At 38.6% G+C, this 288,358-nt stretch overlaps 2 protein-coding genes and 1 long non-coding RNA gene across 6 annotated transcripts; 1 reads left to right on the top strand and 2 right to left on the bottom strand.

Moving 5' to 3' along the window:
* Positions 1-35,334: 35,334 nt before the first annotated feature.
* Positions 35,335-45,707, bottom strand: LOC131195938 (uncharacterized). The gene is made up of 2 exons (XR_009154583.1): positions 45,574-45,707; positions 35,335-35,704 (listed from the first exon to the last, which is right to left on the bottom strand). It is a non-coding gene; the product is annotated as an uncharacterized LOC131195938 (long non-coding RNA).
* Positions 45,708-50,411: 4,704 nt separating this feature from the next.
* Positions 50,412-211,156, top strand: FBXL7 (F-box and leucine rich repeat protein 7). Of its 4 annotated transcripts, none has more exons than XM_058178248.1 (4): positions 50,412-50,451; positions 92,139-92,228; positions 203,385-203,996; positions 209,745-211,156. In XM_058178248.1, exons 3-4 carry the CDS (start codon positions 203,399-203,401, stop codon positions 210,479-210,481), a joined length of 1,335 nt encoding a protein of 444 aa, XP_058034231.1. In that variant the 5' UTR covers positions 50,412-50,451; positions 92,139-92,228; positions 203,385-203,398; the 3' UTR covers positions 210,482-211,156. The 4 variants fall into 4 exon arrangements, with proteins under 4 accessions (XP_058034231.1, XP_058034228.1, XP_058034229.1 ...); XM_058178245.1 differs by lacking the exon at positions 50,412-50,451 and adding an exon at positions 50,472-50,989 and having other exon boundaries at positions 209,745-211,155; XM_058178246.1 differs by lacking the exon at positions 50,412-50,451 and adding an exon at positions 92,649-92,816.
* Positions 211,157-224,577: 13,421 nt separating this feature from the next.
* On the bottom strand, positions 224,578-269,012 carry MARCHF11 (membrane associated ring-CH-type finger 11). The gene is made up of 4 exons (XM_058176606.1): positions 268,752-269,012; positions 259,700-259,855; positions 247,456-247,648; positions 224,578-224,954 (listed from the first exon to the last, which is right to left on the bottom strand). Exons 1-4 carry the CDS (start codon positions 269,010-269,012, stop codon positions 224,632-224,634), a joined length of 933 nt encoding a protein of 310 aa, XP_058032589.1. The 3' UTR covers positions 224,578-224,631.
* Positions 269,013-288,358: the final 19,346 nt, after the last annotated feature.

Genomic DNA, 288,358 nt, shown 5'->3' with positions numbered 1-288,358 from the left:
GCTGCAGCTTTAAATAAAATTGGGGAAAAAATAGCAGGACTATCAGAGCGTATAGATAATTTGACATTGAAACTGACATCTGAAATGCAGAATTTAAAGCAAGAGATGAATGAAAACTTTGCAAAACAAAAGAGGAAATGATAATGATTAAAGATGAAATGGAGCAGATGCATGTGCATGAGGTAAAAGTAGATCGGCAAATTGGTAAAATATTTTATAAAAATGAGCAGCAAGATAAGAGAATTTGTCTTTTGGAAGAAGAGATGAGGAAATATAATTTGGTTATCAGAGGAATCTCAGAAGAAAAGGAGGATAAATTGAAACAGCGGGTTCTGAAATGGATTAATGATTTGGATACGCAACTTACGTTCACAATAGCAGACCTGGCAAGTGTTTTAGAATTGGATATAGAAGGCAAATTGGTTCTAACAGGAACGTGCTTGTCAGGTTCGCAAATCTTGGTGATAAGTTGGAAGTTATGGCCAAGGTGAGAGAGTTGGGAGATGCTTTGAAGTTTGAAGGGAAGACTATTCAAGTCTTCCCGGATATATCAAGAGAAGAAAGGGCATGGAGATTTTTTTTAAAACCAATCACAAAAGTTTTGAGAGATAATGGAATTAAATACAATTGGAGGCCACCACAACAATTGAAATTTTTTTATAAAGGAAGGATGCGTACAATCACCCCAGATATAGATGCATTATTATATTTACGGAGCTTGGACTGATTGAGATGGAGGATTTAATGGAGATAAAAGATCAAATGCTTCAGATGGGTGGAACATACGTGGAAACATCAATCCCAGAAGAAGAAAGGGCTATTGGAGGGCAAGACTCAAAGGGTTAAAGAGGAAAGAAATATCACCTGTGTTGGTTGAACAGAAGAAGAGTCGTGAGGATACAGTAAGAGAAGAAGCAGATAAGAGTCTTGGAAAATATGAAGCTGAATGCGGTCATCGCTATCTTTTTTTGAGTGATGAATTTAAATAGACAGCCCGAAAGAAGTGGCCCGGCATTGGCACGCCCCTCTCCCCATTCTCTTTATAGAGGCGAAACCGATGAGGATGTGGGGAAGAAGATTGTTTGTACTTTATTGTTTGTTTTGTTTTGTTTTTTTCTGTTTTCTTATTGTTGTTTATATGTTAAATATGGTAGTTTAATGTCGGGTGGTGGGCACAGAAAGGAAGATGCGGGATAGGATTAAAAATTTATATTTTAAATGGGAGTTATAAAAATAATGTCATGGAATGTGAAGGGTACAGGAATCAGATTAAAGAAGAAGATTGGAGCTTAAGATTAAAAGGATTTGCCAGACATTTTATTTTTACAAGAAACCCATCAGAAATCTGAAGATTCAAATAGAATGTATATAAAAGGTATGCAAATATATGAAAAGCATTTGGAACTTCAAAAGCTAGAGGAGTTGCAACACTGATATCAGATAGGGTGTACTTTGAAAACATAAGGTAATTTTGGATGAAGATGGAAGATATGTAATAATTGTTGGAAATCTTAATGAGGAAAAAGTGACACTTGTTAATTTATATTTACGAATGAAAACAAAGAGAATTTCTTGAAAAATAACAAAATTTTGGAGAATGAAAGTGTAGGAAAGTAATTGTGGCTGGGGATTTTAATTTAATCAGAGATAAAATAGATAGTACTAATCCCACCCGCTGTGGAGGAGCAAATAAAATGGGGATTTTAAATATGTGGATGCTTCAAACGGCGTGGTTGATGTGTGGAGAGAGGTTAAAGGAATTGAGAGAGTATACACTTTTTCTCTAAGATATATAATACATATTCTAGAATTGATTATATTTTTCTTTCTAAAGATTTGTTGAATAATGTGGATAAGGTAGATGTGGAATTTTAAAGATTCTGATCATGCAGAAGTTATGGTGGACTTAGATTTTAATTTTGAGAAAAAGAAGCTATTGGAGATATGACGAGAAATTGTATAAAATGAAAAGGATAAAAATGGATACTTAAAAACTGGAGGAAAGTTGGAGATTAAATGATAATGGGAGGTTAAATTTGAAATTGTTTGGGATGCGATGAAAGCGGTGTTTAGAGGAGAGTATTAAATTATCAAGTAGGAAATATAAAAATTATAAAATTAAAATGGAAAGAGATAAAATCAGATTAAAGAATTGGAAAATCAATTTTGCTTACTAAAGAAAAAAATTCTTCAGGAGCTTAATATGTTAAGAAATAAAATGATAGAAGAAGATACAGAGTTAGTAAAAGAAATTTGAGATTTTTAAATAGGAATTTTTGAATTTAGTAATAGAAATTCTAAATTATTGGCAAAGATGGCGAAAGATAAAAGAGAGAAGAGAGAAATTGGAGTTTTGATAGATGATAGAGGTATAAGATGTTATAAAATTAGAGAAATGTGAAGTGGTTAGAAATTTTTTCAGAATCTATATTCAAAGAAACCAATTAATCGGGAAAATTGCAAAGCTATTTAGAAAAGTATGTGGTGAAAATTGATCAAACATATAAGGAATTGATGGAAGAAGATATAACACAAGATGAGATTAATGGAATAATACAAAATTAAAATTAGGAAAGCTCCAGGTGAGGATGGATTACCTGTTGAGTTTTATAAAGAATTTAAAGAATTAATAATACCAAGATTGCAAAAATTATTCAATGGAATATTACATGGTGGGAAGTACCTTCGTCATGGAATAGAACGGTGATATCCTAATTCCTAAACCAGATAAAGATTTAGAAAGGATTGAGTCCTATCGCCCATTTCTTTAATTAATCAGGATGCAAAGATATTTACTGCTATTATAAGTAATAGATTAAATAGATTTATAGATAGATATATAAGTTATAATCAAGTAGGTTTTGTGAAGGGTAGATACATGAGTGATATTGTTAGAAGAGTATTAAATATTATAGATGTAGCTGAATATAATGGTGATAAAATTGGTATAGTATCATTGGATATTTTAAAGCTTTTGATTCTGTACAATGGGAAACAATTAAAGTAATTGTGGAGGCTTTAGGCTTTGGTAATAAGTTTATACATGTTATTTCAAAATTGTACCAAAAGAGCAGTGCAAGAGTGAAGGTGAATGGAATATTAACTGAAGAGATAAAATTAGAAGCTGGTACGAGACAAGGATGTCCCTGTCCCCAACATTATTTTTATTGGCTATGGAAATATTGACAAAATGATAGAAAAGATGAAGAATTAGAAGGATATAAGGGTATAAGATAAATTTGTATGCGGATGATACTTTAATTATTTTGAAAATGTAGAGAAAGATCTGAAAAGATATATAAGCATTTGATAGAATTTGAGGAAATGACAGGATTGAAAGTAAATTGGTCAAAGTCAGAATTATTGATGGATAGTAATGGTAATGAGTCTGAGAATATGCAAGAGCAATTTGGGATAAGGATTAAAACACATTGAAATATTTGGGTATAGTGCTTTCACTTAAGGTTAAAGAATTGAAAAACTTAATTATGATGTGGTGATTAACGAAATTGAGAAGAAGATAGATAAATATAAAATTTTAAAGTTGTCTTGGTTTGGTAGAATTGCAATGTGTAAGATGATGTTGCTGCCCAAGTTCAACTTTTTATTCGAGATGCTACCACTAAATTTGACAGAGAAAGATATTGAAGGATATCAGAAAAACTGGATAAATTTTGCAAGGGTGGTAAAAGACCTAGATTAGTGAAGAAAATGTGGTATCAAAATCAAAAGGAAGGTGGATTAGGAATCCCCAAATTATTTAATTATTACTGTGCGTATGGTATCCGGATAGTGGTAAAAATACTTAAAGGTGAAGATAACTATTGGAGAGATTTAGAGTTAAGGGATATAGAGAAATTTGGATCAAGGTGGTTTTTAGATAAAGCAAATTTAAAATGTGTAAGTAGAAGTTATTGGTTAAAGGGATTAAGTAAAATGTGGAACAAATTTGTTAAAATTTTAATTCCGGATATAATCTTTTTGGGGGAGACAACTGGAATTTGGCCGATTTAAATTAATATAAAACGTAATGAATTGATTAAAGAGGAAAATATAGATATTATTAGAGATTGGATAAAAGTTATGGGAAATGAAAGGAGCAATAAAGAAAATATTGAAAAATTAGGGTTAACTTGGTTTGAAAAAATACAGATAGAAAATGGACAAAAAACTAAAGGAAAATTATTCGATAAATAGATGTGAAACTGAATTTGAATATTTAGTATCTCGGATTATGAAAGATGAAATTGGGCTAAAGGACTCGTTAGTAGGGTTTATAAGATTATAAATTCTGATGAAAAATTACAAAGAGTGATGAGGACAAATTGGGAAAAAGATCTTAATATTGTAATACCAGAGTCAGATTGGAATGTGAATTGGAAGAGTAGAATTATGAGAACTTTATCTATAAGGATTAAAGAGCACAATTATAAAGTTGTTTGAAATGGTATTTGACTCCAGTAAGATTGTCACAAATGGATAAAAAATTAGTAAAAATGTTGGAGATGTGAGATGGAATTGGGGACTTATGAACATATGTGGTATAATTGTGATAAGGTTAAAAGTTTTGGCAACAATTGGAGAAAATGATATTTGAAATGATGGGGAAAGTAATAACATTGAGAGTGGAAACTATATTATTGTTGGTAATTAAGGAAATAGAATTAACAAAATATGAAAAAGAATTGATTAGAATTATGATTATAATAGGTAGAATTATAATAGCTAGATATTGGAAACTAGATGTGATTTTTAGAATAGAAGAGTGGAATTCTGAAATGTGGAAATTAGCTTTAAATGATAAAATGACATGTGATATTAAAATTAGAAGTGGTGTGTATAAAGAAGATATTTTCTGGAAGACTTGGAAACCATTTGTGGACTTTGCGCTTGGAACATTGGACGCTTCAGTACCTGTACCTCGAGAACGTGGATTTTGGCAATCATGAGGATATATCCGAAGACCCAAATCTTCCTTTTATGTATAGCACAAGGGTGTAATAATGTATTTTTGTTTGTTTGTTTGTTGTAAAAAAAGTAATAAAAAAAAAAAGAAATCTCTGCCCCCTCCCCACTTTCCCTTTCCAACCCAGCCTTCCAAGGGGACCTTTGAGGGAGAAATCTCTGCCCCCTCCCCACTTTCCCTTTCCAAGGCAGCCTTCCAAGAGGACCTCTCGAAAAGAGCGAAAGCTTTCTCCTGGCCGTTTTACCACCACCATACCCTCCACGCCGGCCATCCTAGGCTGGGTTAGAAACAAGGAGGGGGAAGTTCAAGGACCACATCGATGGCACGAGCTCAGATTGCCGGCTGGGGATGATGGGCGCTGCAGTGCGATCTCGGGAGAGACTAGGGGGGAAGAAAGAATGACTGTTTCCCCACACCCTAGGATTGGGGAAAACATTGACACCCCTTAGTTGCGGAGAAGGGTTGCGCTTCAAAGCGGTCGCCTCCATCCGTCAATCCATCCTTCCTTCCTTCCTTCCATCCATCCATCCATCCTTTTTTTTTTCCCCAGCGAGCAGTGCGTGTGTGTGACATGCAAGCAAGACGTCTCACGGGGCATGTGAACTGGGTATGTCTAGTTTAGGGGTGACATGATAGGAACATTCCAATATCTCAGGGGCTGCCACAAAGAAGGGGGAATCAAACTATTCTCCAAAGCACCTGAGGGCAGGACAAGAAGCATGGGTGGAAACTAATCAAGGAAAGAAGCAACCTAGAACTAAGGAGAAATTTCCTGACAGTTAGAACAATTAACCAGTGGAACAACTTGCCTCCAGAAGTTGTGAATGCTCTAACACTGGAAGTTTTAAGAAGATATTGGATAAGCATTTGAAGTGGTATAAGGTTTCATGTAAGCAGGTTAGACTAGAAGACCTCCAAGGTCCCTTCCAACTCTATTATTCTGTTTTTTGTTCTGTTTTCTTTCTAATCTATCTATCTATCTATCTATCTATCTATCTATCTATCTATCTATCTATCTATCTATCTATCTAATTAGCTAGCTAGCTAGCTATCATTATCTCGCTCAAAAGACAAAACTTAAACACGAAGTTGTAGCTGAATAGCCCTACATAATTTAGCTTTTTCCAAGCTGGTGATTTCCAAAGGCTTTGAAATGCGACTTTCCTCATCCTCTGCCAGGATAAGCTGATGTGCTCAGAAGGCTGGGAATGGTGGCATTTCCTACATTTCTTGTGGGCAGAAGGTGGACCCCTATGTTTCCTTGAAAACACCTCCCAATATTTATTAGAGTGACTTCTCTCCCAGAAGAAAGGTGCGAGCGCTGTTTAACAATCCCGTCAGCTAAATCCTATCGAGTCAAAGGCCAGTCAATGGGGCTAGGATGAAATCTGGGTCACCAGGGACCTTTTTTGTGCCGTTCCCCAACCAGGGCGGGCCAAGCAGCCGCTCTTTAGCGGCTCTGGAATGGATGTTGAGGTAACCCAAGAGGCAGCCTCTTTTCAACTCCCCGCCTTTTTAAATGCCTGCCGGGCGGGCGACAGGACGTGGACACCAAAAGCGGCGCCTGCTCTTCTCCGCTCTTTTATTTTATTTTAGTATTCAATCGGCAGCAGAGGCTCGAGCCTTCTGGGGCGCCGGAAAAGGAGCCGAGGAGCTGCAGCAACGTTGCAAGAGAGCAGAAAAGAGTGGGTGGGGAGAGAAGCAAAAGAAGAAGAAGCAGCAAGCTTTCCAGCCGACTTCGTGTGGCGCGAGAATCCGATCCACCGCCTCCTTCCCCGGCCGACAGGGCTGAACTGCCGCTGCACCACCACTTCCCAAAACAGATTTCCAGACTTGGAAGCAGCCCGCCACGAAAGGAGGAGGAGGAGGAGGAGGAAGCGGCGCCGGCTGCTCCTGCTGCTGTTTCGCTCTCCGCCCCCTTCCAGCGCCTTGACGAGAGCGAGAGAGAGAGAAAGGAACCGCGCCGTCCGACCGGCTGTGTGTGTGTTTGTGGTGGGGTCTCGCCCCAGCCACCCACCCACTCGCTCCCTTTCCCTCTTCGGAGCGTGGGCTGGTCTTAGAAGCCGCTGTCGCGGGCCGCCGCCTCCTCTTCCTCCACGCCGCTCCTCTTGCACGCCTCAACCCCCATCCCCACCCTCTCCGCGTGAAGGTCACCTCCTCCCTCTTCCAGGCGGCGGCGGCGGCGGCGGCTCCGAGCGGAGCGCCACAGCCGGCAGCTCCGCTTCCTCCACCTTCCTCCTTGCTAAAGGGCCAAAGTCGGCTCCCCGCCACCCGAGCCAAGCCGGTCCCAGTCCAGCCGAACGGTGAAAGCGGAGCGCGCCGCATGTCGCTTTCACCGCTCGCTGACTGGGACTAACTCCGCCAGGCTGTGCCGCGAAGAAACCATTTAAAAGCCCAACTTCTGAAGCACGGAGGGAGAAGAAAGAAAGCCCTGGCGGGGCTTTTAAATGGTTTCTTCGTGGCACAGCCTGGCGGGAGTTACTGCGGACCCGAGCCAAGCCGGTCCCAGTCCAGCCGAATGGTGAAAGCAGAGCGGCGCTCGGCATGTCGCTTTCACCGTTCGGCTGGACTGGGACCGCTTGGTCTCAGTCCGCCAGGCTGTGCCACGAAGAAACCATTTAAAAGCCCAACTTCTGAAGCACGGAGGAGAAAGCAAGCCCTGGCGGGCTTTTAAATGGTTTCTTCACGCACAGCCTGGCGGAGTTACTGCGGACCCGAGCCAAGCCGGTCCCAGTCCCGCCGAACGGTGAAAGCGGAGCAGCCCTCCGCATGTCGCTTTCACCGTTCGGCTGGACTGGGACCGGCTTGGCTCAGGTCCGCGCGGCGAACTGCTCAGCCTTGGGCAAATCCCGCCGGACGATCTCGCCGCCTCTTTGGCGTCTCCTGTGCGGGGTTCCCGAAGTACATCGAGACGTAGACTCGAGTATAAGCCGAGGGGGCGCTTTTCAGCACAAAAAACGTGCTGAAAAACTCGGCTTATACTCGAGTATATACGGTAAGTGAAAAATGATATTTACTGCTGACAAAGAAGCCATCATGTCCAAAATCTTATGGATTTAATTCTGTAGAACATTTATATCTTCATTTTACTGTTTGGTAATCATATATGGGGTCTTTCTGGCTAAGAGAGGTAAAATGTGGTTTCCATACAATAGAAAGACTGCATCACCTGGAGGCATGTAAGATTGTCACAATTAATTATATGCATTGCACATTAAAAACACCATCTGGATACAGCAAAAGGCACAGTCCCAAAAGCCTCTGTGGCAGATAAACACAGTTTGTTGCCCCAATGAACAAGATGTTAATCATCAGCATCAGCTGTTGACTAAAACAGAATAGAAAAATAAAACTTGAGAAAGCTGAAATTTTTCCTCCTTCTCTTCAAAAAAATTACAGCCCAGTTAATACATATGGCTGTGCTAAAGAAGAAATAAAAATTCTGGGTTTTTCTATTATAGGTCCTTCCTTCCTTCCTTCCTTCCTTCCTTCCTTCCTTCCTTCCTTCCTTCCTTCCTTCCTTCCTTCCTCCCTCCCTCCCTCCCTCTCTCTTTCTTTCTCTTTCTTTCTTTCTTTCAGCTACTGCAATCAAGTGATTCTTGACATTCTTTTTATCTCATCCCCAATCCATAGTAGAGGCAGCTTAAACTTGTTTTGAACTATTCTAGTACTAACATTCTGTTTTTCTTCTTTTCCCAATAAAACATGTTCCATGGATGCAATATAAGATGCTTCACCGAAGACATAGTTGATAACATAATCAGGAGCAGGGGTTTCTTTAGCTAATAAATGTTGATAATTTTTAGGCTGCTACTAGCATGTTTCCTTCCCTCTGGGCAATGCCCTTCATGGCCATTTTGGCTTGAGTTGCAAGAATGACCAGACCAGACATCTGGTTTCCGACCTGATTTGTGTTTTCAGCATTTTTCAGGCCTTTTGGACATGATTTTAGTGTTCTTTGGAAGAGTGCTATGTTTGAAAAACAGGATTAGCACTCTCTTGAGAGACTGCTAGATGTGTAGTGCCCCAGAGTCAAGCTGGGAAAATGAGTTGAATCCTGTCAGATTTGTGTTGTTAGTTCTGTCACCACTGAATACTGTACCTTATAGATTTTCCAGTGCTGCAGTGGAGTTTCTTAAGGAGAGGCTGGAGGGAGGGGGGGCAATTTTGTATACCAATACACTGTCTCATGGCTGTTGGCCACCAGCTCTGACATTCCCATGAGGATGGAGGTCACTTGTTATTAATGTCTCCCTCCCACATCACCCCACACTGCTGCTCTTCACCTCTCAGTCCTGCTCATACTGAAGAAGAGCACAGAGTGAAGCAGGAGGGAGTACCTCCAATATGACTTGCAACACTTTTTCCATGATTGCGACCTGCAGGTTGGGTTACTTTTGAACACAGGTCTATCATTCTTTCAAAAGACTGCTAATCCCATGTCCCAAAACAGCCCAATTAATAAATACAAAAAAAGCCATGTAAGATAGATGAGAGGGAACTCTCATAACAACTCCTATGCTCCTCACAATTATTTATCCATGTCTGCAACCTGTTAGGCAATTTGGCTGGTTTCTACATCTGCCACTGAAACCACCAGTCTATATTTTTCATTTCCACCTTCCTACATATTTAGGAAAGTGATTGGAGGTTCTTTATCCCAACAGTAAGTGACACTCAGTGGGAGGAAAACAAAGCTGGAAAATCTACCATCTGATTTCCTTAAATTTTGTCCATTAAAACTGTAATCATATCTTAAAAATTCTAACTAAAACAAAACTCTGTTTCGGTGACAGAAAGGGCTTGGCCATGACCATAGTTCAGAGTATGCTGGTGTACTTTTCTTCTGGCTCATGGACTAGAGGAAAACGCTTATGTGGTTGTCTGGCTAAGAGAGGCATTGTGGATTGTGCTTGTCGATATAATGTTACTGTCTGGATTTTATGAAGAATTTTCTAACAGCTACTACTTTGTGGTGTACTTTCATTGTAAATCAGGAAAACTATGACTTTAAAAGGAAAAGACAGAGGTTTGAAAGTTTAAAAAGTACTTGATTAGCAGAGGCTTGCCAAGCTCCACTATTATTGACAATAATTTGCTCTAAGTATCATAACTTTTTTGGCTTTATGAGCAGAAGAACTAAGGCAAAAGATTTATCCAATCTGAGGAGAAACCAGAGAAATTTCCTGCAGAGGAACAAGTGTGATTTAGAGATAGCAGATCTACCATGTGTCAGTGTGCCATCTTGCAATTCTTAATAGAAAATTACATGTGGAGATAGTAATATATTGCTTTAACAATTCAAAACCAACCTTCAATTCCATCCCGACATATACATACCACTTGAAATTTCTCCTTCCATCTATTCTTTCACCAACTAGGATGGTGTATGAAAGCCCATTTGCTTAACTTATTAAAATAAACTCACAGACAAGTACGCAGCCATGAGACTGGTTAGAACCCTGAAAGCCATCCTTCTGCCCTTTAATTAACTTTTAGAGTCAACTTTCACTATCCTTGCCTCTATTTTAAATATTATTTTTGTTTTTATGCTTTTAACATTGTGAGGGAGATGATAGCTCCTATGTGTGATAAATAAATACATAAACAAATTAAAAACTCATTATCTTATTGCAGACATTCCGATCATTGAGGAGGGAAACAGTAGCTGTTTAATATTTATATAAACTCAGTGGTGGTCAGTAGTCAGTCAAGCCTGACTAGGTGGCTCAGTGGCTAAGACACTGAGCTTGTTGATCAGAAAGGTTGGCAGTTTGGTGGTTTGAATCCCTAGTACAGGTCTCCTGCATGAGCAGGGGGTTGGACTAAATGACCTCCAAGGTCCCTTCCAACTCTGTTACTGTTATTATTATTAAATCACACACACCACAAGCTCAGGGATAGGCAATCTGCTGCTATCTGTGGACAACATAGCAATTCTCTCAATTACACAGGTTGGCCTTAGGAGAATTTTGTGGCTTTAGAAGAATCCTGCAAGGAGGTAAAGCTTACAGTTAATTAATCCTCCCCCCCAAAAATATTTTTCTTGGGAAGACCTAGTTGCCACCTACTATAAATTACAAACTATTCCTATCTAAGCTGATAATAGTGCAATGGCAATCCTGGGCTTTTTTCATTCCACCCATGTAGATGCATTCCTGCTGCCATTAAGCTGATTAAAACTAAATGGGTATCCCAAATGCTGTATGGCACTGGCTCCCAACCTTTTGGGCACAAGGGACCAGTTCCATGGAGAAAGGTTTTTCTGCGGACCAAAGGGGGTGTGGTTTTGCATGCTGCTAGCATCCTGCGGATGGGGCTTTGTGCAGCCCAGTTGCTGGCATGCCATGGACCGGTGGCAATGCATGGGCTGGGGACCCCTGCTGTATGCTACACAGATGTGCACCTACAACGATCTAAAGCAGTGGTTCTCAACCTGTGGGTCGGGACCCCTTTGGGGGTCGAACAACGATTTGCTAGGGGTCGCCTAAGACCATCAGAAATATGGGAAGTATGCTTGTAAGTCGAAGAATCGCGCTCCAATGGTTGACTTCACAAGGCTCTTCAAATTGCTAGCCGAATTTATCTTCAGGCGTGATCAATTAAAAAAGAGAGAAATCTTTGCTCTGATGTCTCCCTCTCAAGCCAGCTGCAATCACTCCCAATCGCTAGCCTGGCTTCAGGCACAAAAAACTTAATAGGGGAGGAGTCTCAGCTTTAATGCCTCCGTCCTCAAGGCAATCGCAAGCAGTTCAGATCGCTAGCCAATATAAATTCAAAACGAAAATAATTTTACTGTCGGGGGTCGCCACATCGTGGGGAATTGTATTAAAGGGGTCACAGCACTATAAAGGTTGAGAACCACTGATCTAAAGCTATGCCATCTCCTAGTAGAGATTAAGCTTTCAGCAGAAGTGGTTTGTTTTCTACTCTTAGACCAGAGTCCTGCTATTTCAGAAGGAATTGCTAAATTCTTATTGGCAGCTATTACTGCCTTACAATGTCCTAATCTGGGAACTATGTCATGAGGAAGTCCTTTTATTCTTCTATCTAAATTCTGTTTCATCTATTTTGTTTTCCTTTTTTTAATTTAGTTCTCATTTGTTTACTTCTTGTACATGTAAATTTAGTCTACATGGCAATTTTATTACTTTCCTTATACTTTATATTGAGTCTTTTTAAACTATTTTATTGGTCGTTGATCATAAATGAATGAATGGAGAAACTTTTTTTTGTTAGAAATAGGAAAAGGGACTTATAGAAGCCATGTGGTTTGAGATATATATATATAAATTGTGTTATTAGAATTCAGTCATTATGCTGCTGGATTTTGACAGTATGTAGATTCATGAATGACTGCAGTTGCAAATATTTTCTCCCATTCTAAGATCTTGAACTGAGTTCTCTCCAATTGCCTGATCCTTCTAATCAGATATGTCAGGAATTCAATTTGGAATATTTCCATGCAAGCCCTGTATATTTGAGTTAATGTATCATAATGTAGGAGCATGCTTTTAACCCTTTGCCATAAGTAGAGAGTTGTCACATTTAATTTTCCTGAGGAATAATGGTGTCACTTGGACAAAATCACATTTGTCTGCTAAAATACCCCAAAATGTAATCCAGATTTATGTTTATGGTTCACTGTATCTTTTTAAACTCATCTCAACTAAACACTCCTAAAAATCTAGTAAGAGGGGGAACTGGTTAATTCTGGTTATGTCAAAAGACTTAAAGATTTCTTTCCTTATTTTTTTCCCCCTTTAATCCTGTTTCTCAAGGATTTCAGGAAATTTTATTCCAAATAATCTTTCTTTGTTCTCCATTTTTTTCATTCTATAGTATAGTAAGCATGACCGCTAAGGCAATAACGTTTTGTGAACATCAGCAACTGTATGAATGAATGCTGATCATCAGCTATTAATAATGTAGGAAAGGTACTTGTTCAGCATTTTTGTAGGAGCAAATTCCAATTTTAATTAATGGCACAGTAACCTCCTTGACATTTTGATTTTCCCCTTTTCTTTTCTTAGTATTTAACATAGAAATGATAAAACATTAGTTTAACTGAGAAACATTTTTGTTCATTGAATTTTGGAACCAGGAACCAGCCAACCAACCAACCAACCAACCAATATTTCAGATTATATTTTGCCAAATATTCTTTCAGAAATATTCATTAAAAAGAAAACAAAAAAAATATTAAAAAGAAAAGAAACACAAACAAATAGCTTCTTTCTCTGCAGATTGAAGAAAAATCACCCTGGTTAATGAAACTTGTCCTAACAGAATAACAGAGTTGGAAGGGACCTTGGAGGTCTTCTAGTCCAGGGGTCTCCAACCTTGGCAACTTTAAGCCTGGAGGACAGCTGGCTGGGGAATTCTAGGAGTTGAAGTCCTCCAGGCTTAAAGTTACCAAGGTTGGAGACCCCTGTTCTAGTCAAAACCCCTGCCTAGGCAGGAAACCTTACACTACTTCAGACAAATGGTTATCCAACATCTTCTTAAAAACTTCCATTCACAACTTCTGGAAGCAAGTTGTTCCACTATTAATTTTCCTAACTGTCAGGAAATTTCTCCTTAGTTCTAAGTTGCTTCTCTCCTTGATTAGTTTCCACCCATTGCTTCTTGTAAAGGTACTTAATATCCCAAAACCAATTTACAAGCCATTTCCAGTAAAGCTGATAAAGAAGGGAAGTCAGTGAACCCAGAGTCCTTTTGAAGGCACCAAACCATAGTTTAGACAGAGCTGACTCTCCTGGCTCTCAGCAAAACCTGATGGAGGCTGAATGTCTATGGAAATTCTCAGTCATTCAGGTCATGGTTGTCCCAAAAGTGCTTTTTTTCAGAGCCGAAGAAACTTCTTGGATGAGAAGCAAGATGTCTTCAAAGAAAAACCAGAAAGTCCAGTTCTCTCTTGAAAAAGAACCTTTGGGTCTGATGGAGGCTGCTGTTTTATGATCTTGTTGCAAGGAGCATGTGTAAAGACACTCTGGCCAATCCAGTCATCTGTTTAATCTGGAAAGGCGCTTGGGGAACCAATTCATTCACTGGCTCCACTTTTTTTTTTTAATTTTGTCACAACAGTATACACAAACATCAACATAAATCAGCAAAATATTATATAAGCATATATATGAGCAAAAGTATGTAATAATTGTATTAATTTGATATAATGAAAGGAAAAATTAGGACAGGAACAGTAGGCACTTTTGTGCTCTTATGCACACCCCTTATAGTCCTCTTAGGAATGGGGTGAGGTCTATGGTAGACAGTTTTTGGTTAAAGCTTTTGGGAGTTTGAGAAGAGACCACAGAGTCAGGTAGTGTGTTCCAAGCGTTAACAACTCTGTTACAAAAATCATATTTTCTGCAATCAAGATTGAAGCGGTTAACATTAAGTTTGAATCTATTGTTTGCTCTTGTATTATTGCGATTGAAGCTGAAGTAGTCTTTAACAGGAAGGACATTGCAATAGATGATTCTGTGTGTTAAACACAGGTCTTGACGGAGTCGGTGGAGTTCTAAGTTTTCTAATCCCAGGATTTCAAGTCTGGTGGTGTAGGGTATTTTGTTGTTTTCAGAGGAGCGGACAATTCTTCTTGTAAAATATTTCTGGACATGTTCAATTGTATCAATGTCAGAGATGTGGTGTGGGTTCCAGACAGGTGAGCTGTATTCAAGAATATGTCTAGCAAATGTTTTGTATGCTCTGGTTAGTAGTGTAGTGTTTTTGGAAAAGAAGCTACGCAAAATTAGGTTTACAACTCTTAGAGCCTTTTTTACTATGTAGTTGCAGTGGGCTTTGGCACTTAGATCATTTGATATGTAAACTCCAAGGTCTTTAAAAGGGTGGGGGTCATCTGTAAGGTAATGTCCATCAAGCTTGTACTTAGTGTTAGGGTTCTTTTTCCCGATATGTAAGACTGAGCATTTGCTGGTTGAGATTTGGAGTTGCCAAGTTTTAGACCAATCGGATACAAAGTCAAGGTCTTTTTGAAGGGTAGACATCGTCAGCAGTAGTTTGACATCGTCAGCAAAGAGACCACAATAACTTGAGATAAGGTCACAGAGATCATTTATGTATAGTATGAAGAGCGTATGAAGAGCATTGGTCCAAGAACGCTGCCTTGGGGAACGCCACTTTTGGCAGGAACAGGATTTGATAGAGCATTGCCAATTTTGACCACTTGTTGCCTGTTTGACAGGAAGACATTTATCCAATTGTGAAGAGGTCCTGAAATGCCATAGGATTTTAGTTTTAGAAGTTTATCACGTACTACTGAGTCAAAAGCTTTGCAGCAGTCAATGTAGATTGCATCTATTGCTTTGCCTTGATCGAGATTAGTAGTCCATATGTTTTTGCAGTGGAGAAGTTGTACGTTACAAGACAATTTTTTTCTGAAACCAAATTGTTTATTAGAGAGAAGGTTGTTTGTTTCAAGGTGGAGTGTAATGGATTGGTTTATGATAGATTCCATTACTTTGCATGAGACACAACATAGATAGATAGGTCTGTAATTTTCAACTAGGCTTGGATCTCCTTTTTTGAAGATAGGGATGACTGCGGCTAGAGACCAGAGTTTTGGAAGGGAACTAGTTTTGAAGGCTTTATTAAAGATTATGCTTAGGGGTTCAGCTATATTAATTGAAAGTTTTTTTAAAAAGTATGCACATAGTCCATCAGGCTCAATAGATAAAGATAGTTTCAGGTTGCGAAGAGCTTTTCAACATTATCTTCTGTGAAGTCTATATGTGTTAAGTCGTTGTACTCATTGTTAGTACGATTGGGGAATGTTGGATATGAACCATCACTGTTAACAAAGACTGAGCCAAAGAATGTGTTAAAAAGGTTTGCTTTAACTGTTTCATCAATACATTCTTTGCGTTAGATTCTTTTAGTGGAGGGATGGATCTTGTTTCTTTAAGTTTATTATTCACAAAATTATAAAAAGCACGATTGGAATTTGTGCGTAGAATGTCTTCTTCTTGCTTGGTGTGGTAAATGGTGCATTCAGTTTTTATTTGGTTGCAAATATTTCTGTAGCGGTTTTTGAAGTTTGTTACATAGCCCTTTTTGTTTCTTCTCCAGAGGGATTTTTTTTTGGGATTGAAGCTTTTTTATTGATATGGGTAATTTGTTTTTGTTTTTGGTTTTTGGTGGTGATTTGTGATACGTATAGTTTGATGATTCTATTGATTTCAAGTAGTTTCAATTTTTCAATTACAAATTTCAATTTCAAGACTTTCTGCTGTGTCATTGACTCTGCTAAAAGTGAAGTCATCTTAAGTCCCCTGTTGCTTCCCTCAGTGCTTGCCATTGTGAAAATCTTTGAAGACATGGGTGTTTTCTTGGGCATGGCATCTGGACAGTGAGAACCTGACAGTGTGATTTTTTAAAAAAAATGTGGCTGTTGCTATATTAGTTGGTTAAATTGCCCTTGGGTGCCAGTGTGTTGCTATTGTCATTGTTTATATTGTTTTTCTCTCGTATTGTTTTTTAATGTTGCTTAATGAGTTGGGCAGCTATATAAATAAAATATTCGCCTGTCTATCTCTATATATATTTATCTATCTTGGAAGGCTTTTTAAACAACTGCTTCAAAACTATTTCTTTTCTACTCACCTCTTCCTTATTGAATATTTAGAATGGGAAAACTTTTTTTTTCCCCTTCTCTTTGATACTGCCAAATACAACCATGTACTTCAGTGCAATTCTGTTCCTGTCTTCAATTACATCAGAGTTCCCCAAAGTGGTCAACACCGACTTTCAGGGGTCAATGGGACTAGTCATTATCGTTGTTACCATTTATCATTAGTAGTAGTAATAGTAATAGTTAAAGTAGTAATGAAATGTTTTTGGGTTGATGACAAATCTGAAACTTTATGAAGGGGGTCAATGAGATGAAGAGTTTGAACTGTACCACAATGTTCTACTTTAAACTACTCTATTTCCATCTAAGAATGACAATTTTCTTTCTTTCTTTCTTTTTAGCAAAGACCATCTATAATCAAAGGAACCTGCAGATGACATGGGAACAATACAGAATTCTGAACTAACAAAAAATTTAAGACCTGGAACCTATCTGCTGTCTCCTTGATCAATGGCAAAGAGAATGCAATTGCGTAATAAAATACTTTGGGAACATTGGAACACCTTGCTCATATATTTTATTGTCCTGTATATATCTTAAGTCTTAATGATTCTCATTGAATGTATAGCATAATGAAATCTTCTTCAGGATTTGCATGCCTTGTAAGGTCAAGCAAAGTAAAAAGATTTTGAACAGGGCTCTGTTTTTGCATTGTTTTATGTAAACCCAGAGAGGCCCAGAAAAGGCAGGCTCTGTTCCATTTCAGCATCTGGTCTCCCCCCACAGCACTTTAAAAAAAAAAATCCTGCTTCGGGTAATGCAATGAAAAATCACTTCTAATTAAAGAAAAAATTAGCTTCCCTACTCCCCCACCCTACATTTTTGCATAATTTGAGCAGTCCTTTGTGTTACATTCCAGAAGGCTTGGCTGGGAAGGAAGATTGGGACACTAGTCAGAATGCACATTGAATTTATTCTTTGTGAAAAACCAAATGTCATCCTCTATTTTAATGGGCAGAGCATGAGAAACTTTAAACAAACTGGTTTGCCTTTTGGGGAGGACCCAAACTCTCTGGTTAAACTATCTACATTATGACTATCTCAAGATAGGTCTATTTTTAGCATACAGTGTAGCGTGGTATATATATACACATACGAGTGCACAAAGGTAGCATTTGTTTTAAGCAGGATTTTCAGAGGCAGACATTAGGTTTTACTTTGAAATGGTGATCACATGACTGTGAGATACTGTGGTTGCGAGTTGGTTGCCGATGATTGCCTCATGTTCATGTGACCGTGGGGACATTGCAACAGCCACAACTAGGAGCACCGGTCTTAAATCCCCCTAGTTCAGCACTGTCATAACTTTGAACAGTTGCTGAATGCAGGTCATTCAGTGAGAACTGTCTGTATACTTCTTCCATCTTTGTTTGATATTCTTCAAATCCATTACTATTTGCTATTGTCAACCTTTAACATACCAATTTGAACTTCCTTCTGAATTTGGGGATTTATTGAAAGACTTTCCTTGTTTTTCCATGTCTGTTTCCAATCTCAGTGTCTTTACAGATATAATTTTAGATTACTGATCTTGTCTCTGTTAACAACTCTTCTTTGTTGAGTTCCTTCCTGATATCTTTGCCTTTCTTAGTTTTGGCTTCCCTCCTCTTCCTGTAAATGTCCATAGTTTGTTTTGACATCCAGTTTGCTTTCTTGTGCTTCTTGCTCTTTGGCAGTCTCTTGTCACATTCATTCTCAACTACTTAATTAAATTCAACCTATAATTGCTGCGGTTCCCTTTCAAAGGGGGTTCAAGGAATTCATAGTGATTCCTCATATCCTCCTTGAAAATGGTGACTATATGCTCAAGACCATGTCATAGAATATGTTTGTGTTTGTTATTCCACATTAGCTTCACTTGGGACTTGCACACAATCAAGTCATAATCTGTTCCACAATCAGTCCCAAATCTTTACTACTGTGTGCTTTTCCACAACCCCTTTTAACAATTTTATAGTCCATTGGATTTTGGTGTACTACTCCATCCAGTGATCTCTGTGTTTATAGGCATCCCTTTGGTTTTTGAAGAATGTTTTGGCTCTTAAGAAATAATTGGATGGGTACACATCGACAATCTTTCTGCTTCATTTTAGTTTCTTAGGCAATACATGTTTTCCTCCTTACTATTTCCAACTTTGGCATTCCAGTCTCCAGTTACAAATGGCACATCTTGCTTGCACATTTTGTAAATTCAGATTGAACTCAAACTTTAACCCAGGGGTAGTCAACCTTTTTATACCTACCGGCCACTTTTGTATCTCTGTTAGTAGTAAAATTTTCTAACTGCCCACCAGTTCCACAGTAATGCGCCATGTATCGTCGTCTGAGCATGCCTCTTGTGCATCGGGGATTGGGTTTGGCGGGGAGGGGCTACCAGCTCTGCTTGTCTGTTACAGCTGGGTGGTGTGGGGGCAGATGTGCAAGCTATTCTGGGATGAGGCTCTTTTGTTTGGGTCGCACTATAGCGCCATTTAGTTTCACTTACGTAACGTGAACTAAACGTATGTGCGGGCGATACAAATAGTATATTTGCAGAAATTTAAATTGTCACTGGGAATTTTATGAAAACCTAATGAAGATGTTTTTAAATAATGCTATGAAATTTTTTTAAAAAGTCAATTAAATTAAAAAAAGGAAAGTGCTTCAGTATTGGACAAAACCCCTACCGCCCACCTTGAAAGCTGGAACGCCCACTAGTGGGCAGTAGGGACCTGGTTGACTACCACTGCTTTAACCTGTCCATTTCTTCTTTTTCTGCCTCAGTTGTTGAAGCATAAACTTATATAATTATTATATTAAAAGGTTGTCCATGAAATCTAATTGACATTCATTTGTAGATTGCCTTGTACCTGAGAATTATCTTTGCTATATTTTTCCTCACTATGATACCAATGTTCTTTTTGTGTGATTCTTTGCTGGGTCCTGAGTAGTATTAAGAGCAATAGCTCCCAATTTTTTGGGCACCAGAAATCGGTTTCATGGAGGCCAGTTTTTCCAAAGACTGGTGTGTGTGTGCATGGTTTCGCATGCTGCCTCATTCCTGAGTATGCATGGATGAGGCTTTGGCCCACTTCCTGGTGGGACATGGTCCAGGATTGGGGACCCTAGTATAGAGCATGATTTTTTGAATGCAGGTGTCCATATCCAATCCATCTCAATTTGCTGTCTAAGATGTCAATCTTAGACAATCAGCAAATTGTCTAAAATAAAATAAAAAAATAAAAGGGATGTGGCTCAGTGGCTAAGATGCTGAGCTTGTCGATCGAAAGGTCGGCAGTTCAACGGTTTGAATTCCTAGTAACAGGGTGAGTTCCCGTTACTTGTCCCAGCTTCTGCCAACCTAGCAGTTCTAAAGCACGTAAAAAATGCAAATAGAAAAATGGGGACCACCTTTGATTGGACGTTAATAGTGTCTCATGTGCCTTTGGCATTTAGTCATGCTGGCCACATGATCATGGAGACATCTTCCAACAACGCTGGCTCTTTGCCTTTGAAACAGAGATGAGCACCCCCCCCCCAGAGTCAGGAACAACTAGCACATATATGTGAGGGGAACCTTTACCTTTAACATGTCAATAGGTAATCTGTTAATTTCATCTTTTACTCTGTGCCCATCATCCAGCACTACATTTGTCTATCATTTCACATGTTCTAATTATGTGGTTTTCTTGATAAATAGAGGACTGCTGTATTTTTTGGAGTATAAGATGCACTTTCCCACCCCCTAAAAGGGGATGAAAATTTGGGCGTGTCTTATACACCGAATGTAGCCCCACCCACCCACTGGCCCCCCCCTTTGGCCTCTGCCTCCCAGCAATTTACCCACTTGCAGCAAGCAGCAAGAAGAAACAGCCTATTTCAGCTTCAGCACAGCCTAATTAGCACAAGTTGATTGTCTGTTGGATCGGCCTCCTGACTCTCAGCTGTTTCAGGCTGCAAGGATTGCCATTGCCTATTGCTGTGCGTGCCTCTGCTGCTTGCTGCAAGGAGGTAAATTGCTGGGAGCAAATTTTTTTTCTTGTGCTAATCAATCTATACTGAAAACAAAAATGAAAGTAAAGCAGGCTATTTGCTGTTTGCTGCAACAAGGCAAAATTCCTAGGAGGTAGAGACAGATTTCTTTTTCTTGTTTTCCTCACCAAAAAAGGTAGGTGCATCTATCTTATAGTCCAGAGCATCTTATACTCCGAAAAATATGGTAGTTTGCCATTGCTTTCCCCCCCTTAGAATGAAATGATGAATTTACCATTATCTAAAATAGTCATCTGCAACTATCATTTTCCTCTATCACTGCTGCTTAGGATAGCCTGGAAGCCAAGATGAGATTCACTTCTTGGGTTATCCTGCAAGGAATACATAATTTTGATGTACACTCTTGTTCTTTATTCTAGGAACACATCATCACCATAATGAGGCAGCAATAATAGGAGCAGAGGGATTTACTGTATGATTTACTGTGTACATATCCAGAAAGTGACTCTCAAAAGATTTCTTATGGAAAAGTATTCATTTCCTTTTAATCACTAGAATTTTGTGATAAAATGTTTCAGCTATTGCTGTCCTTTTTTTCCCATGGCTTTCCTGTGTTTTCATTTATGTCTCTTAGGTATTTCAAGATGATAAGTCTAGTGGTTTTCAAAGGTTATATAATTTTTCACGAATGACAAATTGTATCACAATGATTTTTTTTTAAAAAAAATACAGTCTGTTTTTAGGGTATCTGCAAAAATCAAGAAGTTCAGAAGTGTTGGGGAGATTTTTGATCTCATTTTTCCTATATGGGATAAGAGCACTATGACACTCATAATGAATCCCCAAAATGTCAGAAGCATGTATTTCATTGAAAGCAGATGTTTCCACCTCTGGATGTCTTTATAAATCCCCCTTCCTGAAACATCTGAATGTAGTTTCATGGCATTGATGCTTGGATATCTTTTTACAACATGAGACAACAGTAAGGTTTTGGAAATAAAATATTATTCTAAATCAGAGAACTCTGGATTTGGAGTAACAAACAAAATTGCACAAAACACTTTTCTTCTGAATTGCAGAACTCCTAAACTGGAGTAAGGAGGAGTGTTTCAGTTGGTCTTTTAAGACTAGAATACTTTAGACTAGAATACTAACCAACTGATTAGTCCTTAACTTCAGAAGGAAGGTGGCTCAGTGGCTAAAATGCTGAGCTTGTTGATCAAAAGGTCGGCAGTTCAGCAGTTCAAATCCCTAGTGCCGCGTAATGGGATGAGTTCCCGTTACTTGTCCCAGCTTCTGTCAACCTAACAGTTTGAAAGCATGTAAAAAATGCAAGTAGAAAAATAGAGACAACCTTTGGTGAAAAGGTAACAGCATTCTGTGTGCCTTCGGCACCACATGACCACGGAGACGTCTTCAGACAGCGCTGCCTCTTCGGCTTTGAAACGGAGATGAGCACCGCCCCCTAGCACATGTGTGTGAGGGGAACCTTTACCTTTAGAATAGAATAGAATAGAATAGAATTTTTTATTGGCCAAGTGTGATCGGACACACAAGGAATTTGTCTTGGTATATTTACCTTTAACTTCAAAAGCTGCTTTCTCCTCATAACCTGAACTAGATCATGACATGCTTTCAGATGTGTCTCATGGACAGTACATCCATGTATACATTATTGGCCACTTCCAACTCCACTCTGCATGCTCACATCATTAGCAGAACATCAAGTGACAATGTTCCAAGCAGACAAGTGTAGAAAGTTAGTACCCACCCCTCTCCTAGGGGAATGAAATATTTTAGAAAATATTTAAAAAGGCAGGATAAAATATTTCTCCTAAAAGAGAAATAAAAATCTTAAAGGAAACAGAAACCCAGAAACCCAGCTCCCTGCCCCCAGCAGATATTTTGGTGCACATTAAGAAAGACTGGGCCAGCCTATCTACAAGACAAAAGACCTCCAGCTCCAGGGTGATGGGATTAAGACTTGACCCCTCAGGATATAATAGGATTAACCCTCTACCCATCTAGCAGTAGGGCTCACTGAATTTGAAAATTCAGCATCACCCAGCAAGGTTCAACTAAACTTATCTCAGACAACCTCAGCTATGACCCCTGCATAGCCCCATGGGAGTCTGTCAGCAGCCAATAGAATACATATTCTTGCACAGGAACAGGAAGCTCAAGTTCAAAGCCCAAGAGAGGGTATAAATAGCAATAGCAATAGCACTTAGACTTATAAAGCTCTTCCAATGCTTTACAACTTCTCACTCTCCACTCCATGTATTCAGCTGCACCAGGACTGCAAACCCATGTGGTCCTGTTCATCAATAAACCCTCTTTCCAAACCACCTCTATGTTTCCAGTGTCTTTCTCCCCACTTGGAACTGAACCAGATGGAGATTTCTTCCAACACGAGCAATGGGAAGTACATTCATTTCTTTTGCTATCTTTAAATGGTTTTGGCGGAAACAAGCACGTTGCTGATTGGTTAAAGCCGCGGTAGAACTGTATATAAGGAGAGGTTTTCCCCAGCCCGGTTGCTGGGTTCACCATATATTAAAGAGCTGTTGTCACTACCCTGGTCTCCAGCCTCGTTACTTCCCGAACTTAACACTGGCGACGAAGGTGGGATCTCGAGGCTAAGAGCACCAGGAACGAGCTGAACGCGCGAAAGAACCGAACCCAGCAAACTCAGGGCAGATGGCCAGCTACACTCCGCCCGCGCCGTTTGACCCATCCAGGGAGAAATGGGGAACGTACATGACCCGTTTCGAAAGCTTCCTGGAGGCAAACGAACTGCAAGGAGTTCCAGACAACCGCAAAAGGGCATATTTCCTGAGCCACTGCGGTCCTGAGGTCATCGACATTGCGGAAGCTCTGGCAGAGCCAACGCCGGTACAGTCGGTATCGTGGCAAACTCTGCAAAATCTATTGAAGAACCATTTCGCGCCAACACCGTCCAAATATGTACGGCGTTTTGAATTTGGAGAGCGCAGACAGCAAGAGGGCGAATCCATCAGCGATTACATGGCTGCCCTGCGAAAAGCCTCCAAAGACTGTGGGTACCGAGACTTGGATGAGGAGCTGTTAGAGCAACTCATCCGTGGGGTCAGAGACATGCGTTATGGAGGCGGCTGCTATCAAAAGCAATCTAACGCTGGCAAACGCTCTGGACGAAGCCAGAGCTCATGAGATGTCCACCCAAGCGGCGGAAACCCTGCAAAGCCACTCACGCCAACGGCGAGCAAAATCAACCCGGTCCATAGTGAAGAAATCCAGACCGAATCAGACGGCGAGGATGAGGAAGGAGTTTGCCTCACCGAGAGAAGGGGCAAAGAAGACCGGGATGAATGCGGAAGTTGCGGAGGGCAACACCAGCGTCAACGATGCAAGTTCAAGGACGCTACATGTCGGCGGTGCGAGAAGAAGGGGCACCTGGCTCAAGTCTGTCGAGCACCCCAACCTTCCCGCCGAAAATTCAAACCAACCAATCAGAGCGCGGGATCGGCAAGGCGACCCGCGATTGGTCAAAACAAAAAGGGCGCGAACTCAAATCGAACGACCGTGATCATAGGCCGTGCAGCAACCCGCGTCGAGAAGAAAATCTTCACTAAACCGAAAATCGAAGGAGTGCCGTGCCGACTAGAAGTGGACACCGGGTCAGCGATCACAATCATGTCCTGGGACACTTTTGCAAAAGCTTTGCCGAGAATCGCCAAATGCAAACTGCAAACACAACGGCTACGAGTGCACGACTACCAAGGGAATCGCATCCCTGTTCGAGGGACCACCTCCGTCCGCGTCGAGTACGGACCACACAAGAAGACCCTGCCCATCACGATAGTCGAAGGGACCCTGCCAAGTTTGTTGGGACTAGACTGGTTCCGCATTGGGCATGGGAGTGACTGGCATCTACAGAAGTGACTTTAACCTAAAAGACACACTCATGAACGAGTTCAAGATGTCTTCAAGGACTGCCTGGGCAAGTACAAGGGGACCCCTATTTCCTTCAATTTAGACCCCCAGGTAGCCCCCATTAGGTTAAAGGCAAGGAGAGTCCCTTTTGCCCTTAAACCTAAGATTGACAAGGAGATAGACAAGCTCATCAGTCAGGGGATTCTGGTGCCAGTCGATCACGCAAAGTGGGAGACGCCAATCGTCACCCCAGTGAAACCAGATGGGTCAGTTAGAATCTGCGCTGACTACAAGGCGACGTTAAACAAAGCCTTGCAGAAAAGCGCTTACCCGGTCCCCGTGGTGCAACACTTGCTGCACTCGCTGGGGCAAGGGCACGTTTTTGCCAAGTTAGATTTGGCTCAAGCCTATCAACAACTGCCCGTAGACGCCAACACAGCCGAAGCCCAGACGATTGTGACTCACAGAGGTGCTTTCAAGTGTACCCGGTTACAGTTTGGGGTGAGTGTGGCACCTGGTCTATTCAAAATTTAATGGGCGCCTTCTGCAAGGGCTCCCGGGGGTAGTCCCCTATTTCGATGATGTATTGATACCAGCCGAAAATTTAGAAGAATTGGGGGAGCGTTTGAGAAAAGTTCTGGGCATTTTCCGGTCAGCCGGTCTAAAGGTTAAAGTGAACAAATGCCAGATAGGGGTAGAATCCGTAGAGTTCTTGGGCTACAGAATAGACAAGGAGGGAATTCACCCCACTGAAAGCAAGGTCAAGGCAATAAGAAAGGCTCCAGCGCCCAAAAACAAAACAGAGCTACAGGCATTCCTGGGTCTAGTGAATTTTACGCGGTCTTTTAAAAATAAGCCAACCGTTCCCGACCCACTACATAAGTTACTGGGAAAGAATACTGCTTGGTCTTGGGGAAAGTCGGAAGCTAGGGCTTTCGAAGCAGTAAAAAACCTACTCTCGAGCGATAGCTTACTGGTTCAGTATCATAGCTCATTGCCATTGGTATTAGTCTGCGATGCTTCCCCTTACGGGGTGGGGCTGTGCTCAGCCACAGGTTTCCAAATGGCACAGAAGCCCCAATAGCCTTCTACTCCAGAGCGATGTCCTCGACAGAGAGGAACTATAGCCAGTTGGATAAGGAAGCGCTAGCTATTGTGTCAGGGTAAAAAGTTTCACGAATACGTTTTGGTAGAGACTTTGAAATTGTGACAGACCATAGACCACTGTTAGGATACTGGCTGGCGACCGCCCAACGCCTGTGGCACTTTCGCCACGATTGACCCGATGGACTATCTTCTTAGCCGCCTATTCCTACAAACTGCAGCATCGGCCGGGAAAGAGGTGGGGCATGCGGACGCATTAAGTAGATGCCCACTACCAGGAGCGATCGAAGACCCCACTCCGGGGACGCCCATACTGTTAATTGACTCTCTGGACTCTGGCCCAGTCACATCTAAGGAGGTGGCTCGGGCATCATTACTTTGAGAACTGTACTCGGTTGGGTACAAAGAGGGTGGCCCGCTGCGCCGGGCGAGCATTTTAAGGAATTTGTAAAAAAACGTGGGGAACTGTCGGCTCAAGGGGGGTGCCTGCTATGGGGGGATAGAGTGGTGATCCCAGAAAAATTGAGGAAAAGGGTGTTGGACCTCCTCCACGAGGGTCACCCAGGGATCGTTAGGATGAAGGGTTTAGCGAGAAGCTATGTGTGGTGGCCCTTAATGGACTCAGAAATTGCTGAAAGGGTAGGAAATGCCAGGCCTGCCAGAGTCCAGACCGCTACCCCAACGGCCCCGGTTCGGGAATGGGAGAAACCCCAAGGGCCCTGGTCTAGAATACACATTGATTTTGCGGCCCTTCCACGGCCAAACCTTCCTGGTCATAGTAGACGCCTATTCCAAATGGCTGGAAATCATTCTCATGAGATCCATGACAGCCGAGGCCGTGATCTCAGTCCTAAGGCACCTATTTGTAACCCATGGGTTGCCCGACACGCTAGTGTCCGATAACGGCCCGCAATTCACGGCAACCCAATTTGAAGAATACTTGGCAGAGGAGGGCATCCGACATGCCCTCTCGGCGCCTTTCCACCCTGCGACGAATGGCCTTGCAGAGCGTTCCGTCCGAGCGCTAAAGAGGCATTGTCCAGACTTAAGCCAGGCGACTGGCAAACAAAATAGACATTTTCCTGGCAGTCCAACACAGAACCCCTGTGTCACAACCGGCAGAAGCCCAGCCGAATTGTTAATGGGCCGAAGCTCAGGTGCCCCTAGACCGCTACATCCAAACTATACACCGGAGGGTTACAAGGGGAAATAGGAAAACAAGAGAAATGGACATAGGCGACCGAGTGTGGGCACACAACTATGGTGAAGGCCCAACCTGGATAGCAGGACAAATCCTAAACAGAACAGGTCCAAATCATACTTAGTAGAATTAAGGACGGCCGAGTATGGAGGCGCCACATAGACCAAATACAAAACGCATAGCTGAACAATCTGAATCAATAGAAACGGCCCTGACTACACAATGTTTGATTCCACAGCTGACTCAAACCCGGAGAACTCGCAGGACTTAGCTGAAATTCCGGAGGTCCAGCGACGCCCACAGGTTCCAGTAGAAAACAGCAGGGACGACTCTGCTAATAATCCAGGGCCGGATGGCCTAGAGAAAGAGCTGAGAGGAGCAAACAGCCCCTCCGGTCAGCTCGACCCACTCCCAGGGAATGTACTGCGCAGGTCCGAAAGAGTCAGGAGACGCCCAGTCTATTTGCGTGATTACGTTGAAAAATAATATGTAAATATCATGTAAATAGGGGTAAAGTGTTTTCTGGGGGGAAGGAGTGTAATGTATCTTTAAATGGTTTTGGCGGGAAACAAGCACGTTGCTGATTGGTTAAAGCCGCCGGTAGAACTGTATATAAGGAGAGGTTTTTCCCCAGCCTGGTTGCTGGGTTCACCATATATTAAAGAGCTGTTGTCACTACCCTGGTCTCCAGCCTCGTTACTTCCCGAACTTAACACACATCATTAGCGGAACATCAAGTGACAATGTTCCAAGCAGACAAGTGTAGAAAGTTAGTACCCACCCCTCTCCTAGGGGAATGAAATATTTTAGAAAATATTTAAAAAGGCAGGATAAAATATTTCTCCTAAAAGAGAAATAAAAATCTTAAAGGAAACAGAAACCCAGAAACCCAGCTCCCTGCCCCCAGCAGATATTTTGGTGCACATTAAGAAAGACTGGGCCAGCCTATCTACAAGACAAAAGACCTCCAGCTCCAGGGTGATGGGATTAAGACTTGACCCCTCAGGATATAATAGGATTAACCCTCTACCCATCTAGCAGTAGGGCTCACTGAATTTGAAAATTCAGCATCACCCAGCAAGGTTCAACTAAACTTATCTCAGACAACCTCAGCTATGACCCCTGCATAGCCCCATGGGAGTCTGTCAGCAGCCAATAGAATACATATTCTTGCACAGGAACAGGAAGCTCAAGTTCAAAGCCCAAGAGAGGGTATAAATAGCAATAGCAATAGCACTTAGACTTATAAAGCTCTTCCAATGCTTTACAACTTCTCACTCTCCACTCCATGTATTCAGCTGCACCAGGACTGCAAACCCATGTGGTCCTGTTCATCAATAAACCCTCTTTCCAAACCACCTCTATGTTTCCAGTGTCTTTCTCCCCACTTGGAACTGAACCAGATGGAGATTTCTTCCAACACGAGCAATGGGAAGTACATTCATTTCTTTTGCTATCACTGTCAACTAGCTAAAATTATAGCATTGGCCCAGGATTTTATTCTGGCACTTTTTGGGAATAGGAAAATATGCCTGAAACCATGACTAATGTGGCCAACAGTAATAGTTGGTAAAATTGTTTTTGACCTTGGTGAGGTTTGAGATCCACATTTCGGATAGTGAAGAAGAAGTAAATGTAGACGTCATGCATGCAAATGTATCACTAATAACCTTACTGAAAGTAAATTTCCATGGAGAAATAGAGGCCCAACTATTGGGTCCCAGTTTTCATGTTCCTATTCTATGGCCTCAATAATAGAAGGGAAAATCTGAATAGTCCACAAAAAGGCAAATTCATCTGCTCATAGTCTAAGATGGCTAAGATTCTGGGCCAAACCACCGTCAACCGGTATCTATCACAAGATACATAGTAGACAGCTTTTCAAATAAACTGTCCTTCATGTCTTGCAGAGTTCACAATCTATTGTTTTAAATCAAATATGTTTTTCTTCTTCTTTGCAGACACCTTCCCTATCAGATTTTGAGTTAATTCACAGATAATGTTTTGGCATGATTTAGCAACTGAGTATTAATGTTTCCTATTTGGGTAAACTATTTCCCTTTCTTACTGGGGTCTCTGCTTTTTTAAATAGACTAAATAGTCACAAGTATGAGATGGTGACTATATAAATTCAATAAACAAATAAATACTGATAAGTTGAGATGAAATCCAAGATCAATCCATTATGAAAAAAAAGAAGAGAGAATTTTCTGCCCAATAATGATATCTCGCAGAAGATGAATCCAATTTAGTCTGAAGAAACCACTTCCGTTAGAGGAAATTAAATTCAATGGGATATCAATAGCAGCTTTGTCTATTCCAAAGTATAATTAATTTCTTACACAGTGCAAGTAAACCTTATATTAGCAGCTTCTATGATCTCTCCTTTTAAAATGAATTTTCACTTCTGCCTCACCATAGAAGGGACTTCTGCTTCATGCAGTATTCTTGATTTCTCAGAGAAAACTCTGTGAGTTGATTTGACTAGTGTGCATTGTCATTTTCCCATGTAGTTCCCTTTTTGGTCAAGTGCTTCCTTTACTGCATTGAACTTAGCTGTGATGAAAAGATGATTAATGAAGCTCTAAAAAGCTATGTAGCATACCATTTGCTGGGCTTAGGGGACAGAGAATGATATTGTAGAACTTGATTGGTCACGAATTGTAAGCAAATCATGTGTGAAACTGTTGACAAATTGCTGTCATTAAGGATTGTTTTGTCATTATTGTTAAATGGAGATTCTCTCTAGAATGTCAGCATTACACATATAGTGCCCTTTAAGAAAATTCTTTGCATAGAAGAATGTAATTACCACTCAAGTAATGACAAAAGAATCATTTTCTTTCCTTACCATTTATATCAGAGGCCCCCAATCTTTTGGGCACCAGGGACCATTCCATGGAGAGAGGTTTTTCCGTGGACCAGAGTGAGCATGGTTTCGCATACTGCCTGCATCTCATGGATGGGCCTTCACTTGTTTGGGTGGCTCAGTTTCTGGCATGCTGTGGCCCAATGCCGGTCCATGTACCAGGGGTTGGGGACCCCTGATTTATATGTTCTTGAAACTCTCAACTTGAGTTATAAGAATGAATGAATGTGTGTATGTATATGTATAGCATAATTTCCCTGCATCCTTCCCGAACAAATTTAAGGAAGCCCAGTGCCACATTTTTTTTAAAAAAATCAGTGGTTATATGTGTGGTTTCCAAATCATTTTGGCTGAATTTTAACCCTCCCATTTCTACAGCATTGCAGTTCTTATACTGACCTTACCTGTTGTTTTATGTTGCTTGAAATCATAGAATTTATTATCTCAGGGCATGATGCAGCACATTTTACTCTTCCTTTGTTTATGCTAAAACTGATTTAAGTCAATGATTCCTTGCAATATTTGAGATAATACACATGTCCCTTTTAAATGTGATGCTCAGGGGCACATACAGACCACCCAAGATTGATGCCACAGAACATCACAAGCATCTAAAATATAGTGATAATCATAATTATGATAATATTTTTGTCCCTATCCTAGGGATATTCCAATGTCATATCAATTATAGCCTTTTGAGGCCACAAAAATAAAAGGTGGTGGATTGCACATTTTTTTGCTTTCTTATATCTGGTGTCTGTATTCCCCTGCTTCTTTGTGTTGGAATATAGGTCAAGTAAGAGTGAAATTAAAAATGCATAATAAGTCAATATCTAAACATAAAAATTAGCAAGAAATCATTCTGGTTGCTGAGAACTGAGATACCAAAATACCAAATGATCTGAATTTGTTAGAAATTAAAGAATGAGCATGACATTTTGAGTTCCAACAATTGAGGATAGCTGTTTTTATATTGAGATAAACTATTATTATCCTTATGTAATTCATGAAATAATGTTTTTCACATTTCCTTCAAATTTTCTCTTGCATGACTATGGTATAAAGATAGGAAGCTGGAGTATACCCATTCATATAACCGATTAATCTTGCTGAAGAATCAATGATTTAATCAGAATTCATGAACTCGGATAAGAACGTCATTCCTGTAATATGAATTTCTTCTAGAAAAGTTACTTTTTCAATTTATACATCTATCTTCTCACTTTTATAATTGCATCTCTAATGTGTATCTGCTGTCAAAAATTACATAGCCACATATTTGTGCAACGTCTGGAAAATTCATAGTCATTTCTGGTGTACAGCAACTCTCTGGTCCAGACCTACTATATAATTCTGGGTTCCATGAAAGCTAGTAGAAAAACTTAAAAAAAAACAAAAAAAATACCAGCTTCTTCTATGTCAAATTCTCTCCATGCTCCGTAAACACTGTCTCTGCTTATAAAAACAATAAAATTAGTAGGCACAGTGAAGAAGCAGCATCATGTTTATGAAATTCCACTGGAGATATTCTATCACAAGTCTTTCAATGTTCTAAAAGTACTTTTATTTACTAGTGCTTTTATTTCAGTAAAGGTTTTATCTACCATACAAGAGCTTTTATTATAAATAGTTTTAATTATTGGGTTACATTTTATATGTTTGTTATTGAGGGCTATTCTTATTAGTCTTATTATTAAGATAGTTTATGGTTTTGTTGCATATATTTATTATTATACTATCATATATATGATATGATATGATATGATATGATATGATATGATTATATTATATTATATTATATTATATTATATTATATTATATTATATTATATTATATTATATTATATTATATTATATTATATTATATTATATTATATTATATTATATTATATTGTAATTTTTAAATTATTGGTTGGTCCCTTGGGAAAATATATGAAGTAGGTTCTTTAGAACATAACTCAGGATAAAGAAAGAGAAAGGAATAAAATAATAAAATAACTGTTTTCTTGGACAGCTATGTATTTTAAATAATATATTATTTTACTGAGTTCTGAGAAAATTAATCTTGAATCCTAACACATACCACCCTCAATCTTCTTAGCTCTGGTCTCCACTTTATATTTCATGAAACTTTTTTTTTTCCAAAAGGGGGAGTCTTAATTGCGTTGATGTATCTCCTAGAACAGATTTGAAAAATAAGAGAAGTGGACATGTGCAAATGATTGTAATATGTATACTGAGGAAAGTGTGCATAGATGCCAAAAATGAAGCAGTCCCTCTATACTGTCCAGAAGCAACAACCTGACTTTAATTAAGCCAGAAATTAGCCTTCTATTACAGCACTTGTAAAGTATGGGAAACTGTTGAACACATCCTAATTGACTTGGCCTCACCTCATACCCCACATGCAGAACATCCCTCTAGCAAAGTCCAGAATGAATTGTGGCCACAGAAGTGGAGGAAATTGTTTTCCAGACTGTGCAAGTCTGCGGCATTCAGGGTGCATTGATTGTGCTAGCGCACTTCTTGCCAGCTGCGTTTTTCTTCATGGCCCAAAGCAACGGCTGCCCTGATGAGCTCCATGAGGCGTACATAGTATTGTAACAGACAGGATGATTTGCTGCTTTTCTTCTCAGCCACATGCTAGGCAAGAGATCTACAAATATCTGAGCTGATTTATGAAGGCTTGAGAGAGCTGGAGAGAGAAGCTGTGTCGAGAAAGGAAGCCCCAACTCCTGATCCTGACTGAAAAGGATATGTGGTCTGGGTTTACACATTGCCTTGAGCTGTGATTTGTTTAAAGTATGAATTACACAGTAGTGAGTTACCATGCTATTATTTATTTATTAAATTTCTATGCCACTCGTCTCTACCAAGCAACTTTGGGCAGTTTACAATGTCATAAATAACAGAAGAAAACAAGGATTAAAACATCAGAAAATCAGACATTAAAAGATAAAACATTAAACTTAACATTTAATTAAGAGCCACTGTGGCACACTGGTTGGAATGCAGTATTGCAGGCAAATTCTGCTGACTGCCAGCGGTTCAATCCTTACTGGCTCAAGGTTGACTCAGCCTTCATCCTTCTGAGGTTAGTAAAATGAGGACTCAGATTGTTGGGGGCAATATGTTGATTCTTTAAGAATATTGGAGAGGATTGTTAAGCTCTATAAAGTGGTATATAAGTCTGAGTGCTATTGTATTGCTATTAACAATGCTTAGTGATAAGCACCAATTTACCTGTACAAATCACAGAAGGCAGTTTAATTTGAAGCACCAACTAGTCAATACTATAGCTTAAGACCTTATGTGAATCCAAACATTGTGGATATGATAACATCACCAAATCATAAACTATATTCACTCAAAGCCTATCCCACAAAGTTGACTGTTTGTTTTGGGTTTAATCCAGTGGTGGGATTCAGCCAGTTTGCATCACTTCGGGAGAACCGGTTAACTTTCTGAGCAGTTTGGCAAACTGGTTTTTGGAAGAAATCATTAGGGCAGAGAACTGGTTGTTAAATTACTTGAATCCCACCATTGGTTTAATCTATTGTGTGAAGCCAGATAATGTGGTTTGCAAACTGTGGGATATGGCTTATGATATATGGCATAGCATATGCAGATGCAACCAGCTGTGGTTTATTTTATACACACTATTTAAACAATCTGTGGTTAATGCAATGCATGCCAGACACAATAATCTGAGATAGAGTGGGGGCAATTATCCCATTGTTGTCCATCCAAGTAGGCAAAGCATGCTATATGCTACAAATGGTGCAGTAAAACCATCTATAGTTTTATCTTTGAGAAACTATATCTGTATAGGGGGCAGCTACAATTTCCACACATAGTCCTTGAAGCAGAAAATAATGATCTGAAATGATGCTGTAACAGGTTGTGTAGTACAGGATGATAAACTCTTTAAAATGGTCTTTTTTCCCCCCTGAAAACCTCAACTGCTCAGCAAGTCCAGTTCAGAAACCTCTGTCACCTTATTGCTTGGTACCTTGAAACATATTTAAAACCTAATTTCTATGGAACTGGTAGTACCATCTTGTCTGGTAGCCAAGCAGCCTCCTTCAGAGAGGTCTCTCCTTGCACCACCTAGGTTAGCGCAGTGTTTCCTCCTATTCACAACCCATCTTGTTCCCCCTTCCCCAGCAGTTCTTGATCTAGCTGCTGAAACAAAATCATTAATATTTGAAGATTAGACCATTATTGTTGTTATTATTGTTACCCTTGATTATTACCATCTATTTTTGAATTTCTGAAAATATACTAAGAAATCCCACTGATTTCGATGTACCTTACTCTCTAGAAAATGTTTTTAAACTACAGATTTAAGACTTTTATGCTTTATTTTAATTTAATTTGACATCAGATTCATGTTAATTAAAATAAATGTTAACTAACTGTTAAGAGTGGAATTACGAATGTATTTGTCATTTCGGCAAAAATTATACTTTTAAATTATAGTGCTGGGGAAGAGAGGGCTAAATGCAGCATGTAGATCACAATTTTCCATTTTTTTATATGCATAGCCAGCTAGTCTTCAAAGACTAAAGGACACTGCTGAATTAGTTCACTGGCATTTGAATAATTAGATTCTGTAATCCCTAAAAATCTACATTGATTATCCTTAATTTCTGATTATTCCTAATTGCAAAGCAATTTTATTTCCAAACCAACTATCAAAATCAATTATTTTCTTTTAGACACGCTGAGATATTCCTCTGTGTAAAAAGAAACCAATAAGCTCATTAGAAAGTATGAAATGTATAACAGTTATTTGGAAACTGTGTTTGTACTCCTATATGCATGAATGTAGAAACCCCATTAGATGTATTTCTTAGTGCAAGGGTGTCAAACTCACATCATGGCGCTATCAAATGACATATTGGAACTTTTCCCCCCTTCGCTAAACTGGGTGTGGGCGTGGCCAGCATGTGATGCATCCGGCCTGTGGGATCTTAGTGGATTCTATAACATAATAAAAGTAATGAAGGGATTAAACTTCATTTGCATACTGAGATAGGGAAAAATATAATATATTCTTTTCTTACTGCAGCTCAAAATTAAAGAGGTGAATATTTGTTGGCATTTTATTGACATAATATTGACATACAATATTATTGTAATTCATATGCTTAAGTATTAAAGGTCCATAACAAAATATCATAAAATACAAAAAGTAATTATTCCAATAGAAAATATACATTGTTCAGGATTGAACTGGAGTCTTTGGTGCTCTCTGAGCGTAGTTGTTTGTTTATAATGTTACCCAGTCAGGTAACAAAACATCTGCCAGCAAACAACCAAGCGTAGAGAGCATCAAAAACTCCAAAATAATTGTTCGCTAGACATTTGACCTGATCCAGTTCAGATATTGTATCTTATTAATTGTCAATTGTTTGTTACTGAAAATATCCACTCAAACCTGCAGGCTAATCTCCTTGAATGACAGATAGGAAACAGGGATCTATACTTTGGCTTAAGGTTGGATGTCCTCTTCATTATTATCTTCTAATTCTGCTAACAAATATACATACTTATAAACCAGACTATACAACCTAGGGATGGGGTGGGGTATTAAACTATACCTGGCCTTTTACATCCATGCCAGAGATCTCAGTCTAAAAAGTGGGCAAGAAGAAGACAAAAAATATTTTAATATTTATTTCTCATTCACAATGAATCTACTTAAATACAATTAATATAATTATTCTTTTATATATACGTTCAATAACTTTCCACTTCTATTACCTCAAAAATTACAGCTTGGAAATAATCTTTGGAGGGGCCTCACCTATGACATTGTAGATCTGAATGTGCTTCTGAGACCACAATTTATACATCTCAAACAAACAATAGAGCTTTCCGCAGACATTATGATAAAATGACCGTCTTTTAGCTGCATCATTGCATAGCTACATCAGGTGAGGAACCAGCAGGTACAAATGGAAATATTCACCAGTGGGCCATTTTAAAGCTGATCACGACATTCATAGATGAGTAGTACCTACAAAAGAAAAGAATGGAATATTTTTTAAATAGAAATAAAATGTACTTCGTGTCAGGGAAGCATGCAGCCAATGCAAAAAGTGAAGTTAAGTTTTCTTTTCCAATACTTTTGGATTAGATTTTTTAAAATAATAATTTACAGCTGGGGGAAAATTAAACTTACTAACAAAATCCAAGGACATCTTTTAAAAAAAAAAGTGCTGAAAACTAAATCATTTCAAGGCCTTTCAATGAGATCAGACATCCAAGTGCTGGAAGACTTTTAAAACATGCTTTGCAGTAGTGAGCAGTGAAACCACATCATGGAAATGAGCTTTGAGATTACTCAGTTGATAGTTCTCAGACTTAAAAACAAACCATACAAACTAAACCAAGAATGGACATGCATATGTTATAAACTAATTTTGAATTGGAGCTCTTCTCATCCCCTCCCCCCCGAACCTGATACGCAGTTTAAATGATGTGGGAGTGTGGAATAGATATCGAATGCAGAAGCGATGTGGTTTTTGTTGTTATATAATTTCAACGCTTCTTATAAATTCCCAGAACCAAACACTTATTTTGGTAAACACTTTTTTTCTAGCCAGTTCATCAACACATCCATGCAATTTTCTTGGCAACAGCATGGAAGTGGTTTGGCACTGCCTTCTTTTGCGATGCAATTTCAACTTTCCAGCTTGTCTGGGATTTCCTCATTGTCACCCATTCAACTTTCATTCAGATGCTACTTGCCTAGCTTTCCTGAGACCCACTGTGTGTCAACTATCTACCATCACCTGCTGTAGGTTTTCTGAGGAAAGGAGAGTGACAGAAATTCTAAATGCTAGTGTATATTTAATTAAAGGTTTAATATATTTTTTTAGTTAATATTTAATTAAGTATTCAATATTTGATTAAATATTTAATAACATTAAATATTTTAGGTAGTACATTTCATATTTTGATAGGGCACATCAACTTTCAGCTATTTATTTGCAAACTATGTTCTCTTGAGTGATGAGTTCTTTGTGGTTCATAAATCATTACACACAGAGGCTGAACTTTAGGCAAGAGTTATTGATCTAATATGAATGATTGTTCCATTTTATTTTATGGACCCCAGATAATTGTCATGGAAATTGTTAGTTAAAAAAAAATAGGAGTTTGAGAACACCATTTTTCACTAACAAATGTTATTCAAAAGCATAAACTTTTACAAACTGCACTCACTTCAAATGTAGCTTATGAAAGCCAGTGGGTGAGGTCATCTGTCACTATTGATTGAGGTATCTGAAGTAGGCTGATGATGCCCAGCTTTGTATTTCTACTCCTGGGGACCCAATTGTTGCTGTTACTTCCCTCTTGCAGTGTGCCTGGAAGGTCTGGGGGCCTGGATGCGGCAACAGGCTTTGACTGAACCCTGGCAAGACCGAATGACTTAGACCCCTCGAGATCCAGAACTTAGTCATCTTTCATTCTAAATGGGATTACACTATCCCAGACAGATCATGTCCCACAATGTGGGGGTTCTCCTGGACTTTGACTCCTGCTCAAAGGGGAGAGCATTTGTGCAACTTTGGGTTGTGCACTAGTTGTGGCCTTTCCTGGAGCAGGAGTCTCTGCATTCAATCATTCGGGCTCCACTGCAATGTGCTCTACATGAATCTATCCTTGAAGAGCATTTGAACCACAGCAAGGGCAGAGTGCAACAGTACAGGCAGTTTTTGGAGCCCCAAGAATGGACCCTGTAACACCACTACTTTGTGAGTTACATTGGCTGCCAGTGTGCTTCTGGATGCAATTCAAGGTGTTGGTAATCATCTTTAAAGCCCTTCACTGTATGTGTGCAAGGTACTTGAGGAATTATATTATTCCACTGGGTTGGCCCATCCCACCCATGCCCCACCCCTACCGATAGAGGAAGCATGATGTGGGCCCCGTCAGCCTGATTATTCTGACTGGCTGGATCCACAAGAAAGGCCTTCTCTGTTGTTGCACCTGCCCTCTAGAACATCTTACACTCCCCCCGCCACAAGTGAGGTTGGTTCCAACTCTCCTGACCTTTTGGAAGAGCCTAAAGACCTGGCTCTGCCAGTTTCTTGGGGCTCCAATGGGGGTGCATCACAATGAAAGTGGTTGATCGATTGGCAACAGATCCCACTTCACTCCCCCTCCTGCTCCAGCCCTCCCCATTTTTAATGAGGGCAGAGTGTTTGGCTGTTGAATTAACTTATTTATGTTTTTAATTTATATAGTTTTTATCTTTTATGATTGTAAGTCACCAGAGTTACTTTGCGATAAAGTGGGCAGCCTATAAATTTTATAATTAATTAATTAATTAAGTAAGTAAGTAAGTATATCAATAAATCTTATACCTTTTTGTAAAATGCATTAGTCGGAAAAGATGTTATCAGACTCCTTCTTTTTACTCTCTTTTCTTTCTTTCTTTCTTTTATTCTTTCTTTCTTTTTTTTTTTTGCTACATAGATTATCACAGCTCTGCTCCAGTGGTGGGTTTCAAATTTTTTTACTACCGGTTCTGTGGGTGTGGCTTGGTGGGCATGGCATGGCTTGGTGGGTGTGGCTTGGTGGGCGTGGCATGGCTTGGTGGGCGTGGCTTGGTGGGCGTGGCATGGGAAAATACTCTAAAATCTCCATTCCCATCCCACTTCAGGGGAAGGTTACTGTAAAATCTCCATTCCTTCCCCAATCCAGGGGAAAGTTACTGCAAAATCCCCATTTCCTCTAGATCAGCTGGGACTCAGGAGGCAGAGAATAGATGGGGGTGGGGCCAGTCAGAATTTTTACTACTGGTTCTTCGAACTGCTCAAAATTTTTGCTATAGGTTCTCCAGAACTGGTCAGAACCTGCTGAAACCCACCTTTGCTCTGCTCCTATATTGTCAGAGTAGGCCTCTCTGAAGGAAATGTGGGATAGAAATGAAATGAATATGGCTTTCTGACCAAGAAGTAACCTGGCCCAGTTCTTCTTAGCTTCTGAGCCAAGAGTGACTCATGGGAAAAATAAAAATAGTTCCTTGTGCTTACAACTTCCCAGCAACATGTTGAATATATTCTTTTGAATATATTAACCCCTTTGAATATATTCAATGAGGATTAATGTAAATTTTGGAGTATTTTGAGCAACATAATAAAAAAACAAGCTTTTAGATACAAAAAGTAAGAAGACGGCGATTCCCACTGTTTCCTCTCATGTTTATTTTGGTTATTGAAAATATAAGACAAAATGAGATCTTTTAAAGGAAATTGAAACTAATAGGAAATTTAAAATAATTTTGTGCCTTAGCAGGTTTCAAGATCAACAAATAGGAGACGAAGATGTTAACAAAGAAAAAGAAAAGAAAATAGGCTATCAAACAGAATTGATGAATAAAACAGGTTTTAAGATTGAAAAAAAACCCTGACAATGTGATTTGTATATTATTTCAAAATGTTAAGTCACAGAATGAAGTTTTAAAAAAAGATACGTTAAAATGGAGTAAGCTATAATTTTCACCGCTGGGAAGAATTTCTGTGATAAAAATGAATGTCCTGCCTACAATGATGTTCATGTTGCATCAGTTAAACATGGGAAAAGGATTTGTCTAAATTTATGAGGCAGGGGAAAAACACGGGTTAAAGTTTAAGGTATTATAGGATGGAAAGGAAAGAAGAGAATTGGGTTTACCTGTTTTGAAATTGTATTTTGCAGCTTGCTGTTTGGTTTAGATGGAGGCTATTAAGAAATAGAAGGTTTTTGGCATTAGAAGGATGTGGAACTTGGGAAGCATCTATGGTACAAAAAGTCAAATTTGAAACAGAAGAACAAGAGAAAGGTTATATGATAAAGTGGGCTAAAATTTTGGTTATAATATACAGATAGAACAATAGGGAAAACACAGTTGAGAAGCCTGAAATTTATACTACGTTATAATCTTAAAGAGAATTTTTAGAAAATGATACACCAGAGAAGTTGTCTGGAATGTATAAAAGCACTTCAAATCCACATTGGAAATGTGAACAACAAGAAGGGATGCTTTACCATGCTTGGTAGCCATGTGCCCAAAATTTTGGATTTAAATACCTGCACTGATTCAGAGGATTTTAAAGATTAATGTACGATTGAGACCAGAGATCTTTCTTTTGAGACTAATGAACAAAAAGTTGGGGAAAAAAAGCAATGAAACTTTGTTTTTGTATATGGTAACTACAAGAAGATTATTGCATGCACAAAATGGAAAGATTTGACAATACCTACAATGGAGGAAGGTTGATGAAGATGGTGAAACCTGTTCAGATGGCCAAACTGACATTTTTAATTAGAGAAAAGATAATGTCTACATTTATTGCTGACTGGAAAAGACCTTATAGACTTTTAGCAGAAAACAGAAAAAAATTAATTTAAGATATTTGGTTTTGATAATGAGATAGCATAGGTTATAGAAAAAAGAGAGAGATGCTGCAACTTTAGAGAACTAGGTAAACTTATAATTGTACTTATAACTGCTATAACAAAATCAGAGGCCACTTCTTTTTATCATTTTTCTTCAACTTTTTTTCCTTTCTTGCATTTTTAGCTTCCTTTGATTTTTTTTCTTTCTGATTTTATGCTAATTTATATTAGTTTTTATTTTCTTTTAAAAAAATTTTTAAAACAAAATTATATTCCAAACAAGAGTATGTCAATATGTTTAACATGTTGCCTTTGTGCGATCTTGCAATTGACTAGCTGTAGCAAGTCCTATCCTGGGGACAAATCCTTCTTATTAAATATTCCATTAGAATGGCACAAATGTCCCGATCAGGGGTGGTTTCTACTTACCTTTACCACTGGTTAGTATTGTGCCCATGCACACGCCCTCTGCTCGCGCACGCTCTTCTGCGCATGAGCAGAAGAGTTTTGATGATATTTGGGTCAGTGGGCACAGCCTCCAGCCGGTTTTACTACCGGTTCTATAGAACCGGTCCGAACTGGAAAGCAACCCACCACTGGTCCAGATAACTTAGTGTGGAATAAAGTCAGAGTGTATTTAAGACAGTATAATTCTCAGGAGTTCGTGAGATTTATATCTATTGTTTTCAAATGTAAACTGTAAGTGTCTTTCTGTGCCAGCAAAGAAATCGGTAGAATAAAAATTATTCAATACGCCACTGTAATGTATACTTGCAAATAACCGATTGCCAAACTACATGCAATGAGCAAAGAACTAATTTTAGGCAAGTGAAATTGCTAAAAGGTTTACTTTGCCCCCTGTAAGTTATTGATCCCTTGTAATGTTAGATAGATGCCAGGATTAATAACATCTCTGTATGGGTCTGTAACATTTTGGCACATGACTTTGTATTAATTTCTAGTGTTGGCAGGTAATACATACATAATAATTCATTATGATTAATGCAAAAAAAACCAAACCCTGAATGTGTTTGGTGTGAATACTGTACCTATCACATTGGTAGCAGTACTTGGATGCAATAGAGAAGATTATTGGGGAAATGCATTTCACTCCGTTTGGGGGAAATATCATAATGATCAGTATGTAGACAGACAGCACTGACAATCTAGTTAAATCTTTAACTGAGAGGGACTGTAGTTATTCAATAATGCAGATATTTGCACAGAAGAACCCCAGGTTCACTATTGGGCAATTAATAAATGGGTATCTTCTTCCTTCCCTCTGCCCATCTTTCTCAGTATTTTTCTCATAAGGACTACACCCCAGTGATGAATACGCATTATAGGGAAAGATATCCTAAAACATAGAAAATTCTACCATCAGCAGGATGGGCAGAATATTTAAATGAGATTCTTCCTCTTGAGATTCAACTGTACTACTGATTTCTAAACAAAGAAAGGCTTGCTCACATATCCCACAACAATATTTGTGGTTTATTTGGCTTTAGCTTAACAAAGATACAGTATATAAACCCAGCTGTAGTAGATTATAAAGCATGGTTTACGGCTCAACTGATGTATAAATCAGGTAAGCATGGCTTGGTTAACAATGCGTAATTAAACAAACCATGACTTAGTGGGGTGTGTAAACATGTTTTGTGAACTTATTCATTCCCTATTTTGAAGCTGGAAAAATTAAACTTGTTAAATTTATAAGTCATCTTTATAAGTGAACTTTATGAGACTTCTTCAAGAAAGAAACTTGGGTCATCCAAGATAAATGAGACAATTCTATTTGAAATGATGCAGACACAGATATTAAACTGAGACCAAGATTTCTAAAACATTTTGTAGATTTTAAAAGTGTATGGTTACCAAGGCCTTGTGATGGGAGATAAAGGGATGATAAAAATCAAAAAATGGAAAATCTAAATCTAAACTAAAAGCAGAAATCTGAAACTAGACCACCTGCTTGGCTACGAAAGCAATTTTTTGTTTAAATTGATGATTGGGAATTTCGCCCAAAATTGTTATAATCTTGGCTCTTACACGCTTGCGTATTTTCTCTGCAGCTCTCCCAAAGAAATCTGTCTTCTAATTTATCAGGGGGCTTATTAATGAGGGTCATTGTGTGCCTACAATTCTGCTGATTCCTGCGAGGACATTTAAAGTCCACCCCCAACCACCCCCGGATGAGATTCGACAAAGGCTGCCAGAAGAAGCTTTAATTAAATGTCTGGTTTCAATGGGATTAACTGCTTGATTAATCCTACCTCTGTCTGCGTGTCAATCATGCCTGTCATTATAATTGTCTGCTTTATAGCTGCTAACTATGTGAAAGCTCAGTCTGGCTGCTCTTTATTTAAATGGGTGGTTTTATATTTATTTATTTTTAATTGGCCCTTGAGAAACATAATTCTCAGCTTCTACCGTTTATCACTGCAGCCTGTTTGTCAGGAAAGAAACCTGTCTTGAGTCCATGCTACTTTATTCCATGTGGGCAGTCTGTTCATACCCAGCAGCAAAACCTACTCGGCTCAGAACTGGGTTGTTCAACTTTGTTCAAATTACTTGAAATGTGATTGCGCAGAGCGTTTCACATTTTTATTACAGGTGCAAATTCTGTCACTTGGTATGTATTCTGATGTAATAAAAACCAACTCATAAAGGATAATCCACTGGCCCTTTTCACTGTTCCTAAGATTACTTCCAAATGGAATTTCATGCTCTGTCCTCCCTCTTCTAATCCAGACCTCTTACATCCCTTTTTCTGCATTTTACCATTACTAATTCCCATCCTGTTACTCACTAATCAGCTAACGCTAGAAAACAGACAGCTATGGCTCTTTCCCAGCCTTTCTTAACCAGATGTCTTTGCATGTAGGGGTCATTCACGTAATTTAAAGCATTCAACAAAACAAGTATTACTCTAAGGTCTATGCATGCATGTACTTCACCCACCATCATCTTCACCTAGCAGGACTCTAGATGTGTCACAACATAGAGGTGAAAAAGAGGAGATCAAGCTGGTTAAGAGATTGCTGGAATTGTGGCCTGACAAAATTTAAGGACACCAGATGGGGAAAGATTGCTGTATGCAGGCAACTGTCTATTTGTAAACAATAATAATCTGGATAGTAGACATGGCAGTACCTGGAGACATGGTAGACAACAATAACTGCCAATCCTAGGTCCTTGGGAATGACTCAATAGATGAATAAAAACACCAAATCCAGTCTAAACATTTGGCTAACATTCTGAGATAAACAACAACAACATAGGGTTTGCAACTTGAAGTATCACCCAGAACTAGAGACTAAGAAAATTCAACTCCTTCTCTCTCTCTCTCTCTCTTTTTTTTTTGCCACAACTGGCAATAGTATCAAGAACTTGCATATTATTTTCAGTGATATCCATGATTAACATTACTATATATAAAGCCATGTCAATATCAGACCTGATTTAGTACACTGCAACTGAAGTAAATATTCCTACTGTCTCTGGGGGGAAAGCAATAAATTAGCTAGAAAATATAAAATGAAGTAAACTGGTGCTTAAAAAGAAAATCCAGAAAGAAAATAGTGGGTTTGATGCATAATGGAGGAATCGGTATTTTCATACTAGCTACAAACTAAGATTGCACAATATGTTAAGTCATAATATGATTGTGGTTTATTCAGTTAACCATTTCTGAGGAAATATTGCTGGGCTCCTATAAACACCAAAGAATTCATGAGATCATGAAAATGACCCGTAGAGCCTATAATTAGGGAAATCTGTTGAGATTCTACAGATATGTAGACATAAGTGATGCTGAATTGGCTCTAGAGAGGGTTGACGCTTGTATAAGATATCCTCAGTGCATTCCACAAGTAGACTTTCCATCTTGCCATCATTGCCATTATTTTTCAGAAGGCTTTTCTCCTTGTCAAAATCTGCTTCATTGATTAGAAAGGCAAGTCATGGCAAGTGGCCACTGAGGTTTCTCCACATAGTTCTTGGAGAGGAACAGGCAGTTATCATAAGATAGATAAGCCTCTACCAAGCAAGAAGGGTCTGATGTCTGTGATGGGCAGATCTTCTGGTAGGGTAGAAAAACAGAATTTAGACAACAAGGCTATTTTGATGAAAGCATAATAAAATACAGGTAGTCCTCACTTAATAACCCTAATTGGGATTGTAAATCCTGTTGCTAGGTGGTACGGTCATTAAGCAAGAAATCACATGACTATCTGGACATGGATTTAGTGCAATTGCAGATTAGCACCATTCTAGACATTAATATTGGAGCTAGTGCAAAACCCATATCAAAGAAACTCAGATGTCAAATGGTTAAGCCTGTTGATCTATCTATTAAAGAACCCACATTAAGGAAACAGATCGGTTAATATTATGCAATCATCTGGCGACATTTGGTAGGAAGAGGAGGAAACAAAGTGAAAGGAATCCACTGATCCTTGTCCATAAAGGGGGCTATAAACAGTAAACAAAAACAGAACAATTTGCCAACATTATGTTTATAGTAGGATAGAAATTACCAATAGGAGTAGTAAATGCTGATGGTTCAGCGTTGGCAGTGTTTTAACCAGGGGAGGCATATATTTCTATTTATGATACAGCTAGAGGCCTTGCTATATAAAGGGAAGAGCTCCTAATATGCCAACAATGCACAAGTCCCATCCCTCACAAGAAAACCAGATGGGATGGGGCTTGCCAGTTGATGTTCTGATCCAAAATCAGCCACTTCCAAAACTGGAAAACACAGCTTTCAGTTTTATAAGCTGGAAGACCCAACCCCATGAATCTGGAAAGTAGTACTTAGACTTATATACAACTTCGCAGAGCTTTACAACCCTCTCTAAGCGGTTTACAGAGTCAGCATATTGTCCCCAACAATCTGGATCCTAATTTTACCGACCTCAGAAGGATGGAAAGCTGAGTCAATTTCAGCTGGTGAGACTCGAACTGCAGAACTGTAAACAGCCGGAAGTCGGCAGGAGTAGCCTGCAGTACTGCATTCTAACCCCTGCGCCACTACGGCTCATAATGTCATGATTCAAACTCCTTCTGTCACAGAAATAGGAAAGTAATGCCCCATCTTGCATTCACTACTAATGACAGAGTTGGACAGCACAAGCGTTTTGCCCTGTCACATCCATACCTATTATCTCCTAGTGCCTAATTTAATGTCTTTCTCCTGTCATGTGCATCTATCCCATGACTGCCTATGACAAGACCAATTCATAACTTTCCTCCCAACAAACAAGCTTGCGTCTTTAATTCTAAACTTATCTCAGCCTTTCTCAGTTCGGTGGAACCTCATGTAAAAAAGTTATGTTCTAGCTATTGAAATAGTAAATCACCTACCAGCAAGATCTTAAATGCAGAAATTCCTTAAAATCTGGAAAGCCTATCAACTTTCTTTTCCCACTCAGGGGAAATGCACTAAATATACTTAGTATGTGGATCATACTGCCACATGTGCCATTCACTCACCAAGATGAGTTTTTCTGAGAAGTTGTGTCTTCATTGGTGAAGGACACATACAGTCCGTTGCACAGAAGAGGCAAAAGATAGTCTTGGACAACAGCTGAGTACCCTGGATAAAACCTATGCAGCCTTGTAGAATCTTTACTGTGGCTGCAGCTAGCCTCAGCCTCAATCCTAAATATAATGCTCCTTCCCAAACAGGAAAGAGCATCAGGGAAAGTACAGATTGTAATGTTGGACAGGAAGGCAAACAATGCCAAGTAGACTCTGACTACACTTGGCACAGTCAACGAAAGGCTATTTGATTAATACTGTGGACAGCAAAATAAGTGTTTCTCTAGTGATTTGGCCACCACCCTTACTTGCTTTGCTGCCCACTGTGATGGACTGAAGAAGGCAATACCGATGGTGTCTCCCATAAATGGTTGTAGGCCAGTTAATTAATAGTGGTCCTTAGGCGGTCAGTCATAGTTGTTACCTCTACGTAGGATATCTGAACTGAAGGCTAGTATTTTGCCTTCAGACTGCCCAGTGTTCCAGGGTCACTCTGCTGTTCCATATGCATGGACTCCAAGTCCTAACAGTAGCTTACAACCAAGGAAGTTAGATTCTTTCTCATTTCCCAAAGCCTTGTTAGCCAAGTTTATTGTCAGTGGCTTCCGAAATCATAGAAACTGCATGCATACTTAGCCTCCTCATTTTCTCTTTATAAAAAGTCTCCTTGATAACTTTATCTTGATCCTCTTCTCTAATTGAAAAAAGGTGCAAATAATTCCCCATGTCCAGCACAGAGCTATTCTGTGCTCCTACATGTGTGTGTGTGTGTGAGAGAGAGAGAGGGAGAAGATAGAGAGAGAGAGAAAGAAATAGAGTGAGAGAGGGAACTGAAGTTAGAATTGAGGGTGAACTGTAGCTATTGGGACTGGATATGAGTGTCAACGAAGGACAAATACAATTTTTGACCTACAGAAATACCATCAGAAAAACAACATATGAACATACTATTTAATATTGCTACTGTATGTGTACTAATAGAAATGACTCATTTATCCATAGCCAATGTCAAAAGAACATTCCAGTTCATCCTGCATGGAGCTGGTGATGGAGAAGAGGAATTTGAGCAGCAAGCAGGAGTCCTTAACAAGGAAAGAGCAGTGACACAGAAGAGAAGTCAGGATGGGAGGCAAGGCTTCCCAGAATGTTCAGAAGCTTCTACTCACATCAGCTGGTACAGGGTGGGTCTTATGTGTTTCATCTGCATAAGCAGTGCCTAATGACATCAGAAGGAAGTAGCAAGCAACAGTACTTAAGGAGGAAGGAACAGCAATACATCTATGAGAGCAACCAGAATGAGACACAAGGCAAGTCTCCCTAGACCATGACCCTTGGAGAAAGCATCTACTGACATGATCCTGCAGCAGGATAATCTTGCCATGCCTGAAGCACAACTTTAACACAAACAGCAGCACGTAAGAACAAGGTATTGACTGAGGCATTTCGGTGATGGAACCAAAGTCCAAAGGTGCTCACATTCCCCCAGAGACTGAAATGGCACATCATTCGGTAGTGAGAAGAAGGAAATTGCAGCCAATAAAATTTCTCCTCTAAACCTAACCTAACTATTACCTTCTGCAGAGATATCGTAGGAAGTCTGCCACTGCAGCTATATTCCAAGAAGTTGTAGCATGACTCTGGACAACTGTGGAACTTGCCTGTGAACCTCTATCTAGTTGCTATGAACTGCCTGAGAGACCCCCTACAGGAAAATAATAGGAAATTTGTACAATGCACCATTTAGATAGCTAGATAGTATTGTAAACATGGTGCCCACTGCTTCAACAGCCCAAAAGTGGAAGGTCTGCATGCCAGATGTATCCAAGCAGAAATCAGAATCTGGACAGATTACAAAAGGAGGTTTCAGTAACTCCTCTGGCCAAACCTTGACAAGGATTGTGTTCAACAGAAGGGTAACATAGAGCCCAAAATTGTTTTCCACATGGAGCAATTGTTTCTACAGTGGATATAGACAGTCTATATGCCACTCTAAAAATGCCAAGTTTTGGGGATGTAAAAATGTCAGACCAAAATAAATGACTAAAGACTATTTTTCCAACTTTAATATAGCATATGGGCTGTACAATTCAATTGAAAAAATAACTGAAATCTTTCAGTGGGAAAAATAACAATAAAAAACTAGAATTATATGACCGCATAAAGATGCACACCCTTAAACCAATACTTTGTCAATTTTTTTGATTTTATCTTTTGATTTTATATCAGCATTCAATTGTTTGGGGTAGGAGCAGGGGTGAAATGCTACCGGTTTGGGCCGGTTCGCCTGAATCGATAGTAAAAAAAGTAAAAAAAAAAAAAGGGCTGAAGATCAGCTGAGCGACGTGCGATCATCTGAACTTTTTTTTTACTTTTTAAAGTAAAAAAGCATTTAAAATTTTTTTTCAAAAAAGGTTCCGACAATCACATGCCACAGCTGTGATAGTTGGAACCATTTTTTACCTTTTTAAAGCATTTAAAAATGCTTTTAAAAAGTTTTTTAAAAGGTCCCCAAGCTTGCATGCCACAGCTGACTCCCCCCGCAGCTGTTCTACTTACCTTTCGAAGCCTCCTTTTGGTGCATACTGCAGATGCATGCGTGCGTGCGTGCAGCACATGTTTGATGTGTACTATGCATGTGCCTGCACAGCACGCACTTGGCTCACAACGCGCATGCGCAGCCACCAAACCGGTAGTAAATCGGTCCAGATTTCACCACTGGGTAGGAGCCTATCAGCATGGCATAATCTTGCTTTGGCAATCTTTGCCCACTCTCCCTTGCAAAAGTGCTCCAAATCTGTCAGATTGCGAGAACATCTCCTGTGCACAGCCCTCTTCAGGACAGCCTACAGATTTTCAATTGGATTCTGCTCCAGGATCTGGCTGGGTCACTCCAACTTTAATATTATTCTGGGGAAGCCATTCTTCTGTTGATTTGGAGATATGCTTTGGGTCATTGCTGTGTTAAAAGGTGAAATTCAGGCAGCTTAATAAATGTCAGGAAAATCCAACTAGAACAAGTTGAACTCTATATGAGCTTGATCAGAGTCACTTTAATTGATGACATCTGTGTACCGACTACTATGTACTACAAGTTTGAATGGGATTTATTAATTCTGAACACAGCCACATCCCTATTTATGAGATTTCACACTTATGCGGCCATATTATCCTATTTTTTTAATTATTTTTCTCTCTAAAATATTTGTTCACTTTTCAATTGAATTGTATAGCTTATGTTATATTAAAGGTGGAAAACGTTCTGAATTGATTTCTCTTGGTCTGATTTTTTTACATCTCCAAAACTGGCTTAACAGAGATGTACAGCTTTTTTTATATTCACAGTAACTGCACAGTTGGGGGACACTGCAACATTGCCACTTGCTTTCTCCTCAAGAGAAGGCTACTTACTAGGTATCTCCCCTGCTTTGCTGCTTTTTCTATTGCCAAAAATGTCTTGGATGTCCATTTCTGGAGAAGACACAAAATACTTTGCGTGGAAGAAATAATGAGCATCCAGACCCAAACCAGAAAAAGTGATGTGTAGATATGGACCTATAATTGCGGCATTTGCATCAACACAGTGGCCGTGCCATTGCATGTTGAAGAACTGTCAATTGTTATCAAGAGATTAGAAGACATATACCTGCAATCAGGAAAAGCTAGTCACGCATAATTACTCTTACTGAAAATATTTGGCAAATCAGATGAGGGGGTTACAGCCAGGGCTTCCCTTTTCTGGCTTTTGGATTCCAAGGACATGAAACCAAAGTGCAGCCCCTTCAGCCACCATCAAGGCCGTTCACATCACATTTAGCAACACAGCAACTAAATACCATACACGTGAGCTGTTGATCAGCAAAATATCAACAAGGTTCCCCCTGAGAAGCCAAGCCACTTCCTACCAATCAAATTGCAGCTCCAGAAGGTCCTTCTTATAGCCCCACCTTGACCCTGGCAACCTCTGCCTTAAGCAGAAATAGGGGTTGCAGAGGAAAGTATAGGGAACAGCATTAGATATTCACAGGACTTGAAAAACCCTACTCTATTCTGAAAGCTGTTTCAGATCTTCTTGAGGGGGATGGGGGATAGTGTCAAATCTACCTATTAGATAATTTCAAGGATCTGCAGTGGTGTCGAAAAGAGCACCCTAGGCACATGCAGAACCTTTTGAACTAGACTTAGAGTGCACGGTTTCCAATTTAGAAGGGCTGCATTTAGAAAAGCGCATGGATCAATTCAACAAACTGTTCATCCAAAGTCTTCATAAATGCTATCAAGCCTCCTTGAAAAACCTCACTCAGGCCAGAGGAGGAGAGAGAGAGAAAGAAAGAGGGAGGGATGGAGGGGGAGAGAGAGAGAGAGAGAGGGAGGAAGGGAGAGAGAGAGAGAGAGGGAGTGCGGGAGGGAGGGAGAAAGAGACAGACAGGGAGAGAGACAGGGTGACAGGGAGAGAGATGGAAAGACAGAGGGAGGGAGGGAGAAAGAGACAGAGAGACAGGGAGAGAGAGAAATACAAGATGACAGGGAGGGAGAGCGAGAGCTAGAGATTGGAAACATCCCTTGGAACGGATCACCTCGCTAATCAAGGGAAACTTGGAAGACTGCAAAATCTGCGCGAACATCCTTTGTTTCTAATCGCAGCAGCTTTGTCTGCTCCCTCCCTTTCTCTGTCTCTCTCTCTGTCTCTCTCTCGCGCGCGCGCGCGCCCGGCGGCTCGCGCTCCGCTTTAAGGACTGACTGACCCGGGAAGGAGGCGCCTCCCGGTGACAAAAAGTCCGAGGCGCAGGACTGGAGCGCGGTGTGGCTGGGTGGGAGAGAAGAACAAATCCGGTAACTTTCAGACGAGATTCGACCACCAGGGGGAGGTGGGAAGAAAAGAGAACCCCGAACGAAGTTGGAGCGCTCGGTCGAGACCGCTGCCATTCCTCCGCCAGCTTTTTTTGCAGGAACTAGCGCGCCTCGCCTTCTATTCCTTCCCGCCTTGGGCTGCCGCAGCCTCCCCGTGGATTATCACCCGAGCTACCGTCCCTTGTTTGCTTTCCTCGTTCTTGGGGGAGGTTCGGTTGGCTTCGGCTTGTCAAGTTTGCTCCGCTGTCCTTTGTAAGGAGGAGGGCGGTGGGGGGAAACTAAGAGGAAAAGGAGCATCTCGGAGGATACAGAGAAGACCCCCACCTACCCACCTATCCCCACTGGTGGTCTCTTTTTGGGGAGGGGGTCTTTTCCCCCACTCCCTTTGTTTCTTCCTGCCCAACCCCAAACCTTTTTTTTTTTTTGGCTTCGCCATGGTGGCTATTGGGAGAAGGAGGAGGACGAGAGCATGAAGCCTCCAGGATGGGTGCAAACAATGGCAAGCAGTACGGCAGTGACGGTAAGTCCCGCTGCGCCGAGGCGGGGTCCCTGGATGTCACCGCGGAGCGAGAGTCGCGCGCGTGCGACCGCCTGCCTGGGGACGGGCAGCCGGGCGCTACTCCAGCCGCTACTAAGAGCCTGGGAGCGTTTTGCAGACGCTCCGGCTAGGAGCAGCGAGGAGGTCGCGCACCCCCTCCCTCCCGGCTCTTGCAACGCCCGCGATCCGGGACGGCAGCTTGTAAAGGTCAAGGCAGGGTTTGCGGTTTCCTTTCATAGTCTCTTGGCGCATCTGCCGTTTTGTCATCGCTCGGAAGTTGCTGCAACGGACCGAAGTTGAATTCTCCGAAATGTTTGCAGTACAATTTTATTGGGGTTTGGCACTCCTTGCTTCGGAGCGAGACGGGATGGGACAAAGCGCTTTTTGGGGGGGCGGGGGGCGGGGGTTGCCTGTCTTGTTAAAAGTTTGAGCCGAGAAGCTGTTTAGGCCGAATAAGAAACAAGAACTGTATACAGGTAGTCTTCGACTTACAACAGGTCTCTTAATGACAGTTCGAAGTTACAGCGGCACTGAAAACGGTGACTTACAACCGTTTTTCACACTTACGACTGTTGCAGCATCCCCATGGTTACACGGTTTACATTCTGATGCTTGACAACTGACTCACATTTATGCCAGTTGCAGTGTCCTAGGGGTGGGGTGGGGTGTCACTTGATCCCCTTTTGCGACCTGATAAACAAAGTCAATGGGGAAACCAGGTTCGCTTAAACAACCTTGTTACTAACTTAACAATTGCAGTGATTCAGTTAACAGTTGTGGCAAAAAAAGTCATAAAATGGAGCAGAACTCACTTGACAGCATAAATGTTGGACTCAATTGTGGTTGTAAATTAAGGACTACCCTGTATATTAGTGCATATCATTGTAGCTTCCCTGGCCCTATATGACATACGGAGGCTAAATAAATAATATATATCAGTAGGTTGAACCTACACAAGAACACCATCTCTCTCTCTCTCTCTCTCTCTCTCTCTCTCTCTCTCTCTCTCTCTCTCTCTCTATCTATCTATCTATCTATCTATATATACACACACACACACACACCTTGATGAACGTATCTTTTCTTTTATGCATACTGAGAGCATATGCACCAAGACAAATTCCTTGTGTGTCCAATCACACTTGGCCAATAAAAAATTCTATTCTATTCTACTACTCACTTTGTAACACTGTGCAGAGGCATGTCTCTGGTGTCACAGAAGGGTTTTGTGAATGGCATGGGTATCTGTTGTATATCCTTTTCTTTCCTCTTTTTAGAATAGAATAGAATTCTTTTATTGGCCAAGTGTGATTGTACACACAAGGAATTTGTCCTCTTAAATCAAGAGTCACGTAGAATTTATTGTATATTCTAAAGATGAATCCTTCTGGCACATACTGGCACATTCATACTGAGGGTCTCTTCCAATAGTGATTAGTTTCACTAACGTCACTAACCAAAATTGACAACTCAATTTGTCCCCCACATTTATCAGGAAGCGCAGATCAGAATTGTATAATAGAATTCTATGAAGAAACACATTAGTATTAATTAATTCGACCCAGATAAAGAATACTGTTGGTCTAACTGAAGATAAAAAAAACCCGCATCAGAAACCATGGTATGACCAAACTGAAGCACTTCTGAAAGTCCATCCTATTCATTCAGCCCCTTGCTCAAGTCTGCCTAGACTTTTTTTTACTCGTCGCTTTCATCTAAAATATTAGCCATCCCTCACAGTTTTGTGTCCTTTGCAAACTTTATAAACATTGTCTCAGTTCCCTCAGTCAAGACACTGATAACCTTTTTAAACACATTCGATCCAGGACAAAGCCCTATGCCATCTATTCAGTATTTCCCCTGAAGCTGGAGCTATTCATTAGCATTCTCTGAGTACAGGCGTTCAGTCAATTGTGAGTCCATCTAGCAGTAGTATCATCTGGTCCAGCGGTCCTCAACCTTTCTGGCACCAGTTTTATGGAAGACAATTTCCCCCTGGCTGGGGTGATGGTTCATGCACAACCTAGATCCTGCACATGACCAGATGACGCTTCGCTCATTCACCGGCCACTTGTGCAGTCCAGTTCCTAACAGGCCACAGACTGGTAGCGGTTCACATCCCAGGGGTTGGGGACAACTGATCTAGTCCATATTTTATCGTTTTATTAAAGTGAAGGGCTTGCTAAAGTCCTGGTAAGCTGATTCTTTGGCATTCCTCTGATCTACTAAAATTATATCTGAGAAAAAAGATATAATCTGCAACAAATTCCCTCTGGCATCTGTTAATTGGAGCATGTCTATCCAACTGCTCACAAACATGCTATTTACTAATCTGTTCAAGAACATTGCCTAATATAGACATTAAGTTGACAGGTTTGTAGTTTCCTTGATTCTCCTCCTTCCTTCACCAGTCCTCCAGGAACTCCCAAAGAAGACCAAGAATGGTAGAACATAGTTGATGTGGCATTAAAGATCTGAATCTGTTCAAACTGGCAAAGTTTTATCTTGCCTTTTGCTTATCCACTATATCTTCAGCTGCAAATCCCTCCTTTGCCCCAGTGACATAACAATGGCCAATTTTTCTGCAAGAAGGCAGTGGCAAAATAAAAGCCAAGACATCACTGTTGCTCATATCCAATTCACTACTTTCTCCTCACACTCCTTTTAGCTTCCCTTTTGATTCCAAACAACCAACAGAACCCTTTGTTTTTTCCTAATAGCTGTCACAAGCCTCAGCACATTCTGACCTAGAGCCTTTCTGATAGTTTCTACCATTTCTGGAGACTGCCATGACTTCTTCTTTGGTTAGGTGTTTCTCCTTCCATTTCCATGCATAACCTTTTTTCCTTTTTAACATTTTAGAGAGCTCAGTGTAGATGCTCATTGGCCTCTAGTTTCTCCCATTTTTCTTTTTGTGGGAATTTGCTTCTTAGGATTACCATTTTTATCCTGGACCTTTTTCTCCTTCAAGATTTCATGCCATTGGATCCAAGCTACCTTAAAATTACAGGTAGTCCTTGACTTACAATACTTTGTTTAGTGACCATTACAATGGCACTGAAAAATGTAACTAATTACCATTTTTCACAGTTATGAGCTTTCTAGCATCCCCATGATCGTCTGATCAAAATTCAGATGCTTGGCAACTGGTTATATTTATGACCATTGCTATGTCCTGGGGTCATGTGATCACCTTTAGCGACAAAACTCACTTAACAAATGTCTCACTTAACCACAGAAATTTTGGGGTCAATTGCGGTCGTAAGTCGAGGATTACCTGTAATCAGAATCAACTCTTTTGAAGTCTGGTGTAAAGCTGTGAGTCTTCTCACTGATTCCTCCTCTGGGTGTCACAAATTCAAAACAATCACATTCCTACAGGGTACTTTTATTACTTCAACCAATTAACTTCTGTTGATGAGGATTAGGTCCCCAGTTGCAGTCCCCCTTGTTCTTTCTTCTTATCTTCTGACAAAGGCCTCTGGTGGCGCAACAGGCTAATGCAGCCTGTTATTAACAGCAACTGCTTGCAATATTGCAGGTTCAAGTCCCACCAGGCCCAAGGTTGACTCAGCCTTCCATCCTTTATAAGGTAGGTAAAATGAGGACCCAGATTGTTGGGGGCAATAAGTTGACTTTGTATATAGTATACAAATGGATGAAGACTATTGCTTGACATAGTGTAAGCCGCCCTGAGTCTTCGGAGAAGGGCGGGATATAAATGCAAAAAAAATAAAAATAAATAAAATAAAAATGAAAACAGCAAGTATTTGTTGCACAATTAGATTCCAGGCTAATTGCATGCGCTTTCATCCATGTCTTTCTCCTGCCCAGGTAGTCTGTTATAAACTCCTAGGTTTATATTGCTTTTCTCTCATTGTATTCATACTCGGACACTTTCAATGGAATTTCTGTGTTCTGATTGTTAAATTTATATTTACAATGCTGAGTATCATCCCACCAAATTTTAGTGATAGCTATCATATCACACCCGGGGTTTTTTTGAGTTTCATTCCCCGTACTCTTTGTATTGGTGTAAAAACATCTGAGGTTTTGAGTAGCAACACTAACTGGGTTTTCTGTTAGACTGTAGTTCCCTTCAAAGTCTTGAGCCTTTTTCTCTCTTAATGTTCTGCTTTCTAACCCTTGGCTACAAATTTAGATAGGGTTTTTTGCTACCCTTCCCCATTTCTTTTAGTTTAATGCCCTCCTGATGAGATTGGAACTTGCCAATATTTCTTTCCTTATCTTCATAAATTGTAGCTCATCTCTTCCCAGGTGATCTTCATGAAGGCAACATAGTTCATCCCAGAATCCAAATTCTTCTGGATAGTAGTACTTACGTAGCTAGTTATTGACTTTCAAGATTTTGGTTTTTTCTAATGTCATGGCTTTTGTCTGGAAGTATTATTTTTTTAAAAAAACAACTTACCTCTCTTCCAAGTTTCTTCCTGTTTAAAACCTCATAGGTTTTTGTCATGCTTTTTCTGGTCTGTGATTTCTCCGCATATGAATCGAAAGGAAAGAATTGGCTTTGAACAGCCTCAATAACCTCTCTGCTACATCCTGGATACAGACACATAGAAGACAACACATTTCCCATGACATCATACTGGGTCTGTACATAACTGCCTTTCTCTCAGCAGGGCATCATTCCCTGATTGGCTAGTTTGGGATTTATTGTTACATGCAACCATGGCCTTTAGCTTCATTTAAAAAAGGCCAATGCTTATTTAACCTTGATGATTTTTTTAAAAACTAACTTATGATCAGACGTGGGTGGCACATGAATTAACATCCAGTTTGCCCCAGTACTGAAAATGTGAGTGTGTGTGCGCGCTTTGCTCGTGTTCACGCTTGCACGCATGCATGTGGCTTAAAAAAACACAGCTAAATAGGATGGCATAGCAGGTTACAACTACTGGCTCGCCCAAACTGGTCGGAACTGGCAGCAACCCACCACTGCCTATAATTTTTTTTTAAAAAAACACCTATCAATACATTTAGCAGAAAGGAAGAAGAACATATAAAAGTAGGTTAAAATCACATTGTTTTGACCTAATATGCTATATAAAAGATGAGGCCATGTGTGCAAAATGACACAGTAATGGAGGATAATTTGACATCATTACAAGCTTAAAAGCTGCCTTCACCTTTGCAGATTTCCAAGGCTAGTTCGGGATGCTTGTGCGTGGAGTTTGTGCCTGCCGTGTAGTATTATGAAATAAACATTGGGACTTTTGTATTACTCATATTAATGATGGCAGACATTGAAGAGCCAGTAAAAACCAACCTTTGCTCTGGAGTTTTGAGCAAGTACCACATGCATTCTATGTCATCTTTTGTAGTTTGTTTCTGATATTTCAAGATTCTGTATTCTACAGTATAGCACAGAACTGCTTCCTGACTAAATGGCAAGTTTTTCAACCCCAGGGACAAAGCAGGAGAGAGGCAGGGTTTAATGGGCTCCAGCTGTTCTCTTTAAATGCTACCTCTGCAATTTCATTCCACTTACTTTTTTCCCCCAGCCTGCATTTAGATGTGTAGTATTGTGTCTGCCTCATATAGAATCCTTTTAGTGTAGAATTGGAGTGACCACATTGGAATAATGATGTGATAGTTCAGTGCATCTAATAAGTATTGGGTTGGGAAATAGATTATGGCATGGCATAAATAATTATTAGAAAAATTAAGTTAAAGTCAACTACTTAATTTAATCATTCTAATACAGGTAGTCCTTAACTTACAACTACCATGGAGCCCCAAATTTCTGTGTAAAGCAAATTTTGCCCTACTTTGCGACCTTTCTTGCCACAGTTGTTAAATGAATCACTGCAGTTGATAAATTAGTTACATGGTTATTAAATGAGTCTGGCTTCCCCATTGACTTTGCTTCCCAGAAGGTCACAAAATGAGACCACATGATTCTGGGATACTGCAACTGTCATAAATATGAGTCTGTTGCCAAGCATCTGAATGTTAATCATGTGACCATGGGCATGCTGCAATGGTCATAAGTGTGAAAAATGGTCATAAGTCATTTTTTTCGGTGCCGTTGTAACTTTGAACAGTCATTAAATGAACCGTTGTAAGACAAGGACTACCTGTATACACAAAATACTTCTATGTAGTTACTCACTGTATGGTAACTTGCCACAAGAAATTAACTTTCTCCCTTCATATATGTTTCTTTACTAAATTGATTTTATTATGAAAGAGGAAAATAGATTTGAGTCACAAAATATCAGAATCATCCTGACTGCAGGCTGTAGGTTGAAGCTTTCTGTCTCTGCCTTTGAATATTCCTGAAAACAGGAATCTGACCTAAACAATTGTTAGTGAAGCAGACAATCTATATCTATAAGAAGAAAGGATATTTAACCACAGCTAATACATTACTGGCAAAGCCTAGCACACAGCTGCCATCAAAAATTACTGCCATGAAAACATGATAAATAAAATTGCTTATTCCCCCTGGAAATTTTCCTCAAATATTACTTCCAGGCTGTCATAGAGAACAAGCTGGATGTATTAGCTGGATCCAAACATGGCTTAACTATGGGTGGCTTGGTAAACTCTGATTAGTTGGATTAATGCAGTATGTTGGGCCATAAATTTTGATTTACAAACCACACTGAGTGGGCTCACATACCGCCCATGGCCAGAAACAAATGTTGAGAGGGGTCAAGTTGTTGTTCTTGAAGATTGCACAAAACCCTTCACATTATCTTTCCCCAAATCTTTCCACAGGGGCTTTAGCAGAGTGAAGTACACAGTATTCTTCAGTACAGTACAGTATAGCTCATCATACAGTTAATAAACACTATTATTTCTCAGTAAGGTAATTGAAAATCTTGTTACAGTAGCTTTATCCCTCACCATTATCACACCCATAGATGGCTGTGGTTGTTCTAAAAACCACTGCAATAAATTACAAGATGGCTGCATCCTGGGCCATCACTTCACCTTTTTTCTTTTTTACAACTTCCTCTAAGTTGAGAATGCTTCCTTTTAACTTGGAGCAGCTAAAGGAAAGCTCGGAAATAATGTGATGTCAGTAATGCTTCTCTCAAAATTCTCTCCTGATACAGCTAGGTTGTAAGGTGGAGACTGATACAGAGATTTGGGGTACCACAAATGATCTTGGGCCTTTCCTAAGCAATGGAATGTGGTTTGAAGAAATGTGAGTTTCCCAATTGGGAAACCGACCATTGGTAATTAGACCATGTTTTGTAGCATTCAACTCTTTTGGCATAGCAGAAGTCTAGATGAAAACTGAAAATGATCAGGTGGGGAAGGTCTGTTTCAGTATTGAAGATGGGAAACTGTCATCTACAGATAATGTGTTATTTTCCACTCCCTGCTAGCAGTTATATCGACCAATAGCTCTCTCTGCTGAGAATTTATTTCCTATTGCCCAGGTATCTAACTGAATCTCTTTTAAAAAATTTTGAAGCCATGTTCTGTGCTTATATCCACCATTTGGCACTTTAGAAGGTAATAATAATTTTATCTGAAGCCTCTTCATTGGTGGAAGTAAAATTACAGGGGAAAAATAACAGTAGAATTAAGTTTGGTTGCTTTTTTTATCTTCTCCCTTGAGGGTTCATCACATACTGAAATATTATTTGTGCTCTTCTGTGAAACCTCCTTTGGGAAGGTAACTTTAACCCCCCATTATACCAGACACCAGAAAAACAAACATTTCCTGGAATTACACCTTACTTCCTTAGAGGAACAGCTGTGTCTGCTGTATTTTCCAGCTGTGGAAGTAACTGTGGCTGAGAAACCCAAGCTTAAGAGGGTGGGGGGAGAGACAGGTTCTCATTTTCCTCACTGCTGCCACTCTTGTGTCAGTCAAGAGAATCTTCCTGGGCATTGTTATCCCCATTTACATTATAATAGCTGAGAACATTAGGTGCTGTTCTTTAACATTCAGTCCAGATGACTTCTGGATGCTAAAATCCTGAATGATAACAAGTAAGAAAAGTTCTTACTCCCCCTTGCTAAGCCCATATTTGGTTATCTGCTCAACCTATGTCCCTGAATTGTATTATTTCAATATTTTACACTACAAATGGAGCAAGGCTGCTATTCTCAGGTTTGAAATGGAAGGAATATGCTGTGTCTTCCTGAGAGGAAGATTTTCTACTGCAAATTCCTCTTTTTCTGTAGAGCAGGGGTGTCAAAATGGAAGCCCGTGGGCTGGATGCATCAGATGCAGGCCACACCCACTCCAGGTCCACAAAGGCAAAAAATGTTGTGATATGTCACGATAGAGTTTGACACTTGTGCTCTAGAGTTAAGAATTTTTTTTTGCCTCAATATCACTAGAATGTGAACTAGGTCAAGGCCTCCTTTATGGATTCATGTAGCCTTCAGTTATCTCTGATGTTTTTTTGGCTGTTTTTTTTTTTTTAGGTATTGTTGCTCATATGAGATTTCTCTAATTTCCATTCTTGCTTGGAAGATAACCTTCTTAGATGATTCACATAGCAGTATGTTCTGGCAAAGCTCCTGTCTCAAACAGGAAAATCAACTTTAGAACAGAAACAGGTCCTTCTTCCAAGTAGAACATAAGTATTTATGGAAAAATCATTTACCTTTTTTCCTCAATATCTGCTATTGTTAAGCAAGTTTTGCCCTATTTTATAATCTTTCTTCCATCAATCAGAATAGAGCTGGAAGGAACATTGGAGGACTTCTAATCCAACCCCCTGCTCAAGCAGGAGACCCTATACCATTTCAGATAGGTGGCTGTCCAGTCTTTTCTTAAACATCTGCAGTGATGAAGCACCTACAGCTTCTGAGGGCAAGCTGTTCTACTGGTTAATTGTCCTCACTGTTAAGGAAGTTTCTTCTTAATTCCAGGTTGCTTCTTTCCATTCATTGTTTCTTGTTTTGCCTCTTGGTGCTTTGGAAAATAAGTTGACCTCCCTTTTCTTTGTGGCAGCCCCTTAAATACTGGAATGCTGCTATCATGTCACCTCTAGTTTTTCTTTTCTCTAGACTGGCCATACCCAATTCCTGCAATCATTTTTTCATGTTTTTGTCTCCAGGCCCTAATCATCTTAGTTGCTCTTCTTTGTACTTTTCCAAAGTCTCAACATCTTTTTTGTAATGTTGTGACCAAAATGAATGCAGTATTCCAGGAATGGTTTTACTAAGGATTTATAGTAATACTAATATTAGTCTGTCAAGATCTTTTTGGATCCTGAACTTATCTTCTGGGGTGTTGGCTATTCCTGCCCGCTTAGTGTCATCTGCAAATTTGATGAGTTCCCCCTCTGTTCCTTCATCTAAGTCATTTATGAAGATATGTACTTGGCCTAAGACGGAACCTTGTGATACCCCACTGCTTCCTTCCTTCCATGTAGATGTAGTACCATTAAGGACTACTTGTTGAATATAGCTTGTCAACCAATTACAAATCTATCTGGTGGTGATTCTGTCTGTTCCACATTTTTCTAGTTTACCAAAAAGTAGGTTGTCATTTACTTTGTTGAATGTCTTGCTGAAGTCTAAGTATACTATGTCCACAGCATTTTGCTGGTCTACTAATTTAGTCACTTTGTCGAAGAATTAAATAAGATTAGTTTGGTGTGATCTGTTTTTAACAAATCTGTTCTGGGTACTAGTTATAACTTTATTTGTTTCTATATGTTCACCTATCTGTTATCTGTTTTTTTAAATTATTTTTTACAGTATCTTCTCAGGTATTAGGCTGATTAGTCTGTAGTTTCCAAGGTCTGGTTCCCCCCCAGACCTTTTTTTTTTGAAGGTGGGACTGAGTTTCTTATTACCTACTTGGGCCTGGGTCACAACAGTTGCCTCTTGAAAAAGCATCTTTGGAACATTGTTCTGTGATGTCATGCTGGCCACATGACCATAGAAATGTCTTCAGACAGCACTGGCCCAACGACTTTGAAATGGAGATGAACACGACTCCTTATAGTTGGCCATAACTAGCAGAGTAAAATCTACAGGGACTCCTTTCCTTTCACTTTTTAAATTAGTATATTCCTAGATTAATACTGGCCAAGTTCAGTTTGTTTCTCTATATAATTTTTGGTAAATAAAAAAGGGTTGCCTTTGTTGAGCGAGTTTTGTCATTCAAATTCTCCCCCATTCTCCAGTTAAGGTATCATCAAAGGAAGGTTACATATTAGCAAAGGTTACCTACATAGTTAATTATCTGGTAAGTGCCTAATTGAGAAATAAGATAAATAATTGAGAAATGATAAGCTAATTGAGATAAAGAAATAGGAAGAAACTAGCTTGTTCAGGCAAGTCTTTGTGTGCTAATTGAAATAACAGTTCAATCCCATGACAATTGGGTGAGAGATGTGCAGTTGAACTTAAGTGAAAAAAATAAAAATGAAATAATTTTCAACATGTGATCTCTCTGTGATCATCCCTCTCTCTCTCTCTCCATCAAAAACTTTCATTGTTCTAGATCAGGGGTGTCAAATTCAAGGCCCGTGGCCCAGATCCACCCCTAGGGTGCTTACATCTGGCCCTCAAGGCCAACCTGGAAACAGCGAAGGACCTGTTTACGGTGCCTCTGCCAGTAAAAACTGTGGTTGGGAAGGCCGCGCATGGCCCTCCGAGGCTCTGTTTTTGGCTGTTGTTTTTTTTTAGGTATTGTGGCTCATATGAGATTTCTCTAATTTCCATTCTTGCTTGGAAGATAACCTTTTTAGATGATTCACATAGCAGTATGTTCTGGCCAAGCTCCTGTCTCAAACAGGAAAATCAACTTTAGAACAGAAGCAGGTCCTTCTTCCAAGTAGAACATAAGTATTTATGGAAAAATCATTTACCTTTTTTCCTCAATATCTGCTATTGTTAAGCAAGTTTTGCCCTATTTTATAATCTTTCTTCCATCAATCAGAATAGAGCTGGAAGGAACATTGGAGGACTTCTAATCCAACCCCCTGCTCAAGCAGGAGACCCTATACCATTTCAGATAGGTGGCTGTCCAGTCTTTTCTTAAACATCTGCAGTGATGAAGCACCTACAGCTTCTGAGGGCAAGCTGTTCTACTGGTTAATTGTCCTCACTGTTAAGGAAGTTTCTTCTTAATTCCAGGTTGCTTCTTTTCTTGATTAGTTTCCATTCATTGTTTCTTGTTTCGCCTTTTGGTGCTTTGGAAAATAAGTTGACCCCTTTTCTTTGTGGCAGTCCCTCAAATACTGGAATGCTGCTATCATGTCACCTCTAGTTTTTCTTTTCTCTAGACTGGCCATACCCAATTCCTGCAATCATTTTTTCATGTTTTTGTCTCCAGGCCCTAATCATCTTAGTTGCTCTTCTTTGTACTTTTCCAAAGTCTCAACATCCTTTTTGTAATGTTGTGACCAAAATGAATGCAGTATTCCAGGAATGGTTTTACTAAGGATTTATAGTAATACTAATATTAGTATTAGTCTGTCAAGATCTTTTTGGATCCTGAACTTATCTTCTGGGGTGTTGGCTATTCCTGCCCGCTTAGTGTCATCTGCAAATTTGATGAGTTCCCTCTCTGTTCCTTCATCTAAGTCATTTATGAAGATATGTATTTGGCCTAAGACGGAACCTTGTGATACCCCACTGCTTCCTTCCTTCCATGTAGATGTAGTACCATTAAGGACTACTTGTTGAATATAGCTTGTCAACCAATTACACATCTATCTGGTGGTGATTCTGTCTGTTCCACATTTTTCTAGTTTACCAAAAAGTAGGTTGTCATTTACTTTGTTGAATGTCTTGCTGAAGTCTAAGTATACTATGTCCACAGCATTTTGCTGGTCTACTAATTTAGTCACTTTGTCGAAGAATTAAATAAGATTAGTTTGGCGTGATCTGTTTTTAACAAATCTGTTCTGGGTACTAGTTATAACTTTATTTGTTTCTATATGTTCACCTATCTGTTATCTGTTTTTTTAAATTATTTTTTACAGTATCTTCTCAGGTATTAGGCTGATTAGTCTGTAGTTTCCAAGGTCTGGTTCCAACCCAGACCTTTTTTTTTTGAAGATGGGACTGAGTTTCTTATTACCTACTTGGGCCTGGGTCACAACAGTTGCCTCTTGAAAAAGCATCTTTGGAACATTGTTCTGTGATGTCATGCTGGCCACATGACCATAGAAATGTCTTCAGACAGCACTGGCCCAACGACTTTGAAATGGAGATGAACACGACTCCTTATAGTTGGCCATAACTAGCAGAGTAAAATCTACAGGGACTCCTTTCCTTTTACTTTTTAAATTAGTATATTCCTAGATTAGTACTGGCCAAGTTCAGTTTGTTTCTCTACATAATTTTTGGTAAATAAAAAAGGGTTGCCTTTGTTGAACGAGTTTTGTCATTCAAATTCTCCCCCATTCTCCAGTTAAGGTATCATCAAAGGAAGGTTACATATTAGCAAAGGTTACCTACATAGTTAATTATCTGGTAAGTGCCTAATTGAGAAATAAGATAAATAATTGAGAAATGATAAGCTAATTGAGATAAAGAAATAGGAAGAAACTAGCTTGTTCAGGCAAGTCTTTGTGTGCTAATTGAAATAACAGTTCAATCCCATGACAATTGGGTGAGAGATGTGCAGCTGAACTTAAGTGAAAAAAATAAAAATGAAATAATTTTCAACATGTGATCTCTCTGTGATCATCCCTCTCTCTCTCTCTCTCCATCAAAAACTTTCATTGTTCTAGATCAGGGGTGTCAAATTCAAAGCCCGTGGCCCGGATCCACCCCTAGGGTGCTTACATCTGGCCCTCAAGGCCAACCTGGAAAAGCGAAGGACCTGTTTGCGGTGCCTCTGCCAGTGAAAACTGAGGTTGGGAAGGCCGCACATGGCCCTCCGAGGCTCTGTTTTTGGCTGCAACGGCCTCCTGCAGCTCTCTGCATTCGGAGCCTCTCCATTTTCGCTGGCAGAGGGCTGCAGGAGGCCGTTGCGGTCGAAAATGGAACCTTGATGAGTGATGTCAAGCTGGCCACACCCACCCAGCTATGCCCCCCCCAGCCCCCCAAGGTCAAACACAACCCTGATGCAACCCTCAAGGAAATCAAGTTTGACACCCTTTTTCTAGATTGTTTTTTTTTTTACTCTAGGCAAATGGAGTATTCACTCCTATTTATTTCTGATCTTCCTATTCATTAAAGCAGTGACCAAAGATTATGCAGTGATGACTCCAGAGACATGACATCTCCAAAACATGTTGATTGTTTGAAGGAAAGCACACCTTTCAGCATCACCTCACCAAATCTTGCTACAAAGTAGTAGTATCCATCCAATATATACAGTAACTATATTCCCACATAATCATACAGTTTTCATACAGTTTTTTTATACAGTTCATACAATTTTCATACAATTTTTTTTAGACTGAGCTACAGTTCTGTTGTAGGGACACGGTGGCTCAGGGACTAGGACGTTGAGCTTGTCGATCGAAAGGTCGGCAGCTCAGCGGTTCGAATCCCTAGTGCTGCCGTGTAACGGGGTGAGCTCCCGTTACTTGTCCCAGCTTCTGCCAACCTAGCAGTTTCAAAAGCACGTAAAAATGCAAGTAGAAAAAATAGGGACCACCTTTGGTGGGAAGGTAACAGCGTTCCGTGCACCTTTGGCGTTGAGTCATGCCAGCCACATGACCACGGAGACATCTTCGGACAGCGCTGGCTCTTCGGCTTTGAAAGGAGATGAGCCCACTCCCTAGAGTCGGCAATGACTAGCACGTATGTACGAGGGGAACCTTTACCTTTACCTTACAGTTCTGTTTCAAGCATAGGTTGATTTTATGTAAAGTAGAACACAGATCTTCAGCACCATCACTGTTAATTTTTTAAATGTGCCTCTGGCCTTACATAGGATAAAAAAATTAAAATATTCAATGGCTGTGATTCAGTGCTTTGTTTGGAAGGATGCCTATCTATCTATTAAAAAAAAGACAAAGATGGTGAGGAAGATGACTTCCTGAAAGAGCAAGAGAGGCCAGGGGGTTACTTTACCAGCTTACTTTCTGGTAAAGGAGGGTTTATAAGTGACCATCCCTATCATGACAACTGTTTATAAATAGCAAGTCCCTCCATTTTGTGAGACCATCCATTAAATGCTCTCAGATATGCCCAGACACAGATAAGTGAGCCTGTCTAGTTGTACCTCTCCAAAATGGGATAAGGAGGAGGTTGTATCTGACTGAGTAGTAGCTGCACTTTATGTCTCCTGATTATCCAATCTTTCCTTGTTAGTGCTTTCATATATCATGCAATACTGACTCTGCTTATCTTTGCATGAGGCCCAGGGCAACCATTTTTCTCTTAACTACCATAGTTCAGGGAAGACAGCTTTTGTCACATCCATATCTTTCCAACATGCTGTCTGGGCATCATGCCAGTGAAGCAGCTATGAAGTTGAAACTCTGGCCTCCCTTCCATTCTTAAATGGCAAACATTTTACTTCATTGAGATTGCTGACTTTGCTGTGTCATTAGGCTCATATTTCAGATTATCTACAGATTGGCTCTAGAAGGCTGTATTTGCCACCATGAACTGACCCTGCGCTAGCCCCACGCTTAAATAAAACACATATGAAGCAGTTGGAGTGATCATCAGGCGTTCTGGAATGAAGCATCACAATTCTTTGTACCACTTGAATCAGGAGAGGCACAGTTAGAGGTTTATATGCAGTAGTGGGCTAAATGAGGATCAGGAAGCTGAAACTGAATCTTGATAAAGTAGAATATATGGACAGTTTTGATGTCAGGGAATTAAGAAAAATGCATACTCCAGATAAAAATTGAACTCCTTCCAGTGGAGCAGTTGCATAGTCATGCAGTGTTCCTGGTTCCATCATTTTCAGTGGTGAATCAAGTATGCTCCATAGGATGGGAGTATTGTTTCTTACCTTCAACTGTTTCTGGGTAATGACAACCTGGCTATTATGATCATAAGCCAGTAGGTCAAAACTGGAACTATTAAAAGTGTCCCAAAGATGTTTTTTTCAAGAGGGAACTGGACTTTTTGTTTTTACTTTGAAGACATTTCACTTCTCATCCAAGAAGCTTCTTCAGTTCTGACTGGATGATGGGAAATGGTATAAATTTCCCACCATCCAGTCAGAGCTGAAGAAGCTTCTTGGATGAGAAGTGAAATGTCTTCAAAGAAAAACCAGAAAGTCCAGTTGCCTCTTGAAAAAAGCACTGTTGGGACTATCATGACCTGGATGACTGAGAATCTCCATAGACAACTATTAAATGTGTTTTCTGTAAGGCTGCTTTTAAAGGTGGTCTGGAAACTGCAGCTGATCCAGAGTTCTATGGCCAGGGTGCTAAAGAGGGCAAGTGACGATGAACGCATTCACACTTGCAAGAGCCAGTTACATTTTCTAGAATTTTGTGAGTTGGTTGAAAGCAGTGCTGAGGCACTCTGCCTTCCATGCTATTCAGCTGCTCCTTGGCTAATGGGGTTGTGGGAACTAGCAACAGAGCTGGCAAAGTCAGTTCTTAAACATTTATTAGCTCAATCTCTGGACACATTATGCTGAACACATTTTGAACAAGATGCACTACCTACCTGCATTCTGGTCAAGGTATGTATATTGTTACGTAAAATCCTGCATGTGTTGGGAACCTATTATTGCTGGATGACTTTTTCTCTTGAGAAGCTGTCTGACAATTATGATCAAGTGCTGCCATTTTCAGAAAGGGGATTTTTAATACTAATGTGCTAATTCATGACTTCCCACCCTGCCCAGTTATGAATGATGTATAGTTGAATTAGGCGTAGATATCATGCTGTTGTGTCATTTAATGTGTTTCTGTTCTAATGCTTTAAATTTTTGTAATTTGTATGGTTTTCTTGGTTGGTTGATTTTGGGATTCCTTTTAATGGAAAGGAAACTAAAAATTGTGTTTATTTATTTGTCATTAGATTTTTATCCTATCTTTATTTTCATTAACTCAAGGAAGCATCCATATGTTAGATTTGTGTGTGTGTGATGGGGTATATCTTTTTCTATTCTATAGATACAGGAAAAAACATGGAAACGATCTACTAAGTTGATAAAGAGTAAAAAAGTTTTTAAAACTCCAGCATACTTAAAATCCTAGAGCTGCAGTTTCCTAACTAGATTCTCTCATGCCCTTCTCATTGTTCCATAGAAATCCATAATAATGAAAGCTGGACTTAGTAAAACTTACACATATCTATTTGCATTTTATTGAGTCCTTTCTCTCAATCTTTCCTGCAGAGTAGCTTTTCCTGGTTGTTGGCAATTGAAATCTCAAGCACATATTTCTTATACCTCATTTTACATTTTAGCTTAAGTCTTCATGAGAGTTAACTTTTTCATCAACTATAAATTGTAGTTGGGAATGTGCAAGGGAGCCCATTACTTTAAAAAAACAACAACCTTAGTCCACTTAAAATTAGTGACTGTAGAAACGAAGATAGATGATTTTACATATATGATAGTCTCTATGTCATTATTTCCTTAGATTTGTGACCAGAAAGACACTATTGACACTTTGACATGCACAAAGAAATTTAAGATTTGCAGATATACAGGTAGATTACAATTAGTGTGAGTTCAAACAGAGCAATATTTGATTTAGTGCGAGTTATGAATTGATAAAAGATTGCATTAATGTGAGCAAAAATTTAGTTAGTATTATGTGAGTTTTTGTGTAGTTGAGCTTAGCATTGCATAGTTACTGTTGGGGTTGAAAAAAGGAAGGTTCCATTTGAACAAAGTCAGAAAAGAAGACTCTCATTTTGAAGAACTACAACAGAATATAGAAGATAGTAGGCATGCTCTAGTCAGTGATAGCTAACCTTTTCCAGAATGAATGCCCAAAGCATGTGTGTGCGCGTGCAAATGCACACACCCGTGTCCGAACCTCCAAAATGCAATGTGCATGCGGCCCCCGTGCATGTGCTCACATCCCCCCTGCACGTGTCCTGCACCCCACACATGCATGGCAGAGACCCGAAAACCAGCTGGCCGGTGGGAGGTGCATGCACATTCGAGGCAAAACTGAACTGGGACAACAGCTCGCATTGCCATAGGTTCGCCATCACGGCTCTCGCTTGTCTTTAAAATATTTAAATTTTTAAATTTAAAAATTTTAAAATATTGAAAATATTGTATTTAAAATATTTATGGGATATCTCTCTGTAGAAAATACATAGTAATGTTATTTAGATAGTTTTGGTTTTATTTTGCTTTCTATAACTACCCAAAAACTTTATTAAAAATCAGTGTAGGTTGTAAGCAATCTTTTGCTGTTATACTTCACTAATAAACATAAAACCCAGGTAAAAACATTGACTGTTTCAAGCTAGCACCAATTCTCTAGAAATATCCTTTGAATTCAGTGGTGTAAATACAACTAATTCATGGGATTTTTTAACACTAATTGGGACCTACCTGTTATCCCCCCTTGTTGAAATACCTGGGGAGAAAAAAAATTCCTTAAGGAGTTGACCTTGTAATATGAGACCCATGTTAGTTTATGGTGGCAAAAAAACCCCCAAGAGTCTCATATCCCTTGTCCAGCTAATAAATTTTATTAAAATGCATTAGATTTTGTGAGCTGCAGCTTACTTCATCAGATGTGTAGGGTGCAAATTGTTGAAGCCATAATGAGACTTGGTTTCCATGGGTACAGATGATGATGAAAACATCATAGTAAAGCTCAAATAAAGGAGACCCTTCAGAGGGTAAGAAGTAATAAAACTCTACGGCAGCCATGAAAATACTGGCATGTTAATCCTTCTCCCACTTACTCATTGACTATTGTGAAGATGTTCAGCTGAAAAACGAGAATGGAGAGAAGAATGATCAGTTTAAAGGTAATGACTGGAACTCTGAAATGTTACATTCTGAAGAAAAGATATACTGCAAAATTATGTTCCATGTTCTACTTACATGTCAAATTAAGTATTGTTTGTGGTTTGCCTTACATTTAAAAGTTGTTGGGTTATGGCTTTCTGTTTAAGAGACTCATACAAGTAAGTTGTATTTCCTTCTTTGGCTTTGAGAAAGTAATGTTTTATATATTGCTCCCTATGTTTCTTAAACTAGTGGAAAAGCCAAAGGAGTTTTTTTTTTCTTTTTTACTGTCATCATGCAACCACAAAAATGTTATATTTTTAAGAAATAAGACTTCTTGCATCCAAACCAAGGAAGGAATGGGCAATTTATTGTTTCATTCTTTATTTTCATTTCGCCATCTTTCAATACCAAGTTGGGCTCTTGAAACAAAACACTGGCTGTTTTTAGACTGTGTGGGATGGTTATAACAGAGTGCAGGTAGGTGTGGATTTCTATGCTAACCAAAATGTGATGCCTTAAAAAAATAAACAATATAACCTTTAGTAGGAATAAAACTAGGTCACCCTTTGTAGCCATTTGAGCCTTTATTTTAATCTTGGGAGGAAATGTAGTCTACCATTTTAAATTGATGCAAGTTGTTATTGTTGAATCTCAGGTGAAAATGGATACCAAAGATTGATCTAACCTGTCAAGGTGATCCACATTTTATATCTTAAAATTCTTCTGCCATAAGATTTAGATGTTTGGGATGTGTGTACCAGAGCTGGATATTCTACTAAGCTTGTCATGGGATGGATTTTACTTGAAATTGAAATTTTTATATGTTATAAAATAAAATAAAAACCTATTACAAAAAAATAGTCATAAGTCAAGGACTACCTGTAGAAATCTTCCTTTTGAGATAGGACTTTTTAAACTGAGCTTTATTAATTTAATTTTTAAATTATATTTAATTATACTGGTAATTATTAAGGGTTTTTAAAACTTTATTCAACCAAAGTGCTCCTGCAGTTCTTAAATTATGTCTTTCTCCCCACTTAATAATCTTGGCACATTTTAAAACAAAGCACTGGCTTGTACAGTAGTCACTCATCATTTTTAGTTTTTAAGCATATGTGCTTTCTAAAATTCCCCAACCACGGATTTCTTGAAAGGTGCAGAATTCTTGAAAACCATAGTGAGGTGGTAGATCATCCGGTGTGTCCCTATTCATTTCTACAGAATAGACAAACTTTTTCCTTGGCTGGCAAAATATATTGGAGTACAGCCAAGGCTCTTAAGCAGCAGCATTGACATCTTTTGGTGAATTACTGCTGCAATTTACCAGACATTCAGTAAAACTAATTAATTTGAAAGCTACCCTAAAATTGCAAATGGTTCTGGCAAAGAGAACTGGTGATGAAAATGGCTGAGCAAACAGTACTTGAATAAGGTCTAAAGTAGATTGTAGGCCTTTGGTTTCTTGCAGAATGTCTATTCTTAGTAGATAATCTTGCACAAACAATTCCAGCCTTGAGATACTGCTAAACCCCACCTGGGCCTAAGAAGGCTCATAACTGTTTTGGATCTCCATTTCATTGAGCTGAGACTGTTTGCAGCTTATACGGTATTTAAAACAGTAGCATGCAAAGAAAAAAAAAAGGAGACGTTAACTCTGGGCATTCAGCCACAGTAAACGGGATGGGAGCTCTTTTGTGTTTGAATCTGAGTTACAATAAAATAAATACTGTCACAAATGAGGCATAAGATGAAGCCTGCTGGTTCTGTCTCATTGAGAAATACATAGGCTAGCTTTTCAATGTAATAAATAAAATGTGTTATTTATGGGTGAAATACTCCTGTGCAACATGCTAAGGTGCTTTTAACAATATAAATTGTGCACTTGACCTTGGAGAGACTGCATTTAAAATACCTGGCTATTCTAACCCTCATGGATATTGGGAAAGGTAATAGGAAAAATCCCACTATTTATTAGTCATTTCCCAAGTAGTATTGGCTCTGAATTCTTCAGTTCCTTCCCCTTCTCCAATTCAGCCTACAGCAACAGGAAGGAATTCACCAGAAGGTAAAGATTGGAATGGATTACAGTCTCACTTTTTATAAAATAGTCAACTTAGATGGCACAGAATACCATAATGAAAAAATCATCTGCTTCCTGCTGTTGGCTCCCAAGACTAAATTTGTATTTTCTGAATACAAACTTGCAGGATAGTTGTGAGCCACTGATTCAGACTAAATGCTGTATTGGGGAGAGATGGGGAAGCATCATCTTGCTCATATTTCTGTCCCTCCCCACACTGTCTCATGTCCATTTCTAAAAGTAGCAATAAAGCATTTCGGATGCTGAATTAGCAGTTCAGGACAAAGAAAAGTCATTTTATCCAAGAAATAATTAATTTCCAGGCTACAAGATTTAATGGTAATCACTAGTTTAGGTACTTTTAAAATGAGAGGACATGACCTACTCATAGAGAATAGATCTAATGATAGCCACTAATCACAACAGCTATAAAATATTCCATTTCAAGGAAGTATCTTTCCTTTGAAATGTGAGATCAATTTTCCCCATGTTTTATATGGATGTAGCCATCCTCTCCTCCCAGGCAAGAGCTATCAGCTGATTTGGAAAAGTATGCAGTGTTATAAGGTGAAGTAATTTCCTGTCCCCCAAATAACAGCTTCATGGTATCTTAATGATTGGAATGTTGACAGATTGAGGGAGGAGAGGAAACCCTGGCAAATGGATGGGAAGTAGATAAAGAGTGAACTGGGAGGAGTGTAGGAGACATGTAGTGATTTTTAAAATGTGGAAAGAATACTAGCTCTTTGTATTAAGAAGAACTGGTAACTCTGATGTCACTTGTATGGGAAACTTTCCTTCAGGTACTGTGATCTTTCTAATCCATTAAGGAAAGCAGTGTCTTGGAGCAGAATCAGACTTGTGACCTAACCTAACAAACTTTTTGTCAACATATTTGTCAAGAACTTTTGTCAAGAACATATTTTGAGAAAAGAAGCAGTATTAAAAAGAAATATCTTTTTTGTTACTTGTGCATGCAAACCAGAGCTAAAAATCCTAGTTTTCCATGACGTTTCTATCATCCAAACCAGGGGTGAAATGCTCTCGGTTCGGACTGAATCGTCCAATCCAGTAGCAATGGCAGCAGGTGGTTCAGAGAACTGGTAGCAAAAATCCCTGCCCCCCCCCCGCCCGCCCAGGCCCAGCTGAGCCATGTTATCATCAGAGTTTTTTTTTTTTACTTTTAAAAGCATTTTTTCTTCGGCCGAAAAAATGCTTTTAAAAGTAAAAAAAAAAGCCTCTGATGATCAGCTGGGATCAGAGCCTTTTAAAACATTTTTTCTACAACCTCTTCAGCTCTTTAAAAGTAAAAAAAAAAAGTTGGCCACGTCCACCCAGTCACATTACCCACCACCACTAAGCCACGCCCACAGAACCTGTAGTAACAAATTTTACATTTCACCACTGATCCAAACTACCTTAGTGAAGTTCTCTGACTGTCAACACTACATCTTATCTGTTTAACAGCTCAGTTATAGGTAGTCCTAGAGATACAACAGGCCACTTAATAAATGTTTAAAGTTACAAAGGCACGCCAAAACTACATATGACCCTGTTTCAAAGTTACGATGGCTGCATCAACCCCACGATCATTTACCTTTATAACTGACGATAGGGATGCTGCAGCACCCCCTGCTCTCTTTTTTCCCCTTCCCACCCTGATGGGACCCGCAGCGCTTGCGCCTGTCTCCATGCTTACTGGAAGCAGCCAACATTTTCAGTGCTGCCACAAGTCCTTGCAGAAAAAGGCGGCTGCTTTCAAAGCTTTCTGCCCTGATCAGCTGGCCATTGGGAGACTGCAAACCTCTCGTGCCTTCTGCTAGGCTTTGGGAACCCAGGTCCTACGTACTAAGGTGGCAGCTTCGGGACGAGCTTCTCAAAACTGTTCCCTTGCTTAACCCACTCCATCCCCCAGAAAGCCACATTTCTTCAATAAAGAAAATCAGATTTTTGGGCTTAATGGAAAAAGACTTGGGGGAAAAAATTTGAACTTTGCAGCTATATATGTTGATAGCCTCAAGACTGTGCACAAAACTGGAAGGACATTTCGACCCCAACAATGGATGAATGGCTGCAAAAATTGATGGAGTTAGCAGAGACTTGATCAAGGGAAAAAACAAATACTTTTGTTTCTACCTGGAAACCGCTTCTGGACTTGAGGTTGAAAAAAAATGAAACTTTGATTTTGGGTTTTACCGATTAGATAGATTTGTTGTTCTAGAAATGGCTAGTTTAAACTATTATGTAAAAGTAAAAAGTTGTAGTTTGATATTACTACCCTATTCTACTGCACCAAAGGGAGTCAGAAGTCAAATGCCTTCTTTTTCTCCCTCCACCTCTTTTCCCTTCCTTTTTCTCTTCCTTCTTATTTTTCCTACTATTTGCTTTTATTTATTTTTTTGTATATTATAAAATTGTTCAAAAAATTAAGAAATAAAACAAAAAAGGTGGGAGGAACAAATTTATTGATCTTCCCCCCCCCCAAATAGGTGCTAAAACTAAGCTCCCCACCTGTGCTCTCCAATCTTTAACAACAGTAATTTGTAGCTAAATTACAGCATGCCTGGAAAGAGTCTTTTGTCTTTTAGGTGGCTCAGTGGCTCAGTGCCTAAGACACTGAGCTTGTCAATCAGAAAGGTTGGCAGTTTGAATCCCTAGTACAGGTCTCTTGCGTGAGCAGGGTACTCCAGACTGAAAGAGTGAAGAGATGAAGCAATCAAAGGAAATCTTTCTGCAGCTTTTTCTGGAGCTGAAGAAAAAAAGACAGCCCCAAAACTTTAGCTTTTGGCTGTTTGACTGACTGTTTAGGATCTAACCAGGGGTGCTATTCAGCAGGTTCTGAAAGGTTCTGGAGAACCAATAGTGGAAATTTTGAGTAGTTCAGAGAACCGGCAAATACCACCTTTGGCTGGCCCCAGAGTGGGGTGGGAATGGAGATTTTTCAATATCCTTTCCCCAGGAATGGGGTGGGAATGGAGATTTTACAGTATCCTTCCCCTGCCACATCCACCAAGCCAAGCCCACCAAGCCACACCCACAGAACCCGTAGTAAAAAAAATTGAATTCCACTACTGGATCTAACTAGTCCTTTGCAGAGATCCAGCTTCTGTCCCATTTGCTGTACATGTTATGCTCTAGTTGGCTAAACATTTTGAGCTGAATTTTTTTCTTTAGAAATATTTTCTTCGTTTGCTTGCTTCCTTTCTCTTCAGCCTGGAGCCAAGGTAAGTTTTTTTTTAAAATAGAGATTGGAGGGCAGAGGCAGAGTTTTAACTTCTAATTGTGGGGCGGGGGAGATATCAACAAGTCTGTCCCTTGCAGCTTTTTTTATTCTCTGTATTGAAGAAATCTGGCTTTCTGGAGGAGGGAGGGGTTAAAGTAAGGTAAACATTTTGGGAAGCTCATGCTGAAGCTGCCGCCTTATCATGCAGGTCTGATTTCCGAAAGCCTAGCAAGAACTAAAATTTGCAGTCTCCTGACGGTCAGCTAAATTGGCAGCCAGCTAAACGGGGCGGAAAACTCTAAAAGTCTGGGGAACTGATCCTTTTTTTGCTCCAGAAAAGCAGAGGTACCTTTGCAAGAGGAAGGGCTGTAGTTGAATCAGGAAAGTCAGGCTCACCTGACATTTTCCTTGTTTCACACTGGTGAGACAGTCAGCTGTGTGGTGGATGCATGTGGGAGCCACTCAAAGGACAAAAGCAGAGCATGGGGCATCTCAGAGTGTGGGGGAGGTCTTGGGAGGCCTGAGGCAGGTGGGTTTGTGCCTGCACTAAGTTTAAAAGGAACTCTCCCCCCTCCAAACCAGTGCAGCCCCTGCTCCACTTAACAACCTCATGTATATTTAACAAATGCAGTGGGAAGAACAGAGATTATTGGTTGTTACTCGAGGCAGTTTATTCAGTGTTTGTCCTGACTTGTGACCCTATCGAGCAGGCTCCATTATGGTCATATAACAGTTCATTAAGTGACCGTTCAAAGTTACAATGGAACTGAAAAAAAAGTGACTTTTAAGACCAGTTTTTACACTCATGAGCATTGCAGCATCTCCATTGTCATCTAGATTTACATTTGGATGCTTGACAACTGGTTCATATTTACGATGGTTGCAGTGTCCCGGGATCATGTGTGATCTTCTGACAAGCAGCAAAGTTATTGGGAAAGCCCAGATTCACTTAACAACTATGCTACTAACTTAATAACTGCAGTGACTAACTTAACAAGAGAAGTCATAAAATGAGGCAAAACTCACTTAACAAATTTGTTATTTAGCATCATAAATTTTGGGCTCAATTGTGGTGCTAAGTAGAGGACAACAACCTGAATATGCTCATCTTCTGAACTATAATTCTAAAATAAGTTATATTGGATATTGTGTATTAAAATAATTTTATCAGAAAATAATCAGAGATATTTTCTTAGATGGAGATAAATAAGTCTGTTTCTTCTTTCATGAAGAATTTAAATATTTTTCAAGCCTTTTGACCATGTATTCAGTTCGCTGCCCTCTTTACTTTTTTTTAAACTCAGAGGATTTTTATTTCTTTATTCCTTCCTTCCATTTAATTCTATCCTTACAAATCTGCTTTTTAATTACTTTCTTTGTGGTCCTCTGTAGTCTGCTGTTGACTGAGAAAATGAAAGAGAAAGTGGCACATTAAAAATGAATTGCAAACTGACTGCTAATGTTTTGTAAAAAGCTTAATTTTTGTCTGCCTTGGCCACTGAAACATAAACCTTATTTAGAAGTGATTTTTGATGTGTTGTTTTGAAGAGATAAAAGTGTGTTTTGCCTACTGGCTGAACACAGTTGAATGCTTTAGCTTCATCCATAAGGGTGTGGGTGGGTTTGATGTTCAATTCTTAAAGTTTTATAACCTAATTAAATGCCTGGCTAAGCCTTTCTCCCTCCAAAACTTTGGACATAAATTGATTGATGGGCCTCCCTGCTGGCAGGACTGTATATTTTGTGTAAATAATATTGGCCTTATCTCAACAGAATGAGAATTCTCTATTCATCATAGCTTCCATATATAAAAAAGAAGATAAGGGAGATCCCATAAATTATAGGTCCAAATTAAGCCTTATCAATATACTAGTGGCCAAGATCTGTGTGAAACATTCCTCGAGTAGAATTGAGTAGGTGGAGAAAAATCTTACTTAGGCCATGTTCAGACCTGAGAGCTCCATAACAGTTTTATTCTATACTATCTCATAGTGAAATATGAAACTGAAGTTAAGCGATTGATGGTATCCTTTATAGATTTCAGTGCAACATTTGAGTTTATAAATATATGGAACCCTGTATTTACACAAATACCAGCATATCTACCCATAAAGGTGTTAAGTCCAAAGGACCCTTGGACTCCAATACTATTCAATCTCTATGCCAGTGATATTCCATCAATGATATTGCATATACCAAAGATTTCTAATAAATTTATTAGTATAGTTATAGATGCAAAGAACCTCATTTTAATGTCACATTTCCAATTTGGCCTAAGAAAACTGTTTGCAACAATTAGGTTTGTTTCAAACTCTTTGAATAAGCCAACTCTAAAGTGATGGTATTGAGTAAGAAATATACTAAATAAATTGGCCCCTGGCTAGGGAGCCCATTGAACTACTTATTCCTTTCCAAAGTTAAGGAGAGTTTTCATCAGTAGAAGGACTGTGGGTATGCTGCTTCAAAAGAAGACCAGTAAGGGCTCAGCAAATTCCAGAATGCTACAGGTAGTCCTTGCTTGCTGATGATAATTGGGATGGCAATTCCATGTTTAAGCAATGCAATCATAACGTACAATGTCACATGGCTGTGCTGACTTTTGACAGCAGTTGCAGCAGTCTACGTTGCCTTGGTTAAGTGAATCCTGCACAGTCACAGAGTCCCATGGTGATTTCCTGCTGACTTCTCCATTGACTTTGCTTGTTGGAAGCTAGAGGTGAAGGTTGCAGTTGGTGATCATGCGACCAAGAGATGTTGTGACTGTCATAATCATGAGCCATTGCCAAAAGCCTGAATCATGATCACATGACCATGAAGATGTTATGATAGCCCTAACTATGAGGAGTGGTGGTAAGTCCCCCTCATTCAGTGGCATTGTAATTTTGAGTGGTTGTTAACTATCTCTACTTAAACTTTGAAGTTAGAATTGTCCAGATATCTTGATCCCTTACAAAGAAAAAAAAATAACCCCATTGTTGATGTACAGTGCAGAATTGTGAGATCTAGCCAAGGTCTTTTTTGTAAGCGTTTTTTAAAGAAGATCTTGGGATTTGATAAGAATATGCCAATCTCCATGGTAAGAGCTGAACAAGATCTTTATCCCACACTAAATTAGTCAATAATTAAAGTGTTTAACTATTGATGGAAGGTTCTCCTAGTGTGCCCTGATAGACTACACAAAATGTGTCTAGAATAATTGATAACTCGATAATATTAACCAATCTGTTAATACTATTTTGCAGCTCAAGCTGTCAACCCAACATTTACTTTCAGCAAGACACTAGATCCGTGATGGCGAACCTTTGGCACGCGTGCCACAGGTGGCACGTGGAGCCATCTCTGCAGGCATGCGAGCCGATGCCCAGGTCAGCTCCATCGTGCATGCCCACGTGCCTCCCGGTAGCCAGCTGATTTTCAGGTATCTGCCAGGAAACATGTGTGCATGCGTGGCGGGTGGGGGTGCTGCGACCCCCGCACCCCATTTTTGGTTCCAGGCTTCAGGGAGGCCTGCTAGCACCAAAACGAGGGTTGGTGTGCATACACAAGGGAAGCTCAGGGGGGTCGCACACACATGCACGAGGGGGATTGTGGGGGGCATCGCATTATGGGTGTTGTGCTTGCACGCACACTTTCAACACCCGAGGAAAAAAAGGTTCGCCATCATTGCACTAGATCAAGGATAATAGAAAAATACCTAAGAAAAGTTTTGACATAGTGTCATACAATAAGTCTTGTCAGAGCAAGATACCTTGCTGGGCTCCAAAGTAAAATGCAGGCGATTCCCTTTCATGCTATTCTGTGAGAGAAAGTGTATATGTGGAGGTCCAGATGTAGAAGTCAGTGTATGTCTTACCTGAGTGGCAGTTATATGCCTCAGCAAGGCTGGGTATTTAGAAACTTTATTGATAGAACCTTGCGACTTCAAAAGCAGTTGTGTCCTACTTCCTTTCAGGGCACTAATAATTATGTAGCTAGCAGAACAGCCAGATTATTAGTCAGAACTATTTAACGGAGAGCCCATTACATGGAAGAGACTGGGGTCCCATGCAAAGGTGATCCTCCTTTATTGTGAACCTTATAACAATATTCTCCTATTTTTAGTTAACACTGTGTTAGGTCTTGATCTGCTTAATCTTCTAAACTAATAATACATTATCTAACCAATTAAACCAACTGGTCATTTATCATTAATGCTGATTTCATGTGTTCTCAGTTGCTTCAGGTTTTTTATAATAATAAATCTTAACATGTGCAGATGGAAGCAAAGTTAACTGGCAAGCCAACCCTGGTGGGATTTATTCTGTTACACTAGCCTAACCACCAGCAGCTGTGTACTTTTGGATGACGGCTAATTTTTCCAGTTTGCAGTTTGCCATTGCCAAATAATAGGATTCAAATGGAATTCATTCCCACTGACCAACCCATGCTTACACTCTGATCATCTTCTCCATGCCTTTTTCAATATGGTAAGACGAAAGCCAACATTTCACAGATGGTACCAATCTTCCGCAGCTTTCAACTACTAGGATTTTCTGACGAAGAAGGTGCATGGATGATTCAAGGGATTTAGAAAGTGAAATTTATTTTGAGGTAGAAAAAAGGTTATTAGTCTGGAACTGAGGAAAGATTCCCTTTAAGTTCTCTTAGGAGAAATTTCATTCCAGAATTCTAATCATCTTCCCATAATGTGTAATTTTATCCTCGTTTACCATGCTTTGTTTCTAGGTTTTAGGGTGACCTATCTGGCCTGATACTCTGTATCTTGTTCATGTTTAATGGTTACACAATCTTGGTTTTAAGAAATGATTTACTGCCTTAATGACCTTACATTCTTTTGCGCTGATTCTGCTATATGTCAGTTGGCAAGCTTATTTAGGCAGATTGGGGGTTACCTATCGAGCCTCTGCTGTCAAGCAGCCTGTGCTTTTCAATAGTGCAGTTTTCAATTGCTGTTAGGATTTTAGTCTAATCATAAACACATGATTAACTACTTGCCTTTTTCTCCTAAAAAAAAAGAACTCCCTGTGCTCACATGTATCCATTTACTTACTTTTTGCATTTAATATCCTATAGTTCATACTAGTTTCTCTATTTATACTCATCCTATTGTCTAAGGTTTTTATTTTTCCCCTTTGATCAAAGAACATGCTGCTCTTTGTGCATTTTGACTGACTTGTGTATGCATATATGTTTTTAAAAATAAAATCTGATCTCATCACTTTGTGGGCCAATTCATTCATACCTCTCAATCATAATTTAGCATTGCACACTTGAGTCAGAAAGTGTTCAAATGAAGCTATGAATCTGAGCATTTTCTCCTTCCCTTTACTGCATCATGAAACAATTAACTCAGATTCCATTTCAATTCTACAATGATCTAGCACGCTGTTGTTACATATGAGCCAGGAGTTTTGATGTAAAAGGAACTCCAATTTGCTAAAGAAATCACAAAATAGTCCCATAATTTAAAGCTGATTTGTTTTTAAATTGACCTAAATTTACTTTAATGCACAGCTCCTCATTTGTGTACAACGATAAAAATGGAATCTGTAACATGTAATTAATGTTTTATTTTTACCAGCCATGCAGACAAGTCCTGCATTTTAATCCCAGTGTTTAGAGATTGTGGGGCATGAATGGGGCACAACAGGCTTCAGCTCAACCAAAGCAAGGCTGAGTGACTTTGGGTGTTTGGACCTTCCATTGTTGGGGATCTTCCATTTTCGGTCCTGGATAGGATGGCATTGTCTATATATTGCACAATCTGGTCCTCCTGAAGAGCTTCATGGTTCCTGCTGGAAGAGCAGGTGGCAATTGTGATCAGGAGAGCTTTTGCACACCTTTGGGGTGCGTGGTAGTTGTTCCTGTTATTGGGCCAGCAGGCCCTGCTACTTCTGAAGTGGACCCCCAAAGGTTTGAAGGGTCCCATCTCCTGGTTGTGCTAACAACCATCCTGTATGACTTCTTCCTCAACTGTTATGTATTTTAATTTTTATATTTGTGATGGGATTGTTTTTTGTTTATTTTAAGATTGTTTGCTGCCCAGAATTGCTTGTTGAGATGGGCAGCCAAACAAGTTGAACAGATAGATAGATAGATAGATAACTTTGGTTTAATGTTTTCTGTGAATAAGCACTTGAGAAGCCACAAAATGGAGATGAAAGACTATTCAATTCTGTTCCATCAGGAACCAAATTTTTTTTAACATTATGAGGTAGGTTTATATTTTAGCCACCACAGAATTTTGAGCAATCAAAAATTTCCTATGCTTATTTTAGAAAACATAAATAAGTACATAGTATAAAACGAATAAGTCATAGATTTGCAGCTGAGCATATAAAACTGTCAAATTAGATCCAGACTAAATAAATTGAATTATTCCCACTGATTGTAATGGGTGTTAATATTCTGGCTAAGAGAGCCAGTTGGGGTTGTGGTTAGAGGCATTGGGCTAGAAATCAGGAAACTGTGAGTTCTAGTGCATGAAAGCCAGCTGGGTGACTTTGAGCCAGTTGCTTTCTCTCAGCCCTAGGAAGGAAGCAAGGGCAAACCACTTCAACCACTTCTGAAAATGTTGCCAAGAAAACTGCAGGGACTAGTCAAGGCAATCACCAGGAGCCAAGACTGACTCAAAGGCTCCACATGTCCTGGCTAAACTCAGTCCAAACCCTTTAGGGTTATTGCCATCTCTCTTACATCTGCTCCTTCCTTGTTCACTTATTTAAACCAGCTTTCTACAAAGGAATATTTTAGCTGCTCCAGGTTCAAAACTGATGAAAAGATAGAATCTCCAAGCTTTACATGGGTTTGTTTGCTAGGAGTTCTGGACTTAGAAAGAATTAACATTGAAGGCTTTCACAAAAGCCGGGAATTATTTTTGCAAATTGATATTACTCTAGCACAGGGGTCCCCAACCTTGGCAACTTTAAGCCTGGTGGACTTCAACTCCCAGAATTCCCCAGCCAACTTTGCTGGCTGGGGTATTCTGAGAGTTGAAGTCTTCCAGGCTTAAAGTTGCCAAGGTTGGAGACCCTTGCTCTAGCATGATGGAGGGAGCCTCAGGAACTCTGTAACTACAGCTTAAACCAAGTTGCCTACCACTATTTGTAAGGTATTAAGTGGTCAACTAAATGTATCAAAAGGCTTGCATCTGAAGTGCTCCACAGCTGCTCTTGCAGAGCCATTTGTAATCTGCCAGTGGGACATCACAAGCTGCGAGTATGCAGTTATTTTCCTACCAGATGTCTGTGCATTGGGAAGAAAGTGCTTTCTTCTGTATGGTACCAATCCTTTACACTATGACCAGAGATGCTATGTCCATTAGGCCCTCTGCTTCCCAGCATGCCATTTACAAACTGCAGCAATGGAAGTGCCTAGGAAGATCAATGGCTATATTTACTTTCTGTTCGAAAGGCTGGCATGATAGTAAATTTCATAAAAGTTTTGCTAACAGAATTTGTTGTGTAGTATTGGTTTCCCTGAAAATAAGCCCTACCATGTTTTCCATGTGTGTCCAAAATAAGCCTTACCCCCAAAATAAGCCCTATTTAAGCACCTGCGCAGTTGGCCATCCGCCCATTCTGTCTGGTTGCTTGTGGTGCCATGGCTGCAAGGCAGGGTGGAGCTGCTCCACGCACCCTACACTGACTTACCTCGGGGCCCCCACAGCCAGGCCATCCATGCCCCAATGCCTGCCTCACCTTGCGGCAGCAACTCCACCAGCCTCATCGAGCAGAACCTTTCATGGCCGCTGGCCCACTTCTTCTGCTTCCTCGCATGGCCACAACAGAGTAGGAGGCCAAGTGATGTGCTGGTGCCATGAGGTGAGGCAGGTGTCAGTGTGTGGATGGCCTGGCTGCAGGGGCCCTAAGGTAAACCAGTACAGGGCATGTGGAGCAGGTCCATCCCCCTGCCTCCCCTCGCAGCCATGGCACCGGCACATTGCTCGGCTTCCTCCATTGCAGCCATGCGAGCAAGCAGAAGAAGTGGGCCTCCCATGTACATGTACATGGGGGGAAAATAAGACATCCCCCAAAAATAAGCCATAGTGCTTATTTTGAAGCCCAAAAGAAAATAAGACCAGGTCTTGTTTTTGGAGAAACACAGTAGTGAGTCTGTGACTTGTACAAGTTTCACATTATATGCTTATTGAGTGATCACCATTGCATCACTGAACTCCTAGTTCTCTGGTATATTACTGAGGAGCTGTTGTGATGTTGATAGATCATTAAGTGCCCACTGATCAAGGTGAAAAAATATTAACTTTACACAGTATATTAGGTTTGCCACACAAGGTTGCTATGATTGGCACATCCATTTGCATGATGCCATTGCACTTGCAGTATATAACATGTAGCTTTTTAAGATTGGGTCTTCTAAGAATATCTATTCAATATGGACAAGTGTATCAGGAAAGACCAGCTGCTATTACATTTTAATTTGTCTACCTGGAAACATCTGATATTAACAGAATCCACTTTCAATGGACTGAGTAATGTTTTAATATCAATAAATTGTGGAATTTTTTTAAAAAAGGACTTTATAAAACTACACTTCTTTGCTGTGGAAATTGATAGTGATTGCTAGTAGGAATAAAGTACAGATTTTTACTTTGCATCCATACAAGAAGCTCTGACATAACTTTGTTGCTTTTTTTTTGGTAATTATGTAGAATTATGAAGAAACTGAAGCTGTAAATGTTGATTATTGGAAACATCAATTGAATCCCATCTTGGCTTTGGAGAACTTAACAAAATCTTTTTGTTTCCAAGCTTATAATTGCAAGAGCAAGATATTCAATACAAAAATGGAGATTATCGTGATTTTAGGTTTTGTGGTTGTGAGAAGTTGCCAGATACAACGTGGTTTGAATTCAGTTTGTGATTACTCACACTCAGGTAATAAGAGTCCCACAAATCAGAACCAGTTAAATGTTTTTAGAAGTAGGGAAATCTACCAAGACAAGAGGAACAACTGGCCATTTCTTTCTGTTTCTTATTGGATCAGATTTCCAGAAGTTTATCCAACCCCTTATGACCTTGGATTGGAAATCTCCTATTAGCCAACCTCTTTTAGGAGTTCATTCCAGTTTCCAGTTGGTAGACATATGCTGACCTGTCATTGCAGAGATTACAGCTGATTTGAAGAAAGAGTCATATGGTTGGTTTTCTTTTAGGTTTTCACAGAGTTGAAAATCTGCCTGTCAGTAGCTTTTGATATAAAGGTAGTCCTTGATTTACAACAGTTAATTTAGTGACCGTTCAAAGTTACAATGGCACTGAAAAAAAGTGATTTATGAATGTTTTTCACCCTTATGACTTTGCATCTCTATGGTCACAGTGATCAGATGCTTGACAACTGGTTCATATTTGTGATGGTTGCAATGTCCTGGGATCATGCGATCAGCTTTTGCAAACTTCTGGTAAGCAAAGTCAGTGGGGAAGCCAGATTCACGTAACAACCATGTTACTAACTTAACGACTCCAGTGATGCACTTAACAACTGTCGTCAGAAAAGTCGTAAACTCACTTAACAAATGTTTCATTTAGCAACATAAATTTTGGGCTCAACTGTGGTCCTAACTCAAGGACTACCTGTATATAGCTTTGGGATAAAGTTGTACTGCAGGATCAGCAATACTGTCTACACAGAGCAGGAAGGAGACTTTTGGAAGAAGGTTTGTCTGGGTGATGGAGCTCCGTGCATCCCACTCATCTTTCTTTTCCAAGTAGTTAGCTGGTGTTGGACGTTTAATAATAGGAAGTAGGAAAAGAGAAACAAGCCATCTTTTTTAACCTAATGTAATTTCATACAAAAAATAAGTACATTTATTCAAATGATAATAAAAATCTTTCTTTTTGTTCTGGTGAAGCTGTAGAATTTACCAATTTCCCTGCTGTAGAAACTTCCTTTCTCATCTGTCCTCCTGAATCCTGATTTTAGCCATCCTCGCAGAACCTTTAAGGCAGGGACGTCAAACTTGTGTCGTCACGACATTGTCACATGACGTGTCGTGACTTTTTCCCCCTTCGCTAAACGGGGCGTGGGCATGGCCAGCATGTGATGCATCTGGCCCACAGGCCGCCAGTTTAACACCCCTGCTTTAAGGGGAATGCTTAACAAAATGAGCCCACTGTTTTCCGCTTCATTTTGGCCAGGAATAAAAAGCTGTGCAATGTACCAGCCTGCTTCACATTTGGAAACAATGCAGTGGAGTATGGAAGGAAGTACCCATAGAAAAGGTTCCAGAAAAAAAATCAGAATTTACACAAAATATTCCAGTCTACCCAGAACTCAATTTTGAGGGTTATAAGGGCATAGTTTTCTAAGCCCAATCATAATTGGGGAATAAAGATATGAGGTTCAAACTTCCTCTTTTGGCTCTGCATGACTTTAAGGAATCTGAAGAGCTCTACTGTTGTGTTCTTTCTTGTCCAAACTTGGGTTCCTTCCTTCTTTTTATTATCATTGTTATATTAATGGCTCTATTTCAGTTCCAGATTTGGTTCTAAGCTGATTTTCAGGTTTTGACTATTTAATCATAATTTGACCATTGTGGATCTTTAATATATTGCATTATCTAGACACTGTCAGCTCAGTATGACTCCTTCTTACACGTGTAACTAAGAACACAATCTTCTAGACCAGGTGGGATGAGCATATATTGTGAGCTTTTTCTATGCTAGCATTATCTGTCTTAGAAATTTAGAAAGTTCTGGCAGGGTTGGATCCTAGTTTGAGATTCTTATTATGAGACAAGACTTCCGATACGAAACTGAGTAGTACAGAAAGAAGCTGCAATATTGCAGTGGGTTTCATGCAATTTGACATTGAATTTTGAAAGTTCATGATGCATGAGGGTTTATGCTATCATAGTCTTGCCTTGTTTTTACAGTGGAGAAAATAACTTCCTGTGTGGTCTCTCCTTGCCCTCCCGGCCGTAAATATAACTCTGTATCTATCTCTATAGCGTGTAAACATAAAGCTGAACATCCATGCATGCGCATGGAAAAAATATCTAAATATTTGTGCCGAGAAGTTGATTTCATAGAGATGAACACTTATTTCCCTCAGTGGCTTGCATGGATTATATAACAAATAGGAAAAAAATAAATTCCAGGACTTCTTTCAATCAATACTTTCTTTTAATATCTAAAATCATGAATCAATTTTCTGGGGCAAGGGGCGGAGATATTTCTTTTAATTTATGCTGTAAACATTGGTACCTACTGATTTATAATAATTTGCAAATATGCTTCCTCAGATGTCTGACCCACAAAATATTTACCTGTATGCTGTACCTCAAGTATATTAATTAGATAAGATGCACTGATTGCTTGAAAGAAGGAAGTAATTAGTTTTCTTCCAGTTTACAGAAGCTTCCATATGTAATCATCTGGAAATAATTAATTTCATGATTTGCAATAGAAAAGAATGAATATTTATGATACAGGATAATGAAACTTAATAGGCCATAATGAATCTTCATGATTTAAATGACTCTAGAAAGTGGCTATTTATAAACCTAAGGGCCAGTAAATGTGATGCTACTTGCAATAGGAATCAGGTTGGAAACTGCTTTTTTCCTGCTGAATAAATATACTCTGTACAAGAAATATAAGTTAGAAAGAATACATTTAGACAGGGATAATGACAGTGCAGGAATCTGGAAGTCTTACTACGTTCACATGAATCAACCTCATTTTAGTTGTATTTTCACTTTTACAAAATGCGGGATACTTGATCTACAGTAGTTTCCCATTTATAGCTACAGTTTACAAGTACTGTTGCATCAACCCCTATTCAACTTAAATGATGTTTCTGTTTATTCTACCTATACCACCTTCTATGTTTCGGAAAGCTAGAGAATCAATAGAATATTCTGTATCACACAAAATTGGGAATAATACCTCTTAGATACTAACAGTGAAGCAATAGGCTTCACTCAGGTCCACGGAACAAGTGGGAAAAATATTTAAACCTGATTGGTTGAGACGCCTGACAGCTCCCTATATAAGGGCAAGCTATCAGGCAGGGTTTTGTTGGATGACAAAGAGCTACAATAAAGAACAGTTGTATGAGCCTGGTTTTCCAGGGATCCCGGAACCGGTTGACCATTCGAAATGGGAGAGCCTGATTGTAATACCAATAAAATCTGATGGGTCAGTGCACATCTGCACTAATTAAAAGGGCACTTTGAATAAGGCCCTCCAGCATATGTGTACCCTGTGCCCATTGTTCAGCATTTGCTGCACTCCCTGGCCCCTGGAAAAATATTTGCCAAACTTGACCTCGTGCAGGGGTATCAGCAGTTGCTGGTAGATGGCACTACTGTGGAGGCGCAGACCATTGTTATGCACGGGGAGGCGTGGCATTCCAATCTCACCAGCTCCAGTTCGGTGTTAGTGTGGCTTCGGGGCTATTTCAAAGTGTCATGGAACGGCTTCTGCATAAAATCCCTGGGGTAGTGCCCTATTTTGATGATGTCTTAATTACCGCCAACGACGAGGCTCAATTGTGGAGCCAGTTAAGGGCTGTTGTGACCAAATTTAGAAGCGCTGGCCTCTGAGTAAAGAGTAACAAGCAGGAAAAGTACCTGATTGGTTGAGATGCCTGTCAGCTCCCTATATAAGGGCAAGCTGTCAGGCAGGGTTTTGCTGGATGAAACAGAGCTACAATAAAGAACAGTTGTATGAGCCTGATTTTCCCATCTCCTCATTTGCCCAATCTAACAATACCATATATCATATTTAAGCCCATATCTAGATGCTCCCTTTTTTGGAAACAGGTCTACAAGACTTATCAAATCCTTTGCATTAGAAAAGAAGTCCAGTGTCTAACTTTAAAGAGAGCCCTTCTTTTTAGATATGCCAGTTGATGGTTTGATTCCAAAGAATATGAAGGTTTGTTTTAGAACTTTAGGGTGAAGTGCTTAGATCCGTATCACAAAGTTATATCTGATAGATCTAGGAAGTATCTTATCTTTATTCCAAAGCAATGCTTTGAATGATGCATATATTTACATATCCATCCTCTATTGCATATATGTAGTGTTATCTTTTTCAGTTTCACAAACTATCTTTTAGTTGATCCACATTCCCAAAGGTGTTCATGAAATATATGGACCTGCTAGCTGCTGAGCTCCAAGTGTTAATTATTGATGTCTTACCATAGATTGACAGTGATCTTCTTTTTGCCTGGCTTGATGTTAGTTGCTTAATTACATTCTAATTACTCTTTAAAAAATGTTTGCTGCTTTGGTTTCTGTGTCAGTCTGCAAAATATTTTTTTCTATTCATCTCATTGCTTTTATCAGGACATCAAAGCAAGCTTGGTTTTGCCACTGCTTAAAATAGGTGAAATAGTATATATATGCTGTCATCTAAAGCAGAAATGTATCCCAGGTCACAGCTCATCTGTAAGTTGAGGTGAGACTTGTGCGGTCCATGTTTTGTTTTTTGTTTTTTTACGGCCCAAGATCTATTAGTTTAAGCTTGATGAAAACAACTGAATTACAGTGAATTAAACAATGAAATAGAATAAACAACAAAAACAAGATCAGTTCATCATGAGAACCAGACAAGACCTAGACTGAATTCATTCCTTCATTCAGAAGTCAACTTCTGTTTATTCCTACCTTTATCTAGCTCAACAGAAGAGCTTAGGGCAAGCAGGAAAGTAATTGTTGCATCTACAGTTAAGTAATTGAAAAGCAAACATTTTCCTGTTTTAAAAATATTTGAGATTTAGTTCTGCACACTAATTTTTTTTTTTTACCAATAAAGCCAAAATCTAAAATTGCTTAACTATTCCAGCAGGCTTACAAGCTGCACTACTGTGATTGTGTTTAGTGATGGCACTTAACATATGTGAGCTTCCAAAATAAAAAAAGTCATTGTAAAGAAACCTATACATCTGCCAAAACACTATATTTTCCATTGCAGAGGACCCTTCAGAGCATATAATTCTAGGTCCTGTGCAGAATAAATCTTGGTCTGCAGTACAGAAGGAAAATCATCTTCCTTTCACACTCTCTCACTCTCTTTTTAGTTTCTTCTTCTAAGTAGGTGTAAATTAGGCATCAGGGATCTATCTGAGACTGGCACCAGACAGTTCTTCCTTGTCTTGACTTCAGAGAATGCTTCCATCTGTTTTTCAGGTGTTCTCATAGAGTAAGGGTGGGATGTTTTTACTTAATATAGTTTACAGTATTTTTTCAGCAGAGGGTTTCATGAGAAACATATGCTGGGCAGCATATAAAATGGTATCCTAGCATAACTATATACAGTAAAGGTTATGTACATTTTCCCTTGTGCATAGTGGTACTTCTGCTGGTGATGATGATGATGATGTCTAAAACTGGATATTAAATGTGAGGAATGAAGCTGGCAAGACAGGAACCAGCAGTCTCAGAAAACAAAAAGCAAAATTTGTATCAATAAAGAGCAGATGCCTTCATCACCTTTGCATGAAGAGAAGGGCTAAGTATCTCAGATGCTCAGAAAGCAGGAAGAAAAAATGAAATTCAAAACCTGGAACATATAATAGTCTGCGGGGGGAGGGGGGGAAGAGAAACTTTTCTATACACTGAAGTCTGCTTTATTCTATGATAAAAAACAAATGAGAAATTTCTGCTAAATAAATAGTCTCCTGAATGAGGGATTACGTGTCTGGAGAGTCAAGATTTACAACCAGACCTGATGTGAAGACTGATCCTATTATGTTACCTTACATCTTAGTTTCATGTTACTTATGTCACTTTGATTTGGATTAGGAACAAGAGGAAACAGAATGACATTTTTCCAAGGGATCTGGAATATACAGTAGTTGGCGTCAGAGGCAACTTCAAGGGAAACAAATCATGCAAATGATATTATTTGTGTGTTTGCATCAGACGTCGTATCATTACATATATGTATCATTTGTGCAATGACATCATTGTATCACCGCAGCTTGTAACAGACATTGCTGAATAGCATTAATCTGCTTTCTGAATTTCTTACAAAATGTATTGGCTGACAGAATTTCTTAACAATTATCAATGCAAAGTCACTGTCCTGTCCTGTGGAAAATTATCCTCCCCCCCTCCATCTGCCAAGATCTAAATGACTTTAACCTTATTGGCCTTTTGTAAGGTGATCAAGACTTGGATGTTCCCACAGGCATAGGGCCAGGAGGTTAAGCAAGCCCCGTTGCCTAGTTACAGTCTCAAATCATTTGAAGTGGAACTCTAGGCATGTATTACAATATGGGTTTTTAAAAATATTTTTTGTGAACTGTGCCATTGTGTTTGTTTCTTTTAATATTTGTACTCTGCACAGAATCCAGATGTTGTAGGTGCTCCAATACTGGAGATTTTTCAGAAGAGATTGGATAAAATATTATAGGATTTTCTGCTTGAGCAGGGGGTTGTACCCAGTGATGAAATCCAAATTTTTTTACTACCGGTTCTGTGGGCGTAGCTTGGTGGGTGTGGTATGGCTTGGTGGGCGTGGCAGGGGAAGGATACTGCAAAATCTCCATTCCCACCCCACTCTGGGCTATAGAAACGACGCTATAGAGCACTGCACACCAGAACAACTAGACACAAGAACAGTTTTTTCCCAAAGGCCATCACTCTGCTAAACAAATAGTTCCCTCAACACTGTCAGACTATTTACTGAATCTGCACTACTATTAATCGTTTCATAGTTCCCATCACCAATCTCTTTCCACTTATGACTGTATGACTATAACTTGTTGCTGGCAATCCTTATGATTTATATTGATATATTGACCATCAATTGTGTTGTAAATGTTGTACCTTGATGAACGTATCTTTTCTTTTATGTACACTGAGAGCCTATGCACCAAGACAAATTCCTTGTGTGTCCAATCACACTTGGCCAATAAAATTCTATTCTATTCTATTCTATTCTCTGCTAAACAAATAATTCCATCAACACTGTCAAATTATTTACTGAATCTGCACTACTATTAATCTTCTCATAGTTCCCATCACCAATCTCTTTCCATTTATGACTGTATGACTATAACTTGTTGCTGGCAATCCTTATGATTTATATTGATATATTGACCATCAATTGTGTTGTAAATGTTATACCTTGATGAACGTATCTTTTCTTTTATGCACACTGAGAGCATATGCACCAAGACAAATTCCTTGTGTGTCCAATCACACTTGGCCAATAAAAATTCTATTCTATTCTATTCTCTGGAGCCAGCCAGAAGTGGTATTTGCTGGTTCTCCAAACTACTTCAAATTTCCACTGCCAGTTCTCTAGAACCTGTCCGAACCTGCTGGATTTCACCCCTGGTTGTACCTCCAAGGTCCCTTCCAGCTCTGTTATTGGTGAGATAAATGGCTATGTAAATTGCTTCAATAAATGGAAGGTGATTACGTAATAAATGAAAAATGGGGGTTGAGCAGTCAGACCTCCCCATAGGGACCAATCTCTCTCTCTCTCTTCACCCTCTTCTCTCAAATACAGCCTTCTGAGTTGGATAATGAAATACTTTTCCTGTTTCTAAAGTAATCCTTGAACTCAGGAATGCATTATCTCCAGAGGTATCCTTTCCTCATCTCTTCTAGTATTTAAAAAGATGCTGGTTTGTTTGTTTTTTAGAAGGCTTTTGGTGCCTAGGTTATATTGGAAGAGAGCATTGTATATTGTGTTGTTGTATATTGTGTTATTGGATCTTTCAAGTGGTAGTTGACACAATCACTTTTGATTCCATTTTCTATTGTTTCTATAGTTGTACCCCACCCAGGATCATGGGATTGGGTGGTATAGAAATGTTTGAAATAAATCAAATTAATAAAGGATAAACTTCACTATGAAGTCATTGTTGGGATCTCCATGCAGCCCCATTGATTACGTAGTTGGCTGAAGGGAGGAGGTGGACTTCATCAAACAGCTGTGAGATGGGCCTTAAATCTCCAACTTCCCTGAAGAATCAGTTTTTCACAGTGATTTGTTCTGACATCCTGCTGCTGCAGGATGATCTGTTCTCTCTGTATGAATTTTTTTTGTGGTTTGCAAAAACCCTTCACTATATTGTCATAGAAAAATGCAGATTTTTTTTTTAAAAAAAGGACATGTTGTATATAAGACTTAGATAAAAGACTTGCAAACTCCTCTTCTGGAAGCTGTCTCAGATGTTATTGAAATGTATTGTCTTAAAGCACATATCCTACATAAAACTGAAATGTTTTTCAAATTTGAAATGAGATTCACAAAAAAACCATAGTTGTTATTAATTTTTTCCATACCCTTCTTGTCCATATTGCACAGTGTTGTTAGGATGGCAATTCTTTTTTGGAGGGGAGCAAAGGCTCTATTTCTTGGAAAACATTTTGATGTTCTGCTTTTTTAAAGCAGAGGATTTTATTATAGCACCCATTCTGTGAACTCCCTGTCCCATCAGGTTAGCTGCCTTCAGCTTAAAATAAGAAAAGACAATGAAAACTTTAAGTCACTATGACGTTTTAGAGATAATAAATGAGCTATTTCCATCTGAATTCTTGTGATCTCACTCTTTTAAAATCTTGAATTTCATATGCCCAAATGTTGTATTGTACCACAAACTGGGTTTGAAATTCCACAGCAAATCAGTTTGTGGCACAGGTGGCTGAGATTGTGGAAAATGTAGTGATTACAATAATCTAGAAGAATAAAAAATGGTTAATGGATCTATGAGGAAGATGAAGTGCAGAAATGAATTATATTTTTTTATTTTAGTTTTGTACTTGCGGGGTTTATGTTTCTATATATGTTTTGCCTGTTATGTTTTTTAATGTTTATTTTATGCGTGGAATTTTAATAAAGTTTTATAAAAACCATTACAGTTCGGTGCTATGGCTCTTAAGAGCATGTTCCTTCTCTGTTTTAGATTTTCAGAATGGGCCTTATGATCTAATTTTGGAAACCAGATATTAGGTGATAATTAAAGCCTTGTTACGTAAAGTATCATAAAGGTGTTTTTTTTTAATGTTCCAATATTTTCTTTGCAGGTAAAGGCAGCTCAAGCATCTCATCCGACGTGAGCTCAAGTACCGATCACACTCCAACCAAGACTCAGAAGAATGCCGCCACCAGTGAAGGTGCACAAATGAATGTCCTTTTTCTGTTTGGTCCTAGGAGATTTTTAGAACAGTTAATAACTTTTTCTATTGATTCTTAGAAATCCCGGTCTGGCAAAATCAGACAAGAGCCAAAAGGCAACATCCTACCTTCTCCCAAGTTTAGTTCATCATATATGTATTTTAATATGTTATACTCCTCCAATAGGAGCACTGAAGGAATATTTCCCAAATATAGGTAGTCCTCAGTTTGCAACAGCAAATGGAGCCAGAATTGCTGTCACTAAGTGATGTAGTTGTAAAGTGCAATATCATGTGGCTGCATTGCTTAGTGATGGTGGTCCCAGTTGCTATGATTAAGCTAGGACTGTTCAGTTCACTAAGCAAAGCCCTCATGAGAATTTGACTTCTTGCTGGCTTCTCCATTGACTTTCCTTTTAGGAAGCCAGTAGGAAGTTCTGGAAACAGTGATCAGATGACCACAGGGATGGTATTACACCTGGAACTTTGAGAACCAGCCATGAGTACCCCTTGTTCAGCACTGCAGCAAATTAGAATGGTCGCTGACCAAGTGGTTGAAGCCCAAGGACTTCCTTTAACTCTGTATTGGTGTGGTACAGTTTTCTTGCTACATCTTATGTTTAAACAATTAAAGATTCTTTCAGGATTGCCCTTGGAAGAGCTGCCAGTTATTGCTAGAAAAAAAGACAAAATAGTGAGGATTCACCCAGACTCAATGGCACCTAGCTAACTATAGTTCTTAGGATAGAAATGGCTCTATTCTGGAAGTTGATCTATAGATAACGTTTTCTTGCTTCTTAGAAGTGTATGCCAAGTGAATTAATGTACATAAAACTAGAATAATGGGTTGTTGGAAAACACACGGATGAAGTGCTTTAGAGTTGGGAGGAAATTTGGAAAGCTCTAAGCTTAAGTGGAGGAGTGGAGAGTCTGGTTATGAGATGGTGGGAAGAAGTCACTTTAAGAAAAGATGCAAACACTCTGTGTTTTACAATTGTCTAAGTTATTCAGGCATAATATATCCAGATATGTTGATATCAAGAACTGATACAAAAATTGTACAGATACTTCATAGCATTACTATTAATCTACACATATTGATCACAGTTTAGTATACTTAACAGTACAACTAAAGTACATACTCTGGTTGTTAGATGAGGATAATCAATTATTCTCCAAAGCATGCTATTTCATATGAGAATGAATGCAGCACCTCTCATTGTCATTTGCTTTATTCTCTATTTTTCCTTTCATACTGTAGAAAGTATGAGAGGAAATATATTTTCCTCTATAACTTTCAAAGCTGTAGCTTAGATTTATGGAGTTCCCTGGTGGGAAACTTCCTAATAAAGTAGGAAGAGTTTTCTGTGATTCCTCATCATTACTGTTTCTTTACTTTTCTGAATGTGTTAAAAGTTTCTATTGAAAAGTCTTATAAAAATACATGTGTAATTCATCCTGAGTGATCAAGGCCATTGCAAGAAATTATGGAGTTCTTTTATGATTTGATTTACAGTGAGAAATAGTATGTTCTTTCTGGAAGGTAAAAATATGTATTTTGCCAATGAGTAATCTCAAAAAGTCTACTCCAAGAGTTTCAGCTGGAACCTCAGTTGTTTTTTTTTTCCAGATGTGTTAAAAAACCCCAAAAACTGAAGAGTTTTAAAAAAAACGCTAATTATGGAACTTTCTCCACTTCTTTTCTCTGAAACCCCAAATGTATCCCCTTTCAGTACAATTTTATTCTGCATTAGTATGTTTTTATTTAATTTGATATCCCTGTTTTGTAACAGCCGCCTTATGCTTGCTTTTAAATATATTTTGCCGATTATTCATAACACTCAAACGTCATTAAACCAAATTTACTGCAAAGAGTTTCCTTCTAGGGTAGAAAAATGCCGCAAATATTTAAAAAAATAAAGAATAAAAAGAACACTTTTGTAGCTAATAGAAGCTTTCATAGTTACTGCATCATATATGAAGCTGCTTTCCAAGAGATCAGGAGAGGACTGTAAATTTGTACAATATCTTGTGTTTTCTCTCTCTCTCTCTCTCTCTCTCTCCCTCCCTCCCTCTTTCTCTGTTATCTAGTGCCAATTTGCCTGGATCATTAGTTGGAATTCATGGGGGATTGGACTTAAGTCTCTTGTGGAAGCATAGTAGCTCCAAACTGACGATGCATTTGACCCTGCCGTTAGGTTCAGCCTGATAAGTTTCTGGATATTTGGGATCCAGAATCTAAGCCTGATAAATCCTGCTTTATAAAAACAAGTTTTAGAAACTGCTTTCTGTTCCTACTCTTTTTTAAAAAAATGTTTAAGATAACCTTGTGTTGGCCTAGGACAAAAACCTTATTTATGTTACGCTGAATTGTTTAATGTATATGGTTATCATAATATATATGACAATATTGTAATAATTAGTGTGCATTTCTTCTGTAGTTAAAGTAATACATGACAGACATGGTAAGGAATGTGGACAGGCTATTGAATTGGTCCCAGTTCGGCAAGAGTCTGTAAGAAATTGTACAATAACATGAGATTGTTATTTACAGTCAGTCCTGTTTTTTTTCTCCCCATTGAACCACCAGGAAATACAGAGTTAATGTATTCTCTTCTAATTACAAAAAAATGGAATGTTCAGGTTCATTATAACTTTACTCTTGACTTCATTTCTTTAACAAGCAAACTGGTGGAAATATTTTGTTAACTTGTTTGGCAAATTGGTGTTAACATATTACCAATTGCAATGAAACCTGTAAATACTTATTTAATCAAAATAGTCTCTTACTTTTAGTCCTTCAAGGTAGGCCAGATCAGGAATTAGACACAATAAATGCTTTTGGCATTCTATTGTATTGTTGTAGGGCATAATAACAGAATCTTGAAAGTCTACTAGATTTCCAGTTTGTTCTCTCTTATATCCAAGTAGGGTTATTCAGAATCACTTTGTTATGCTTATTTCTTTTTCTAAGCTGAGATTTCATTTACTGTCTCTTTTATCAGTTAATAGCTTTTTCATTCCATTTCTTTGACTCTCTAGAGTTATTGAGAATTTATTATTTTTGTCATTATTTAGTCAAAAGACTTGTTACATGTAAGATACAAACAACTAAACAATTAAGCACATTTTAGCCATAAAAATGTCAGAGTATTGCTCAAATAAGACAAAAGTGTTTCAGACAGGAGTGCTATGACTCTACTGTGAAAATCCTGAAGTATTTCCTTCCATAGGCTAATTCTTTGTGCACCTAATATGCAAATGTCACATTCACTAAGTAGTAAATTTATGGGGGGGAAATGTCCTTGTCAACATTAAATAAACCATTATTTAAGAACTGTCCTCAAATTCACATAATTGGATAATTTGCAGAGTATGTATATATGTATGTATGTACTTATTTATTTTTATGGCTGCCCATCTTTTAATGTTTAAATGTATAGAAATATTGATAAAATTATGAAATTATATAATTACACACACACACACACACACATACACACAGACAGACACACATGTATATATGTATGTATGTATATGTGTGTGTGTGTGTGTGTGTGTGTGTGTGTGTGTGTGTGTGTGTGTAATATGAATAAATGCCAGATGCAACGTTTTGACAAAATCTGGAAGAATAAGGATGTTGCCAAATTATTAAATTATTCTATTTCCTGAAAGAAAAAATGAGTGTCCCCCTTCCCCAACAATTATCTATGACTTAAGGAGAGCTGTTTTATATTCCCTAATAAGAGCAGAAGAGCTGTTGAACACAAAGGAATACTAGTGATACAAATAACTGGAGGCATATCTTCTTTCCTTTGAAAATCTAATTAGTCTTTGCTGGGTAGGTGAGGAGCTGCTGTTTTCATACCACAGATTTTCTAAATCCCTCAGCAATGTTTCTCTTTGTTTCATTCTTTCCCTCTCTAATTATCTCTTCTTTGTTTTAATCTACTGTGTATTCTTCTTATCCCAATGCAGCCACCCCCTTCTCCATCTTCATTTTTTATTTTTTTCCCTTCTCTTTCGGTTGTTAGTGAGAGAAAGATTGTTAAAACCATGAAGAATGTCAGATAGCTATACTTTATTGCTTCATTTTCAAGAAAATATAAAATAAAAATGAAAAATTCAGCACATGTGAAGAAAAAAGGGAAAATAACAACCCAAGAAATAAAAAAGGAAAAAAGGAAAAACAGCACAAGAAAAAAAGGGGGGAAACCCTTTCAATATATTACAAGTTCATGTGATTTTATAAATCCTTGAAAAAGGAAACTAAGCTTTCAATAGTCATGAAATTTATCCAAAAGGTGTTTTTTTTTCCCTAAAGGGAAAGATAATGTGATATTTTCTGATTGACAGAATATATAAATGAGAATTTATTAAATATTGTATGCCACCCAGAGCCATGTATCATGAGAAGGGTGACTGTACAAGTTTGATTAATAAATAATGTAAAAATAAATGAGATCAGGTAATTCAGGACTCCAAATCCCTTGGAGAATTTCATAAGTATCTACAGCCAAATTGTGTATTTAAAATGTATTTTATGTGAATTATTTCTTTATGTGCAAGAATAGTCTTCAAAGTGAATTAATCCTATAAAAACAAAAAGAAAGAAATAAAACTGCCAAAATTAATTCAACTTGTAAACAAAAACAACTGAAATATTATCTGCAAGGAAGCATCATTAATCGGACAAGAGCCAGGAAAGGAAATCTTATTGTCTCTGTCAATAACTAAACAGTTCAAATAATGTTAGAAATTTCTTTCAAAGAGAAATACCTTGGTCATACAGCAGAAGTCTATAACAGTACAGTTCCTTCAAGTGGGAAAAAAGGTATTGTTATTGATTAGCTGTACGTGTACATTCAATCCTCATTATCCGTGGTGGTTTCATTCTTGAAAACCTCTGTGGAAATGGAAACCACAATTATTGAAACATCATTCCTAGTGAGAACATATGATCTAGTATCAGATGGGCATGGAGAGTTAATAAACACCACATGAACAAGAACACAGTTTCCCTTAGTGTAGCCCATGTCGGCACTGGGCAGGAAGGCTCTTAGATATTATTCTCTACTGTACATGACTGTGTATAGCTAGATTAAGACTATGTTTGAAGATTAAGGGGTTGCACTTTTATAGAAGTCTATAAATGAATCTATGGAAACAGAATTCTAGAATATCAAGGACTGAGTGTAAATACAGATAGTCTTTGACTTATGACCACAGTTGAGCCCAAAATTTCTGCTGCTAAGCAAGACAGTTGGTGAGTTTTGTTCCATTTTATGACCCGTCTTCCTACTCTTGTTAAGTGAATCACTGCAGTTGTTAAGTTAGTAACACTATTGTTAAGTGAATCTGGCTTCCCCATTGACTGTGCTGGTCATAAGGTCACAAAAGGTGATCACATGAACCCAGGAAACTGCAACTGTCATAAACATGAGCCAGTTGCCAAGGGTATGAATTTTGATCACATGACTGTGGGGATGCTGCAACAGTTGTGTGAAAAATATTCATAAATCACTTTTTTCAGTGCCATTGTAACTTTGAACAGTCACTAAATGAAGGGTTGTAAGTCAAGGATTAAGTTTTATTATTGTAATCATAGGTCATAACCATGTAACATAACATAACATACAATAAAACAGAATAATAATAAAATTAAGTGAATAACAAAAAATAGTGTTGGATACAAAGTTAAATTAGGGCTATGATTAAAAACTTTAAAAATTCTTTTTGCACTTAAATGACAACAAAGTAAAAGTGGCAGCCTGATTACTATCAGTTGGAAACACATCTACAAGAAGATAATTCAACAGTTTGAGGGTTGAGCCCTTGAATTCACCTATAAATAATTTTGCCTTAATCTCAGTCTAAAAAGGACTGTGAAGTATGTACTGAAAATTATTTTCCTCTTGACTAGTACCAAAGAGATGCTATTTGACAAGAAGCTTACAAAATTTTCCTTCAAAGTACGCCAAAAGCATGGTCTAAAAGCTTTTCTCAGTGGGTCATTGGTGATATTAACCAGATACTGGGAGAGACTTCTATGTTTTTATAGTAATGCAACCAAGATGAAAATTTGAATGTCTGTACTGTAGTAGTGGCATTGGGGCAGGGGTGATGGCTCAGCAGTTAAAGATGCTGAGCTTATCAGCCTAGATTCGAGACTTGAATGCCACGCAACGGGGTGAGCTCCTGTTATTTGACCCAACTCCTGCCAACCTAGCAGTTTCAAAGCAGGCAAATGTAAGTAGATAAATAGGTACCGCTTCAGTGGGAAGGTAACAGCATTCTGTGCACATTGGCACGTAGTCATGCTGGCCACAATATCATGGAAATGTCTTTGGACAACATTGTCTCCCTCTGGTAAGAAACAAGATGAGCACCGTCCCCTAGAGTTGAACACAATTGAACAGGGGAAACTTTAAGCTTTTTACTATAGTAGCATTTATATTGGCATCCCTTTTCAAAAAACTCTAATATTTTCTGTATATAGTTGGGAATACATATGTAGGTGACAAAAGTTTGTTTAATGATTTTTGGGTATGTAATGGAGAAAATAAAGTTTGGCAAGATGACTTTCTACCTGACTTTCTAGTTTTGTAAAGTGCCACAGCATGGCTTCTGACAGCCTAGAAGTTAACCGTATTTTCATCCTTAGATAAGGAGCAGGAATGCCCTGGGAGAGTTCCCAGATCTTCCCTATGAAGTTGTTTTGGTCTATATTGAATTGGGCAACAACCTTCTCATCCCACCCTTGGATCTTAGCATCATACAACATCTGGTATATCACCTTGGAATTCTTTAATTGCAGGGGTTTGTATGCATAAGTGTATACTTTATCTGGCTTTATCTTTCACTTAATAGCAGATTTTCAAGCCATGCTAAACCGCTAAAAGTTTTATATGGGCTTCTCTTAATGCACTGTGTGAATCTTACTATTAGAACTTGCAAACTGTAGCTTGTGGGATAATATGTGTCAGTTGTGGTTAACCTAATAAAACATGATTAACAATAATATGGCTCAAAGTATTTTATGAACCACCTGGACTTGGACATGAAGACGTGTTTTAATTGTTATTTTTAAATTTTAAACCTAAACTGGTTAGGGCTGTATGTATTATGAACCATGATTTGCAACTTTAAAGTGGCAGATTGTTACGCCAAGGCAAAGCAAACCACATTACGGCTTAGAGGAATGTGTGAACTCATTTTTGGCGCTCAGCATGTAGATGCAGGATGCTTTAGGAGCAATCTGAAATGGCCAGCAGAAGCACAGAAGGCTGGAGTGCATCATAGTTACATAAATGGGGGTGGGGAACAAAAGCTGTTTGCTGCCATCCTCCATCCTTCCTTTTTCTATTATTTTAAGTGTCCTTTAGCAGCCAATGTTCTGTAACAACCTATTGTATCCCAGAAATCCCTGGAATGTTTTGCTCAGGTGTAGATATCCTAATGCCCTGCAGATATTTGGATCAGCCGCAGACAATTTGGCCACAGTCAAAGAACTCCAAAACATGGAGCGAACACCAGATTGTCTGGTTTTTTCAGCTGATCAGGGAAGCAGGGTCTCTTTCATATGGATGAGGTGATCTGGCTCTTCAGCTACTGAATTGAGAGATATATGTCTCCAGCTAAACTGACTCTTGGAGCTGCATCACTGGCACATCTGCCTGGTGTGTGGTCAGTATTTCTTTCTGCCTTTAGTTTGGTTTTGAAATCTGTGAGTTATGATGTGTATCTTGAACTTAATACCTGATGGACCAAAGGATATATTAGGCATCCCAAACCTCTTAAAATATTATCCATGCTTTAAACCTGCAACAAGAAATTGGCTGATGAGAGAACCAGACCTCTGTGCTAAGCCAGGATGTCCATGTTGCTCAGGCTTATGGTGATTTTCCATTGAGATTTTTTTTTTCAGAAATACTTTCTGAAAAGCAAGTAAGAAGAGTTTATAATTAGTTTGTGGTAAGGGCAGAAGCTAGCTTTGCTTTTTTATGGAAAATGTCTGGAATGTGGAATTGAGGTTTTTAGAAACATGTTTGCACATCATTCTTTTGACACTATTTGCATCACTAAATCTACTTTTGATCATACTAACCCTAACCGAGTCACTGAAAGTAGGGTCCCAATTTACCGTAGGAAGGGAAATCAAGGTGTTTGCTAACATCCTTTCGTCTCCTTGTCCAGGATCTGAAATAAGCAGACATTAGATAAGTTACACATGCTCTCTCTGTCCCTCTCCCTCTCCCATTTAAAAAAAAACCTGTTCATCTCACTCACAGAGTGACTCTGAGTACTGTACAATTAAAAATGTAAAAAACCATATAAATATTATATCCCATTAGGAGGCAGTTGCAATCAGAATAGAATGATTAGAGGAAAAGGAGGGTAAGGGCCTTCAAGGCTCTAATCAACCCAAAGGTTGTGTTCTTCTTTGCAAGCCCTCAGGGATTCAGCATAGTCAGGTTTTCAGATACTTCTGAAGGGCCAGGAGAGTGAGGGGCTGCCTTGCCTCTGGAGGGAGAATATTGCAAGCTGTGACTGCCACCTGCTCTTTGAGCTGTTTCATGCCCAGGAAGGATCGGTGACCCACTGGGATTTAGTCAGTCCAAGAAATTCTTGGCTGAGAATTTCAAAAGATTAAAGTCTTTAAGAAGGCTAAAAATTTCAAAAGACTAAAGAATTTAAGGATAACAGTCAAATTTTGCAGTGCACCCAAATAGAAAGGAAAGATCTGTTTTGTATATTTTCACCACTCTTGATAGTTGTTGCTTAAACAATGAATCTTGATAGACCCGGAGGTAGAGAAGATCTTATTGTTGTAGTAAAGAAGAGTAGTACAAGAAGATCTCCAGATGATATGGTCAGGTCAGTGGTGGGTTGCTACCAGTTCTCCCCGAGTCAGGCAAACCGATAGCGGTGGTGGTGAGAGGTTTCGCCCACCCACCCAGATGTCTCTGTGCATGCACAGAAGCGTTGCACATGCACGCCAGGGTGAAATGCTCCCGGTTCGGACTGGATCGCCTGATCCGGTAGTGATGGCGGCGGGTGGTTCGGAGAACCGGTGGCAAAAATCCCTGCCCACCCCCCCATGACCAGCTGAGCCACACGATAATCAGAGGGGGTTTTTTTACTTTTAAAAGCATTTTTTCTTCAGCTGAAAAATATCAAAAAGGGCAATATCCATTCTGATTTGAAAGAGCAAGGCAAATCCTTGACTGCAAGTCTCTTTTTATAATTTAATCTGTAGAGCATTGCCAGGTTCCTTGCTGTAAATACTGGTATGTTTTTAGAGATGAGGCATAAAGCCTTGTAAAATTATCCTATTGAAAAATCAAACATTTTTCTTCTGCTACCTTTTCCCACAATGAAAGCCCCTCTTGTTTAATATGGGAAATTGGGCTTCATCCATGGAAAACACTAATTGCACTAAGACAGGGTGGAGATCTCTTTTAGATGAAGTCTGTTTTACAGGTATGTACGTATGTATGTATATGTAAGTACCTTCTTTTTTTCCTAAGATCTGTAAATTGAAGCTCACACATTTAGTCACTTCATAATAATTTAGCATGTCGTTTATTTGACAGCTGAAGTTTTATTTGTTCTGAGCATCCTATACGGTGATGAGTCTTGCCTCCATCTTTGTAGACCACAGCCTGCTGCCTCCCGAAAGTGGGATAAAGCTTTCCTCACAGCCTGCTCATTTGCTCCTTGAAGTGCTGGCCAATTTGGCTGAGCAAGGCAGACACAAATACATCATATTACATTTCCCTTGCTGCCAAGTTCTAGACTGCTTCAGCAATATTGTGGAGAAGCCAAGGCAAAGAAAAAGAGAGGAAATTGCAATTAATTTAATCTTCTCCAAGGCTATACTAAAGCAGGGCCACAAGATGCGGAGATGCTGCGTTGGAAACCTGGAGAACGTGTTGACGTGCCTATGTTGAAAACCATTGTAGTTCACGATGGCAGCATGACAGGCAGAGGTCAGACTTTAAAACAAATGTGTCAAAATGAATATAACAAACTGGTCATCACAGCAACAGCTATATTTAGGGGGGAACCCTTTTTTCTATAGCCAGTGGTTTGTATCCTGAAATATACCAAGTTATTTTGGCATGATGAGGCAAAGTTGGCTCCATTTAGCAGTAAGAGTAATACAATTATGGTACAAACATGTTCAAGCCAGTCTCAGAAAGAAATGTGATATTAACTTCAGACTCGCTCTCTTTCCCACTCATGAAGGAAGGCACACACACAAGTTTAGTAGGCCACTAGAGACCTAATCTTGAATGAGGTAATTGTTTACTTCATTATAATAGTAATTACAAAGATAAGTACTGTAGTAATTACAAAAGAAAAGTAATAACTAACCAAATAAATTACTTCAATAACTAATAAATATTGAAATGATAATTATATTATTAAATAAATCAAATTGAAAAATGATAGCAAATATATCCGTTTAATTTGTTTTAATTTTCAGTTTGAGAATTAAAGGGCATAATGCAAATATTCTATTTCTGTGTATTTTTCCTCCTCTTTTGATGAGCAAAGCATACTCAGCCGAGTTAGCCTAGCCTTATCTATATATTGGGAGCCTATTCTTTTCCCAGCACTTTGAAGACATCAAGTTTCTCGTTGCTCCCTTTTGAGTACGTATGTTTTGGTATAGATTCAGAAATATCTGGGATGGAAAATAGTTTGCCTTAGACCTGAAGGTATTTGGCTCCAAAATTCCCTAATATTATGAGGCTTGGGGCTGATCATAACATCAATTTTTTCAGAAGATTAATCTCAGGATTGCTAGTGCAAAGATGTATGTACTATGGGTCGTCCATTTGGATTTTCAAGCAACATACAGATTCTGCCACCTATGTGCAACAGAGCCTATGTACAGCATATTCTGCCTTTTTTATTTACAAGTATTATGTTTGAAGCAGGTAACTCAGCTCCATTCTCCCATTCCCATTGCCAATTTTTAGTACAGCATACTGTAGGACAGAGATAGCTAACTTTTTTGCCATTGCATGCTAGGAGCGGTGTGGGTGGGTGGGTGGGTTGCGCGCATGCATGCCTACTTCCATAATTCTATGTGCCCCACCCCTGCACATGCGCACGTGACTCCGCCATGCTCCCCCTGCTCCTGGCATGTGATGGCCTAGTAGGCCCGTTTTTCTCTCTCAACAGGCTCCAGAACCTTTCTAGGAGTCTGGGGAGGGTGAAAACAACCTTCCACACACACCCTGAAGCCCTCCAGAGGCAGGAAACAGTCTGTTTCCCTAATTCTGGTGGGCCCAGAAGGCCCGAAAATCAGCTGGATGGGGCACAAATGCACGCTCGAGCTGAGCTTGCGTGCCCACCAATATGGCTACATGTGCCACTGTGGCACACATGCCATAGGTTTGCCATCACGGGCATAGGATTTCAGTGAAAATAGGGTAAAAGTCACTTGCCAAGTCTTGAGCATGAACGAGGCTTCAGTTTTCATTCTTCAGATGCCTAGGTAGAGAATGTGCTAAATGAAAATGTGGAATGTTTTCACTGTCATGGACTTATTCAGTGATTAAAGCAACAAAATGCAGGTTCTGGATGGACATACTGTATAGAAGTTTTAAGCTTCTCTACACCCTGGTATTCATCTTGTATTAATCAAAGTATAATGGGAAACATGAATTTTGACACAAATTCATGCTTCCCATTACACTTTGGTTAGTATAAACATGTCCAGATGTTTACTTGAAATGGTGGAGACATAGCTCAGGGACTGATCATAAAGTTTTAAAAGTTGAACATCCTAGTAGCCATTCTTGGCATTTGAGAGCAACACCATTTCTCAGAATAATTGCCACTTCCTTGTTTCTCCAGAGAAAGAAGATAGAAGCTGGTCAGAAAGCAGATCAGAAAGCAGTTTGCTAGGACATAAAAAATTCAAGGATCAGTTATACCATAAGTAACATATTACTATCATTAGTTCAGAGGTGGGTTTCAGCAGATTCTGACTAGTTCTGGAGAACCGGTAGCGGAAATTTTGAGTAGTTCGGAGAACTGGTAGTAAAAAATTCTGATTGACCCCACCCCCATCTATTCTTTGCCTCCCAAGTCCCAGCTGATCAGGAGGAAATGGGGATTTTTGCAGTAACCTTCCCCTGGAGTGGGTATAGTACAGTATCCTTCTGCCACGCCCACCAACCCAAGCCCACCAACCCATGCCAATTATGCTTTGGGACACTTCTTAAACTAATGCAGTGGTGGATTTCAGAAATTTTTTACTACCGGTTCTGTGGGTGTGGCCCACAGCCCACAGCCACACCCACAGAACCTGTAGTAAAAAATTTATGGCGACCCCAGCCATAAAATTATTTTCATTTTGAATTTATCGTGCCTGAAGCCGTATTGGCTAGCAATCTGAACTGCTTGCGATTGCCTTGAGGACGGAGGCATTAGGGGCCGGGATAGCTCAGGCAGTAGAGAAGCCTGTTATTAGAACACAGAGCCTGCAATTACTGCAGGTTCGAGCCCGGCCCAAGGTTGACTCAGCCTTCCACCCTTTATAAGGTAGGTAAAATGAGAACCCAGATTGTTGGGGGGGCAATAAGTTGACTTTGTAAATATATATATATATATATATATATATAGGTCTTTGGTTGTTCGGGTTTTCTCCCGTGTAAAATTGGAAGTGTCTTGGCGACGTTTCGACGAAGTCTCATTCGTCATCTTCAGGCTTCAGCTTCGTGCTTCTGGGAGCAATGTGTGATCGCAGCTGTTTCTTCCTTTTAACTGCTAGTGGGGGTTTGAACTGATTGGGTGGGAGCTTGGCTGTGCTCTGATTGGATGGGGTTTTCTGTGCTCTGATTGGCTGGGGTGTGTCCTGTGTTGGTGGGGGCTTGGTTGTGCTCAGTCTAATCTGTGCTGCAGGGGATTTGAGCTGGTGAGCTGCACTGCTGCTGTTTGGCCGTGGTCGTGCTACATCTTCGTAGTGGGTGTCAGTCTGCTGCATGTATGGATTGGAGGGGTTTGAAGTGGCTAATGTTGCAGCTGCGGTCTGGCTTCTGGTCCTTGGTCGTGCTTCCTGATCAGTTTGGGTTTGGGAGTGCTTTCTGGGTGGATGTGGGCTGGTGACATCCTGTGTGGACCTCGTGAGTGTGGGTCTGGTGTCATTCCTCGTGTTAGGGACACGTTTGTCAATAAGGGCAGGTTTCCAAATGGCTGGTAGGCGGGAGGTATCATCTCGTTTGTTCATGCTGTGTGGGCGTTTTTCTATCTCGATGGCTTCTCTGATTATTCTGTTGTTAAAGTGTTCAGTTTTGGCGATAGTTCTGGTCTTTTTAAAGTCAATATCATGTCCTGTGACTTTAAAGTGTTGGACCAGGGAAGAAGTTGGTTCCTCTTTTTTGAATGAGTTCTTGTGTTCTTCAATGCGTGCACTTATTCTTCTGTTGGTTTGTCCAATGTATGTGGTGGGGCAGGCGGTGCATGGGATTTCATATACTCCTTGATTTTCTAACACAGCCAAGCTCCCACCCAATCAGTTCAAACCCCCACTAGCAGTTAAAAGGAAGAAACAGCTGCGATCACACATTGCTCCCAGAAGCACGAAGCTGAAGCCTGAAGATGACGAATGAGACTTCGTCGAAACGTCGCCAAGACACTTCCAATTTTACACGGGAGAAAACCCGAACAACCAAAGACCTATATACAAACACCCGTGAAAACCTCAGAAAACAAATATATATATATATATATATATATATATATATATATATATATATATATATATATATATATATATATATATATATATATATATATATATATATATATATACAAATAGAATGAGACTATTGCCTTATACATTGTAAGCCGCCCTGAGTCTTCGGAGAAGGGTGGGGTATAAATGTAAACAAACAAACAAAAAAATTAAAGCGGAGACTCCTTCCCTGTTAAGTTTATCGCGCCTGAAGCCAGATTAGGCTAGCGATTGGGAGTGATTGCAACTGGCTTGAGAGGGAGACATCAGAGCAAAGATTTCTCTCTTTTTTAATTCATCACGCCTGAAGCCGAATTCGGCTAGCGATTTGAAGAGCCTGCAGCTGGCTTGTGGAGTCAACCATTGGAGAGCGATTCTTTGACTCGCAAGTATACTTCCCATATTTCCGATGGTCTTAGGCGACCCCTGGCAAATCATCATTCGACCCCCAACAGGGTCCCGACCCACAGGTTGAGAACCGCTGATTTAAACAGATTTCTAGAGGACTATACAGGGCTGATTGCAGGGAACTGGAGAAACCAACATAAAGGTTAGATGAGATGAACCTCTTGATTAATGTACAATACTTTTTAAAAACCTGTGCTATTCTGTCCTTCGTTCACTTGTCCACACCTTTAAATTTCAGTATGAAGGGCTTACTCTTTTCATTATTTGGCATCTGACATGCAAAGTCTTCTAAAGCAGTGGTTCCCAACCAGTGTGCCGCGGCACTAAGGGGTGCCGTGAGATCTTTTGAGGGTGCCGGGAACTTTTGAGCTACGGAGATTTTAAATATCTATTTCCTTATAAGGGTGCCGGGAACTTTTGAAAGGCTTTCCAAGGGTGCCTCAAACAAGAAAAGGTTGTGCCTCAAACAAGAAAAGGTTGGGAACCACTGTTCTAAAGGTTTGGTGTGCAAAGGTCAAACATAGCAATGTCCATTATTGTATAAAGCAATTTCCTGTCACAGGAAAATATATAATTCAGCCTGTAGCTGGCTGCTGGCCTTGAACCATAGACTTTTACAATTCTTCAACATAACCATTTGAGAAAGCATGAAAAAAGACTCCTCATTTTCTCCTATTCCCATTCACATATCATGCAGTAAGGACTATGGATCCCCCCCCTCCTGTTAATGTTATAGGACCATGATGGCAAACCTATGCCACAGGTGGCACGCAGAGCCCTCTCTGTGGACACGCAAGCCGTCACCCCAGCTCAGCTCCACTTCGCATGCGCATGTGCCTCCCACAGCCAGCTGGTTTTCGGGTCTCTGCCATGCATGTGCGGGGGTGCAGTGCATGCATGAGACATGCAAGCATGTGCAGGGGATGGGTCGCACATGGGGGGCACGCGTGGCGGGGTCACACATGCATGCACGGGGGTGGGGTACACATGAGGCTCATACGCGCATGCACAGGGGGCAAGGGGCACTTGGGAGGCACGCATGTTTTGTATTATGGGTGTGCCCGCTCACTTTTGGCACTCAGCACCAAAACGGTTAGCCATCACTGTTATAGGAGATAGTAGTAATTACTCAAATATCTGACTTCAAAAAGCTAAGCAGGTTTGGACCTGATTAATATTTGGATGGACAATCAATCCCTCAATTGTAGGCTTAAAAAGCAGCAAATAACAGGCACTCACAAACCTATATTGTTACCAGAAAAACGCTACCTAGATGTGTCCACTAAGCAAAGCTAGCTGAGGAATTCTGGGAGTCGAGGTCCACAAGTCATAAAGTTGCCAAGGTTGGAGACCTCTGCACTAAGCTATCAGAAGTCATCCTCAGATTCTTAGAGTATACATCTTTAAACCTTTCAAAATACTTATCATAACCTCTTAGGAGATGGAACAAGGGGATTCCTTTTTCCTCCTTGTCCTTCCATTTTCTTTTTTTCCTTTAGCTGTCAACTTGACAAACACTCTGTCCAAACACCTTGTCACCACCTTGCTTTGGGCTTTTAACATTTTTCTTTTAATTTACACACTGCTAATAAGTGCCCCTCAGCAGCCTATCCTGTTTACTTTTATGGGAATTCATCCACTTAAATTCATTATTAGAATACAGGCAATAACATATGATAGATTAGTGTGGGTCTCCACTGATCTCCACTCCATCTCCAATTAATTTACAACAAGGTTTGTTCATTTTTCTAAATGTAATGCTGAAAGGAATGCTTTTGTACCCACTTATAAAATGGATCAACTATTTTTCCTTCCTGTTGTGTGGAAGCAGAATCCTAGATCTTCCTTTTCAAAGTATTTCATTACCTTGTAGTATTAGTAGTCTTGGATTCCTTTCCCATCATTAAATTTATTGTCCTTGTATTATTCTCCCATTTCTATTAAAACAGATGATAAATAGCATTGGACATATTGTAGAGTCAGAGAGCTTAAGTCATCTCTCCATGACAATAGAGCTGTAATGTTGTTCAATTTTGAACAATCAACATGTGGCTCTGTGCCATTTATTTCCATAATGAAAACTGGTAAGTCGGAGCTGCTTTTTATTGCTGTATAGTGGAACATCAGTGCTACACTGATGCTTCAGTATAAACATCTAGTTATATGGATGTTCCATATGTCTGCAACAAATCACTTCTGAAATCTTGCCAAGAAAACTGCAGGGACTTGTCCAGGCAATTGCCAGGAATCATAACTGAATTGAAGGTGGGGGAAGCAGTATAAACCACTCAGAATCTTATTCAGCAGCATGCAAAAACTCAGTAACATAAATAAATAAGTCTGTTATTGCTCATAAGACAACCTTCATTAGTGTGGCCAAACTAATACTGCCAAGTTACATTACCTATCAGGCAGTATAGATTGAAACTAGAGCCACAAACTTTTACCTTAGTTCTGTCAGTATTTTTTGCATTATTGGTCATGGGCACTTGCTTCTTTAAAAAAAAAATTAAACAAATCCAAAACTAACATTATGTGAGAACAATTTTGAGATAGGTGTTTACTAGAACAGGGGTGTCAAACTCAAGGCCTGTGGACCGAATACGGCCCATGAGGTACTTAAATCTGGCCCAGGGGGCCGGCCTGGAAGCAGCAACAGACTGGCCTTACGTTGCCTCTGCTAATGAAAATGGAGCTCGGAGGGCTGTGTGCCCCCCCCTTCTGAGCTCGGTTTTTGCTGGCAGAAGACTTATCAAAACAAACTAAAAACAAAACAAAAGGAGAAATGTTTCCCCTTTTGCATTTGAGCATGCAAGAAGGGACAGGAAAGGAGAAAGGGAAAGAGGAAAGACGAAGAAAAAGTAAGAAGATGGGAAGAGAGCAAGGAAGGAAAAATAAGGAAAGGGGGAAGGAAGAAGAAAGAGGAAGGAAGGAAGGAAGGAAGGAAGGAAGGAAGGAAGGAAGGAAGGAAGGAAGGAAGGAGATTATAATGAGAGTGAGGGAGGGTCTCAGGGAACTCCTGCATTAGCACTTGGCCACCACAGGTGCCCCAGACATGAGTCCCAACTCACGCTTACAATGGCCACACACCCTGGCCACACCCATGCACCTCCCCCGGCCCTTTGAGGTCAAACACAACCCTGATGCAGCCCTCAATGAAATCAAGTTTGACACCCTTGGTTTTTGAAGTGTATCAGAATACAATTAATCTTTAGAAGACTAGGCCTTAATATATTCTTTCAAATCTCAGACCACTAAAGCTGCAAATATCCCAAGGACCTTATCTTCTAGTCAAGGGTGAAATGCTCCTGTTTCGGACAGGATCACCTGATCCGGTAGCGATGGCGGAGGGCGGTTTGGAGAACCGGTAGCAAAAATCTCTACCCCCCCATGCCCAGCTGAGCTGCAAGATCATTAGAGGGTTTTTTTTATACTTTTAAAAGCATTTTTTCTTCAGCCGAAAATTGCTTTGAAAAGTAAAAAAAACAAAGCCTCTGATGATCGCGTGGCTCAGCTGGGATCATCAGAGGCTTTTAAAAGCGTCTGTTGAAGAGGTTGTAGAAAAAATGCTTTTAAAAGTTTTTTTAAAAAGTTGGCTACCCCTACCCAATCACATTAACCCCCTCCCCACACCAAGCCACGCCCACATAACTAGTAGTAACAAATTTTACATTTCACTCCTGCTTCTGGTACAGGGGTGTCAAACACGATTTCACTGAGGGCTGTATCAGAGGTGTGTTTGATCTCGGGGGCTGGGTGGATGTGGCTGGGGTGGGCGTGGTCAGCTTGGCATCACTTGTGTCGAGGGCACCCCTCCCAGGCTCCGTTTTCACTGGCAGAGTTACTGTGGGCGGTCCTTCACTGTTTCCAGGGTGGCCCCATGGGCCTTGAGTTTGACACTCCTGTGCTAGATGCTTAAACTATCTAGTGGGTCTACATGTTTTAAACAAGACGGTCCCTAAAGTGGTTTTAGAGGAGAAGATACAAAAGGATTGCATTCAAATCCAGATTCTGCCTGTGTGGTGAAGGAGCCATAGAAACCATCAAACATGCCTTATTGTCCATTTTATACCAAACTTTCATGAGCTTCTAATTCTACATTTAAGTAAATATCCTGATTACTCTGATCAGTTCTATTTAAACCATCTTATTATCAGGTTCAAATGATTCTGTCTCTTTAAGGATGGCAAAATTTTGTCACATATGTAAGATGTGCAGCGGTTTGAATGACAATGCTGTTCACCTAACTAAATAATCAGTATTAATTTTGTGTATCCAGGAGTTTTACTGGCTGGTCATTGACCTCAATAAGAATTCTGTTCTGTTACAAAATAAACATACAGTGTTTATCTAAATGGAGTAGTTATTTAAGATTTCACCTGCAGTTTAAAATGTTATAGCTCCCAAACAGCTTATTCCTTTACTTCCAGTTTATGATAACTTGATCTGTAAAGTTCGTGTTGTATTTTGGATCTAGAGAAATGATGTTAACACTTTTTCCCTAGCATCACTTGTTTGTACCATAGAATATGTTCTCCCTTCTCTATTTGTCAGCAAGAAATCAAGATCAAAATTCTTAAAAGAAGGAAGGAGTAAGTTGTTTACTTGGTAGCTGCTGCCATATAAAAAATTAATAATCTGCCTATTTCTGTGCTTTTGATTGGAACTTTGCTTCTTAGTTTAAGAAATGAATGATTATCAGAAGTAGTGTAGCAAACATATCTGGTTTCCCTTACTAGCTTACCAAATGATTCTGTTTCACATTGATCAGGAGAGTTGGCATATACCTTGGTGCTTTGGCAGAATGTAAGAGCAGAATAAAAAGGGGATATCTTCAAAGGTACTATTCTAAAAAAGTGAAGCATTCCTGGCTGCAAATCTAAGGAAATGTTAACAGGGTACATCTGAATGCCTGGCAATTCTCACCTTGCAATGCATAGGCATTGGTGACATCAAACTAACATTATGTTTGCGTGAATTTTAACATACATTCAAATTGAATTGCTCTTTGGCTGGTTACTTTAAATAAAGAAAAAAAAAGAACTAAGTAAAAATCTCATGGGTAATTTTGATAGTGGTACATGATGAGTAATACATAAATAAAAAGACAGGCAGTGGGATTTTTAGACGGATATTGTTGCATTAAAACAATTGTTTTTGTAGTGGTGACAGAATAACTAAGCAAATGAAACTGGAATATGATACTAAATGTGCAGAATCATGAGACATTTGGGTTGTATCCAAAGTCTGCTTACAGAAAAACTACCAGGAAAATGTGTTTGGCAAATAGTTATGTATTGGGTTTTCATTTGCTGAACTACTGGTGGAACAACACAATAAACTGGTGGAATACTGGTGGAATAACACAAGAAATAACACAAGGGCCCTTCATATGTTTCATTACAACCTCAGCTGACCAGTGTGCAACCACTGTAACAGAACATGTGGGTGATCTTGTGGAACAAGGGGAAGCTATGCTGCCTAGGAAACAATCAGACAAAAGAGACAGAGCCCCCAGTGTCTTAGCGGTCAGAGAAAAAGATTTAGGAAGGACCCATCTAATGGATCAATAGGTTTAAAGGTAGCGGTGGGAACTTTGTACCTTCAGACTTGCAAAATTGTGTTAATGTAGCCTTATGATAAAGTAAACCAGTTCATCTGGGGATGTGTCTTGTCTGGCATACCTGGGAGAATTGGCAATGGCCCACATATTTCTACTGCAGTGTTGCTTTGTTGCTTCAGGAGCTGCAATGGCTGCCAGTGTATTTTCAAGTGCAATTCCAGGTGCTGGTCACTCCCTTCAGAGGCCTATATTGCTCCAGGCCTGGGTATCTAAGAAAGTCTCTTTCCTGAATAGTCTCTGCTTATTGGACCCAGGTGGCCAGAGAGCACCATACTAAGGTTTCCCTCCTCCATCTACCAGGAAGTGAAGCAGGAGAGGGATATAATGTCAAGCATTCTTGACAGCAGCTCCCTTCTGTGGAGCAGCTTACCCTCTGAGATACCAGAAGCTAGTAAAAGCTAGCTTTTTTCTAGAAGGCTGTTGGAGAATGACTGTAGAGCCACAGATGTCTGTCTGTGTACATATATAAATGAATGTGCATATTTTTCAACCAGAGTTCCCCCTCAAGGCACAAATGACTAGACACAAATTATCCTATGTCAGGCATAGTATCCGAAGACCTAGCTCTCTGGAGAAGGATCTAATGTTAGGAAAGGTTAAAAGAAAGGAAAGAAGAACACAACGAGCAGCAAAGGTGATAGACTCAGTTACAGTAGTGATGAGTGCACTGTTGGAAGAAAATCTATATATGTGCTCACTAGGAGTCAACAGTGACTTGATGGCACGTCAGTCAAAATGTGTATGTTTTCTTATTATTTTGTTGTTAGTCATTATAAAATAATTTCATTACTGAAGTTTTAAAATATAATTTTAACTTATTTCTGCTTTGTTATCAGTAAACCATCCAGAGTCTGCAAGATTGAAGCAACAGATTAATTGCAGAAATAAATAAAAAAGAGTACATAAATGCCAAAAGCCATATCAGAAAATTCCCATTCATGGTTGTTCTTCCAGATAATAGGAAAAACAGATCAATTACAGTTTGCTGTGGTTCAAAACTTTTTTCAAGCAAGTGACTAGTGAGCATAACAGATTGTTGTAATTCTAAAGTATTTTTATTTTGGAAAGAATACTATGAGGCAATTTGTCCTTTTACTTATAAGAATCAAGACAATACTGGTGTTCTGACAACTGATTATATAGCAGAACAATTTAATTTGATCATTGCCCACAGCCAAAGCCAAATGAAGTAACTTTATAGTGTTCACTCACTTAATAACTTTGTGTTGATGAACTTCCAAGATTTCAGAAAAGATACTGAATCCACATGAGTCTGTAACAGGGGTGGAACGCTCCCGGTTCAGACCGGATCAGATGATCTGGTAGCGATGGTGATGGGTAGTTCAGAGAACTAGTAGCAAAAATCCATGGCCCTGCCGCCCATGCCCACCCAATCGCCCACTTGCCCGATTCTTTCCGGCTTGCTCACTTTTTCCACCCGAATGGTAAGAATAGGTTGTAAAAAATGCTCTTAAAAGGTAAAAAAAAGAGGCTCCGACGATCGCGCGCCTCAGCTGTGATCGTCTGAGCCTTTTTTTTATCTTTTAAAAGCATTTTTTTACTACCTATTTGGGCGAATAGGCAGTAAAAATGCTTTAAAAGGTAAAAAAAAATGCTCTGATGATCACATGCCACAGCTGTGATCCTTGGAGTCTTTTTTTTACCTTTTAAAATCATTTTTTACTATCTATTCACCTGAATAGGTAGTAAAAAAATGCTTTAAAAAAAGTTTTTAAAAAGGCTCCGAGGATCGCGCACCACAACTGATCACATACACCCCGTGCACACTGTTCTACTTACCTTCCTTCCCATGCCTCCTTTTGGCATGCACTGCACGCATGCACGGACCTCGCATTTTGTGTGTGATGCACACTGCACATGCATGCATTTGGCGCGCAGAGCGCATGCACAGCCACCAAACCAGTAGTAAACCGGTTCAGATTTCACCACTGGTCTGTAATGGTCTTTATGGTCTATTCAAGTGATCTCCATTTGTTTGTACAAAGGCTCTTGTATGATGAGCAAGATAGAACAGTTCAAAGCTGAATTGACTTGAACTGAGAATTTTATATAAAAATAGATTGATGGCAATCCTCTCAAAGGAATACTGATAAAAAATATTTTAATTGAGAAAATAAGAACAGAATAGGAATAGGCCATATCCATCTAGTCAGTAAAGGCAAAGAGCTGTAGAAGAAAATGGACAATCTACTTACTACTGAAAGAAAAACTACTGGAGAAAAATAATATGCCCAGTCATTTCTGTGTTCCTGGGCATTCCTGCTTCTGAGTCAAGCTGAGGTATTAAGTGCTTTATAAAAGAACAAAGGCAGAGCAAACTTAATGGAATAGCAGTCATATGAAGAAAACCAGGAAATATATAGATAAATTCCTGAATACAAACTTTAAAAAAGAATAGAACATATTGTGCTTTGGTGTCATTCTATACATCAAAGAACATAATTTATGTTCCCTTCCTAATACAGTTAGGCATATGGGTGGGTGTGTTTTACACTAGCTTAGTTTACAGTTCACTGAGCTATCTGCTGTGACAACATTGTCACTCCCAGTTTAGATCCTCATTAATATTGTTTGCGTATGCATTTGTGTGAGAAAAAAAAGAGGGGGATTATTTATTTTGCTTACATTTATCACTTTGTGCTCCTTTACACTGAATTGCATTTTACAATTTTGATGCTTAGTCACACAATTTGAAGATGCCTTTCTGTAGTTCTTTACAATCTCATTTGATTGATTTCCCTAAACGGATCAACAACCTCAGCCAACATGGTCATCTTTCTGCTCATAACTAATTCTAGATTATAAAAGTAATGGTCAAAACATTGATTTGGGCGTAATTCTGCATCAAACATTTTTTCCAATTTGAAATTTGTCTGTATATTAATACACCGTGTTTCTATTCTTTAGATGGTTACCACTCCTTAAAACATGGGTCTTCTTATTCCACAGGTGATCAGTTTTTAAAAAAAGTTTTTGGTGAGGGATTTTTTCAAAAGCTCTTTGAAAATCCAAGTATGTAACATCTTATCTCTCATTATGGGTTATGTGCTAATACTAACCCTAATAAACATTGTTGTTAATTGAGAATCCTTGTAATGCAAACTTCTCTTACCCTTCTGGGCAATTGGGTCTATGACATCAATTCAGTTTTAAAAGCCCTCAAAAACTGAGATTAATTCACAGGCATGGGTCTCTGAAGAAGCTCTAATTACATTTTAAACATACTGTATATTACTAAAGAATATATGTTTCTCTTTAATTTGGTTGGTTGGCTTTTCTTTTTGTTTGGCTCTGCTTGCCCTTCCCAGCCTTAATTGTTTCTTCTGATTCAGCCCTTCCCCATGATTTTTCCCCAATGTTGCTACATTTCTTTCCTTCTCTTCTGGATGCTACTTCCTTTTGTTAAGGATCTTCCTGTGTTTGAGGTTCAAAAAATGAAACTTTTGTTTTACCAGTTAGATGGGTCTGTTGTTATAGAAATGACTAGTTTATACTTTTAGTTGAGGTTTGATGTTATTTTCTTACTCTACTGCACCAAAGGGAATGAGAAGTCAATGCCTTTTTTTCTCCCCTCCCCTTTTCCTACAGTTTTCCCTTCTCTTTGCCCTCCCCTATTTTTTCTACTATTTTCTTTTGTATGCTTGTCGTTTATATTATAAACTAATAAAAAAGGCTTTTCCTCTCTATAGGAGCATCTCAGCATCTCTTCTGTCTGAACCATAGGGCTTGTTCTCAAGCAAGCTTTTGTTGGCACAGATTTCTCAAATGTAAGCCACATCCTTCTCATTTGACTTCTCTTCCAGCTTTCAGAAATAAATGGCTTTGTGATGTGGTTTTTAATTGGAATACAGGTACTAGCAGATTTTTCTCAGATGTTCATGTCCACAGAATTCTGTACCATATTTTTATGTCCCCATATACAATACCAGCATCTAGGTTACTGTAGGCTTGGATTTGTCGGTGAATAAATCAATCATTTACAAACTAGAATAGCAATAGTATATTTGTTGTCAGAACAAAAATATGAATATCAGAAAAAATAAGAATTCAGGAAGCCAGATTTAGAACTAGAAACAAAGCTGAATAAAGTTGTCATATCTTTCTTAGCTAAAGTCAAAGATCCATCAAACTCATTTTTTCTCAAACAACTTTTCCAACTCAGATTTTTTTTTTTTTTTAAAAAGGCAGGAAGTGCAAGTATTATGAAGGTTTTTATAATTACCTAAATTGTTAAAATGGAGCCTTCTATTTTAATATGGTGTTAGCTAAAACTAGGATTATTTCCTCTGGTGAGGCAGGAGAAAGGAAGGAATTAAATAAAGAAAACCTCCAAAAATGCTGTATATGTTTTGCAACCATAAATGGTAAAAGCACTCCTGTTGTTCTGCCAGAAAGCAGACCAATAGCGTAAGGTTTTGATTTACAGAAACAGCTTTGCACAGACCCTTTAGAGAATGTTGTGCCTGTTATAAAAATGTAATTAATTTTTTTCATGATATTGGAATATTTTTTTAAAAGTAGATTTGTATTTTTGCCAATGTTGGGAACAAGTCAGAGAAACAAAGATCACAATTAGGTTGGGAGATACCCTGGGACTGAATTAAAATACATTTTTTCTCTCTCCCAGAAATAAAATGTATGATTCAGTATTAGTGGGTCACTACATAGAGTTTCTAATCCTTAGGCCCATTTGTTCATGACATAATCTCTCTGGCTATAGACATCTGCTGTTGAAGTGCCTTAACTCTCTTTACTATCTTGCTTAGGTTCACTGGTTGGATTATTGTGGTTCCTCCATTTCAAACCTAGAGGGGACTTCAATTGCCATTATAATGTTTGGAATATCATAGAGTTAATGTTCTTGTGAGCCATCAGAGATAAAACCAACAGTGAAAATGTTAACTCTCTCTTCTAAACTGGAAAGCAGGGCTTAAGACTTGCTTCTGGAAGAAAATGCTGTCCAGAGTTTGCAACTGAGAGAGCATTATCCTTCTTCCTTTGTCATACTAATGTATAACCTGAAATATAAGATAATAATTTTATTCTAATGAAATAGATATATCAGAGAACTGTGATAGATTTTTCAATATCATTGATCATCATGAAACTGACATTATTTCAGTTATTTTAGATGCAGATGATTTGAGAGATTGTGAAGAGTTTGTCTGTGAAAATTGGTGTTAGATGGGAAATGGCAGATAATATAATTTAAGAAGCAGAACTTGAGTTCAATATGTGGGAAATTTTAGATTACATGTGACTCTTTTTAAACATACACACACAGTTTACTCCCTTTTCTCAGTATCCTGATAACATTTCACCTTCCTAGATTCTGAAGTAACCTCCACTTGTTTTGTGGACTAACCAAATATAGTTCCTTGCTGCTCTTTGGAAAAAGGAAGGGATAACCTCAATGTGTGTGGCCACAACTATTTCCCGCATTATTTACTGTAACAACAAGCTAGACAGATAAATCAGGTTCTCTTCAACTTTGGCTGCCTTGAGCTGACAACTGGATAAACATGAATTACATACAACAGTGTGGGGATTTTTTTTCTGCTTGTGTTCCATGTCAGTTGTGTTAGAAAGGTATGTCAAAATTTACTAAAAATGCTGCTTGATGAGTGTTGAGTTACTGAGGAGTGCTGAGTAGATGAGATGGTTATTTAAAGCCTGATCTGGAGAGAGACTTCATAGCAACACTGTAGGGACATTTCTTGGAAGGATGATGTTTCAGAGCTGATACTTGTGAATTGCTAATATTGAGCTTGGAGATAGATCTTGTCATTTTGCAATCCCAACACTCATTTGTTAACTTATTCTTTAAAAAACACTTAAATAAATTATTCTTGTAATTCTCTCTCTTATTTATTTACCACAGTTATATCTCTACTTCATGGTGACCTCTGCGGTTTCAGGGGTAAAACTGGAGCATGACTTGCTGAAAAAATAATATACAATGGAAAGACCTTTTAAAATTGCCAATATCCACACTGTTGTGGAAACAATCTTGCATTAAGAGAAGAATTTCTGGAATTAGCAGACAAGCCATTGTCATGTAGTTATCTTACAAGAAACATACAATACCAATAGGTTGAATGATAGGTACTTGGATGTACAATTTTTTGCACAATGGTCTGATGAATCAAGGGGAGTAGCCATCGTATTTAAAGCAAGTATAAACTTCAAGATTGAAAACATTTTAAAAAATAAGGATGGTTGAAATATATTTATAGAAGGGGAACGCGATGATAAAACATTAACTCTAGCATCTATGTATGCTCCTAATCAGGGTCAAATAGGTTTACTATAAAAGGTTATGAATAGAAAAAAAGCAACATGGATCATTTTAAAGGAAGGTGCTTTAATATTTATGCAGTAAAGTCTCAAAGTCTTTTCAGGAGTTCTCTGAATTTAATTCATAGAAAATGTTTGCTAACTGATCTAATGGAAGAAAAGCCAGGTTAGGTTAAACTGTAAACTATCAAGTTACTACAAAGGCTGCATCCCTGTTTTGACACCCTTTTTTATTGGTGCTGATTCAATCTTAACCATGAAGCTTCCAAAGAAGATGTAAAAGACACCAGTCATAGAGAATGACTGAGTTTACTCCAGATTATATCTCTACTTCATGGTGACCTCTGCGGTTTCAGGGGTAAAACTGGAGCATGACTTGCTGAAAAAATAATATACAATGGAAAGACCTTTTAAAATTGCCAATATCCACACTGTTGTGGAAACAATCTTGCATTAAGAGAAGAATTTCTGGAATTAGCAGACAAGCCATTGTCATGTAGTTATCTTACAAGAAACATACAATACCAATAGGTTGAATGATAGGTACTTGGATGTACAATTTTTTGCACAATGGTCTGATGAATCAAGGGGAGTAGCCATCGTATTTAAAGCAAGTATAAACTTCAAGATTGAAAACATTTTAAAAAATAAGGATGGTTGAAATATATTTATAGAAGGGGAATGCGATGATAAAACATTAACTCTAGCATCTATGTATGCTCCTAATCAGGGTCAAATAGGTTTACTATAAAAGGTTATGAATAGAAAAAAAGCAACATGGATCATTTTAAAGGAAGGTGCTTTAATATTTATGCAGTAAAGTCTCAAAGTCTTTTCAGGAGATCTCTGAATTTAATTCATAGAAAATGTTTGCTAACTGATCTAATGGAAGAAAAGCCAGGTTAGGTTAAACTGTAAACTATCAAGTTACTACAAAGGCTGCATCCCTGTTTTGACACCCTTTTTTATTGGTGCTGATTCAATCTTAACCATGAAGCTTCCAAAGAAGATGTAAAAGACACCAGTCATAGAGAATGACTGAGTTTACTCCAGATTTTATCCCTATGAATAACATGAAAAGCTGTTTAAGGGCAATAAAGACAACAAATAGCAAAGCATGGAAAACAACTTAAGAGAAATCTTTTACAAATTTCCCTAAGAATTTATTTAAACTGGAGACAGGACACAATATACCATTGAAGCTCAGATGTTTTATTACGGTATTAGAGGAAGCAGAAGCAAACCTAAGAAGGATGAAGATGCAAGGACGCACATACAGAATTGTGCAAAGTAAAATACACATTTGATTGACTCCAATAAGATAGTCAATTGCAATATGATTGGATATGGGAGCATCTTATATGTTAATGAGGTCATATGTGGGATGGATTCTATGAGGCAATGGGGTGGAGCTACAAAAATAGTGGTGCATTGAGAGTACAAAGACAGTACTGTATACTCTGAATTTGGTCACTTATAGTGAGCTACTTTTAAGGGTTTATCTTACATTTGCCTTGCTTCCAGGAGCCTATTCTCGCCTGCCTCCTAGTATCTTCTCCCAGCTTTATCAACATTTCTTGGCATTTAAAATGTTTTATGGCTGAGCTGATGGGGTTTCTTGTTTCTCAAGTCCCTGGAAATGTCATCAGGGAAAGGTATGTTTTTGCTTTGCCCTAACCAATGCCTTATTTTCTTTGCATGGCCTTATGACTTATATACAAACTGGACTCTGGCAACATTCTCTCCTGCTGTGCCTTGATAAGCTGACAACTGGCTTGCCCAAGCAAAACCCAGTTTTAACAGAAGGCGTCTGCTGTTTATCCCTTCTTCCACCCACCTGGTCAATAACAGTTACATTTAGTGGAGGAAAGAATGGGGAGAAAGAAAAAGGCAAATATAATGTGAGATCTTTTCACCCCTGGAATATAAGTTTATTAGCTGGTGCTTCCTTTTTTCAGTTTTCCTTGACTGTTTCTTGTCTCTTTACCTTCTCTTTGAAATAACAGAAAAATGCTTTCCTTTAAAAAAAAAAAATCTCTGGAAGTTTCCTCTGAGCTGTTCTTCTGGAATGGAAGAACATTTTGTTTTTGTTTGTACTATTTTACTATTAATTAATGACTTCTTTTTAAGCTCAATCGTTCATCCACCAATAGCTTCTTTATGGATAAAAGACTGTTCGTTATATATGCTGGATCCTGTATAGTAAGTGCTATAGCAAATCTTCCTTATCAGTCACCTGAGTCCTTAAGCATGTTATCTCTCCTTGAATGTACTATTTATTTTTCACTTGCCCAAACTATCAGGCTAAACTGATTGAGACTTGTTTTACCTAGGAAATCCAATTATAGAATTTTATAAACAAGCAATTATGCTAATTTTTCATGTTGAAAGTTTTGCATGCTGAAAACTAAAGAGTATTTTACTTTATTTTAGTAATTCTATTTTGTCTCATCCCATCCCATTCCCATCCCATTCCATTGTTCTTAGTAATTGCTTTTCTTTTCTTTGACATCCTGTGTTTTCATCTTTTTAACTTTGAGTTAGGTTATTTACCGTGTATCACATAAACTTTAAGAATGTTTTCTCATTCCAGTTTTTTCCATTAGTGCTATCAAATTATTGAAAACTGAAGTTGAAATTGAACTTATTTTCACAATTCTATCCCAAAAGATGGCATTTGGCATTGGAGTATATCATATGTATTTTGTTGGTCTTTAATTCATTCCTTAATCCTTTTCACTACGACTAATTTAGTCCTTTCCCATTAAAACTACAGTACTGGGTATTCAGCAGGGATGAAATCTAAAAATGTTCCCTACTGGTTCTGTGGGCGTGGCTTAATTGGGGGCATGGCTTGGTGGTCAGATGACTGTGTGGGCATGGCCAGTAACAATAAATAATAAAAATAATAAACAAAGTATAAAAAACAATAAGAGGTATCAAAAACCAACTTTCACACTTTACACACACACAACACAACACAACTGACTCACACACAATGTAAAAGCAGCTGCACTTCACACTTCACACAGCCACAAAAAGCTCAAAAACCAACTTTCACACTTTACACACACACACACACACACACACACAAAATGCCACATACAGCTTTCTGAGATTTTGTGTGTTTGTGTAGTTAGAGTGAAACACTACAGAAACACACCAAATCTCAGAAAGCTGCACAAATATTTTATTTTATTATTTTATTTTATTTTATTTTATTGTGGACTTCAAATCCCAGAGTTCCTCAGCCAGCAAAGCAGGAAGTCAAAGCAAGCTTTTTTTTTTCTTCAGTAGCTGAAGAAAGCATGGCATTGCCAGCCCGAAAGAGCAGTAATTATAGGTAAGTGAGGAGAGGGAATTGGCTAGGCATGGGGTGGGGGTTCTTGTAAGTGGGGGCTGTTAAAAAGTGAGTTTAAAAGCCTGTGAGGATCAGGAAACTCCTCTGGGATCGCCAGAGGAGGCTTTTAAAACCTCATTTTTTTTCTTGTTTTTTTTCCCCTTCGGCTGAAGAGGGTTTTTTAAAAAAACTTTTAAAGGGTTTTGATGATGATGATCTCTGCTCATCAGAGGTTTTTTTTTTTACTTTTAAAGGCATGTTTGGGCTGAAGAAAAACTTTTAGAAGTAAAAAAAAAACCCTCTGCTGATGGTGCGGCTCAGCAGAGGCGGGGGGGGCAGGGATTTTTGCTACCGGTCCTCCGAACCAGAAGCTGCCATCGCTACCTAATTGGGAGAGCCGGTGCGAACCGGGAGCATTTCATCCCTGGTATTCGGTAGTCTTGGATTAAACAGTAAGATTGTTACTGTGGATATTGAATTCAGAATAAAAATAATACATTTTACTAAGTATCCAAAACTGTATGTACACCATTGACTGCAGTGGTGGGTTACTACCAGTTCACCCCAGCTCGGGTGAACCAATAATGGTGGTGGCGGGAGGCTCTGCCCACCCGCCCAGACGCTTCTGCCCACCCACCTAGACACTTCTGTGCATGCGCAGAAGCATAGTGCGTGCGTGCAAGTGCGCATACGGTAGTGATGGGTTTTGAAACCCACCCCCGTTGACTGACATTTAAAAAAATTTCTTGAACTATTTTTGTTTCATAACTGCAGAATATACTGGAAGTAAAAATATCCCCTTTGAAAATTTATAATCTAAATCGTGATTCTTTGGGAGACAACAGAGACAAGGGGATTCAGGAAATTCCAGAGTAACAGGAGAATGCTATCAATAAATACAGCTATCTATAGCTGGATTTGTTTGGATTTGAATTTGAATAGTTTGACATTTTTCTCTTTTCCTCCTCCCTTTGGAGGAGTCCAGATCAAAGAGCAAGTTTCCCAATTAAGGAAGCAACCACTTATATGTTGGCAAGCCTGCAGGACAACCTCAGAGCCAAGGCTGGTGCTTCAACCTTGAAAGGGGGGTTGACAAACCACACCTGGTCAGGAAGACTGGCAAGCAAGCATGCCAATAGTTGCTTTGCTACAGATCAAGTTAAAAGAACAGCTAAACATTAACTACTTAACCATTAGTTCTGCAGTGACATCTCTGCATATAATGCTAAGGAAGAAGTTTTCTAGCTGAGAGTTCCGCATCTTTTTACTATTTCAACCTTTTTCCATTTAAAAAAAGAGAGAAAGAGATTTCTGAACTTAGAAAATCATTGTATTTATCAGTTTGGGCTGAGTCTTCAGTATATCTTGATATGGCAAGAGATATTAGGTAGGGATATAGTTGCTCAAATGTATTTGTGTTGTTATATATGTTTAGGGACATGGTGGCTCAAGGGCTAGGACATTGAGCTTGTCGATCGAAAGGTCGGCAGCTCGGCGGTTCGAATCCCTAGTGCTGCCATGTAACGCGGTGAGCTCCTGTTACTTGTCCCAGCTTCTGCCAACCTAGCAGTTTCGAAAGCACGTAAAAATGCAAGTAGAAAAAATAGGGACCACCTTTGGTGGGAAGGTAACAACGTTCCGTGCGCCTTTGGTGTTAAGTCATGCCGGCCACATGACCATGGAGACATCTTCGGACAGCGCTGGCTCTTCGGCTTTGAAATGGAGATGAGCACCACCCCCTAGAGTCGGCAATGACTAGCACGTATGTGCGAGGGAAACCTTTATCTTTTAACTTTACCTATATAACATGTTCTTTGTATGCTGTCACTTTGCTGTATTGAAAGTTGGCTATTGATGTTAGGGGAGAACATCAATTTTAGAAGCTCAGAATATGGTACTTAGAGATAGCATCTCTTCTTGTTTAACAGCATTGATGTGCTTATATTAAGCCACCCTTTAGTTTAAGTTAGATATCCTTCTGCCAGCCGAAGCCTTTCACTCTTATTGTGTGAGGCAATTTTCTCATGGAGGATTATTTTGTTCTTTAAATGTTAATTGTTAAGATCTGTTAAGATCCAATTATTATGAAAGCGTGCTAAATCTCAAACCCTATATTTATTATTTGACTTTTGCAAATTACCGCCGTAATTTACCGCCGTAATGTCTCAATGCCTCCTCTTCTCTGTAGTAGTTCACGGTTTGTAGTATTGTAAACATGCTGTGCTTGATGAGGCTCTTTGAGTGATGCCAAGCTCACTTCGTAGATTGCACTATACTCTATTTACCCAAGACAAAAACCATTAATAATTAGGGCCAGTGGGAAGGGTGAGCTGCCTTTCATTCCCTGATAGGACCAATAAAAGGTTTAAAGCCATTATTAAGAAAAAGCAAATGACTGCAGATTAAAGGGAAATGCCTGAAGATCGGCTTGCTTCCCAGTGAATTAACCCTTTCTAACACACATATGCAGTGTTTCTGTCTTTACATCCAGTTGCCTCTTCAATTTTCCTTTATAAATGATGCAGAATTACTGTAGAAACTTGGTCCAGTGCAGTAAAACAAGCTTTCTTCTATTAAATTCAGTTTTATTTATTTATAGTCCACATTTTTAAATTCAGTTTTGAAATACAACCCATTCTTGCAGTGGCAGAGCTCATGGACTTCCTGTAACATGAACTGGAAACGGTCAATCAAGCTTGGTTGCTCTTTTTAAATAGTAATCTTATGACAGGGATCATAATTCTAATAAAATGTCTAATAAAAAATGTAGGCAGTATATTCAGTCACTATGTTGTAACCTTATTCTCAAGGGATAGTGACAACGATACATGATTATGTCCCCAGGCGGTGATGTATGCTATGTTACACAACTGCCTCCGGTACATCTGCATAAACAATGCATGGAAGGAAGCTAGGAGTTTGCATTTGAAAGTGACACAAGCATGGCACATCCTGGATGTAATGTTTAATGCATTCTGAAAAACTCTTTTCTCCAAAACTATATTTTTCACATTTACAATGTTTCAATAGAATATATACATCCCATACATAATTAAGGTTACGAGACCTTTGAAACATCATACTGTCTCAGCAGTATACCGTCAGCTTGCAGTTTCCCTAATATTAATCAAAATAAGGTAAATTGGGACACAGAGAATTAAAATGCATCACTGGCCTCTTTAAGCAGAGTTACTCTTATGTGAGTAATATCCAATTTAGTTTCCACCCAGCACACTCACAGTCAATCCCTGTATTCACATATGCCAACCAATTACGGAATAGTAGAATTGGAAGGGACCTTGGAAGTCTTCTAGACCAACCCCCTGCTCAAGCAGGAGAGCCTATACCATTTGAGACAAGTGGCTGTCCTTTGTCTTCTTAAAAGCCTCCAGTGATAGAGTACCAACAATTTATGAAGGCAAGCCATTTCACTGGTTAATTGTTCTGACTATTAAGAAATTTCTCCTTGGTTCTTCTTAAGTGGCTTCTTTCCTTCATTAGTTTTCATCCATTATTTCTTGTCTTGCCTTCTGGTGCTTTGAAAAATAGGCTGAGCCCCTCTTCTTTTTGGAAAATATTTGAACACTGCTATCATGTCATCCCAGTCCTTTTTTTTGGTCTAGACTAGCCGTATCCAATTCTTGCAAACATTCTTCATATGTTTTAGTCTCCAGGCCCCCAGTCACCTTTGCTGCTCTTTTCTGCACTCTTTCCAAAGTCTCAACGTCATTTTTATAATGTGAGAACCAAAACTGCTAACAAAATATACAGGTGATGTATTTATTTGTTTAGGGTGCTCATAGAGCAGGGGTGTCAAATTTGCAGCCCCTGGGCCAGATGTGTCACACGCTGGTCATACCCACCCCTGTTTTAGCAAAGGGGAAAGAGTGATACGTCACGTGACAACAACATGACGACACGAGTTTGACCCCCCCCTATCATAGAGTCATGTTTGTAACAAGAGGCCCAATTAGAGTTAGTCACCAAGAGGATCTATTGCTAGTCTCGGCTGGTGTAATTATGACCAATTACAGCATTTTTGAATCATATCTTTGAATCAGTCTTGACTTCAGATAACTGCCTGGATATGTCACAGTAGGTTTTGTTTTGCAAGATTTTGGATTTGCCATTACCTCCTTCCTAGGGCTGAGAGGGTGATTGCCCAAAGTCACCCAGCTGACTTTCATGCTTAAGGCAGAACTAAAACTCACAGTTTCTTGGTTTTTAACCTGGAACCTTCATTAACAATTTTACCAAACTGCATTTACAGTATCTCATAACTTTGTTACAAGAATAGAATTAGCAAGGACTGAATTGAATTATTGTGAAGTGATTTATATGGGATTGATTTGACAGTGCTTTGGTAACAGCAGGTTACAGGTAGATTTCACTTCATTACAGAAATTGGGACTGGAATTTCTGTCACTAAGAGACATGACAGATAAAATGAAAGTATAAACACACAAACAATCCGTATGCAATGTCTACTGCCCCACTTTATTAACATAGGGTCTAATCCCTATTGAAACTAATCCTGGATATTTTTTCCCAATTAATGGTTTGGTCCTGATATTTTTAAGCGTGTGACTTCTAGTCTATATGGGTATGCATAGGTGTGTGTATAGATGATAGATAGGCAGATAGGCAGGCAGGCCAAGTAGAAACCACACTTGTAAAATATAAAAGACCAGGACAAAAAATAATAATAAAAGCATGAATAACTGTTAGTTGAAAGTAGTTGCCTGTAAAATAAGAGGCCCATTCCTAAAGGAAATTGATACCCTGTTTGTATTTCTCCTTCTCTCTCTTTGTACAGAGACAGAGACAGATACATAGATATGTAAAAATACAGACATGCTATGTGCCCCTTTTCCTTCCAGCGGAAAGAACATAAAAGAGGGGGGAAGGAAGGGAGGGAAGGTCGACTGTGAATGGAAAGAAAAAGGAGAACAAAACTGGAAGAGAATGAGGTGAGAGAAGGAGATTATTGGCCAAGGAAGGATGGGGAAAAAAAGAGATCACTATCTACAAGTAGAAAGTCAGCAAACCATGGATTTGCTAACTGAGGGAAGAGCCGAGTAATCTCTGGCAGTTCAGTTATTACTGCTGCAGAGAGACAGATGGCCATTTGGCTAAGAGATGTGTCAGCTTTGATGCTTACAAGCGTTCTTTTAATGTGAACAAGTCTTATAATTGTCTTCTTAGACAGTACTGTCAAATGTCTGGGCTAATTGCAGTAAAGATGATTATCCTTTTGGATCGTCTGCAAAAGCTGAGCATTCGAGGTATAGTTTTGCAGTGGTCTTGCTCATTCCTGAGACATCGGATCCAGGCAGTGTTACTGGGGAGATATCCAGCCCTTGAGCACCATAATGTGGGGGTATTTCCAACCCCTAATTTAACATCTTCATGAAATACCTGGCAGGATTTTGTTCAATTTTATGGAAGATAGCAGCAGATTTAAATGATTTTAATAGTGACATACTTCATTGTTTTTAATGTGACTGTTGTAAACCACCTAGAACAGTGTTTTTCAAACTTGGCAACTTTAAGATGTATGGGCTTCATGTCTGCTGGCTGGGAATTCTGAGTTGCTCTACATATCTTAAAGTTTGCCAAGTTTGAAAAACACTGACCTAGAGTCATTTAAATAGGCAGCCTACCTCTAATCATAGCTATCAACTAACTAATTAAATATACTAAATGCTTTAAAAAGAGTAAACAAGACAAACTTTGTATACATTAACATATTTCAGGAGTAATATAGTTTGTGGGATGCTGTTTATGTAGATCGAGGATGAAGTTTAGTGTAAGGAAAGTCCCCAGTTGGCAGGATCCCTGAAAAACTGCTCAGTATTCATATGTTTCTCAGTATTCATATATTTCCTCTTTGCTTTCCTTAGTGAACTGAAAGTATTAATTGATATATCTGTGGTAAAAACAAGATAAAAGCATGATTTATTTCTTAATTGCTCAGATCTTAAATCAACTCTTCATCCTGCCTGATTTCAAACAGTATTTTTTAATATTCTTTCCCCAAAGGATTTGTATGTGTGTAACATATTATTCATAATTAACAAATAATGTCTGTGGTATCACAGGATGACTTCCATGAGTAAAATAGTAATTAAAGATCCAACAGCATAAGACTGTTTTAAAGCCACATGTTTTTCAGTGGCGGCATATACATTTTCATTTAAAAGGGAAGTGATAAAGGGGCATCTTCAATTAATAATATCAGGCTTACTTCTCTTTATCTAAACCAATTCTTTGTCATCAAGATTACATTTAATGCATAATCGATGTGATTCAGCCCAACTGATTAGTTATTTGTTTAGCAAATGGCATCTACAGAGTAATCTGCAATTACCGATATACAAATTTAGTTTAAATAAAGCATTCGTATATATGTATATAAGATTTGTAGACAATACATTTTATAGGAGATAATATATTAAATTAAGATAAAACCATAATAAAATCACCATAATATGGAACCATAGAATTGCATAGGATTATCAGCCCAATTGATAATAAACAATGAGATTAATATGATACTTTAAATTCTTAAGATTCCCCCCCCCTCCACCTCATATTCTCTCACAGCAGTTCTAACAATAGTTCTATAAAGTAGATCAGTGTTGTAACTTTCTGAGATTTACTGGTATATGTTTATATGAATCCATCTTGTGAATTGATGACAAAAGGTGAAATTCGAATAAAGCAGTTGACTTAACTCAGTTTTTAAGGCAAAAGCACCCTACCGCCACCCCCATTTCTGTGGTTTTGCTATAAGGAGCCTTTTGTAGGATTAGTTCACAAAAAGCTATTGCAACTTGAGTTCAGAACAGTAGTTTGCCTCCCCTTATTTCTCAAATGTAGCTGGCATCTTCACCTTCCATTAACATCATTGTGGGCATCTCCATATGAGTCCAAAATGGATTCTTGCCATAATTGAAATGTAGAAGTGGAGAGGATTTAGTACCGTTACGAGAGACACAGCAGGCCTTGCTTGATGACGGCTGTTGCAGCATTGCAAAAGCTAAATTTATATGTGTTGGAAAGAGCAAGTGGGCCTTGTCTTTCATGAATTTCTGACTTGCTTGTGACTGTTTCCTCATTATTCTTTTTTTTTTTTTAACTTGGAGCATGAAACAGATCTAAATGAATAGAGACAGGAGATGTGGAAAAGTGGAAAAGAAGCTGGGTTCCGATTAAATTCTGGATACCTCTTAGCCAATATTGATGTCTATAATCCCCAGCCACCTGCACTGTTCATTGTTTGAGGTAGCTGCAGTGGAAGTTAGACTAGGGAAAATGGGATGTTATAAGAAGTAACATGCTATGTTGCTGTTGGAGAGAAACCTGCTTCTTCAATTTCCCTTCTGTGACTTGGGTACACAGCTCAGCAAGCTGCAGACTTAATTGTTTTAGCAGGTAATTTTCCTTTTTACTGTGAAAAAAGTATTCCCCCCCCCTTACAAGTTTGTGTGTGCCAAAAATATTATTGCCTTAGGTCTAAAACAGATATGAATAAATAAATAGCCAGGACATTACAAGCTATAACCAAGATGATAATAGCTGAGTGGTCTTTACATGCTTATGAACAAGAGCTTAGGGAATAAAGGCTGCTGGAAAGAAAATAAAATATAGAGAATTCTTGCATTATATATGGTCAGTTACATTGCAGCAGCATATTGATTAATTAATTGATTGATGAGATGTTACCAAACCCATATAAACTGTTATTAGTCATGTAGATGGACTGTCTCTGATAGGATTCATACCCAACTTTCAGAATTTCTAACAGTGTGCCTATGGGCCATTGTAATCGAGTCTATCCCCCTTGCTGATGGACAGACATCCTCTTTTCCTTCCATCTTTCCCAGTATTACTGACCTCTCAAAGAATATGACTTTGCAAAGTATACCCCAAGTAGAATAATCTGAGATAATCAAGTGACTGGATTGATTTGATCTGTTTGCTGATTTTCTTATCTATCCAAGGAATTCTCAACATCTCCAAAACCAAATTTCAAAACTATTAATACTCTTACTTTCTTCTTCGGAGTCCAAATTCACTTCTCTAAAGTGTCACAGGGAAATACCGTGGCTTGCACAATTCTGATCTTTGTGGGATATAAACACGTCATGGTGTCTGAATGTCTTTTTCAAGGCTCCTGTGACTGCTGTACTTTCTTGATTACTTGTTTCTTTGTTGTTGATATAAGATCCTAAAGGGCAGAAGCTATCGACCAGTTCTGCATATTCATTGTCAATGTTAAGCCTGGTTTATATTTAATCTTATTTTCCTTTTTCCTTTATATTTAATCTTATTTTCCTTTTTCATGGTATTTCTTGACTTTCATGACTAGAGCTTTTCAGGTCATTTGTGTTCTCAGCTATTAAGAGTAGTATCATCACCATACTATGGGTTATTGATGTTTCTTCCTCCAATTTTAAGATCATATTCATTTTCTTCCAGTCCAGCTTCTCTCAATATATATATTGCAGATACTGTAGATTGAATAAGTAATGGAAAAATATGGGGCCTTGTCTTACTTTCTAACAAATCTACAGCCAGTCTGCTTCACCATATTCCATCCAGAACTATGTATAGATTTTTGCATGAGAATAGTAAGATCTTCTGGGAGTACCATTTCCCTAAGGATATGACATAGCTTGACCTGATGGATACAATCAAAGGCCTTCCTTTTGATGTACTGATTTCTTTGGGTTATTCCTTGGCTTTCTCATTATCCGCTATGACTAGCAATCCCTTTTGTTCCTTTTATCTTTTCTAAAACTAGCTTAAATATAGGGCATCTCCTTTTTTAGATGGAGCTCTACTCTATATTGAATTATTGTAAGCATCATTTTGCCAGCATATTGAATTAAGGGCATGAAATTTTGCGTGTCCTGTTAAGCCTTATTAACATTTTTTTTTTAATTTCACTTTTCCTCAACTTCTCTTATCAGTGCTGTGGAAAATGATGGATATACGGTCAAGATCATATTATGGATATCCCACTTTCTTATACTAATGGTAGGGCTTATTTGATTTCTATGTAGCCGTATCGTGATATCCACGCATATAACTGCTATTATGGCTGTTTGTATTGTGTTAGCAGTAAAGAAATCATTCGATTGGCAGAAATTGTCAAATTATTTTTCTGATTCATTTTTGTGTAATAGGCCATGCAGTCAACTACATTTTCCTCATTATTTCCAACGTTGGCACTCCAGCTGTAATCATAAGTAGTACATCAGATTTCAGATTGACCCTTCACCATAAAACTTGTCAGCTTCCTCTTCTTATGCATCTGTAGTTGGAGTATAAATATGAATAGATATAACATAACATAATAACAGAGTTGGAAGGGATCTTGGAGGTCTTCTAGTCCAACCCCCTGCCCAGGCATCATAGACACATTAAAGGGTTGATGTCTAATTGATATTATTCAGTGAACTGACTGTATTGTACTCAAGTACTGTCTTTGTTATATCTTTTCTGGGTCTGAGACTAATGCAATTTCTTTTTTCCCCCCAGTGTCCTGAGTACTAACGTCTTCTGTTTGAAAGTGTACAGTTCTAGTCTATTGTAGTTTCTGATGCCTAGCATAGCAATATGTTATTGATTCCTTTCATCTTTCATTGTGTTGAGTTTTCCCATGTTCATGCTACTTGCATTCCATATTCCCATGTTAATTCTTTCTTTGCAGCTTCAGATTCTCTACATGGCACTAGATGTCCTGTAGACTTCCATCTATCCTTGCCATAAATATCCTTGGCACTAAAAAAAGATTCATAGTTCTACCTCAGTAGCATATGAGGGCCATCCAACTTAAGGAGCTCACTAGTCAGCACTATATAGTCAGGAACAGTATTCAGTATGCACCTAGCAAATAAACAAATATTGGGAATTTTCCTTGGAAAAAGATTGTGGACTATAAAGAGTTTAAAATGGAATATAATAAATGTGACTTTCTGAACATAGCAGGCAGATGAAACTGGATTGTGGGGGGGGGATATACAATATACTAGAAGGATGAGCTCAAGTTGCATCATGGACCATCTGTAAGACATAGAATGAAGCAGACTTGTGGTCTTTGAGGTTAGCTGAGATTGCCATTTATTCTATTCCTTACACCCAGCCTACAAATGAAGAGAACACTGAGGGAATCCACCAATTACCAATATAGAATTTCCCTCTGTTGAAGAGCTGCCAAATCCAACTCTGATTATTTTAAGAGAAGGTTTTGGCATACCATAACTGAGCTGGTGCTGATTGGTATGTATGAAATATTTTTTTAATGTACACATTGTGGATGCAAATGTATAAGTGTTCAAAGGCACACTTATACAGGGGTTATCTTCTGTCTGCATAATAGATCAGAGCATTGTTAGGTTTAAAATATCATCTGCATTAAATAAGATTGCAATAAACAGCAGATTTTCAATTATGTATAATTAGTAGACAATTTTCCTACATGCTTTTTACATCTTTTTATTCACATTCCCCTGTAACTATTTATCATTTTACTAACATTGAGATTTAGATCACCAAAAAACCAAACCAAAACACACACAAAAAAACCCAACGTCAGTGAAATCGTATTTTGCAAATTGTTACTGGAAGGCATACCTAAAGATGTATTTATCTGTAACTGAAAAGGCTAGCTAGCAAGCCAAATACCCCAATATTGTGGTACCTTGTTGTCCTTTATTCGAAATATATGTGCTTCAGTATCCTCATAAGACACATGGTTGTGTGGAAAATGTTAAATGTTTTGTAGCAAAGTATGGTCTAAAAAAGAGTATTGAGGCTCTTCAGAAGATCATATATTTCTATTTAATACATGGGATATTTTTTCTAGCAAATAAAGTTTGATGATTGATTGATAAAGTATGACAGGATTATCTAAGGGTTGGGAGGATGTCAATTTCAAATGCATGAGTATCAAAATGCCTTGCCAACGTTGATACACACAGACATTTTGGACAATGCTGGTTTGCAGTCCTTGAAATACTGTGCATCAGAGGTAACAGTAGGATTCATGTTCTCTCCATCACTCTGTTACCAAAAATCCTTTGCAACTGAGAACCTTGTTGAAAAGGGCACCCCAAAACTTGAGAGGACTGAAAATTGAAATGGGTAACCTAAATATTGCAGAGGCCTAAGGCTCTTAGACCTCTCCCAAAATGTGAGTGATATTTCCCATTTTTTTCAAATCTAAAAGAAGCCAAAAGGATATTTAGACTTAGATATTTAATCTAAATCTATTAGATATTTAGATATTTAAACTTAGAGAGAGCTTGAGAAGGATTCCATGGATGAGAATCCTCAAGGGGAAAACAACTCAAGAAGCTTGGGAAATTTTGAAAAGTGAGATTATAAAAGCCCAGTCTAGCACAATACCAATGAAGAAGAAAAATAATAAATTTCAAAAGAAACCAGCATGGATGCATAAAGAACTATCTGACAAATTGAAAGACAAAAAGGACAAGTATAAAAAGTGGAAAGAGGAGCAAATAACTAAGGCAGAATATCAGCAAATAGCCCGAGCCTGTAAAGATGAAGTGAGGAAAGCTAAGGCTCACAACGAACAAAGGCTAGCGACAAAAGTAAAAAATAACAAAAAAAGCTTCTTCCAACATGTTAAAAACAAGAAAAAAGTCAAGGAAACAATTGGCCCATTGCTGGAGAAAGTGGCAAGAAGGTGACAAGCAACAGGGAGAAAGCAGATCTACTTAACTCATTTTTTGCATCTGTCTTTACACAAAAAGAAAAAACAATCCAACCTATCAAAAACAGCACCACAAAAAACAGATTAGGAAGACAAGTTAAAATAGGAAAAAAAATGGTAAGTGAACACCTGTCTATCCTAGATGAGTTCAAATCACCAGTACCGGATGGATTACACCCCAAGGTTCTGAAGGAACTGGCAGATGAGATCTCAGAACCACTGAACTATACCTTTCAAAGATCTTGGACCACAGGGCCACTGCCAGAGGTTGGAAAAGAGCTGATGTAGTTCCCATCTTTAAAAAAGGGGGAAAAAACCAGATCCAGGAAACTACAGACCTATCAGCCTGACGTCAATACCAGGGAAGATTCTGGAAAAGATAATCAAGCAACGAAACACCGAACACCTAGAAGCAAAAAAAAGTAACAACCAAAAGCCAACATGGGTTTGTCAAAACCAGATCATGCCAGACTAATCTTATTGCATATTTTGACAGAGTGACAAAATCAGTGGACCAGAGGAATGCTGTTGATATATTTTACTTGGACTTCAGTAAAGCATTTGATAAAGTAGACCATGACCCACTACTAGATAAAGTAGAAAAATGTGTGTTAGACACCACCAGTTGGATTCGTAACTGGCTGACCAACTGCACTCAACGTGTAGTCCTAATTGGAATTACATGCACATGGAGGGAAGTATATAATGGAGTACCCCAAGGCTCTGTTTTAGGCCCAGTACTCTTCAACATCTTCATCAATGACATGGACAAGGGGATAGATAAACTCATCAAATTTGCAGATGACACCAAGCTGGCAGAAATAGCCAACACTCCAGAAGATAGGCTCAAGAAGGATCTTGACAGACTTGAACATTGGGCACTATCTAACAAAATGAAATTCAACAGTGAAAAAAGTAAGGTTCTACATTTAGGCAAAAAACCCGAAATGCACAGGTACCGTATATGTGGTACCTTGCTTAATAATAGTAACTGTGAGAGGGATCTTGGAGTCCTAGTGGACAACCATTTAGATATGAGCCAGCAGTGTGCAGCAGCTGCCAAAAAAGCCAACACAGTTCTGGGCTGCATAAACAGAGGGATAGAATCAAGATCACGTGAAGTGTTAGTACCACTTTATAATGCCTTGGTAAGGCCACACTTGGAATATTGCATTCAGTTTTGGTCGCCACAATGTAAAAAAGATGTTGAGACTCTAGAAAGAGTGCAGAGAAGAGCAACAAAGATGATTAGGGGACTGGAGGCTAAAACATATGAAGAACGGTTGCAGGAACTGGGTATGTCTAGTTTAATGAAAAGAAGGACTAGGGGAGACATGATAGCAGTGTTCCAATATCTCAGGGGTTGCCACAAAGAAGAGGGAGTCAAACTATTCTCCAAAGCACCTGAGGGTAGAACAAGAAGCAATGGGTGGAAACTAATCAAGGAGAGAAGCAACTTAGAACTAAGGAGAAATTTCCTGACAGTTAGAACAATTAATCAGTGGAACAACTTGCCTGCAGAAGTTGTGAATGCTCCAACACTGGAAATTTTTAAGAAAATGTTGGATAGCCATTTGTCTGAAATGGTGTAGAGTTTCCTGCCTGGGCAGGGGGTTGGACTAGAAGACCTCCAAGGTCCCTTCCAACTCTGTTATTATGTTATATATTTCACCCATTCTGATAAGAACTTGGTATTACTGGCCATAATCACTGTGCCCCTCAGAAGCCAAAATTATAACCATTCCTAAAAAGTACAGTGAAAAAAATTGCTGCATGTTTGATTCATACTGTTAGTTAAGGTTTTGTGATACTGAATGGAGACAGGCACCTTTAAAAAAAAACCAGTATTGATTGTACAGATTTTCAGGGGCTGAAATTTGAGTTAGAGATAACTTGTTTGTGGATTGCACTTGTTGACTATTGTATCAAAAAAAGATATTGTTGCATTATTTCAAAGTACATATTACAGAACTGAATAGTATTACATATAGTCATCTGAAGAATGGGAAAAGGATTGTAATTGAAGCTTTGAATTATGTAGATAATTGCAAAGTTGGGAAGAAAATAAACATACAGTATAAAACATTCTATGATTTTATTTATTTAAAAAGTTTTAAGTATAACTAAAAATACAAACTAAAAAAAGGAAGAGAAAACAAGAAATTTAATAAAATAAATTAGCATCTTTAACATTTAAATATTTTTCCATAAATCTTTAAACCTTTATTATACTTAATATACTGTTCCCCTCCTCCATACTAAATATTTATATGACCATATCACATTGCTCAGAGAACTGAATTTCTTACATATTCAGCATAGAAAATCTGTCCATCTTTCAGATACTTTTTTTGTACAGTCCAATTCACCTTAAATACAATTTTTGACTAATCAAACTCAAATCCATAGATACCATTTTAACATTTTTAAGGACATAAAGCAATTGATGGACTTTGTCAGAAATTATAGTTTTTTAGTCCATGTTTGAAAATATTCCAGAAATTAAAATATTTTTGAGTTTTTGATAGAGATATAGTATAGGTTTTATTTCTATTATTTCTGTTCATGATTGCATTCATCTTCATTTTGAGACAACTCCATGCTTTGTGGATTGTAGGCCACAACAAAACATGTAGAAACCAGAGATGTTGAGCATCATGTAAATTAGGGAACAATAATTAAATGGCTTGATCTTCTCAATAGTAATCTATTGCCTATATATGTGTGTGTGTGTGTGTGTGTGTATGTATATGTATATATTAAATAACACCACCTGTTGTAAACAGGAAGAGTATTTTTAGATTGCACGTGGTAAAAGCTGACCCACATCTGACATAGGAAAAGGTTCAGACAAAGAAAAAAGATACAAACTGCACATGTACAGGAAATCTAGTCTCTTTATTTCATCAGCCAGCATGTTTTGAGAATTCTTTTGGTAGATTCATATAAATACCGTCTGTGATTTGTAGTTTTCCATTAATAGAATTGAATAGGTTCAGATGTCCTGTTACTGAAAGAACACACACACGCACACACATAGGCACATACATATATACATACATATATATTAACTCAAGTATTCTAACTTGTTGTTGGTAATAATTGTTTTGTTACTATTACAAAACCAAAATATGTTTGGCTAGAAATGTAGTAGTATGCTGTATAACAGTGATGGCTAGCCTTTTCTGGACCAAGCGCCCAAAGAGCGTGTGCATGCTTGAACCCCCAAAATGCATATGTGTGGCCCCCCCTGCACTCACCCCACCCCCTGCACATGCACCCCCCCACATATGCCCCCACATGCAAGCGGTCCCCGTATGCACCCCAGCTCCCCATGCATGTGCACACACACACACGCCCCGCACACACACATCCCACATGCATGGCAGAAACCCGAAGACCAGCTGGCTGGTGGGAGGCATGCACAGCAGAGCTGAACTGGTTCACGTGCCATCAGAGAGGGTGCTGCATGCCGCTTCTGGCACGCATGTCATAGGTTCACCATCATGGCTATATAACTTATAAATAGTGTGCCCCAAGGTGATTGTAAGGCCTTTTCTTTAAGCTGCTGCTGCTTCCTCCATTCCCTCCCCCCACCCCAAAAAATCAAACTTTGATGGTCAGTCTTATGTATCTCCTGCAGGAGCTGTTCTTTTGCTGGCTTCACAGTATCTGTAGTATCATAGGCTGTATTCCTTTCTATATCCCATTTTCCTAAAAGAATCACACGTTTAAAACTTTCTTTAATAGTAATGTAGTAACATTGTACAAACTATGTATATGATAGTTTTCCTTTAAAGAGGTACATCACTAACTCTACCCCTCTGTATTTAGTTACAGAAAGATGGGCTCATTCCAAGGGCTGCCATGTTTTTTCTTTCTTCTCTCTCTTTCTTTAGCTTATTCTACACCCCTTTTCATTTCCCTCCTCCCTCCGTTCAAGATCCCTTTCCCTCCTCTCCTCTTCCCTCCCTCCCTCCCTCCCTCCCTCTCTCTCTCTCTCCAGGTCTCTGAGTTTTCTGGCAAACTTCTTCAAAAGCAATTCCACTTAACCCCTTATTTGAGTTCTGACAGAATAAGAAAATCTGTCAGTGCCACCACCATTGCAGTAATGATGACAGCTAGGATGGTTAAAGTTTCAGAATATATTAATCTTTTGTTCAGTGCATTCAAGGAAAAACAAGCAAGTATTGTTTTCTTGGATCATCACTAGCTCTGAAATAAGGAAACCAGCTGTACAAACGACTATAATCCTTATCAGTCATATTGGTAATGGGGAATCAATGAAAGACATCATACACTCCATGTAAATTCCATAACTTCATATCTTAAAACTGAATTAAAAAGAGAGAAAAAGCTTTTGATATTGCTGTAGGTTTTATAGGACTGCACCATGACTGAATGCTGGTGGGACTCCCTCTGTTCAGATGCTTCCCAGTGTTAAAGTCACAGTAACAGCAAATATCTTGGTTTACAGAAAACTGTCAAACAGGGACACTATCCCTTTTCTTGATTTCATATTTGAAAGTTTGGAGAATCTAGTCTATAGATCATATTCTAAATTGCAATCCTTCCCATCATATTCTGGGCAGTGATTTTAGTCAGGATAAAGTTGTAGGCATTTTCTGAACATTATAAAAGGTTCTTAGCTTCCTTTCGCAATGGCACAATGGGAAAGAAGGTGTACTTTTGCCAAAACTACTTGCGATTGGCTCCTTTTACAAACCTGTGATGCTGAGCTGATTTGCACTTCCTGTTTAGCCTTAGCGCAAAGTTTCAGAAGAGCAGGAATGGATGACATGTTCCTCAGCCTGCCCTGTCCTGCTGGAAATACAATCGTCTTGGTATCAAAAGTAGTGATTTATACCCTGCACTGGCAAAAGCTGGGCAGGCCGGCCTCCTGCTGCACCTCATTCCATCTTACACAAACGTCTCTCTTCCAATTGGCTGACATGCGCTCTAGCGGGCATAACCCTCCTCTCCGTTTTCTGCCTTCAACAACCATTTTATATTGGACTGTTGGGCTGCCTGCCCTGAAAAGCTGAACATTTGTTTGGATTTTGTTCTTTTTTTACAGGCTCCATAGTGGAACGGTGAAATGCTGGCTGATCCTTTGTCCTCCTTTTCCTTTTCACTGGGTGAAATAGACAACGGCTCTGCCAAGTTTCCTTTCCTAGCCCAAGTGACAGGAAGAACTGTAAATTGGTTGTCATCCTGAATAGACATGCCCACAGAACAGGAAGTAATTGGGTTTTGCATGTGGAAAAGAAGCAAGGATTCTAGCAATGGGGGGATTGTATTAACCACTCTCCAGGCAGAAAACCTGGCCATCCTGCTGGGCAAAGTGGATGAAGTGATTGAAATTCTGAAAAGCACTTCTTAATCTGGCTTCATTTCCAGCTGTTTTATACACAGGAAACAAGCAACTGAAGGTTGCAATATAGAAAAGCCTGCAGATTCAATAATATTGCTAAATCAAGATATTCTAAATGTTAAGGGAAAGGGGAGAGAGCAAATACATAAGTAGTTGGCTTCCCAAAATATTCTGGAATAATTAAAATTAGAGTTGATTATTACAGTAATAGCAGGTAATTGTACTGGATTGGTTGTTTTAGGAAGTAACCACAGGGTGTGAGAGAGTCCAGGCTCCAAGCTCACTGAGGAAATGAAGAGGGAGCTAACAGGAGTTTGTGTGAATTTATTTTATTTATTTATTTATTTATTTATTTTATTTATTTTGTCACACAGTATATATGAGTGTAAGCATGAAATAACTATACAATATATATATGTATATATATAAGTATGAGTATGTAATAACTAATTTTTTTGAATTGTTGAACAGGAGGATGGGAAAGGTGTGTGTGTGAGAGTAGTGTTGTGTGTCTTGAAAAATTGTGAGTTGAGGAGAAAGAGGGAAAAAAGTAGCTGCTGATTGCAAAGAGTGTATTCTGCAAATTGCCCATTGTGGTGATTAAGTGATTGCCTTCTGCTCAATAAGAAGGAAGTTAAGAAGAAACAATGAGATTTAATAGGAACTTGCTTAGGGGAGAGATTTATGGCAAAGTCCATCACAAATTTTCCATTCGCAAGGGAAATCCATTTGGCTTAAAGTTCAATAAGAGAACATTAAATGACTCTGAGGGGAATGGAAATTAAAACCCTGAAGTAAGGACTTCAGATAAAGATTTATATCTGTAGAAATGGAGAGTGGATGAAATGGGACTCTGAAATTACTTAGAGAAAAACCAGAAATGTTGACTCACAAAGCTCATTCCCTCATCTGCACACAAATACTTAAAATTTTTCATACAATTTTCATACAGGAATGAATTAGTTGTGGGAGCCACTCCTGTGGCTAGCATATACCATTTGTTCAAAAGGAATAGAAGCAAAAGAATTGGAGGAATTTTCTCGTACATTACAAATATCAATTTCTGCTTATTAATTCAGAAGAGTAAATTTAGCCATGCTGTAAAGAGCATCTAAGTTAAAATAAAGGGAGGAACAAATAGAAAACATAATATTGATGGTGTCTACTAGGCGGGTCCAATACGACACCAGGTTAGAATCCCCCAAACATAACATTGCCAATGGATTCCTGCAAAATAAGATCTTGAACACTCACTCTACCATGCCTTGCTCTTCCTCACTAAGAGCAAGACTTCAAGTAGAAAATGGGATGGGAAGAAGGGAGTATTTAGCCTGCTATCATTGGTCTCCCAGTTAGCAGCCAATGGCAGGGGCCCCAGAAAGTTTCAAAATCCTATCTGGTGAGACAACAGGCTCAGGGTTGGGCAGTGAGGCAATATGAGTGCAGCTGGGCACAGGTCAGGTTGGTGGAAACCACAACAGTAGGGTGACTATTAAAATACCTTAAAAAATAAGGATTAGATTAAATTAAATCCCCTTTTTGCTAAAAATATTTAACATTAAAGAATAATTTAGGTGTGAATGTACTAAACCTATGCAGATTAGTGGTGCAATCTAACCCACGGTTGTCAAACACCCGCCCCATGGGCCAGACGCATCACTTGTTGGCCACGCCCACACCCAGTTTAGCGAAGGGGGAAAAAGCAGTGGTGGGTTGCTCCCTGTTCTGTCCGGTTCTATAAAACTGGTAGTAAAACGTGCTCCCATTGCAAACCGGTGGTAAAGGTAAGTAGAACCCACCCCTAGGAAAAAGTCCCGAAATGTGACGGTGATGCCACTGTGACGACATGAGTTTGACACCCCTAATCTAGCCGCTTTCCTGGCACAGCAGTTGTCGTGTCCCACTCCTCCTTTGACGGCCGGGTCGGGGAAGTCCGTATCAAGCGTGCCTCTGCAGCTCTGCCAAAGTCCTATCAGAGTCCTCAGGGCAGGCAGGAATCCAAGATGTAACTTCAGCAATCCAGATTAGACTGCCTGACTCAGAGAATGCCAGAAAGCAGATCCTTTATATAGGCCATGGGGTGTGGCTCCATGACTCAGCACTTATCCAGGCCTGCCCCTCCCTTCCTTTTGGTGACGTCGCCTCTCCATTCTCTGGAAGCGTGGATCTATCCATTGCATCGTTTCGTCTCCAGCTGTTGGTTATCCCAGCTCGTGGCTGGCTTCAGGCGCACATGCTATCGGAGGGAGGTTTGTTTGTTCGGTTTGTCCGGGCATGGTGCCAGGGCTGGGGGCTGGAGGCATGCCAGGACATTCTTCAGCACTATCAGCGTCTGGCAAGAGATAAGAGGGGCCCGGCTGCGGCGGGGGGAGCGAGCGAGGCACAACAGCAGTTTTCTGTTATCCAGTAAAACAGAGAAGAGCATTTTCTTTGATGTTGATATTGATATTGTTATGTATCTTTAAATATTTAGGCGGGAAACAAGCACGTTGCTGATTGGTTGAAGCCGCCGGTTAAACAGTATATAAAGGGTTGATTTTCCCCAGCCAGGTTGCTGGGTTCACCATATATTAAAGAGCTGTTGTCACTACCCTGGTCTCCAGCCTCGTTACTTCCCGAACTTAACACTGGCGACGAAGGATGGGATATCGAGGCTAAGGAGCACCAGAACCGAGCTGAAGCACGAAAGAACTGAACCCAGCAACACAGGGCAGAAAAAACGGAGATGGCCAGTTACACTCCGCCCGCACCGTTTGACCCGGCTAAAGAGAAATGGGGAACGTATATGACCCGTTTCGAAAGCTTTCTAGAAGCCAACGAACTGCAAGGAGTTCCAGATAACCGCAAAAGGGCATACTTCTTGAGCCACTGCGGTCCCGAGGTCATCGACATCGCGGAAGCCCTGGCAGAGCCAACGCCGATACAATCGGTATCGTGGCAAACTCTGCAAACCCTTCTAAAAAACCATTTCGCGCCAACGCCATCCAAATACGCGGCGTTTGAATTTGGAGAGCGCGGCAGTTAGAGGCGAATCCATCGGCGACTACATGGCCGCCCTACGGAAAGCATCCAAAGACTGTGGGTACCGAGACCTGGACGAGGTGCTGCTGAGCAACTCATCAGGGGGTCCGAGACATGCGTTTGCGGAGGCGACTGCTATCAGAAAAGCAATCTGACGCTGGCAAACGCCTGGACGAGGCCAGCGCATGAAATGTCCACCCAAGCGGCGGAGACACTGCAAAAGCCTCTCACACCAAAGGCGCAGCACAAAGTCAACCCCAGTGCACCAAGAAGAGATCCAGACCGAATCCGACGGTGAGGATGAGGAAGGGTCTGCCGAACCGAGACGCGGCAAAGAGGACCGGACGAATGCAGAAGTTGCGGAGGTCAACACCAGCGCCAACGCTGCAAGTTTCAGGACGAACATGTCGGCGGTGCGAGAAGAAAGGGCACCTAGCTCAAGTCTGTCGAGCTCCCCAACCTTCCCGCCGAAAATTCAAATCGCCAATCAGAGCGCTGGATCGGCAAGGCGACCCGCGATTGGCTCAAACAAAAAGGCGGATTCAACCAAACGACTGTGGTCATAGGCGCGCCTCAACCCGAGTGGAGAAGAAGATCTTCACCAAACCCAAAATAGAAGGAGTGCCGACTGAAGTGACACCGGGTCAGCGATCACCATCATGTCCTGGGACACTTTGGCGAAGTCACTGCCATCAGTCGCGCGCACCTGCAAACACAACGGCTACGAGTCCACGACTACCAGGGAAATCGAATCCCTGTTCGAGGGACCACCTCCGTCCGAGTCGAGCACGGACCACATACAAGAAGACCCTGCCCATCACGATCGTCAAGGGGACCCTGCCTAGTTTGTTGGGACTAGACTGGTTTCGTGCACTGGGCATGGGAGTGACTGGCATCTACAGAAGTGACTGTAACCTGAAAGACATACTCATGAACGAGTTCGAAGATGTCTTCAAGGACTGCCTGGGCAAGTACAAGGGGACCCCTATTTCCTTCAACTTAGACCCCCAGGTAGGACCCCTTAGGGTAAAGGCAAGGAGAGTCCTTTGCCCTTAAGCCTAAAATTGACAAGGAGCTAGATAAGCTCATAAATCAGGGGATTTTGGTGCCAGTCGATCACGCAAAGTGGGAGACGCCAATCGTCACCCCAGTAAAACCAGATGGGTCAATTAGAATCTGCGCTGACTACAAGGCGACGCTAAACAAAGCCTTACAGAAAAGCGCTTACCCAGTTCCCGTGGTGCAACACTTGCTGCACTCTTTGGGGCAAGGGCAAGTCTTTGCAAAGTTAGACTTGGCTCAAGCCTACCAACAACTGCCCGTAGACGCCAACACAGCCGAAGCCCAAACGATTGTAACTCACAGGGGGGCCTTCAAGTGTACCCGATTACAATTTGGGGTGAGTGTGGCACCGGGGCTGTTCCAAAATTTGATGGAACGACTTCTGCAAGGGCTCCCAAGGGTAGTTCCCTACTGACGATGTACTGATATCAGCCGAAACGTAGAGGAATTGGGGAGCGTTTGAGAAAAGTTCTGGGCATTTTCCGTCAGCCGGACTAAAAGTTAAAGTGAACAAATGCCAGATAGGGGTAGAATCCGAATTCTTGGGCTACCGGATAGACAAGAAAGGAATTCACCCCACTGAGAGCAAGGTCAAGGCAATCAGAAAGGCTCCAGCGCCCAAAAACAAAACAGAGCTACAGGCATTCCTGGGCTAGTGAATTTTCGCGGTTTTTAAAAAACAAAGCGACCGTTGCTGAACCGCTGCATAAGCTTCTAGGAAAAATACTGCTTGGTCTTGGGGAAGTCGGAAAGTAGGGCTTTCAAGCAGTAAAAACCTGCTCTCGGCGACAGCCTGCTCATCCAGTACCATAGCTCATTGCCACTAGTGCTGGTTTGCGATGCCTCCCTTACGGGGTGGGGCTGTACTCAGCCACAGACTGCCAAACGCACAGAAGCCCCATAGCCTTCTACTCCAGAACGATGTCCTCCCAGAGAGGAACTATAGCCAGTTAGATAAGGAAGCGCTAGCATTGTGTCAGGGGTGAAAAATTTCACGAATATGTTTTTGGGCGAATTTGAAAATTGTGACTGACCACAGACCGCTGTTAGGAATACTGGCTGGCGATCACCAACGCCTGTGGCACTTTCGCCACGATTGACTCGATGGACTATATTCTTAGCCGCTTATTCGTACAAGCTGCAGCATCGACCAGGAAAAGAAGTGGGGCATGCGGACGCTGGTCAAGAATCCACATTGATTTTGCTGGCCCTTTCCACGGCCAAACCTTCCTAGTGGTTGTCGACGCATTCTCTAAATGGTTGGAGATCATACTCATGAAATCCACCACGGCCGAGGCAGTAATCGCAGCCCCGCGCCACCTATTCGCAACCCACGGGTTGCCTGACACCTGGTGTCCGACAACGGCCCGCACCACGGCAGCCCAGTTTGAGGAATACTTGGCAGAGGAGGGCATCCGACATGCCCTCTGCGCCTTTCCACCCTGCGCCGAATGGTTTTGCAGAGCTGCTCCGTCCGGAGCGCTAAGGAGGCATTGTCCAGGCTCAAGCCAGGTGACTGGCAAACAAAGATAGATTTCTTTCTGGCCGCTCAGCACAGAACCCCAAGCACTGCTACAGGCAGAAGCCCAGCCGAATTATTGATGGGACGGAAACTCCGGTGCCCACTTGACTGCTTGAATCCCCATTACACACCAGAGGGTTACAAGGGGAACTAGAAAAACGAGAGGAATGGGCATAGGCGATCGAGTGTGGGCCCGCAACTATGGGGACGGCCCAAGTTGGCTCGCAGGGCAAATCATAAAGCAACCGTCCAAAGTCATACTTAGTCGAGTTACAAGACAACCGAGTATGGAGGCGCCACATAGATCAGATAAGGAAACGAATAACTGAACAACCCGAGCTAAATGAGACAGACAATGACCCTCCTTATTTGAACCCACAGCTGACCATAACCCGGGAGGCGCAAGACTTAGCTGAGGTCCCGGAGGTCCAGCGACGCCATCAGGTTCCCGAGGAAACAGCAGGAAAACTCAGTAATCCAAGGCCGGAGGGCCAAGAAAAAGAGACTGCCAGTAATCCAGGGCCCGATGGCCTAGAGAAAGAGCTGGGAGGAGAAAAAAGCCCCTCCGACCAGCTCAAAACACCACCCAGGACTGAACCGTGCAGGTCCGAAAGAATTAGGAGACGCCCAGGTTATTTGCGTGACTACGTCGAAAAATAACATGTAAATAATATGTAAATAGAGGTAAAGTGTTTTCTGGGAGGGGAGGAGTGTTATGTATCTTTAAATATTTAGGCGGGAAACAAGCACGTTGCTGATTGGTTGAAGCCGCCGGTTAAACAGTATATAAAGGGTTGATTTTCCCCAGCCAGGTTGCTGGGTTCACCATATATTAAAGAGCTGTTGTCACTACCCTGGTCTCCAGCCTCGTTACTTCCCGAACTTAACAGATATCATAGTGACATGTGACATCACAGTGACAGTGACATATGCCCATTGCATGCACCCTACCCAATCCTCCTCCCCCTCTTGACCTTACGCATATATGGGATAGCACAGGAAGATGTGCTGTTGCTACCTCACCTTGGAACAGAGCAGATGCAACATAGCAAATTGACATCATCATAGTAAGAAGGGGACTATTGCAGTAGCAAGCAAAATGCAGGGAGAGACCAAGTGTTACGAATCCTAGTCACCCCTTCATCACCTTCTGGTACACTCTGACCTCCCCCTTAAAATAACCTTGTACTTTTAAAGAGGCAAGGGGTTACAATGATGGACTTCTTGTCCAAAAAACCCATGGAAGAGAAATTTTACCAAGTGTGGACCTTCTATGAAATTACTGACTTATCTTCCCAACAACTTTCTCCTCCAGAGGCTAGATGAAGGGCTTCATAAATAAGATAGACTTGATGAGAAAATGTAAATGGTGTTACTGCTGAAGGCATGCCAGGCTTTTAAAGATTTTCAAAAAACTAAGAGAGACCCCTTGGCCATTTTGAATACTGTTAAAAAGTAAATGCAACCATTCCGCCTACTTTATATTTCTAAGGGAAGGATAAGCTTTAGCAATATTTTACTTGAATCTGTTTTTCATCTTACAGTGCTCTCAAATAAATTTGTGGTGAAACATGTATGAGGCATTACTAGTGATGCATTACAAAGAAAACAGGATACACCTAGAATTGGTTACAAAGATCACCAGAATTTTAAGTTTTCATTTCCCACTAGCAAACTTTTTCTACTAATCTTTTGTCTTAAAACATGAAAGAATGGGTTTTACTCATTTTATATATCCTAGTAATAAAGGAGAGGAAAGTGCATTATGAGGATCTAAGAACATTGTGTAAATTGACTAATAATAGAAGATTTGTTCTCAATGTGAAGATGACATTTTTTTGAGGCAGGTCCGTGATATAAAACTCTGTACAAGTGGCCCTCAATTTATGACCACAATTGGGAATGGAATTATGGTTGCTAAGCAAAGCAGTTGATAAGTGTCATCAGGTGACCAGATCCAATTTTATAACCATTTTTACTGCAGTCATTAAGCAAATCACTGAGGTTATTAAGTGAATCACATGCAATTATTAAACAAAGCTGCATTCCCCAATTGACTGCTTGTTGGAAGCTGGATACAGTACAGAAATTTAATTTAGAGTGATCATTTTCATTCTTGTTTCTATTCTGCTTTACTTGTACTTTTAAAGAGGCAAGGGGTTACAATGATGGACTTCTTGTCCAAAAAACCCATGGAAGAGAAATTTTACCAAGTGTGGACCTTCTATGAAATTACTGACTTATCTTCCCAACAACTTTCTCCTCCAGAGGCTAGATGAAGGGCTTCATAAATAAGATAGACTTGATGAGAAAATGTAAATGGTGTTACTGCTGAAGGCATGCCAGGCTTTTAAAGATTTTCAAAAAACTAAGAGAGACCCCTTGGCCATTTTGAATACTGTTAAAAAGTAAATGCAACCATTCCGCCTACTTTATATTTCTAAGGGAAGGATAAGCTTTAGCAATATTTTACTTGAATCTGTTTTTCATCTTACAGTGCTCTCAAATAAATTTGTGGTGAAACATGTATGAGGCATTACTAGTGATGCATTACAAAGAAAACAGGATACACCTAGAATTGGTTACAAAGATCACCAGAATTTTAAGTTTTCATTTCCCACTAGCAAACTTTTTCTACTAATCTTTTGTCTTAAAACATGAAAGAATGGGTTTTACTCATTTTATATATCCTAGTAATAAAGGAGAGGAAAGTGCATTATGAGGATCTAAGAACATTGTGTAAATTGACTAATAATAGAAGATTTGTTCTCAATGTGAAGATGACATTTTTTTGAGGCAGGTCCGTGATATAAAACTCTGTACAAGTGGCCCTCAATTTATGACCACAATTGGGAATGGAATTTTGGTTGCTAAGCAAAGCAGTTGATAAGTGTCATCAGGTGACCAGATCCAATTTTATAACCATTTTTACTGCAGTCATTAAGCAAATCACTGAGGTTATTAAGTGAATCACATGCAATTATTAAACAAAGCTGCATTCCCCAATTGACTGCTTGTTGGAAGCTGGATACAGTACAGAAATTTAATTTAGAGTGATCATTTTCATTCTTGTTTCTATTCTGCTTTACTTTTTAGATTTAAAAACATTTTACCTGGATAATGTGAATTCTTAGAATGGAAAACAATGCCTTGCAGAATTATTTTTTGAACAATGCTGATGTTTTTACGCTGTTAGAAGATTTGAGCTGGAGTCATAGTAGGTCAATCATACTTCATACAATCATACTTCAGTTACTGAAAAAGTGCTTAAATCCTTTGATTTAAATCCATCTCCACTGAACATGCTCAGGTATTCAGCTTCATCAGAAAAAAAAAAGTACTGATCCATGAGATCTACTAAAGCTATAGTAGAAAGCTTACTGAAATAAATTTTCTAAAATAAACACATATATTCTGCCTCTTTTGAAACCATTATGGAGATAGCAGATGTAAGGAGAATGATGGAAGCACTTTTACTGAGCTGCTTTAGATTTTTCCAGGCCAAGATGGGGAGGGCAAGAAACAGCCTTGAATTGCTGCAGGAATATGTGTGCAGTATTTTCCCACATAAACCAGCAGTGTTTGGGAATCTTCCTCCTTTCTTCTTGCTTCTTGCATGTTTCTAAATAAATATATTAGAAAAACAAGATCATTTCAGCATCCTCTCTTTCCTGGGGATCTAACCCTATAAAAGATAAGAGTAGAACTTCTTAGTTCTCCAATCCTTTGCTCGCAACAAAATACCTTATGCCACTAGATTTGAAATTCTGGGCCTAGAAAACTTAGAACTATGCCGTCTTCGGTATTACCTAAACGTAGCTCATAAAATTATCTGCTATGATATCCTACCTGTCAATGATTACTTCAGCTTCAACCACAACAATACACAAGCACACCATAGATAAAAATTTAAACTGAACCACTCCAAACTCAATTGCAGAAAATATGACTTCAGCAACAGAGTGGTCAATGCCTGGAATACACTACCTGACTCTGTGGTTTCATCCCAAACCACCCAAAATTTTAACTTAAGACTGTCTACTGTTGACCTCACCCCATTCCTAAGAGAGGTCTATAAGGGGCATGCATAAGAGCACCTGCGTGCCTACTGTCCCTGTCCTAATGTTTCTCCATTTGTATCTATTTTATGTATTTAATTCATGCTTATACTTATATAAATTACCTAATACATTCTTGACAAATAAATAATTGGGGAAATGTGAAACAAGATGCAACCTGGCCAGTCACATAGCTTAAATGTCATATTTGGCCTTGTGTACATTAGCAGGGCAGTCTGCTTTCCATTCCTTTGTATTCTTGTAATAAAGCACAGTGTCTCTGGCTTGGCACTTTTAGAAATATTCTTGTGCTGTCTGTGGACCCCCTCCCCAAGTCATTGTATAGTGTCTTTGGAATTTCAGAGCAATCTAATGTGTGTTTGCATAACCTTAGTGCTCAGTGTGGAAGAATGTACTGCAGTTTATTACAACAAATGCTGAATACCCCTTCAAAGAAATAAACAAAGCACCCCAGAAACCATCCAACAAAACAGAACGCTGTATAGTGTTTACTGTGAACTCCATGACTTTCTTGTGAGTTCAGGTCTATCAGTCTGTTCATTCTCCCCAGCATGAAGCCAATTTACCAAACACATTAGGGGGTATGAACCGTATCAACCTATAAGGAGCTCGTTGTATGCATTCTCTTTTAAATGGACATTTTCCATTGACCATGCAGCCTTCTTTCAAAGGGAGGGGATACCATGCCTTTGCTTTCTGAAAAGCTGAATTCTACCAGACATTAATTATGTATTTATGGCCGGTGATCTTCTCTCAATTTGGTATCTTTGGTGTCCTTTAGAAGTGTTGGACTTATGTTCCCATTATTCAAAAGCCAATATACCAGCACATTAATTTGCTTTAATTTATTGTTTCAACCCTTTCAATTCTTTATAGCATTGAAAGTAGTTGACTGGACAAAAGTTAAAAATACTTACTGTATTCATACGAATGCATTATTGTTGTTGTATGCTATTATATACATTATATAAACCAGGTAGTGCACAGTAACTGAGATAGTCTTCACAATTCCTTCCCTTCCCTTTGTTCTGCTTTATTAAATAAAGGCAAAAGGATAGTGGTTAGGTTGTTTGTTTGGCATTGTTGTTTGTGCCTTTGACATTGTGCCTCAAGGTCAAATGACTCCCTGGACAAGTCCCTGCCCTCTTGGTAAGACTTCAGAAGTGGATTTGCCATCGCCTTTTTCATAGGGCTGAGAGAAAGTAACTGGGCCAAGGTCACCCAGCTGGCTTTGTGCCTAGAAGTTTAAGTTGTTGTTTTTTTAAAAAAAATCTCTTTAAACATGAAAAGAGTACAATTCTAAGGAAATGTTTTCCTAACTTTGGTTCTTACTTGTACCACCTCATTCAGCAAATTGGATCTCACATCTGCAGCAATATGTTGCAAAGGCTAATCTATTCTATCACTAATCTTTCACAACCTGGTATCCTCTAGATATGTTGAAGTACCAATCCAGAATTTCTAACCAGAGTAACTATATCTTTTTTACTGTGTTTTACATTGCCAATATATGTGTTCAGTGTGTGTGTGTGTGTGTGTGTGTGTGTGTGTGTGTGTGTGTGTGTGTGTCACATGATTAGGTGTCAGAAAGTAACAGAATTGGAATGGACCTTGAAGGTCTTCTAGTCCAACCCCCTGCTTAGCAGAAAACCCTATACCATTTTAGACAAATGGTTGTCCAATCCCTTCTTTAAAACCTCCAGCATTGGAACACCCAAAACGTCTGGAGGCAAGCCGTTCTACTGATTTAATTGTTCCAACTGTCAAGAAAATACTCCTTCGTTCTAGGTTGCTTCTGTTCTTGATTAGTTTCTATCCATTGTTTCTTATCCTTCCTTCAGGTGTTTTGGAGAATAGATTGATTCTCCCTCTTCTTTGTGGCAGCCCCTTAGATATTGGAACTCTGCTAGCTATTTATTTATTTATTTATTTATTTATTTATTTATTTAGATTTTTATACCGCCCTTCTCCCTAAGGACTCAGGGCGGTTTACAACCAGATAAAAACAAGCAGCAATATAAATACAAGATAAAATACTATTTAAAAAACTTATTCAATTTGGCTCTAATTAAAATAAATTTAAAACAATAAAACCCCTTTAAAATTAAAACTATAAAATCTAAAATCCTATGCTAGTCCTGCACGAATAAACAAATATGTTTTCAGCTCGCGGCGAAGGTTCAAAGGTCAGGAAGTTGGCGTAGTCCTGTGGGAAGTTCATTCCAGAGGTTAGGAGCCCCCACAGAGAAGGCCCTCCCCCTGGGGGCTGCCAGCCGACATTCTTTGGCGGAGGGCACCCTGAGGAGTCCCTCTCTGTGAGAGCGCACGGGTCGGTGGGAGGCAATTGGTAACAGTAGGCAGTCCCGCAGATAACCCGGCCTTAAGCCATGGAGCACTTTAAAGGTAATAACCAACACCTTGAAGTGCACCCTAAAGACCACAGGTAGCCAGTGCAGCCTGCGCAGGAGTGGTGTCACATGGGAGCCGCGAGCGGCTCCCTCTATCACCCTCTATCACTCCTAGTCCTTTTTTTCATTAAACTAGACATACCCACCCAAAGTATTGAAATAATATTTTGTAGCAATTCTTGTTCTCATGAATACAAAAATGCAATACAAACTGAGCCTTATGACAATATTCTCTTTCTATATCTGTGGTATATCATCACCATCACTTCAGATTTGGCTTTGCTTGTTACAGGAAGATATAAGACCCCCGAATTGTCTATCAAGGTTAGCAATATTTTTTTTCCCCCAAGTAGGACAAGAAATCAGAATCATTATTCCTTAGTGGCTGATATTTAGTAGAACCTGAAAAATCTATAATGCACAGTTCTGGGAGATTTTCAAGTGCTGTCTGTGTTTAACATCCTGCTGGTCTCATGATTTGCTTTATTGGGCAAAGTAAAACAGTGCATTAAAGCATATACTCATTCATTGTTCACTATGTACAACATCAGCAAAGAATATGTGCAGTATCCAAATTTGACAAAGCATGTGGAATTTGATATTAGCCTCATTTTATTACCTCCATGGTGTTCAGTGTCATAAAATCACCTCTGGTGATTTTGGCCTCTATTGCCAAGTGGCAAATTTGTTTGATTTATAGTCAGAGTTGAGAGAGTGTTTCCACACCCTCCATAAATCAAGTCCTGTGTTTCTTTTTCTTGTATCTTATGGCATACATTTTGTTTAAACCTGTGATTTAATTTGGTAGTGTGATATCCTCAGGTCAGTGTCACCATGGAAACACTGGGTCAGAAACCCTAAGCAAAAAAGAGGGACTATACAGCTGCCAAAAAATTCCAAAAAAATAAAGCCAAAAAGAACATATATAAAATTGTTGGGCTTGCAGAAGACTGTCAAAAACTTTGCTGGTTGGTGCCAACTTGCCAACGCTCCTTGCCAGATATTTTGTCTTCTTGAGCTGCTAGTATATTTTTTGAGTACACATCTTGCACCTATTTGGTAAAAGCACCATCTGTCATGCATTCTGAAAGGATAATTGTATCTGGTTCACAACATTTGTGATTTTTTAAAAAGACTTTTAAAAATCACATTCTGGGTATAGCTTCCCTCATATGTTTTCTATAATATTATGGCAGCAGTAAAGGAGAAATCAAATCTGGGAGAGAGGGGATCTTGCATTGTGTTTCACCCCTTTTCCATCAACAATGTTTTAAAATATTGCTCAGACGTTTGCATCCTTCTGCATAGAGTAAGCAGAGTTACTTTGAAGTAGTGAGTCTATACAATTTTCTTTTTCTTTTTCTTTTTTTGCTCAGAGAAGCAGCATTGAAGGTTGTAGCAGTACAGCTGGAGGTTGAAAAGTCAGGAAGAGAATCTACTGGCAAATAAATGACAAAAAAGTAAACTTAAACATTGCTTCCGAGCTACAGTGGTACCTCATCATTAATAGGTTCTGGGAAATATAATTAGTATGAAAAATGCTGAGTATCAAATAAATTTTTCCATAACAAATAATGTAGCCAACATCAATAAGTTCTAGCTTGTGCATTGAGTACCAAACAAATGATGAGTACTGGGACAAAATATTCGTGTCAAAATGCATTGAGTACCAAAAAGCAGTTGAGTTCCACTGTACTTATCTTGTTGGGTTAACAATTGTTAAATTTGTAGTCTAATAAATTGCTTAGTCTGCTAGCCTCTTTTACCATTGAGCATATAAAGCAATAATTGATCAGTAATATATTTTGTACTTTTTAATTTATATTTTTAAACACTCAGCCTGATCAGGGTTTTCTTGAAGGCACTTATTATGAACTTTGGGCTGAATAAAGGAATTATTTTGCCTTTCCTTCAAATTCTGAATGAAGATGGAGACATTGAAGAGGAGAAACATTTCCTTTTAAACAAGGATTTTATTTGCTTTCCTGCTTTTCTTTTTTGTTTAATATAATCTTTATTAAGAATTTTCATTATAAAAGTGAAAAGTAATACAAATTAACTTAAAGAGAAAGAGAAAAGAAAAGAAAAACAATAAAAATGCAGAAAAAAGAAATATAATATAATATAATATAATATAATATAATATAATATAATATAATATAATATAATATAATATAATATTATATTATATTATATAATATAATATAATATAATATTATATAATATAATATAATATAATATGGGACGCGGTGGCTTAGAGGCTAAGACGCTGAGCTTGTTGATTGAAATGTTGGCAGTTCAGCGGTTCGAATTCCTAGTGCTGCGTAACGGGGTGAGCTTCCGTTACTTGTCCCAGCTTCTGCCAACCTAGCAGTTCGAAAGCACGTAAAAAATGCAAGTAGAAAAATAGGGACCACCTTTGGTGGGAAGCTAACAGCGTTCCGTGCGCATTTGGTGTTTAGTCATGCCGGCCACATGACCACGGAGACATCTTCGGACAGCGCTGGCTCTTCGGGTTTGAAACGGAGATGAGCACTGTCCCCTAGAGTCGGGAATGACTAGTACATATGTGCGAGGGGAACCTTTACCTTTACCTTTACCTTTAATATAATATAATATAATAAAGAAAAAGAAAAGAAATATGTGAAGTGATTTCCAACCTTCATCATAACATGTTTAAACAAATATAGTAACTTTTTGCCCACTTTAAGTTTACAAATAGACATCTCTTCAACCTATATCCTATCCCTTATCTATAAGCAAATTCATAAAACATCAACTTTTCAATCCTGGTATCAGCAAAAAGATTCACCAGAAATTTGGGGATGGGGAGAAACAGGCTTAAGCTCAATCCCTCCAAGACAGAGTGGCTGTGGATGCCGGCATCCCGGTACAGTCAGCTGAGTCCGCGGCTGACTGTTGGGGGCGAGTCATTGGCCCCGATGGAGAGGGTGCGCAACTTGGGCGTCCTCCTGGATGAACGGCTGTCCTTTGAAGATCATTTGACGGCAGTCTCCAGGAGAGCTTTTTAGCAGGTTCGCCTGGTTCGCCAGTTGCGCCCCTTTCTAGACCGGGATGCCCTATGCACGGTCACTCACGCCCTCATGACGTTTCGTCTGGATTACTGCAATGCTCTCTACATGGGGCTCCCCTTGAAGGGCACCCGGAGGCTTCAGTTAGTTCAGAATGTGGCTGCGCGGGTGATAGAGGGAGCCCCTCGTGGCTCCCATATGACACCTCTCCTGCGCAGACTGTACTGGCTACCTATGGCCTTCCGGGTGCGCTTCAAGGTTTTGGTAACTATCTTTAAAGCGCTCCATGGCATAGGGCCGGGTTACTTACGGGACCACCTGCTGCTACCGAATACCACTCACCGACCCATGCGCTCTCACAGAGAGGGACTCCTCAGGGTGCCGTCAGCCAGGCAGTGCCATTTGGCGACACCCAGGGGAAGGGCCTTCTCTGTGGGGGCTCCCACCCTCTGGAACGAACTCCCCCCAGGACTCTGTCAACTTCCGGACCTCCGAACCTTCCGCCACGAGCTTAAAACGCATCTATTCATCTGCGCAGGACTGGACTAGATTTTAAATTTATATTGGTTTTAATGGGTTTTATTATATATACTGTTTTTTAATTTGGCTATGTGGAATAAGTTTTTTAATTGATATTTTATTCTGTATTTATATGTACCTTTTTATTTGCCTGTGAACCGCCCTGAGTCCCTAGGGAGATAGGGCGGTATACAAATGCGAAAAATAAAATAAAATAAATAAATTTGCAAAAAAAAAAAAAAGATCTTATTTTAACTTTATTCAAATTAACCAACTTTTATATTTTTTTAGTTTTGCTTCTAACAGTCTTAATCTTTCATTCAAATGAATATTGTCCTAAGATTTCATTCCTCTTTCATTCTTCTTTTCCCCATTACACAGATTTCTTCAAACTCTAACAAGCCTCTCTTGTAAATCCAATAAGAAATATTTTCCAAGTCATTTTCTTGGTTTATCATTTGTATTTCCCTTTTACTTTTTAAAACTTCAGCCAGTTTCTTTTGTGTATCCAATAAATTGTCTTTTTCCAAATCATTCTCTTGATCTGCCATTTGTAGTTCCATTGCTGATATTTACTCTAATCAGATAAAAATTGTTCTATATCTTTCATTCTTTATTTACATCTTTTGGACATAGTCTATCCATGGAAGCAAATATTATTACTGAGTGAATATGTTGATATGCTACAGATAGTCCTCAACTTATAACTCCAGTTGGGACCAGAATTTCCATCATAAATCAATAAAGTGAGTCATCAAGTGACCAGACCTGGATTTATGACCATTTTACCTTGGTCATTAAGCAAGTTATAGCAGTCATTAAGTGAATCCAATTTCCCTAATTCACATTACATGATGGAAATCAGCTGAAAAGGTTGCAAATCAGGATTACATGATTGCAGGACATTACAAGTGGTTGTAAATGTGAGTTGGTTTCCAAGATCCTGAATTGTAATCACATGAGTGCAGGGATGGTGTGATAGTTGCAAGTGTGAGGACAGGTCATAAGTCAGTTTTTCCGAGGTCATTGGAACTTTGAACCATTAGAAAACGATCTTAAATTGAAGACTACTGTAATTGCTAATTTTTGGCTCCATTATTCAAAGATCTCCTTTAATGTTGCCAATGTTTTAATGTTTTGTGTCATTTTTTAAGTCTTAGTACCAACATCAAAAACAGGCTTGTGTTTTTGGTTTGTTCCTACTGCTTAAGAACTCTCATCCCTTCTAGTGTCCAGTTTCTAAAATCATAAAGTAACATATTTATTATGGCTTACGATAGCCAGAATAGCCAAAATAAGTCTATTTCCCATAAGAAGCTGTTTATTTTTTATTGTTAATTCCAAAATGAAAAGTAAAAGTCAATCAAACAAATGTATCTTTCCCCCGAATCCATTTATATAATTTTCTTAGATCAAAATCTTATTTAGCTTTTTGCTTTTCATTTCAAATTCTTTTTGAATTTGAAGCTATTAAGCTTATAATTCATTTTTGTTTTGTTCAAAGTGGAAGATACAATTCACCTATTGACTTTTCATATTTGTTCCAAAGTTCTGGACTACAGAACTTTTAAGCTGGTTAATAAGCAATTTCCAAAAGTGATTTGGGTGGCAAAGTTAGTGTCATTCAAACATTCTGCTACAGTTGTGAGCAAAGTGGCTAATCTCTTCTCTCAATACTCAAATTCATGGAAAACCACTGTCCTGCGTACCTGTCAGAAGAAGCAGCCTTCATAGTCAGTAGTGAAATCTGAATCAGTTTACTACCGGTTCGCTGGCTGCGCTTGCTTTTAAATGCTTTTTAAATGCTTTTAAAAGTAAAAAAAAGAGGCTCTGACGATCAGGCAGCTCAGCTGTGATCGTCGGAGCCTTTTTTAAAAGCATTTGGCTGAATTGGTTGTAAAAAATGCTTTTAAAAGTAAAAAAAGGCTCTCACGATAGCGCAGCTCAGCTATGATCGTCAGAGCCTTTTTATAACCTTTTAAAAACATTTTCTAAAAGAAGTGGCAAGCAGGTGACCAGGCAATTGGGTGGGCATGGGCAGGGGGTGGCAGGGATTTTCGCTACCGGTTCTCCAAACAACCCTCCACCATCGCTACCGGATCGACCAATCCGGTCCGAACTGGGAGCATTTCACCCCTGTTCATAGTGCATGGAAGAGATCTCCCAGCCGCTCCTTTTCTGTAAAGCTGTTTAAAAACTAGTCTACTTTCTGGTTCCTTGGACTTTGCTGCAGTCGTTGGCTCTGCTTTTATGGAGAGGTTTTCAATTCACCATACTTCCCCAAAAGGTTCCTTGCCAAAACTGATTTTGGATGTCTTTAAATGATGTATTCAAGTATAGATGTCCTGCCCTAAAATTTCAGGGCTGCAATGTTTTCAGATATGTGATTTATGCAGCAAGGATTCCAAACATTTTTTAGGTTGGGTTGGGTTGAGAAACTCATCTGAGCAACATCTAAATTTACCAGATTGTGAATGGCTGAAGTGGATGTTAGGTTTCTGTCCTTGAGAAGAAAATAGCAGTAATATCTTTGATAGATAGTACTGTAAGAAAGAATGTACAATGCAGATTATATCCAATATATTGGCATACAATTATAGAATCAAATTATTACTTCAATGTAAATAATGAACTAGATCAGGTATTAGTGATTTTGGATTATTTGCATATTGTGCTTTTCATTAGGATAAACTGATGAACCAATAAACTCATATAGCTAGTATATAAGCACAAAGTGTGTGTGAGCCAATTGCACCCTTCCTAGTGTGCTCTTTTGCCAGTTTGTGTTGTAACTGTAAAGTCATCTTGCAGGATCTATATTTGGAACAGTCTTGTTTAGATTTTATGGCAATAGCTTTAATTATATTGTGAGTTTTTCATTTTGGCAACAACAGTTATCATAAATCTAACATGAATAGCCTGCACTGCATGTATATACTATATACTATTAAAATTCTCCTGTCTCTTTGTAACCTTTAATTGGGCAAAATGGTGCATCATATGGCAACAATTTTTGAATCACTATAAATCAAATGGGCTCACTTAAAGAATGTGTCCAAAATCTGGGATTCATTACACGCAAGGAATTGAAGTTTAGCAAAGTTGTGTCTGCTTCAGTGCCACCATGCCAAAATGTCATAGTCGGCCCTAGGCAGGCAATTTTCATTACCAGTCTGCAGCCTATGGGAATTCTGTTTCTCTGTTTACACAAGGAAACATCTCTGAATCCCCAGTGGATCACAGGTTGTCAAGTTCTTCCTATGAGCCAGGGTGTCAATCTCAATTTCATTGAGGGCCACATCAGGGTTGTGTTTGACCTCGGCGGGGCCAGGGGGGCATGGCCAGCTTGACGTCAGTCCTTTCGGGGGTCCTGTGGTGGCCCTAGTGCTCTGCGAGTAAAAACAGGCTCCTGAGCTTCATTTTTGACTGCGGCCCTCCTGAGCTCTGTTTTCACTGGGAGGGGGTTGCAGGAGGCCATGACAGAGCTCGGGAGCCTGTTTTCACTGGCAGAAGCACCACAGACCAGTCCTTCGCTGTTTCCAGGGCAGCCCTGCGGGCCAGATCTAAGTACCCCGCGGGCCAGATCTTGCCCCCGGGCCTTGAGTTTGACACCCCTGCTATAAACCATTAGAAAGAAAATATCTTCCATAGTTAATATTGTTGATACAAGCATAATTCTAGCAGAAAACCAATGTGTGCTTTTCCAAATTGTTTTGGAAGTGCTGCTCCTAAATTTGGATTAAAAAATACATTTCACTGTTCAGTGAAAATACTTGAGAACACATTAGTAGAAAAAGTCCATAATGCAAAGTATTATGAAGACCCCCTCCCCCAGCTAAATTTACTGGCAATATGAATCTAAAGTAATTCCAAAAATATCTTGTTTAAACTTCTAACTTGGTAATACTGGGAGAAGGTTGGGAAACCTAACTCACATTGGCTCCTTCTTATATAAACTATAATTCCCTGAGGTCCTATATTGTTCAGACATCTCTTCCAATGTAATATATTTTATATTTGTTAGTCCATTAAAGTTTGGCTATTCTGTTCTTTATGCTGTAGTATGTATTTATAGCAATGAACTTATTTATGCTGATTACAGACAATCAACATTGGGATAAATGTATTGAGCTATGGCTTGATTAGAGAATGTCTGACATTTTTTCCTTAAGAAAAATTGAGAATTTTGCAGTCAGAGAATAGAGTTGATTTTTAAAAATGTCTAATTCACCTAAAGGTGATACTGATGGTAATAAATTCCTACTGGAATGATATATGTCAACATATATTTTCTTTAAATGGCAGTGTCAGCTGACATTTGATAGCAACTTTCTTTGTGAAAGTAGAGAATTGGAAAAATGATCCCTTAGCATTTTTTTTTACTGTAATATAATTCAGATAAGTTGGGAGAAGCTTAGAATGACTGGTAATTTTATTTTGTTCAATCATTTCTCCTCAGAACAACATTTGATATTATTGCAAAAAGGCTAAAGATCCAGCATCAAAATGTATTGTTTTTATAGGCAAGGGAGCTGAATGACTGAATATAAGAAGTAATTCATGGAGAAAGGTGGGATTTAAAAGGAAGGCAAAAATTGCACACTTTTAAATAAAAGTAGTACAATCAGCTATCTAAACTTAAATAGGCTAGTTTGGGTTCAGTGCCTGTTCAGAATTTATCACAAAGGGAATAATTGATGAGAGATTATCAGATCTTCCTGTTTGGATGTTGTCAGGAAGGACCTTTGCCTGCCAGCATTCCTTGACCTTTATTATTATTATATTATTATATTCAGTTTTACAGAATATAGAGGAGAAGTGAAAATTTGAACTTCTTAGGGAATATTGCTGTATTAAGCAAAATGTTCCATCCTAATCAGAAATTGTGTATTGGCTGAACCCCACTAACTTCTAATAATGCTGTAGCAGAAAAAGAAAAGCAGAAACTTCTTTTTGCCAGGCATGTCGTTGTATAAAAAGGATTGCATGGAAAAAGATAGTTGAGAGAGGGAGAAATTAAAAATGGATTCTAGGTTTTCAGCACTGTTACTTTGAGCCTAAACTAACTCCCCAAAATACAGTATTTTAGGAGATGCCTTAATGCCATGACAAAACTAGAGACATGTAATTTATTTTATTTTATTTATTACATTTCTACACTGCCCATCTCACCTAAGTGACACTGGCAAGCAAAACAACAAATGTATTTTTTTTATTATCCATGTTACGAAATTACAGGCAGTCCTCCACTTATGACCGCAACTGAGCCCAGATTTATGTTGCTAAGTGAGAAATTTGTTAAGTGAGTTTTGTCCCATTTTATGACTTTTTTTGCTACATTTGTTAAGTGAATCGCTCTCCTTCTTCTTGTGCCATATCTGTCATCGGACGTTGGTGATCATGTTGGCAATCCTAAGTGAATCACTGCAGTTGTTAAATTAGTAACACGGTTATTAATTGAATCTGGATTCTCCACCGACTTTGCTTGTCAAAAGGTCGCAAAAGTTGGTCACAAGACCCTGTGACACTGCAACCATCATAAATATGAACCAATTGTTGAGTATCCATATGTAAATCACCTGACCATGGGGATGCTGCCAGGGTCATAAGTGTGAGTCTTTTTTTCAGTGCTGTTGTAACTTTGGTCACTAAGTTGAGAAGGGCGGTATACAAATTTAATAAATAAAATAAAAATAATTTAATAATAAATAAAAAGTCGTAACTTGTTATAAGTCGAGGACTACTTGTACTCTGATCATCCAGAGGAAATTGGATAGACTTTTTAAAAATCATATATACATGCATGCGCATAGAGTGTTTGATCATCCATGTGTCATGTTCAGTCAGTTATAACTGAGAATACAACCTATAGCAGTGAAACCCAAGGGTACTTCATGCCTGCATATTCATTGCATAATGAATTCAGTCTTAACTATCCAAGAAAGATAGATTCTGAAAGTTTTATCATGCATAAAACATTATAGAAAATATACAGATTCAACACATGCATATTTACATCTAGAGTCACTAGGATCTAAATATATCAAGAGGGATTGTGCACAATGTTTTCAACGTATCCAGTCAATACTGTTTTGTTAAATTGAGAAATGAACTGTGTGAATAAGGTCTAAGAAGAAAGTTGTGGCATCATCTATTTTGCTTCTGAGAACATCTCTAACCACATCTCAAATGGTGCCTGTGCTAAAATAAACACATGAACACAGAATTTCCAAAAGAATAAAATTTATCTTTACTCTCTCTCACTTACTTACTACAATGCCAAAGATTTATCTACAAAGGAAAGACCGTAAGGGTCTTTCTCCAACCTCCTGTTCGAAAACATTATTATTGTGTGGGAGAACAATGTCTCCTTTGTTTCATGTCAAGAGCACAGGAGATCTTGTATCTGGGTATACAATAGTGTGATCATCACATATGCTTGTGTCTCAAGTTGTTCCTTTGGTGTTGGCTGCAAGATATTGTCAGCTGAGATTAATGAAAAGAAAAAAAATTCAAAACAAAACAAAAACAAGATTTAGCCCTTTTTGCTCTTCCCATGCTAGATTCATAAATGTTTAAATGCATAATTTCTCTTTTGATCCTTTTACTTTCTACTGCAGGAGTACAGGTATGAATTGTAAACGCATTGTATTAATATGATTTATGGCTCTGATTGAAGAGAAGAGAATAGAATAGAATAGAATAGAATAGAATAGAATAGAATAGAATAGAATTTTTTATTGGCCAAGTGTGATTGGACACACAAGGAATTTGTCTTGGTGCATATGCTCTCAGTGTACATAAAAGAAAAGATACGTTCATCAAGGTACAACATTTACAACACAATTGATGGTCAATATATCAATATAAATCATAAGGATTGCCAGCAACAAGTTATAGTCATACAGTCATAAATGGAAAGAGATTGGTGATGGGAACTATGAGAAGATTAATAGTAGTGCAGATTCAGTAAATAGTTTGACAGTGTTGATGGAATTATTTGTTTAGCAGAGTGATGGCCTTGGGAAAAACTGTTCTTGTGTCTAGTTGTTCTGGTGTGCAGTGCTCTATAGCGTCGTTTTGAGGGTAGGAGTTGAAACAGTTTATGTCCAGGATGCGAGGGTCTGTAAATATTTTCACGGCCCTCTTCTTGATTTGTGCAGTATACAGGTCCTCAATGGAAGGCAGGTTGGTAGCAATTATTTTTCTGCAGTTCTAATTATCCTCTGAAGTCTGTGTTTTCTTGTTGGGTTGCAGAACCGAACCAGACAGTTATAGAGGTGCAAATGACAGACTCAATAATTCCTCTGTAGAACTTGGATCAGCAGCTCCTTGGGCAGTTTGAGCTTACTGAGTTGGCGCAGAAAGAACATTCTTTGTTGTCCTTTTTAATGATGTTTTGATATTAGCTGTCCATTTTAGATCTTGCGATATGATAGAACCTAGAAATTTGAAGGTTTCTACTGTTGATACTGTGTTGTCTAGTATTGTGAGAGGTGGAAGTATGGAAGGGTTTCTCTAAAGTCTACCACCATTTCTACGGTTTTGAGTGTGTTCAGTTCCAGATTGTTTTGGTTGCACCACAAGGCTAGTCGTTCAACCTCTCGTCTATATGCGGATTCGTCATTGTCTCGAATGAGACCAATCACTGTTGTGTCATCTGCGAACTTCAGTAGCTTAACAGATGGATCATTGGAGATGCAGTCATTGGTATACAGAGAGAAGAGAAGTGGGGAGAGCACACAGCCTTGGGGGGCCCCTGTGCTAATTGTACAGGTATTTGATGTGATCTTGCTTAGCTTCACCTGCTGCTTCCTGTTTGTTAGGAAGCTTGTGATCCACTTACAAGTCTGTTCCGGTACCTGTAGCTGGTTTAGCTTAGTTAGAAGAGTGTCTGGAATGATGGTATTGAATGCTGAACTAAAGTCTACAAAAAGGACCCTTGCATAGGTCTTTGGAGACTCAAAATGCTGTAGGATGTAGTGCAGAGACATATTAACAGCAGATCCGTGGTGGTTTTCAAGTAGGAAAGCACTAGCCTGAACTTGTAGCCTGAAAGAGTAGTAGGTTAAAGAAAAATGCAAACTTGTAAAGCCTTGAAACATTTGGTAGCTTTCATTTTTTTTAAAAAAAAATTTTTTTAAATAGGATCATGCCACTAGATATTTCTCTATAGAATAGAATAGAATAGAATAGAATAGAATAGAATAGAATAGAATAGAATAGAATAGATTTTTTATTGGCCAAGTGTGATTGGACACACAAGGAATTTGTCTTGGTGCATATGCTCTCAGTGTACGTAAAAGAAAAGATACGTTCAAGAAGAACCCCAGGCTTTGATTTGTCAAATGCTTCTTCAGGCAGAATCCAGTCACTCAAAGGAATGTGAAGAAGTGCTTCCTTTTATCTGTTTTAAGTGTCCTTCCACTGATCTTTGTTGTAAGACTCTTAGTCCTAGTGTCCTAGAAAAGGGGGTTTTTGTAGGAAGTTTTATTTTATTTGTTTCCCACCTTTATTATAACTCAAGGTAGAAAATATATCTAATACAGGTAGTCTTTAATTTATAACAATTCATTTAGTGACTGCTCAAAGTTACAGTGAATTGTGGTTGTAAGTTGCGGACTACCTGTATTCCTTCTTCTTTACAACAATTCTGTGAGTGGGTTGGATTGAGAAAGTATGGCAAGCCCAAAGTCTTCAAGCTGGCTTTCATAGCTAAGGTAGGACTTGAACTTACAGCCTCCAATTTTCTAGCCAACTATCTTAACCACTAGACCAAACTGACTGTCATCTATCTATCCACTTTCTCAATGCCATGCCTGATTTTGTATACCTGGTCATATCCACCTCAATTCATCTTCCCCCCCCCCCAAGCTAAAGGAACTCAAATGTTCTACTCATTTCATGTTTTCAAACTCCATGATCCCTTAATTACCCTCTTTTCCACTTTTTCCAGTTCTTTTATATGTGTTTTAAAATATGGCAACCAGAACTGCATACCAGATATTAACATATACAGACCTTACAATTTGGCACTTTTATTTTCAGTCCCTTTTCTAATAAATAACACAGAATTTGCTTTTTTAACAGTTGCCACCTAAGCTGGCATCTCCATTGAGTTATTCATTGTGACCTCAAGTTCTTTTTTTTTTCTTCTTCAGGCCAATTATCAGCAGCTCAGAGACCATGAGCAAATACATGAATTCTTTTTTTATTAAAGAGTTTTACAAAGCCCACTCCTCTCCCCCACCCACCTTCAACCAACCACACACACCCCGGACTTCCCAGAGCAAAATACAGGGTATAAAATCTAACAATCATAAGCTAGAATACACTAATTATCAATAAATTCCCATCCCTCCCTTATAAGCTCAACTCTCCTTCTCCATAATAAAGAAAAGAAAAGGAAATGTTCATTCATAAGATATTTGATGTTTCTTCATCCAGCAATTGTTCTAAATGTAGTCAGTCCATCTTCTTCATTCCAGTATATTTTCTTGTGGGTATTCATTCAAGTACACTGAAATTTCCGCCACTTCCAACAAGTTCAGTACTTTTAACGTCCAGTCTTTGATAATAAACAATATTCCATCTTCCAATGTTATGCTAACATTAATCTATTAAATGTAAAATCAGTTTAATCCCTATTAGCAATCCTCAATTATACCCAATAACATCAATTACTAAATAAACATTATCTTCTTCTAATTTTTCATATAATCAACCAAACTTTAACATTTTATAAAATTTTCTGTCTTAAGTTTTTAACTTATATAAAATTAACATTTAACCCATTTTTTTTCTCCCCCTATATTTTCATCACAATAAATTACCAAATATTTTATAACCATTTTATCATACAAACCTTAACCAATTCCATTTCTTTTTTAATTTTTTTCCAACACTTTATATGACCCAACATCAATTTTTTGTCCAACATAATTAAATCCACCATATATAATAAAAAAATATCAATATAATATGTCTCCCACATTTAACTTACAGATTAAAACAAGTACACCCCAATTTAATTTCCAAATACCATGTATAAAACATTATATATATATATATATAAAATTCTTTCCTTGAGTTTTATACTTATCTAATTAACTACTTACTAAAACCAAATATAAAGTATCCTTTCTACTCTTTATATCCAAAAATTTTGCTTATGATTTACCCTTTCCCATAAAAAGAAACTCTTTTCATTTGAAATTGTTGCTTCTTTACTCCTTGTTCTTTACATTTAGTAATTACAATCATTCTTTGCTCTTCCCCTGCTGCTTTCAACCTTTCTTCCTCCTTAGTCACAGCCTCTACTTTAGATTGTATTTGCTTTGCTACCTTCTCACACTTTTTAACCACTTCCACTTCTTTTCCCATTTTAACTTCTAGCAGTGGTGAAGTTCCAGCCTTCAATACATTAGTATAAAAATCTCTTGCTTTAAACACCGTATTAAGTCGATGTTTCTCTCCTGCATAGTTTACTGTTAGTCCAGCTGGAACATCCCATCTAAACTGTATCTGACGATTTCTAAATTCATCCACCAAAAAAGCAAACTCTTTTCTATTTCTTAAAAATTTTAAAGGGAATTTCTTTTAGCAGTAGTACCTCTTGTCCTAATATTTGAGTTTTATTTTATAACAAGCTTGTAAAATCTCAATCTTAATCTTCCTAGTTGTAAAATAAATCACTATATCTCTTGGTAACTGTCTTTCTCTTGCAACCCATGAATTAACACGACAGATTTTTTCAATATGCATTTTAAAATCTACAGGTTTCTGTCCAATCATCTGTGCAAAAGCTTCTGCAAAAACATCTTTTAAATTCTCTCGCTTATTTTCTTTCAAACCTCACACTCTCAATGCAGATTCTATTACTCTAGATTGCAATAAAACCCGTTCTTCATCTGCAGTCTCTACCTTGGTCTGAAGCTCCTCTATTTTATTTAAGTCCAAATTAACTTGATTAACTTCTTCAACTCTCTCATCCAACTGTTTTGTATATTCAAGAAAACTTTTAAATGCTGCCACCATATCTTCTTTTATATCTTCATCCTGAGCTGCAAGAGTGTCTTTAATTTTTATTATTTTCTCTTCAATTTCCTTAAACCTTTGGTCTATAGCAAAAATTTGAGCCTTTAAAAATCCCTTCAACTCTTCTTGTAATTTATATATTTGAACTAACGAGGCACCAGTTTCCTTAGAAACAGCAGGCTTTAATTGCATAAAAGCCATCTTACTACTTTGTACTTTGCAACAAAGTCAAATCTGTTCATAAACACCTTATTTGGGTTGGGTAAATCAATTCTGTAGTCCTTCAACTTTTCTCTTTAACATTTCTTCACCTAAATATAAAATCCAGCAAGTTTAAACAGAGTTAAGGGTGCTAACTATACTAACGAGGACTTCCTTAACTTTCGCTTTCATGCCCTATTAAGCAGAGATGCCATTTCCTTTCTTCTCAAATACCATTCAAAGATCGAGTTGAGGTCTGGTGCTTACATCAGCCTGTCCTCCTGCCATTGCTCCATCTGCTTAAAGTAAATTAGGATTTAATCTTCATCTTGATAGCAGAGATGGTCGCGGTATTTTGTTCTGCATTAATAGGTTAATGCAGAGGCATCCCGGATATGGAGCTGATGTATGCTGTCTGGACCACTTTAACGAGATCGTGGGGCTTTTGGACCGTCTCCAATGCCTACGGCGCTACCGGAAGTCCCTATCTGCAAATACATGAATTTTTGACCTAAGTGTCTTCTTTATACACTTACATAAACCACATTTATCATTTAATTGACCATTGAGTTTGAAGACATCCTCCTGCATTGCTTCTCCATCACTTTGAATTTTTACCTCACAGAATATTTTATTATCATCCATAATATGGCCAGCTCATTGTTTATAAGGTAAGATATTTTATGAATAGGTTAAAGATCAGTCCCAATACTGATCTTTGAAGGGATCGATTTCTTAACCTTCCTCCATTAATACAATTTTCTTATTTTTCCAATTTGTTTTATTTTAAAACCACTTAAAAAGCTGTAAATGGATGGATCTTGTTAAGCCATGGTTGCTAAATTTAATCAAAAGCATTTGATGAGCAATTTTGTTAAAAACATCATGAAAATCTAAGACTATAGCATTGATAGCATTACCTCCATCCATGTGCCTGTCAACACTCTAGAAAAAGGTTGGTGAAGTAGGATTTACTTACAGTCCAAATAACATTTCCTCAGCAAGGCTTATTTCTCTGTGTGTTGAGTTACTTTTTCTTTGAATGTCATTTCTACCAATTTACCTGGAAGAGACATTAAGTTAACCCGCCTGTAATTTTCCAGAGCTCCCCTAGTTCCCTTTATAAAGATTGATATCACATTGGTTACCTTCTAGTTCTCTGGCACTGAGCCTGATTTGAAAGAGAAATGAGGAAGTCAGCAGTTTCATGTCTGAGCTCTTAAAAACACTTGGGTGAATGCCATCAGGACCTGGTGATGTGTTATTTTTTAATCTCTCAAAATGTCTTATATTATGGTTAAATGAAAAAAATCATGCCTCCACCTCTATAACTGTAGTTTAAATTGGAATATTTTAATCAATTAAACAGGAAAATAATCTTGAAATTAGCTCTTTTGCCATCTGTGCTTACTTCCCCACATAATCTTCACCACTGCTACACACTTCTACCAACAATGTGCATGTTTCTTAAAGCCATCACAAAAGAACTCCCCACTTTACTTCTTAAGTCAGCAGATCCTATAAAGGCAGTCCTTTAACTTTGAGAAAAGGTGGAAGCCTCATGGCATTGATTTACGACTATATGACAGATGGTGTAAGATGGTGAGATCTAAGGTTACAATTGCTTCATGGGAGGTTCATGAAGAGTGAGGCTTAGCACCATCATCTTGCATCAAGATTTCCTTTTTCTGCTTCCAAACTCTGCTTAATCATTGATGCAAAGTTCTGAATGTTTCAAAGTAGCGCACTAAGTTGATAGCAATACCAGATCCAAGGAAATCCATTTGAATAATACCATCTGTGCCCCCCAAAATTGAAACCATAAGTTTCTTGCTGAAGCTTAGATTTTGATTTTTTTACCCACAAGTGAAGCTTTGTGATGATATGCCATGGACTGATGCTTTAATTCTCAATCATAATAGTGATTCCATGTTTCATTGGCTGTCTCAATACTTGGGAGAAATTTCTCAACTTCATTCTCATAGCATAACAACAGTTGTTGGCAATTTCATCTTGAGAAACTTTGACCTCTGCAATCAGCACATGAAGAACTCATTTTGCATAAACTTTCTGATATTGAAGAACCTCAATAATGTGACCCAAATATTCCTGTGAAATGCAAAAGTTGACCTCAGCTATCTTTTGAACAATCTCAGTTGTCAATCAGTTATATTGCTATGTCCTATGCGAAATTTGTCATTTGCTACCACAGGCTGTCTACTTGGTTCTTATAAAAAATTAGCTCTTCCTAATTCACTGTGTTTATATGTTTTGAGCCAATGATGCACAATATTTATGGGCATCACTATAAACTAATAATGGTGTGTTCTAATGAGTGCTCATTGCATGCTTCCATATTATAAGCAACAGCAACGCATTTTTTTCTCACAACTTTCTGAAGTTAAAAAAAAAGATGCTAAAGAACATGGCATAGTTCTAGCATGTCAGTTTTTGTAATCTGTTGGCAATTTGTAAAAATGGAGGCATAATTTTCATTCAACCATTATTAACTCAATTTGATTTAATTGTTCCTATTGTTTCCAGAGACTAGCCATACAGATATTCCAGCAGTGTCTGAGGAAAAGGGTCAACTCATAATTCATATAGGTGCTTTCCAAAACCATTTTACGTGATTAGCTATAAAGTACTTTTTCTGAAAACAGAGCTACAATTTATTTTCATCCACATTGGGGTAAAGATAACCTAAAATGTGACATTTTATTTTAAAAATCAAGGCAATAATAGAATTAAAAGAGAAAATAAGAGTAAAAAGTGAAACAAACAAAAATGTTTTGGAATAAATATGAATGTGTTCTTAAAGAGAATCACATACTTTTAATCACCCATATTTAACATTATACAGCAATGACATTTGAAGATAATTAATGGATAACCTTAAATATTAGATTTGTATTATTTTTCATATTAGCAAAGCTTTCATTTCGGTGGCATGTAGAATATTCATATCATTACAGCAGGTTGGGCACAAAGGGATTAAAAAAAGATGAACCTACATCATGTATACAAAAGAATATTAAAACCTTTTTTTCATCAGAAACAATACTGTCAAAACTAAATTATAAAAATCACCTTGCCTTGTTGCCTTCCACATGTCACTTCCTCTTTAGCATGGCGGAGAGCTGCTGAACTCTAGTAGGTAGTAACTTTGAGACAACTGCTTACCCATTTGGCTGAATAATTTTCAAAAAGATAGCAAAGTTTTTGAAACAGGTATCAATATCATGGGTTACTGTTTGGTCAAAGTAATAATGTAAGCATATGTATATTATATAAAAGTACACCAATATCATGAAATGATTTATTATAAACTAGCAAACATTTTAAATTTTTAAGACGAACCATTCCATAAGATGAATTTTGTGTCGTACCATTAACTTCTTCAGTGAGGAGCACATATTGATACTCTTGATTCTCCAAACGCAAATTACATAAGCAGATAAATTTAAGAGATAGATCTAGTGAATTACCTGATCATTGCCTTTTAGAACAGGTAACCACCCTTTGAATTAGCAACATCAGGAGGACAGGGTGCAGTGCTATAAAAAAATATCAAGTTATTAATAAGAACAATAAATATTCTTCTGTAAAGGCCAGTGTAGTATAATATGTTCTACAGTCTCAACATCATGGTTCCCACAAGGACATGTAGTTGGTCATAGTTTACTCTTTAATTTCATCAAGGACAGAGCATTATACCTTATACATGCAAAGGTACAAGTGCTATTTCAATAATGTAATGTAAGATGGATATATACTTATGTAAAACTTTCCTTGTCACTCATTCTTGTGGATCCCATTGTCATTTTCCTTACTTCCTTTGGACCAAGGGTTATAATAAATTTCTAGAAAATCCATAGAAATGAAGCTTATATCTTTTCCCCAGTCTAAGAAATAAAATTTCCTTTGAGACACATTTTAATTCCTAGTGACTTAAATGGTTGCACCCAAAGGGTACAGATAGTCCTTGCTTACTGACCACTCATTCAGCGACCATCCAAATTTACAGTGGTATTGAAAAAAGAAACGTATGACCAGTCCTTAAAGTTGTGGTCATGGCAGCATCCCCACAGTCATGTGATCACCATTTGAGCACTGGATACTGGTACACATTTACCACGGTTGCAGTGTCCCATGGTGTCATGATTGCCATTTGCAACCTTCACATCCTGTTCCAATAAAGTCAGTGGGGAAGCTAACAGAAAATTGCAAATAGCAATTAGATGAAGTCACATTTAACAACCCAAGGTAATTCACTTAACTACCATAGCTGGAACCAATGCCATTAAGTCAGTCCAATTATGCGAAATTGCACTTAATCGTATCCCTTAGCAACAGAATTGCCAGTCCAAATTAGAGTCGGTGAGTGAGGACTGTCTGTATTCTTATTAGAAGTAGGTTTTCTGTAAATTATCAATTGGGATTAATAGTTAAATCAGCTCGAGGAAAAGGAAAACCATCCATTCTAACCAAATCCATATCCTGGTTTCTACTGAGATATCACAGTGTATAAAGACAACATAACATTTGATACATATGGAGAAAATTGACTGATGAAGTTTGGCTTGGTGAGCTTCTACTGGGCTATAAACTTTACATATATTAATTTGAGTGACTCAAAATCTTTAAAAGCTTCAAGGATGAATAACCACCGTCTCACCAGAAGGAAAAAAAAAGGTCGAATAGTAGCACAGACTTCTTTTGGCATTTTTAGTTGTATAATGGAGATAGAGACTCCATATCAGAGGTGAAATCCAGCAGGTCCTGACAGTTTCTAGAGAACCAGTAGCAGAAATTTTGAGCAGTTCGGAGAACTAGCAGCAGAAATTTTCAGTAGTTCAGAGAACTGGCAAATATTTCCTCTGGCTGGCCCTAGAGTGGGGTTGGAATGGAGATTTTGCAATATCCTTCCCCCTGGAGTGGGGAGGGAATGGGTATTTTGCAGTATCCTTCAAGTGGGGTGGGAATGGAGATTTTGCAGTATCCTTCCCCTGCCACACCCATCAAGCCACACCACACCCACCAAGCCACGCCCACAGAACCAGTAGTAAAAAAAATTGGATTTCACCACTGTTCCATATTGCTGAAAATGGGAAAACAATCCCAAGTGATTTAAGTGTCTCATGTGATTATTCTCCAGCCACCATCTATGATTTTTATTTCTTGCAAATCTCTCTCCCTCTCCTTCTCCCTCTCTCTGAATACGTAAGTTTCTTTTCATTCCACCAAGAGTAAAGAAGAGGATTGCCAAATAATTTGCATACAGGATACTAGCTAACGCCTTTTTAAGCCAAAATAAGAGAGTGATTTTTATTTTAGATCTGAACCTAGACATATGAGTTTCTCTAGTAATTAAATAGCAAGGAGTTATAACCATGACTCACCCCCTTCTGTCCTGGATCACTTCGGTAGGATACCCTTGTTGAGAATATCCATTTCTTGATGTATTTCAGGTAGACTTCTTACAAAGCAGGAGGATATATTTATCAGTGGAATTTTCCGTTAGTGTACTCCAACTTTTTTTTTCTCTGGAAATGAAAAGGTGATTTAAAGTTAATAAAGGCCATATAAAAAGAGGTGTTCAATCTGGAAGCCTCAGATAGTTTTTGCCATCTCTCCATCTGGGCATTTTTCTTTTTCAGCTTGAGATATGCTATATATTAAGATACAAAGAGGGAGGGATGTTCCCTGTAGGTTTCATAAATGCCAATGACTTTTGGCATTCTCACTCAAACCAGAGTGGAAAATTATATAAAAGAAGTAAATGATAAGAGCCAGATACAGAAAACTGAATTTCAGGGAACTGTTTTTCGACAAAATTCTGTGGGAAAAAGCACTGGAATCTTGAGTGTATATCAAAACATATGGTATGAAGGTGTGTGTGTGTTTGTCAATTTTGAGTCCTGGTGACCTGATGCTTTCTTGACAAGATCTTTCAAAAGTGCTTTGCCACTGCCTCCTTCTTAAGACTGAGAGAGAGTGACTGGAACAAGATCATCTAGCTCAGGAGTCTCCAACCTTGGCAACTTTAAGACTTGTGGACTTCAACTCCCAGAATTCCTCAGCCAGCAAAGCAAAGCTGGCTGAGGAATTCTGGGAGTCGAAGTCCACAAGTCTTAAAGTTGCCAAGATTGGAGACCCCTGATCTATCTGGCTTTGTGCCTAAGGCGGTACTAGAACTAAAACTGATGTCCTGGTTTCTAGTGTAGTGTTTTAACCATTATACCAAACTGGCTCTTGCATATGGATCTACAGGTAGTCCTCGACTTACAACCGTTTGTTTAGAGACCATTTGAAGTAACAACGGCAATGAAAAAAGAGACTTGTAACCAGTTTTAACACTTACAATCCTTCCAGCATTCCCATGGTCACATAATCAAAATTTGGATTATGTTGGCAACTAGCATGTTTTTATGACAGTTGTACTGTCCTGGGCTCATGTGACCACCATTGTAACCTTCCCATCCAATTTCCAATCAGCAAACTCAATGGGAGAAGCCAGATTTGGTTAGCGACTGCATGATTCACTTTAACAACTTTACAAATTTAACACTTTAACTATGGCAAAAAGGATCATAAATGAGACACAACTCACTTAACAACTGTCTTGCTTAGCAAGGGAAATTTGGGGCTCAATTGTCATTGTAAGTCGATGTAAATACAAAAAGTAAATATAAAAAGCACTACCTGCAGTGCTTTTTATATTTAATACAAGGGGTGTAAAGTCTAGATATGTAAAACCAAGCATTGGAATTATTTATACTTCATGCCTCTCGCTCACTGATAAGTGATTTGCACACTGTATATTGCACAGTCGCAAATCTGAACATTCCTTAAATTCAGCAGTAGGTATCTCCTCAGTAACAATTAGGATTGAAATTAATATATTTCAATTACGTTAGTTTAGTATTTCTGAGTTTAAGATATTCTCATTGTGAAGAAAACAGCCCATTAAATAAATGTGTATATCTTGTGTCTTTAGGTTTTGCTTTGATAATAGCGTCTAATACAATGTTAACGCTGCAAGTACAGGTAATCTTTGCTTAAGAACCAGTCGCTTAGGAAGTGTTCAAAACTATGATGGATACCCACCCCCCAAAAGACCCATACCATCCAGTTCTGGAGTTCCAATTGCACCCCCTTACACACACACACACACACACACACACACTTACATGTGGACACAGGGCCTCATTTCAGGTAGTTGGCAACCGGCTCACTTTTATGGCCAGTGACAGTATTCCATAGTCACATAACCCTGATTTACATCACTTTTCCCCAGTTTCTGGTCTTCTCAGCAGAAAACACCCCTGGGAATGAATTGAGTCACTTTCCGATGCTCTGTTTGCTTTATAACCGTGTTCACTTTACAGCTAAAAAGCCATAAAATCGGGTCAATCACGAGGGAGCCTCAACTTATGACCATCATGACTTATAATAGAGAATCCAGGCTCCATTATGGCCGTAAGTCAAGGACTACCTTTATTATAAAAGAATTGCTTGTCCACCTCCCTTCTAGCAGGTTGCTATCATGGATCAAGTTACCTAAACTCCTACCAGATCCCCTGGGTTTTACAGACCATGGCAATTTACCTTGCAGTTTGCTTTAAAGAGCTCTAGGTTTTGACTTTTTTTTTATCTTCTACTGATAGATCGTCAACAAAAGAGCAGGAGTCATTGGTGAAAAAGTCTGAGACAAGTTGTCGGAAAAAGAGTGGTATCATCTGTTTATTTACATTTCTCTGGAAATTTTTAAAATCCATAAACATTAATATTTTGTCAGTTGTCCGACAGTACAACTGACATAATAGTTTGTGCCTTGTCAAGTAACAAAGCCTTTTAGAAATTGCATAGCAACATGCTGTCACAGTAAGAGTCAAAACCAAGGTCTTGCTTGAGATAAGCTCTTTCAGCATGTTATATGAGTGGCTGGAAAACTCCAACATTTTTGTTTGGACCCCTATTGTTCTCTGCTATTGGCAGGCATCTTTCTCTTCTGTTTGGAATGGCAAAATGCCAAACACTGCTAAACACCCACCCAACACCACACAGAGCATTAGATTTGCCAGATTTCACGCACAAACCTTTATTGGAAATTTCCCATTCTCTAGAGTACTAAGTTCAGTTCACTGGAGAAACAAATCGGCATAGGCTTCCCCCCACTCCCCATGTAATATATTGTTTTTCTATATTATATGGAATCCATCTCCTCCATGGTCTGCGTTTGTAGATAACAATTGTTCCACATTTAAGGAGGTACGGATAGGATCATATACTTTGGGACAGTTTAGTTTTGCTCAAGTATTTTACCAGTAACTTAAGTTCAGAGAATAAAATATTCTCCTTTATGGATAAAATGGTTTTTAAAAAAATCACTTGTGACTTATGAAAATAAGTGTATTGCAAGTTCCAGAGTCCTTGGCCAAGAGACCAGCAAAACTAATAAAGGCTGTTGAGTTCCCATTAGAAACAGAGGAATAGTGGCCATCTAGGAAAAGATATAGTTAAGCAGAGAGAATAAGAATGAGGAGAGTTACTGGGCTCTCCCTCTATATGTACATGAAATTTTCAAATAATTAGTTTTTTTTTCTTTTTGGTTTTTCACAAGTCATTTGCACATAAAATTCAGTCACCTCTGAGAACTGATTTCTGCTGGGGAGCGGATTATAACTTCGACAGGGTCAGTCTAAGTTAGTTTTCTCTTTGATGCCTCGTGTTTTTCAGAGTCCTGATGTTGTAAGGAGAAAAGAAAAAAAAACACAATGGCAATAATTTTCATTTTTCTCTTACTATTCAAAAGATTTGAGTAACAACATTGTTGAAGTCCAGACAACCAAGATCATTAGGAATAGTATGACATATAAATGTACCCTGTTTCCCCCAAAATAAGACATCCCCTGGTAATAAGCCCAATCAGGCTTTTGAGCGCATGGCAATAAGGCCAAGCGCTTATTTCAGGGTTCAAAAAAATATAAGACAGGGTCTTATTTTTGGGGAAACCTGGTAATAATTTAATTATGTGTGGTTAATCTACAGTTTGATTCACAGTTTTAGACTGGTGGAAGCTAAATAATTCAAATCCTAACAAAGAACCAATAATTATTAAGAGTCTAGGAATATAGGTAGTTTCAAGAAAAGATTTGTTTGTTTGTTTGTAAAAGTAAGGTGTTCAGGCTTGATAAATTATTCTGCTGGGTACTGACCATAGTAAAGTTATTTGATTTGATTTGATAAATTTAGTATTTCAAGATATCAAAGGAATCATTTAGATATTGCTCACAGGGTGTTAGGGATAACAACAGATTTCTTTTTCCATAAGTGTTCATCTTCAATCTACAAGTATTTCATAATTTTTTACAATACTCAATCCTAGTATTACCAACATCAATGAACCAGACTACAACAATTATAAAATTATAAGATGGAAATGACAGCTAAAGTAGACATACAAACGATAAGGAAAAGATGAAAAAAGACCTTTAATTGGATTTACAAAAGTTTTCTGAAGCCTTGTACAAACTTTTGAGAAATTGTTGAATGGAGATTCAATCCTACTACAGCAACTTGATGAATTAAAGATCAAGACTGTCAGAAGCAAAAAATAAAAATAAAAGGAATATTTTGTTTGATCAAAGTAAAAAATACTTCTTTAAACATTTTTCTATTTTCTTTTCCTTTTTTTCTTTCCTTTATTGTGTACTTTTTTCTTTATTATACCTGTTTGTATTATCTTTAAGTAGTGTTAAACTCTTCAATACAAAGTATTTTTCTAAGAAAGGATTATCATAAGGCAAAATAGGAAACTACATATAGTGCTTGACCAAACCTGAGAACTATCAGACGTAACTGGAGAATGGTCGGGGGGGTGGAGACAGAATAGCAGAAATCTATTTAAAAGCCAAAAGATACAGGAAGATAATGTGAAATATTTGTAGTTGAAGGAACATTTTGGAGATGATGAAAAAAAATCTCAATATTATTCTTTTCAAAGAGGGAGTAACCCTATAATAATGTCCAGGTTTGGGTTAGTTGGAAATGTTCGTTCAGAGTCCAGCACATTGTCTTCCTGAAGAGTAAAAGAGAGAAAAGAAAAAAGGATTACAATAGTTAATTCAAGTCTTTATTAAGCTCCTAGTTCAAGTTTGCTCCAACAATCTATCCACTGATAGGTCAAGAACTTGACTGGCCATCAGCTCTTCCATCAGTGGCAAAAGAGGTAATATTGCATGGATGGTGGTTACCACATTTATTTTATTTGTCACAACATTATATATAAGCATAAGCATGAAATCACTATACGATATAAAAGCATATATATAACCATAAGTATGTAATAACTATATGAAATTGTACACAATCAAAGGGAACATTAGGACAGGAACGGTAGGCACGTTGGTTTGTATTTGAAATGAGAAGTATATTAAAAGGACAGTTCAGAATCTATGCATCTGTATAATTATTGTCCTCGGTGACTGCTGCACCCACTAAGGATAGAGAACTTAAACAAGCTTAAGGTCCTCGTCTAACACCATCGGTCAGGAAGATGAAACAAACAAGTAAGAATTTATACTAGCAATGAAGAAAAATGGCTTTGTAAGAAAGGGTAGTTGAAATGTGGTGGGATTGAGTCTCCAGTTGTTTTAAAGTTACCATTTTACAGGCTTTTCTTTGGTTCACTAATTTTCTCCATGAAAAGCAAATTGTTCCCAGTGACAGGCTGACCTCAATGGTAAATATGCTTAGGATCACCCAGTTTTGACTTGTGCATTCTAGGGGCCATACTTAGGTTGCTGGTTACCTATTCCTACCTTAGACCAATCAAATGAAAGAGGGGGATTCCTGGGTGGTTTTACTGAATCAGTCGTTGTTTTCTGCACTAGAGGAAAAGCTGTTTATGCCAATCAACGCCTAGGTTCCCTTAAATCAGTGTGATGCCTTAGATGAGGTGGAGAGCATTATCTTGTTAGCAGTATTATATTCAACTGTCTGTCCAGTTGGCTCAGGAAGCAAAATAGCAAGAATCTGATTATAACAATTTTGCCTTGCCCAAAAATAATTCCCTCCAAGTTTAATAGAAAATTATCAGGTTTTAATAATCAGTCATTTATAGTTTGGACTGTCAGTTTCTGAATTTTCCTTTTGATTGGGGATTTTAACCAATCAAGGGGAAGATTTTCATCTGTTTGAAAAGATATCCATAAAAATCTATTCCAGCACTTTTTGGAACAAATCATTTTTCTACTGAGCATAAAACTGCCTTGTTGTGACAGAAGGAAAAATAACTAATACCACATTTGCTTTCATTGCTGTTAAATTTTATCAGAAATATGCAACTGAAATATATAGAGGGCTATATTGATTTTTAGGAAAATGGGCTGATTTTTTTTCTAGTGGAATTCTGTAACTAAGGATGTATTATACTTTCCATAAATGAATGCTGTGTAGATCAATAGCATGAATAATTATGTATTCATGTAAGGAAATCAGAATAATACTAACATAAAGTGCAGTTCATTCAATGTGAAGGCTTGAGGACTTTAAACCTCCAACTGAGCTCCTTGTACCAATGCAACAGATGTAGAAAACCATCAAGTCTTTTTACTCTATTATATAAACTGTGTTTTCTTTTTAATATATACAAATGTACATTGTTTTTGCCTTGGAAATGGTCTTAGGCACATTCATCACTGAGGATTTGGAATAGCTTTGGAAACTTTATAATTTGTTTTGCTTTTAAGTTTTATGAGATCATATACACTTATGATGCAGAAGTAACTGATCATAATGTGCTTTTGATAACGAGTTTGTACTGTAGTTTCATTTCAAATCTATTTCTGATGTAAAAATATGATACAGAATAATTGTACTTAAAATCTTGTATTAATTGGAAGGTTGAATATTCCTCAGAAATCTATAGTAACTGCAGTACAAGTGTGTTTTAGCTGCCTTAAAGTCCTGAGAGATCTCATCAATTCCCTCACGATGCTTCACTTCCATATTCTAAATACATGCAGAAAAAAAATATTTTATTGTAAAAGTTTTGCAAATGGGGGTTGGATCTGATTAGTACTTGGATGAGATTCTTCCAAAGGGTGGGACTGTAGATAGAACAGGAACTTAAAAAACATCCCCAAAGAAAGCAATATGGAAACCAAAATCTTTTGCTACTCTCATTAAACTGACACAGAAAAATAAAAGATGTGCATTTAAGATTAATTTGGAAAATGGTATTTAAATTTATTGATTTCCATACTCAGCTTACATCCTGTTGAATTCCATTTATTGTGAGGAATACAAACAATTTTTCATTTTTACTTGCTTCTTAATACTACTATAAATACTTGGAATTACTCGTCAAAATAGATTTACAAAACCTTTTATAACTGATGTGTAAAACATATTTTATAAATTACTAATCTTTACTTTAATTCATTAAGGTTATTTGTTCTGTTTATGCTAAAAGTATTTAGCATTTCTGCTTTAGGGACCATTTTGAATTCAACTATCTATAAGTCTCTGCAAGCAATTAGCAGTTGGTGGCCAGATCTAATGGCAATTCTTAATCAATGATTCTTAAGTGAACGTTTTCTTCTGTTCGCAGCAATATTTTTAGAAAATATATCTTTGTGCTCAGGCATCCTTTCCATCATCCAGCTCCAAATTCAAAACACAGTTCAGGCAGCAGTTGAGAAACTAATAACACATTTACAGGATTTGGAATGAGAATTAATAGTTGATCGCTTTTTCATTAGTATGCATCTAGCTAGTGGATTAGCTAAGGGGAAGAAAAAAATGAAAACAGTGTCTGGTTGGCATATTGAGAAATATAAACCAGAAATTACCCCAGCATTCTTTTCTTGCAAATCCAGAAGTGTGAACAGTTTTCAAGATGAATGGTGGAAAGGATCATCTCAACATTAACTGAAAATAGGGTAATGGTGAAAAATGAGTTGAAAGTTAGCAATTAGGCTGGAAGTGCAGTTAATGAAACCAAGAGGCAAAACAGTAGTAGGACATGAGGAGAAACAACTCCCTCGGCCAAGCCACCTAACTCTATTCTTCTGTGGCCCTTCAGAATAAAGGGAAATCAGGATTCTCAGTTAATAGACAGGCTCCCTGAACAAAAAGAATGTCCACTGTAGACACTTAGTCACTTTTCTTTTTAGCGTATGGCTGTGATGGCGAACTTCTGGTACACGTGCCACAGGTGGCACACACAGCCATATTGGTGTGCAAGCTCAGCTCCGACACACATCTGCATGCCGACTAACTGATTTTCAGGCCTTCTGGGCCCACTGGAAGTCAGGAAAAAGGCTGTTTCTGGCCTCTGGAGGGCCTCGGGGTGAAGGCCCATTTATCGGTCTCCCCAGGGTCCAGAGGCTTTCTAGGAGCCTGGGGAGGGCGAAAACGGCCTTCCCCACCCTCCCCGGAGGCCCTCTGGAGGCTGGAAATGGCCTGTTTGCCGACTTTCAGTCCCACCAGAAGTTGGCAAATGGGCTGTTTCTGGCCTCTGGAAGGTCTCCAGGGGGTGGGGAAGGCTGTTTTCACTCTCCCCAGGCTCCTAGAAAGCCTCTGGACCCTGGGGAGACCGAAAAATGGGCCTCCACCCCATCATGGGGAATTGTATTAAAGGGGTCGCAGCACTATAAAGGTTGAGAACCACTGGCCTACAGGCTAATGATGGGAACTCACTCCACCAAATGATGCCATGGGCTCAAACCTCTGGAGTGCCGATCATCTCTGGTCAACAAATCCAGCATTTTTAAGCTGCTGCACCACTAGAAAACATAGAGGGAAAAGTATAGGGGGAACATTTGACAGGGTTGCCTTACATTCAAGATTATATTTTACATAAAGGCATTTTTTCTTATTCTTTTAACCGTGTTTCTTGGGATAAGGCAGTTTCCCCTTGAAGTTGGGTTGTTACGAGATTATGATTGTAAATGATGATGGCTACTCATCATCATCTTCTGGACCATTGTTTTATAAGGTTTGTAATTAATATAGTTTCTGTTGCATTATGCTACAGCCTGCCACTTTCTGGGTATTATCCAAACCTTTAAAGCAGTTTTCTTTTCCAGTTCAAATAATTCAAGAGATGACTTCATATAAAAGAATAATAAACAGAACAAAGTACACAGAATCAGGATTCAGGGTTGAAAGATTTTGGACCAAGACCTTCAATTTTTTCCATCTTTCTGATGGCTATGAATGTGGTCAGCAGGCAAGTATTATTTTGATGCAGAAGATGTGCTTTGTATCAGAGCAACATCTTTGCAAGAAAGTTTAAAAGTTTAAGGATTGCCCTAATATTGAGCCTATTTAGAGAGAGGTGTGTTTTTTTTTCACTAGCTAAAGCCGGTTCCTTGTTTCATAGTTATTGCCAAAAAGCAAAAACTTAATGTGTCCATAATAATAGCCTTGCATTAAAGATTTGGATGTTCTTCAGCATATACAATAGGGGAAGAAACAGTTAATGGCAATTTATGTTGATTCAAGTGGTGCTAGTATTATTACTTCACAATTCAGCCAGAGAAAATAGCCTTAGAGCCAGAAAGTAAGTTTTCATTCCATTTCTTCTGAATCTTTTTTCTTTATGCAAAGGGATTGGCAATGTATAGCATTGTCAGAGCCAAATACAATTGTATCCTATGCAAGATCTTTGCAGTTTAGACCACTGCTAGGGAACCTTCAGCTACTTAACAGCATAGATGCTTATAAGCTAAATGGATTTTTAATTGGAATCCTAAATATTTAGGTGCTTAGCACTATGATAAAAAAAGTGAATTAAAATAGTAAATTTTCAAGCTGAAAAATATTTTTAGATAAATGCAGTTGATTTATATACAGTATTTTTATTTAAAGAAATGTACTGATATTTATAGTATTTTTGTTGAATACCAGTTACAAAAGAGTAGTTGAGCGCTAAGGTTAATATGGAAATATATGTGCATAAAACTTTAATAGGAAAAACAGCCATACAAATATGAAAGTCCATCAATATCCATTGTTCGTTAAACTTCGTAATACATAAAAATGGGCAAAGCAATGGATTTTTATTGCAACTGGGATTAAGAACCATTGCCATAGAAGGGTGCATCTGGCAATTTATAACTTGAATAAGCAACAGTATTTGTTAAATAATATGCTTGAGCTCCATGGAAACATAATTCCTAATTATGAAATACACTATTTCAAAAATTTTATGTGTATTTTTTTAGCAAGGTAGGAACTCATGAATTTACCGTAACCTCTGTCTAATGAAAAATACAATATAAATAGGAACGTTTCTTTTTTCCTTTCTTTATTAACAAGAGACACAGAATTTTCAACTTTCTGTAAAAAAAAAATTGCTGTTTTTAAGTGAAGAATTTTTTTTAAAAAAATTGAAGCACAACTTCGTATCTTTTATTTTTATTAATGACTTCTTAACTTTTCCTATTCTTTCATTGTATATATAATACATCAGTTATATTTACAGGTCGTCCTTAACTTACAACCACAACTGAACACAAAATATCTGTTGCTAAGTGAGACATTTGTTAGGTGAGTTTTGCCCCATTTTACGATCTTTCTTGCCACAGTTGTTACTGTGTTACACAGTTGTAATTACACAGTTGTAATCACTGCAGTTGTTAAGTTAATAATATGATTGTTAAATGAATCTGGCTTTCCCATTGACTTTGCTTGTGAGAAGGTCACAAAAAATGATCACATGACTCTGGGACACTGCAAACTTTATAAATACATATCAGTTGTCGAATGTCTAAATTTTGATCCCATGATCGTGTGGATGCTGCAAGAATTATAAGTGTGAACACTGTTTTTAAAGTCAGTTTTTTCAGTGCTGTAACTTCAAATGGTCATTAAATGAACTATTATAAATCGAGGACTACCTATATTCTGGTACCGCTTAGCTTTGAATGGGAAAATTAAATAAAGTTAGTAGATTGAATAATTTTTTTCTGTTGTTTAATTGATACTTTCTGAAATGTCATGCATTTAAGTTCTTCAATTAAGGAACAAGTAGAGGGGTTTTCCCTACTTGATGTTTTCCAAAAGTTGGAGAGTTAGCACTGCCACCCAAATATGTAATGTGGTCCTACACATGTTCTGTTTCCCTCCCCCAATACTCCCAACAAAGAGTCAGTCAAAGGCCTTCTCTTCTAATTTATTTACACAGATAAATAAATTCTACCCACGGGCCTGCCAAGTCTCTGGAGATAACGAGGAAATTATAGATAAGGCCAGAATTACTCACGAATATATTCTTCCCTCCATTGATACAGTTTGCCCACGCAAATTCATTGCTTTGTCCAAGACAAAAAACCAGGAAGTCCCGCCTCCTATTTATAGTCTCTGCAGATGTCACTGCATGACCATCATTCTTCGGCTTTGTCCCAATGCTTCCTCTGCTGCGCACGCCGGTCACGTCTGCGCAGCCTCGCATCACTCCAAAACTGTTCTTGGGGCGTTGCCAAATCAGAAGAAGGCTCGGGAGAATCAGGCCTTGCCAGCCCCTCCTCCTCCCTTTGGGTGGGTGCCAGGGAGGGAGAGGCAGGCCTTGCCAGGTCTTCTCCCTCACTTTCTGAATCATCCGAGTCCAGGAGTCCAGGTCCAGGAACCTGGGTCACAACAACACATCTGCAAGTGAACAGATTGGGAATGTTAATATGTAGAATTTAGAATTGAAAATGCTTCATTGGGCTACTGTTTTTGGCTTGCCACTATTCCTTCAATGTCAAAATACATTTGCTTGTTTATGGAGATTGCTTCCCAATGTCTGTGAAGATTCTCAGTCATCCGGGTCATTTGTACTTCTTCAGCTCTGAGAGAAGCTTCTTGGATTAAAGGCGAAATGTCTTCCAAGAAAAAACAGAAAGTCCAGTTGCCTCTTGAAAAAACACCTTTGGGATTGCTTCCCAATGTTACCATTTTACAACATTAAAGGTTGGTTCCTTCTCAAAATGTTTGGACAATGTATATGTAAAATGTTTTAGTTTGGCTATCTGAAAGATTAACCCCTAGATGTGATTATCTCATATTCTTATTCTAAGAGCTAAATTGAGAAAGCATGACCATAATTAGACCAAGCTTTAACAAGAACCACTTGCAGTTTTCAGTAGACTATGCAGCATAACTTGTAAAGATTGTTAGCTATCATTTCTTCCAACAGTCTAGCAAGACATATCTTTATTAAAGAGGAGTTTCTTGGATGACATTTAACATTCTTTGTTTAGATCTGCGTTATTAAAAGATTGGTATTGTTTCGTAATTTCGAATCAGTGGAATCATTTTCTGTTAAAGCATCTATTTCTTTTAATGAGGGACATTTAAAGAGACCCACCATTATTGAGAAGGAGATTTCCAACAAAGATGGGTCAAGGGTATTGATTAAATTTCTCTACCATTCCAGACTTGACATCTTTCAGAGTAGATATAGTTTTCCTACTTGAAGAGTTGATTGATGATTGCTAGCTCATATTTGTACTCTGTGGGGATTCGATCAGGACTGGTACCCCTGTAATGAGATTTTACTAAGCACAACCAACCAAGTACATGTTTGCTTTAGCTTACATTGCATATTTTGGCACCCAGCCCTGATTTGAAATACCTTAGAGCTTTCTGTGATTACTAATAATGTGAATTCCTAAGGATCATACTTTCTGAATCCAGAATGCTATCATGTTTCTGTAGGTGATCATGGAAATTAATAACTATATTTTGGCCTGCCACAATGTTGCACAGCAAGATCCTCACATAGAGCAGTTGATTAAAACCTGATTTTACTATCAGATAAAAGGCCTCTCTATCTTTAACCCAGCGCTTTACACTGATACTCTTATCTTTGAGGCATGAAAGTAAGTTAATTTCAAAACCATCTGTGCTATCGATAATCTAATTTTCTTTGCTATGCTTTTTAATAGGAAATTAACTGGCTCCTGAAAAGAATGAAGTAATATGTGTAGCAGGGAATGAGTAATTCTTTTGCAAGTGGTAGAAAATGGTTATAGTTTTTGAAACACAGGACAACTTGTGTTCTGCTGAATCTAACAGTATCAGTTTTTTTAGGTTGGTGGAGTTCCAGCTAGGCTAGAAATGTGAGATGCTTATCAAAATTCTGAACTTCAAATTTTAACATTATTTTAGCCTGTATCTTAGTTAAAGGGACTTAACTTCCAGGGATTTGATTTTCTGTCTCCCAACTGTGTTGACCCAGGGCATTTTGTTCTCTTTTCAAACCTATTCAGAGTTCAGAGCAGGGAAATTTGCTTGCTGAAAAGTACCAAAAAGTGGCCATAACTTTCAAAACCTGTCAAAGATCTTGGAGTTTTCATATCAAATGACCTAAATGCCAAAGCCCACTGCAACTACATAGCTAAAAGGCTCTAAGAGTTGTAAACCTAATTTTATGCAGCTTCTTTGCCAAAAACTCTACACTACTAACTAGAGCATACAAAACATTTGCCAGACCTATTCTTGAATACAGCTCATCCATCTGGAACCCATACCACATCTCTGACATAAATACAATCGAACGCGTCGAGAAATATTTTACTAGAAGAGTTCTTCGCTCCTCCGAAAACAACAAAATACCTTATACCACCAGGCTTGAAATCCTGGGATTAGAAAACTTAGAACTCCGCCGTCTTCGACATAACCTGTGTTTAACACACAGAATCATCTATTGCAATGTCCTTCCTGTAAAAGACTACTTCAGCTTCAATCGCAATAATACAAGAGCAAACAATAGATTCAAACTTAATGTCAACCGCTTCAAATTTGATTGCAGAAAATATGGCTTTTGTAACAGAGTTGTTAACGCTTGGAACTCATTACCTGACTCCATAGTCTCTACTCAAAATCCCAAAATCTTCAGCCAAAAACTGTCTACTATTGACCTCACTCCATTCCTAACAGGACTATAAGGGGCGTGCATAAGAGCACAAAAGTGCCTACCATTCCTGTCCTAATGTTCCCTTCATTATATCAAATTAACATAGCTGTTTCATACTTTTACTTATATATATATATATTTCTTTTATGATGTGTTATTTTTTATTTATGTCGATGTTTGTGTATACTGTTGTGACAAAATGAAATAAATAAATAAATAAAAATTCCTTCAACAACAAAAAAAAACTAAGGCTAGTGTGTTGACAGTAGTGTATTTGAGTTTCTTTTCCTTATCATTTTCACATGCTGTGGGATCCAAGAAGCGGGGATACAGCAGTTGCCAAGCATCTCTTCCAAGAGCAGAAAATGCCCTATCAAAATAAGCAAGGATGCTTTACTATCATTCCAGAAGTGCCATTGGACCCCTTGAAACAGCATTTGCTGTCTGCAGATATGGTGCAACTGGCACAAGGATGTATTGAAAATATTCACAATGTCCGCTCCCTGCTGGTTATAGCATCATGGGTCTAGGACAATTGGCCATGGTCATATTGTCTCAGCTACTTGATCATGGCGCTCCTGCTCCAGGTGATCCGCCATGGCCCCCATGCCCCCAGCAGACTGCCATGGCTACCCACTCAGCCCCCACTGCACCACCACCGAATCATTGCTGCATGCTATAGTGTTATCAATAATTAACATTTTTTTAAAGCAAGTGAGGTCTTTTATAACCTAATCCAAGAGACTTCTTGAATAATGCAGAGTACATTCGTTCCATGACTTCAGTCACAACCTGATTTGGTCATGACCCAAACCTAATTTTGGAAATTTGGTCTTACAAAAAAAAAAAAAAAAAAAAAGGCACGGAAGGGAAGATTGACCGTGAAAAAAAAATTGTGTTAATTTTTTGGTAGGAACCCGATTTGGTCGTGGTCAGAAGCGTTCGTGACCAGAGGTTCTCCTGTATTTTGTTTGACTTTCACCAAGTTCTTCAGCAGGGAGCAATTTGATTGTTACGGATCACTTCTTTATAACTTATGTTCATATGACAGGGCTTAGCTGGCTGAAAAGCAGAATGTTTGTAAGCAATTTTGGTAATATGTGCATTTGTCTTTCCTTATTTTGGAATGCAGCAGACATAAATTTCAAATGGATGTATTTGGTCTGTTCTGATGCAACTTTGTGAGGATCTTTACTATTTTGTTGCTTTTCTTCCCTGCAAGTTGAAGTAATGTTCTTGTTATTCTTGGTCGACTATAGCCTCCTTATTGAAGCCCAGCCACTTACAGTCCTGTGGTTAAAAAGTGGATGATCTGTTTGATAAATGGATCATACTCTATTATTTATAAATATCCCAGGCAGCAGCCCAATCTTGTGTTTAGGTTGTAGGTTCTAGTTTTGTTATATGCTGAATATACTTAAACCCCATAATGATGAGAATACTTCATACTAAAACTGCAAAACAGAATTAGATAAAGATATAAACTTTTAAGTCAATGTTCATCAAATCCAGCATGGTGACCTTTCATTGACTGGAAATTGTAGGAGTCAAAGCCAAACATATTTGGGTAGCAGCAGGTTATGGAAAGAATCAGCCTTGTTTCCAATAGAAATTGAATACTGAATAGCATCAATTTCCATTGGAAATATAGGCTGATATTGTCGGAACCTTGCAAAATAGAATAAGAATAAGAAGCCATTACATTTTCCTTCATTTTTTGTACTCAACATATGCCTATATCTGTTCCTATAGTAAGCAAGAAAGCTGTGATCATACTGTGGTAGTACTTTATGTGAATGGTATTTCTTTGGTGCAAATAGTGTGCTGGGATGCATCAGCACATGTGAGACTCTTGATCTAACCTCATAGGTGTTATAGTTCCTTCTCTTTCTTATTCATATTTAGTCTCTCATTTTATGAAGATTGTGTGTGTTTGCTGCTTACCTGTTTTATTATGTGGGTATCCATTCCATGCATTCTTTTATTTATTTATTTTAAAAAATCAGTATTTATTTAAACCTTCAATTAGTTTCTTCTTCCCTGTAAATTTAATTTATTGTTTTGTGGCATACACTTGGCAACAGTAGAAAAAAAGGTTTTGACCTTCTACTTTGTGACATCTTTTTGTGTATTTGAAGAATCTATCCCCTCTCAATTTTGTTCATTTCTCAACGTTCTTGATTTCATCAATCTCTTCATAGAACTTTGTTTCTGATTCACTAATTAAACCTTGTGGCCTTTTTGCTGAACTTGTTCCAGTTGTTCTGAATCCTTCTTAAGTGTGGTGCCCAGCACTGGATGCAGCAATCATGAGAGAATCTGACTAAAACAGCAGAAAGTAGAATTATTTCTTTCCATGATTTGAAAACAGTAGTTCTGTAGATGCAGCCTAAAATTGCATTTGATATTTTTCCCAGCAATATTACAATATTGCCTGAAATCAAGATTGCAGGCGACTAATATTTCAAGGTATTTTTCACAAAAGGAGTATGACTAATTCAGTTAACTACTATAATTCTCCCTATGTATATTTGATTTCTATTTTGTAAGCAAAGAAAGAATTCATATCTATTAAGTTTAACTCTTTTGCTTTAAACCCATTATTCTTCATTCGTCAATATCATTTTGATCTTTATTTATGTCTATTTCATTCCGTTAATTCTTTTGCAGTCTGGTCAGAGTTCTCTCCATTTTTTTCATCCAACTCATTAATAAAAATGTTGAGTAGAGGACCCAGTACTGAACTTTGTGGCACTCCACAAAGATCCTCTTTACAGCTCGATGAAAAACATTGATGGACTTTCTTTGAGTACAATTTTCAAGCTAGCTATGTATTGACTTAATTATCATGCCACTCAGCTCATGCTGAGCTAGCTTGTTGCTGCTTGTTGTTCAGGACATAAAAGCATGGTTTTGCTGCCATGATCGGAGAGCAAAGCTTCTTTATATTGCCTACTTCAAAGGTACAATATTTGCCTTTTTTTTTTAAAGATTACTATTCTTAGATATAGCTCTTTATTTGTTCAGGCTAGACTAAATCTGCATCTGTGCTTAATCATATGGCAAGATGTTAAAAATAGTTTTAGAGTGTTAGCATGATTTCATCTTTAAAAAGTATTGTATTTCCCATTTAGTAAAATAGGCAGATGGGCTTTTTTCCCCTTTTCTCGCTCCATTCTTGATGTTCGGTTAAGTTTCCGTATAGATTCTTGCTTCTATTGCATTTCTCTTTTTCTCTCCTAATTTTGGATAGGTTTTTTTTTTCATTTTAAGAGCACTTCCATTTATTTAATTGCTCTTTTTTATATAACATTCCTCACTAAAACAAAGCATTTAAAAATACGGGAATTTTGATGGTATTCTATAATTCACATATAATTAAAATGAGACTATGTTGTATTTGCATGCTGTCTTAATATTACATATGGTATTCAGATTCTAAATTGTAGCCCAGAGTAATTAACCACAGGATTCACTTGTGTTTAATGAGGATTAGAATGGTTTTGGTTTAATTTGGACCAGTTTTAAGACAAGTACGATTCAAGAAAAGGCAATACATTAAACTATTCATCGAAGAGGATACTTCTTTAGTCTGTATTTGTTCTTTTCATAATTTGTTAAAGGCTCCATTCTGCATATCTAGGCCAGAGTAGTGCTGAACCTTACTCTTTTTTCAAGATTTTTGTTGGTATGTTGTACAACATTTATTTATTCCAAAAAAAGCAGCACAGAACAATAGTTAACAGAAGAATGTGGAGGAAAAAAACAAGAATGTTTTGAATTGATTATGTTTATTTCATTTTTAGTTGTGTTTCCTTAAGCAGTTTTCTCCTATGTGAGTTTATACAGAAATAATGACGTAGCCAAGTTTGTAGTTCTTCTTATTAGAAGCACTTTTTGCTGGGGATATTCATCTTTTAAGGAGGTGTCCGGTGTTTTTGTGGTGGACAGCCTTGGACTTTTGAAGGCATATCTCATAAAATGGATGTGGCACCAGTCAAGACAAACTGATGAGACCAAAATAAAGAACCCTGGGAAATAGCCCCTTGTCAGTCAATAGGAGTGCTGATTTATCACCACCCTATCAGGTACTTTGAAGCCAAGGGAAGGCAGCATAAGGAAACAGCAGCTAATGACTTAATAGCCAGCCATCAACACTCTAATTAACAACTAAAAGCACAACCAGGAACCATATAAATGCAATGCGCCCAGTGCACATTTTCTGGAGAGAGAGAGTGAGAAGTTCCCTGATGATGGCCTCCATTATGAGCTCGAAAGCTTGGAAGAAATAAACCTTTGGTCCTGATGATGGACTCAGATTGGAATCTCCGTTTATTTTGTTGTAAATTCTGTTGTCACTATTGATGCTAGAAGTTATAATTTCAGTAAGGCAAGGGAACATTTGTATGTTTCTTCTCCCCAGGAAGCTTTGGGAAAATTCCAGGGGTAATGTAACAAAAATCTGTGCTTAATGAAAGCCTAAATAAGAATCAAATAACCAACAGTAATAATTTCTCCTGGTTGTTAAATGAATCTGGCTTGATTTTTCTTGTCAGAAGCTTACAAGCATTGATCACATGACCCTGGGACACTGCAACCATCATAAATATGAATCAATTGCCCAGTATCCGAATTTTGATCACATGACTGTGGGAATGCTGCAATGGTCAGAAGTGTGAAAAACGGTCATAGGTCACTTTTTTCAATGCCATTGTAACTGTGGACAGTCACTAAAGGAACTGTCAAGGACTACCTGTACTTACTGTTAAAATAGTATAGGTAAAGGTAAAGGTTCCCCTTGCACATACGTGCTAGTCATTCCCAACTCTAGGGGGTGTGTGCTCATCTCTGTTTCAAAGCCAAAGAGCCAGCGCTGTCCAAAGACGTCTCTGTGGTCATGTTGCCAGCATGACTCAATGCCAAAGGAGCACGGAACGCTGTTACCTTCCCACCAAAGGTGGTCCTTATTTTTCTACTTGCATTTTTTACCTGCTTCAAACTGCTAGGTTGGCAGAAGCTGGGACAAGTAACGGGAGTTCACCCCGTTACATGGCGGCACTAGGGATTCAAACCACTGAACTGCCAACCTTTCAATTGACAAGCTCAGCCTCTCACCCACTAAGCCACCTTCTGAAATAGTATATATTATACTATTTTTTCCCCATTTTTTCACTGTATTTTTCACTTATTTTTAAAAGCATTTTCTATGTAGGTTTTTTTTTCTGTGATAAGGTATTTTTATTGTAATTATCCTTGTTCTTCCTCTTTTCCTTTTTTTTTTTTTGTTAGTTTAAACAATAATAAATATTTAACCTTAAGAGCAGTGGTTCACAACCTTTTCTTCATCATGGACCCCCTTAAAATACCTTTTGTGACCACAGAACATGTTATCCCCCCCCCAAGACTTAACTCAAGCTTTAAATCACAACATTTCTTCAAGCCTTCACAACCCTCCTGTGACAACATCGTGGCCCCTCGGGTTCACAAACCACAGCTCGAGAACCACTGCTTGCAAAAAAATTGTGAAAACTTGAGTTGATTTACTAAAGATGCTATTTGTCATAATTTTAAATGCAGATAAGGGAAAGACAAATTTATTCAATGTAACACTGGGGATTATTTGGAGGGGAGAGTTTGCAGATTGGAAAGTGGAGATATGCGATGAGTTGGATGTGATCTTGTAAATTGGAATCGTTATGCAGAGGTAGAATTGTGGTTGTGAAAACAGGAATTGCTATGCAGATATACTGGGAAACAAAGCAGCTGGAATTGCCAAACAATGCAGAGGAGAAGCAAGGGCCCATGGGAGCAAAGCTAGATACAAAAATGAAAATAAAAGATTTGTTTCTAAGTAGGTGATAAAGGCTTAAATGATTAAAAAATTTTTTGACATTAATGCAAAAGAAGAACTTCAGAGTGCCACACCCATTTTCCTAGGTGTATTTGTTTATCATGAATGCTTGATTTATAACATGCATTGCCATTACTTGTAAACTATGATATTGTGGCTTGCCTGCTATAACACTTTTTCTATATAAAATTAACTGCATTGTTTTGCTTAAGAGAGAACTAACCTGATTTTTGCAACTATATTGAACAGAATGGAACAGAACGGAAAGGAACGGAACAGAATAGAATTCTTTATTGGCCAAGTGTGATTGGACACACAAGAAATTTGTCTTGGTGCATATGCTCTCAATGTACATAATAGAAAAGATACATTCATCAAGAATCATAAGGTACAACACTTAATGATAGTCATAGGGTACAAATAAACAATCAGGAAAGAATCAGTATCAATAGAAATCATAAGGATACAAGCAACAAAGTTACAGTCATAAGTGGAAGGAGATGGGTGATGGGAACGGTGAGAAGATTAATAGTAGTACAGATTTAGTAATAGTTTGACAGTTTGAGAGAATTATTTGTTTAGCAGAATGATGGCGTTCCGGGAAGAAACTGTTTTTGTGTCTAGTTATTCTGGTTGATTGATATTGCTTGATCTTGTTTCCCACTTTTCCCAAATGATAAGCAGATCCTACTTAAAAGATTGCCAGCATTCAAATGAAGTCAAACATCTATTTCAACACATGTTTAACAGAGTACCACAGCATTCAAAATATTTTCTTTTAAAAAAACCCAACAAACCTGGAAGTCAGGGCTGCATTTATTTTTCTCCCCGAGTCACATGGGAAAGTCTTCAGAATGTGCTGACATTTTTTTGGTTGCTTTCCTTGGCAAGGATGTTAAAAGTCATGTTGTCAAGAGTAAACCTGACCTTTCAGCACTGATAAAATAAGGTCAACCTCAAAGGTCAGTGTGAACAATGCACTGAATGGCCTACTGAAGACAACAGCTGCACATGGAATTCTACCTTTTAAAAAATGGAAACTATGAGCAGCTTTCTACTTTGTAAAAGGATTGCGCGAGCCTAATAAAGCTATACTGTATTCCAAAGCAGCCATCCCATTCATAAGAAAACCATAATTATCTTTATGGGCTTCTTTCAACTTGTCATGCTGCCAAGCTTTATTAAAACATGACCTGATGAGAGTCTCTGTCCGTAGCAATAGTATACTTCTGAATAATGGACACTGGGGTGAAGCTGTCACCTCCTTGTGCTGTGTGTGTTTCCATAGGCTGACTGGCTGCAATTAAAAATCGATTGTGGGTTTGCATGCTCAGAGAAAACTAGCAACATGTTGCCTCTATGGTGTTGAGTCATTAATGAAACAATAGGAGACATGACTGCCCCAGTGGTGGAATTCAAATTTTTTTACTATTGGTTCTGTGGGCGTAGCTTGGTGGGCGTGGTGTGGCTTGGTGAGCATGGCTCGGTGGGCGTGGCAAGGGAAGGATACTGCAAAATCTCCATTCCCACCCCACTCCTGGGGGAGGATATTGTAAAATCTCCATTCCCACCCCACTCTGGGGCCAGCCAGAGGTGGTATTTCCTGGTTCTCCGAATTACTCAAAATTTCCGCTATCGGTTCTCCAGAACCTTTCAGAATCTGCTGAATAGCACCCCTGGACTGCCCCATTTCAATAATTATAACTCATACCTTTGGGATAAACAAACCATAAAGCCTCTTCCCCTCCCCCCAAACTTCAATCTTGTGGAGTAACTCAAAAAACACAGTTCCCTTGTTCCAGACTCCAAAACTTCAACTCTGCCCTGTAGATGCTCCATTCCTCTTAGTTCATCAACTGTAAAGTTCTCTGGAGCCATGTTGGGGCTCTGAATCTGGGGGCTTATCTGTCTAAGAGAATTTGTGAGGCAAATATTCTTCCAGTGAGGCCACAAATGAAATTGTTGCATATGCCTGAGACAGAAACATATGTTCTCATATTGAGTCTTCATGTAATGTTGGCATTGCAGATCTCCTGAAAAAGTCAATAATCTCCCATTCATTTTGGAAGTTAAAGACATTTCAGGATGTGAAACAAACATTTGCTGTGGCCAGCTCTTAATTAAAAATCTAAACAGTGATTTGTTTGCTTTAGGCAAAGAAAATGAGAAACATTGAAAAATATAGGAGACAGACAAATACGTCTGTCTAAACAAAAGCTAATTGCTCTCATAAATGTAGGGACCTTGTTTAAGACCAAGAGTTTATGTATTCTTACGAGAAAAAGAGTGGACTAAAAAGAAAAAAGCACGGATGAAGTTGCATCTTATAAAAGAGTTGGACTCCCCGGGTCCCTCAGTTGTTTTGTTATACAATTTAGATGCCCCGCCAAGTTTACATTCTCAGTGATTTCAGTCTATGTATTTATAATAGCACAAAAGAAACGGCTCCAGAAATTTCAAGGGGACGTCAGTATGGTTGGTAGTGTAACTGAGAGCCAAGCAAAAGAGAAAGCACTGGATTGTTTGTTTATCAAGCAGCTAAGTGTATCTGTGAGGGTTTATTTTTTACATTTTCTTTTCCTATGCTTAAGAACAAAGCATAGCAAGTCTTCTGAGATCCTAATAAAGCATTTCTAAAAATGCTTCCTCTTTCCTCTTCCCCTTCCATCCTTTAACCGATTATAATTATATTCTTCATTGAGGAACTAAAAAATAATACAGTCCTTATTTATATTTTATTTGAATATTTCCCCAAGAGACCCAAGATTGCTTACAATGAAAAAGCACTGATTTGAATGTAGATGTACTACTCATGCTTAGAGCACATTCATTGAAATAGCTGAATAAATTAATCATGGCTAAAGTAAGTCTCTCTGATTTCAGTGACTTTACATTTTTTTCCCAAACTCCATCACTCTGCTAAACAAATAATTCCCTCAACACTGTCAAACTAGTTACTAAATCTGCACTACTATTAATCTTCTCATCATTCCCATCACCCATCTTCTTCCACTTATGACTGTATGACTGTAACTTTCTGGCTAGTATACTTACAATTTATATTGATATTGATTGTTTCCTGATTGCTTATTTGTACCCTATGACTATCAATAAATGTTGTACCTTATGACTCTTGACGAATGTATCTTTTCTTTTATGTACATTGAGAGCATATGCACCAAGACAAATTCCTTGTGTGTCCAATCACACTTGGCCAATAAAGAATTCTATTCTATTCTATTCTATTTATTCACCATGTCCAACCAGTGTACACATATTTATTTTACTTTTTAGATTTATATCCTGCCTTATATTCAGCAGCTCAAACTAGCATACACAGTGTGTTGTGACCAAGGCCCCAGTAGGTAGTAGAAAACTCAGTCAGTGTAAAAACAAACAAACTTTATTCGAACAGCTGAGAATTACTTCATTCTCAGGGTAGTTCAACTAAATTAAAGCAAATTCCTCCCAACACAAATTCCTCAGTCCTATCACCAATATTGGTCCAATTAGGCAAACTGCCAAAGGCCATTCTTGGCAAAAGTTCAGAAGACACCGATACAAAATAAATGCAAGAAGACTAAGCTTTTTCCAGCAAGGTCCAAATGCCACTGCTGGTCTTTTAAGCCTTATGAGAGGGCCCAATCATCTCTTGGCCCTACTCTTGAGTCGTCCTCTTTGCTTGAGCTGCTCTTGCCTTCTGGCAGCTCTTCTCATGCGTGCATTAGGAACAGGCTCCTCCTGTTCCTCTGCCTCATTACTATCAGCCTCTGGAGGCTTTGGAGTCCACACATCATTCCCCGATAGCCCTGGCCCCACTAAGCCTCTTATGCAGAGCCCTCTTCCGGGCCTTCCCCAGCCTCCAGGACTGGCCCATGCTCTTCCTCAGCCTCATCACTGCCTGACTCCATTGCCAGCTCCGCAGGGTGCTGATGGACCACAACACAGTGCTCTCTTCTATTTTTCTTTGCAAAAAAGGATAACATACTATAGATTGGTTTGAGAGAGAATGACCAGGCCAAAGTCACTCAGTGAACTTTCACAGCCAAAGGCGGATTAGAATCTATGACTCCTAGTCCAGCAATGTAACCACTATGCTACACTGGCTCCTAAAAAATGCCCCTGACTATTGTTCATTAATAGTCAATGAACTGCAAATAAACCCTATTGAACTCATTGTTACTTGTTTCCAAAGCAAAACAAGTGAAAATAAATAATGGAAATAAAAGGTAGAGCATAAATTTGAAACATAAATTTGAAAAAAGAACATCAAAATTAAGATCTAGCTGTTTTCAAGATTTTTTTATATAACTTAAAAAGATTTCTCTGGACTATTCTAAAATCTGTATCCTTATTTTTGATGGACACCTTTGTATTTCTGTATTTTATACTGCTGGACTGCACCATTTTTACAAAATCTATATTTTAGCTGACTGACAACATTAATTTCCTATCTATTTGAGTGCTTCCAGTTTTATTGATCTATATAAAAGACATTATGTCACCTGACAGGTATCTGCATGCATACAAATCAAGGCAGAGACATATGAAAATAAGTATTAGTGATACTGAAGAGAGAACTCTAACAGAAATTATAATTAAATCTAGTTCTAACAATAGACTCCCCTCTGTGAAAGGGCATGTCAATCATCTGGATCTATATATATCACCTTCTCTCCTGGAGTGACTTCAGAAGAAATAACTCATTCCAGTTGGTTACAAAAAGACCACTGATTGATTGGTGTTAACCATCCTGATTCATCCTGGAGAAATTACTCCAAAACTTAAAAGGTTATGACTAATGTCCTTTAGAGATATAAAAATAGAGGGGAACAAATATCACTGTTTAGTAGTAAAGTCCTACTCTCACTTGCAGGTACAGTCTTATGGAATTAAGTCCTCTGTTCACTCTAGAGGTAAAATATTTTCATTTCAATTCATATGAAAGATACAGAGAAGTCTAAGAGAGTGGATACATCAGATTAGAGAACTTTCTGGAGGGTCACAAAGAAAATCCTCAGAGACCAACGTTGTTAGAAACAAATCTTTTCCTTCACTGTGCATTGAAACAAATTTGTGGAAGCCAGTGATGGTCTCACAGTTTATGAATTGCAAACTATAATCCATGACCAAGGATGATCCAAATGTTCTGGGACTGTAAATGGGAAATTTCCAGGTGGCTGCAGAATTTTGAGAGTTTCATCTCAACATCTCTGGAGGGTTCCTGTGCTAAAGGCAGACTTGAGCATTGTTGTTATATGTGTTTTCTGAAAAGAGAGGAAAAAAAACAAGAAAGTGAAATCTACTGGACCAGAACACTACACCAAACGCAATCCTCAAATACAGCCCAAATGAGGACTGAGAGTAGTTTTAACCAGAGAAATTGATTATTGGGAGGGGTATACAGAGAATTGTGAGGGAGGTTCTCCAAACCTTCTGTAATTTTTATTGAGACGTATTATGGAGATGTCATTACTTAGCTCTATACCGCTCTGCTATTAAGATATTATGATCCAGAGCCCAGATTTAAGTCTGCCATGGGTGACTTTGGGCCAGATGAATTGGGTAACTTGAGTCAGTAAGTTGGCTTTTTCCTGACCGAGCTACCTCACAGGATATCATTTTGGGGGGAAAGAGGAAATACTGCTATTGGTAATGTTGAGTGTCTGAACAGAAGGCAAGGTAGAAAGCTGATAAATAGAGTTTATTTCTCTTATATTACAATTATGCTAGCTTGATATTTTGCAAGATCTCTCCTCCCTCAAGTGTATGGTAATTCAAACATATTGTATGTGTAAAAGTATCATTATCCTCCCTGTTTCTAAGCTGAAAGAATGCATCCCCTTCCCACCCTATTGCCTTTTCCTTTCCAAGGTACTTTGTGGTAGTGATAGACTTTTCACAGGCTTGTCATGTTGGCAGAAGCAAAGATGCTGATGCAGAAACCAAATATGTCTTGGCAGACCTCATATATGCCGATTGCTGTTTTTTGTTTGTTAAACAAAGGCAACTGTGGTATTTTTAGTTCTATTCAAAATACGGGAAGCAAAAATCATTTCTGCCAAGTGGCAAGGGACAGAACTGGCCAGGGGGAAGAAATGGTTTCCATATTTCTATAAAAGAATTTGAAAGCTTCAGTCACATGTTGTGCTTCAGTCTACTCTTGTCTTTCCATCATATGTATTAAAGGCAGGTTCTTGCTTTTAACTCTAGGCCACATTGAAATTGCAGTGTTCATGTCCCCAACATGTGAATCTTCAACATAATTGTTTGTGTGGTGGATGTCTATGGAGATTATCAGTTTTCTCAGAGGTGCTTTTTCAAAAGGCAACTGGACTTTCTTTATGTTTCCTTGAAGATGTTTTGCTTCTCATCCAAGAAGCTTCATCGGTTCTGGCAGAGGTATAAACTGCCAGAACCGATGAAGGTATCCAGGTGTGTGGTGGGGTGGGAGAGGAGATTTTGCTGCCACTCTGAGATTCTGCACATACCTATACATTGACGTATACTCCAAGTGTTAGAAGCAATATATCACTGAATACCCATTGCTGGAAATAAAATACCATTGTACCGGTTGTCTTAGGTCCTTGTTGATTTCTCAGAAGCAACTGAATAGCTTGGAGATTAGAATGCAGGAGGAAATAATCCTTATATATCTTGTGGGTGAGGACAGTGGACAAACTCTCGTCCCCTATATCTTCTCTTCTGCTACTGCAGTGAGCATGAGGACAGAGCCAACCCATTGTCAGGATAATGGATTAAGGAGCAAGAAATTTATTTATTTACTTCCTAAATTTGTTACAAGAGAACAACAAGAACATTCAAGCATCCTAACCCCAGGCCTAGGAACAAAGCCAAGTCTTAAGGGACATCTGGAACACTTGAAGAGTATGTCCTTCCTCAAATGTGCTTATTGGTTTGCTTGCTATATGTATACTGTATTTCCCTGAAAATATGACCTACTCTGAAAACAAGCCCTAGCCCGATTTTCACACCTGCACTTAATAATATAAACCATGACCGAAAAATAAACCCTAGTTGTACCCCACCTATGTCTGGCTGTACGAGATGGGGCATGAGGCACAGGTGTAAAAATCAAGTTAGGGTGGCGGTGGGGGGTGGAGGTGCCCCACGTGTCCCGCAACCTCTTACCTCATCACGCTGGTGGAGTTGCTCGGGGCATAATGCCATGAGGCTCATCTTGCAGTGGAGCTGCTCATGTCAGAACGCAGTGAGGCTTGTTGCGCCGATGGAGCCGCTTGTGACAGAACTTTGTGAGGCTTGTCGTCTCGCTGGTAGAGCTGCTTGCGGCAGAATGCCATGAATCTTGTTGCGATTAGTTCTATTTCAAACCATTCCCTTTGCAAGTAGACAAATCTTCATCTCTGAAGATTTGCTTCAGCTCTGGATGAAAAGTGTTTGGGCAGCTACCACCAGCTCTGCCTCTCCATCCCACTGTCTGCTTGCCCTCAGCCTCAATTGAGCCAAGCTCTGGGCACACCCTAGCCTCCATATGCCCTGCCAAGAGGGCGAAAAACCCCTACAAGGCACCATGGCCGAGAAGTGTCCTGGCAGCAGCCAGGGCAGGTGGAGACCGGGGCTTGCCAAGAGCAAGCGGACAATGGGACAGAGAGGGTATGGCCAACGGTAGCTGCATTTCCACTCCCGTCCCACCATAACTCGCTACTTCCTGCATTTGAAAAAAAATAAGACCTTCCTAAAAATAATGCTTATTTTCAAGCCCAAAAGAAAATAAGACTGGGTCTTATTTTCAGGGAAACACGGTATTATTTATGCAAGGTGGCATACATAGTACTTCCTTGTCTCTGACTTTTCTCCAGAAAAGTAACCTCATTTTTAATGATGGCCGCTAATCCATACAACTGACATACATAGCTGAAAATGAGCATAAATTGTCTCCTCCACAATAGTCCATCCCCTTAACCATTACACCACATTGGCATTGGCTTCTGTGGTCCCCAATAGTCTCTTCTGCATATTTATTTATTTATTTATTTATTTATTTATTTATTTATTTATTTATTTATTTATTTATATCTCCCGAAGGACTCAGCATTTAAAACATATAAATACAGTATAAAAACAGTTAAAAAACTTATTCAAAAAGCCCGTTAATTAAAACATCCAATTAAAACCCAATTAAAACCAAATTTAAAATCTAGCTCAGATTTTATATTATCTCAGATAATGCATATTATCTCTTCTTTTTTCTTGGCCATTTTTCTCTCTGTATTTCTGTCTCTCTTGGTAAGACAGAGGTCTATCCTGTTCTCAGCTATTCCCTTCTAGCATCTTTTTATGCTTTGGGTTTCCTCTTCTATCCAGTAATTATGGATCATTATTTTTCCTTTGGTTGAAGTGCTAAACCATTTCTCCTGATTCCTTCAATTATTTTAAGTTCAAGGATGATCAAGCCTCTCATATTTTTCTTAAATTTAAAGAAATTAGAGATGAGGTTCAATCTGCAGCGATCCATAGTGTTGGCCTGGTCAAATCCTCAATCTCCAACTTTGATGTCACCCATCAGCACTGTTGTCTCTTCTGGACTTAAGCAGGAAACTAAATGAAGATGCAGGAAGCAAACCTATTGAGATATCTGGGTACTGGCATCAACAATAGTTGATTGTGGTTTTGTATTAGGTAGCTAAATGTCAGTTGCTTTTCAAATCTGCTTCTACTTCTAAATATTTTTATGATTTTTAAATAAAATTCACATTTGTTGTTTCTGACTGCTATTGATTGCAACAATCCTATTAAAGAGGAAATAAATATATGATTAGGTTTTACATCAAATCCTTTCCTTTACCATGGCATTAAAACTCTGAAATTCACATCTGAACTGAGGATGAGAGCTCTGGCTATAGTAAAATTGCAGGTTCTACAAACAACTACTGCTCTCAACAGCCTTGTTTCAGCGTCAACAAACAATCCTGGGAATTGGAAGGAAACTATAATTATAATCATCCTGCACTAAAGGATTGATAATCATAGAGGAGTACAGTAATAGTCTGGGTTCTTTTTTTCAGTTTTGACTTTTTTGGGTTGCCATAATATAAATACACAGTCCTGGACTTTTTAAAGATGTTGCAATTAAATGTCCCTTTGAAAAAAGGAATCCAATTATATTTGTTCAGTGGAAAATAACGTTTAATGCATACATAGCCATCTTGAATTGCCCTCCTGCTCTGTTTTACTGACTCCATACAATCCTTGAAGATCATGCTTTTGATGCAACTGTTGCTAGGAAGGTATGGGTAAGAATTGTGCAGTGGTTTAATACTGGAGGCTGAAAGGTAGCGTAAGTCATGAAAATAAATGTTGGTATTTTCTTCATTCATGCAAATGGAGGAAGCAGGTCTGTTTTCGGCTTCTTCCTTTTCACAAACTTGCCTTTTCTACTAAACAAAATGAGTAAAGTTTTATGTGTACAGTTGTGCTGGCAAGGATTTTATCTAGTTTTGATGTACTTTAACATTACACTAATTTGCTTTTTTTATTTTCATCATAATTCCCTTTCTTTAGCCATGAATTTGGCATTTTTATTTACTTAATTAACATCATTAAAGATTCATAGGTAGCCTTTTTGCAGATCATTCCATACCCTACTCAATTCAGGCTGTCTAATGCCTGATGTTTATATAGCTGTTCTTAAGTGTTCAAAATACTTTACACATATCCTTATAATGAGATGATCGTGTTACTCACTTTCCAATAAGATTGTCTATGGAGATTCTCGGTCATCTAGGTCGTTGTCCCAAAGATGCTTTTTTCAAAAGGCAACTGGACTTTCTTGTTTTTCTTTGAAAACCTTTCGCTTCTCATCCAAGAAGCTTCTTCAGCTCTGACTGGATGGTGGGGAATGGAATGGATTCTTTCCATTCCCCCCATCCAGTCAGAGCTGAAGAAGCTTCTTGGATGAGAAGCAAAACATCTTCAAGCAAGAAAAGCAAGAAAGTCCCATTGCCTCTTGAAAAAAGCACCTTTGGGATTTCCAGTAGGAGGTGGATGCTACAGCTGAAGTAGTAGATAAAAGGGATTTTCAGCAGAAGTGAAAATAAATGAGGAAATAATCCTTGTGGATCACTTGTGCTCACACAAGGAATGCTGTACACTGTGTTGGTGGGAAGAATCACATCAGTTTATGACATGTCAGAAGCTCCCATTCCAGATGAAGGAGCAGACACTGAGACAGGAGACGAGATTATTTTTTGTCAAATATATTTATCTTTTGTGGAGGGTTAGTGATATTATACTGTATAAGTGGTATTAGACCATTTGAATTTTATGTGGCTGTTTTAGAGTTTTGTTGGTGAAAATAATCATATGTCGACAACTCTAATCATTGTTTTTTTTTGCTTGAAAATTTCAAATGAATCCCTAGAATTGCTTTTAGATACAGATAGCAATTGTTAGCCCTCCTCCTCCCCACCCTGCTTTTTTTTTTTTTTAGTCTCAAGCAACTTACTAAACTATTTTTCCTTATATGTATATGCAGTTTCATTTCTTGAATATGGTTGAAACCTTTCCTTGCATTCTGGTTAAGAATTGTAGTTGAGGTTTTCAGATTAACAGATCCTTTCCACACTGATTTGACTGCCATTAAAGTCTTACGTAGAAAATTGGCCAAATCAATTAATCCTTACCTTTATTACCTTTATGAAAAGAGAATGCATAGAGAAGAAAACCAGAATTACCCTGCGGTTGCCTAGGTTGCAGAAAAGAGTTGTAGTGCTATTCTGTCATTATTCATCTTTTTGTCTTTGATGGCAGAGGCCACATTTATTCTAAAAGGACTGCAAATCAGTGAGGAAGAGTCTACACATCCTGGGCAAACAACGTTCCCACAACAGGGAAAAGAACCATCCTTCCCCAGAGATGTGTTAAACTTCTACCTTATCACCCTGTGGAATTTTGAGTTGTACTAAAGCCAGTGACGGCATTAAGATGGTTCAGACCATTTCGGGCGAACTGGTAGAGGTAACCCCGGCCCAAGTGCTCTGCCATCCTATTTAACCACATTTTCTAAGCCGTGTGGCCTTCCGTGCGTGTGCTTCGTTCACGCATGCGGCTTGCACGCATGCACGGAAAGCGTGTGTGCTCACATTTTCAATGCATGGCGAATTGGTGGTAAAATTATGTAAAACCCACCTCTGACTAAAGCTGTACTAAAGTCTGTATTTCTTTGCTAAGGTGTGATTAAGAGACTGAAGAAGGAATTTTATACTTTAATGCCTTAAAAAAAATTTAAATGTCCAGTGGGGAATGCTAACAATGGCAACAATAACATGCAAACATATGCTTGATCTTTGGGACAAGGCTTTATCTATCCCTAAATATTTTTCCTGTCTCTCAGAAAAGGGTTTTTACCTTCACCGGACATGAGAGTACCAAATCGGTCCATGCATGTTACTGAATCAACATCTCGTGTTCGGTGAAGTAGTCCACTAAGCACGGTGCTCTGAATTAATATTGTTAATTGCTCCAGCATGAAATTGCAGCATGAAAGAGTATACATCCTTTTTATTAGTTAATAAAGTATTAGCCAATATATCTTTTCTACTAGCTAATACATCTTCAGATATTTCTAGAAAGGTGGAAATGTATTGCTTCATCATGATTGCGGTAGGGAAACCTGGGATGTGATCAAGCTATGTAATACTGTCCCACATGAGAAGGTATTAGCTACATTCTTCTTAACATTTTAATCCACAGATTGCCATTAATGTTCTATATTTATACTTTGATCTAAATAAACTACAGTGTAAATAAATGAAAAAATGCAAATAACTAGATCAATAAAATGTGAAGACGTGACAATTCCTAACAATCTCTTGAATTTATTTCTATTACGAATTGTATTTATAACCAGGCACACCATATCAAAAAGCTGGTGTCTTTTTTTTTTAACCACCTTGCTATTCTTTGGTTTTATCTCTATGCAGGCATCCAACCTTCAGTTTAAGTGTCTCTGGTTCCTTTTTCTAGAAAACCGGGACAGCTGTTGCTGCTCATGCTAGGCAAGATTGAGCTAAACGAACCAATGATTGGATTTAGTATCAGAAATTTCATATGCTCACCTTGTATCATGTTAATTAAAATAATAGTTATATAAAGCTGAGTATAAAATAATTCTATGAATTTTTAAGAGCTTCAACTTTATGGCTTCGATAGACTACTGGGGAAAGAGTAATGGCTTCTTCAAAAAATATTCAGTGTTATTATTTAATAGAAGGTAGATTCTCATTTTGATTTCCTATACATTAGATTTTTTTTATAACGCCAAAATTAAAAATTATATATTTGTTCTAGGATCTCAATTCTAGCTTCATGTTTTCATAGTTGTATGCACCTCTTGATAGTAGAAGTAATGCCATAATTGGAAATAAGCCTATTCTTATAGCTTTAAAAACCGTAATCTCCAAGACAAAATGAGATTTCCTAACTAGTACCCTTCAGATATGCTGGGAGTCCAGATCCCAGAATTTCCAACTATATTTGTCTTACAAAAATTCTGGCCATTGTAGCAGTGACACATATGGAGGGGATTTGGTTGAAGAACACTGATTTGGGTGTTGCAGGGTACCTGACAGTACTGTTCCAGGAAATCACTCATGCTAAGTACTCAGCAAGCACTGCTGTGTTTCTCAGTTCTAAACTCAACATGTATTTTCACATTGTTTTGCAAAATAATTGTAGGAAGCAAATTGATAAAAAGTTGGTGACAGTTTTTTGTTTGTTTAAAAAATCCATCAGGCACTAGTCTGAGCTTGGCAGCTACTGATAATAAATGCAGACAGAATCTGTTTTTATGCATGCAGCCTTCTTTTAGCATGAACATCCATGGCAGCCCTTCATGTTGATGCAGAACGTGGCTTCCAATTTATGAAGTAGTCTCATCCTCATGTCCTTTGGTGTCTTTCAGATTCCGACCTGAGCATGCGCACTCTGAGCACTCCCAGTCCTGCGCTAATATGTCCACCAAATTCACACAGCTTGCAAAATGGAAAAGAATCTTCTACATCTTCATCTTCGGTCACCGGAGAGACCATTGCAATGGTTCACTCGCCTCCTTCCACTTGCCTCACCCACCCTTTCATTCATGCTGCCTCTCGGCTTCAAAAAGAACAGGCCAATATCAACCGGCTTCCTGACCTTTCTGTGATCCAGATATTTTCTTTTTTGCCCACCAACCAGTTGTGCCGTTGTGCCCGCGTGTGCCGTCGCTGGTATAATCTTGCTTGGGACCCACGACTTTGGAGGACTATTCGCCTGATAGGGGAGACAATCAACGTGGACAGGGCTCTCAAGGTGCTGACACGACGACTTTGCCAGGACACCCCAAACGTCTGTCTCATGCTGGAGACGGTAATTGTTAGTGGCTGCAGGCGGCTCACAGACCGAGGACTTTACACCATTGCTCAATGCTGTCCAGAACTGAGGCAATTGGAAGTATCTGGTTGCTACAACATTTCCAATGAGGCGGTTTTTGATGTAGTATCCTTGTGTCCAAACTTGGAACATTTAGATGTATCAGGTAATGGAAAAAGTCTACATTTACACTCTGGCTTCAGAGTTTTGGAAAAAGCATGTCAAATTTAAAGGAGAAAATATTCTCAATATTTTTGATCACAATCTCGATAGTATCTTTTTCACTCTGTAACTAACATTTTTAGAATATCACTCTTCTCTCTCTCTCTCTCCCCTTTTTAAAAAAATAATATTATGGATTTCTCCAAATAATCTTACATTTAAATCTCAATTTTAATCTTGCATTTAAAATTGTACTCTGTACCATTAAATACTTCAAAGGGTTTGTAATTGAGCATGAGTCTTTAAAGAGTGCCAGGTTTAGCGTCTCAGAACAACAAAGGTCCCTGCAATTCTTTAAACAATCACATATTATTGCACAAGCATTTGTGGATCTCAGTCCATTTCATTATGTGTGCATTGTACCAATGTGTTAGTGTTTACATGCCACAACACGTTATAAAAGAACACAATGTAATGATGTGGTTAAAATTCCTGAACTATGAGCAAAGAGACACAAGTCTACCTATGGAAATTCACAGAATAGTGTAGGGTCAGTTATTTTGTTCTCAACCCAACTGAACCTCCAGATGAGTTGTTGGCAGACAATAAAGGAAGGAATGCCCTATATTGACCTGGAAGGTCTTGCAGGAAAGGCAGAATAAAACAATAAAAAAGTTACTACTGTCCTTATGGAAATTCTTATGTGACCAGGGCTCACTTCAGCAGGAATATCCAATTTATCCATTTAGTCGGCTTATAAAGTGAATAATCAACTTTGATCATAGATTAATTTTCTGAGTTGGAGGAAGTGGAAGGCAATTTCAGGTAGGATAAGTTTAGGGTGTGCCACTTTCGACTTGCAAGTCGAAGGAGAAAGTAAAAGAAAGGCAAGTCGGTAATAGTAAGCTTTGATCCTCAGGTCTCTATGCTGTCCCAAAGACATTATATGATCTCTTTAAAAGTGTTAGTGTTTCTTGCCATAAAATACTTTGCTATGTCTGCAGCCACAATCATCCTTGCGGAATTCACTCGCAGATTTTCTCAGTGTGATGTTATTGGGAAGCAATACTGCCCTCTGCTGAGAAAAATGCCCAAACTAGCAAGTGTGTGTGTGTCTGTGTGTGTAGAGATTAGAGAGAGGGAGATGGGGGGGGGAGATGATAAAGAGATGGAGATGAGATGAGATATATGATATATGATATGATATGATATATGAATACATGGGCACAGACATTCTTTCCCTCAACGTCTCTCCTTTCCCTCCTCCACCTACCCCAGATTATTTTAATGCATTTCAGCAACCTACTTTCAGTCACTTGCCAGTAGATCAATTCTGTATTTCATACAACTGCAACTTCCTGAGGCTAATTTAGTGCCATATTATAGGGTAGAGAAAATTCAGCATTGTATCCCGATGTAAGGCACCATTCCTTTACTTTTGATCCCCAAACAAGCAGTTCCTTCAGATTGTTTCATAGATAAAGAAAAAGCCCTTACAAAAAAACAAGTAGGAAGTCAGAATATTTGTCATTAGGAGTTGTTGGTTTTGGAAGGGTAAAGAAATAGATTCATCTCACTGCCTGCAAGAACTTTGATTCAGAATGTTTTGAAATCTCACTGAATTGCTTTTGAAAGAATACATGTATAGCAGCATAAAGCTCTAGGAACAAAGACTACATAAAGCCAGCAGAAAACTCTATCTGGTAAATGGATTACAAAATTTACACACAACAGACAAATCTTGCCAGGAGCAGACATCGGAGACAGAAATTTTTATCCCTGGACACCAATGTTTTCTAACATTGCAAAAATGTTGTGAGTATGCACGTATATCGGTATATAACTGATTTTGGGACATATTCATGATACTAACAGATAGCTGACCTGTAAAATATTAATGACAGGCAGTCCTTGACTTATGACCACAATTGAGCCCAACATTACTTAACATGTTGTTAAGTGAAACATCTGTTGTGTGTTTTCTCCCCCCCATCTTAAGACTTTTCTTGCCACAGTTCTTAAATGAATCACTGTAATGGATAAGTTAGTAATTTGGTTGTTAAGTGAATCTGGCTTCCCCATTAATTTTGCTTGTCAAAAGATGATCACATGACCATGGGATACTGCAATGGGTGAGCCAGTTGCCAAGCATCTGAATTTAGATCACATGATCATGGAGCTGCTACAAAGGTCGTAAGTGTGAAAAACGGTTATACGTCACTTTTTTCAGTTCCATTGTACTTCGAATGATCACTAAATGAACTGTTGTAAGTTGAGGCTTACTGTATGCAAAGTTTTCCACAGAGAGCCAGTTTGAGGCAGCAGTTAAAGATGGTAGACTAGGGAGACTTGAGTTTTAGTCTGTCCTTAGGCACTGATGCCATGTGGGTGACTCTTAAGCAATCGTTTCTCCCAACCCTACCTTGGGAAGTTGAAAAACATCCTTTAAGAAGGTATTGACAATGGACGTTCAAAAATTCTGCCAAGAAAACTGCATAGATTCATTCACATAATCACCAAGAGACAACATTGACTCAAAAATTCATAACAACAGAGTTTTTGCTAGCTGCCACCCTTCTGGCATACTTGCCATTTTACATTTCAACTGTGTGGTTCTTACATCATGCAAAAATGTATTTCTCAGGAAGCAAAAGATCTCTGTGCATCACATACGTTCTTTCATTCAGCCTTTGGAACAAAAATTCTGCTAAATAAGCAGACCTGAATGTGATACATACTGTGCATAACTTTTCAGTGAACTTATGCAAGATAATGTAAAAAAAAGAGAGAGAAAGATAAATGGGAATAGAAGAATGCATAATCTTTGGAGTGTATGGCTATAGTGTAATCATTATAGAAATATTCTGTTAGGTATAGCTTGCACTTACATATTTCCAAGTGTGTATATAAGGAATTAATCTTGTATACATGCTTTTGGACAAGTCTTTGCTTTTAGCTGGCTTTAACTCTTCAAATGTTTGGCGTAGAATAGATGTCCATATAAAATGGGATTTTATTAGTATCAACATGACAACCTATATGTTAGAATATTTTGCAGGCCTCACTTGAGACCTAGCTTACTTTGAAAATTCATTGTGGGATCTTATGAATAATGCATCCTAGAAATTATACCATTATGTCAAAAACCACAGAAAAGTTGGATATCAGATTTTCCACATTTTTAAAAGGTCTCTTTCAGTTTTCAGCAGAGTGCCTACACAGATGGACTAAACTATGACCCATTATCACATAACTGGCCAAAGTTCATTCAGAGTTTCAACGTTCCCTGAAACTTTCTCATTTTATTTAAAATCATTTACATTTTCTCTATGGAAAGACTGTTGCCAAGAGCATGTATGTGTTTTTTTTTTTTTATTATTATTATTATTATTATTATTATTATTATTATTATTATTATTATTATTATTATTTATTATTCGGGGTAGATAAAATGCTTCCAGACATAGTGTAGGTAAATATACTAACTAAACTATAGAATCTATTAAAAAAGGTTGGGATGGACACTATTTAAATGGATTCAGAATTCATAAGTAGCCCTGAATTCTGCAGGATCCATCAGACAAGCATGATTTCATCTTCTGACTTTGCTTCAGGAAGTAACCAACAGCCGCTACTAGTTCTCCAGAACCTGGAGAACCTGCTGAATCCCACCTCTGGTGGTTATCACTGAGAACCAAAACAAGTTGGAGGTGTTTTGACCAGAACCATTGTCAGAGTCTTGCTTTCAAGATATTATCTCCAGGGACTGAAAAACAAAGTTGTCCTTCCTTTCTCTTCCCTTTCCAGATGGTGGCAAAGGTCAGTTTTATCATTGGCCCTTCTATCATCTGCACGTTCCTAAGAATATCAGCAGTATGTGAATCAGACCGTTCCTTTTTCTCATTCTCATGGCCCAATGAATTATGTATAAATAATAGCCAGTTTCTATATTTTTAGAGATTAATTTCTCGATAATACTAGTCCAGGATAGAAGTGAATTTTGCTATCCATGCCATGCATCAGTTCCCACAATAAAGCATGAAGACAACTTTAATCAACTCAGGAATTCAGGTGTGACATTACCTAAAATTGATAGACATCAACTAGACACATTTCCTGAATATTGCCTGCAGTTTAGCACAGAAAATATTACATGATTTTATTTTAAAGTGTGACTCATTGGGTCATCTTTCCAGATACGTTTCTTTATCAGATTCCTCAGTAGTGTCTTAACTGCAAAAATTGGGATACATTCAGTTATGTATCTGCCTTGAAAATGCTTGATGTTGAAATGTGTAGCACAGGAAAAGTTTTAGGACATTTCTGTTTTATGATGTTTATAGCCTAATTTGTTTTATAAAATTTGCCAAATTTTACTTCCATGGGACTCATAAGTCTCAGATTTTGGAGGCATTCTGTAAATTAGCTCATTTACCTTGGTTCAAAATTTGTTGCCCTGTGATGCACCATTTTGCTTAAAATTAGTTCAAGATTACAGGAACAAGTCCTCGACTTACAAGAGTTCATTTAGTGCCTGTTCAAAGTTACAAGGGCATTGAAAAAAGTGATATGACCGTTTTTCACACTTATAACCTTTGTAGCATCCCCATAATCATGTGATTATGGCAAAATGCAATGCAGCTTCTTCACATGATTTCCTTCTTTCCCTCTTCCTCTTCCCTTGCTTCTCCTTCTTTCCTTGTCCTCCTTTCCTTCTCCTCTTCCCTCTTCCTCCTCCCCCTTGATACTCCTTCCTTCCTTCCTTCCTTCCTTCCTTCCTTCCTTCCTTCCTTCCTTCCTTCCTTGTCCTCCTTTCCTTCTCCTCTTCCCCTTTCCTCCCCCTTGATACTCCTTCTCCTTCCTTCCTTCCTTCCTTCCTTCCTTCCTTCCTTCCTTCCTTCCTTCTTTCCTTCCTTCTTTGTCCTCCTTTCCTTCTCCTCTTCCCCTTTCCTCCTCCCCCTTGATACTCCTTCTCCTTCCTTCCTTCCTTCTCCACATGCAGAGTGTAAACTCCTCACGAATAGCCTCTGAGGCTTTGCTTTTGATTCCCCCATCAAACCCTGGACATTTTAAAATATTTTATTCAGAATTTTACTGAGAGACATGCATTATGAGAGGCCTTGCACAGTGCCCTGGGTTCAAATTTTCCTTTTTTTACCCTTTTTTCTTTTGCCGTTGCTTCTCTTCCCTTCTTATCCCGTTTGGGTTGTATGTTAGCAACCCCACTAACCTGCAAGCCAATGCTGGCAAACTGACTCATATTTATGACCATTGCTGTGTCCCAAGGTCACCTTTTGCAATCTTTTGACAAGCAAATTCAATGGGGAAGCCAGGTTCACTTAACAACCATATAATAACTTATCAACTGCAGTGATTCACTTAACAGCTGTGGCAAGAAAGGTCATAAAATGGAGCTAAACTCACTTAACAAATGTCATCAACAGAAATTTTGGGGTCAATTGTGGTCATAACAAGGACTACCTGTAGTAGTATAAAGTCTGAGCCACATCAGATTTGACTGAAATCTAGTAAGCTTTTCAAAGACGTTTAAACTTTTTTAAAAAAATACAATCTGAGTAATGTTGCTTAGCCTTCACTAGTTTAACTATTGAATTTAGGCAGAATGTTGCTGGCTGACTGAGTAAGCTCCAGTCCATCATTCCTGGGATGAAAATCCTATATCACTAAGTTCATTTATATAAAGGGAAAGTGGACCATCCTTGTTAACAATTTCCCCCATTTTCCAATATAGGTTGTTCCAAAGTGACGTGCATCAGCTTATCCCGCGAAGTTTCCATCAAGTTATCTCCTTTACACGGCAAACAGATTTCTATTCGCTACTTGGACATGAGTGACTGTTTTGTCCTCGAGGATGAAGGACTGCACACCATTGCCACCCATTGCACTCAGTTGACACATCTCTATTTGCGCCGCTGCATCCGCATTACCGATGAAGGCCTCCGGTACCTGATGATTTACTGCCCTTCCATCAGGGAGTTGAGTGTGAGCGACTGCCGCTTTGTCAGTGACTTTGGCATGCGCGAGATTGCAAAGCTGGAGTTCCGCCTGCGTTATCTCAGCATTGCCCACTGTGTCCGCATCACTGATGTCGGTCTCCGATACATTACTAAATACTGCAGCAAGCTGCGTTACCTCAATGCACGAGGCTGTGAAGGCATCACAGACCATGGAATTGAATACCTGGCCAAAAATTGCACAAAACTCAAATCACTGGACATTGGGAAATGCCCTCTGGTCTCTGACATTGGCTTGGAGTTTCTGGCTCTGAACTGCTTCAACTTGAAGCGACTGAGCCTGAAGTCATGTGAAAGTGTCACCGGACAAGGCCTGCAGATTGTAGCAGCCAATTGCTTTGACCTGCAAATGCTGAACGTTCAGGACTGTGAGATTTCAGTGGAAGCTTTGCGGTTTGTTAAGCGCCATTGTAAGCGCTGCATTATAGAGCATACTAACCCTGCCTTTTTTTGAAGTGAGAGTCATACTTGTTGCTGAAACAAAAGATTAAAATTGTTTGTATGTACATGCGCACAATTTGCCCGCATATGCAACTGTACCTTTCTTATATCAGGAGTAGCAACATAGACTTTGGCCATCTACGTTGGTCCCTATATGATATCTTTTAGCAGCCTTACTCAACTCTTCAACTTCTGAAAATTGCATAAAATCATCACTCTCTGGCCTTTCAGGTTACTGAGCGAATGATATGTATGTAGAGTTCAGAAATCCCAAGGAACTAACAAGTCTAAATTTGTTGTTGATGTCAAACATCCTGGGGTCTAATTCAGAGAAAGTTTAATTTTAACTCCTTGAAAACTTGTTGGAAAAGATAGTTATGAAAAAAGTTTGTTGTTCTCTTTGGAACTTTGTCACGGCTATCTTTAGCTAAATTGGAATGATAAAAACCTACCCTCTTTTAAGACTGTGTTTGGTTTTACATGTTTGTGCCATAATTATTGCAAAAACAAAAGTTACCAAAGTGCAATACTTTTAGCACCTCTGCCCTTTCTAGCTATTGTAATTATGCAACTGTAAGAGATCAAGCACACATGTATTTTAATTATGATTCTCAGTTCTGAATGAGTTCCCTACTTTTCCTGCTCGCTGGTGCCTCTGAGGAGTTCTAGTAAGAGTTTTTCTCTAGTAGAAAAATGGTTGTAGGACACCTTCCTTTAGAGCAGGGGTCCTCAAACTTGGCAGCTTTAAGACTTGTGGACTCCAACTCCCAGAATTCTGGGAATTGGAGTCCACAAGTCTTAAAGCTGCCAAGTTTGAAGACGTATGCTTTAGAGTGTCATAGAATAGCCTGTTATTTAAAAGAAGCATATATTTAATCTACTTGGTATCCTTATGGCAATCTTTTATCTCAAAACATATGTAGTAAAGGAGGCCATTTTTGACCTCCCAATTCCCGTTTGTGCCTTCCCCCCAAACTCTGATTGACCACAATTGCTGAAAAATGACATCACAGTTTCCTGCTATGTTTGGGCTGAAAACAGATAAAGACTTCTTTAATCAATAAAGGAGAATATTTGTAGCTCAGGATTGAAATGAGAGGTTCTTGGTGGTCTCTGAGCTTGGTTGTTTCCTTGCAGATATTTTCATTAGCCAGACTAGGTAACATCAGCAGCTGCTGCTATTACCTAGTTTGGATAATGAAATGTCTGCAAGAAAACAACCAAGCTCAGACTACTGTAAACCCTAAAACAGGCCCATCACACACACACAAAAAATCTCCCTCCCACTTCCTCCCAAATCACAATAAACCTACAAAATGTAACCGGGCCATATTTGCTTGTAACAAAATGTGGTCATTGACTAAGCTTCCCATTCCCCTCTAGAATGTGGCCCATTCTTCTCACACACTGTCCTATCTTTTACTATTTAAGATCTGGAGGTCCTATGGGCACAACGAAAGAATATTCACCTTGGTTTAGCATTCTAAACAAACCTCAATTAATATTGAAGGGACCATGTGTGTCCTGTCATGGCATTGACAGAAATTTATTAGACTAAGCAACATTAAGTTGGAGGGAAATAATGTGTGTTCTCAATGATTATTCAGGAAAAAAACTTCTTCAAAACAAATAATATTGTGCACTTGTTAGATTTAACAAGAGAGAGAAAAATAATGTTAACCGTGAAAGTATATTCACCTGACACTTTCAGCTTAGTACTTAAATTCTATTTCTCATAGATTCAGGAATGCAGTAAATTGATATTAGTAGCATAGAATAAGTTTTCCAATCATTATATCCATCATATTGTTCTTAGTCTGATGAGACAATGAAAGTTGTCCTGTTAGGAGATCTGAGAATTATTTTAGAGACCCTGCATACTAAGGAAATGTTTTAAAATATGTAACTCTCAGTGCTTTGAGATTTACCTGTATCCCTATTTCAGAGTTTTTCCTTCTCACCTCACATCTCTGTGTCCTTTATCCTGAGTGCCTTTCAGATATTTCACAATTCACAATGCATTCATGCAGAACCTTACAATCCAGAAATATCTCAAAAGAAGAAAAGGAAAAGAAGATGATCACAGACTATAGTCTCAGCTTCTAGACCAGAGAGTTCTGTTTACATACATTTTTGTAGCAATTTTTTTTTTAATGGGGAAAGTTCTATTTTCAGAGTGCTAATACTGGTTCATTTTTCAGACCAATACTATAACTATTACATTCTTCCCAAATATTTCTGAAACAATAATTAATTCAGTGTGTGTACATATTAAACAAGCCCCATGTGCATTTGGTCAAATCTGAGCAAAAGTTTTATATATTTGTGCAGAGACTCAGGCAATTTTATTTATCATGAATAATGTTATAAAAATGCTACCATTTTTTCCATTTCTAAAGCACAGATGACTTTCTGGATTCCAGCTGCTGTGCAAAAAAAGTCCAGGAATTAATAAAGCAAAGCAGAGAGCAGTTTATTCTGCTAAACTGGGGAAAATATTAAGGTTACTAGAAAAAATTAGAAACACCCAAATTTCTGTTGTTTTTACTCTGTCAGGAAAACCGGAAATCTGTATCCATAAATCTATAGAAATAATAGATTCCTCAAAGTTTTTGTAAGAAATAAGTTTTCTCTATGTCTTACTAGCATGATAGTCTTAGTAAATTTTTGTAGAAGTAACAGGAATAATATGTTTGTTCCTCAATGACAGAGGTATCTCATCTGTTTAAAAAAAAATCTTTGGCTCACGTTCTAATATTCTTTCTCTCAGACCAAGCAGTGTTTTCCAGACAGTAAAACAATTAATTTTTAAAGCCATTTCCTTAGAGAACAGAGATTTAGGATACTCCATCGTCTAGTTAAAGAAGGCAAATTGAAAATGCACCCCCAATTTCTACTGTGTGTATGCCATAGCACACTGGGAAACACAAATACCAACTCCTATATGGTCATGGAAAGCTTTTTTGCAGCAATGTTCTGAAAACACTGTTCATATCCCCTAGTAGTGCAGGGCCAAAGCCCGAAGGTGTGGGGCCAAATGCTCTCCATGTACACACATCTCCTTCCCCAGACACCCTCATGTACAAAACACATAGGAGCTACTGCAATCAGGTTTGATAAATACCTCCTGTTGGAATCATGGAAAGTTTGCTTTCAAAGTACAATTACAGAGTGTAGGAGGAATGTTCAGGGAGGCCCCAACAGTCAGCAGTTGCACTGATATTCTGTACATCTGACCTGCAGCTTAGATCCACAAATCACAGGCAGCTGTAATGTGGTTTGTTTGATTTGGGTTTAGCCTATTATGGCAATCCAGTTATGCAGTTTGACCTGCTATCACTAAGTAAGCATTCTTTCAGTTGCTGAAGTTCAACAGATGTTAGGAAGCCTACAATTGTAGCAGAGTAAGCGTCTGTTGCCTCGAGAACCTAAAAGGAAATGGAAAATGGCAATGTTGGACATAAATATTGAATGTTCGCTCTTAAAAGCCATGTTCAAAATCAAGGGTGTTCACATGTTTTAGCTTCATTGATTCATCTTTGGGGAACCTCAGTGCAACTACTGCAGAACTCTATAAGTCATGAGCCAGTACAGTTTACATAAGAATGCAGAGATAGGTTTTTTAGGGCCCTGATTGGGCATGCAATTGATCATTACTTTTTTACCCACATAAACTTGTTTCACACAACATACTAATCCATACAATACTGCGGTTTCTTTGACTTTGCATGTTGTAACAACTCAGACATAGTGTTTTATTCAATCAATCAGGTCAAAACCATGAAAGAATTCAATATGGGAATAACCTAAACAGCTCTCTCAGAAGTTGTTCATCGTAAGAGAAGCATCTTGAATGTAAGAGAAGCTGTCATCTTCATTCTGAATTACTGAAATTCTCTAAAATGCCATTGTTTATCTTCAAAGTGTAATACAATACTTAAAAATTGTCTTTTAAAAGTATTTTCCTCTTATTGTGATCACTTTTTTCCTGTGCAAATGTTTTCACAATTTCTATCTGAAGGGGCAGACTGTCTCCTGTAATATGAAGCTCAGCAAGGCTGGTTATATCTTCAGATGGATTTCCTCATATATGGCTAACAACTGGTTTATGAGCATTACTGAAAACATCTCTTGAACAGAACTGTAAGAAGGGAATCACCCTGTCTGGTTTTCATTTAAAAAAAAAAAAAACCCACGTAACTAGAGTGTCTCCAGATGTGGAACAAACAGCAAAAAAATCACATCCTAAGGAACAAAAGAAATACACATTATTTGTAACAATTCTCAATTAAAAAATCCTTTTTAAATGACTGAAGTGATAATGTTAGAAATTGTTTCCACTTTTATTAAATATTAAATTGGATAAGTAAACAATCCTTATATATTGCAATAGCATAGATTCTACAATACTCAGATGTGTTAGACTGCAGTGCCAACCAACTTGGCCAAGGAAAATAAGAAATTGGTTTTGATCAGCATCTAAAGAGTCATAGATTGTCCATCTTGTTTTTACTGTATATATTTTTTATACATACATAAATGTCTTCTTAGACCATGGTTTCCCACCCTTAGCAATTTTGAGATGAGTGGATTTCAACTCCCAGAATACTGGCTAGGGAATTCTAGAATAGTTGAAGTCCACACATCTTAAATTGTTGAAGTTGAGAAACATTTTCTTAATATACGTATCCAAAATGCTATTGCCTCTCACTAAAGAATACATTCAGTTTTCTGTTATATATTGAGCATTTATATCCAGCAATAATAATGGTGGAACACTGCTGTAATCCTAGAGCAAATTTTGAGAAACAACACTATTAATAGCCATTTATTTTCCCTCCTTTCTCATTTATGGGTTATTTTGTACAATATTATCCTTGCTCAAAATAGTCTTCACTATTCTTTGCTCACAGAAAGGATAAATGCAGATTTAAATTGTGATCTGTGCCCTGAGGGAAAACTAATTGTGATCTGAACAAGGCTTTCTTTTTTCAAGGTTTCAAACGAGTGAAGGATGCATTTTTTTTCTTTTTGTCTTTTTGAAATAATTTGGTTTGCTGATTATGTTACAAGGAAAAAATAACATTCTTGATTCCTAAAGGAAGTTAATATGTAGACTGGCTTTTATTGTGATTTATTATAAAGCCTTAATTCACAACTACCAAGAAATAAATCAGTATATTAGTATAATGCCTTGATTGATAAATGAGTAAAATCGAAAACTCTTTATACATATGGGGACAGCATCTCACTTTAAACTTCTTTTAAGAGATGGCTTCATTTTACATAAAAAGGGCAAAGAAGTGGCGGAACTGAAATGCTGATATGTATTATACATTCCAGATGGCATGACAACATCCCTAGGTAGGCCATGCTTTCATAGAAACATCACCTAGTCACCCAGGCAATCTGAGGAAAAACAAAATGGAAGCACATCATAATGCTGGTCCCATTAGCTACCCAAGCCTTTCCTGGCCAGGTATGCTCTTTAAACTGTTCAGTCCTCGGGTTATTCAACCAATCAAAATAACTAACTTCCATGGCTAAGAACCATCTCATACATATCATTTACAATTGTAAGGTGCTTCTGACTCCATTTCTCACTTGTCCTTCCAGGCTGAAACTGTTTAATTGCAAAGAACTTGGCATTAGAATTATATTTGCAAAAACAGCAACTAATTAATGTGACTAAACATGCTGATGCATATGTTGCCTGTTAAATATGGGATAAACACATCGTGTGGTTCCAGGTCATGAGGCCAGCATACAATGAAACATTCATTTCTAAAGGGCTTAGTGATGTTTCCAAACTGGTTATTGAAAAACATATGCGGTGAAATACAAATGTGATGAAACATGAATTATTAGTTCTTATCACATGTACCTAGGAGTATTTTGTGTGATACTTATATACCAGAGTATTTGTTTAAAATAAGGATCATATAATTTTACATATAAAGCTTTGTCTCTTTTTTTTTTAAAAAATAGCTTTCTTCAACCTTTCCTATCACAGATCCTACCACTATCAACTTTTATTTATTCCTCCCTTGCTTTTAAATGTAAGCAGTAATTATTTTGCATTCCCTATACAGAATATTCCCCAACTACTATTATACTATTATACTGGAGCTTATATAATTAATAATTACATTATTAAAATACAACCAATAATTATTAATATAATTTTAAAATCTAAATATTATAAAAAGTTTGAGAAATTGACTCATTTTTGTTAAGTAGGTACTCTAATGGTTATGTAGCTCCAATGTTTTGGAGAGTAGCCAAAGTATTAGCAAATGTATCATTACATTTTTTCTGATACATTTTTTTCTGAGACAATACAGATAGTCCTAGACTTATAACCACAATTGAGCTCAACATTTCTGTTGATAAGCAAAACAGTTGCTGAGTTCTGCTCCATTTTATGACATTTCTTGCCACTGTTTTTAAGTGAATCACTGCAGCTGTTAAATCAGTAACATGGTTGTACCTGGCTTCCCCATTGACTTTGCTTATCAGAAGATCGCAAAAGGTGATCACATATTCCTGGGACACTGCAACTATCATAAATATGAGCCAATTGCCAAGCATCCAAATTCCGATCATGTGACCCATGGGGATGCTGCAATGATTGTGTGAAAAACAGTCAAAAGTCACTTTTTTCAACTTCAAGGTTGTAAGTCAAGGACTACCTGTATTGATTTCAATGTAATATTAACTTACTGGTCACCATTTTTTATCTCCAGTGATTGATTATGTGCTATAATACCATCCCAAAAAGACAAAAAAAATCAAATTTATGAAATGAAATATGTTTTTTTTCTATCTGTAATTTTAAGTTTAACAGTCTAGTGTTCAATAATGTTTTAGCACTGAACCATATCTTAGGTCATTTCCTTGTTTTTTTTTCAATTAATTTCCTTAACTCCACTTTCATTTCTACCATGCAGTTCTAAATATTCATTCACCATTCTTTATTTTGACATGACAATCTACTACAGATTTTAACCTTAAGAAAATGGAATATTCCCAGCAACTCAATTAGAGGTCTGAAAGTTAAATCAGCATGAGAACTACTGCATTAGCTTGAGGGTGAACATTAAAATCCTTTCATTCATTTTAGTCACTAAAAAATAAAAGTATGGTGGTGTGCCATATAAACATATATTTACTAAACTTTAAAATTTCATCATGAAATAGAGCTTGTAAAACAGAGCCACTTCACTTTAGCTGTTTAGGTGGTGTCATTTTTTTTCATTAACCAACAAACTAATATTTGGTTTACTATTACATTGATCTGATCCAAATCTATCTTTTTTTTCTTTCTCAGAACTCTTTCTTTCCTTCAGTGTTTTTTCTCATTTGCTGTCCTTTCCACTGAGCTGAGCGCTGACAGAAAGCAGCATCAACTCTATAGTATGTAAATAGAGAAGGGTCCTGGAAGATGATACTGCTCATTATGAGAGGTCCTGAGATGCTACCGTGCAGGCAGGTGAACCAGCTGAACCAGATGTGCCTCTGCCTAAAAGCTGAGTTTCTACCCCTGGCTCAGTTTTCAAATCTTTACAGAACTCAGCTTCCTGATGCCTGCTTGTCCAGCAGCAAGTTTGGTTCCATGTCTAGGTATAGGTATTTATAGGTGATGAAGCACAGCTGTGTGACAAAACTATATCATATCTAAAGGACAAAACCCTAGACTGAATAAAATCATCCCTAGAATCTATATTGATATAACTGCCTAGCTAGGAAACAAAACTCATTTCAAAGTAATGGTCATAATCCAATAACATAACTGGCTTTTGTCACACCACATAACTTTTGACTGCCAAAGGCCTACAGATTATATTCCTCTTGCACCAAATTTTAAAAAAACCTACATGTACAATTAATACAATGGTTTTTAATCTGAATATTCATTACTATGTATTACCATGTTTGTTCATGACAGTATTCAATCCACATCCAAAAATAATCTGAAATAGGCCTTCTCACTAAAGGGTTCAACTCACCATGCAGTATCCTGGTATTAAGTTTCCTTGTTACATCCCAACTATTTTGGAATTCTCTCCTAAGTGAAGTAAATATGGTCCTCATGCTCTTGTTTGAACAAGTGAAGCTTGATGCTATTTGTAATTCTTTCAGGATAATGCTGAATGTTTATGGTCTTTTAGGGCTGATAATATTATTGTTTGATTTGTTTTGCTGAGGCTTTTTTTTTGTAAATAAACAATACTGTAGATTTCTTCAGGAGAACAAGTCATATAAAGTTAGTAATTTAGATGCATTCACAAACGTAGCTGAAGAATAAATACGTTTCTATATCTGAGACCAGAAAGTTTTGCACAATGAGAAATGTCCCAGGACTTAATCACTTTTGTTCTGAGATTCATTGATTTTAACCAATATGATATATAGCTCTATTGCCAATGAAGTTTCATTTTTCTCTTTGATATTTTATATAATAAGAATAATAAACATTAATGACCATTCTCTATTTAAGAAACACCACATTAGGAAACAGGCAATGAAAGAAGAAAAAAGAACAATGAAGAGATAAGCAACAGCACTTCAAGTATAGGGATATCATTCTATTTTTTTAAGTGAAACTAAATTATCCCATATTTAGTGGGTGAATTCATATCCTGCAATAAGGCATAATGTAAATTTATAGACATAGCTTTAGGTACAAACCAAATCACTGCTTTCTTACACAAATGGTCACTAAAGCAAAATATTACTTAATATGTTGTTTGAAGCTAAAGAATGAAGGGATGCTATCTACTATAGGTTGTACACTGCACTATCCAAGCTTGTATTATAATAATTCATATGACACCAGCCAATGTTATTTTGGAGTTAGGAAAGAAAATCCTTTTGACATCTGATGCCCAAACCTAGCCAAGGCTTGGCTTTAGAAAGAAGAGGGACGACATAATGATGGTAAAGGATTTTCAGCCATGCTGATGATAAGCACTGCAAAATGTGAATATTTTGCATTCTGTTTCTTGTTAACCTCAGCAAGAAATCTATGATTAAACATAGATCTGTCAGGATATTAAGCCTCTCTTAACATTACAAAATGTTAAGCCAAAAAATAATGAGGCTTAGAATATCTGTGCTACAATCCAAATGATCTCCAGCAAAAAGATACAAAAAACAGCAACCTGTTCAGAGTTCAGTCTATTTGAGTCCATCCATTACTAGTTTGAAACTTCATTTAATCATTACTGGTTATTGACTGCAGCTGTAGCTATTCCAATGTGTGAAAGGGCTCATTCACATTTCTAAGGTAATGATTTATGCATTGGACCACAGAGTAAATATAGTTTCGCTTAATATGAAATAATCCATCCTATTTCTATCCACCCACTTTTAAACACTAATGCACAGTGAGTTATTTAAAGGGGCACTAAAACTCTGAGTAAAAGCTAGTGAAGAGCACACCAACTTTCACTTTCCTCAAGGCAAAGTAATTTAATATACTAGGTATGAAAGATGAAGATACAAGGAAAAATTAGATTTCTCCTTCCGTTTAAGAGCTGTGAACAAGAATATTGAAGTTCTGAGCATGATTTACCTAATTTTAGCAATATTGATTAAAGAATAGATCAATATAAAACTACAGCCCATGAAATTATGCACCATTAAAGTTGAATTTATCAAACATTACATTGACATAGCATAGGTTGTGCCCTATTTGCCCACAAATTCTACAGAAATATTTAGCAGAGTGACATGATACAGAAAATAACAGAATTTAATAATTCTGTAAACAAAGGAATTTTCAGCACATGTAACGTTGCATGCCGGAGAGACATACAGAATGCTCCCTTCTACACAGATGTCAAAAGTACAAATGTCCTATCTTATTTTTCTAAATTGATCCAATCTTTTGAGACAGTTGTATTTGTGGCCTTAGAATGAACAATTATTTGTGCAAAGCTTTTCAGAGGCCTTTGGGAAAGGCAATAGTTCTTTGTCCAAAAAAACAATTGTAGAGTTAAGAGAATAAAATGGCAAAGAAATGGAGAAAATTGAACTATGAATTACCTTTTGGAATCAGTTATACTATAATTGTTTCATGCTTTGTATAAAAGACTTACCAAAGCTAACTCTTTTCTGAATCGACAAAATTAGATAACCAAACAAAATCATACCACATTTTTCCCATGCCAATTAAACAAATAAGGTCTTGGGGGAAAAGAACTTTCCCCAAGGTTTGGTACAGCTGCAACAGCTGGGGCTTTGGATTCTAACATACAACTTGAAGAAGTTCATCTTTCTATCTTTGAAGCTTCCAAGCTTTATACATTTTTCTGCTTCAAGATTTTGGCTAGTCAGTCTCTTTCTGTTAAACACAAGATTCCCAAAAGAAATAGTATAAAATGCAGCATATATTCCTTCCAGCATACACTTATTAGACTAGAGAGGGATGATTCCAGTTTTCTAGGAATGAGTGAATAAGGAATGACATCTATGCACAGATCTTTCTACTAAGAATTGTGGTTGCATCAAAGTTTATTCAAGAACATCACCCGCTAATTTCAAGGATGTCTTATGCTGTCACATATCTTGTATGTGTATAGTGTTTACTTCAAACTTAGATATCTCTAGTTACTCACCTGCAAACACAATCAGTGCAGCAACTTAAAATTGGAACCACATTTGTTCAAAATTATTTGAAGACTTCAAGAAAAGAAGCTAGTCAAAATGCCCGGGAAGATTTGAATTAAGAAAAACTAACAAAAATAAATGCTGATTTATAATTCTAATTCTTGATCTATTGTTTTTCATCAAAATATTATTTTAATTGAACCTGCATTTTGCATTTTGAAGGATGTGGTTCTTAACTTGCATTCCCTGGACTGTTTGTTTTCTTCCTCAATTTTATATTATTCTTAACTGACAAAAAATATTAAAAAGCAGAAGTATGGGAATTTTAGTTTGAAAGTACATATTTTATCCCAATACACAATATACTTAAGAAATCTCCTAATGTTCATAATTTTATTTATATAATTTTTATTCCCCTTTTCATTGTTCAATATTATTCCAAAGCAGATTGCACACAAATATAAGTGTTTTATTTAAAAATGCATTATTTTTTATTTTTTTCTTCATTTAAACTATTGGTTGATACAAAAAATGGGACTTGTAACCCATATGAGCTCATTCTATGAAACTGTCAGAGTAGAAGTACTCATCTGAATATCATATCCTTCTAACAGAGGGAGATCAGTTAAGAGCAAAAGGAATTATGCAAAAATTGGTATTTTCTACCCAATTTGCGGATTTCTCCAGTTATAAAGCTGGAGAAATCCAGCTATATGACTGGAGAAATACTGGAAGTATTTAAATTTATATATTTTTTAAAAAAATTATTGACTTGGACCTTGTGTCTCAGGATAAATCTTCAAGTGCTGAAATGTCACTTGAAGGAAAAAAGAAAAAAAAGTGGGGGAAATATAGTAAATGTTCTAGAAGAATGGGAATTAAGGATTTAAGGTAGTGAGATTTTTAAAGTATCTTTATGCTGTATAGGAATATTTCAAAAGGAAAAATACTTTTGTTTCATTACCCAGTTTCTAGAGACATATTTGGAGCAATAAAATATTCATGACTGGACTTTCCTCATTTTAGTTATTTTTTAATTATATATAGCGCAGCAAGGGGAGGATCTCTTCTGTTGAAAATCCCTTTCCAAACATGAGCTCAGGACAAGAATTCTTGCAAATCATGCAGTAGACATAATAAGAAAAGAATAGTTGCTCTCTTTAAAACAGTCTAGTACACACAACTTAGTAATTTTCAGATACAATATTTTGAGAATGCAATGCCCCAGATTCCCAATTTGCTGTTAGTTTATTCCCTAATTTATTTGAAGGGCATATGGTTGCTAAGACTGCTTTATACCAAACAGTTAAGCTTACAAAAACTCCTTTACATTTAAGTGAGGACACATATTTATATATATATTGCTATTACAGAACATTGATCATTACTGTAATGCCCTGGTTTGTGGGTTAAATCATAAATATATATTGTACCCCATCTTCACAATTTTTGTAACCAAAAGATTAAGTTTGAGTTGAGCTTAACTAAAAGTATATTATAAATCTAAATAAGTAGATACATCACATTGAAAGTAGGATTTTCAACAGAAGATTTACTAAGTGTAAGACTTAGGGCTGCACTATAAATATTGCACCTACTTGCCAGGATATATGGTGTGTTAATCAGTGAAGTTTGCAGCCAAGTAGGACTGCAAAGAAATATAACACCCATAAAAGATTGCAAATATCTCTTTCAGCTCAAGCCCACACATTTTTACTTAGCTATTTCATTATATTCCACAGGAGTAATACTAATATAAAATGTATAGAATTAAATTAATTAAAGAATTAATTAAAGATATTAATTTTAAATATCTTAAGGCTAAAGTTCTAGTTATTTTGGAAGTCCTTGAATGTTAAATGAACGAGGATTCTTCTTAGTTAAGTTCATAATTTTTGAAAACAATGAAGAATAACTATCAATGACAACCCAATCTGAAAATTAATGACAACCCAATCTGAAAAAGACCAAAGTGGATAACTACAAATTAGCAAAATTACTATGGTGGCTTTCCAGGATATAATTCAGATATATTTTCAGTCAACTTTGCAATTGGTAAGAAATAACACTGAAAATTAAACTGATTTTATAAACTTGGCTTAAAAAAAAAAATCTAAGTAGTTCCAATTCTATGTGTTGTTATCAGCATAAAAAGGTGTAATAAAAAAATGTGATAGAAATATAAAATTCCTGGATCTTTCTAATCTAAATCAACATTATTTCTTATTACAAAATGATTTTGCTGAAATTCTGGCAAAAGCTTAGATGCTTTTGGCCATGTGTGTGAAGAAGTTGCAAAAAGGCCATCTCTCTGGTATAATTTTAAAAACAGAGTATTATATAATCTGATCCTGCTGCATCCAATTTGTAGAGGATTAAGAAAGAAAAAAATTTCCCCTTCATTTTCATAGTATGCTATGATGAAGATGATCAGGTAAACCTATTTCATAGAAATTATCTGTCCAAGCCTGTACTGTTTTAATACTTAAAAGAATTTTATCAATCTCTGATAAGGTTACTCAAGAAACATGAAACTTTGGAAGAAACATGAAACTTTGGAAGAATACAAATGAATGAGTTTTTTCTTGTAAAGATATCTGGGTTTTAAGCAATTACTTTTTCTTTTTCATCTTTAAACAAGTGAAAATGAATTGAAACATTAAATGCAGAAGAAAGGATACAGAGAATTTAAAAAATGGGAATACAATAAAGAAAATTTCTTTCAGTGTAACTGAATTTAATTTAGCAAATTTGAAAATAAATTGTCATGAAAGTAAGAAACAAACCATCTTGCTAAATGTTTACAGTCAGAAATCCTGAAAACAATTGTGGAACTTTTTTTCTGTCCGGCATGAAATGTTTATTTAAATGCTGATTTCCCTTTTTTTTTCCATAAAAGAACTCTAAAATTGCTTCATGAAACCTATATCATTAAATATGGATAACAATATCTTGGAACCCAGGTGATGTGTATATCTGTGACTCATATTTCACAGATAATTAATTTCTTTATTTTCAAGAATGCAATATTTTGTTTTTCACCTCTTAGTTTACAGCACAAGACCCCTATCCAACCCCAAAATAACACTACATTTGTCCAAAGACCAAAATGAAACATATACTTATTTCCCAAACTGAAATTATGTAGATGAATTTCTATTGTTTCCTTACCTCAAGCCATGTCATTAATTTAATTTACTATAACGGGAAAATTATAGATGACGTAGAACTTTAAAAATACATTTAAATCTATCAAAAATAGTTGTAGTTTAAAATATTTGTCTTCACATTATTAAAGCTACTGTTAAATTATATTTTTATAAATGCCAAGTACAAATAGATAAAAAGTAATAAATCATGGTATAAAAAAAAGAAATATTTTCTTGGGAAAATGTATTTGCAATTGAACTGATCATATAAAAGCATAAACTAAAAAAGTTTATATATTTTTATGTGCTATGGTTTCACCATTCATTGCATTACATTCCAGAATATTTCACATGTTCTGGGCAAAATGTCCTTGTTTGTGAAGCATAATGATCATAACATTTACACTGAAGTCACTCTCATAACAACCTCCCCAGAACTGTTGTCATCTGATGAATCCTCTGGAGGTCTCATTCGAGTGAAGAGTTGTAATAAAACATAGCCACATTGAAATCTTGGTGAAGTTAACTGTGTTGAGTGAACTAAATTTCTGTTTCTCAATGCATTTAGAGGTAGCCACAAAGTCCTAGCTGTGGCAGATTCTCCTCGAGTGCTTTCTTCTATGTCTGTTGCTTTGTCATAATTTTGTACATCCCAGTGCAAATTGACAGCCCTCCAACGCTTAAATACTCTGCAAACTGATGCACCTTCATGTACAATAAGTCCTGAAATTAAAGGAAACAAATTATTGAAGCCCTTGATTCTGTACATCAAATGTACTTTTTGTAAAGAAATACAATTAAAATTGAAATGCTGGCTTAAATCAAAGCACAAAGACTTGAGTTATGGATAACTGATTCCCACATATCCATTGTATAACCGTTAATATCCAGATATATCTTTTTTGGATAGCTTACAGTATGTATTATTGATAAACAGAAGAAAGGTAATGCTTTTATTTAAACATTTAGAAGTTAGCTTAAATCGGGGCCTATTATTAATTTTAATAAGTACCATTTATGATAGATAGATAGATAGATAGATAGATAGATAGATAGATAGATAGATAGATAGATAGATAGATAGATAGATAGATAGAAAGAAGATGGAGAGAAAGAGATGATAGATGATAGAGAGAAGAGAGAGAGAAGAGAGAGAGATAACAGAGAGAGAGATGGGAGAGAGAGAGAGAGAGAGAGAGAGGGAGAGATGGAGAGGGAGAGAAATTCTTTCTCTCCCTCTCCATCTATCCAGAAATCTAGAGCAAAAAACAGCATCAAACAACTATACGAAACAAACAAACAGTAGGCAGTAGAATGGTCAGGAAGTTTCATTATGTATACAGCAAGGTTCAGACAGTTTGGGAACAAGAGACATCACAAGTTCAGCAAATACAGAATTACTTGCATTGTCCGAGAAAGGGTCATCTTGAAAAAAAAGAAGTCAAAATACAGCTGTCCAGTGTTGTTTCAATGTTCAACAGGACCTAGGACCAGAAGCTCCTAGTCTCCAACCAAACAAAACTGGTTCTGTTTGAAATGAATTTTAGTCACTGAACTACTTGAAAAACCAGCCTATTTCAGAGTAAGATCTCTAGTTGTGTGAAAGTTGGTTTATTTTAGTTTAGAGGAAAATGGTTTGTCAACCTGAGAGAATGCACATTTAAAGCACTCCAAGAGAAAAACCTTCTAATCCCTTCCCAGATACTGCATACATCAATAATGGAAATGAAAAATAAAAATCTGTACTACTACATAATCTTCTTGTCCTTTAATCAGCATTGTTAGAGGATGAAAGAGGCTGACATGACCAGACTGGGAAGGAATATCAAGAACAGATGTGTAGTTGTATGAATGTAGCTGGTATGCTGTAAAATTAATTTGAGCAGTTATCTTGAAGGCTGCTATGAAGTGTGGGCTTAGATTTGTAGTCTGAGCATAAAACAGTAGATGATTCATGGAAAGTCAGACTTGTTACCAGCTATGAAAAAAAGTTCCATTTTGTTCTTCTGGTCTTTATAGACATTGCAGTCTTGTTAGGCCATTCTTGTTCTATTCAGTGTATCTAATCCACTGTAATAACTGAGGAAAGAATGATTCTATTGGGGAAAAAACAGAAATGAAAACCTGGAGTGTTGCTGTATAGAAGCTTGCTGTTATATGGCAGCAGACTTACTGAAAACTAATGTAAGTACATATATTGCTCCAAAGTGGCATTGACATTCTGCCTAATTACAGTTATACAAGGTAGACAACTTGGGTATTCTAAACATTAGCTTGAATATGTTGTGCATGAAATTTCCAAGAAATGAATAGCTTTTGTTTATGATTGCATTCTGGGAGACCATATAGGGACAAAGATACTTCAAGAATAATTGTGCAATTTCATAACTATGCAAAATTCAAATAACTACTAGCTGATAACAAGGAAATACACACCAAAAAAACGCTCTCTTTGTTGCTATCAAGCTGTCATCCAAATTTTTTGCAGTTCACATTTTATGTCCTTACTTCATGAGCTGTGGGCAAGGATTAGAAGGAAACTGACCACATTCAGCTATGAACAAAACTTTATTTTGACTTATACTTGAAAATAAAGTCCAAAACAATTGCCTGTGCTTGAGGACAGAAGCATAAGAAGACATGTACGCACGGGGGCAAAACAGAATTATTTTGAAAATGCTAATAAACCAGGTAGATGGTTAGCCTATAAACTGAAAAAAGAGAAAGAATCTCGGAAAATATTACAATTGGTGGACAATCACGACCAGATTAAATATGGGAATGAGGAAAAGAAAAAAATTGTGCAAGATTTCTATAGAGACTTATATATTTATTTATTTTATTTATTTATTTGTCACAACATCATACAAAAAGATTATGTAGTATATACACATATAAACATATATAGGAAGAAGAAAAGAAAAACAATAGGACAGGAACGGTAGGCACGTTTGTGCGCTTATGCACGCCCCTTATGGTCCTCTTAGGAATGGGGTGAGGTCAATAGTAGAAAGTTTTTGGTTAAAGCTATTAGGATTATGGGAAGAGACCACAGAGTCAGGTAAAGTATTCCAAGCACTGATGATTCTGTTGCAGAAGTCATATTTTCTGCAATCTAGATTAAAGCGGTTTACATTAAGTTTAAATCTATTGGTTGCCCTTGTATTATTGCAATTAAAGCTGAAGTAGTCTTTGACAGGAAGGACATTACAATAGATGATTCTGTGAGTTAAACTTAGGTCTTGTCAAGGCGACGGAGTTCCAAGTTTTCTAAGCCTAGGATTTCAAGTCTGGTGGGATAAGGTATTTTGTTGTTTTCAGAGGAATGGAGAACTCTTCTTGTAAAATATTTCTGGACACGCTCAATTGTATTGATGTCAGAGATGTGGTGAGGGTTCCAAACAGGTGAGCTGTATTCTAGAATTGGTCTAGCAAATGTTTAATATGCTCTGGTTAGTAGTGTGGTGTTTTGGAAAAGAAGCTACGCAAAATTAGGTTTACAACTCTTAGAGCTTTTTGCTATGTAGTTGCAGTGGGCTTTGGCACTTAGATCATTTGACATGAAAACTCCAAGGTCTTTAACGGGATGGGGTCGTCTGTAAGGTAATGTCCATCTAGTATGTACTTAGTTTTAGAGTTCTTTTTCCTATATGTAAGACTGAGCATTTGCTGGTTGAAATTTGAGCTGCCAATTTTAGACCAAGCGGTTAGATGGTCAAGGTCGTTTTGAATGATAGAAGTGTTGTCTGTGGTGTTAAATAGTTTGACATCGTCAGCAAAGAGAACACAATTACTTGAGATATGGTCACAAAGATCATTAATGTATAGAATAAAGAGTGTTGGTCCAAGGACGCTGCCTTGAGGAACGCCACTCTTGACAGGAACAGGATTTGATAAAGCATTGCCAATTTTGACCACTTGTTGTCTGTTAGACAGAAAAGCAGATATCCATTTGTGGAGGGGTCCTGAGATGCCATAGGATGTTAGTTTAAGGAGAAGTTTATCGTGTACTACTGAGTCAAAAGCTTTGCAGAAGTCTATGTAGATTGCATCTATTGATTTGCCTTGATCTAGATTTGAAGTCCATATGTTTTGCAGTGGAGAAGTTGTAACGTACATGATAACTTTTCCTGAAACCAAATTGTTTGTTGGAGAGTAGGTTGTTAGTTTCTAAGTGTGAGGTAATGGATTGATTGATGATAGATTCCATGACTTTGCAGGTGACGCAGCAAAGGGAGATCGGTCTGTAGTTTTCGACTAAGCTGGGGTCTCCTTTTTTGAAGATGGGGATGACTGTGGCTAGTGACCAAAGTTTGGGAAGAGAACTGGTAGTGAAAGCTTTATCAAAGATAATACTTAGGGGTTCAGCTATATTAATGGAAAGTTTTTTTAAGAAATATGCACATAGACCATCAGGTCCAATAGAAAGCGATGGTTTTAAGTTGTGAAGAGCTTTACCAACGTTGTCTTCTGTGAAATCTATATGAGTTAAATCATCATAGTCATTGCTGGTTCGTTTGTGGAATGTTGGATATGTGTTATCGGAGTTAACAAAAACTGAGCCAAAGAAAATGTTGAAGAGGTTTGCTTTGACTGTTTCGTCATTGCATTCTTTGTTGTTAGAATCTTTTAGTGGTGGGATGGATCTTGAATCTTTAAGTTTACTGTTGACAAAATTATAAAAGGCACGATTGGAATTTGTGCGTAGAAGGTTTTCTTCTTGCTTGGTGTGGTAATTTGTGCATTCAGTTTTATTTGGTTGCATATGTTTCTGTAACGGTTTCTGAAGTTTGTAACATAGCCTTTTTGTTTCTTTTCCAGAGGGATTTTTTTGATTGAAGCTTTTTATTGATATGGGTAGTTTGTTTTCTTGGACATGGTAGTCATTCGTGGTACATATAATTTAATGACTCTATTGATTTCAAGTAGGAAGATTCTATAGAGGTCATCAGCGGTTATGCAGGTTGCAAACAGATTTTGCCAGTTCAGAAGTGAAAGATCGTTGTTTATAAGGTCGTAATTGGCTTTCTTGAAGTTGTAGTTGGGAGTTCTGGTGTTATGACGATTTAAGTATGGACGATATTGAGACAAAATCAATCATGCAGTGGTCACTGTTTGAAAAGGGTTCTTTAATTTGTAGTCCGTAAATTGAGTTTGGATTGTTGCAGAAGATGAGGTCAAGGCAGTTGTTGAGTCTTGTATTGTTAGTTACAAGTTGTTCAAGACCTAGGTTTGTAACAGCGTTGTATAGTGTAGTATGGATTGGGTCAGTTGAACATTCATTGGTTGTCCAGTTAATGAGAGGTAGATTTAAGTCACCCAGGAAGATAAGAGGGTATGGGCAAGAGGTAGTCCATGTTAGCATTGAGGTTAGCATATTTGCGTGGGTAATGTCATAGTCGGGGGCTCTGTAGCATAGTAAGAATCAAGAGTAGTGTCATGGAAAGTCAGACTTGTTACCAGCTATGAAAAAAGTTCCATTTTGTTCTTCTGGTCTTTATAGACATTGCAGTCTTGTTAGGCCATTCTTGTTCTATTCAGTGTATCTAATCCACTGTAATAACTGAGGAAAGAATGATTCTATTGGGAAAAACAGAAATGAAAACCTGGAGTGTTGCTGTATAGAAGCTTGCTGTTATATGGCAGCAGACTTACTGAAAACTAATGTAAGTACATATATTGCTCCAAAGTGGCATTGACATTCTGCCTAATTACAGTTATACAAGGTAGACAACTTGGGTATTCTAAACATTAGCTTGAATATGTTGTGCATGAAATTTCCAAGAAATGAATAGCTTTTGTTTATGATTGCATTCTGGGAGACCATATAGGGACAAAGATACTTCAAGAATAATTGTGCAATTTCATAACTATGCAAAATTCAAATAACTACTAGCTGATAACAAGGAAATACACACCAAAAAAACGCTCTCTTTGTTGCTATCAAGCTGTCATCCAAATTTTTTGCAGTTCACATTTTATGTCCTTACTTCATGAGCTGTGGGCAAGGATTAGAAGGAAACTGACCACATTCAGCTATGAACAAAACTTTATTTTGACTTATACTTGAAAATAAAGTCCAAAACAATTGCCTGTGCTTGAGGACAGAAGCATAAGAAGACATGTACGCACGGGGGCAAAACAGAATTATTTTGAAAATGCTAATAAACCAGGTAGATGGTTAGCCTATAAACTGAAAAAAGAGAAAGAATCTCGGAAAATATTACAATTGGTGGACAATCACGACCAGATTAAATATGGGAATGAGGAAAAGAAAAAAATTGTGCAAGATTTCTATAGAGACTTATATAAACTGGACAATATTCAAGAGAGCAATATCAAACACTATTTACAGAAAGCTAATTTACCTCAGATTTCTAAAGACACTCAATCCATGTTGGACAGTAATATAAAAATGATGGAATTAATACAAGCGCTCAAAAAACAAAAAATGGAAAAGCACCAGGCCCAGACAGACTCCCAGCTGAATTTTATATGACTTTTCAAGAGCCAATGTGCCTTCCATTACTGGAGATTATGAATGAAGTGATGATGAAGGAGAAAATACCAGAGACTTGGTCAGAGGCTTATATTTCTCTTATCCCGAAAGAAGATATGGATTTGCAACAAGTTAAAAATTGAAAAAGGAACGAGACAGGGTTGCCCGCTCTCCCCTCTGCTGTTTGTTTTAACACTAGAAGTACTAAATAGAATTATTAGAGAGGAAAGAGAAATAAAAGGTATAAAAATACAAAAGGAAGAATACAAATTACAAGCATTTGCTGATGATCTGGTTTTTATTATTGAGGATGCATTGGAATCTATAAATGCATTGATAGACAAAATAAGAGAATTTGGAGAAGTTGCAGGTCTGAAAAGAAAAAGAAAAAAGAAAAATTTTAACAAAAAATATGTTACAGAAACAAAAAACTGAATTAGCAGAAAGATCAGGGATGCAGATTACGAATAAAGTTAAGTATTTGGGGATCTTCCTAACTGCAAGATGTAGTACATTGAAAGAGAATAACTATAATAAGCTCAAACGGCCGATTGGATCAGATTTGGTAAAATGGGAAAATTTGCAGTTATCATTGATTGGATGAATTTCAACGATTAAAATGAATATACTGCCTAGAATATTATATCTGTTCCAGACAATTCCAATTAAACTTTCAGGAATTGAATAAAATGACATTGAGATATATATGGCAAAGGAAAAAGCGAGGGTAAAATTAAAATTATTGCAAGATGTGAGAACAAGAGGGGGCTTTGGGTTATCCAATTGGAAATTATACTATCAAGCTGCAAACTTAATATGGATCAAGTAATGGATAAATTTAAGGAACAATAGAATATTGACTCTGGAAGGCCACAACTTGTTAATGGGATGGCACACTTTTTTATGGTATGGACAAGCTAAAATGCAGGGGTATTTTAGAAGACATTTTATAAGAGAGGCTTTGTTATCAAACTGGGAGAGAATTAAGAAAAACTATTTTAAAAAAATTCCAGTTTGGGTATCAACTATTGAGGCTTTTTCATATGCGATTACGTTTAGAAAGGAACAAATTGTTAGATATAAAGAATTGTTAAATGAGAAGAGAGAACTTAAAACAATGCAGGAATTAGAAAGTGAAGATATAAAGATGAATTGGTTTTCTTACTGGCAAATACGTTCTAGATACGATAAAGATTCCAAGATAGCAGGTTTTTATAATAACTTGACTAGCTTTGATAAAATTTTAACAGGGACCGATGAAAAATTAATTACGAAGTTGTATGGATATCTTTTAGAGATTAAAGTAGAAGAAGAACAAGTCAAGGAAACAATGATTGCTTGGGGGAAGAATTTTGGGCATGGGATTGACTTAGAGACATGGCAAAAATTGTGGACACATAATTATAAGATGACAATGTCTACAGCCTATAAAAAGAATCTGTATAAGATGTTTTATAGATGGCATTTACCCCCAACAAGAATTGCTAGAATGTTCAAGGATAAATCAGAAAAACGTTGGAAATGTCATCAGTCACCTGGATCATATTACCACATGTGGTGGACATGCGTGGAAGCTAAAAGATATTGGACTAAAATAAACACATGGTTGAAAAAAAGGATTAAAGAGCACATAGATTTTAAACCAGAAGTCTTTCTACTTGGGATCATACCAGAAATTTATAATAGAGAAGTGAGATATTTGATGGTAAATATCGTAACAGCAGCTAGAATAGTGTTTGCTAAAAATTGGAAAAGTGAGAAAATACCTTTGCAAAATGAAATAATTAGGAAAATAATGGAATGTGCTGAAATGAGTAAATTGGCATTTGAAATAAGAGAACAGGAAGAAAAGCAATATTATAAGATATAGGATATATTTTATCAATGGCTAGAAGGGAAGATATGTTAGTAAAAATTGGAGAAAGAATACTATTAATTGAAATATTAAAATGAATGGTGTAGAACGATAGAATTAATGATGTTACCAGATAAAATATTCATTAGTGGATATGCATATGGAATGAGAAAAATAAAGGTTATAGCCATTGGTTAATTTAAAGTTCTGGATACAAGATGGTGACGATATAAATTTAGATAAATTAAGGATATTTGTAAATTGTGAAGGCACAAGAGATTGGTAATCACACCACCGACACACAATATTGGATTGAAAATGTTTTCATGTATATGTGTTTTGTCTTAAAAGAAAATAAAAAAAAATGTTTAAAAAAAATAAGAAGACATGTACGCTAACCAGGCCAGCAGTTTACTCACCTACATTAGAGATTGTGATGCATTTGATAATTTCTAATTTGAGGCCACCAAAGGTCACTGGAGGTACAAAGTCTTGTAGAATCCAAAATGTCCAGTAGTCAGATGATCATGATGTAATTTAATTTGATTTTATAATTCCATGGGTTATATTTATTTGGATTTAGCGATAAGCAATTTTGGAGAGTACAAAGTAAAATGGAAATGGCCTGGCTTAACATATTCTCACAATTTGACTTGTTAATGATTCTTGTTACTGGAAATGTATATTATCTCAAACACAAGTGAAGGTTCCAGAAAATAATAGAAATTCTCCAAGTGCAAGATGGTGGTTTTCAGGACCTCTTCATAGGCTGAACTACTGAACTTGAGTTTATATGACAAAATATGTGATTTTTCAATAATGGTGGATATCTGTAGCTTGGATGTAGGATGAGAAGGTTCATTCTCTAAGCTTGTGGTTTGGTTTCCGAATATTTCGTTACTAGGCTAGGAAACATCTTCAGCAGAGTTTAGGGGATGTCAGTGTCAATATTCTTCTGTTTATAAGGGCTTCGGGTGTGGGTGAGTCAAGTGAGGGTCCTGTGATGGGTCAGGTGTGAGCCATCAGTGAGTCTTGTGATGGTCCTTGTGATAAGGAGATTACATCATGTCAGGATTATTAATAATAATAATAATAATAATAATATTTTAATTTGTATACCGCCCTTCTCCCGAAGGACTCAGGGCGGTGAACAGGCAGATAAAATATACATACATACAATAATTAAAAACATCCCTTAAAAAACTAATTTAAATGCCCAAAATATTAAAAAACGTACTTCCCCATAAAATCACAGAATTTTAAAAACCCATCCAATAAAAATAAGAATCAGGCTAGTCCAGCCATACGGAATAAATAAGTTTTAAGTTCGCGGCGAAAGGTCCTAAGGTCAGGTAATTGTCAAGTCCGAGGGAAGTTCGTTCCACAGGGTGAGCCCCCACAGAGAAGGCCCTCCCCTGGGGCCGCCAGTCGACACTGTTTGGCTGACGGCACCCTGAGGAGTCCCTCTCTGTGGGAACGTAGCAGGCGATGGGAGATAGAAGCCGGCACTAGACGGTCCCGTAGATAGCCCGGTCCTAAGCCATGGTGCGCTTTAAAGGTGGTAACCAATACCTTGAAGCGCACTGAAAACAACAGGTAGCCAGTGCAGCCTGCGCAGGATAGGTGTTATGTGGGAGCCCCGAGACGCTCCCTCAATAACCCGCGCAGCTGCGTTCTGAACTAGCTGAAGTCTCCGGGTGCTCTTCAAGGGGAGCCCCATGTAGAGAGCATTGCAGTAGTCCAGGCGAGAGGTAACGAGAGCATGAGTGACTGTGCATAAGGCATCCCGGTCCAGGAAGGGACGGAACTGGCGGATCAGGCGAACCTGGTAAAATGCTCTCCTGGAGACGGTCGCCAAATGGTCTTCAAAGGACAACCGACCATCCAGGAGCACGCCCAAGTTGCGTACCTTCTCCATCGGGGCCAATGATTCACCCCCGACAGACAGCCGCATCTGCAGCTGACTGTACCGAGGTGCCGGCATCCACAGCCACTCCGTCTTGGAGGGATTAAGTTTGAGCCTGTTCCTCCCCATCCAGACCCGTACGGCCTCCAGACACCGGGACAGCACTTCGACAGCTTCACTGGGGTGGCCCGGGGTGGAAAAGTACAGCTGAGTATCATCAGCGTACAGCTGGTATCTCACCCCAAAGCCACTGATGATCTCACCCAGCGGCTTCATATAGATGGTGGACAGGAGGGTGAGAGAATCGACCCTGCGGCACCCACATGAGGCACCTTGGAGTCGATCTCTGCCCCCTGTCAACACCGTCTCGTCCGATCAGAGAGGTAGGAGGAGAACCACCGATAAGCGGTGCCTCCACTCCCAACCCCTCCAACCGGCGCAGCAGGATACCATGGTCGATGGTATCAAAAGCCGCTGAGAGATCTAATAGGACCAGGGCAGAGGAATAACCCCTATCCCTGGCCCTCCAGAGATCATCCACCAGTGCGACCAAAGCTGTCTCCGTACTGTATCCGGGCCGGAAGCCGGACTGGAACGGGTCTAGATAGACAGCTTCATCCAGGTACTGGGGTAGCTGACATGCCACCACACTCTCAACAACCTTCGCCGTGAAGATTGGAGACTGGCCGGTAGTTCCCTAAAACAGCTGGGTCCAGGGAAGGCTTCTTGAGGAGGGGTCTCACCACTGCCTCTTTCAAGGCAGCGGAAAGACCCCTCCCGCAAAGAAGCATTTGTAATCCCTGAGCCAGCCTCGTGTCACCTCCTGAGTAGCCAGTACTAACCAGGAGGGACACGGATCCAGTAAACATGTGGTGGCGTTCAGCCTACCCAGCAACCTGACCATGTCCTTGGGAGTCACAGGATCAAAGTCATCCCAAACCACCTCAACAAGACGGGCCTCAGAACCTCGCCTGGATCTACCCAATTTTGATCCAATCCGTCCAAGCTGAACGATTTTGTCGTATAGATAACCGTTAAACTCCTCGGCACGCCCTTGTAGGGGGTCCTCCCGCCCCTCCTGTTGAAGGAGAGAGCGGGTCACCTGAAACAGGGCGGCCGGGCGGTTATCTGCCGGCGCAATGAGGGAGGCGAGAACGTCAGAACCCTCATTGCCACTAGGTAGGTCCTACTATAGGACCTAACTAGTGTCCGGTCAGCCTCAGAGCGGCTGGATCTCCAGGCACTCTCTAGGCGTCTTCTCCGGCGCTTCATCTCCCTCAGCTCCTCGGAGGACCAAGGAGCTGGTTGGGACCAACGCCGGATCAGAGGCCGCAAAGGCATGACACCGTCCCAAGCCCAGCCGCGCCCGTTCCCAGGCCGCAACTAGCTCTTCAGTCGAGTCGTGGGCCAGGTGCTCGGGAACGCCCAAGCTCCGTCAGGAACCTCTCCGGGTCCATCAGGCGCCTGGGACGGAACCAGCGATTGGTTCCGTCTCCCTGCGGTGGTGGGTAGCGGTCAGAAAGTCTAGACGAAGGAGAAAATGATCTGACCATGACAAAGGTTCAACAACTAAATCATTTAAAACCAGATCATTAGACCACTGGCCAGAGATAAAAATCAGATCTAGGGTACCTCCCCCGACGTGGGTAGGGCCGTCAATTAACTGAATCAGGTCCATGGCCGTCATGGAAGCCATGAACTCCTGGGCTGCCGAAGATGCTACACGGCTGATGGCAAATTGAAATCCCCATGACCAACAGTCTGGGGTTTCAACTGCCAACCCGGCTAGCAACTCCAACAGCTCAGGCAGGGCTGTAGTCACGCAGCAAGGAGCCAGGTACGTGATCAACAAGCCCACCTGAGTTCTACGACCCCACTTCACGAAGAGGGATTCACACCCAGCTATCTGAGGCACAGTGGTTTCCCTCGGCTCGAGACTCTCCTTAATAATAACCGCCACCCCTCCACCCCTACCCTGGGCCCTCGGCTGATGGAATGCTCGGAAGCCTGGTGGGCACATCTCCACTAGGGGGACCCCCCCTTCGGTGCCCAACCAGGTCTCCGTAATGCCCATAACGTCCGCGGTCCCTTCCTGAATAAGATCTGCAATCAGGGGGGCTTTATTAACCGCGGACCTGGCATTACATAACATCAGCCGGAGGCCCAGGTCCCGATTACTCTGGCCACTCGGGTCACGGGAAATTTCTGGGGGGCCGGAGCACGCAATCGCTCGTAAACAGCGAGGGCGAGCCCCCGAGACCTGATGTGGCCCCCCCCTTCCGTCATATCTGCCTCTCCCACTTACCGTAGTAATAACTCGACCCTGACAAACTGGAACGACACCCCTCGCCATAACCCCAGGACCTATTAAGTTACACTTGGAACACATGGTGGACCTAGCCCCCTCCCTGATGGGTTTTCCCTCCCACCCATCCCCCCCCCCCCATTAAAGTTCCCATTAAAATTCCCATTAAAACTCCCCTCAAAAAAACGATTTAAACAAATAATTAAAAATCCCCCAAGTCTCCTATTTTTGGCATGCCACCTCTCGGGGTTCCAAACCCGTCCTCAAGATGGGCCCTCGATAGTGTAGGGGCCAAACCCGAGGGGAATCTCGCAGGGCAAGAAGGTCGGCCGCTGTAAAAGTCCGCATACTAAGAGTCCGGCAAACAAGCCCATCCTGGACCAGTCAAGATGATAATTGATAATTCCGACAATTCCGGGTAGGCACAGTTGAGGAATAGTTCTTGGGCGATAGATGAATAACACCGCCATAATTCAGTCGTTTTCACCAACCCCTCATTCTACAGTCCCGAGGGGTGGTTAAGGAAGGAAGGGGGAAGCTGTTACACTGTTAGGCCAGGGACATCCACCAGGCAAGGCCGCTCAGCCGCTAAGCCATGTCTCTCCCAAAATCCGAGGGGGGGGGAGCAGGATCTTAAAAAGGTCCCCCCCCCAGCAGGCGGTCCATAGACGTCCTTTAGGTGGTAAAAAATAATAGAGAGGACGACCACTAGGCCCGAGGACATCCTCCAGATGGTACCAGCAAGGCGTCCATCGGGCCCACCTGCACTCTCCAAATAGGCCGCCCAGCCGGCCTGGCCGCTGGAATAGGCCGCTGGAATAGGCCGCTGGAATAGGCCACTCGCCCGCTGGGCCCGCTGGGCCACACCACCGGCTCCGACCCCCAGGCCAGTTCGCCGGGCCCAGCGGTCCACCGTCGGGCCAGGCCATCTCCAGACCGGTCAGGCCAGGCCAGGCCAGGCCAGGCCAGGCCAGGCCAGGCCAGGCCAGGCCATCTCCAGACCGGTCAGGCCAGGCCAGGCCAGGCCAGGCCAGGCCAGGCCAGGCCATCTCCAGACCGGTCAGGCCAGGCCAGGCCAGGCCAGGCCAGGCCAGGCCAGGCCAGGCCAGGCCAGGCCAGGCCAGGCCAGGCCAGGCCAGGCCATCTCCAGACCGGTCAGGCCAGGCCATCTCCAGACCGGTCAGGCCAGGCCAGGCCAGGCCAGGCCATCTCCAGACCGGTCAGGCCAGGCCATCTCCAGACCGGTCAGGCCAGGCCAGGCCAGGCCAGGCCATCTCCAGACCGGTCAGGCCAGGCCAGGCCAGGCCAGGCCAGGCCAGGCCAGGCCAGGCCAGGCCAGGCCAGGCCAGGCCAGGCCATCTCCAGACCGGTCAGGCCAGGCCAGGCCAGGCCAGGCCAGGCCAGGCCAGGCCATCTCCAGACCGGTCAGGCCAGGCCGCCGCTACCGCCATTGCCGCCACTGAAGATCATACCGCTGGGAGGAAGAGAGCTCCAGGCTCCTCCTGAAGCAGCCCGAGCCGCCCAGCCCCACTCTACCCCTTCCTGGCAGCACTGCCTCTACCCGGGCGGGGGGTCCAAGTTCCTAAAAAGACCCCCCCAAACCCGGTCAGGTCCGGAAGAGGCCCGTCGCCGCATCTCCCGTTCAGCGGCGCGGCGCCATCTTGGACATGCGTATTTCTGGGCTGCTGGGTAGTGAACTGCTGGTGTGGGGATTTGCATGGGTTGTTTGAGGGTCAGTGCTGTTTCTTGTTAACTGTGGAATTGATTTGGATTCTTAAGAGTGTGTAGGTTGGATGTAGGTCAATATGTAATAAAAAAAAATTCCAGTGTTGGAGCATTTACAACTTCTGCAGGCAAGTTGTTCCACTTATTAATTGTTCTAACTGTCAGGAAATTTCTCCTTAGTTCTAAGTTGCTTCTTTCCTTGATTAGTTTCCACCCATTGCTTCTTGTTCTACCCTCAGGTGCTTTGGAGAACAGCCCGACTCCCTCTTCTTTGTGACAACCCCTGAGATATTGGAACACTGCTATCATGTCTCCCTTAGTCCTTCTTTTCATTAAACTAGGCATACCCAGTTTCTGCAACCATTCTTCATATGTTTTAGCCTCCAGTCCCCTAATCATCTTTGTTGCTCTTCTCTGCACTCTTTCTAGAGTCTCAGCATCTTTTTTACATCGTGGTGACCAAAACTGAATGCAGTATTCCAAGTGTGGCCTTACCAGAGCATTATAAAGTGGTATTAACACTTCACGTGATCTTGATTCTATCCCTCTGTTTATGCAGTCCAGAACTGTGTTGGCTTTTTTAGCAGCTGCTGCACACTGCTGGCTCATATCTAAATGGTTGTCCACTAGGACTCCAAGATCCCTCTCACAGGTACTACTATTGAGCAAGGTATCACATATACGGTACCTGTGAATTATTTTTTTTTGCCTAAATGTAGAATCTTACGTTTTTCACTGTTGAATTTCATTTTGTTAGATAGCACCCAATGTTCAAGTCTGTCAAGATCCTTCTGTATCTTGAGCCTATCTTCTGGGGTGTTGGCTATTCCTGCCAGCTTGGTGTCATATGCAAATTTGATGAGTTCCCTATCTATCCCCTTGTCCAAGTCATTGATGAAGATTTGAAGAGTACTGGGCCTAAAACAGAGCCTTGGGGTACTCCACTGCATACTCCCCTCCATGTGGATGTAGTTCCATTGAGGACTACAGGTTGAGTGTGGTTGGTCAGCCAGTCACGAATCCATCTGCTGGTGGTGCTGTCTCACCCTCATTTTTCTACTTTATCTAGTAGTAGATTATGGTCTACTTTATCAAATGCTTTACTGAAGTCCAGTAAAGTATATTGACAGCATTCCTCTGGTCCACTAATTTTGTCACTTTGTCAAAGAATGCAATAAGATTAGTCTGGCATGATTTGTTTTTGACAAACCCATGTTGGCTTTTGGTTATTACTTTGTTTGCTTCTAGGTGTTTGGTGATTCATTGCTTGATTATCTTTTCCAGAATCTTCCCCGGTATTGAGGTTAGGCTGATAGGTCTGAAGTTTCCTGGATCTGTTTTTTTTCCCCCTTTTTTGAAGATGGGAACTATATCAGCTCTTTTCCAGTCCTCTGGCAGTTCCCCTGTGCTCCAGGATCTTTGAAAGGTATAGTTCAGTGGTTCTGAGATCTCGTCTGCCAGTTCCTTCAGAACCTTGGGGTGTAATCCATCAGGTCCTGGTGATTTGAACTCGTCTAGGGTAGACAGGTGTTCACTTACCATTTTCTTCCCTATTTTAGCTTGTGTTCCTAATCTGTTTTTTTGTGGTGCTGTTTTTGATAGGTTGGATTGTTTTTTCCTTTTGTGTAAAGACAGATGCAAAATATGAGTTAAGTAGATCAGCTTTCTCCCTGTTGCTTGTCATCTTCTTGCCACTTTCTCCCAGCAATGGGCCAATTGTTTCCTTGACTTTTTTCTTGTTTTTAACATGTTGGAAGAAGCTTTTTCTGTTATTTTTTACTTTTGTCACTAGCCTTTGTTCATTGTGAGCCTTAGCTTTCCTCACTTCATCTTTACAGGCTCGGGCTATTTGCTGATATTCTGCCTTAGTTATTTGCTCCTCTTTCCACTTTTTAAACTTGTCCTTTTTGTCTTTCAATTTGTCAGATAGTTCTTTATGCATCCATGCTGGTTTCTTTTGAGATCTATTATTTTTCTTCTTCGTTGGTATTGTTCTAGACTAGGCTTTTATAACCTCACTTTTCAAAATTTCCCAAGCTTCTTGAGTTGTTTTGCTCTTGAGTTTTCTCATCCATGGAATCTTCTCAAGCTCTCTCTAAGGTTATTGAAATTAGCTCTCTTAAAGTCCAAGACTCTAGTTTGACTTTGTTCTACTACTTGTATTTGCTTAATGTCGAATTCCAATATTGCATGATCACTTGTCCCCAAGGTTCCTGTAGCTTCAACACCTTCTATTATTTCATCTCTGTTAGTGAGAATTAAGTCCAATATGGCTGATGCCCTTGTTGCCTTCTCTACTTTTTGGGAAACAAGGTTCTCTGCTAGGTTTGTTAGGAACCTGTTGGATCTTCCACTTGGTGCAGAGTTTGTCTCCCAGTTGATGTCAGGGTAGTCAAAATTCCCCATTACTACTGTGATGTGCTTCCTACATACCTTAGTTAGCTGACTAGCAAAAAGTTCATCTACTTCCTCTGTTTGGTTGGATGGCCTATAGTATAGACCTATGGCAATATCATCCCCCCCCCTTTTATATTGACCCAAATGCATTCAAGATAATTTTCATCATTGTTGTGCTCTATTTCTGTAGAGATGTAGTTATTTCTTATATATAGTGCAACTCCACCTCCTCTTTTATTTGGTCTATTTCTTTTAAATAATTTATATCCCTCTAGCTGTATGTTCCATTTGTCAGTTTCGTCCCACCAAGTTTCCGTAATGGCAACAATATCATATCTACCCTCATTTACTTGAATTTCTAATTCACCCTGTTTATTCCTCATACTCTGTGCATTGATGTATAGACATTTGAGTCCATTTTGATTGACCTTGTGTTTATTGTCTACATAACCTGTGTTGTACCTGACTGCCCTCACTTTCTTGCCACCTGTTGGATTAGTGCACATGGTGTGGCACTCACTATTGGTTGTAAGCTTGGTTTTGCTTACAGCAGGACTGACAATCTTACCCACACAGACATCTATGTTACATGCACTGATAACCCTATTAAATTTGGATTGCTGGGGATAGAAATGTTCTGTATCAATTAATTCTCTGTCCCCACTGTTCAGTTTAAATGTTTATCCAGAAAATCTGTGAATTTATTGCTAAGTAACTCAGTCCCCTTTTTTGATGGATGCAATCCATCTCTTTTGTACAGTTTTTCATTGGACCAGTTGCAGACATTGTGACTAATAAAACCAAAGCCTTCCCTTTTACACCACTCCTTTAGCACCACATTAAACTCCACTACACACTGGCCTTTACCTTTTTGTTCCTTATATACTGGTAAAACCTCTGAAAAGATAAGCCTACAACCTATACTACTAAGTTCATACTCCAAGCTCTGGAAATCATTCTGCACAGAAAGAACATCCTTTTGGGACAGATCATTTGTGCCAAGATGTATAATAGCATCAACATCAGAATCCTTACTGGCATTCTTGACTATTTTAAGAATATGCCTCTTGTCTCTGCTGGCAGTAGCACCAAGCAGACATCTGACCTCTTTCAAAACCTCCATATCCTTTCCTAAATTTACATCCCTTACAATTGAATCACCAATCAGAAGGTGGCTTCTCTTTTTGGATACTGTGCTCTTCTTGTGTGACCGATCTGTAATACCTGATTCACACTTTTCCCTTTCCAAAGTAAGTTCTTTATCTGGGACCATGATCCCCTGATTGTTTGAGTTATCAGTATCACAACTATCTTGACCTGTCACTTTAGTGTCCCTATTAAGGTCAGCAAGGGCACTATATCTGTTATACTGGGGACACTGCAAAAGCTTTGTGTTTATGGTTCACAGCTCTCACCCTGCCAGATCCCATGGTTGTCCATACTGCCCTTCTCCTGCCGGATCTTTGTGGTAGAGGGGACTGATGGCATGGCAGCTGGAATGGCTGAATTGGGCACCTAATTTATGCTTGGAGAGCATAGATTTGAGATTCTAGATAGGTAATCTGTCCACGTAGACTACTAATTTGTTTACAAAGAGGACAGTACCCAAATTTGAAAAGAGTACTGCGAAAGAAAGCTGCAAAACAAGTATTGCACTGAACTAAGCCAGTCATATCATGTCACTGAATGTCATGTCATGTCATGTCATGTCATGTCACTGAACTAAGCCAGTCATGTCATGTCTGTTGATGGAATTGCTTGTGGATTGCCAGTATAATGTATAATGTACATTATAATGAAAACAGTTAGAGCTCCCCATACTTCTCTTCTTGAAATGAAACATATTCAACTTATCCACCCATTCCGCATAGATTTTCCTTTTCAGTTTTAACTTATATTAAATTATAATAATATTTTCAGATAATAATCTAATCATGAGCATGTCGGGTGGTAGTGTGACCAATTATTTTTGTGTTGCTCCAATTGAATTGCTTCTGTTTGGTGTCATGTGGGTAGAGATTAAGGATTTGAGATTGTGGCATTCAGCCAGTGTTTGTGGATCCTGGTTTTTAATTTATGTGATGTATGTCCCATGTACAATTGGCTGCAATGGTTACAGTTGATTTTGTAGATTACATTGTTTCTTTTATCCTTCTGTATTTTCTCTTTGGTTCTGGATAATTCCTGATGGGATGTGGCTGTGGGTTTGTGGCTATTGTTAATCCTAGGGGTTGGACGATTCTGGCTGTCATTTCCGACACCCCTTTTGTGTACTCTAGGGTTCGTTTTTGCATGATGGTTGGCTGTGTGGTGTGGTGCAGTTTGAGTGCTGTGTGTCAGAATATGACATTTTTTGGATAGTTATTACAGAAAAGACATTGAGCAGCCAAACATCACATCAATTAAAAACCAGGATCCATGAACACCAGCAGGCAGTCAAACACCATGATCCCAAATCCTTACTCTCTACCCACACCAACACCAAACAGCACCAATTTGATTGGAGCAACACAAAAATCAACAACCACACTATCACCCACCATGCTTGTGAGTTCATCAAAGCCTGGCACTCCACAAGCAATTCCATCAACAGATACATTAACTTACAATCAGCCTACGAACCCCAAATCAACTGCACAGATTGCTCCCAGCAATCTGGATTCTCATTTTACTGACCTGAATGGAAAGCTGAATCAACCTTGAACCCTGTCAGGATCAAACTACTGGCTATGGTTACAGTTAGTCTGCAATACTGCATTCTAACCACTGCACCACCACAGCTCCTAATATACCACGGTAGTCATGAGCTACCAATCAGTGTATACTGGTGTATATAGCAACAGATCTCTGCCTATTATGCAAAGGTGTCTAATACAGCTTTTCACATTTTTGAGAATCCTTACAAAATATTTACATTACCTTTGCAAAGATTTTTATATAAGGTGTGACAGACTTGGAATCTGGACTCATCTATATTTCTCTCCTGTAATAAATTATCCAGTAACAGTAAACTCTACTCTTTCTCTTTGTGAAATGTCTTGCTCTCAGCATAGAAAATATGCTGGTCAAGGGTTGCTGGAAATATTTCAGTATCCCCATCAGATTTTCCAGATAGATTCATTCAGAATTTGCATGTTGGATGCTTAAGTGATGAAAATAGTTAAGCCCCAAGCTGGTTCAATTAACTTTTCATAGCATTGGTAACTATGGCAAAGAGACACTCAGTTCCTTAGAACTTTATCCTGCTATTTAACCCTTCCATCTGTGCTTTAGCAGCTAAAAAAAAACCCTGCCCTCTTTTAGTGCTACTATTTCAGAATGGTAAATTAAAACAGAATAAGATGGCAACTAAGGGTTAGACTTTCTGTGTTTCTTCACTGCCATCTAGTGAACTTTTTTTTAAACTTTCCAAGTCAGTAGTTGTATTTGCTCTGCTATAACAGTGCAAGAAGCATAACTGGAAAAACTGGGGTGAAAAAGCAGCAGTAAATATTTACAGCAAAGATAGTAAAGAAATTCTTAGTCAAGATTTGTTCAATAGTTTAAGGAATATTGTTTTGTTTGTAAAACAGAGCATTAGGCAATGATTGTACCGATGTTCTGGCAGATATCAAGTTATCTGGATGATCAAAGTAAAAATGCATCTCAAGAAATAACACAGTTTCAGTTAGACTTCTAGAAATATTATATCAGTACCTTATGAGCCCTTTATCCCAGAAACTCCCACTCTGCTCAAATACAGTTGGTACTGCTTCAGTTGAATTGAGATTATAAAGCAATTATAGAATTATAGAAGCACAGCCTACTCAGAGTAACATCTTAATTTCTGTGTAGACAAAGTACTCTTCCCAGAAATCTGGTATTTCATTTTTCTGCTCCCAACTTTAAGGAGGTAGTGATCTCTTAGACACTATGGCTCTGTCCTTTCTTTGGAAACTTAGTTCAAGGTTGCAAAGCTGGCGGCAGTAGAAAATAATTTTAGTAAGCTTAAGGCATGCCTGGGCTTCAGAATCCAGACCACAAGTTTATACCATTGCATACATAGGATTTTTTTTAATCTCTTCATTGGGTGGATTCATCCTTACAGAAACCTATAAAGTACAGGTAGGGGAACAACTTGTATCCTTGAAGAGCCCTTAGCTGCAAAAGATGCAGCTTGCAAAACTGTGGGAATGTCTAGCACCTTTTCTCTCTAGTCAAATAACTGATAGGGAACTTACTATTATTTTCCCTTTGCTCTTAGCAATAGAAAATTGCTTTTCTGTTTCCCATCAGGCATTGATCGTGTTGATCAATTGCCCTGTGAAAGTAGATGCATCATTTTCTGCTGCTAATGCTAGAGAAAACAGCTTTCCTGAGGAGAACTGCTTGTGGGTAGGGATGAGGGATATACTCTCCACAGACTCACTCAAAATTACGACAAGAAAAAGGAATTATGCTTCCATTCTCTTTCTCAATACCAGCATTATTCCTGTTACCGAAACCCAAGGATCTTGTGAGTTAGAAAGAATACCAGCTCATGGGCAGGTAGGGTGGTGGGAGAGGGATATACATGTAGTAAATAAAAATGGGGACATATCAATATTACCCATCTAGTCAAATGCAAAATGAGAACTGGGACTGAAATCATACTAGAAATCAATACACATTTTCCTTTTTTTTTTTTGCTGGGCCTAATTAGTTTGCTCACAACCCTATTTTGAAAAGGCTCAGTTTTTATACACTCTTAAATGGCATGATGATGTAGAACATTAATAATCTAATTTGAATGTGATTGAGTCATGTGTGATTGTAGCACAATTTAATGTTTCTTGGAAAGGCAGCAGCAAACACACAAACAAATTTTCAGTTCACCACCAGGGCACCCAGAAATGATTTATTCTTTTTCCTAAATTGCAATCCTGATCAAGATCTCTGGTCAAAGATCTATCTACTGAATGCAACATCTTGTTTATCATTTAAAATTCTAGTCCAGGTCAATCTTATTCAAAGCATATTGAATACAAAATCATATAATAATTATTCGATTCATGAGCTACTCAACTACTTTGTTCAGTATTGATTTTACATATTTATTTAGGACTTCCTAGCTGCTTAAAATCTAACAGAAAAAGCAGTGCCGAAAGTCACTTATTAGAAAAAAGTAAATATCCATTTATGTTTTCACCAATAACTTAAAATTGTTGTTAAATAATATGATAGACCAGATGAATCTGTGGGACTCCATGGCCTTTAGCTGTTTCTAAGCTTATCCTTCTGAAGATTAACCACAAGGAAGAATAATAGAACCACCTAAAATAGTATGTCAAAATCTAATTTTTAAAAGTGTTTCTTGAAAAATCAATTGTATTGAAAACTCTTAAGTTCTCAAAAAACAGTAGCAATGAAATAGTTATCTGTGCAATATATAGCTTAGTCTCCAGATTAGCCATCTGTAATGAATGGAACTAATGAATATCATTCTGAAATGATATTCATTAGTTTGAATATCAGAATAACAGACGTGAAGTTTGTTCACTGGTCCAAAGACATTTGAGTACCTATATGAGTACTAGATGGAATGTCTCAAAGAAATAAATAGTTACAAATTGTTAAGTATTGTGGGTTTGTGCCAATATTTGTATACAATACTATATATGTATGTATTCAACTAAGAATAATTGAATATATACAGTATTTGTATACAAGAATTATAGTATTTTAAATAATATAATATTTTAAATAATATAATATTTTAAATAATATAATAGTTGGAGTTCTTTGTCAAAAGTATAAATAAGGTAGTAATATAGTGTCATGACTATAAAGGTGATGTCAAATTTTGATCCAGTTTTTCTTCTTTTATGGTTTTGGGCACTTTCCTATTTATAACTACATTAATATATAATTTTTGTGAATTCACACTGTAAATATTACTGCATTTTTTAGTGATTTTAAAGAGTTTTTTTTATTTCACCTTTATTATTTTTGTAAATATATCAAGGCAGTGAATATATCAAATTTCCTGTGAGGTGAGTTGGGCTAAGAGAGAATGACTAGCCCAAAGTCACTCAGCTAATTTTCATGCCTAAGAGAGGACTAGAATTTACTAGTTCCTGATTTTTAGCCTGATGCCTTAACCACTAAACCAAACCTGGCTCTTTTGAAATTTTCAAAATTTGCTACCAAATTTCAGAAATTCAATTTCGGGTGATTCTAGAAGTATGTGACCCATGATCCTCTGATTGCTTGTCCCTGATATTCTTGAAGGCTGCTATAATTTCATTTAACTTGAGAGTGTTATGGATCTTTCTATGGGTATTGTAGGTAAGCATAATTATCAGCATAATTATCAGGAAACTTTTTAATATTATTTATTTGAATTATTATCTCTTTAAAATTGAAATTCTTATTATATCTAAAAGTGACAATATTCACATACATTTTATTTTTTCTAGAAACTACTATGTATGTAAATCAGATATACAAAAACATAGTCTCAAATGACATCATACCACATTTAGCAAAATGAATGATTGTATTATTTTTTTAACTTACCTATGCATACTAGATCCATAAAACCATACATTCCATAGCAGATTTGAAATAGGAGGTCTTTTCTTTGCCATACTGCATAGGGACTGAAGGCTGACCACAGAAGCCAAGTTACACTTGCTACTAAGAATAATGATCCCAAAATTACAGCAATCATCTGTACCTTCTCAACCAGAGTTACAGTAATGCTCTGCCACTAAAAGGAAGAAAAAGCAATATGAATAAAATATTGATCAAAAAATTCTAGGTCTATTTAAACTCATGACAACATTCACAAAGTTCTATTATATTTGTTCATAGCATTTTTTCATATTCATTCTGGAGAAAGAAACTCCATTCGTTTCATTAAATCATCTTAAATTGAATAACCTTAACAATTTAGAAATGGCACAAATCACTATTTGGACATTACTTTTCAATGTCTGGTAAAAAAAAAACATGGTCCTTGTCAAAACTGCATCCTAGAACAAACTTTTAACCGAGTTGATTCTACTGTGTGCAACACAATGAAGAATGCTAATAAATTTATCATGTTTCGTCTTTGTCTGTCAGGATAATTGTACACATTAGAAATCCAATTGTAAAGACACATGCAGAAAATGCTTTCACTGTACATAGAACAGGAAACAAAGAAGGAATGCATTTGAATGCTGTAGTGGTTAAGAATAAAGCTTTAAACATTTATGAGCACATTTATTATAATACGCTACAATCCCCATTTCAGTGTCTCAATTTATATGAATATACTTTTTGAGTGGTTTTCAGGAAACATAACCCTAGCACAGAGAATGAAGTCTGCATAATTAAATATATATTGTTATAGTTACACATTAGTCTTTTAAGCATGCTTGTATATACAAATACATTGTGATTAAATACTGTATAAAATGCCATTCAAATAAAATTTGGAGAATTTTTACTCATGACCATTGTAAATTTTTCTTCAGTGACATATTATCTTTGCATGTATAATCTTACCACAAAGGGACAAACCAAAGTTTTCCCCATTCTTCAAAGCAGAACTTTCTCTTATATGAGAATTATTCTTTTATTCAACCATATACAGTAGATTAATACAAATTTATACTCCATCATTTTATTTAATCAGGCAATTAAAATTTCTTTTAAAAAAGTAAAAACATAAAGTATTGCCAAAATTAACAGTTATAGATCTTCTGAAAGAGATACAGAATGGTTAAAGAATGGATGGTAACTTGATTTCTTACAGCCTCATCTGTCATATATATCTGACATAGATTGAATATAGTGTATATTTCCAATCTTAGTGACCCAAGTGATGCTGCGGTCACCCTTTCATGGTGCCTGAAGGCTATGGAGGCCTGGATGAGGAACAAAAGGCGTCAGCTGAACCCTAGTAAGACTGAATGGCTTTGGGTACAGGACTTTGTCATCCTTGACTCTGGATCGGATGGCACTGTGCCACAAAGACCCAGTCTGCAACTTGGGGGTTCTCCTGGACTCGTGACTCCTGTTTGAGGAACTGGTGGCAGTTGCAGCTAATACAGCCTTTGCAAATCTTTGTGGTGCGCCAGTTGCAGCCTTTCCTGGACCAGGATTCCCTGCACTTAGTCGTTCAGTCCCCAGTCATCTCATGACTGGACTTTGTAATGCGCCCTATATGGGACGACCCTTGAAGAGCATTCAGAAGCTATAGCTGGTGCAGAGTGTGGCAGTATGGGTAGTTTTGGGGCCCCCAAGAATGGCCCCTGTAGCACCATTGCTCTGCAAACTGCACTGGTTGCCAATCTGCTTCTGGGTGCAATTCAAGGTACTGGTGATCATTTTTAAAGCCCTTCATGGCATGGGTCAAGGTTACTCGAGGGACTGACTCACCCCACTGGGTTTGGCCAGGATGATTCATACTGGCAGAAGAGCCATGCTGCAAGTCCCGTCAGCCCACGTATTCTGGCTGACAGGGTCCAGGAAGATAGCCTTCTCTGCTGTTGCTCCTGCCCTCTGGAACATCTTGCCCCGCCCCCAATGTGAGGTTAGTCCCCAACCCTTCTATCTTTTCATAAGGGCCTAAAGATGTGGCTACGCCAAAGACTTGGTGCTCCAGTGAGGGATCAGCACAATGGAGGTGGTTGATTGAGTAATAAGAGTTACCCTATGGTAAGATGGATGACCAATAAATTTTCTTAATAAACAAATAAACAAACAAACAAATTAATAGATAAACAAACAAAGAAACAAAGAAACAAGGAGTTAATTAGAATGCACTTGCATTGATAAATGATTATGACACAAGTCAGTGCTGACTCTTAGTAATCACATAGAGAAGCCTTATCCAGGATGATCTGTCCTCATCCTGGCCCTTTCGATCTTTCAAAAGTATATCCATTGCGGCTGTAATTGAGTCCATCCACTTTGCTGCTAATCATTTTCTTTTTCTTTTTACCTTTCCCAGCATTTTAGACTTTTGAAAAATTCTGGGTCTTTGTATAATGTGTCCAAAACAGAAAAACAAAAAAGCAAATAAATAAAAGGAAGATTGCACATCACATTGCTTGAAGACCCAGCCAAAAAGGAAAAAATTTTGAATGCAAACATTTAACTCCAGAATAAATCTAGGTATTTGTTGTGTTTTGCTGGTTATCAGTATATCTTGACTATTGAACTGAATAGTTCAGAGTTTATATCCAGCATATGAATGTCAAATGAAAAAGCATAGGAGCATACCAGAGAACTAAAGCAATAAGAATTTGAATTTCTAGAAATTGTTAGCAGAATTGTGCAAATTAGTATCATGGATGAAATAGCATTGCCAACATATCATATTCTAACTCTTGATAAAAGACACAAATATTATCATCAATATTGACATTTTACTTTAAATTGTGATCCATATTTTCCTCAAATTATAAAACCTTAGTTGAAGAATATTACAGTTTCAAGTACATGATGCTACATCAAGAATCTCTAAATTCAAATAGCTCAATTAAAATAGAATGATTTGATGAAAAGGATGATGGTGCCATCATGATATTGCAAAGACTCAGTAGTGTAGCCATATGGAAGAAAAATGATACTCTACACCAGTGGTAGTCAACCTGGTCCCTACCGCCACTAGTGGGCATTCTAGCTTTGATGGTGGGTGCTGGGGGTTTTGCATGATACTGAAGCACTTTCCTTTTTTTTAAATTTAATTGACTTTTTAAAAAAAATTCATAGCATTATTTAAAAATATTTTCATTAGGTTTTCATAAAATTCCCCGTGACAATTTAAATTTCTGAAAATATACTATTTGTATCGCCCGCACATAAATTTAGTTCATGTTATGCAAGTGAAACTAAATGGCCCTGTAGTGCGACTGCAAACAAAAGAGCCTCGTCCCAGAATAGCTCGCGCATCTCCCCCCACCCCACCCAGCTGTAACAGACAAGCAGAGCAGGTAGCCGGCGCCCCCCCCTCCAACCCAATCCACAATGCATGAGAGGCATGTGCAGACGATACACGGCACATTACTGTGGAACCAGTGGGCAGGTATAAAATTTTACTTATAACAGAGATACAAAAGTGGGTGGTAGGTATAAAAAGGTTGACTACCCCTGCTCTACACTTAGTCCAGCAATATGGCATTACATGCTAATTGAGTTGTATTACAGACTAACAGACTGGAATTAACCTAGTGTACTTTTTAAAAAATATTATTTGTTTGTTAGTTTGTATTCTGCCTTTATCAGTGGAATAACTCAAGGTGGAAAACATATCCAATACACCTTCCTCCTCCTATTTTCCCACAACAGCAACTCTGTGAAGAAGGTTGGGCTGAGACACAATGATTGGCCCCAAAGGCACCAGCTTTCATGGCTAAGGTGGTACAGCTTCTCACTAACCATTAGACCAAAGTGGCTCTTTACACAGCATACTAAAATTGGGAGATATATTTATGTAGTTTCTAGGCCATCCAATTCATAAATAACTTTGGATAACAAGTTTACAAGTTTAAACCAACACTTGAGAGGAAAAGGAGGAGTGGAGGGGAGGAGGAGGAAAATGATAACCCATGGACTAACATACTCAACATATTAATGAAACCGCCCCCCCCACAAAGGCAAATGCTTCTTAACCCAGAATCTGAGAAAAGAACCAGGTCTTCAAGGATAGTTTAAAGGACAACTGGGCTAGGACAACTGAAACCACCAAAGGAAAACTATTCCAGAGCATTGCTACCACAACAGAGAAGGCATACTATCTGGGTCAGTAACTGTTTTAACTGACACCGTACTAGACCATGTTCAGCATTTAGTTCAACACTCAAGTCATTACCAAGTTGGATAATTACAGGAATTGGTGGAATATCTGCAGAAACGTGGCACAGTGACCACAGATTGGAAGAGGTTAGTCAATACCAAAGAAAGGAAATTTAACAGAATTTGCAATCTATTATACAATGCCCTTAATTTCACATACTAACAAAATGATGCTTAGGATCATCCAATGAAGATTAAGGCCTTACATGAGAAGGGAGAGATGCCAGATGTTCAAGTTGGTTTTACAAATGGCCAAAAAAACGAAAGGCATTGTTCTTGATGCACCCAAGATAATTTAGAAAGTCAATATATGCCTCCTTGGTTATAGAAAGGACGTTGATTGTATCAGCCATCAAAAGCTGTGAATATACTTGGGGACAATGGGATCCCAGAATTTCTCATTGTCCTTATGAGAATCTTATACTGTAAACCAAAGGAAAGGAAACCATAGTCAAGAAGGAAAACTGATAAAACAGACTGGTTCTAAGTCAGCAAAGGAATGAGAGAAGGTTATACACTCTCCCCTTATTCATTCAGTATATACACTGAATATATATTGAGAAGGGTTGGTCAAGAACAAAATGCATCTGTGGTTTTAAAACTAGAGGAAGAATCATGAATTACCAGTGCTAAATTAAGGATACAAGTCTGATAGTTTATCACATTTTGGACCCATTATACAAAGATCCAGAACTCTTCAGAAGTCTAAAATGCTGGGAAAGGTAGGGAGAAAAAGAAAATGATTAGCAGCAAAGTGCATGGACTCAATTGCAGCAGCAATGGATATACTTTTGAAAGATCTGAAGGGCCAGGATGGGGACAGATCATTCTGGAGAAGGATTCTCTGTGTGATTACTAAGAGTCAGCACTGACTTGTGTCATAACCATTTATCAATGCAAGTGCATTCTAATTAACTCCTTTTTTTGTTTTGGTTCTATAATGTTGATCCTAGAATTTCTCCCTTGGAACACACCCTGCCCCCAGTTTTAAAGAATAGAATCACTGTTTATTTAAACAGAAAGTTATACAGTAAAGAATAAAGCAACATGGAATAAAAAACTGGTTCCTGGACTAGATGTTTTGGACTACAGTGATTATAATCCCCAGCCATTATAGTTTGGGATTAACTAAATAGTCCAAAATATCTGAGAGTACCAGCTAGGAGAAAGCTGGAGTAATTAAGAACAGTCTGAGATCAAAGTAGCCCAGTAGGAAGTGGAAGCTTTGCATTTGCAATTTGATGAAGAAATAAAGATTTCACAGCAGGATTTTAATAAAGAACTTTAAGTGGTTCCTAAATTGTAGAACATCTACTGTGTGGGAGCCTGTATGACTATCTCACAGCTGGCATTTTCATGAGCAGTTAAGATGTGGCTTTTAAATGTTTGTGACTTAGATTATTAACATTGTTTTGCTTTCTGCTGTAAATTTTCTATGGCTGTCAATAGTTTTATATTTTAAGTGATTGCTTTTAGATATTGTATTATAAAAGGAATTTCTGATCACTGATAAATAAGAGAAAACATGCATAATGTGGCTAGGAGAGAGGAGGGAGGGACTTAGAGTGAAGAAGGGATTTTTTTTCCTGGGCATTTTGCATTGAAATCAGATCCAGTTCATTTTCAGACTAGATCTTTCTACTGTTGATTTGCCTCAAACTAAATCTGGTCCCTTTCTGTTTTGTTTTCAGAGAGTTATCATGTTAATAGGGTCCTGAGACCCCAAGCCTCTTTACATAATTCCTATTCAATATTCCATTGGGTTGAAAAAAATAACAAATATAAAAATATAAAAATGAAGTACAGTCCATGCATCACTGTGTTTAAAATGTCTTCCTTATTTGAACAGCAGCTAACTAGCTGAAATTTATAGGCTATAAATTAGTGCAGTTATTCAGTAGCTGAAAATCAGTTTTCCTTCCTATCTATACATTATAGTCTACCTCTCATATTAGATTGAGTTGAAACCAGTGGTGGGATTCAAGTAATTTAACAACTGGTTCTCTGCCCTAATGATTTCTTCCAACAACCAGTTTGCCAAACTGCTCAGAAAGTTAACAACAGGTTCTCTCGAAGTGGTACGTACTGGCTGAATCCCACCACTGGTTGAAACTATCCATACATAAACTAATTCCACTGAAATGGAAGGGCCGGTTTAGCTCACGCTGGTAAAGCCTGTTATTAAGAACACAGTAGCCTGCAATTACTGCAGGTTCGAGCCCGGCCCAAGGTTGACTCAGCCTTCCATCCTTTATAAGGTAGGTAAAATGAGGACCCAGATTGTTGGGGGGGCAATAAGTTGATTTTGTAAAAATATACAAATAGAATGAGACTATTGCCTTATACACTGTAAGCCGTCCTGAGTCTTCGGAGAAGGGCGGGGTATAAATGTAAACAAAAAAATAAAAAAAATAAGTGGATTTATTGTAAGTAAAGGTCCAACTGCAGGTGCCTATACAACTGTCCTTTAGACAGAAATGTATGAGAATAAAGGTGTGTGAGAAACAATTCAAATAGATGAAAACAGTATCTTATATCTATTTTAATACTGATGACTTGTTTTGAAGGTGGGGTGCAGTGGTGGGGTGCTACCAGTTCAGTCCAGGTCTTGTGAACCGGTAGTAACCATGGTGGGAGGCTCCGCCCACCCACCCGGACATCATCACAGATGATCTGCGCATGCGCAGAAGTGACATTCTCCTGTTGCGAACCAGTAGCGAAGGTAAGTGGAACCCACCCCTAACAGGGTGTATGTATATTTATATGTGATATGGGTATATCACTGCATTTTCTAATTGTTGTGAACTTTTCTGTAAGAGTCAACAGAAAAACAAAATATAATGCTACTAAACAAATTAATAATTCACATTTGTCCTATTACCGTAACAGTAATAATATTGAAAATATGGCAGAAATGACCACAGCATAAGATATGCGGGTAGGCTTAGCTTAGACAAGAAAACGTCTTATCTCAGCTAAATTCACCCGGACAAATTTAATGGCCAAAATATGGAGAGCGCATTTTATGCGTCCTTTTTTAAGGGAATTACTATGCTGAAAAAAATGATAAGAGATTTTGGATGTTCAGAATATATATTTTACAAATATTAGATGCCGACTTCATTGTGTATGCAAGAGAATCAAAGCCAAAACTAATTTGCTTGCAGCATACACAGAAATGAGAAAACCTAGGGATAAGAAATTCTTATCCCTTATCCTTTTCAATCAGCTGAGCTCCATTAATCCTACAGATTTAACTAAGTAATGAGGAGTAGTCAGACTTGTAGAATTCTGGGCAACTGTTACTCTCATAGATGTAATAGAATGTTCAAGTTCAGTATAAAGAATGATGCTACATATTTTAAAACTAGAATTCGTGAGATATAATTTTATTTTATTGTATAATTTTATTCTATTCTATTATTCTAGAGTAGATATCCTGATGCAAATATATAGATGACCATTAACCAGGAGAAAAGAGGTAGAGAAGTCTGTACCTCTTTTCTGATACTTATGATAGCTAAAGAGGACTGATAAAATTATTTTAATTAATTGACAATGAGGAGCATATTAATATATTTGCTTAATTAATACAGTGCTTAATTAAAACTTAATTAAGAAAAGCTAATAGCACAGTTTAATGAAATTTTCCTTTAACATTAAGGGTTTTTTAAAGTGAACCACCGTAGTAGTAAGAAATAGTAATAACTACTGTTGTTATTAGTATATGTGTTATTGTATTATTATTATTGTTGTTTTCAGTTTATGTGTTGATGTTTATTATTGTCTTTTCTCTTGTCTTTTTTTTTTCTTGGTATACCCTGACAATACACTGTATTCAAAAATGTTTATGAATAAAATTTTAAAAATTAAAAAAAGAAAAGAAAAGAAATAGTAATAAGTGGTTGTAATTGGCTATCCTGAACCATTTCCTTCCCCCGTCCCATGCAGTTCAGGATTATCCAGTCTCTAGTCTTTGGTCCCCCTCTGGAATATTCTGCCTCCTCCCTGGGAAGGTTCAGTACTACTTCCAACGTTCCCCCTCACTCCTTCTTCAACTACACATTCCATCCAAGTTAAGAATCAGCAGAGATGGAGGGCTGTTGGTTAGAGAAGGGATTGCAGGCTGTTAGTGTGCTATAATAGTGAATTTGAGATGGCTAGAGAGTTAAAAAGAAAAGGAACAAAGGGATAAGAAGAGAAGTCACACAGAAACTAAGAACTGCAAGGTTCAGAAGACAATTCCAGGAGAAAAAGTCAAAGTGGTGAACTAGGGAAGGGAGATTGCTGTTAGAAATATGGATATGTGTAGGTAACAAATATGGAGAAATTGTTAATCAGTTCAGCAATCCATCAGAATAAACACCTCAGACGTTCCAGGCAAATCTGAGCTGGGAAAAAAAGACTGATCATCTTGTCATTTTGCCAGGTCTTTTCTATTCAGAATCCATTAAGAGTAGTGGTGGTTGTTGGTGCAATAAAGTGGTAAAAAACAGTTGTGTGGAATCCAAGAGGGTTCAGATAAGCAACCAGTCTCAGTTATAACCAAAGAGACATATACAGTATAAATTTACTAAGTAAAATGATAAAATCCATCTTCTAGCTTTTAGAAGGTTGAGAAAGATTCTTTCTGAGTGATAGATAGTAAGAAAGACAATTGTTCTTCCTGTGTACCAAATAAACATTGGAATAATTTCATTACTCCCTTGCCCTGCTGAATATTGCATGTAGCTATTGTATGATACAACTGTACATACCCTCTGTGTTCTGTGAGTTTCATACTTCAGAATAAGTAGTACATGTTAAGCTGCTTTTGTTTTTAATCCTTGGCATAATCCTTCATTAGTTTATCATGAGCTAGAGTCTGGGTGGTTATTCTAACAAATCCAAGAAAGATTTGTTCACCCACTGCCCAGCTCTGTGGAAACCTGTGTTCACATCACTACCTAACAGGGAATGAAAGGAGGGCAGACTATTAGTCCATTGGTGAAGATTTTTGCTTCCAATGCTATCTCATTTCCAGGAACTTATTCATATTTATATGAATTTAAGCAACACTCAGCTCTCAATTCTAAAAGCTTCATAATAAGTTTAAAAGGACAGGATATATAAATCCAATATCCACATTAAAAAAAAACCAGAAGCTCAAACACTATGTAGTCATAACAGTACTAAAAATCAGTCCCCAAATGCCTGCTGAAGTAAAGCTATTTTCATTGCTCTATGGCAATGGTAGTCAACCTGGTCCCTACCGCCCACTAGTGGGCATTCCAGCTTTCATGGTGGGCAGTAGGGGTTTGTATGATACTGAAACACTTTCCTTTTTTTAAAATTTAATTGACTTTTAAAAAAAATTTCATAGCATTATTTAAAAATATTTTCATTAGGTTTTCATAAAATTCCCTGTGACAATTTAAATTTCTGAAAATATACTCTTTGTATCACCCGCGCATAAGTTTAGTTCACATTATGCAAGTGAAACTAAATGGCGCTATAGTGCGACCACAAACAAAAGAGCCTCATCCCAGAATAGCTCGTGCATCTTCCCCCACACCACCCAGCTGTAACAGACAAGCAGAACTGGTAGCCGGCGCCCCCCCAACCCAATCCACGATGCGCAAGAGGCATGCGCAGACGATGATACATGGCACATTACTGTGGAACCAGTGGGCGGTTAGAAAATTTTACTACTAACAGATATACAAAAGTGGGCGGTAGATATAAAAAGGCTGACTACCCCTGCTCTACAGAATGCAAATAAGTTGGGCTCCTAGTGTATCTCTAATGTTGGGTGTTGTATAATCAGGCAATTATGATACAGAAGGATTGCCTTAGGCTCTTTGTCCCTTTACGTTCTCATAGGGACAGGACCCTAAAGCATCCCCTTCCTGCTTGTGCCCAGGCTGGGCAGACAGTCCATAAAGTATCCTTGAACTTAAATATATAAGTCTTCATAAGCCAAAAACAGCATTTTGAATTGGATTCACTCACTGGAGAATTGGGTCTCAATACTAACATTTGTGTCCACTAAAACTTATGGGACATCATAAGAGGCAATAGGATGCAGAGTACATTACAAAGCCTATTCATATAGAGATGGGGGCATGAGTCACTGTTGGCAGACAGGGCTGCGAACAGCACAATTGGGCAAATGCCTCTCTGGTCATGGCTTCCATTTCCAATAGAAGTCATAAGTCTAGAAAGACATCCAAAATTCAAAACTGTTCCTTCAAAGGGCAAGTAACTTTGTCCAGAGCAATCACCAGAAGCCTTGCTATTTCTGTATTGTTGAGATTCAGATTGAATTTGTTTTGGTTCATTTAGACCTATACAATCTCAAGACACCAGGTCAGGATTTCCACACCATTTCTGGCATGGCTTGAGGTAGTAATGTGTAATAGACTATCATGATTATCTTTCTAGGTTGAGAAACAACTTCTTTCTATTGGTTAACACCTCACAGACAGCACAAATAATCATGAACACAGTTTTAACTAAACCATGTGAAATACAAAAAGGAGCAAGGGAAGGTTGTCCACTATCTCTTCTCTTGTTTATTTTAATTCTTGAAATACTAAATATATAATAAAATATGAAAAGATCACAGGTATAAAAATTAAGAAAGAATCATAAAAGTTAAGAGTGATTGTAGATAACTTAGTTTTGATTTTGGCAGAATCTTTAGAGCAGAACCAATACTATTGGTTGCCTTGGGTGCAATCCTAAAACATATGGAGCAACATTTGAACACCATTAACATTGACAAAATCACGGTCAGTCAACGCCAAATAGCATTTTTACTTGGAAAAAGCTAACATCCTGCAGTGATGCCAATAACACCATCAAACAAGAACATCTGCCTATCCTAAGTCCCTAGGAGGAACTTGATAGATGGATAAAAATGCCAAATCCATTGTAAACATCTGGCTCGACTGACTAATAATATTAATAATAATATAGGCAGACGTGTCTCAGTGAACAGCAAAAGTATTTTCCTAACCATTCATCCCCAATAGGAACTAAGTTAATTCAAAACAAGACAGCTGCATGCCATTCTATGACACAATTAACAGCATACTATTGCATTGTCTCAAGGTAGGCCCAAACATAGGCTCCTATCATATTCACTGTTTATTTCTCACTATTTTTATTCTACAGATCTCTTCATTCTTTTCATTTCTCAGAGATAAATCAATGGACTTTTCATATTGACAGCACTCTTGTCACTTCTTTATTCTATTGCCCACTAGATTACAGGGAAATCCTCAAGCATCCTCAGGAAGCCTTTTTTTTTTAAATTTGAATTTATATTCCGCCGTTCTCCGAAGACTCAGCGCGGCTTACGTTGTGTTAAGCAATAGTCTCATCCATTTGTATATTATATACAAAGTCAACTTTTATTGCCCCCAACAAACTGGGTCCTCATTTTACCTATCTTATAAAGGATGGAAGGCTGAGTCAACCTTGGGCCTGGTGGGACTTGAACTTGCAGTAATTGCAAGCAGCTGTGTTAATAACAGACTGCATTAGTCTGTAGAGCCACCAGAGGCCCCTAGATCCATCAGACACCAGAGGTCTTCTGGATCCATCAGACACCCAGGGCAGACTATACAAAAGTCTACGACTTTAGCAAAGAAGAAAGGTAATATAAATGTAAAGCTTGTACTTTAATTGCCTCACATCTCTGAGGAATTTTCCCAGCTACTACAACAAAAAGAAAATATGTCCAGCTGACCTACTTTACAAGGCATCCAGCATATTAGGGAGATAAATTCTCTTTTCTTAATGGGGAAAAACTTTTTGTATTTGCATTGGGAGCAAATTTTGTGCTGGTACCCTTATGCATTTTTAAAAAGATAATTGCAGATTGAGAGGATGGATTTTTCTCTAAATTTTAGCATAAGAAGAAAAGTTTAAAAGAAATGTATTATGTTCATGTGATATATTGATAGTGGAAATTATTTTATATTACCTGGCAAGGCCTTTTCATTTTAATTGCTATAACATGGTATCTGTAACAGCAGAGTTCACAAGTCCATGATCCTCTTTCACTGATCCACTTCAGTAGGCAGAGTTGATGTGTATACCTTACAGAGCCATCACAGCGACAAGGATTTAGCAACTCACCCTAGAAAAAGTTTAAAAATTTAAATATTACACTTTTAAAATTTTGAAATACAACATATTTTTTTAAAAAGGGTCTTATTGGCTGAATAAATTTAGTTTTTTCTTTCAATAACATCATTTTGCAGGTGCATTTGTAATAATCATTACCTTTCTTATTCTCAAATTAATCTCAACTATGGAATAAAAAATACAAACTCATAACTAAACATTCTTTATGTTGTTTTTCTTAGACTTGAGTTTCTGCCACAACTGAGGATCTATTTTTGCACTATGTTTGTTTGGTTTCCACAAGAAAGTTTATCAATGTGTGAAGTAACAAGGGGTTTTGTTTTTCACCCAGCTTGTCAGAGGCTGAGAGGGAATGACTAGTCCAAGGTCATCAAACTGGCTGTTTTCTTAGGGAGAACTAGATCTCCTTGCTCCTAGTCTAGCAATCTACACCTAAATTGCATTACGACAAACGGGGTCTCAAAAACATTCCTGATTATTTCTCTGTTTTATAGTCTTTGTTTTAAAGTCTATTTTTATTTCATAATTTCAAAGAAATCAAAACTGGCTTAAATATTGATACAATACAAAAATGTATATGTTGCCTCATTTATCAGATTTCAGACTTTACTTAAATAAATAGACATATGCATGTAACAACTGTAAGGATATATAAAAATTCTAATACACAGCAGTAACTCAGATTGTAATCCTTAATTATTCAGCTACAGGTAGTCCTCAATTTATGATTATAATTGAACCCAAAATTTAAATTGCTAAGTGAGAAATTTGTTAAGTGAGTTTTGCCCCATTTTACTTTTCTTGCCACATTTGTTAAGTGAATTGCTGCAGTTTTTAAATTAGTAACATAGTTGTCAAGTGAATGTAGTTTCCCCTTTGACTTTGCTTGTCAAAAGGTCACAAAAGGGGATCACATGACTTTGGGACACTGCAATTGTTATAAATGTGAGTCAGTTGTCAAGCATCTGAATGTAAATCATGTGACTACGGGAGTGCTGCAACGATCATAAGTGTGAAAAATGGTCATGTCACTTTTTTCAGTGCCATTATAACTTTGAATTATCACTAAACGAATTGTTGTAAGTCGAGGACTTCCTGTATGACATCTATGAAAAGAGAAGTATTATGATTCTGAAGATATATATTTCATTCTTTCTCATTTAGGCCTTCAAAGTAGATTCTACTCTGAATGAAGATTATCGTGTCAGCAGATGAAGACCTGCTCTAAAATAGAATAAGGTCTTCTCAGTCTTTTAAGGTTCTACTAAATTTGCTTCAAGATGTGAGAAAGTTCAAGCTCTCACAAAAAACACTTCCCTCATACAGGCTAAATTTATGAGCAAAGCAGCTAACAGTTTTTAATTGAGGAGATTAAAGATGGTTCTGCTATTCAGCTCTTCTACAGATAGTTACATTGTCCTCATAAAAAGTAGCCATGATGGTGCTGCCTTTCTCCTTCAGTAATATTGCTGTGATTGCCTCTAAAATCAGTGGAGGAATGAACTCAACCAAAAGCATTTGTTCACAGACCAAGCTGCAAGGGAAGCAAACTTATGTTTGTCTAGGTCAGGAAACAATATATTTAGCAAAGATGTTAAATTTCAGAACAGCCATTATTATCTAGACATGAAATTATATGTTAAAAGAAAAGATGTTCAAATAGACTGCCAATTAAAGCATATTAAAAGGATTGGAGAAAAATACACACTGCTGTGAAAAGAGAATGAATAGATTATGAAAACACAACCATAGCAGAATGCTTAGGAAAACGCTTGTAACTATCTGGGGGGGTGGGGAAATGAAATTTAAAGGAAGTGGAAGGGCAGTTACTGTACCTTCATCTAGTAATGTATTCAGCTCTATGCAACTGTGAGTTAAATTAAAAAAAGTAACACAAAGTTGCAAATCTGAAAAAAAAACTATTAAAAACAACAATAAATGGAAATAATATTTTTGCTAATTAAAAAAATATATAAAAAGACTACTTGCATAAAATCTAAATGAAATCAGATAGGCAACTTTGCTGAATCCCCTAAGCTTTGATTAAAGTAGCTAAATTTACAGCGTATTTGCAGCATATTTACAAATCTCACTGACTCATCCTAGGACATGAAGTTGTACTTCCTGTTACAAAGACTTAGAAATATTGTTGGATCTATCTCTTACTACTTATTAGAATAATTAGAAGTTGTTATGTGAAGTTGGTATTCTGGCTCATCTACAAGCATGTTTTGAAATATAGTGTAAAAAGGGAACATGAAATAAATACAGAATTTCAAATCTGTAATTCTGATTTTTATACATTAAACAATTTAGACACCCCAGCCATATTTAAACACTTTTAATGTTAAATTACTTCAATAGAGTTGCACTGCTTTAGTGGGCCTACTCACTGGCCTGGTTTATGTATATTGCTAAGCTAAAGTTTGATTTGCCTATTTTTTGCTTAGTATGTTTCACAAATTCAGATAACTGAAATTCAAGCAAACCAGGTCTTAGTATGATGCATAAACTCACTCTACTTATAAATCTGAGAATGTTTTACTTATGGATGGATAAACCAATAGTTTTATTTAGAAAGAAAATAATTAAAAGTCACCAGTTTTTATTAAAAACTAGACAATAATCTATGATCATTTTCTAATCTAAAAGATTTCCTTTCTGGATTCCTCAGTACTTTCAACAGTGGCAGAGCTAATGTACTTGGAAATTCAGGAAGATATTCATTCAGAGATGTATCTGTTCTGAAAGTAGCCTATGTTGATCTGTATAGTACAGGAGTTGAGCACAGGAAATCTTTCATGGCATTTTGCATTATGCTTGTGTCATAGAGTGTTTTATAAAATTTGCCAAATTTTATTTAAAAAAAATAAATAAAAAGAAATCCATTGGAGACATGATTAAATTTTGGATGCATTCTGTATGTTAGCCCATTTAAGATACCTTGATTAAAAAGATGTTGCCCTATGATGTACAATTTCACACAGTTAAAGGTTATAGACATGAGAGTTTTAGTAATATACAGATAATCTAGATCAGTGCTGCTTAGTTTTTGAAAAATTAATGTTAATGAGTCCATTATTCAACCTTTAACACTTGAATGCAACTGAAACGAGACTGCATTTTTCTTGGGGCTTGTTTAAGATGTAATTGTCTCAAATTTTGGTTAAAGTAAGTCAAATGGGGACTTTCCTTCATTCATCTCACCTTATTAGACATGTTCTATTCTATCCTAAAAGAGAAATTAATGATAATTTGGCATGTGTTTGTCTTTCCTTCTCAGTATTATCAGAGTTGAGTTGTGATAAAATTTTAATTTAACTGAAGCGAATTATTTAGAATTTAGATGTGCAAAATAAAAGAGTCACTATTTCCCATCCCTTTTATAGTATAATTGATTCCCCTCCCTGGACTGTGCCCCTCAAAGGAGACAATTTGCCCTGGCATGAATTGAAGTTACCTATTAGAGAAACCACTGGTATTTAAAAGTCTCCCTTATGAAAGCTTGTTTTTTTTTCCTGTTCAGGCAGGGAGAAAGAATCTGTTTCACATGTGCTATTACAATGTCTGTTTTACCCAGTGACAATTGAACTTAATATTTACAATTGTTAACAACTTTAATTCTGTTGTAACAAAGAAGGCTGTCATTGTGTGACTGGATTCTTTTAGAACTGAATGTGTATTCAAGAGTACAAGGATGACAATTAACACAAAGAAACCAAGGCAGTAGAGACTTTTATGCCTTTTCACTATATGCAACAAAACTATTTACAATAGATATTTACAAGAAGATCCTGGTTTTTACCTAGTTTTAGATTTCTTCTAAACTCTTTTCTAAAGATTACTTCCTTCTAAATCTTCTCCTAAATGCTTCACTTCTTTTTTCTTCAATTTGTCTGCATTACCTTTTTCTGGAATCACCACAAGAGAATTAAAGGAAGGAATGTGCTGGATTTATGAATGAGTATGCTAAATGCTGTTAATATTCTTTCCTTGAATCTCTTCAGCTGATTATCATTGTTAGGAGATGAACTTCTCTTGGGCATCTTTTTCTTATTCTTTCCCTAGAGATTAGGGCTTTGCCAAAGAGTCTGACACTCTGTCCATAGTCAGCCCATCTCCCTCCTACCCATATGCCATCTCTCTGGGATTTTGCTTCTATTCCCTCAGGAAAGTCATCTGCTTTCCGCTCTCTCTCTACAACCACAAACTGACAACTGCTCCACACCTATCAACATTTCTTCTGGATTTTCTTTCTGGCTTCTCCAGCCATTCCCTTCTACAATAGTCTTCGTAGTTGTCATTTTGTCTCCTCATTTCCCTCCCACTCCTCCTCTCGCTTGCTCTCCAATTTTGAGTTAAACTAGTAACACGTTGTCCAGCAACTAAGGAGATCATCATCCCAGGGATCTAGATCCCCACACCTATATGCAGGGCCTGGCCAATGGCAATGCTGGCTAGCAGCCAGATCAACATATCACATCAGCCCTTGGGACAGTACACCTGTCCTTCTAGGCTAGAATTGAGCTTCTTTCTTTTTCTCTCTTCATTTGCTGACACACACCAGCACAATGACAGTTATACCAGATCACTAAAAACATGCCATAATGCCATTACTCTTTTTTAGGGTGACCATTCTTCAGAAACTTCTAAGAAGATTGTAAAATTTCTGTCAATTGCTATAGCTATAGAAGTCATCTAGTTTCTCCCCCATGCTAAGAAACTGTATTTTCTTGTAATACTTTCAGGATTTTCTGTCAATATTTTTCTTCTTTTACAATATTTATTGTATTGTTGGTCTTTTTCTTGTATTTGGTATTGGATCATAAATAAATTTTAACTTGACATAAAGTAATATTAGTTAAAGAGCAGTTCACTGACATAAAGTGGGTCCCATCTCCATGGGTAAATGTGAAATGAACAGATGAAATAAATTAAGTAGGACAAAGATAGGAATGAAGAATAAAACTTTTTTGTAGTTTAATGGTTCAAAGTTTAATTCAAGGTCATTAACTGATAAATGGGATGCTGTGAGAAAATGCTAATGCTATTGATTTTAGAAAAATCATAGCATTCATTAATGAAAAATAGTATGCAATATGCAATACTTTTAAAGCATTTAAAAAATAATGAATAATGGATGATTTTTCCTCAAAAGAAATTGAATACGATGAGAAAAAAAGTATTATTTTGTGTCAAAGAAAATCTCTTCATAGTATATTCATACAGACAAAATGTGTGAAGTGATAGGTCTTCATGAAACATCTACAAAATGCCAACAGTAGGGACCTCATTAATTTCAAGAAAAATAGTAGTACATATTGTAGAGAGAAAGCATGTCTGTCCATGAATTATTATAAAATGATACTCTGTGGTAGTGGAAACTTACAATATAATATCTTTCAATTACCATAGGGACTGAGTAAATCTGTAACATTGCAAGCATTCTATCAAGCATCCTGATCCCAAATTACTTAATGCTTTATATGTCATAACTACAATATGGTTTGATGCTAACTAGCAGCTAATGCAATTGCTTCTACAGAAATTTAACATGTTATATGAACAGGCATTCTACTCAGAAATATGGCTGCTATATTATGCCTAGCTGTAACATTCAGATCAAGGGCAATGATGTAATGAACAGTACATTACAAAAATGAAACATAAGATTGACAATACATGCACAACAATAGCTTGGGTGGCTCTGTTTAGGAAAAGGCATAATTAGTGCATGTGCCACAGAAGTTATTTGGACATTCAATGACAGCTCTGATTTATGAGTACATTCAAATGACAAACAAATTCTTGTTGAGGGATTGCAACCAATTGAGAATTTGGGAACTGCCCACATGGTCTTCCTTTTGTGAAGTTTTAATACAAACATTTTGAGGTCATTGGTGTTAATAAAAGCTGTATTTCTCAATTAATCAGCCATAATTCTGAGAGAAACATCCGCTGTAGGAAAAATCAATGACAAAAGTCAATGGGTCAAAATTATACATTTTATTTAAATGAACCTATTTTTAAATTTTGCAAAAACTGTTTTTATCAACACATGAGCATTGACTTCACAATATTATATTTATCAAATATATTTCCCCCAAAAGATTTTATTTTAATAGGACAAAATTGTTTTGAACATAGAGACAGCCTCTTCAGGAATGAACAGATCATTGACTCCTTTAGAGCTGATGGAACTATTCCATTACATAATACATCTACAACTCTCTGTATCCATTCGAGAATAGGCAATACATTACAAATATTTTGCCCATATACTATGAAAACTAGAAACAATCCCACTCATTTACCTCAAGTGACACATACTAGACACTTCAGTACAATGCATATCAGAAGCAGTGTTTTAAGGACCATGAAAATAAATTATTCTATCCTCAAAATGTCTCACAAATCTGTTACAATGGATGTAAGAGGACTCCTACACTGAGCCTTGCAGAGTACATGACAATAAGAAAATTTGTTTGTTTGTTTGTTTGTTTGTTTGTTTGTTATTTCTGAAGAATTATGCCTGGCTACCTAAGAAGGCAATGGATGATACAAAAAAAGACGTTTGTTGCCATTGTAGATGTAACTGAATATACTAAGCCAAACTCAGTCAGTTTCAAGATAAATTTGAACCATATACAATCCAGTTATCTCTTGGCTAGCTTTATTTCCATCTCCAGAAAACCTGAGACTGTGCTTGTGTGTTAGATTTCATATAGCAAAAACACTTAGACTTATTATTGTTTCACAGCCCTCTCTAAGCAGTTTACTGAATTAGCATATTGTCCCAACAATCTGGATCCCCATTTTACCAACCTCGAAAGGATGGAAGCTGAGTCAACCTTTAGCCAACTGCTGAATTGCTGGCAGCCATCGATCAGCAGAAGTAGCCTGCAATACCGCATTCTAACCACTGCACCACCGCAGCTCTTCAACATTGTTGAAAAGGACATTTAGTGATTGTGTCAATGGCTCTTTCAAGGTCCACGTACATATATAAAAATTATAAGCAAATGAGTATATCATCTTAGAAGCTGAGGAGCCTAATGTACCATGAGGCAATGGATACATTCCTGATCTAATTGTAGAAAAGGCAAGACCATCTAAAATTGGGAACAAAATTGGATCTGGATTAAACTATAAAAGATTGAAAGCTGGAACTGAAGTTTTGCAGAGTCCAATCATAATTAATCAGGCCTATTATGAGATATCCCTGGATGGGATGAGAAAGTTACTTGGGTACTCTGCCAATGGCACCATTTCTAAAATTGTACTTTTCCTGACTCTTGGATGAAATGTGACATCTGCTACCCTTGAATCTGATATTTTTGGTACTTCTTGCTGGAAAACTTTAATTCTTATCATAAATTAGAAACATCACTACTGCTTGGTTCCCTGCTATTCTCAATCTCAATTTTCAGGATGATGTACAATTTACAACCATTAATATCTCTGTGATTTATAACCCATTTGTTTGCAGTTCACTGAACTGAGTTAAGCTTTGAAAGGCCCTTCTGTTTTTTCAGTCCATATTTCATCAGGAACATTAATGGAACAATTGATACTTGCTTCAGGAAAATACAATGGAAATTCAAAAATCCATCAGATTTCATAAACCTCTGGAGTCAGGTCATCTTAATAAATCCTCTTCTGGAATGGGGGGGAATGAAACTGTGAAATGAAACTTCATCAGGTGGTAATCCAAGCATATATTAACTTCCTTAATATCCATGCAGAAAAAAAATTACATCCCCAAAACGGTGAAAACTTGTCACAAAATTATACTTTTTACTGTGGCATTGGGAAAACAATAATATTGGCTGCATTAAATTACTTTGATCTAAAATTTACCCTCAAATTAAACAATTTTTATTTTAGTCCTGGTCTAGATTGCTGTTTTGGAATGTAATTTCTGCTATACATAAGTATGATTCTTGATCCAAATGAAGGTGCATCCTGATCTAGGCTGCACTCATACTGATACTCCCATATAAAAATTAACACAGGCCAAGTAATAAATGTCTATATAGGCACACACACACGTATTGCAGTTTTATTAATTATACAAAACTAGGCAGCTATAAGGTGATAGTTTAAATTTATACTGATCTAAGCCACCTATTTATTTAAGTGAATTGCAAAAGTTATCTTGATTGAAAGGCATTCAACCCTGCAGCTGTATGTCAGAAAACAGCTAATGGTTAATTAATAACTGATTCTTTGACCTGCAGAAGTATTAGCAAACCTCTATGCAACTTGTCATTGTAACAAGAAAGTTACCCTTACTTGTTCTTACTGTATGTCGAAAGGTGCCACCACCATGCTATCACCTCGTCATATAAGAGGTAGCATGTCTAGTCTGGGAGTTTAACCCCGCCTACTACAATATTATGATGATTCAACCCAGCAGCGAAACGAGAAACCGGATTCTTCACTTCCTCTTTTCTGCAGTGCTTTTTGTAAAGCAGTCCCTGGCGCTATCCGTGGTGCTGATGAGCAGCCCCGTGTAGTTGCTACTATTTCACTAATCGTGTTGAAAGAAGCAGTATTCCTTGACGGAGATATAACAAACGGGGCGGGGGCGGGGGCGAGGACGCGTGCGGCCCCCCCTTTTTCTGCTTCTTGCTCCCTGAAAGTCATTTAAGGCATCTTAATCTGTCATTCAGAAGCTTGAGACTCTCCGTCGTTCCCAATCGGGTCTCAGGACTGTATACAACTACAATTGCTGCCCGATTTTTTTGGGGTGGGTGGGTGGGAAGGGGTGGGGGGAAGACGGCCGGCTGCAAATCTGCCTTCCCACCCTTGCCAGTGGAAGACTCTTCCCATTCACCACCACTCTCCCCGCTCCTCTCTGAGCCCGTCTCTACCCCAGAGCTCACCTGCTCAGCGCCCTGGAAGCAGATCTTGCAGATGGGGCCGGCACCGCCCCCGCCGGCTTCCCAGCTGCTGTTACTACACACCGAGCGGGTCTCGGGTTTCTCGCTCTGGCCAGTCCCGCCCTTGGCGGAGCGGTTACTGGGGCCCGGCCCGGGCGGGACTCCAGTCGCTTTCCCAGCTGCTGTCCCAGGCGGCACGGTGGGTTTCTGCTGCGGTAGATCCCCGCCACCGGGGCTACCACCGTCTCCCCCACAGGAGCTCATGGGGGACACCGATGTCTGACAGCCTCCCCCCCTTTTTTTTTCACCCGCCTGCCCTGCCCGGTCGCCGCCCCCTCCTGCTCTGCGGAGGGGACAGGGCGAGAGCGAAAGAGAGGCGAGGCGGGCACGAGCCGCCTGCTGGCTGGCTGGCTGGCTGACGAGGGCAAGCGAAGCGGTCACCGCGTGTCAGCGTCCTCCTCCCTCCCACCCCGTCCCCCTGGTTTGGTGCGGGCGCGAGATTCCCCGCTTCTGACGCCAGCGGCTGCCTCAGAATGCGGTGGGTGAGAAACCGTTAGAGACCGTTACCGGGCGCGAGCGAAAGGGGGGAGGAACACGGAGAGGGGTGGGGGGTGGGGAAACTCCGCCACCTGCACGCGGCACGTGCCTCCTCGCGACCACCTTCCTCCCTTCCCCTCCACCCGCACCCCATCCCGACGATAAATGCTCTTTTCTACCCCTGCAGCCATTCCCCTCAGAGGGCGCCAGATGCCCCCACCATGTGGCCCCCTAGGGTCTCAGGGCGCTTCCTTTCCCCTCACAGAAGCCCCGGAGGGTTCACCACCACCCCCACTTTGCCAAAAGCTTGGGGAGACATCTTTTCCTCAAAAGTGCCTGCACTTCTCGCACCTCTTCTGCTCGTCTTGACGCTGGTTTACCCCTCTGCATGTTTAAACATGTTTCTCAGCTTGCCTTCAGAAGTTGTAGGTGCTTCACCACTGGAGGTTTTTAAGAAAAGGCTGGACAGCCGCCTGTCTGAAATGTATAGGGTCTCCTGCTTGAGCAAGGGGTTGGACTAGAAGACCTCTAAGATCCCTTCTGACTCTGTTCTGACTTCCATGTCCCAGTAGTTCATATATATGAAGACTGGCTTTAGTCCCACTAGGTTTTTCAATGACCCTTTAATAATCATAATCTCAAACTCTAAAAAGTCTTGAGTATAGTAAGAATTTTTCCCATGAGTGAAGGAGAAATGTTACACCTTTGTTCGTATCTTCCTGGTTTTTTTCTTCCCCATTTTCTCTTAGGAAAATAAGGACACATTAAATATTGACTGGGATGGAGGGAAGAGAGCCAAAATGCATAAAGGCAAATATTTCTCCGAGTCCTAGTGATGTTTTAGAAAGTAACTGTGATGTCATCATGGCACATACTGTAGTTTAAGAACTAAGCCTCAGTTAAGGATAATCTCAGCACTGCACAAAAGCAACAGCTGCATTTGAAGAAATCGTAACACTAACAATGATACAGAATAACAGAAAAACAATGTAATAGTTTGACTCATCATCCTCAGGCAGGAGACCCTGATGTAGATATGTCACTTACTTCTACTCAGAACTAGATTATAATGCACATATTCTCTGTCTCCTGCTATGTTCTCAGTTTTTCCTACTTTGCATGAAGTGCTCATCCACACCCAGTGGAAAAACAATTAGCTCAAGAATGGGGGGGGGAGGATAGGCTTATCCTCCAACTCACTCAATATTTGACATCTATAGACTTCATGACTGAATGCCATATATGCATAAATATATCATGTGGATGCCTTAATTGTCAAAAAGAGAATTTTAAAGCAGACAGCAAATTATTTATTTAAACCATTTGTTAATATATCCTGAAAGGATCATTTTTTAATATATCCTGAAAATACCATTTTTTCCACCTTATAAATGTATTTTGTTACACCATTTGTATAGTTTAAGGGGCTGATTTATTTATTACATTTATATTTTATATAGTCATCCAATCAAGGCTAGCTTCTGTGGGTTACAAAAACAACTGCATCCAAGGAAATAATAATACCAATAAATAATAGTATACAATAACAGAAATACAATATAAAATTAAGTATAAATTATAATTAATATAATATTCCTGGTGCCAGAAATTCTAAGGACTTGTCCAAAAGGCCTTTTGGAACAGTCAAGTTTCTATTATCTTTCAGAAGGCCAGAGCGTGGATAATACTATTTATTTGAGAAGCCAGTAGTTCCAAAAAGGAGAGTCATCACAAAAAATGTTGCTTTGGGGGCCCCTTCCATCATATTTCTTGATAATTGGGGATTTTCAACAGATATTCTTAGTATCCCATGACTGGGCAGGTAGAATATATGCAGAATAGATTCTGTGTATAATAGGTGGTCTTGAGGATACCCAGGCTCTGACTCGTTTAGGGCTTGGGTATCTTGCCCACTGCTTATGTATAACCAGTGATACCCCAAGAGCAATAGTGGTATAGTCTTGATAGTAACAAGACTGTCCAATAAGCATACTGACATTGGATTTTTCACCAACTTAATTTTTCAGGTCGTCTTTAAGGTGGTCCCATGTAAAGCTGATATTCATTTATTTATTTAAAATAATGCCCCAGCCAAAAAGAACAACCACCATTAAAAGGCAATGACACATGCAAGATTCTAACCCAAGTCATGGAGAAAGAGCCTAGTTTTCAAAGCTGTTTTGAATATGGCCAGGGTGGAGGCCAGATGTATTTTGAAGAGTAGGAGGATGTTCCAGAGAGCAGTGCTGTGACAGAGAAGGCATGTTTCTTAAATCCCATCAACCTCCTTCTTGGATTACTGTAATGTACATGGAGCTTCCCTTGAAGACCACCTGGAAGCTTCAGTTGGTGCAAAATTGGTGGTGTGGACAGTTTGCACCTACATCAGCATGTAATATTTCTCTGCTCTACAAATTGCATTGGCTACCAGTTTTCTTCTGAATTCAAGGTGCTAGTAATTACGTATAAAGCCCTACATGGCATAGAACTGGGATATTTGAGAGCCCACCTCTCCCAATCACATCTATCCTATTAGGAAGTAGAAAAAAATGTGTCCTATCTACAAAAGAATGTCGTCTGTCAAGATCCAGAAGGGAGAGCATTTGCTGTCATATTGCCCAGCCTTTGAAACATCATCCCAGCTAAAGTGAGATTGGCTCTGACTGAAGACATGGCCTGGGGATTCAGTGATGTTGGTGAAGAAACTGCTAAGTGGTACTGTTAGGGAAATGAATGATATCATACTCTCTCACAAATCATATATTTTACATTTTTAATAGTTTTTATTGTTAATGTTTTAATAATTTCTGTGGTTATATTTGTTCTGTCCCCCTCCCCACCTCACAGAGAAGATGCAGAGACGTGTGTCCCACAGTCCTTTATATTTACAACAGACCTGACTTTCTGTAGTGGATGACAGACTTGGCAGCGACAGTGCAAAGGCCTGCCAAGTTCTGAGTTCCTTATCTCTTACAGAGACAGAAGCCCATGTGTCCAAAATCTGTTGCCAAGAGCTCACAGAAAAATCCTTTGCACAGTCCAGGCCTTTTAACTCCCAAATGACCAATCTGCAGTTCATACTTGGTAGCTTTTTGTCAGTCACAAGGGCCAGATGGCAACTCCACCCGCTTTTATCCCCTATGGGGTGTGGCTCAGTGACTCAGCAATCTCTGGGCCTGCCACACCTCTTCCTTTGCTACGCACGCTTATCTTTTCGTTGCTGCCTCGGGTCAATCCAAGATTGATCTTCAGCAGCTGGAATCTGAGGCATTGTCAGGGAGGAGGAGTGTCCTGGAGAGGGAGGCTTTGTTGGCTCCTCCCCATCACCCTCAGAATTATCCTCCTCCATGAGGACAGGCTCGGGGGCCGGAATCACAACACTATTCTTTGGTTGCTTTTGTATTATTCTGTTGTATTTTCAACTTTGTAAGCTGCCCAGAGTCAGGAAAGTGAGATAAGCAGCTATATAAAACTAATGGATAAATAAATCATGTGGGAGAAGACAAGACCATGAGTGACCCTCTCAATGTTCCCAGTTCTAAATTAGCCCAAAATTGATACCCCAGATGAAGTTGAGCAAAAGTCATCCTGGCTACAGTTTCCAATTGCTATTCTAGAAGAAGCCATATGTCCAAGACAAATGCCAGGTAGCAAATCTGTTGTCCATATAGAGCACAAGCCTACGAAGAATCAAAAATAAATCAGTCATTGGAATAGTCATTCTCTCATAGGATGAGCCTATTTGTCTCTATTCAGGATTTGACAGTCTACAAACACTGGATCAAAGCTTCCACAATAACCTCATTCATTCCAAAGTTGGTGTTCTGTTCCCCTCTCCACCTCACATAGAAGAACGCAGGAGCGAGCGTCGAACAGTCATTTATTCTACAACTGACCTGAATTTCCTTTGTGGATAAAAGACTTGGCAGCTACAGTTCAAATGCCTGCCATGTTCCTTATCTCTGGCAAAGACAGGAGTCCACTTGTCTGTAGGCCATTGCCGGGGCAGCCAAGAGTACACAGAATAATTCCTTCACACAGTCCAGGCCTTAATTCAAAAACAACCGATCCGAAGTTCATGCTTTGCAGTTTTTGTCCATCACAGGGGCTACAGAGCAACTCCACATGCTTTTATCTCCTGTGGGGTGTGGCTCAGTGACTCAGCACTCTCTGGGCCTGCCACACCTCTTCCTTTGCTGCGCACGCTTCTCTTTCCGACGCTGCCTGGGATCAATCCAGGATTGATCCTCCTCACTCTCTGTCTGTGGGGGCTCCGACATGCCTTCTTCCTGGCCTTCAGCTGGCAACTGAGGCGTTGCCAGAAAGGAGGGATCTGGAGAGGGAGGCCTTGTCGGCTTCTCCCCCTCACTCTCAGAGTCATCCTCCTCCATGAGGACAGGCTTGGGAGCCAGAGTCACAACAGTTGGAGATAACTGGCCATCATCTGCATATTGATAATATACTGTACTTTGTGGGTGACGTTTCCCATTAGTTTCATAAAGATGCATAAAAGAATAGGCATAGGACCAAGCCCTGAGGCGTCACATAATGTATCACCAAAGGGCTGAACTTTCCCCACCCAGCTTGAGAACTAATCAGAATGTTTTAAGAAGAACTAGAACCACTGTAAAATTGTGCCACCAATTTCCAAACTTCACAGGCCATCCAGAAGCATACTTTGTTCAAAAATTCAAAAGCCAATTAGGAAGATAAGGACAGTCATGTTCCTATTATCCAAGCATTGTCCAACTCCTCCATGAGCATGACCAATGTATTTTTAGTCCTGTGCCAGAATCTGAACCCTGGCTCTCATGAAACTAAATAATCCATTTGTTGTAGGCGCTTTGTAGCTGTTGTTCCACCACTTTCCCCACTTATGGGAGATTGGATATAGAACAATATTTGTCAAATACAAGTGTATACAAGGCATATCTTGAAAATAGAGTGAACACAATGCCTCTTGCAGTCATTATGCTGTCCCACAATGAGGTATTCACAATATTCTATCTCTCCTATGGGAACTCAAGGCAATTGAGATGGCTGCTTTTAATCATTTTGTTCACACAATAGTCCTATTTCTAATCCCATGAGTGCTTAAACACGATAAAATGATAAAAGATATGACTGACATATGTTTTGGCTAAGGCAAATTTTCATGTAAAACTAAACATTAAACCACAGTGATGTGGTTTATGTTCTTGCTCATGAAGTTTCTTGAAGAAATTGTTCAAATCATAAAGTTCTGAATAAAAAAATGTATTTAATTTTCTTTAGATTTTGAAGGCTTCACAACTCATTGAATTAGGAAATAACGCTAGTATTAAGTAATATGATCTTTTTCTGTTATTTTTTAAATTTATTAGATGTATATTTTGTCTTTGTTTTTATGCAACACTTGAGATATCTTAGAGCAATTACAGTACCAATTATAAAACATAAGAATAAAATAAAAAACCAAAAAGATCAAGAGAAAATAAAAATCAGGTAAAAGTATGATTTTGGAATATAAGTAATTTCAATTTTTAGATAATTTTGTTAACGATGTTTAATGTTTTTATACTCTTGTTTTTAATGATGTGAGCCACCCAGAATCACTCAACAGTGAGATGGGTAGTAAATAAATTTAACAAATATATAAAACCCTAAATTTATATATAACAACAACTTTACTGAAAGTTGCCTTATCTCAATACATTTTAGAACTATGAATCAGGGCTAAGAGATAGGGTGTGGAAGTCTGGAAGTCTCTACATATATAAATAGAGTTTGAGATTGTGGTATCTTAAGAAATCTGACTTTAGGAGCCAATGCACACAGAATCACACAATTATAAGGGCAACAGAACAAAATTCCCAGCTCTATGAAATAATGCATTTTGCTACATTCCTGACAGATGGCTGCTCAGCCTCTGCTGTAATATATCTCGTGAAAGGGAGCTCATCAATTACATTGTCCACTGTAATTTGTTCTTTTGTCAAATTCTTCTTATCATTAGGCATTGTTCCTAACATTCAACCATAATCTGCTTGTATGTAAGTTATCACTGCTGTACAGTGCCTTGCACTCAGGAACAATAGAGAACACATCTTGACCTCTTATGTAATACTTCTTTAGGTTCAGTGTTATCTTGCTTCACTCGCTATTTTCTCAAGAGTGAACATATCCAGTTACCTCAGTCTCTCATAAAATTTAATTTCCAGTCCCCTGATCTTCCTCATTATTCTACTTTTCACTTCTTGCTTCTGCCTATTTCCTGACTATTCAATTGTCCTTAACTGGATTAATGCACCAAAGTACCATGGTGCCCTTTCTTGTGTCTCTTATTGGGGAAGGATTGTAGCTCTCCTTGCAGTGGCTTGTACATTTTTAAAAGTTATTGTGACAATGAATCATGCAAAGGTAGGGCAAGAATGGGGCAAGGGCCATAGGGTAGCTAAAGTTTGTTCACCTCCATTGGTCAGAGAGTAGAAAGTACTGTTCCACACATAAACAGTTCCAAGCACTTCTTATAAGGACAACTGCAGAGCTGTAATTCAGTTTATGAGGATTTGGAGAGCTGGGAAAACTGGTTGTATGAAACTATCCATCTCCCATGTTAGGATCAAAACAAGAATGACTTATTTATTTATGCCTTTCTTCACTCTAAAAGAGAAAGCTGTCAGTATATTTGTGTCTTAGTTGAGTCAGTATAAATATCTGGCAGATTTTTACAACAAACAGTGTTTGCACAACCCAATCCCAAAATTCAGTTATTAAGTGTACCTGTTGTCATTTTCATAGATTGTATACAAAATTTGAAGTTTACCTTGCCATCCATACTAAAAGACTCCATTTTGGGTTTTTGGTAAAATATGTTTAAAAATGCAGAATGGAAGTAATTTTGGTTAGCATATGGTGCTTGATAAGTAGGATAGTGGGATTTGGGTAATTATTAACCAAATTTGGTTTATTATATCAGTAACAAGCCCCTATAGGCAAGAAAATTGTGCAGGAAAATGCAGTATTTGTTTTGATTACTTACACATGAAATCCTGACAAGAGTCTTGTTATAGCTGGGAAATACTGCTGGATGAAAGAGTATGCAATTTACCCAACCTGGCAATCAGATATGGTGATTGTATCAGGGGTATTAATTCCCAGGAAACACTGGAGTGCTGAACTATTCACATTCTTCCTGCTCAGATACAGCCTGTAAAAGCCAGACTGAAATATCTTCCATGTAGAATATGATAATTTCCAATTAACTGTGATAGTGTGGAATCAGGGAACAGTTGTCTACACATCCTCCCCTGTGCATAATTGAGTTGGATGTGAGCTCCAAATAATTTTCTTTTTCTAATAACTAACAGTACATGAGCAAGAATAACACTGAAGTTATCAGTAGAACATTAGGAATGAAGGGAAAAGAATACTGAAATAGATGACAAGAAAACACTGAAGAAAATAAAAGCTATGAACGGGAATCTGTTATAATATGAACCATATTTTCCGGACCTCTATTGCTGACATTGTTAATAATAGTTTATTATAACAGAGCAATATCCTGTTCACATAATAGGATTAGATGTCTCATCCCATTATTGTTATATATGCTGAAATAAATTATCATTATGCTTGATTAGAAATAAATATATAAAACATCTCTACAAACACGGTATTTATGCAAAGACATAGAGGATTTGTAACAGAAGTCTTAATAACTGTCATAATCTCTGACAAGATTAAAACTGCAGTTCTCTGTGTGTAAACAATACAGTACATACAAGTACTGTAGTTTCTCACTGAACATGCATACTTACATTGAAACAGAAAAGCAAATTAGAGAGTTAAAAAATAATTTATAAAAAGTGTGTGTAATAATAGTAAGGTAATAGAAACTTCAAATGTTTCATTGGGAAGATGTTACTTAATGGAAAACATAAAAGACACAAACACAGAGCATTAATAATGCGTTGTTTCCAATCTTCTTTTCTGTTTTACTACCTTAATTATTCCTATGATATTCCAAGCATCCTGTAGGATATATGGATACTAGCATACCTTGTATCAGTCACAAATTATGTAAATTATTCAGTTCATTTTGTTGTAAAATTAACACTGGTGAATTTGTTTTCTATTTTCTAATCCAAACTGATTTTCAAATGTGAATTAAAAATAATAAAATAATACAAAATTTCTTATAGGAATACTAGCATTTTTAAAAATCTTTTTTAGTAAATAACTTGACAGTGTTGAGGGAATTATTTGTTTAGCAGAGTGATAGAATAGAATAGAATAGAATAGAATTTTTTATTGGCTAAGTGTGATTGGACACACAAGGAATTTGTCTTGGTGCATATGCTCTCAGTGTACGTAAAAGAAAAGATACGTTCATCAAGGTACAACATTTACAACACAATTGATGATCAATATATCAATATAAATCATAAGGATTGCCAGCAACAAGTTATAGTCATACAGTCATAAGTGGAAAGAGATTGGTGATGGGAACTATGAAACGATTAATAGTAGTGCAGATTCAGTAAATAGTCTGACAGTGTTAAGGGAATTATTTGTTTAGCAGAGTGATGGCCTTCGGGAAAAAACTGTTCTTGTGTCTAGTTGTTCTGGTGTGCAGTGCTCTATAGCGTCGTTTTGAGGGTAGGAGTTGAAACAGTTTATGTCCAGGATGCAAGGGATCTGCAAATATTTTCATGGCCCTCTTCTTGATTCGTGCAGTATACAGGTCCTCAATGGAAGGCAGGTTGGTAGCAATAATTTTTTCTGCAGTTCTAATTATCCTCTGAAGTCTGTGTCTTTCTTGTTGGGTTGCAGAACTGAACCAGACAGTTATAGAGGTGCAAATGACAGACTCAATAATTCCTCTGTAGAATTGGATCAGCAGCTCCTTGGGCAGTTTGAGCTTACTGAGTTGGCACAGAAAGAACATTCTTTGTTGTCCTTTTTTAATGATGTTTTTGATGTTAGCTGTCCATTTGAGATCTTGCGATATGATAGAACCCAGAAATTTAAAGGTTTCTACTGTTGATACTGTGTTGTCAAGTATTGTGAGAGGTGGAAGTATGGAAGGGTTTTTCCTAAAGTCTACCACCATTTCTACGGTTTTGAGTGTGTTCAGTTCCAGATTGTTTTGGTTGCACCACAAGGCTAGTCGTTCGACCTCTCATCTATATGCGGATTTGTCATTGTCTCGAATGAGACCAATCACTGTTGGGTCATCTGCGAACTTCAGTAGCTTAACAGATGGATCATTGGAGATGCAGTCATTGGTATACAGAAAGAAGAGAAGTGGGGAGAGCACACAGCCTTGGGGGGCCCCTGTGCTAATTGTACAGGTATTTGATGTGATCTTGCTTAGCTTCACCTGCTGCTTCCTGTTTGTTAGGAAGCTTGTGATTCACTTACAAGTCCGTTCCGGTACCTGTAGCTGGTTTAGCTTAGTTAGAAGAATGTCTGGAATGATGGTATTGAATGCTGAACTAAAGTCTACAAAAAGGACCCTTGCATAGGTCTTTGGAGACTCAAGATGTTGTAGGATGTAGTGCAGAGCCATATTAACAGCATCATCTGTTGATCTATTTGCTCGGTATGCAAATTGCAAGGGGTCTAACAGCGGATCCGTGATGGTTTTCAGGTAGGAAAGCACTAGCCTTTCAAAGGTTTTCATGACTACAGATGTTAAAGCAACTGGTCTGTAGTCATTCAGTTCCTTGATGGTGGGCTTCTTCGGCACTGGGATGATGGTAGAGCGTTTGAAGCAAGAAGGAACATAACACATCTCTAGTGATTTATTGAAAATATGGGTGAAGATGGGGGCCAATTGGTCAGCACAGACTTTTAAGCAAGAAGGAGTTATCTTGTCTGGGCCTGGAGCTTTTCCTGGCTTTTGTCTGTGAAATAGGTCCTGCACTTCCTTTTCTGTGATCACTAGGGGTTGTGAACCCAATGAAATGGGGTCAGTTGTAGGAGGCTTGGCTGTTGTTGGTGTGTCTGAGATGGGGGTTGTGGAGATAGGTGGCTGTAGTTTCCTTTCAAACCTGCAGTAAAACTCATTCAGGGCATATGCCAGTTGTTGATTACCTTCAGCCTGGGAAGGAGGTTTGCCATAGCCGGGATATTTTTAAGAGTTTTCCACATGTTTGCTGGTTCATTTGCTGAAAACTGATTCTTTAGCTTTTCAGAGTAGCTTCTTTTTGCTGCTCTTATCTCCCTTGTTAGTGCATTTCTGGCCCGATTGTACAGCATTTTATCACCTTTTCTGACTCTTTGGAATGTCGTAGCTGCTTAAGTTTAGGTGTAAACCAAGTTTGTTGTTACTGTGTATTCGCAAGTTCCTTGTAGGTACACATAGGTCTTCACAGAAGCTGACATATGATGTTACAGTATCTGTGAGTTCATCCAGGTCTGCAGAGGTATCTTTAAAAATATTCCAATCAGTGCAGTCAAAACATGCCTGTAGCTTTAATTCTGATTCCTCCGTCCAGGTTTTCACTGATTTAATTATTGGTTTTGTGGCTTTAAGTCTTTGCCTGTAAGCAGGTACAAGGTGAATCATGCAATGATCAGAGTGTCCTACAGCTGCACGTGGTAAAGACCGATAGGCATCTTTTAGTGTTGTGTAGCAATGGTCTAGAGTATTCTTGCCTCTGGTGGGACAATTGACATGCTGAAAGTATTTTGGTAGTTCTTTCCTTAAGTTTGCCTTGTTTAGATCTCCCAAAACAATGGCCAGTGAATCAGGGTGTTTGGCTTCAGCCTCCATGATTTGGTCAGCTAGAGTTCGTAATGCCTTGTTTACACAGGCTTGTGGTGGGACATAAACAGCAATTAGAAGAAATGAGGAAAATTCACGAGGCGAATAGTAAGGTTTGCAGTTGATAATTAGAGTCTCTAAATTGTTGTCACAGAATTTGTAAATTATGTTAAAATCTTGACACCAGGTTCTATTAATATATAGGCATAAGCCTCCTCCTTTCTTTTTACCAGATGTTTCTGGAATCCTGTCTGATCATTCAATTTGAAATCCTGGAATGTTCAGGCTGCTATTTTCAATTGATTCATTTAACCAGGTTTCAGAGAAGCATAGGACTGCTGAATTGCGAAAATCAGAATAGTATTTGTTTAAGAGGAGTATTTCATCCATCTTATTTGCAAGTGAGCGTATATTTGTTAGGAAAATTGAAGGCAGAGGAGTTTTAATGCGACTTCTTAATCTGTTTAAGATCCCAGATCAAATAATGGACAGTGAATCAGGGTATTTGACTTCAGCCTCCATGATTTGGTCAGCTAGAGTTCGTAATGCCTTGTTTACACAGGCTTGAGATGGTACACAGGTTTAAGGTGGTACATAAACAGCAATTAGAAGAAATGAGGAAAATTAACCAGGCGAATAGTATCCTTCTCAAAAAGACAGTGTAGAGTGGCCAGATTTATCTGGAAGAGATGGTCCCAAAGATAACCAGGTAAACTAACAGCATTTTCAGTAGGAGAATTTAAGCCTAGAGAAAAGTATTTTCTGCAATGGCCTCAACAAAGTAAAATATCTTGCCCCTAGATGTTTGCTTGAGGTCTTCTCTATTAGCTTTTCAGATGGTTTTGTTTGGAATTTCAGGCAAGTTGATGATCTGCCTGAAAATCTCTCCCTTCATAAATTACAAAAATAATGGGTGGTTAGTAAAAAAAAGAATTACTAATGATATTGTTCTGAGTTGCCTTTTGGACAAAAATATGTTTCTGCTAGTTTCCACTAGAGAGCAACAGTTTTTTCAGATGACACTCTAGCTTCTGGAGAGAACCACTGTATTGCTGGGATGTATGACTTTCTGTGAGAAATTATTTTTATTTACCCCTTTCATCAGTAAGATCTTTGACTTCAAGCTTAAGTACAGATGTGATATACAAGATTTTAAATCCTGGGGTTTTTTCAAACATTTGTGTAAGGGATTTTACAAATTTTGAGTTATAAATGATGAATCAACGCCTCTCTGAATATATTGTTGAAGTGGTTGATAATATGACATTATGAAAATGTTTAAGGATCAAGAAGCCCTAAATATAAGGAAAAAGTTTAAAACTTTAAAAGAGCTAGACAAAAACTACCAAGAGCAAAAAGCTGGATTCCTGCCAAGATGAATTGAAATGGATCCAAGGTCAAATATCCAGGGAAATATAGTATTTTAAGGTTTCCCATTCTAGAAAGTACGCAATCACTGGCAGTTACAATTGGGGTGGGGTATGGGGGGAACAAGAACGATTTCATTTGAACTAAGGTGATTTAGTTGTCATAGCATTTTGTGAAGAATAAATCTCTTCAAAGTCCCATTTCTGTAGTTGTTGATTTTGGGGTGGCGGGGGATGGGAGAGATATCCAAAAAATATTGTCATAAAGTATTACAAAGATTAAAGAATACAAACATTTTGGAATGCAAAGGGGAAGGAAACCAAAAATTATTTTTAGATTTGCTTCCAAGAGTAGTAAAGAAGCTTAAAGTGTTTCATCAGGCACATCTCATTGCCAGAAAATGGGATTAACACATTCTTCTTATATCTTATACATGTTGGCGTAGTGCTGGATTGTAGTGTGAGAAAATGTTATTATACTGAAATAGCTATCTAAAACATGAACTATATCCATATTGTGGCTGGAATTTTGCCATAGTGTTGAGAAATAATTACACCAGAGAGCTATTTCTGTGTATTTAATGCACATATATTTGCAAGGGTATGTTGATGTCTGGCAGCATCTAGGGTGATTGAGCAGGCCTTATGAGGTAAAACTCCACACGAGGAAGGGAGTTAGAAAACTCCTTAAGCAGTTGAGAATCAAGGGGGAAAAAAAGAATTAAAAAACCATCATTGTTCGAGCCCGGTTCATACCTTGCTGGATAGAGACAAGGTATCAAGGCCAGAAAGATGAATAACACACATAGCAGCCGGATTTCGCTATTATAGTATTGACGTTGCTGCACTCAATGAAACCAGGCTAACAGATGAAGATTCATTACAGGAAATAGTAAGTAGATATACAAACAAATAATTCCATCAACACTGTCAAACTATTTACTGAATCTGCACTACTATTACTCTTCTCATCGTTCCCATCACCAATCTCTTTCCACTTATGACTGTAACTTTGTTGCTGGCAATCCTTATGAGTTATATTGATATATTGACCATCAATTGTGTTGTAAATGTTGTACCTTGATGAACGTATCTTTTCTTTTATGTACACTGAGAGCATATGCACCAAGACAAATTCCTTGTGTGTCCAATCACACTTGGCCAATAAAATTTTTTTATTCTATTCTATTCTATATACTAGATATACTCACTAGATATACTATGTGGGGTGGTGGGATTTTTTTTTTGGAAAAGAAAACCACAGACTGGCAACAGTATTCAAGGAGTAGGTTTTGCAATCAAAACTGCTTTGCTAAAGAACATCCTACTCTATCCACTTCAAAAAACTTTTGGAGTATTTCAAATGTTATAATATTTTGTGTCATTTGTAAAATCTTTCTACTAACCAGATGCCAAGGACAAATTTACACCTTTTTTTCTGCCTGGAATATTAAATCTGCTTTTAGTGTCCAATTTCTGAAATCATAATGTCTCAAATTTCTGTAATGACTAAATAATTTGGTTCCCATTAAAAGCTGTTTCTTTTATATAATTAGGTCTAAACTCTCGTAATAAAATATTCAAAATATTTTATATTCAATATTAATCTGGACCATAATTTATTTCTAACTTCTTTAAATCAAAGGCTTATTTAGCTTTTTCCTGTTTATTTCCAAATCTTTAGTCTTTGGCACAGTCATCTTTTCAGCACTTTCAGAGGTGTGTTTACACACCTTGCCTTCTCTAGGAGTACCTATGTAAATTTTCTTTTAAAGAAGATTGTGATTTTTGCTGTATACAGAATACTTTTTTCCTCTTCTTTTTTACTTTCAGTTACTCGAATTCTCTCTCTCTTTTGTATTATTTCTTAATATATGTGTATGTATATACATACTGTCTTTTACCGAAAATAAGACACTGTCTTATATTTTTTTGAACCCTGAAATAAGTGTTTGGCCTTATTTTCAGGGATGTCTTATTATTTTGGGGTGCGTGGAGCAAGACGGGACTCCTCTTGCCATCTTACCTGATTTCCAGCTCTGTCTCCATAAACCTAATCAGAGGAAATGGCGGGTACTGGCTGTGCATGCATTTAAAATATTTTCGGGGTGGGCTTATTGTTAGATTCGGGCAATAACGAGGCAGGAGACCAGGATAGTGACAACAGCTCTTTACTATATGGTGAACCCAGCACCCCGGGCTGGGAAACCCTCTCTTTATATACAGTTTAGCCAGAGGCTTCACTCAATCAGCAACGTGCTTTTTCCCGCTCAGTTTTCCCTCCACAACTCTTAAAGATACATTACACTCCTTCCCTCCCAGAGAGCACTTTACCAATATTTACATAGAATTAACATCTTATTTTTCAACGTAATCACGCAAGTAGACTGGGCGTCTCCTGACTCTTTCGGACCTGCGCAATTCATTTTCTGGGAGTGAGTCGAGCTGACCGGAGGGACTGTTTGTTCCTCTCAGCTCCTCCTCTAGGCCATCCGGCCCTGGATTATTTGCAGAGTCGTCCCTGCTGTTTTCAGGAGGAACCGGTTGGCGTCGCTGGACCTCCTGGAACTCAGATAAGTCCCGCGTTTGCCCCGGGTTTGAGTTAGTTGTGGATTCACACATGGGGTAGTCAGGGCCTGTTTCGTCTGATTCTGATTTACCTGTTATGCGTTTCCTTATTTGGTCTATGTGGCGCTTCCATACCCGGCCATCCTCTATCTCTACTAGATATGATTTTGGTCCTGTAACCTCTAGGATTTTTCCTGCTAACCAGGTCGGGCCTCGCTGTAGTTGTGTGCCCACACTAGGTCGCCTACTGCCATCCCTCTTGTTTTACCGTGTGCCCCTTTGTAACCGTCTGGTGTGTAGTTTGGGTTTAAACGGTCTAGTGGGCACCTAAGCTTCCGACCCATTAATAGCTCTGCCGGGCTGCGGCCAGTTGCTACACAGGGGGTTCTGTGTTGGACGGCCAGGAATGTATCGATTTTTGTTTGCCAATCGCCTGGCTTGATTCTGGACAATGCTTCCTTTGCGCTCCGAACGAAACGTTCTGCAAGGCCGTTCGTCGCAGGGTGGAAAGGCGCCGAGAGGACATGTCGGATGCCCTCCTCTGCCAAGTACCCTCAAACTGGGTTGCTGTGAATTGCGGGCCGTTATCGGAGACTAAAGTGTCGGGCAACCCGTGGGTTACAAATAGGTGCCGTAGGACTGAAATCACGGCCTCGGCTGTCATGGATCTCATGAGAATGATTTCCAGCCATTTGGAGTAGGCATCGACTACTACCAGAAAAGTTTGGCCGTGGAAGGGGCCGGCAAAATCGATATGGATCCTAGACCAAGGGCCCTGGGGTCTTTCCCATTCCCGAATCGGGGCCGTTGGGGGTAGCGGTCTGGACTCCTGGCAGGCCTGGCATTTCCTACCCTTTCAGCAATTTCCGAGTCCATTAAGGGCCACCACACATAGCTTCTCGCTAGACCCTTCATTCTCACGATCCCTGGGTGGCCTTCGTGAAGGAGCTCCAATACCTTTTCCTCAATTTCTCCGGGATCACCACCGATCCCCCATAGCAGGCACCCCTTGAGCTGAGAGTTCCCACGTTTTTACAAATTCTTTAAAACGCCGCCGCGCAGCGGCCAACCTCTTTGTACCCAACCAATTACAGTCCTTATTGTAATGTCCTTGTACGAAGCCCGAGCCACCTCTTTGGATGTGACTGGGCCAGAGTCCAAAGAGTCAATTAGCAGAACTGGTGTCCCCGGAGTGGGGTCTTGATAGTCTCTGGTAACGGGCATCTGCTCAGGGCGCCTGCATGCCCTAATTCCTTCCTGGCCGGTGTAGTAGTTTGTAAGAATACGCTAGGAAGATAGTCCATCTGGTCAGTCTGGGCGAAAGTGCCACGGGCGTTGGGCGGTCGCCTGCCAACAGGCCTAGCAAAGGTCTATGGTCCGTGATGATTTCGAAATCACGACCAAATACATATTCATGGAATTTCTTTACTCCGGAGACTATAGCCAAGGCTTCCTTATCAAGCTGGCTATAATTCCTTTCAGCTGATGACATGGTTCGGGAGTAATATGCAATAGGGGCTTCTGTGCCATTTGGCAACCTGTGGCTGAGCACAGCCCCCACCCCATAGGGAGATGCATCGCAGCTTAACACTAATGGCAGCGTGCCATTGTATTGGATAAGGAGGCTATCACTCGATAGGAGATTCTTTACCCCTTCGAATGCCCTAGCTTCCGCCTTTCCCCAAGACCATGCAGCCGTCTTTGCTAGTAATTTATGAAGCGGCTCGGCTACTGTTGCCTTATTTCTTAAGAATACCGCGTAGAAGTTGACCAGACCTAAGAATGCCTGCAACTCCGTTTTGTTCTTTGGAACCGGGGCCTTCCTGATGGCCCGTACCTTGCTTTCAGTGGGTGAATCCTTCCCTGTCTATCCGTAGCCCAGGAATTCCACAGATTCAACCCCGATCTGGCATTTGTTCAGTTTAACTTTGAGACCGCAGACCGGAAAATGCCCAAAACTTTTCGCAGCCTTACCCCTAATTCCTCTAGATTCTCAGCGGATACCAGTACATCGTCAAAGTATGGTACCACCCTGGTAGTCCCTGCAATAGCCGCCCATTAGGTTCTGAAATAACCCTGGAGCCACACTAACCCCAAACTGTAACCGGGTACACTTAAAAGCCCTCTGTGAGTCACAATTGTCTGCGCTCGCTGTGCTGCTATCTACAGGCAGCTGTTGATAGGCTTGGGCCAAGTCTAGCTTGGCAAAACCTGCCCTTGCCCCATTGAGTGCAGTAAGTGCTGTACCACCGGACGGGTAAGCACTCTTTGCAACGCTTTGTTAAGCGTTGCCTTATAGTCAGCGCAACCGGACCGACCCGTCCGGTTTGACTGGGGTGACTATAGGGTCTCCCACTTAGCATGGTCAACTGGCACTAGAATTCCCTGGTTTACTAGCTTGTCCAGTTCCCGGTCAATCCTGGGCTTTAGGCTAACGGGACCCTCCTAGCCTTTAAACCGAATAGGGGCAACTTGTGGGTCTAAGTTAAAGAAATAGGGGTCCCCGTGTACTTGCCCAGGCAGTCTCTGAAAACGTCCCCAAATTCCTTCATGAGTGCGTCTTTGAGGTTGACTTCGTTTCTGAAGATTCCAGTCACTCCCATGCCCAATGCTCGGAACCAGTCCAGTCCCAACAAGCTTGGCAGGGTCCCATCGACTATGGTGATGGGCAGAGTTTTCTTGTATTGTCCATACTCGACGTGGACGGACGTTACCCCTCGAACAGGGATGCGATTTCCTTGGTAGTCTTGTACCTTTAATTTCTGTGTTCTCAGCTTGCGCTTTGCGATGGCGGGTAAAGCTTTCACGAGAGTGTCCCAGGACATGATCGTGATCGCTGAGCCGGTGTCCACCTCCAATCGGCACGGCACCCCCTCAATCTTCGTTTTCGTAAAGATTTTCTTCTCTAGGCGGGTTGCTGCGCGACCCACTCTCACGACAGTCTGATTCAACCGCGCCTTTTTGAATTGACCAATCACGGGCCGCCCGCCGTTCCCGCTCTGATTGGTCGGTTTGAATTTTGGCGGGAAGGTTGGGGTGCTCGACAGACCTGTGCTAGGTGCCCTTCCTTTCGCACCGACAAGTCGCATCCTTAAATTTGCATTGTTGTCGTTGGTGTTGCCCTCCACAACTCGCGCAGTCACCCGGTCTTCTTTCTCCGGCCCCCCGGTGTGGAAGACTCCTTCCTCCTCCTCACCGTCCAACTCGGCCTGGACCTCTTCATTGTGGACCGGGGTTGATTTCGCACCAGCCGTTGGTGCGACCTGCTTTTGTAGGGTTTCCGCCGCTTGGGTAGACATCTCGTGAGCCCTGGCTTCATCCAAGGCGTTTGCCAGCGTCAAGTTGCTTTTGGACAGCAGCCGCCTCGCAAACGGATGTCCCTGACCCCAATGAGTTGCTCCAGCAATGCCTCTTCCAAGTCTCGAACTCGCAATGGTTCGTGGCTTTCCTCAGGGCTGCCATGTATGCGCTGATGGACTCGCCTCTTGCTGTCTCGCGCTCCCAATTGACCGTTGCACATACTTGGACGGCGTTGGTGCATAATGGGCTTTCAATATGGTCTGTAGAGTCTGCCACGGCACCGATTGTACGGCGTTGGCTCGCCAGGATTCTGCGGTGTCGAAAACCTCTGGACCGCAGTGGCTCAGGAAATACGCTCGCTTCCTGTTGTCTGAGACTCCTTGAAGTTCGTTCGCCTCGAGGAAACACTCGAAACGAGCCATGTATGACCCCCATTTTTCCTTCGCTGGGTCGAATGGCGCTGGCGGTGTGTAGCTGGACATCGCTGCTTTCCGCCCCTTGTTTGCTGGGTTCGCGTCTTCCTGGTGACTTCAGCTTTTTCCCTGGCGCTCTTAGCCTCGAGATCCCACCTTCGTCGCCAGTGTTAGATTCGGGCAATAACGAGGCAGGAGACCAGGATAGTGACAACAGCTCTTTACTATATGGTGAACCCAGCACCCCGGGCTGGGAAACCCTCTCTTTATATACAGTTTAGCCAGAGGCTTCACCCAATCAGCAACGTGCTTTTTCCCGCTCAGTTTTCCCTCCACAACTCTTAAAGATACATTACACTTATTTTCGAGGAGGGTTTATTTTCAGGGGGGCTTATTTTAGCGCATGCACTCAAAAGCCTGATTGGGCTTATTATCAGAGGATGTCTTATTTTAGGGGAAACAGGGTATATACATACACACTCACACACTGTGAATTTATTAATATTTGCTTAATAACCAAGACCTAGGATCTGGTCCAATCTTTATTATGAAAAATAAAGTATTTTTGATATTGATTTTATTACGACAACAATGTTTGCTTTATGGAAAATTAAAGAGTTAAGAGATAAAATCAAACGGGGAAAGATTTTTCATAAATGCAAGAGAATAAAT

Source organism: Ahaetulla prasina, chromosome 3 (genome assembly GCF_028640845.1).
Source record: "Ahaetulla prasina isolate Xishuangbanna chromosome 3, ASM2864084v1, whole genome shotgun sequence".
NCBI lineage: Eukaryota > Metazoa > Chordata > Lepidosauria > Squamata > Colubridae > Ahaetulla > Ahaetulla prasina.
Note: the sequence above shows the minus strand (reverse complement) of the source record. Positions and strands in the feature narration are given on the sequence as shown.

Coding starts and splice junctions, on each gene's coding strand:
- MARCHF11 (XM_058176606.1), bottom strand. CDS start 269,012: ATGAGCTCCTGTGGGGGAGACGGTGGTAGCCCCGGTGGCGGGGATCTA. Junction 247,649..259,699: donor AAATGAAAAGGCCTTGCCAG/GTAATATAAAAT, acceptor TCTTCCTTTTAG/TGGCAGAGCATTACTGTAAC. Junction 224,955..247,455: donor TATGGATCTAGTATGCATAG/GTAAGTTAAAAA, acceptor CTTTAATTTCAG/GACTTATTGTACATGAAGGT.
- FBXL7 (XM_058178245.1), top strand. CDS start 50,953: ATGGGTGCAAACAATGGCAAGCAGTACGGCAGTGACG. Junction 92,229..203,384: donor GAATGCCGCCACCAGTGAAG/GTGCACAAATGA, acceptor GGTGTCTTTCAG/ATTCCGACCTGAGCATGCGC. Junction 203,997..209,744: donor GGAACATTTAGATGTATCAG/GTAATGGAAAAA, acceptor TTTCCAATATAG/GTTGTTCCAAAGTGACGTGC.